Source organism: Odocoileus virginianus, chromosome 5 (genome assembly GCF_023699985.2).
Source record: "Odocoileus virginianus isolate 20LAN1187 ecotype Illinois chromosome 5, Ovbor_1.2, whole genome shotgun sequence".
Classification (NCBI taxonomy): Eukaryota; Metazoa; Chordata; class Mammalia; order Artiodactyla; family Cervidae; genus Odocoileus; species Odocoileus virginianus.
The window spans coordinates 59020473-59297436 of record NC_069678.1 but is presented as its reverse complement, the minus strand read 5'-3'; the positions used below and the strand labels follow the sequence as shown (position 1 = coordinate 59297436).

The 276964-nt window shown below is 43.1% G+C and overlaps 2 protein-coding genes, 1 long non-coding RNA gene and 1 other non-coding gene across 12 annotated transcripts; 2 read left to right on the top strand and 2 right to left on the bottom strand.

Moving 5' to 3' along the window:
* Positions 1–101345: 101345 nt before the first annotated feature.
* Positions 101346–104466, top strand: GADD45A (growth arrest and DNA damage inducible alpha). 2 transcript variants are annotated; one of them, XM_020896175.2, is made up of 4 exons: positions 101346–101631; positions 102154–102255; positions 102502–102739; positions 103788–104466. In XM_020896175.2, exons 1-4 carry the CDS (start codon positions 101588–101590, stop codon positions 103899–103901), a joined length of 498 nt encoding a protein of 165 aa, XP_020751834.1. In that variant the 5' UTR covers positions 101346–101587; the 3' UTR covers positions 103902–104466. The 2 variants fall into 2 exon arrangements, with proteins under 2 accessions (XP_020751834.1, XP_070324070.1); XM_070467969.1 differs by lacking the exon at positions 101346–101631 and adding an exon at positions 101677–101986.
* A 14914-nt stretch (positions 104467–119380) lies between these two features.
* Positions 119381–253307, bottom strand: GNG12 (G protein subunit gamma 12). Of its 8 annotated transcripts, XR_011487829.1 has the most exons (5): positions 253187–253307; positions 197955–198007; positions 125407–125519; positions 122037–123247; positions 119381–122006 (listed from the first exon to the last, which is right to left on the bottom strand). XR_011487829.1 is itself a non-coding variant. In XM_070467964.1 (4 exons), the coding sequence occupies exons 3-4, from the start codon at positions 125497–125499 to the stop codon at positions 123122–123124; spliced, it is 219 nt and encodes a 72-aa protein (XP_070324065.1). In that variant the 5' UTR covers positions 125500–125519; positions 197955–198007; positions 253159–253307; the 3' UTR covers positions 119381–123121. The 8 variants fall into 8 exon arrangements, 7 of the variants coding, with proteins under 7 accessions (XP_070324065.1, XP_070324066.1, XP_070324064.1 ...); XM_070467964.1 differs by having other exon boundaries at positions 119381–123247; positions 253159–253307; XM_070467965.1 differs by having other exon boundaries at positions 119381–123247; positions 253183–253307.
* On the bottom strand, positions 138409–138515 carry LOC139035308 (U6 spliceosomal RNA). The gene has a single exon (XR_011487979.1). It is a non-coding gene; the product is annotated as a U6 spliceosomal RNA (small nuclear RNA).
* LOC110138825 (uncharacterized) lies at positions 139671–142209 on the top strand. Its single transcript, XR_002314310.2, has 3 exons — positions 139671–139871; positions 140415–140479; positions 141789–142209. It is a non-coding gene; the product is annotated as an uncharacterized lncRNA (long non-coding RNA).
* Positions 253308–276964: the final 23657 nt, after the last annotated feature.

Below are 276964 nucleotides of genomic sequence, written 5' to 3'. Positions count from 1 at the left end.
GAAAAATTTCAAGTGGTTTTTTTCCTTCAACAATTCTGATGAAAAGATAACAAAATAGTGTGATATAAATGACATGCGTATGGTGGTAGGATGATTTTTTTAGGTTGGATATTGAGGAAGGGCCTCTCTAAAGATGCCATACTTCACCTGAAACTTGAGAAGCATCCACACATACAGAGATCTACAGGAAGAACATTCTAGGCAGAGTAGAGCTAGAGCTAAGGTCCTAAGATTGGAACAACCTTCCAAGTCCAAGTACAAAGGTCACCAAGTGGTACAGAGTGAACAAGGGGAAGAGTAGGCAGGGAACCCATCATGCAGGACTCTGTGAGCTGGGACCAGAGTGTTGATTTTACTCTAAGTCAGATGGGAAGACACTGGAAGATTTAAGGAGCAAATGCTTTACTTTTCAAAGATAATTTGGTAGGAGCATGGAAAATCAATTATAGGAGGAGGGGCAAGAGAAGAGGCAGAGAGCATAATTAGGAATGTTTTTGCAATAGTCAAGTTGAAACATGCTGCAGACTTGACTGGGCATGTTATCAATCATAGTAGAGGGAATGGATACTGGGAATATTTTGGAGAAGAAAGGGAAAAGCACCAGCTCATGGGTATGAGGGAGGGGAGGAAATTGGGACCGCTCCTGTTTTTGGTTTGAGTAACTAAGCGCGTGATACTGTCGTTTACCACAGTTGAGAAGAGTGGTGAAGTCCATGGTGGCAGGGGATGAAGGAATGAAGGGCTGTGCTTTGACCATGTTAAATTTGAAGGTCTATTTGTTATCCGTATGGAAGTGTCAAGAAGGCAGTGGGATATGAGTCTTAGAATCAGCTAAGAAGTTGGTTCTAGAAATAGAGGTTCAGAACACAGACTTAAATTGGTATTTGAACCATGGGAGATTGAATTGGGTCATCAAAGGGGAGAATGAGTAAAGAAAAGAACTCCAACATTAAAATCAAAGAGGAGAAAGCTAGCAAATGAAATGAAGAAGGAGCTCCCAGTGAAATGAGGGTAAAACCAGGAAAGTTTGCTGTCACAGAAACTACAAAAGAAAAAAAAAAATTTTTTTTTTTTTTTTTTTTCAGGAAGGAGGGCCTGGTATCAGAAATGTGCTGCAGATTCTAGTAAGAGCAAAGTGACCACTGGGTTTGGTTATCCAGAGGTCACCAGCCACTTTGCCAAGAGCCATCTCAAGAGAGGTGGAGAGCTAGAAGCTCAGAAGGAATGGGGGCAGGGGAGAATAGCATTTGAGGTAGGATAGAGCAGACAGCAGCTGTGGAGAACCACTTCTAAGTGAAGTAGAATAGAGCTTGAGACTGTAGTTGGAGGGGAATGGGAAGCTAAAAAAAAGTCTGTTGATGTTGTTGCGTTTTTGTTTTTTGAGAACCTTGATTCTTAACCCTCTGTAGGGGAAGGGGAGAGGAAAGGCAAGTGCAGTGAGCCAGTAGAAAGGAAGAAATTGATGCAGGAAAGAGAGGAGATACTTACAGAAGTACTGTCCAAGAGAAGGCAAGAGGGGATTCCCCCTGGGCATGAGGGGAGGGATGGGCTGACCTGGGATTGGAGCATGGATGTGCCCTCCATGGAAACAGGAGGAAATGTGCAGAATATGAGCACAGATTGAGTTAGGTTGGCTGCTGCTGTTAAGTCACTAGGTCATGTCCGACTCTTTGCAACCCTATGGACTGCAGCATGCCAGGCTTCCCTGTTCTTCACTGTCTCCTGAAGTTTGCTCAAACTCATGTCCATTGAGTTGGTGATGCCATCCAACCATCTCATCCTCTGTCACTCCCTTCTCCTCCTGCCATCAATCTTTCCCAGCATCAGGGTCTTTAATAATGAGTTGACTCTTCACAACAGGTGGTCAAAGTATTGGTGCTTCAGTTTCAGCATTAGTCCTTTCAAAGAATATTTAGAGTTAAGTTGGAAGTCTTATCAATGAGAAGATGAGGCAGTTTCTATGTGATTGGACTGTTTCTCTTTTCTCACTGAACTACAAGTCAAAGCTATCATCTGAGATTGAAGGAAGGAGCAATATAGGAAGTTTGAGGAAATGAAGAAATGTGAGCAATAGTTTTGGAAAGAGTTGGGAAGTGAAGATACGGAATAAGTGTTTGCCAGTCAGTGGTGAGAACCCATGTGAGATTTGTGTCCCTAAATGTGAAAGGAATCCCATTGTCATAATCTGTGGATTCGTCAAGAACCCATAGCTGCTTGGGTGCTGGAAAGTTGGTGTTTAGCAGGTAAGGCTGTTGGGGGGAGTTTGCAGGGGAGTGGTCGTTAGAGAGAACCATTAAGCTGAGGGAAGTGAGAGAGAGGTAACTGATGAGAAAGTTCCAAGGTTAATAATCATGGAAGGTCTTTGTGAGGTTGAAAACTTACAGGACTAGAGGATCAGATCAAGTCAGCTAGAACATAGAGACTGGGATATTAGAGGTTGAAATTTCAGAGATGACACAGTTAGTGTGGTTCTCAATGTCAAAGGATAGAATTGAAGAAGATGATAGCTAAGTAGGATGGAAGAAAGGGTCATTAGTATGAGTTGGCTGAAGAACAAGCCAGCCAAGGTATTGGATGGATAAGCCACAGGAATTTTGAAGTAACCAAGGATGGTAACAGTTGAATGAAATGTAATAGAAAGGGTGAGACATGACGGACCGGAGAGGGTGGTAGTCCAGAAGAGCTGGGTGTACATGGGGGCGGAATGGGGGGAAGTCTACTGAAATAAAACTCCATGGAAGAGAGGTTAAAGGAGAAGGGAATAAAATGATTTGGAAGTGGCCATGGGAAGCAAGGCACATACTCATCCTATGTTCTGGTTGTGTGACATGGGCAGGGTATGAGAGAAAGAAAAAAGTCATCTGTTTTCAGGTAGCAGCAGGGGAAGCAAAGTTTTAGGGCAAGTTCAGACACTAGACAGGACAAGAGGTGAGAGAAACATTGTAAGAAGGGATTAAGGATAAAGGAGGGGAGGCTGCTGAAAGGATGGGCAGGGTGGCAATTGGTCAGACTAATAGATGTGCAGAGGACATGGAGCTAAGGTCAGCGTGTTGGTGATTGACTTAGAAAGTATCTTGACTTTCTGTAAGTGACTGGGGTAAAAAGGAGGTAAGAAATGGTGGGAATAATGATGATCTTCTAAAAAAGAATCTGGTTTTGTAGCAGGAAATTTAGTGAAATCTATTCATTTCACTTCTCTAATTAAAACCCTGCATTAGGGGGGTAGAAGGGAGGGGATATATGTTTACTTTATGGCTGACTCTTGTTGTACAGTACAAACCAACACAACATTGTGAAGCAATTACTTTCCGATTAAAAGTTAAAAAAAAAAAAACAAACAAACAAACAAAAAAACCCCAAAACACTTCAGTAGCTCTCACTGCCCCCAGGATCAAGTTCAGGCTCCTCAGCACTAAGAACAAAGTCCTGCCTCCCCAGCCTTCCCTCTGGGTCTGCTGCAGCAATTGACTGAACCTGGCTGACTTTTTTCTTTTTCTTTTTTTTTTTTTTGCTTTTCTGAACTCTCAGGCAGCACAGTACAGAGGTTCAGCACAAAGACTATAGTTCTGGACAATCTGGGTTCAAGCCCTGGCTCCACCTCTTTCTGGCTTGAGCTTGGACAAGTTGCTTAACTGCTCTATGCCTTCATTTTCTCATCTGCAAGGTGGAGCAAATCATAGTACCTACCCCAGAGGGCTGTGTGCATGCAAAACACTTATATCTCAGTCACATGCTTGGTTGTAATAGCTGTTCCCTCTGCATGTGATTCCCTTGACCTGGAGAAGTCACAGCCTCCTTGCTGCCCCCAGCCCCACTCTTTCTTCTCCCTTCATCCACCTTCAAGGGTCACCTAAGATATCATTTCCTTTCCTTGGCTCCCTCGAGTGGTCACTGGCTCTACCCTGTAATCCTATGGCTGCCTGTTCCACTGTGATACCACTGTGCCCTTGTCTGCCTGGCACACACAGGGGGCTCATAAAGGTTTGTGGGGTGATGGAGTGAATGGATGGCTCCTCCAGAGGGAGAGATGGTAGTCCCCCAGTTGAAGGAGTGCAGGGTTTGCAGATATTCATGGTGCATGAGTGACAGGGTGTCTCAGCTCAGATCTGCCAGGGTACATCTGGGGTAAGCTCGTCCCCTGGGTACCTGCTTGTGTAAGGAGACTTCTTGGATTTCCATTGTTCTCTCTTTTTAAAATTGTATTTTGATTTAGTTTTTTTTTTTTAAGATGCTGCCCCTCCCTGCCCAACCCTAAATTTTGAAAATCACTGATCTTATTGCTCTTTAAATTCTTCCCTAGCTCAAAGGTTTATCATTAGTTCATCAGCATTAAGTTTTTGAGTACTGGGGACACTGAGGGATAGCATTTGTTCCTTTAGGATCTATGAATTCAAATATTGACAAAAAGTCTTTTATGGCATCAGTAGCACAATCAAAATGAAATGGGTTTATCCCTGACTCAGTGAACACGAATCTGAGTAAACTCTGGAAGACAGTGAAGGACAAGGAAGTCTGGCATGCTGCAGTACATGGAGTCGCAAAGGGTTGGATGTGAACCAGTGCCTGAACAACAGCAACAAAATATGGTAAATGCTTGTAAGAAACATTGAATTTTTAGCTCCCAGACAATGGTGTGTGTGTGTGTCTGTGTATTCACAGCCTGCTTGTGACACCCTGAGATGGCTTAGAGTGGTAGCCTTTGGGCTGGGAACCTGGAGCTGGGCCTACCCTGAGTTCATACAAACTGAAGCTCTCTGTTTATCAAAATGAGAATAAAGGCCCACGGCTGATTGCAGGGGCCTAACAGTGAGAATGTCAGCTGCCTTTAAAAATTTGGCTCAGACCAAGCAACTCACTCCTGACCTCTGATGCTGCAGACATGCGTGCTGCCCGCCGCCCAGGCGGCAACTTGTTGTAACAGGCGTGGAAGAGTCCAGAAGCCCTGCAACCCAAACGCAGACAGGCATCGTCTGAGCAGTGATGTTACTCAGAGGGAGAACTTGAAGATGAAGCACTTGGAATGAGGTCTAGGACTCTCTCATCATCAGGCCTTAGCCAGTCTGTTGGTTTAACAACTGTCAGCTTCTTTTCATAAGTATCAGCAGCCCCCAGTGATCACAGGTAGATGGAGTCACAGTGGGGGCATACACTTGATCCCCCTCACCTTGCTACCTGGGGGTATGCTACTAAGGAAGTGGATCTTAGATCAAATTCTGCCAGACTTGTATTTATCAGCAAGTTAGGCAGAAAAAAATTGCAGTCAATTCTTCTTAAGTCTAAGAGGTAGGAAGGGTGAATCCCACAAGCACACTTCATGTACAGTGCACTTTAAAATTTGCTGATTCGTCTACCTTGTTCTGCAAGCACGTGGAACTGTATAGTCCTAGATAAGCTACTTGGAGCCCTGCTCTTTCTGCAACAGCAAATAATTATTTTTAACATTCCTAATGTTAATTAAGAACCCCCCGGGGACTTCTCTGGTGGTCCAGTGGTTAAGAATCCACCTGACAATGCAAGGGACACAGGTTCTATCCCCTGCTCTGGGAAGATTCCACATGCCGTGGGGTAACGAAGGCCCTGCAACACAGCCACTGACGCCTGGATGCCCTAGAGTTCATGCTCTGCAACAAGAGAAGCCTGCACACTGCAACTAGAGAGTGGCCCCTGCTCCCCGAAACCAGAGAAAGTCCGTGCACAGCAATAAAGACCCAGTGCGACCAAAAATAAATAAAATTATAAAAAATAAACCCCTGGTATAGATTCCTGTTTGAAAAGTTTAAACAGTCTCCACTACAGTGTGGATTTCTAAATAGGACACTGAATATTTAGCTCCCTGGAGGGTATACTAGAATACACACATTGATTCCACTTTTTATACAAACATGTTTTTAGGCCATTGTCAGACATACAAACAATACAGTCACAAAGATGAAAGGGCCCAACAGACTCTCTAGTCTAGTTGGTTTTGTTCATTTTTCATGTATTCATATAACAGAGCTGGAGCCCCTACCTGGGTGCTGTTCTGAGCACTGGGGTTAGAGTGGTGAACAGGAAATAAAGTCTCTGACATAACTAAACTTACACTCCAGTGGGAAAGGCTAATAATATATAAATGAAATAGAAATATGTCATCTAATGTCTGGTGGTAATAACCCTTATAAAGGGAAATAAAGCAGTGTCAAGGGCTAGAACAGATAATATTTTTAATATAGTGTATTCTTGTTGTTGTTCAGTTGCTCAGTCATGTCCAACTCTTTGTGACCCCATGGACTGCAGCACACCTGGATTCCCTGTCCTTCACCATCTTCCAGAGCTTGCTCAAACTCATGTCCATTGAGTCAGTGATGCCATCCAACCATCTCTCTCGTCCTCTCTCATCCCCTTCTCTTGCCTTCAATCTTTCTCAGCATCAAGGTCTTTTCTAATGAGTCAGTTCTTTGCATCAGATGACCAAAGTACTGGAGCTTCAGCTTCAGCATCAGTTCTTTCAATGAATATTCAGGATTGATTTCCTTTAGGATTGATTGATGTGATATCCTTGCTGCCTAAGGAACTCTTAAAAGTCTTCTCCAACATCACAGTTTGAAAGCATCAATTCTTCGGTGCTCAGTCTTCTTTATGGTCCACCTCTCACATCCATACATGACTACTGGATAAACTATAACTTTGCCTAGATGGACCTTTGTCAGCAAAGTAATATCTCTGCTTTTTAATATGCTGACTAGTTTTGTTAAACCTTTTCTTCCTAGGAGCAAACATCTATTAATTTCAAGGCTGAAGTCAACCTCTGCAGTGATTCTGGAGCCCAAGAAAATAAAGTCTGTCACTATTTCCATTGTTTCCCCATCTATTGGCCATGAAGTGATGGGACCAGATGCCATGATCTTAGTTTTTTGGATGTTGAGTTTTAAGTCAGCTTTTTCACTCTCCTCTTTCACCTTCATCAAGAGATTCTTTAGTTCCTCTTCACTCTCTGCCATGAGGGTTGGGTCATCTGTATATCTGAGGTTATTGATATTTCTCCCAGCAATCTTGATTCTAGCTCGTGCTTCATCCAGCCTAGCATTTCTCATGATGAACTCTGCATGTAAGTTAAATAAACAGGGTGACAACATACAGCCTTGACGTACTCCTTTCTCAATTTGGAACCAGTCTGTTCCATGTCCAGTTCTAACTGTTGCTTCTTGACCTGCATACAGGTTTCTCAGGAGGCAGTTAAGGTGGTCTGGTATTCCCATCTCTTGAAGCATTTTCCACAGTTTGTCATGATCCACACAGTCAAAGGATTTAGTGTAGTCAATGAAGCAGAAGTAGATGTGTTTCTGGAATTGTCTTGCTTTTTCTACGATCCAACGGATGTTGGCGATTTGATCTCTGATTCCTCTGCCTGTTCTAAATCCAGCTTGAACATCTGGAAGTTCTTGGTTTACATGCTGTTGAAGTCTAGCTTAGAGAATTTTGAGCATTACTTTGCTAGCATTTGAAGTGAGTGCAATTGCACGGCAGTTTGAACATTCTTTGGCATTGCCCTTATTTGGAATTAGAATGAAAACTGACATTTTCCAGTCCTGTGGCCACTGCTGAGTTTTCCAAATTTGCTGGTATATTGAGTGCAGCACTTTCACAACATCATCTTTTAGGACTTGAAATAGCTCACCTGGAATTCCATCACCTCCACTAGCTTTGTTCATAGTGATGCTTCCTAAGGCCCACTTGACTTCGCATTCTAGGATGTCTAGCTCTAAGTGAGTGATCACACTATTGTGGTTATCTGGGTCATTAAGAGCTTTTTGTACAGTTCTGTGTATTCTTGCCACCTCTTTTTAATATCTTATACTTCTGTTGGTTCCATACCATTTCTGTCCTTTATTGTGTCCATCTTTGTATGAAATGTTCCCTTGGTATCTCTAATTTTCTTGAAGAAATCTCTAGTCTTTCCCATTTGGGAAGACTTTCTTATGTTTACAATTTGCAATTTCAAATTTCCTAGTTGTCACATTTAAAAAAGTAAAGAGAAACAGATGGAATTCATTTTAATGATATATTTTGTTTAACCTAATGCAGTATGTTAAAAATATTATCATACCAGTTGGTATGATATAATATTTTCACTTCCAGCTCATCTCAGTTTGAAGCAACCACATTTCAGGTGCTCACCAGGCACAGGTGGTTTGTGGCTATGGTATTGGACAGCAGAGAGCTGGGGAGTGAATGGACAGTGGCCTTATTTTATACAAGCTGTCCAGAGACAGCCTCTTATCTTAGGAGGTGACATTCAAACGCAGATTGGAAATGAAGTGAAAGGCAAGCCATGTGGATATCTGGAGAGGAAAAATATGAAGAACAAAGGCTGTGAGTTAGGGAATAAATTTTGCCTGACAGACAAACCATAAGAAGCCATGTGACTTAGCTGTCGTGTGCCTTTTGCCCTTTCCCTTCCCTTCTTGCTCCTTGGAATGCAGATACAGAACCTGCAGGGGTGGCAGTCATCTTTCCATCCTGAGGACAAGAATAGTCTCTGGAGTTACACTGCACAGGTCAGATCCCAGGTCTGCTATTGCTAAACTGTCTCATTGCTTCTCCAACTACCTGTGGCAAAGGAGCAGTTGTTTTCCCCCCAATACACTGTTGGTCAATGCTTTTGTAAAATATCATGAAGTGAAGAACAGTCACCTCTCTGTATTTGTGGGTTCTGCATCTGTAGATTCAACCAACTGTGAATCAAATATATTGGAAAAAATATTCCAGAAAGTTCCAGAAAAGCAAAATTTGAATTACAACATACCAACAACTAGCATTTACATTATATTTACAACTACTTACATAACATTTGCATGTATTAGATATCTAGAAATGATTTATGGGAGGATGTGTGTAGGTTATCTGCAAATATGATGTCATTTTATATAAGACACTTGAACAACTATGGATTATGGTATCCTTGGAGGTCCTAGAGCCAATTCTTCTCAAAGACAGAGAAATTCAGTAAAAATGAGATGAACTAGAAAGATAAAAATTCATTTAAAATGAGATAAAATAAAAACAAATGAATATATTAAATATAAGACCAACTTTTAAAAATAATTTTATTCAACAGACATATAATTATTGTATCAGATTGCTACAAAACACTAATACTCTATTTCTGTACTTACTTTGCAGCAAGCCACTGACAAGCAATTAGGGCCAAGGACAATCCTTTGAGGAGTCTTGAGTTATAGGATCCAAGATAAGTTGAATAATCCATCAAAGTCTCAGTCTCCTTATCTGAAAAATGGAGTTATAATAGCAGCTCCTTCACAGACTACTTTTTGTCATGTATTAAACAAAATAGCCCCTATGAAAGCTAGCCCAGCAATGTCAGAAAATGTAATCTATTACTACTTTTCATAAGTTTGTCTCTCCAGCTGGCGGAAAAGCTCCCCCCAAAGACAAGGTCAACCATGGCCTGACTTCATAAATCCAGCTCTCCGAGGTGCCTGCAGATTAGATATTCAATAAATCACTGTCAAATTCTTGAAAAGTACTTGGAAATCCTCAGGTGAAAGACATTTGGAAATAACAACCCTATAGTTTTCCTTCCTTTCGTTTATTGATTCACTCATCAATCCATTCATTTACACTGTCCCAATGTAGCATAATGAATAGCAGCTCTGGACAGACTTAAGTTCAAGTCTAGTTTCTTCCACCTACTAGTTTGGGCAAGTCACTTTACCTCTCTGAACTTCAGTTTTCATACCTAAAAAGTTAATATAATAACACCCTATTGAATTGTTGTAAAGATTAAATGAGATCATATATGCAAAACACCAGGGCTCTGTAAGTGAAATCTATTGTTCTTGCTCTGCAGAGAGACAGTGCAGAGAGTCAGTGCAGATGGCTGAGCTGGGTGCTGACCGGGGTGCAGGCCTGGCATTTCTGGCTGGGTGAGCATTGCTGAAACTTTTATTGGCAGCCCTGAAAGATGCCAGCAGCTGGTAGCAACCTGGCACCAGTGTCTGGCAGAGACATTAAAAATGAGACCTCACCCCGTCAGACCCTGTTCTTGCCCAACCCTCCCTGGAGGCTAGTTCCAAACACTCCCTGTGCCTGTGGGCTGTGGGTGGTGAGAGGTGTCTGCTTTGTAGTTGGCAGTTGCACCCAAAGTTCTCTCTGCTTAAAAAAAAAAAGACAAAAACCAAACAACCACCAACAATAAACCTCTCTGTGTGGCCTGCCACACTGGATGAAAGTCTTGCAATGCTCGGCTCTTCTTTAGAGGTAAAGGTATAGAAACCCTCTCTTAAAGTGCAGTCTGAGGTAAATTCTAAGGTATTTGGGCCTTAACCTCTTCATTCCATACAGTTGATGTACCCGACTTAATCTTCTCTACTCCTCCTGGTAGATTCATTTGTTTCTTTTTTCAAAAAAAATTGTGGTAAGATACACATAACATAAAATTTACCTTCTTGGCTGTTTTTAAGAATGCAGTCCAGCAGTGTTAAGTACTCACATTGCTGTGGATGTCTTTTCATCTTCCAAAACTGCTCTCTGTACCCGCTGAACAACAGCCCATTCTCTGCCCCCCACACCTGGCAACCACTCCTCCACTTTCTGTCTCTATGAATTTGACTACTTTAAGTACCTTATATAAATGGGATTATATGGTATTAGTTTTTTTGCGACTGGCTTATTTCATTTGGCATAGTGTCTTCAGGTTTCATCCATGTTGGAGTATGTGTTAGAATGTTTTTCCTTTTTGAGGCTGAATAATATTCCATTATGTGTATAGATCACGGTTTGTTTATCCATCCATCCTTGATGGATGCTTGGGTTGTTTTTGACCTCTTGACTCTTGTGAATAATGCTGCTATGAACCTAGGTGTACAGATACCTTTTTGAGAGCCTGCTTTCAATTCTTTTGGGTATATTTTCAGAAGTAGAAATGCTGGATCATATATGGTCAATCTACTTTTAATTTTTTAAGGAAATGCCAAACTGTTCCCCAGGGCGGCTGCACCATTCCCACTGCCAGCACACAAGAATTCCAAGTTCTCCACATCCTTGCCTATGGTTGTTCTTTTTCTTTTTCCCTTTTTTTTTTTTTTTAAATAGTAGCCACCCCAAAGAGTGTGAGGTAATATCTCATTTGGTTTTGATTTACTGGTTTGTTTTCTTAAATTGCCATTTTGCAAACAGGAAACTGAGACTTCGAAATATGAGGTAACTTGCCTAAGGTTGTTCAGCTAATGGGTAGAGACGGGCCTGCACCACACAGTGCTCTTGGGGCCGTTCTGAGCCACAGCAGCTGACACCCACAGGCCGAGCATGTGGGCCCTGCTGTACCTGAGCACCCAGCCCTCAGAAAAACCCTCGCACCACCTCTCCCTTCCTGCACATAGCTGCCTGACAACTGTCAGCATGGTGGGTAGGCGAGCATGGCTATATACTCTGAGTCGTGGCTCTGCTCCTCGCGCCCGCTCCCTAGCTGTAGAATTGCTGGCAAGTCAGGAATCCTCCCATGCTACATGTTCTACATGTGCAAAAAGTCCTTGGTAAGAGTTCTACTTTGTAAGGTTCCTGCAGGAAAACTTCAGGGAATGCTGCTTGCCCTGAGCCCAGGTGTAAAAGGCAGCATCAGGCTGCCAGGAACCCCAGTCAGGGACGCCGCCCTCTTGCAGGTCACTGCCCAGTGGGGGAGACAGCCATTAGCTAAATATTTACACAAACATGTGCTCTGCTGCAGGACTGATAAGTGAGTGCCCAGAGGAGTGAGGCCAGTGAGAACCAGTCCTTTTCACAGTCACAGGACAAGCTCTTCCCCCATATCCAAGCCAACCAGGCTCCCGTTTACATAACAGGTGACACTCTGGATAACTTACCATGTAGCTGAAGGGGAAAGGTTACAAAATTTACTCCAGCATTTTCACTTTAAAATTCTTGGCTGATTTGGGGTATTCTAAACAAATCCCCTTTAATTCTTTGAGTAGATTCAATTGTCTTTTTCTTTTAGGCAGATATACTTGTGAGCAGGTTTTAGGCTTTTTTTTTTTTTTGTTAAAAAATGTTCTCAAGTCTTTTAAGAGAAGAAGGAAGACCCTGGGGGAAGATGTGAGAGTTTATGGAGGTTATTGTCTGATATACATATCAGCTCTGTGAGGGCAGAGGTGTATCTCTGGCTCATCATAGTACACCCAGGATATACAATGCCCATTCCCCCTGGCCCAGAATATATAATTCAACAAGTTTTTGTTGAATGAGAGAGTTCAATCCAGTCACTATTTCAAGCAGCTATTATATTCCAGGCACCACTATGACTGATTAACATTCATTTTATTTTATTATTATTTTACTTTTTACTTATTTATTATTTAATTTTTGGCTGTGCTGGGTCATCGTTGCTATGTGCGGGCTTTCTCTAGTTGTGGTGCGTGGGCTTCCCATTGTGGTGGCTTCTCTTGCCGTAGAGCACAGGGTTAGTAGCTGTGTCACAAGGGCTTAGTTGCCCCGAGGCATGTGGGATCTCCCTGGAGCGGGGACTGAACCCATGTCCCCTGCATTGGCAGGCAGATTCTTAACCACTGGACCACGAGGGTAGTCCTGATTGACACTAATTTTAAAACACACTTATTCCTGTCCAGCGTGAACAAATCTAAGCTTTGCAGCTCTGAGGTAGGAAGTATTATCCCCATTTGGGCCAAGGATGAACCGGAGCCTCGAGGGTATTGAATGTGTGACCTAAATTCTCCCACCTAGTAAGTGGTGGTCAGGATTGACCTTGTATCCCTCATGGAACTCACTTGACCTCTGTGTATCATTAACCCCTGTTCAGGCACATCAGTCCATGTTGAGAAACAAGGGATGGTGGTTGTATCTTTTCCTTTTCTCAGCCAGTTGAGAGAGGTGCACACATTTTTTCCTGCACCCATGAAAAGTCGCAGAATTCTAAGGCTGAAGGAAAACATGGAAGGTTCTTCTATGAGTGCTTGCTGCAGTGTTAGGCAGAGTTTGCAGAAAGCCCTCCCAGGAGCTCTAACCAGCTTTCTGGTGAGTCCAGGGGGCAGAGCCCACCCCGGACAGGCCTGCCTGCGGTCACTGCTGGCCTCGCTAATTAGATCTCTTTTCATCTACTGAGCTCCAAGAGCTTTTACCCACATTAACTTGTTAATCTTAGCCCCATCCTTCTGATGCAGATGACAAGCATAATTAGGTCTAGTCAGGAGACAAAACAGAGTCAGGAGAAAAACATGGGTCGCTTACTCCTCCTACTCTCTGGCTCACTGTCTCTTCTGCTGACAGAAGTGTTTTTGGTTTGCCTTGAATTGGCTTCTACCCTGCTTTTCTCTATCCCAATTCTGAAAATAAAGCGTAGCTGGTTTGGATCTTAATGCACAAGTTTGGATGTGCAAAAATATCACATTGCTTTCTTTTCAGCTTTAAGTTCACCTCAGTCTAACTTCAACCCTCCAACCCTCTGGGCAGATGAGAGACACCGTCTCAGTTTGTGTTGGTGTGGGCTGCTCCCCACGTCCTCCAGAAGCAGGGTTAGTTGTAGGGCCCTTCTTAGTGGCCCGCCTGTAGTCGTGGATCCGCACTGGCAGTGGCTGAGATGTCCGTGACCTCTGCCTGGAGGTGCCAGTGCTCTGCCGAATAAGAATTTAGGCCTGGTCAGCCGTGCCAGCTGCCCAGTGGCCACTGTTGGTGGTGCTGCAAGGGGATGGGACTTGGGGTCCCCTTGGTGGCACTCAGATCTGTATCACCTCTTTCACCTTGGAGAATCTGCCCCTGCCATTTAAGGCCCTCCCAGTTCTCCTCCCCGGACAAGATGCACTGCACAATCTCCTCAGTGAATGCTTTTTTTAAGAAAAATTATTTCTTTTTAATTGAAGGATAATCGCTTTACGATATTGAGTTGGTTTCTGCCATACATCAACATGAATCAGCCACAGGTATATATATGCCCCTCCCTCTTGCACTTTTCTCCCAATCCCACCCCTCTAGGTCGTTACTGAGCCGAGGTTTGAGTTCCCATTGGCTGGCTGTTTTACATATGGTGGTGTATATGTTTTGACTCTTACAAAAGCCAGGAGGAAAAACTATGTCCTAGCAGCTTTGATTGAACAGATGACCCTTAGTCAAGAGATGCATGGGTCAGGTTGGGAAGAGAAAGGGACATGGACCTAGATTTCTCCTTCTCTTTTACAACAGAAACAGTAAAGCACAATTAACATGACTTAAATTTCCCCACAATCGAGGTCAAAACAATGTCCCCAAAGAGGAAACAAGGTGTATTAGTTCACTTGGGCTGTCAGAACGAAACACCACAGATAGGGCTGGGGGATGGGGTGGGAGGTTGGAGCTAAGCAACAGAATTAATTTTCCCACAGTTCTGGAGTCTGGAAGTCCAAGATCAGGGTGTCAGTCTGTTTAGTTTCTTGAGGCCTCTCTCCTTGACTTGCACGTGGCTGCCTCCCTATGTCCTCACAGGGTTCTTCCTTCCCGTGCCTGCACACCCCTGATTTTTGTTTTTTTTATGTGTCCAAGTTTCTACTTCTTATCAGAACATCCGTCTTACTGGATTAGGGCTCACCCTCATGGTCACAATTTAGCTTCATTACCTCTTTAAAGACCCAATCTCCAAATATAGTCATATTCTCCAAGCACTGGGGCCACAACATTTGCATTTTCAGGGGACATAATTCAGCCCTTAACACAAGGTCTAACGGTGGCTATTTTTTAAGACCACTGTGAATTCTACCTCCTTTGTGCTTTGTTAGACTGTCACCTTGTCAGGCTTTGGCATCTTCAGAACTGAATTCAAATCCCTGCTTTCATGTTTCCTAGCTCAGTGGCTTTAGGCAGCTTATTTTGTATATCTGGAAGGCAGGGTCCCCATCTCTAAAATGGAGATAATGATAGTATCAACTTTGGAAAGTGCTTTAGGGATGAAATGAGACAGTAAAATAGTCAGCATAGTGACTGGAATATAGTAAGTGCTCCGTAAGGAAAACGTTCCCCTACTCCTCCCTCCCTGATGAGTCATAATAGCTCTGCCTTTGAAGTCTCAGCATAGAAGCCACTTTCTCCAGGAAGTCCTCCCTGATGTTCCAAGCTTGGGTTGGGAGCACCTCCTTGATCTCTCTCTGATCATTGCACTTAGCACATTGAGCTGTAAAAGTCAGCTGCAGGATTTGGATTCCTCGGTGCAGGGACTCTGCATGAAGCAGATCCCCAGGCTCATCTGTCTCCCTCAGAGCTGCTGGCAGAGGCTGACATCTTGGTTTGTATCACCTACTGGGTGCTAAGAACATGTGACAGGAAAGAAGGGAGGGAAGGCTGGATGGATGTGGGGCAGTGAGGATACATAAGAGCAGTGTTCTCCAGTCCGCAGCACTGACCTTTTGGGCAGATAATTCTTGTTGTGTGGGGTCTGCCCTGTGCACTGTGAGAGGATGCGTGGCATCCCTGGTCTCTACACCCTGGATGCTAGTAGCACCACCACTCTCAGAGTTGTGATGAGCAAACGTGTCTCCAGATCCTGCCTAAAGTGTCCTTGGTAGGGAAGAGGGCAGAGGAAAACATAATCCCATTTGGAAACCACTGCTCTATTATTATTATTATTGCATGTGTGCATTCTTAGTTACTCAGTCATGTACAGCTCTTTGAGACCCTTTGGACTGTAGCCCACCTGGCTCTTCTGTCCATGGGTTTTTCCAGGCAAGAATACAGGAGTGGTTGCCATTTTTTTCTCCAGGGGATCTTCCTGACCCAGGGATCGAATCTGTGTCTCCTGTGTCTCCTGCATTGCAGTCAGATTCTTTATGCACTGAGCCATATTTATCTATTTGGCTGCACTGGGTCTTGTTTGCATCATGCAGGATCTTTTTTTTTTTTGTGGTTTGTAGGTTCAGTAGTTGTGGCACATGGTTAGTTGCCCCCTGGCATGTGGAATCTTAGTTTTCTGTCCAGGGATCGAATCCATGTCCCCTGCATTGGAAGGCAGATTCTTAACCACTGGACCACCAGAGAAGTCCCTAAGAACAACTGCTTTAGAGTGACTAAGGCTTTGATCAGTGGTCCTCAAATCACTGCACTGGAATCTCAGAAACACAAATCGCTGGGCCTCTGCTAGGGTTGGAATGTGTCTCCTCAAAGTTCTTATGTTGAAACCTAACCCTCTTGGTATTGGGAGGTGGGGCCTTTGGGAGGCGATTAGGTCCTGAGAGCAGAGCTGTCATGAATGGCATTCGTGCTTCCATAAAAGAGACCCCAGTGAACTCCCTTGGTACTTCCACCATGCGAGGATGCAATGAAATGTGTGTGACCCTCACTTGACCATGATGGCATCCGGATCTCAGACTTGCAGCCTCCAGGACTGAGAAATCAATCCCTGTTGTTTATAAGCCATGCAGGCTGTGGTATTTGGCTCTAGCAGCCTGAAAGGACTAAGATGGCCACATCCCCAGAATTTCTGACTCAACCTGTCTTGGGTGGGGTCTGAGAATTTGCATTCCTAACACGGTGCTGCTGGTCTGGGGCCACTTAGGAACCCCTGCCCTAGAGCTGGCAAAGCACTGGTCTTGAGAAACGTGTGCTGATCACCTTCTGGCCTGTGAGTAGAGCTGGCAGGGGTAAGAGAAAGCCTCAGACTTGGACCCTCCAGAACACATTTACATAAGATTCCCCTTGGGCTGCAGGCTGGGCAGGGACTGTGGGGACAGAAGGAGAGAAAGAGAGCTTCTGAAACTCAGGTCAGCTGGGCTGGGCACGGGCAGAAAGGTAGGAGGGGCTCTGACTCCATCCCCACCCCGCCCCCACCCATCTTACTCACAGAGTCCAGCATTCACCAGCATTATTTAATAGATTTAGTGAGCACCAGCCAGGTGGCAGGCACTCTTTGGGTGTGGTAATACGTGAAGGACATAATAGGAAAAAGATTTCTTGCCCTCACGGAGCTTACTTCTGATGTGGTGAGACAGTAAATAATGATAGTGAGCAAATTTGTGCGACATGCTAAAAGGTCAAATGTTCCATGGAAACATCAAATGAAAATGAGCGGGTCTGTGAGTGGGAAGTGGAAGCAGGAAGGTGGGCAGCAGTGGGTCCAATCACTGGTTTTCTGGGTAGAAAAAGTCCTGATTCATTGCAATGGCTAGTTTCAATGGTGTAAATATTCTTGCTCTCCAGATTGAATGTTATGAATGTGACATCATTAAACATGAAATTGGGAAGAAATGCAGAGTAGCACAATGTTATGCAGTATTTCTACCAAACAGAGTAGATGTAAATAACCTTGAGAAGAGATAATAGTAATGTATAAAATAATTAAGAAGTGAAGACTCCTCAGTTCAGTTCAGTTGTTCAGTTGTGTCCAACTCTTTGTGACCCCATGGATTGCAACAAGCCAGGCTTCCCTGTCTATCACCAATGCCCAGAGCTTGCTCAAACTCATGTCCATCCAGTTGGTGATGCCATCCAACCATCTCATCCTCTATTGCCCCCTTCTCTTCCTGCCTTCAATCTTTCCCAGCATCAGGGTCTTTCCAATGAGTCATTTCTTCACATCAGGTGGCCAAGGTATTGGAGTTTCAGCTTCAGCATCAGTCCTTCCAATGAATATTCAGGACTGATTTCCTTTAGGAATGACTGGTTAGATCTTCTTGCAGTCCAAGGGACTCTCAAGAGTCTTCTCTAACCCCACAGTTCAAGAGCATCTATTCTTCAGTGCTCAGCTTTCTTTACAGTCCAACTCTCACATCCATACATGACCACTGGAAAAACCATAGCTTTGACTATATGGACGTTTGTTGGCAAAGTAATGTCCCTGCTTTTTAATATGCTGTCTAGGATGGTCATAGCTTTTCTTCCAAGCAGTAAGTGTCTTTTAATTTCATGGCTGCAGTCACCATCTGCAGTGATCTTGGAGCCCTCAAAAATAGTCTCTCATTGTTTCCCTGTTTATTTGCCATGAAGTAATGGGACCGGACGCCATGATCTTAGTTTTTTGCATGTTGAGTTTTAAGCCAATGTTTCACTTTCCTCAAGAAGCTCTTTAGTTCTTCTTTGCTTTCTGCCATAAGGGTGGTGTCATCTGCATATCTGAGGTTATTGATATTTCTCCAAGCAATCTTGATTCCAGCTTGTTCTTAATCCTGGCATTTTGCATGATGTACCCTGCGTATAAGTTAAATAAACAAGGTGACAATATGCAGCCTTGACATACTCCTTTCCCGATTTGGAACCAGTCTGTTGTTCCATGTCCAGTTTTAACTGTTGCTTCTTGACCTGCATACAGATTTCTCAGGAGGCAGTTAAGGTGGTCTGGTATTCCCATCTCTTGAAGAATTTTCCATGGTTTGTTGTGATCCACACAGTCAAAGCTTTGACATAGTCAATAAAGTTGAAGTAGATGTTTTTCTGGAACTCTCTTGCTTTATCTATGATCCAACGGATTTCGGAAATTTGATCTCTGGTTTCTCTGCCTTTTTTAAATCCAACTTGAACATCTGGAAGTTCTCGGTTCATGTACTATTGAAGTCTGTCTTGGAGAATTTTGAGCATCACTTTGCTAATGTGTGAGATGAGTGCAGTTTTGTGCTAGTTTGAGCATTCTTTGTCATTGCCTTTCTTTGGGATTGAAATGGAAACTGACCTTTTCCAGTCCTGTGGCCACTGCTGAGTTTCCCAAATTTTCTGGCATGTTGAGTGCAACACTTTCACAGCATTATCTTTCAGGATTTGAAATAACTCAACTGGAATTCCATCACCTCCACTAGCTTTGTTCGTAGTGATAATTTCTAAGGTCCATTTGACTTCACATTCCAGGATGTCTGGCTTTAGGTGAGTGATCACACCATTGTGATTATCTGGGTCATGAAGATCTTTTTGGTATAGTTCTTCTGTGTATTCTTGCCACCTCTTCTTAATATCTTCTGCTTCTGTTAGGTCCATACCATTTCTGTCCTTTATTGAGCCCATCTTTGCATGAAATATTCCCTTGGTATATCTAATTTTCTTGAAGCGATCTCTAGTCTTTCCCATTCTGTTGTTTTCCTCTGTTTCTTTGCAGTGATCACTGAGGAAGGCTTTCTTTATCCCTCCTTTCTATTCTTTGGAACTCTGCATTCAGTTGGGCCTATCTTTCCTTTTCTCCTTTGCCCTTAGCTTCTCTTCTTTTCTCACCTCAAACAACCATTTTGCCTTTTTGCATTTATTTTTCTTGGGGATGGTCTTGATCCCTGTCTCCTAACAATTCACAAACCTCTGTCCATAGTTCTTCAGGCACTCTGTCTATCAAATCTAATCCCTGGAATCTATTTGTCACTTCCACTATATAATCGTAAGGGATTTGATTTAGGTCATACCTGAATGATCTAGTGGTTTTCCCCTATTTTCTTCAACTTAAGTCTGAATTTGGCAATAAGGAGTTCATGACCTGAGGCACAGTCAGCTCCTGGTCTTGTTTTTGCTGACTGTATAGAGCTTCTCCATCCTTTGGCTGCACAGAATATAATCAATCTGATTTCGGTATTGACCATCTGGTGATGTCCATGTGTAGAGTCTTCTCTTGTGTTGTTGGAAGAGGGTGTTTGCTATGACAAAAGGGTGTTTTATATATAGGATGATTCCTATATGTAAAATAGATAAACAACAAGGACCTACTTTGGAGCACAGGGAAATATATTCAAATCTTGTAATAGCTATAATGTGTGTGTACATGCTCAGTCATGTCCAACTCTTTGTGACTCAGTGGACTATAGCCCACCAGGCTCTTTTGTCCACAGGGTTTCCCAGGCAAGAATACTGGGAGTATTGGAGTGAGTTGCCACTTTCTTTTCCAGGGGATCTTCCCCACCCAGTTATCAAACCTTTGTCTCCTACCTCTTCTGCACTGTCGGCAGATTCCTTATTGCTGAGGCACCAGGGAAGCCCTTAATAACCTATAATGGAAAAGAATAAAAAAGAATGTATACACACACACAGACACAAATATGTACATATATATGTGATACTATTTGTTGGTATAAATGCACAAAACAAGTGGTGAGTTCAGGAATTTAAAATCTTGATTTCTAGTATAATTCATTTAGTTGTACATTTATATGATTTAATTATCATTAATTATCGTGTATACTACCCAGCTTGCATATTTCCTTAAAACTCAGCTCTCAAGAGTGGGGACTTGCCTGTTCCAGCATGCCACTGGTGATTTGGGAGGGCTTGGTTGAAAATAGGACCTTTGAACAGAAACCTGAAAGGGGTGAGGGAGAAGGTGTGTGGTTATCTGGGGATGAGCACTCTACTTCCTTCCTGGGAAAAGCAGCCTCTTGGGCCTGGGGTGTCCATGCAGCTCTGCAGATGCTCTTCCCATAGCGTCTGTCCTCACTGCTGTGCCTACTGACAGTCTTTGAGGCCAAGCTCACAGGTCACCTCTTGGGTAAAGTTCCTTATTTCTCCCAGGCCTTCTTAAATCCTCTCTGGAAACACAAGGGGCTCTGAAGGTGATATGAGTAAATCAGTGACCACAAGCAAACAAATGATTTCCCTCTATTTAAAGCCAGTTGTTTTACCCATTTCATGATTACTCTGCCCACATGTATCTCCCTGTGGAGCCCTTTTTCAGGTGTGTGAAATACCAGGCTCATAGCTGATGTTTTGTAAGGGCTTAGCCATTGAGTGGATAGTGCTGATCTCAATCTGGGGTGGTTTAAGGCATGAGTGGGTTTTAGTGATGGTCCTTCTGTAGGTTTACTGAAGTCCACAGGCACGGCCCCTGGAGCTGTGATAATGCTGGTAGCTTGACTGCCTCTCCCTCTCTGCCGAGGCACAGGAGAGCCCGGTCAAGCTGCCCACGGTCATAACCACAGTTATTCCCAGCAGCAGACGCTGCCTAGCAGGCCACAGGCTTGGGGCTTTATTTAGGCACGTTCCTTAATCCTCACGGCAATCCAGTAGGTGGGAGTTCTTATCCCCATCTTACCTATGAGCAAAATGCTTGGAGAGGATAAGCAAGTCACCCAGGGCCGCCTGGGTAGTAAGTGGCAAAGCTTTCACTTTGCTGCATAAGTTGAGTAAGAACTGGTTTCAGGTAGCCAGGAGGCCAGCCATGTCAAATATTAACTGTAATAATACCAGGCAGCAGGGCTAAGTGCTCATTAGCACTGCCAGCCACACTTGGGACCAAGGGCGAAGAAACCTGCGATTCCACCTGGGGCACACGGCCAGCAGCACCTCGACCATAGCGGCTTCAGCACTCACTGAGCTGGAACCTCTGGGCGGCGGCGGGGCTCTGGGCCCTCTTGTTGGGAGCAGAGGTGTTCGTGGAACCTCAGAAGAGAGGTTTCTCGTGTAGCTGGCTCAGGGTCGACCTCAAGTGCTTTGGGGGCAGTGCCATGTATTCATTTATTTATTCACTGAAACAAGCTGGGATAATATTTTTTAAATATTAACTTATTTTTTCTCCTTTCCTGGTATTTCTCCCTTGAGTCAATATACCAGTCTGGGGCCATGCCTAGGAGGGTAGGCAGAGAGGCAGAGGGAGGGAGCTTACAGTCCTCTTTCTGGCTTTGCTTTCCAAAACCCGAGTTCTTAAGTGACCAGAGAAGACTAGGGTGTCCTCGAAAAGTTCAGAAAGTGCACTAAAGAGAGAGAAGAGATTCCTCCAATCCTGCTGGCTTTGGAAAGGTAGGGGGGAAGTTAATGACTGGCTGAGGCAGGATGGTCTCGGGTGAGGAGTGTGGGGGACCCCTCAGAAAGCTCTGGGGGGCCAAGTAGCAGTGCTCTGTGTCCTTCCCAGGCAGAGCTCTGGGGGAAACGGGGAACCCATGAGGGAGTGACTGCAGAGATGAAGCCTCAGACAGACTTCTGTGTTCCGGGCTGGAATGGAGGAAACATGGCGGCCAGGCTTGGGGACGTAGGGAGGCCCACCAGACCTCAGTGGGTGGGGGTCATTAGGATGGAAATGAGGCCTGTGTGGATGCTGCCGTAGGACCAACCAGGTCTCATCAAAGGCCTGATGGGTCGCTGAAACAAAAACCAGCTCCCATGTGTCTGCTCCAAGTCCTGGCACAATGTGATTCACTGACATTTAACCACACTCCTAAGAAAAAGGAGAGGGAAGCCCTTGATTGGTTACTTCAGTTACCATCACCCCGGGGATAGAGTGGCTCAAAATTGAAGTATAGAGTCACAAACTGCAGGAAGTATTTACCGAACCCCTAAGATGTCTAGGCCCCAGGCGAGGCACTGCGGGATGAGAGTGGGGGGAAAGAAGAGAGTAAAATAGGGGCCTGTTCATGGCCCCTCGGTGTCCATTCCTGAAGTGGAAGTGATGCCAGAGCTTAACTTGCACACCCGGTCCTCCTGCACATAGTAACCACCGATGCTGATCAGACACTTAACCCTGTGCCCATCTTTGCAGGGGGATGCCCTCTGTACCATTTTAGTCAGCTTACTGCTTCCCTGGTGGCTCAGAGGGTAAAGAATCTGCCTGCAGTGCCAGAGACCTGGGTTCAATCCCTGGGTCAGGAAGATCCCCTGGAGAAAGAAATGGCTACCCACTCCAGTACTCTTGCCTGGAGAATTCCATGGACAGAGGAGCCTGGTGGACTACAGTCCAAGGTATCACAAAGAGTCGGACACAACTGAGCAACTAATAGTTTCACCTTTCACTGGGGCTTAGAGCTTTTGTTAAGACCACCCAGTCAGTGAAGTGGCTGAACTGGGATTCAAACCTAGATGGCAGTGATAGGCTATGTTGTGTGCCCCTTCCCACAAAGATGTTGATGGTCCTAACTCCCAGTATCTGTGAATGTGATCTGATTTGGAGAGAGGGTCTCTACAGAGATAATCAAGCTAAAATGAATCCTTAGGGTAGGCCTGATCCAAATGCCTCTGAACATATAAAGGGGGGAAGTGGAACACAGACATGGGCATGGACACCTGGAGAATGCCATGTGACCATGAAGACAGAGAACAGGGTGCTGCATCTACAAACCAAGGGACACCAAGGATGCCAGCCAACCGCCAGGAGCCAGGAGAGCAGCGTGGAACGGATTCTCCCAGACAGGCCTGAAAAGGAGCCAACCCTGCCAACACTTTGATTTTTGGACTCCAGCCTCCGGAAGCTTCTGATGGCTAAGCCACCCGGTGTGTGGTACTTCGTTACAGCAGCCCTAGGACGCTGATGCGGTGGTTGACTCAAGAGCTGGTGACTTAAAACACCAACTGTTACAACCATTTACCTGTACCCTGTTCTCCTGCTCTAGCTGGACCCTGGGGAACAGATTCTGTCCCTCTTTTCTTTCTGCCCTATTGACCCTTCTTCATCACCTCCCACCTCCTTTGCACTATTTTCTCCATGTTTTTGACATTTAAAAACTTTTTATTGGAGTATAGTTGATTTACAATGTTGTGTAAGTTTCTGCTATATAGCAAAATGAATCATTATGCATATACACATATCCACTCTATTTAAGATTCTTTTCCCATATAGGTCATTACAGGGTATTGAGTAGAGTTCCCTGTGCTATGCAGTAGGTCCTTATTAGTTACCTATTTTTAATAGAAGTCTCCATATTTTTAATTGAAGTCATCTCTAGTCTTTAGCATCAAAAACTTAATTGAAGTGCCCTGTGTTTGGACCTTTGTAGGTTACTGGGAATTCCAGAAACATACCTTGCGCTCTCAGACCTCTGGAGTGTATTTCTTGCCTTTCCTTGCCTGACATGCTCTCCATGCATGCCAGTGACCACCTGGAAAACCTTTATCATCCTTCCAGGGTGAGTTCTTTCAATCCGCTTCCATAAAACCACTCCTTCCAAGATACGGATAGACCTAGAAACTGTCATATAGAGTGAAGTCAGGAAAAGAAAAACAGATATCATATATTAGTGCATATATGTTGAATCTAGAAAACTGACACAGATGAATCTATTTGCAAAGCAGAAATAGAGACACAGACGTAGAAGACAAATACATGGACACCAAGAGGGGAACAGGATGTGTGGGATGAATTTGGAGGCTGGGAGAGGCACATATTGTTTTTGTGCAGTTGCCAAGTCATGTCCAACTCTTTGTGACTCCATGGACTGCACATGCCAGGCTCCTCTGTCCTTCACTGTCTCCTGGAGTTTGCTTAAACGCATGTCCATTAGGTTGGTGATGCTATCTAACCATCTCATCCTCTCCTGCCCTCTCTCCTTTTGCCTAGAAAAGGCCTAATGAGGACTTTATGTTAATATCACAGGGCACTCTACTCAATGCTCTGCGGTGACCTGAAAGGGAAGGAAGTTCAAAAAAGCTGATTCACTTTGCCTTACAGCAGAAACTAGCACAACATTGTAAAGCAATTTCATTTCAATAAAAATTTTTTAAAAATCCACCACCACCACCACCAAAAAAACCCCCAAACCCACCCCTTTGGTCAGATTGACTGTCTCCTTCCTGTAAGAACAACACCAGAGCAACATTTTCCCACTCAGGATCATTGTTGGCGTGGATATGGCTGTCATCTTTGAATGCCTGAAGGATCCCGAATGCCTCTCGAAGGTCCAGGAATAGTAGGTGTTTTAAAACTTCCCCACATTCCAAGACAAATGAATCTGTAGACTTCCACCTGGAGTTCCTCACCCCTTCTTCCTCTTCTGGTTTCTCAAGTTTGCCTGCCCATAAAAAAGAAATGTCTTCAAATTACTCTGTGCTTGGCACATATCTGTCTTATTAACAGATTTTCAACCCAGGCAAGAAAAGTTTATCCCACTTCCTTCCTCTCCCCTTCCTGTATTTTAACAAGGTTTTGTCATCTCCTTGAGCCAGCCTCAGCAGAGATGATTTGGCTAGGTGAGCATTTTATTTTGGCATCTGCAGATGGTGTTGGTTGGAGCCTTCTGTCCACATACTGTAAAAGAACACAAATAGAACGAAAACATTCAGTCTGAAGCTGTGGATCCTTTCCAGCTCCAGATTAAGGCAGAGGCCCGGCTCCTCCAGGATAGAGAACAGGCTAGCTCTCCAAGAGCAGAGGAGTGGGGAGCAAGGCTGACGGTGACCACTGCTACCCAGTTGGACACCTGCCCCTGATGGCTGCAGGGGTGTGGAGGAGCTACTGGCCCGGCCTTTTGCAGGGGCTGTGCTGAGAACTCATCTCCTTTTTGGGAAAACAAATCAACATCCTGTGAGGAAACCTCAATCTGGACAGGTTTTCCTTGAGAAGAATCCATTTTGACGTCAGCGTCTCCCTGCTGGCTTTTTGCCTCCGACCTTTGAAAGTTCAGGCCACTCCACGCTGCTGTAGCTGCTCCTCTGAGAAGACTCAGCTCTGAATTTTATAAAAGTTGCCCCTAGAACCCTGTGCTTGCCTGACTGCAGGGAACAGTGGTGACTTCAATGGTGGTGCTTGTAGTTGCTAAGCCGTGTCTGACTCTTGCGACCCCATGGACTGTAGCCAGCCAGGCTCCTCTGTCATGGGGAGTCTCCAGACAAGAATACTGAAGTGGGCTGCCATTCACCAGCATAGCCCAGTGGGCCTTCAGGCACAATTTGATATAAGAAATGTGGAGTTCCCAGAGCATGCTTTAAGCGTGGGGTGAACTCAAGTAGGGGAGGGGGTCACAGGAGACTTCTTTTTTTAAATTTTTTTAAACAATTCTGTACCAGATAGGTAATAGTACTGATAAAACAGCAAGACCCTAAAGCACATAGCCTTCATTTTATTTTATATTGGAGTACAGTTTATTTATAATATTGTTTTGGTTTCAAATGTACAGCAAAGTGATGTAGTTATACATATACATATATCTATTTTTTCAGATTCTTTTCCCATATAGGTTACTACAGAGTATTGTGTAGCGTCCTCTGTGCTACACAGTAGGTCCTTGTTGATTATCTGTTTTAGATTTAGTAGTGTGTGTATGTTAATCCCAGCATCCTAATTCCTCCTTCCTCCCAACCTTTCCCTATTAGTAAGCATAAGCTTGTTTTCCGTTTCTGTTTCATAAATAATTTCTTTCGCACCATTTTTTAAGATTCCACATATAAATATCATATATTTGTCTTTCTCTGACTTACTTTACTTAATATGATAATCCCTAGGGCCATTCACGTTGCTGAAAATGGCATTATTGCCTTCTTTTTTATGGCTGTATAAAAGATATATATGGCACATAGCTTTTATAAGGTAAAAGATGAGTTCTGTTTCAGTTGCTAGTCCATAGGGAGATTGGCTGCCACTGTCATTGTTTATCTTCTTTCTTAGGGACCCACCCAAACCTCTGTCACCCAGTCAGATGGGGAAGAAAGAAAGAAAAGTGTTTGCCCAGTTTTCCACTTACATCCCATTAACCAAATGTTGGTAACATGGCCAATCTCTAGTTGCAAGGGACATTGAAAAATGTAGTCTTCAGTGGAGCACCTATGTGCCTAGCTAAATGTAAAACGATTCCTTTACTGAAGAACAAATATTGATAAACACACACTGCTGCTGCTGCTGCTAAGTCTCATCAGCTGTGTCCAACTCTGTGCGACCCCATAGACGGCAGCCCATGAGGCTCCCCCGTCCCTGGGATTCTCCAGGCAAGAACATTGGAGTGGGTTGCCATTTCCTTCTCCAATGCGTGAAAGTAAAAAGTGAAAGTGAAGCCACGCAGTCATGTCTAACTCTTAGCAACCCCATGGACCACAGCACACCAGGCTCCTCTGTCCATGGGATTCTCCAGGCAAGAGTACTGGAGTGGGGTTGCCATTGCCTTCTCCAAACACATACTGCTGCTGCCGCTAAGTCACTTCAGTCATGTCCAACTCTGTGCGACCCCATCCCTGGGATTCTCCAGGCAAGAACACTGGAGTGGGTAAACACATACTAGCCTCTGTCGACATTTCTTGCCCTTACTCACCCAGACAGTAATTATTTATTGCATGTCAGCCATATATTTGGCACTGTTTTTATGCAGTTGCTTACAACCCACTGATGTGTATGGGCATATACTCAGCTAAAAAGTCACACACACTGCCCTGTGTTCCTTAATAAGTAGATGAAGTGCTATGAATCTTCAGAGAAGGAAAGACTCATTCTGACCAGAGAGATTCATCAATGTGTTCAACATACTAACTAAGCACTACAGTCGGCCACCTCTAAGGTTGCCCTATACCTGCTGGTATTCACATCCTTGTCCAGTCCCTTCCCCCAGAGTGTGGGCTGGACCTAGTGACACAGCTCTCACAAATAGAACACAGCAAAAGTGACGGAATGTTTTTCCTGAGTTTGGGTTACAGAGAAACAGTGACTCCCATCTTGCTCACGTGCTTTAATTCAGGCTCTTTCTCTGTCTCTCTGTCTCTGTCTCTCTTGAGCTGTTACTCTGGAGCAGTCCAGCTGCCTTGCTTGAGTGACTGTGGAGAGACTCATGTGGCAAGGGAATAATATCATCAGGCATGCCAAGAGGCACCTAAAGCCTGCTGAATAGCCATGTGACTGAACTTGGAAGTCAACTTTCTGAAGCCTGCCAACAGCCTCATGAGCGAGCTTGGAATCAGAGCCTCCTGCTGTAACCCTTGTGAGGACCACAGCCTGACTGATACCTTGACTGAGACCCTAAGCCACAATCACCCAAGTAAGCTGCACCTGAACCTGAATTCCTAACCCACAGAAACTGAGATCTTTAATATTGGTGCTTTAAGCTGCTTAGTTTTAAGGAGATTTGTTAGGCAACAGTAAAGAACTGATCCCAGTACCTACTATTTGTCAAGTAGTATGCTAGGCCATTAGAATGTGAAAAATAAGTGACGCCTAGTCACTGTATTTGGGGAGGGGGGAGACAGGTATGTGCACAAATGTGGTCCATACAGTGCAAGGTGGTAAGTAGGATGGTGGAGATGTGCTGAGTGTGAGAGGGGAGTGCACAGGAATCGCTCCTTATTCAGAGGGGTAAAGTCCTCCTGGAGAAGTCCGTGCTTGCAAGGAAAACTGGGGGAGAGGTCATCCCGTGGAGAGGGAGCGTGGGTAATGCCTGCAGGTGAAATAGAGTGCTGTCTGCATGGGAATCAAGAACTACAGTTTGTAGGCACAGCAAGAAGTGGAGAAAGATGAGGCCAGAGAAGTGATGAGAGATGAGTCTAGTCTTGTGCCAGCAATTTATTTTTGAATAATCCAATTATGAAATCCTGCTTTGAGTGAAAGGAAGTAAAAACAAAAGCATTAATAAAGGAACTAGCATGCTCTTCTCAACAGTCCAATACCTGAATTTTAAGAAGCCAAATTCAATTATCTATAGAACACAGACAAGTGTAATTTGCTTCATTGTTTTTGCTCATAAAATTGAGCAGAGAACTGTTGACATGTTTCTGTGGAATAATAATGGTTCTTACTGAGAAACCAGCTCAGGTTCCATTTGATGCTTTTGCAGGTGGGAAATTGGCCCTTTCAGCTTTAGGATTTTATGAATTTATACTTTGAAAATCTGAGGAGAGGTCTGTGTAGATGGTTTTCTTTCTTTTCTCTCCCTTTCTCTTTTGTTCTTCCCCTCCCTTCCTCTGTCATTCCTTTTTCCTTTCCTTCCTTTCTCCTTCTTACTCTCCATTTCTTTCTTTTTGTTTTTCACTATATTGAAGGTTCTAAGCATCAGCCTTGCAAGGTATGAAAAGGGAACAAAAACATACCTCTGTCCCCTGCCTGGAGGATTAGCGCTAAAAATAAAGTCTGTGGAAGATTCTTTGGATCACTATGGCTCATGAGTGAGTCTAAGGATTAAGCAGGTAACAAAATTACCTGAATCAAGGTGGCTACAAAACTGAGCTTGTGCATAGTGGATGATGCAGAATCAAGAAATAAGACTCTTTAACTTTTCAACAATTATAGTCCAATAATGGAGAAGGCAATGGCAACCCACTCCAGTTCTCTTGCTGGGAGAATCAAATGGACGGAGGAGCCTGGTAGGCTGCAGTCCATGGGGTCGCTAAGAGTCGGACACAACTGAGCAACTTCACTTTCACTTTTCACTTTCATGCCTTGGAGAAAGAAATGGCAACCCACTCCAGTGTTCTTGCCTGGAGAATCCCAGGGACGGGGGAGCCTGGTGGGCTGCTGTCTATGGAGTCGCACAGAGTCAGACACGACTGAAGCAACTTAGCAGCAGCAGCAGCAGCAGTCCAATAATAATTAATAAAAAGGTAAATAAATTAACTTTTAAAATTAAAATGTTTTATAATACCATTTCAAAATGTCTTTCTGTGTCTGGAGTCCATCACTTCCAACATGAAATAAAATGGTCAGGTGCCCTTGTATCTGGATTGCACAACTCATGCTCCGGGGAGTAGGAGTTTGGGTTTTTAGTAGACTCCTTAGAACAAAACATCACCTGCTCTGTTAGGTTTTGCTAGAGGTTGCATAATCCCCTTGCAGATCTAATCAGGCTCTCTTCTCATCGTGTCATCAACTTATTCCCTCCTCTGAGCTCCATGTAAGAGTGGCTTGTACCCCTATTACTACCTAGGGGGTATGTGGGAATGACAGTAAAAATACCCACTGAAAAGGCAAAAGCATCGGAATGGACACAGCACTGGACAGTATCCTGGAGTCTCTCTTGAATGCCAGCCACCACCCTTTTTGTAGGGGGCTCGGGGGTACCAAGGCTTCCCAGGTGGCTCACTGGTAAAGAATCTGCCTGCAGTGCTGGAGTCGCAGGAGACTTGGGTGTGATCCCTGGGTCAGGGAAGATCCCTGAGAGGAGGAAGTGGCAACCCACTCCAATACTCTTGCCTGGAGAATCCCATGGACAGAGGAGCCTGGCGGGCTAGAGTCCATGTGGTTGCAAAGAGTCAGACATGACTGAGTAACTAAGCACCCCTGCATGCCGGGGATCCCAGAGGAGGGATGAGGTGGCAAGAGGTTCTTTAGGGCCCTTGGGGTTCCTTGGAGGCTCAGATTCGAATAGGCTGAATAACTGTTTTAATGTTTGTTTTCCCCACCAGACTGTGACCAATTTGGAGGTAAAGGCTCACTCTCATCTTCTCTCTCTACTGCCTAACTTGATATTGGCCCATAGTCATCGGGAGAGCATTAGTTACTCAGTCATATCCAACTCTTTGCAATCCCATGGACTGTAGACTGCCAGGCTCCTCTCTCCATGAGATTCTCCAGGGAAGAATACTGAAGTGGGTTGCCATTTCCTTCTCCATGGGATCTTCCCAACCCAGGAATTGAACCTAGACCTCCTGCATTGTAGGCAGATTCTTTACTGTCTGAGTCACTAGAGGAGCCTGGCCCACAGTAGTTTCTTGATAAATATTTGTTGGGCAAAATTGAAATACACCTGTTTATTGAAGATCTTGGTGTCTACTGAGGCTCTGCCTTGAGTTAACTGCACTAGGCACTCTGAGAGAAGAGATCACATAAGAGAAATAGGAATTGGCTTTTCCTTTGACGAGTTTTCAGTCAGGTCACTGGACTCTGGTAGAAACTGTCTCTAACAGCCTGAAATCCCAGTGCGTGGTACGGTGCTTGGGACAAAGCAGGCATTCAGCAAACATTTGTCAATTAACTGTAACTTCTTGAATCTAGGCTAGTGGACTGGCTCCAGATTGGTCCCTCAAGTGCTTCCCCCCCCAACCCCCTCCAAATCTGCCAGCCCAGCAACTAAGTCCAGAAGACTTAGTTGACCCATCAAACTATGATGGTTAGCCAGGAACAAAAGCCACTGGGAAAATAAAGCATCAATTTCCATCTGGGTGTTTCAAAAGGAACTGAGGTATTAAAATAAGGTCACAGTTGTCCCAATCAGATCATCTTTTCAAAGAAATTGCAGGCTTGTGAGCCAGCAGCAACCACATACACCTTTGGAGTCATCAGAACCAGTGTTCTCAACTCTGAAAGCAAAATCAAGTAAACAAGGTTGTGTCGTGGACTTCCTTGACCCAGACTTTCAGGAAGGAGCTGACACAGTGCCCAGACTCGCGCTCACCCACATAGCTCCGAAGCCAAACAAACTCGTGTTTTCCCAGCTGTATGATGCACTCAGTTCATGAAGCAACTGGCCAGAAAACAAGGAAAAGAAAAAAAAAAATGTGCCTAGTTCAGGCCACGCAAGGAAAGTAGAATTGCTTCAGCTGGCTTTTTTTTTTTTTTCATGAAATATCAAGAAATATAAAGATGGAGGAAATTAGATCTATGGTTTTTGGTTACTAAAAAGGAAACAAAATATTTTTTCCTTTTATAGATCTGATCATGCTATTACTCTGCTTAAAAACTTCAATGACTTTATAACTTTCAAATTTTGATAGTCCTTACAGATCTTTTATGACTTGTTTAAAACAACATTTCTAGCCACATCAGCCCACATTTCCTCCCACTTAAAGATGTTTTTGAGCTTTGCCAGGCTTCTGTTATATTAAATACTTCATGTGCTTTCTTGCTCACATGCTTTTGTTCATGCTATTCCTTCTGCTTATAACACCTTTCCTTGCCTTATTCATTAAGGAAATTCCAACTCATATTTTAAGACTCACCCTAATAGCAGAATTAGCTGCTCTTTCATATGTCTTCCCATAGGATTTGCTTTGTGGGTACCTCTTATTGTATTTAGTCCTTGTATCACTAATTCATTCTTTCAGCAAAATTCATTATTTTTGTATTTTCTATCAGATACTCTTCTAGGTACTGAGGGTCCAGGTATAAAAGTCCCTAACTAGTGGGGGACTCAGGTGAGTAAATTAATTGTTGCAGGACAGAACTGTAAGTTCTTTGGCAAATGAAAGCACAAGAGGTTTTGGGAGATCAGAGAGGGTCACATACCTGAGTCTGATTGGTGGAAGGGAATCTGGAAGGCTTCCTAGAGGAGTTGGCACATGAAGAGCTAAAGAACAAGGAGTTTTTGTATCCATCTCCTCATGTTTCACAGAGCACTCCTTGAAGAAAGAGATCAATCACAGATCATATCAAATTAGGTCATTTATTCCATATATGTTTGAGTTCTGTGCTAGGAGACAGACAGATGGAGAGAAGGGAATCCGGGAGATATTAGAGGAAACCAAGTATGACCCCCAGGTTTCTAGTACAAGTGAACAGATAGATGGTGAATCAGTGCTGCCATTTGCAGGTGTGCAGGTTGTGGACTCACAATGAGCAAGGCAATGCAAAGGAGGAGCAACCTTATTGGAGAAGAGTCTTATTCTTCATACCAAAATAACTATGAATAACACTTAATACATGATGTTGGAGTAGACTGGAATGAGAGAATTGTTTTGTTGTTTTGATTTCTTAAAAGCATGTCTTCTGTTCTCTTGGGTGAACTGGGAAGTTTACTTTCCTGTTCTGTTCTCTTGGCTCCTTATTTTCAAATGTCAAGAGTCTCAACTGAACCAGCCAGATCTTTCCCACACCTCCCCTGCCCTTAGATCATTTTGACACCTCTACCAGAGGGAATCTTAGGACTTTTGGCTTAAATGAATCTTGAAAATTAGTTGCAAAACAATAACTTATTCAGTTACAAGTATTAGTTAATAACCAATAAATTAAACTATTATGAATAATATATCAGGTTGGCCAAAAAGTTTGTTCAGGTTTCCTGTAACATGGGGAAACTCAAACAAACCTTTTGGCTTTCCTAATATTTTTAATAACATCTCTCCTGATTATTAACCAAAAGTTGGCTTTAGTTAATTAGAATTGATTTAAGCTAAAATTTGATTTTACAATAGTTGTGCTAAACTAAAGCTTTATTTTCTTTACTTCTATATCATTTTCCCTTTTATATAGTGGAAAAAGTCTAAGCAGGACTTTGGATCACCAAAAATTCTTTACCAAAACCAAGTATTCCTTAAAAATTTTTTAGTGCATCCTTTGGAGAAGGAAATGGCAACCCACTCCAGCATTCTTGCCTCAAAAATCCCGTGGACGGAGGAGCCTAGTAGGCTACAGCCCACGGGGTTGCAAAGAGTCGGACATGACTGAGCGACTTCACTTCGCTTCACTTAATACATTCTAAGTGATTTCTTTCTTCTGAGAAGTTTGACTCTAAAACATCCCTTGGGCTACCATTTGACTTCCTGTTACATTTGGACAGAAACATAAATCTTTTAATAAATGAACTACTTTAAAGTGAATCCAGGCCTTCCAATAAAATCAGATCTTCTTTATTCTTGATTGCTATTCTTTGAGTTTTCCATCTTTCTCTAGATCTACTGGGTCCCAACATATGTATCCCATAAAAGTAGACAATACGTTCTACAAAAGACAGCTGGGACAGGGCAGTTAGCTCTCATCCCTTGGCACTGCCTATTTTTCCTACTCAACTCTAAACTGACAACTTATTTTTCTTTTTGTTATGAATTCTATCCGTCTCTTTGGTATTTTGTTCTCCAAATGTATTTTCCTTTTAAGATACTTGATTGTAGACTATATTATCTTCTTGTCCTCACAGTTTAGATGATATCTTATTAATAGATTAACAACTTTAGATTCCAAGCAGCTATCTTTTGTGGTTAAGTGGGAGACAGACATGAGTTTAGCTTTGTGTTATCTATATGTACATGTGTAATATGCAAGGTAGTGATTATAATCAGCCTTTTTAAGAAGAAATAATTGTAGAAGCACTATTTCCACAATATCATTTTTAATTACTTAGCATTTTTATCTATTCATGAAAGTGGATTCTCTAAGGCAATGATCTTCAAATTTATGTATGCAACCTGTATGCAACCCCCAAAATTTTTTAAATTTGTATACCTATCATCCATTTTTAAAGTAAACTACTAGAAAGTTTCATGATAAGTTTAAATAGTTGCAAAGGATATGATTTCTGATATAAATATTGCTATCTAAAAATAAAGCTCTTACATTACTCTCTTAAATGTTTCCCAAGGAATTCTAAATACCACAGCTGCTTGCCACTGACTATGACAATTTGAAATACACCACCATCTAGTTTAAAAGTACATGAACGGGGTTTTTTTTTGTATACATGGTCACCATTTTTCTCCTTTCCATTTTCCCACAGAATTTTATTATAAAATGATGCTTTAATGCTTAAAGACCTTTACTGGTCACTCCCCATACTTTTGTACACACACACACACATACACACACACAAATACACAAATATAAGTTGAGAGCTGCGAAGTGTTGTAAAAATTTTTCCTTTGCACTTAGTTATCATTCGCACATAATTAGACAAACAACAAGCATATATTACAAATTCATTATGAAACATAATTATTAAAGATAAAAGTAAATTTTTATTGGAGTTGCATTCATTCATAAGCTAAGTAGCTCTTTTTCTCAATTGTTTTGTTATTGTTTGTTTTCAGAGAAAAATACTGAATCATCCAAATTTGCAGTTGTTTTTTATATCCATGGGTGAGTTATTTATTGCTAGAATGAAACAGGGTGCAGCATCCATTCTATTCCTATTTATTATTTTTACAGATTTTATTATTCTCATAATTTATTGAGAAATTGTGTTTAAGTAAATAAATAGGTGAGGATAGATTTAAAATTATTGCCACTCTCATCTGCTCTATTTCAAAGATATGAGACAAGATCACATGGTCATTCATCATTAAAAATGACTTTTATGATATATCAGCTGACAATTCAATTAGGGTACCCTTCAACTCTGTTGAAAACAAAGAATTGGGAACCATGTGGTTTGCAAAAAGATGACCCAGCCTTTAGAATCCAATTAAACAGCCATATTCAGAATCATCCCTTTGCAGACAGAGCTTTCCACAACTTTAATGCAATGCATCAGGGTAATTTCTGATCGGGTGGGAGATGCACCTTTCTTTTATAAGGTGGGAAGATGAACATGATGACAAGACAGGAGGGAGAGAGGAACCATAATGAGGAGTCCTTAGACGTATTAACTTTTGGGAAAAGTACTTATGGTAGGTGAGGATCAGAAATTGAGTCTTAAAAAAAAGTTGTTTTTTTTTTACACATCCTTTGGAAAACCCTCAGATAGTACGCTGTCTTGAAATCACTGTTAAAAGGTCTCTGCCAGGCACCACTATTTGTTCACTTGACAATAGAACATTTTCTTTTCTCAGAATACCTACTAATACCTGGAAGAACCAAAGTTTCTTGAAATAATCCCTGGGAAATGATACCCTAGAGTTTTAGTTAATTAATCTTGTCTCCCCAATTAGATAATCAATTCTAAATCTGTGAACTGTAAGTTGTTATAGATGCAGAAGAACAGAGATGATGATTAATTGATGATTGATATTAATTGTGCTTGCTTCACATAGCAGAAACCCCACCAAACACTGGCAAATACCAGTAAGGAGGTATTTGTCTCACACAGATAAATTTCTGGGAAGGTAGCCATGGACTAAAATAGAAGTTCAATGATGTCATCAAGTACCCAGTGCTTTCTATCTTGCTGCCCCATTATCCTTTGTTTATGATCGCTGTCTTGTTACCTCATGACTGTAAGAGGCTGCTCTACCGTTGCCCTCATAGTTGAGTTCCAGGCAAGAAAGTGGGGGAGGGAGAGAATAGTAAGGACTTGCTGTTAGGAAGTCCTGCCTTCTTATCTGGAAAAGTCAAGGACTTCTACCTATCGTCCATTGGCATAACTGGGTTTTATGGCCATCTAATTATAGAAGAGCTGGGAGTTTGAGCATCATTCCCTTCTCTATTCTCTCTAGTAGAGGAAGGCAGATATATGAGAAAAGATTTTGAGTGAACCAACGTGCTGGATCTATCACATCCTTCTATTCTGAGCCAGATACTTTACATACAACAATGTGCTATAACACTTCAATGACATAGGTTTTATCCCCATTTTTCAGATAGGGAAACTGAGGCTGACTGAGGCTAAAGTAACATTCCCAGGTACCATAACTAATTGGTGACAAAACTATTTAATCCCATAGTCTGTGCTTTTCACCTCCAACCACTATACAGGCTGCAGCTGTTTTGCTTGGCTTGCTGAATCATTCTATCCATCTCATAGTGCGAGACCTGAATGATTCTGCTGGTGTGGAAACTCCCAAAGCCTGTACCAACTGCAGAGTGGGGTGGCATGAGAGGCTAGGTCAGAGAGACTGAGCATCCCCCCAGCCCTGCCCCAGTTCTCTTGATCTCAGTAAAAATGGATCAAAGAGGGAAGAGCAGGAGATAGGAAGCAGCCTCTCTAAGCCTGGAGGCAGGACACCAGCGAGAGTTTCTTTGCTGACTCTGACCCTGCGTTTAAGGCCATCTTGACTCTGCAGGCCTCAAGCTCTTCACTTTGCTGTTCGATGTGTATCTGTGGTATGTGACAAGTGGCCAGACTGCAGGACTGGGATCTAGTGGGAAATGGGCGTGACCGCCCGGCCACAGGTTCCAGTGCCCTGAAGGCAAATGCCTCCTCAGGCTCTCTGGGCAGGGGAGGGCACGGCTAAGACTCCAGTTAGTCCTCAGCCCCTCAGCCCCGGTGCTGGACGGTCTACCTGTCCCCTCCCTCCACCTTCGGTCTCCTAGCTACCGGTCCCCCCACTCACCCCCGCTCCAGGAATCGCTTTCATCTCAGGGTCTCTGGGCTGTCATGACCGTCACAATCAGAGCCCATGAAGCATAAAGCTCCAGAAACTCCACCCCACAGCACAGACTTTCCAAAATGTCCAGAATTGAGCTGCTTCTCACCAGGGCTACCTATCCTTTTGGTCCCAGACGCCATCATCTCCTGCTTGGAGACTATCACGGCCTTCTGGTTTCCCTGAAGCGTCGCTGCCCTACAGTCTATCCTCCACAGAGCAACCAGAGGCGTTCCATTCAAGCTTCATTCTCCTTGCTCCAGCCCTCCAGTGGCTTTCTTTCCCCTCAGAGTTTGGACAGATGGCCTCTAGGGCCCGACACAATGGCTGCTCCTCTCCCCGCTCTCCCACAACTACTTCTCAGACTAGCTTACTCCTCAGACTTCACTTCCTAGGGCTAGTCTCTCTTCCTCAAGACACTTTCCCACTCACGGCCATCGTACCGACTATTACCTCAGCTGAGACCGTGCTTCTCAGGCGGTCAAATGGCTCCTTCTCCTCCTTTAAGGCTTTGCTCAGTTGCCACCTTCTCAGTGAAACCTACTGTGACTACCTTGTTTAAAAATGCTTCCCCCGACCCCATCATTGCCTGTCCACCTTACCCTGCTCTCCTTTCTCACATTGCACATGCCACCTACTTGTATAGTGTATAACTTCTTTATTATGCTTATAGACTGTCTCCCCACAAGGAGCAGAAACAGTATTGCTCGCCAGATATTCCATTTGCTCCCCCAGATTTCTTGCCTTTGTGTCATTAGGTTATGAGAGTCCCTGAGGCAAAGTGGGGTGGGGATTTCCTGCAGTTCTGTCCAGCCCAGGGCAAGTTCTCACCTCTCTTCTCTTCCACTGCCATAGCAACCAAGGAACTTCAGACTGAGATAGTGAAGCCTTCTGGGACCCTGAGTCACTGCCCGAAGGACAGTTGCCCTAGAGAATCACAGCAGACTTTGTGTGAAAGAGAAAGAAATGAAACATTGTTTAGTTAAGCCACTGATGCCTTGCACACTCTCCTGGCTAGTATATCTTGTTAAAATATAAGGTCTGCAAGAGCAAGATTTTGGTCTGTTTTTTTCTTCTCTGATGTATTCTTGGCACCTGGCTAAACCCTGGCTGATTATGGCCCCACAGCAAATTAGTTGAATGAATGAATGTATCTTTGGACCCCAGATTAGCACTGCTGACCCAGCTTGGTTTCTAACTTCCTCTGGAGCATAGTTACTTCCCAGACTCTAAGCTTGAGAGCTCCTGACAAGTAGGAATTGGATCACCATCATCCTTGCATCATCTTCAATTACTTGCATGAGGTTCCTTAAATATTATACTAACTAAATGCTACTGCAAACTTTCCCTGTGATCCTCATTTATGAAGATTACAGTAGGAAGAGGCAATCGCCAATTCTAGCTCATGTGCTTCCCCTTTCTCAGGGCATCATCTTGTATATCAAGGAATTTTTTGTCTGGTCTCCTGCAGCTCCTCCCTCTCTGACCTAAAATCTCTTCTCACCTCTCTGTTATCCTCATCCTATTTGAGGGCAATCCCTGTGATTCTGCAGGTGGTACTGTTCCTTCTAGTTTCTTACCTCCTGTTCATACCTCAGTTCACCAATTTCTGGACTCTGATGCCACAATTCTGTTGAACTTCTTTCTGATGGTGCCCACTACCTCCTGAATGCCAGGCATGGTGGACTTTCTAAGGGCCTATGATGACTTAGAGACCTTCAAACCAATCCCCTTGCTGCCCCTTCGGCTTGCCTGGAACCACAGTTTGCCTGTTTCCTTCCATCTCTCTAACCATTCTTTCTCTTTCACAGGCTCCTCTTCGCTGCCTCCTCCTGACATGCTCCTCAGGCTGCTGTCAGCTCACTGCTCTTGGAACTCAAAACACTTTCTCCCTGATTTCAGCTACCTCCTGTACCCCGATGATTCCCCAATCTTTATCTCCAGCTCCAGCCTCTCTCCAGAGCTTTGGGTGATTCATGCAGCCACCCACTGGACAATCTAGATGTCTCATGGACTGGATGCCTCTTTGCACCATCTCATAGCCCTTTGGCCTCACCTCTGAGTTTTGAAATAGCTCTGGCAGGCATCCTGCTCTGGCTTTGATTCAGTTCACATAGTAACTTACTAAGCAAGTAGCTTCCACCTTGCTTCCTACCTTGGGGTTTCTCTGTTGCTCCTGGACAGCTAATCTTTCATCCTGGGCACCTTTGGAGGTGCCGGATGAGGCGGCCGTGAGGAGATACCCCTCGTCCAAGGTAAGGAGCAGCGGCTGCACTTTGCTAGAGCAGCCGTGAAGAGATACCCCACGTCCGAGGTAAGAGAAACCCAAGTAAGACAGTAGGTGTTGTGAGAGGGCATCAGAGGGCAGACACCCTGAAACCATAATCACAGAAACTAGCCAATCTGATCACAGGACCACAGCCTTGTCTAACTCAGTGAAGCTAAGCCATGCCATGTGGGGCCACCCAGGACGGCTGGGTCATGGTGGAGAGGTCTGACAGAATGTGGTCCACTGGAGAAGGGAATGGCAAACCACTTCAGCATTCTTGCCTTGAGAACCCTATGAACAGTATGAGAAGGCAAAATGATAGGACACTGAAAGAGGAACTCCCCAGGTCGGTAGGTACGCAATATGCTACTGGAGATCAGTGGAGAAATAACTCCAGAAAGAATGAAGGGATGGAGCCAAAGCAAAAACAACACCCAGTTGTGGATGGGGACTGGTGATAGAAGCAATGTCCGATGCTAAGAGCAATATTGTATAGGAACCTGGAATTTTATGTCCATGAATCAAGGCAAATTGGAAGTGGTCAAACAGGAGATGGCAAGAGTGAATGTCGACATTCTAGGAATCAGCAAACTAAAATGGACTGGAATGGATGAATTTAATTCAGATGACCATTATATCTACTACTGTGGGCAGGAATCCCTTAGAAGAAATGCAGTAGCCATCATGGTTAACAAGAGAGTCTGAAATGCAGTACTTGGATGCATTCTCAAAAATGACAGAATTACCTCTGTTCATTTCAAAGGCAAACCATTCAATATCACAGTAATCCAAGCCTATGCCCCAACCAGTAATGCTGAAGAAGCTGAACTTGAACAGTTCTATGAAGACCTACAGGACCTTTTAAAACTAACATCCAAAAAAGATGTCCTTTTCATTATAGGGGACTGGAATGCAAAAGTAGGAAGTCAAGAAACACCTGGAGTAACAGGCAAATTTGGCCTTGGAGTACAGAATGAAGCAGGGCAAAGGCTAATAGAGTTTTGCCAAGAGAACGTGCTGGTCATAGCAAACACCCTCTTCCAACAACACAAGAGAAGACTCTACACATGGACATCACCAGATGGTCAACACCGAAATCAGATTGATTATATTCTTTGCAGCCAAATATGGAGAAGCTCTATACAGTCAGCAAAAACAAGACCAAGAGCTGACTGTGGTTCAGATCATGAAGTCCTTATTGCCAAATTCAGACTTAAACTAAAGAAAGTAGGGAAAACCACTAGACCATTCAGGTATGACCTAAATCAAATCCCTTATGACTATACAGTGGAAGTGAGAAATAGATTTAAGGGACTAGATCTGATAGACAGAGAGCCTGAAGAACTATGGACGGAGGTTTGTGGCATTGTACAGGAGACAGGGATCAAGACCATCCCCAAGGAAAAGAAATACAAAAAGGCAAAATGGTTGTCTGAGGAGGCCTTACAAATAACTGTGAAAAGAAAAGTGAAAAGCAAAGGATAAAAGGAAAGATATTCCCATTTGAATGCAGAGTTCCAAAGAATAGCCAGGAGAGGTAACAAAGCCTTCCTCAGTGATCAATGCAAAGAAATAGAGGAAAACAACAGAATGGGAAAGGCTAGAGATCTCTTCAAGAAAATTAGAGATATCAAGGGAACATTTCATGCAAAGATGGGCACAATAAAGGACAGAAATGGTATGGACCTAACAGAAGCAGAAGATATTAAGAAGAGGCGGCAAGAATACACAGAAGAACTGTACAAAAAAGATCTTCATGACCCAGTTAATCACAATGGTGTGATCACTGACCTAGAGCCAGACATCCTGGAATGTGAAGTCAAATGGACCTTAGAAATTATCACAACAAACAAAGCTAGTGGATGTGATGGAATTCCAGTTGAGCTATTTCAAATCCTGAAAGATGATACTGTGAAAGTGCTGCACTCAATATGCCAGCAAATTTGGAAAACTCAGCAGTGGCCACAGGACTGGAAAAGGTCAGTTTTCATTCCAATCCCAAAGAATGCTCAAACTACCTCACAACTGCACTCATCTCACACGCTAGTAAAGTAATGCTCTAAATTCTCCAAGCCAGGCTTCAGCAATATGTGAACCGTGAACTTCCAGATGCTCAAGCTGCTTTTAGAAAAGGCCAAGGAACCAGAGATCAAATGGCCAATATCTGCTGGGTCATCGAAAAAGCAAGAGAGTTCCGGAAAAACATCTATATTCTGCTTTATTAACTATGCAAAAGCCTTTGACTATGTGGATCACAATAAACTGTGGAAAATTCTGAAGGAGATGGGATTACCAGACCACCTGACCTGCCTCTTGAGAAACCTGTATGCAGGTCAGGAAGCAACAGTTAGAACTGGACATGGAACAACAGACTGGTTCCAAATAGGAAAAGGAGTATGTCAAGGCTATATATTGTCACCCTGCTTATTTAACTGATATGCAGAGTACATCATGAGAAATGCTGGGCTGGAAGAAGCACAAGCTGGAATCAAGATTGCCAGGGGAAATGTCAATGACCTCAGATATGCAGATGACACCACCCTTATGGCAGAGTGAAGAGGAACTAAAAAGCCTCTTGATGAAAGTGAAAGAGGAGAGTGAAAAAGTTGGCTTAAAGCTTAACATTCAGAAAACTAAGATCATGGCATCTGGTCCCATCACCTCATGGGAAATAGATGGGGAGACAATGGAAACAGTGTCAGACTTTATGTTTTTGGGTTCCAAAATCACTGCAGATGGTGACTGCAGCCATGAAATTAAAAGACGCTTACTCCTTGGAAGGAAAGTTATGACCAACCTAGATAGCATATTAAAAAGCAGAGACATTACTTTGCCAACAAAGGTCCGTCTGGTGAAGGCTATGGTTTTTCCAGTGGTCATGTACGGATGTGAGAGTTGAATGGACTGTGAAGAAAGCTGAGCACCAAAAAATTGATGCTTTTGAACTGTGGTGTTGGAGAAGACTCTTGAGAATCCCTTGGACTGCAAGGATATCCAACCAGTCCATCCTAAAGGAGATCAGTCCTGGGTGTTCACTGGAAGGACTGATCCTGAAGCTGAAACTCCAGTACTTTGGCCACCTGATGTGAAGAGTTGACTCATTGGAGAAGACCCTGATGCTGGGAGGGATTGGGGGCAGCAGGAGAAGGGGACGACAGAGGATGAGATGGCTGGAAGGCATCACCGACTCGATGGGCATGAGTTTGAGTAAACTCCAGAAGTTGGTGATGGACAGGGAGGCCTGGCGTGCCGCGATTCATGTTGTTGCAAGGAGTCAGATACGACTGAGGAACTGAACTGAACTGAACTGATACTTATGCAAGTGCAAGCCAAACATGGAGACATGGGACAGGCGTAACACTGCATGAAGAAGCCCTGGACCAATGAGGTACAAGAACCAGCAGCTAACAGTTCTCCCTTTTATCTCTTTGGTGGACAATCCTGAGATGCAGTGTAAGTTCCTCAGGAGGGCTACAAGGATCCAGTGCTCGTGTTCCATGGAGAAACTGATATGATACATATCTTTGATTGACTTTCCATCCTGCCTGATATTATCCTCCCTATCCTCTCACTCCTGTTCCCTGCGATAAACTTCCCAGATAAACAGCCAGCACATTAATCTGTGTCCCAGCCTTGCTTTGGAGGAATCCAGGTTCACATATCCTTTGGGCATCTTTATCTCAAACTGTCTAAATCCTAACTCATAGCCCTTCCCCTGGTGGCTCAGATTGTAAAGAATCTGCCTGCAATGCAGGAGACCTGGGTTTGATCCCTGGGTCAGGAAGATCTCCTGGAGAAGGAAATGGCTACTCACTCCAATATTCTTGCCTGGAGAATCCTATGGACAGAGGAACCTGGTGAGCTACCTACAGTCCATGTAGTCAAAAAGAGTCGGACACAACTGAGCGACTCTCACTTCATTCTTTCTCCCAGCCCCACTCATCTTTCTCCACTCATTCCCCTCAGCCATCAAGGCTGCAAACTGGAGACCTAACCTGACTCTCCCTTTATGCTCTTCATCTGCCCCTTCATTGCTTCCCTACAACCATTGTTTAAAGCCCCATCATCTCACCTCAGCTGCTGCCTCCTTTTAGTCTTCCCTACATCTCCTCCAACTCTCTCAAAACCATCCCTCACGTGACCTCCAATGAAAAATACCTCGAGCATAAATCTTGCCATGGTATTTGATTATTCAAATCTCACCAGCATTTCCAAAGGTAAACTAAAATCCAAGTATCCTAACCTGGGCAGGGGCCTTCTGAGATCTGCTACTCGTCCGCCTCTCCAGCATCCTGTCTGAATTGCTTCTGCTTCCCAGCATGGCCCCCAGTTGCACACTCAACAAAGAGAAAGGAAAGAGCCATACTGAAGATGTGGCCCATTGTGTCCCCATGGGGACCATCCCAACCGCCCAGCCACTGTGCAGACAGAGCGGAACTCTTCTCTAGAACCAACAATCACACTGTCTTTCTAGGCTCAGAGCTTCACAGTATAGTGATCACAGGACACAATGTGTGTGGAGATGGGTGAGGACCAAAGAGAGCATAGAGGTGGAAGCAGAACACCGGAGTTCAGGGCTGCTCCCCTTGTTCACTGTGTGGCCCTTTGTAAGTTGCCTGGTTTCTGCATTCACAAAGAAGGAAGATACGATACGATCTAATTGCCACAGGGTGTGCAAAGTACATATGATGTTAATAGAGATGTTCATGGCTAATACTTACTGACCTTTAACCGTGTGAGGAAATGGAAGTAGAGGAAGGCACCTTTGAGCAGGTCTTGGCTCTGCTAACAATTTAGCAATGTTCTCTGAGTAAGTCATTTCCCCTGTCTTAACCTTAGACTCACCCTGGAAACAATGGGGTTGAACTAGTTCAGGACTTTTGGACTGGGCAGTTTCTAACATCCTTTACAGCTATAAAATTCTGAGTTTATTAATTGAGCATGCTGAGCTATTTCTTGTCCCAAAGTGGGCTGAGCAGCCATCTCTCTTTAGCTCTGATGTGCCTGCTGGGCACACACAGTGCATTGAAGGTGACCTCACCAGCCCTTACATCAGCCCGCTTCCCCTGGGTGTCAGGGAGAAAGGGACCAATTGTGTTCAGTGCCAGACAGTTAGAGACTCTACATATCTTGCAATTTTTTCTTTGGTCCAGTCCGGTAACAATGAGGATAATTCTGTCCAAAAATGCAATCAAGTTTTTTGGCATGAACTGTGCTCTTCAAATCCGTGGAATTTACTCTCATATCACTGCCAAGTTGGACAGATTCTTGTCAGAGCCAGATCAAGTTTGAGTCAAGTCTAAGGCCAGTTATCTCTTGGATGGTGGCCCATCTCCTCCCTTTTCACCCATCATGACCTCCACCCATCTTCCTGAGGGTCTGGGGGTGATAGTGGCATTCTGCCCCCAATCCTAATTGGAAACTCCTAATTGGAGTTTTCTTTTCTTTCTTTTTTTTTTTTGTTATTATATTCCAGTTCGAAGCAAAAATGTGGTGGAGTAAACATGTTCTGGGTATTTTCTCCTTTCACTTACTACTGGAATTTATACCCCACCCCTCATTTTGGATTAATTTCTTTTCATAGCTGTTCATATTAGCATGATTTCAGTAACCTAATATTTGCTACATAATTAAAGCAGTCAGAATAACAAATCCCAGAGTGGGTGTTATTTGAAAGACACTTATCTGAGCGTGGTGAGAGTAGTCGACGTGCCTCCACACCAAAGAAATTGTGAAGCCAGGCAGAAGGATTGTCCTTTTTTATCCCCAAAGCTAGGGGTTCCTGGAAGGGAGGCTCTGGGTACATTTTCATCAGTGAGAGAGCTGAGGACTGAGAATCTAGGAGAATGCTTGACCTTCATCTGGTCCTGACATCTTATTCCTTTAGGATCTAATTGCATGCGTGTGTGCCAAATCACTTCAGTCGTGTCTGACTCTCTGCAACGTGTGGACTGTAGCCCGCCAGCCTCCTCTGTCCATGGGATTCTCCAGGCAAGAATACTGGAGTGGGTTTCCATGTCCTCTTCCAGTTAGCATCTATTAGATGTTATCAATTACCTGACTGTTGATAGGGTAGGGGAGATCGAGAATGGAGACTTTCCCTCAGGATTCCCATGTCTGAATGAGTGCTAAGAACTTATACTTAAAAGCATGCTATTCATTGATTCCCTAAGTAATTGTTGGGTGTCTACTGTGTGCAGGCCCTGTACTAGACCCTGGAGACACAGTGAGAGGCAGACATAATCCTTGCTCCACAGGGCAGTCCCAGTCTCACATATTAGATGTACCTGGGGGATATGAACAGTGTCAAGTGAGTTCTGTGGGCTCTAGCCCACTTGGCTCCCTAATTCCCAGCATTATCACGGGTGTGATAAAATAATTATTCAAGAAATCACTTGGTAGTGCTGGTCTTTCCTTTTAGAGAAAACATCACATAATGATTTCACTACAACAGCAATCTCTAACAGGACACCTAGCCCTTAGTAAATGCTCCAGAAACATTTGTGAAGTAAAGAATAAAGGGAGGGGGGGGAGAAGGTAGGATGAAAAAGAGAGAATGAGAGGAGAGAGGAAAAAGGTGGATTAGTGTCCTGAAAGGTGGGTGAAGTGACACTGTGAAAAAACTCAGGGCATGTGGAAGGAAACTCATGTTGAGAAAGAAAGGAAGTGGTTGAAAGTGAGAGGAGGTCAAGGCAGTGAGTGCCAAGCTGCACAGGAAGGGGGAAGTTTCATTTGGGAAAATTCTGTGGCAGAATGTCTGGAAGCTGCTGAGCTGGAGGCCGGGGACTGGCCGCAGCTGTGCCCTCTGCCCTGGGCTGAGAGGCACTCTGAGTGCAGGGAGCCAGGCTTCTACCTTGGACCAGGCGTGACTGTGAACCCAGACCTGTGGTTGGAGCAGTGCCAGGTGGGGCTGAGGACTCAGGACTCTGGACTCAGGCTGACCTGATTCATTTCCAGTCTTTGCTGCCAAGAATCCAGAGTTAAGTTCCGCTAAAGGGCTGTTTGGGTGAGGGGATTGTGCCAGGGGAGCTGTGGCCAGCACCTTCTGTTGGAGACAGCCCTGATGCCCTTCATAAAGATGCATTTAGTCTTGGCCAATTGCACCATATGAACCATGATTCTGGTTTATTGTTTCTCATCCCAAGCAATAATAGCCCTGTAATTATATTTTTCTCACTGTTTTATAACATAGATGCCTTCTATTTCAACTTGAACTTTGGTCTTACTGATAAAAACCATGTTTTCCAAACAAACACTGGGATGAATGGTCTGAAAATCACAAGTGACTTATGGGGAAAAAATAGACAGTATTTATGGCATGTATAATATGTGCCAGGCCTTGTACTAAGAGCTCTCATTGCATTATTTCATTTGATCTTTGCAACAACTCTCCGAAGCAGGTACTATTGTTTTCCCTGGTCAATGGGGAAGGAAACAGATCCAGCTAGCGGAGGTCCCCTCTCTCCAGTCTCTCAAACAAGTGGTAGAAACAGGCCTCACATGCAGAGTTAACTCTGGATCAGGCCTGGACACCCCAGCCCAAGGCAGGCCAAGAAGAGGCAGGCACTCCCGAATGGCTGTGAGCTATAATTTTAGGTAAAAAGTAGATAGATTTTTACCTTGATAATAATTTTTTTTTAATTTTGGTTGTACTAGCTCTTCACTACAGCACGCAGGCTTCTCTTGTGGCTTGCTGGCTTCAGAGCCCACAGGCTCAGTAGTCATGGCGTGCAGGCTTAGCTCTCCTGTGGCATGTAGAATCTTAGTTATCTGACCAGAGATTGAACCTGCATCTCCTGCATTGGAATAAGGATTCTTAACCACTGGACCACCAGTTGTTACTGTTGTTCAGGGTGACATCCGACTCTTTGCAATCCCATGGACTGCAGCGCAGCGGGCTTCCCTGTCCTTCACTATCTCCCGGAGTTTGCTCAAGCTCCTGTCCAGCGAGTCAGTGATGCCATCCAACCATCTCACCCTCTGTCGCTCCCTTCTCCTCCTGTCCTCATTCTTTCCCTGGACCACCAGGGAAGTCCCTAAATCTATTTTTAAGGCTTTCTCTTTTATTTTTGACAAGTGACCTTCATTTTTCATTTACTGTTATACAGTTTTACTTCTTTAAGTTTAAAAGTGAATTTAAAAAAGAAAAACCGGAGAAGGAAATGGCAACCCACTCCAGTATTCTTGCCTGGAAAAGTCCATGGACAGAAGAGCCTGGTGGGCTGCAGTCCATGGGGTTACATGACTGGGCATGTGTTGCATGAGGGTGGAGGGAGATGGGTTGGTAACAATAAACTGGTAGAACTAAAAAGAAAAAAAGAAAAAAGAAAAACCTTCTGTGAGTAATGGTGGACACATGGAGAAGGAAGGAAGAGTGAAGAGAGACCTGGGGAACAGTCTGTAGAATCGACAGGCTGCCCTCAAGGCTCTGCTTTGATCTTTGTCATTGGACTCTGTAACTCTTGTTTGTTAGCCGACACTCACAGGCCAGGTCGCTCGGGCTTGTGGCATCCCATGGGACTTTCCTAATCCCTCTTGCCCCCATGGATCTGTCTAGTCTCTGAGTTCTGGCCACACCCTTTCTCGACAGGGTAAACACCAGGAATTAGGTAAAAGGTGGTTTGGCAAAAGAAAGAAAAGGAATTGTCTTCAATTCCTCTGCTCAGGACAAGGGCATGCTGAGAAGGGACACCAAAGAGGAAGATCTCCACCAACCTCAGCAGAGGACCTGGGACCATCTGGAGAGGCCATTGAGTCAGTGCATACACATGAGAAGGGTCTGGGAGAGAAAGTATTGGTGGTTTACCAGAAGGCTGCAATGTCAGAGATTTCCCACTATGTCACAGCAAAGGGGACCTGCTCCAGGCTTTGTGGACCTAGGACTCTGACCCTTTACCCTTTCCTTGGGCACAGGCCTCATCCTTACTAGGCATTCAGTAAATTTAATATGGACTCACTCCCTGCACATTTCACTTGGAAACCCTTTTGCAAGGAAGAGGACATTCCATATAGAAGGCCACAATTAAGATTGATTGGGTGCCCAGCACTATTCCTCCATGACCAAAAACTGGATTAGCAACAGTCTATGTCTCAATGATTGCTAGAAGCTTCTTTTTCAAGATCCACTTCACCATGGCCATTCCCTGGTTGAATTGAAAATCAGGTCTTGGACCTCTAAGGCTCTAATCAGTTCTTGAAAGGAAAATTATAAACCCATCTCTTGACTTGTCCCTGCCCCTATCCCACCCCCACTCTCCAAATCACTGACTAGGTCAAAACACTGCTTTCGTGTGGTCCACTCAAAAGTAATGACCCTCTCATGTTAAATATTTTTAAGCTGTGATATTTAACAACAGGCCAATAATGTCAAGTCACTTGGTTTACTAATTTGAAAGCAGTGTGCCCCTGGCATTTATTTTCAAGGTAAAGAAGGTAAGGATCTGAGCAAATATTTTTGAATGGATAATTCCTGCTGCTGTAATATTAATGCTACTACACTTAAAGATGAAGGCTTTATGGTCACACTCATTTGAGTTTGAATTTCTGTTCCACTAAGGTGCTGTGGCAATTTGGGACATTTATTTCAACTTTCTGAGTCCCTATTTCTTCATAATGCTGAGTTTCTTGTGTTTCAGGGAGCAGAAATTGCTCCATCTGCACTCTAGTAATGAGCCTCTGATGATGCCTGACAGGCAAGGCAGGTATCTCATGCAAAACTGAGAGGAAGAACCACCCTATGACTGGGCTTCAGAGATACGAACTGCATGGCAGTGCAGGAATGTATGGATCTTTTCTCTAGTGCCCATCATTCACTTGGCTAAGCTGTTGCCCAAGAGTTGGCTTCTTCTTTTTAAAAAAAATTTTTTAAATTATTTTTTGTTTGCACCATGCAGCATGTGGAACTTCCCTGACCAAGGATCAAACTATACCCCCTGCAGTGGAAGCACAGAATCTTAACCACTGGGCCACCAGGGAAGTTCAAGATTGGCTTCTTCTTGAATCTGCTTCTCTTCCCTCTGTGAACCAGTTTTTCCAGCTTGTCCTTCTTTGTACCTTTGCCTTACTTATGCCCTCAAGTTACTCAGACCCATGATGGCCTCACAGGCCTTTCAGTTTTCAACTTCAGTTTTGCAGTTAACTGAGTTGTTTTATACATCCCAACTTGAAGTCTCTCAAAGCAATAATCAGTTTGTACAAGGGTTTTTGTGTTACGATATCCTAAAAACTGATGGCTGGCTAATGGATTTGTTGCTGTTGGGTCCACGGCTCAGCCCTGATCTAATCAGAAGTGTATGTTTGTGTGTGTGTTTGAGGATAATCACATCAGGTAGATCAGAGCCACTGAAGACACCCTCATTCAAAGAAGGTGGTAGGTAGGGAGTGTCCCTTATGAAGGATGACAGGCAGGGTGGTTAGCAAATGTGGTTTTAAAAAAAAAAGCTCATAAAGTTGTTGTGATGATCAAATGAGATGAAACTTGTAGAGAACCTAGCACAAAACTAGGGTACAGACCAAATGCTCAAAAAATGGTAGCTATTATTACATGATTGTTTTTGTTATAATTATAATCTACTAATAGTACAGACTTAGTTCCAAAAGTGCAGGGTAATTTATAGACCTCTAATAGAAAATGTACCTGGGGATTATTTTTCTTAAATATATTTAGGTCAACATTGCTAAAGGGCAAGAAGGGAAGTGGGACCTCTATATGTACATCAAGAATAAAAAACTCCCTGGAGTAAACATTACAAAATATCTTTTTAAAACCACAAATATGGTCCCATTCAGTTCAGTTCAGTTGCTCATTCGTGTCCGACTCTAGTACTCCATGAATTGCAGCACACCAGGCCTCCCTATCTATCACCAACTCCCGGGGTTTACTCAAACTCATGCCCATTGAGTCGGTGATGCCATCCAGCCATCTCATCCTCTGTCGTCCCCTTCTCCTCCTGCCCCCAATTCCTCCCAGCATCAGGGTCTTTTCCAATGAGTCAACTCTTCACATCAGGTGGCCAAAGTACTGGAGTTTCAGCTTCAGGATCAGTCCTTCCAGTGAACACCCAGGACTGATCTCCTTTAGGATGGACTGGTTGGATATCCTTGCAGTCCAAGGGACTCTCAAGAGTCCTCCAACACCACAGTTCAAAAGCATCAATTTTTCGGCACTCAGCTTTCTTCACCATCCAACTCTCACATCCACACATGACCACTGGAAAGACCATAGCCTTGACTAGACGAACCTTTGTTGGCAAAGTAATGTCTCTGCTTTTTAGTATGCTATCTAGGTTGGTCATAATTTTCCTTCCAAGGAGCAAATGTCTTTTAATTTCATGGCTGCAATCACCATCTGCAGTGATCTTGGAGCCCAAAAACATAAAGTCTGACACTATTTCCACTGTTTCCCCATCTATTTGCCATGAAGTGATGGGACCAGATGCCATGATCTTAGTTTTCTGAATGTTGAGCTTTAAGCCAACTTTTCACTCTCTTCTTTCACTTTCATGAAGAGGCTGTTTAGTTCCTCTTCACTCTCTGCCACAAGGGTGGTGTCATCTGCATATCTGAGGTTATTGATATTTCCCCTGGCAATCTTGATTCCAGCTTGTGCTTCTTCCAGCCCAGCGTTTCTCATGATGTATTCTGCATATAAGTTAAATAAGCAGGGTGACAATATACAGCCTTGATGTACTCCTTTTCCTATTTGGAACCAGTCTGTTGTTCCATGTCCAGTTCTAACTGTTGTTTCCTGACCTGCATATCGGTTTCTCAAGAGGCAGGTCAGGTGGTCTGGTATTTCCATCTCTTTAAGAATTTTCCACAGTTTATTGTGATCCACACAGTTAAAGGCCTTGGCATAGTCAATAAAGCAGAAATAGATGTTTTTCTGGAACTCTCTTGCTTTTTTAATGATCCAGCAGATGTTGGCCATTTGATCTCTGGTTCCTTGGCCTTTTCTAAAAGCAGCTTGAACATCTGGAAGTTCACGGTTCACGTATTGTTGAAGCCTGGCTTGGAGAATTTAGAGCATTACTTTACTAGCGTGTGAGATGAGTGCAGTTGTGAGGTAGTTTGAGCATTCTTTGGGATTGGAATGAAAACTGACGTTTTCCAGTCCTGTGGCACACTTTCTTCGATTTAAGTCTGAATATGGACCCATAACCATATCTAAATTCTTTTACTGACTTCCCATTTTTCTTAAAGATAAATATTGGTCTGCACCCTCACCCTCACACACACACACACACACACACACACATTTCCCAGCTTCACTCAATACCAGTACCATGAACATCCTGGTGGGTACTGCAGCCAACCCTGGCCTGCTCCCCGGGCCCCACCACATACACTTGATCACATTCCACAAAGAACCTTATGACATGATCTTCTCCCTCTCCCTCCCCAGACCCTTTCCTAGTTAGTTTCCACTCCCCTTTTGGCTCTCTGCTAAGATTTCAGGACAGCTTTTCCTAGGAAAAGATCTTTTGTGATAATACATTCAGAAAGCAAGCACTTTTTTTCCCCCTTGGGCCCATTGTTTCACTAAAGGGACTCTGAGGTCTGTGCTGCTTCTCCCACTAGACCAGGGACTCACAAGGGTGGACTGTGTCTGTTTTTGTTCATCTTTCTGTCTCCCAAAACCTATGGTGCCTAGAACATGCAGATACTCAGTGAAGATCTGTTGAATAAATGAGTTCAATGTTATCCAATGCAACTAAATTGTTGCCTTTCTCAGAAGTTATAACAATACTTGAAGGTAAAAATAATGCAATATTAAGTCTTTCTTTTTTAGGTCAAAGCACCCATGCAGAGCTCACAAAAACGGACTCTGTCCAAAGGAAATAGCAACACACTTTTAAAAACTGTTATACAGCCCACATTCATTGACCAGAATGCAATAAATTTAGAAATTAAAAAACAGGGAGCAAAAAAAAAAAAAATCTATACTCTTAGACTATAAAAACACACTTCTAAAGATCTCTTGGTTTAAAGAGGAAATAAGCTGCTTGGAACTAGACCACAGTGAAAACAGCACACATCAAAACCAATGGGATATGGCCAAAGCAGTTTTCAGAGGAAAACGCTAGCCCTACATTTACTTATTAGAACATAAAAAAGATTGAAAGAAAAAAAAATGAAGCCAAAGTAAGTAGTAAGAAATGAATTAAGTAATATAGAAGAAGAAAATAATGAAATGGAGAAAATTCATCAAACTTGATCAATAAAGCCTCAGGTTTGCTTTTTTAAGGTAAAAAATTATTTGGCTAGAATAATGGATGAAGAAGAGAATATACTTAATAGGTAATATCAGCCATGAAGAGGTAGGAAATATACACATAGAGAGGGTACTTTTAAAAACATATATATATCTTTAAGGCTTCAGAAACCTTTATTGGTTTTTGTTTGTTTTGGCCATATCACACATTTGGCATGTGAGATCTTAATTCCCTGATCAGGAATCAAACCCCATCCCCTGCTTTGGAAGCTCAAAGACTGAACCACTGGACCACCAGAGAAATCCTAGAAGGTACTATTTAAAGGCAACATTATCAACAATGTATACTAATGAATATGTGATCCATATGAATTGGATGATTTTCTAGGAATACATAAGTAAACAAAATTTGTCCAAGATGTCAAAAACATTAAATCAATCACCATGGAAGAAATTGAACTGTTGAAAATGTACCTTCTTAAAACAAAAGTGGAAATTGTTTCTGAGTGGTGGAGGCCACTTGAAGCACTGTGTTCAAGCGGGAGGAGAAATTAAAACTTTATCGAAGAAAAAAAAAGTACCTTCTTCCAGCCCCAGCAAAGGGCTTCAGGATCAAAAAGGCCTTATAGGCATGTTCTTTTCCTTGGCTCTTCCATATACCCAGGAAGCATCAGTAGACATATGGGATCGGTTTAGGGAGGAAATCAGGAGGAGGGAAAGAGTGCCTACGAGACATGAAAACCATCTAAAAGGAACTGTATAAACGATCAGATTAGACTACTTAAAAAAAAATATTTATTTTTGATTGCTGCGTCTTCATTGCTACACAGGCTTTTCTCTAGTTGTGGCAAGCAGGGACTATTCTCCAGTTGCAATACACGGGCTTCTCATTGCAGTGGCTTCTCTGTTTGTTGTGGAACACGGATCTAGGGCATGTGGGCTTCAGTAATTGTAGCATATGGACTCAATAGTTGCAGCTCTCAGGCTCTAGAGCACAGGCTGAATAGTGGTGGCCCACGGGCTTAGCTTCTCTTCAACATGAGGGATCTTCCAGCATCAGGGATGGAACCTGTGTGTCCTGCGTTGGCAGGCAGACTCCTTACCACTGAACCACCAGAGAAGCCCTAGACTACTCTTTAATGCAGATCCACTTCTGAGCAAATCTTTCCTCCCACTCATCAATGGACACAATTTGGTGAGGAATAGCACATCAGCATGGAGATGACTTGTTTCTTTGAATATCTGAGTTATGAAGTGAGCATTTTGTGTTACCCTCTGCTTTTTATTTTTCTTTCATGAAAGTACATAGTGAAATCTCAAAGTTCAAAGAGAGAAAGTTATTAAGTTTTTCCAAGAAGCAAAATGATGATTTCATAAAAACAAACTTCAGAAAGCTATTGCATTTTGAAAGTGGGTTCCAAAGACATTGATGATATTTTACCCCAAGAGCCACACCTCAAGAGGGAAGTGGGGAGTAGGCATGGAGACTGGAAAGCCCTGAGTATTCCTGGGGTGGGGAGGGGAGCTGACTTGTACCAGGGAAAATAAAGTTTTGTGTTTGTTGTCCTCTTTGTGGTGATGATTAGTGTGTGTTAATCTTATTAAAGATAAGTTTCAGAATGAGTTTGAACAACTTCCACCCTGATTGGAATAAAATAGCAATAATAATAATGTTTGGAGTCAGGATTAGTGTACATATTGCATGCATTATCACACTGTGCATTATATTATTGCATATAATAAGAGCACCTATCATTAGCTCCAGTTTTACAGATGGGGAAACAAAGGCTTAAAGATGGGTTGTTTGCCAATACGGTCACCAATCCCTCCCCTCCAATAAGCACACGGCTCTCCTCCCACCAGGTGATACAGTCTTGTTTCCCCTTCCCTTGAGTCTTTTCTTAAAAATAAATATTTGTTTATTTGGCTGCGTCAGGTCCTAGTTGCATCATGTGGGATCCTTCCTTCCTGCGGAAGAACTCTCTAGTTGTGGTACTCAAGGTTAGTTGCTCCTCAACACATACGATCTTAGTTCTCTGACCAGGGATCAAACCTGGGTCCGTGTCTCCTGCATTCCAAGGTGAATGCTTAACCACTGAGTCACTAGACAAGTCCTCCCCTTTCCTTGAATCTTTCCTGGCCTGTGGCTATTTTCTTGGCTAGAATAGATTGGAAGTGATACTGGGCTGATGCTGGCCCTTGTTCTAAGACAGAAGGTAATGTGCATTTTTGTTCTCCTGAAAGTCAATTGCTATGGAAATAAGCCTAACTGTGCTGTTGAAAGAAAGAGGCCTCATAGAAAAGGAGGCCAGTTTTTACGAGAAGCTAAGAAAAAAGACAAAGGTCTGTCTAGTCAAAGCTATGGTTTTTCCTGTAGTCATGTATGGATGTGAGAATTGGACTACAAAGAAAGCTGAGCACAGAAGAACTGATGCTTTTGAACTGTGGTGTTGGAGAAGACTCTTGAGACTCCCTTGGACTGCAAGGAGATACACCTAGTCAATCCTAAAGGAAATCAGTTCTGAATATTTATTGGAAGGACTGATGCTGAAGCTGAAACTCCAATACGCTGGCCACCTGATGCCGAACTGACTCATTTGAAAAGACCCTGATGCTGGGAAAGATTGAAGGCAGGAGGAGAAAGGGCTGACAAAGGATGAGATGGCTGGATAGCATCACTGACTCGATGGACATGAGTTTAAGTAAGCTCCAGGAGTTGGTGATGGACAGGGAAACCTGGTGTGCTGCAGTCCATGGGGTCACAAAGAGTTGAGTATGACTGAGCAACTGAAATGAACTGAACTGAAGAAGAAAGAAAAGCCCAGCCAATCCCCAGCAATTCCAGCCACCTCAACTGAGATGTCAGCAATCTGAAAGAGGTCTTCTTGGTCCTTTCAACCCTATCCAAGCTCACCGATTAGTGCAGCCGTATGAGTGATCCTAGTGAACACCATGTGGAGTATAAGAAGTGAGCCAGTGGATCCACAGAATTGAAATGAATAATAAAATGGTTATTGTTTCAAACCACTAAATCTTGGAGTGTTTTGTTATACAGCAATAAAATTGTGAAACAAGAGGTTATCATCCTCTTGTCCAAGGTCATGTAAGTAGCAAGGCCAGGACTTAAGGCCAGGTCTTTTTGACTCCATTGTCTGAGATTTGAACAGCTGAATGACACTAAAATAAGGAGCAGCATGACCAAAGTTTATAAATCATTAGAGATTTGGAAATTATTAGCAGAGATCTATTCAATCACAGTTCATGAGAGCTGACAGAAGAATGAGGAAGAGAAGAAAAAAATTAAAAGTGGAAATGAGCTTCTAGAAGTTAGAAAAGACACTTTTTTAATGGTAAATTTTTTTGAAGTACAGTTGATTTACAATATTAGTTTCAGCTATACACCAGTGATTCAATATTTTTATAGATTATACTTCATTTAAAGTTATTATAAAATATTGCCTATATTCCCAGTGCTATACAATATATCCTTGTACCTTACTTATTTTATACATAGTACTTTGTACCTGTTAATCCTCTATCCCTATCTTGCCCCTCCCCCTTCCCTCTGCCCACTGGTAACCACTAGTTACCCCATGGACTGCAGCATGCCAGGCTTCTCTGTCCATAACCAACTCCCGGAGCTTACTCAAACTCATGTCCATCAAGTCAGTGATGCCATCCAACCATCTCATCCTCTGTCGACCCCTTCTCCTCCCACCTTCAATCTTTCCCAGCATCAGGGTCTTTTCAAATGAGTCAGTTCTTCGCATCAGGTGGTCAAAGTGTTGGAGTTTCTATATATCTGTGAGTCCATCAAGTATTTATTATTTATAATGCACTGCAGACAATGACTGCAGCCATGAAAATAAAAGATGTTTGCTCCTTGGAAGAAAAGCTATGATAAACCTAGACAGTATATTAAAAAGCAGAGATACCACTTTGCCAACAAAGTTCCACATAGTCAGGGCTATGATTTTTCCAGTAGTCATGTATGGATGTGAGAGTTGGACCATAAAGAAGGCTGAGCACTGAAGAATTGATGCTTTCAAATATGGTGCTGGAGAAGATTCTTGAAAGTCCCTCAGACAGCAAGGAGATCAAACCAGTCAATCCTAAAGGAAATCAACCCTGAATATTCATTGGAAGGACTGATGCTAAAGCTGAAGCTTTAATACTTGGTCACCTGATGTGAAGAGCCAACTCATCAGAAAAGATCCTGAAGCTGGGAAGATTGAAGGACAAAGGAGAAGAGGGTGGCAGATGAAAGGTTTAGATAGCGTCATTGACTCAGTGGCATGAATTTGAGCAAACTCTGGGAGATAGTGAAGGACAGGGAAGCCTGGCGTGCTGCAGTCCATGGGGTCACAAAGAGTTGGACACAACTTAGAGAAGAAACAACAACAAAGGCAGAGAGTGGTGGTGGTGATTTAGTCACTAAGTCGTTGTCTGACTCTTTGTGACCCCATGGACTGCAGCATGCCATGCGGTTTCCCAGGCAAGCATACTGGAGTGGAGTGGATTGCCATTTTCTTTTTCCAAGGCAGAGAGTAGTGAGGGGAATAAATCCAGGCAGAGGGGAGTGGAATCAGGGTGAGGGCTCATCCTGGGTCAGCACTGGATGAGGTTCCTCACATTCTTTGTATCATCCAGTTTTCCCAATAACCCAGGGAGGTAAGTGGTAGTATACCATGTGCTTGCAAGAAGTAAATTTATGGAGTTAATTGCCCATTGGATGTATCATAAGCACAATTTGTGGCAATGTTAAAAATTGATTCAAAAATTTTAGTAAAGGTAAGCATGCCAGATACAGAATGAATATTTAAGGAAACAGAAATGTTAGAGGGAGACTAGCTTTAAAAATTAATTCCATAGAAGAAAATAATGTTACTGTACCAACATTTTTTTAATATAATTTTATTTATTTATTTATTTATTTTTGCCTGTGCTGGGTCTTCCTTGCTGTGTAAGATTTCTCTAGTTGTGGTGAGTGGAGGCTCTTCTCTAGGTGTGGTGTGCGGGCTTCTCATTACAGTGGCTTCTCTTGTTGCGGAGTATGGGCTCTAGGGTGCTTGAGCTTCGGCAGTTGCTGCACATGGGTTCAGCAGTTGCAGCTTCTGAGCCCTAGAGCGCAGCCTCAATAGCTGTGGTGCATGGGCTTAGGTGCTCTGCGGCAGGTGGGATCTTCCCGGATCAGGGATCGAACCGTGTGTCCTACATTGGCAGACGGATTCTTTACCACTGAGTCACCAGGGAAACCCCCCAAATTTCTTTTAAAAGTTTGTTATTTTTTTTCCCATTACAAAAATAGTAAGCAATTATGTCTATAGTTTTTGAAACATAGACTATACAGAAAAAATTAAAATCCATGCATAATCTCACCCCCAGGGATACACTGTTAATTTCAGTATATATCCTATCAGTCTTCTTTCCCTCTGCATTTATAGCTATTCCTCTGAACTAAAAACATCTGCCACCTATATTTTAATATCCCGAGTTTTAAATCTTAGTATAAAGGGAAACATTTTCTCATATCATGAAATATTCTTTAAAACTTGATCTGTAACAACTTGCTATGATATGGATAATCTCAAATTTTATCACATCTCTCTTATTTAACATTTAGAGGGTTTGCATTTTTTCTCCTTTAAGTGGCAGTGCAATATCCACCCACACATATAAATCTTGACCATATAGCTGATTATTTCATTAGAATAGATTCCTAGAGGTACATGAAATGTTTTAATGCCACTGTCAGAGACAAAGTTATTCAGAGAGATTTTGATTTTGAACCAAGATGGCAAGTATACTATTTTATATGAAGATGCATGTTTGGATTATGCTCTTAAAAAATTATCTATGCCTCTCTTTGCCTCAGATAGTTCACGTAAATTTGTACACAATTTACTTATAATTCAGCTAACTAAGTAATTTATGTATAGTTCAATAAATCCATACAGTTCAGTAATTTATGTATAGTATACCAGTAAATCTGTATGTATTATTTTATCTCAGCAACTGACATTGCCTAGTAAATAGCAAGTATCCAAAAAGTATTTGTTGAATGTATGTCTATGGAATGAAATCTTTCATAGATAAAGATATTTCCAACATCAACACGAGGATGTAAAATTGAAAATGCAAAAGTACAGGGCTTTCACTTCGCGGTACGATTCACAGGCCCAGCTGGCTTTGTGCATGTTTCACGGGAAAAGTGCCGTTGTATGATGATTGCCATCTGGGAGAATGGACTCAGTGGAGTTCGAACAAATCATCTGGCAGAGAGTCTGACGAAACCCTGCTCCCCAGGCCACGGGAGCACTGCGCTTCTCTGGCAAGCGGCGTGGGTGGCCGCAGTTTCTTGGTCCTCCTCCAGCTGTGTGCACACAGCCTGCGTTACTCCTGTCTGTTCTATGTCACCAGAGCCCTGGGGAGAGCAAGAAATCTGCCCAGAGTGTAAAACCACCCTTTTACTGAAAGAACTTTCAGAATGAGAATGTTCACTGAGATGACTGGAGATCTCAGAAAAGAGATACAGGAACAGCAAAATGTGAAACGGAAGGGTCCTCCGAGATTTGGTGTACTAGATCACTGACTTTTCTCTATGAGAGGGCTCTGTTTCCTACAAGCTACTGCCTTTACAGAATCTCAACATGGATTTTCCTCCCTGGCCTCTGAGTTTGCAGAGCTCACTCCCAGGAGGAAAGTCTCTGTCCTTAGGTGGGCAGGAGAATGTGAGGAGCAAGCAGAGAGTGGAATAAAGGAGGTGATGGTGAGTATTGGAAAGAAAGAAGGAGTGGGATTCCAGGGAACTGGAGACTCCATTTCAAGTCATTCTGAGTGACCTTGGTCAAGTCTCTGAACTCATGCACCTAGCTAACTTTTGAATGAGCAGCACTGTCAAAATGAAATCTAAAGGAAACCACACATAGGATTTAAAATTTTCTAGCTGTGACTATAGAAAACAAACAAAAAAAAAGTGACATTAATTTAACGTATTTTACTTAGCTCATTATGTTAAAAATATTGGGTTGGCCAAAAATTTCATTCAAGTTTTTTTGTAAGATGTTATGAAAAAACTTGAATGAACTTTTTGGCCCACCCAATATTATGATTTCATTGTGCAATCAATAGAAAAAGTTATTTATAATAGCTTTTCATCCTTTTTTCCATATTAAGTCTTCAAAATCTGGTGTATGTTTTATATTAGGGCACATCCCAATTCATATGCTAAGTTCTCATCTTGTTGTTGCTCCATTGCTCAATCATGTTTGAGTCTTTGTGACCCCATGGACTGCAGCGTACCAGGCTTCCCTGTCCTTCACTATCTCCCAGAGCTTTCTCAAATTCATGTCCATTGAGTTCATGATGCTATCTAGCCATCTCAACTTCTGCCACCCTCTTCCCCTTTGGCCTTCTGTCTTTCCCAGATCAGGGTCTTTTCCAAAGAGTCGACTGTTAACATCAGGTGGCCAACGTATTGAAGCTTCAGCTTTAGCATCAGTCCTCCCAGTGAATATTCAGGGTTGATTTCCTTTAGGATTGACTGGTTTGATCTCCTTGCTGTCCAGTGGACTTCTCCGGCTTTCTCCGAAAGCATCAATTCTTCAGTGCTCAGCCTTCCTTATGGTCCAGCTCTCTCCTCTGTACATGACTACTGGAAAAACCATAGCTTTGACTACACAGACCTTTGTTGTTAAAGTGATGTCTTTGCTTTTTAACACACTGTCTAGGTTTGTTATAGGTTTTCTTCCAAGGAGCAAGTGTCTTTTTATTTCATGGCTGCAGTCACCATCTGCAGTGATTTTACAGCCCAAGAAAAGAAAATAAAGTCTCATTGGAAGTAGCCAATCTATATCTAGTTTTCATAAAATTTGCAGTTGGAAAAGTAGATTCACATACCTGAATTGTTCCAAGCATACTTAAAAGTTTTCCAGTAACTGAATCAATTTTTAAGCTTAAATTAATTAACGTCTAAATATAGTTAAACATTAATTCCTCCATCTCATTTCAAATTAGCCATATTTGAAATGCGTGGCTAGTGGCTACTGTATTGGACCACACAATTCTAGAATTCCTCTAGATTTTAGTTCAGTAGAGAACTCAGGCAAAAAAAAAAAAAAGCTAACATTATAATATGAGAAGCCCTGTTATCTAAAGCAGTTGAGTCTACAGATTGGTTGGTTGCTTTGTAAGTAGTCTAGTGAAGGAAGGAATTGTGAAAGTGATAACTAACTTTAGCTTTTCTCAAACTTAGAGCATATCAAAGTACATCTATTCATCAGATTTGTAGGGTATAACCAAAAGGTTTTCTCTGAATAAGGTTTTGCTGATTTGAATTTTGAGATATCAGCCCTCTTGTATAAGTCAGATCTATTATGCAGGAACAATAATTTCCAAGAAATGGGAAGAAATTCAGAACCTGCTGACGAAGGCCAAGGTCAAGGGCTCCCGTAGCCACTGGAGCAGAGACACGGGCAGAGACCCTTAATGCTGCTGAATTACTGTATTTATACATCATCTCCATTCCCATCTCTGCCAAAGAGAACTCTGCTTTTATTCAGAAAGTGAGTAGAGCTCCCTTGATCTCATGGAAGCTGGGCGTCTACCCCAGAACTAGAGAAAGAATCATGAGTGGCTTAAATCTTTCCCAGTGATTGGCTATAGAGGTAAGCGTATGGTTCAGTTCTGGGCAAGATTTCAGGGAAAATCTCCTGAAGAGCTTCAATGAAAGACTTCTTTCTCAGATAGAAAGACAGAACTTCAGGAGGATAACATCGTTGGCCTTTGCCACCCGCCTTTTTTTTTATTTTCCTAATTTTTGGCCACTCCATGCAGCATGTAGGATGTTCATTCCCCAACCAAGGACTGTAAACGTCCTCCCCCTGTCCTCTGCCCACCCTGCAATGGAAGTGCAGTGTCTTAGCCACTGGACTACCAGGGAAGTCCTCCTTGCCCCTCTCTTCATGCCTATAATGACATTCTGTGGGAGTCATAGCTGCTATTACGTGACCATAGGGAAATTAGCTGAAGGACATGAAAAACAATTTCACTGACAATGGCAGAGCGAAACAAACAAAACTTGGGCCACTCAGGATATATGTGGGCAGCTAAAGCAACTGTGGACTTCTTGTTTTGTGTGATAATTAAACATCTCTATTGTTGAAGCCACTGTTAATCAAGCATCCTGTTATGGGAAGCTGAATGCATTCTAAACATGTATTCTTATTCTCCAGGTCACAGAATATATGTTCCAGGTGTGTTCCATGGTAAAGATACCATACAGAATCTGAAACCCATGCCTGATCAATCATCCCAACAACCAGATAGCAGGTGTTTGTCATTATTCTCTTATTCTAGGTCTTGGAAGATGGTTAGGATGTCCTTTGTTGATTTTAATGTGAGACATCTCTTCTATAGTTTGTCATACATCATGAGATCTCAGTAAGTCATCACTAAGCATAAAGATTCATCATTTCCTTTACAATTTTACCTATTCATAAAGGTCCCTTGAGACTCACCTTCTCTAGAAAACCTTTATGATTCACTCCAGCCCCCAGGGATGCTTCCTCATGGGGACTCATAGTACTTCTTCAATTGATAACTGTATTCTCTTGCAGCACCTTTTGTGTCTTTATATTAACTTTGTATGTATCTAGCTATCTTAACAGAGAAGGCAATGGCACCCCACTCCAGTACTCTTGCCTGGAAAATCCCGTGGATGGAGGAGCCTGGTAGGCTGCAGTCCATGGGGTCGCGAAGAGTCAGACACGACTGAGCGACTTCACTTTCACTTTTCACTTTTATGCATTGGAGAAGGAAATGGCAACCCACTTCAGTATTCTTGCCTGGAGAATCCCACGGACGGAGGAGCCTGGTAGGCCACCGTCTATGGGGTCGCACAGAGTCGGACACGACTGAAGCGACTTAGCAGCAGCAGCAGCTATCTTAAGGACATGCACTATGTGTTAGGCTTCTTTGTATCTCTCATAGCATCTAGCACCAGGCAGGCACTTGGCTGATGTTCAAAAAAAACTCTGTAAAATAGGTCAGTGAAAGAATGAAAGAGCAAGTCCAGGTATTTTCACTTTTTTGATCATGGAGTGGTATAATAATTACCTTAAATAGTATAAGCCAGTTGTGAATGGATGGTCTAGTTGATTGTTATTACATTTTACACAGAACTGATTCTTACATGGATTGTTAAATTGAATTCAAATATTCGACACCATATTTATCCTATTTCTTAAGAACTTTGCCAGTTTTGTATTCATGATTAACCACTTGAGTCATACTCTAATTTTTTCCCCTATATTTCTTTTGCTCATATTGCAAAGAACTTATTCTAAATCTCTTTCCACTCCTTTCTTGAAACTCCTTCTTCTCACATTTCTGCCACCCAGGGACAAGGATCCTTCAGGTATTCCTTGTGAACTATGCTCTACTACCCCATCCACCTCCCAAACTTGACAGCCTCTAAAGGCTTGGACAGAGAGGAAAAGCGTGACTGTAACACCTGGCATTAGATCAAAATGGAACCAAAATTAGTATGGGGTGTTCTGGCTGAAGAAACAAGAATTGAAACAGCCTGAATCCCCAGGGAGTGCTGAGGGTACAAACACAGGAAGCCAAGGGCCCACACTAGTTTCTAGAGGCGAACAGAAAGGTCAAAGTTCAATAGCTCTGGAAAGAAGTGGCAGCAAGTTGGAAATGGAGCAAGGAGTGTCCTGGGCATTTCAAAGAGAGCCTGGAGGGGCCTCACTTTCCCTATCAGTCAAAGCCACATGGTGCTCACAGAAGAAGAGGGGACAATTCCTCTTCATCTTTTTCCTTTCCCAGCCCTATGTCTTTATAGGTAACTTTGTCTGGATATTCTGTTTAGTAAACAATGCTTATTCCCTCCATACCCTCTGATGGTTGGGTTGTCCCAGAGTCAGCAGGCCACTTGCCAGGCTGCCTGAGCATTTCCAGTTGAAGGACACTGTCACTTTGGACAGGGCCACGGACTTCAGCAGGACAGCAGTTTCCCGAGGCTACCTGCTGTCTAGAGAAACTCTTACATGCCTGCGCTCAACAGGAAGTAGGAAAGGAGTGGTAAAAAAAAAAAAAAAGGAAGAAAGGCTATAGAATGTGGACAGCAAAATGCTCATGCAAGAGACTGCTGAGAAAAGCAAACAGATCTGTTCCTGGTCCTAAAACAGCAGCAATGTCCAGAGGGCGGCCAGAAGCCCAGTGGAGCAAGTAAAGGATAACAGACAGCAAGCAGCAGGCGGCAACTGACAGATTTCTCAGAGCAGGCAGTGGGGAGCCTGAGCAATTATCCGGGGATGAAGCCGAGACCCGCAGAGCAGGGAAAGAGATGGAACAAGGCCAACAGAGACTTCAGGGCAAATGGGGGTATTGCAGGGAAATATGTACAAAGCTTCCTATTTAGCATAGGATACCAGACAAAGAATGTTCCAGATCAGAATGAGAAATTGGGTCCTCTCAGAGGAAGGGCGGGGGAGGAAGGGAGGAGGATGGGAATGGATTTTCCAGTACAATTGCTTAGAAAACTTCTGATTTTTTTTTTTTTTTCCTTTTTACAAAGATGAGCTCAAAATGAGATCACTGGGGACATTGTCACTGCAGCCCACAGCTGCCACAGTAAAGCAGGAAGGGCAAGGGCTTCTAGAAGTGCAAAGTCACTGCCTTGACTCACTAGGGGACTCCCTGAGGTCTTAGATATCTGTGGCTGGTGGCCCTGGATCGGGCTATGGGCTGCAGTGAGGGAGCAATGAGGCAGGCACAAGGGGAGAACTCTGGTTCTTGAATACATCCAGGAGGACCTTGCCTATGCGACAAGTTTTCACTGATTAGGAAGACAGTCAGTTTAGAGGCAGAGAGGGCTGTCCTCAAAGGAGGCTCTGGGGGGCATAGCAGTTGATCTGATGGTATAAGATAACATTACATTGTTGATGTATGTGACAGTGACCCTCCTTATTTGTACCAGGAAGCCTCTGCGAGAGCCTGGATCTGTTTAGGTATGCAGTGCTCAGCACTTCTTTGGCATGTAGCCTCCCTTGACCTTCTGCCACATCCTCTGGCCAGTTTCCAAACCTGGATGGTTTCCATGATCCATTTTCTCCACCTTGCCCTGGAGCCCTGAGCCTACCACGTGACCTGGCCTGCCACATGTACGTGTGCCTTGCAGATACCCTGCCATCCTTCTAAAGACTTCTCGTCTGTTTCTGAGCGTACTTGCCACCAGTTTTCTTCACTCCCTGCCCTCAGATGAACTTGACTTTAATCAAAAGCATTTTCTAATATTTGCACCCTCTTTCCCCCAACACACACATCACTGGGTCCTTTCTTTGTCTCTGGCCTTCGTTCATCTTCCTCCATCATCTCCCAGTTGCATTTCCTGCACAATTGCTGTGCATCCTTTCTTTCCTCAAGCTCCAACCTCACTTTCATCCCCGCTCCTGCTCTGGTCAGCGAATGACATCACCTCTACTTAAGGAATTAGGTCATTTGACATCTTCTTCTTTCCAGAATCCTGTGTGACTTTCCTCCTTGTCTTCTGTTGGTTCCTGGCCACATAGACTCCTCCACTGTAGCCAGAATCCCATCCATGCCTGTCTCCTCCTGACTCTTGCATGGTCACTCATTTCCCCAAACACCTATATTTCTCATCATTCTTTTTAACCCTCTTCTTCTCTTTTGCATGGAAGAGAGGTTTTCCACCCCGACTGTACTTCAGATCACCGAAACCACCTTAAAAGAAGTGTAGATACACCCAAAAGATTTGAAAACAGGGTCTTGAAGAGGTATTTGCACACCCACGTTCATAACAGCATTATTCACAATAGTAAAGGTCAAAGCAACCTAAGAGTCCCTCTAAGGTTGAGTGGATAAACAAAATGTGCTATATGCACAATGGAATATTACTCAGCCTTAGAAAGGCAGGAAATTCTAACAAAAACTGAATAACATGGATGGACTTTGAAGATATCATGCTGAGTGAAATAAGCCGGTTACAGAAGGGCAAATACTGTGCATGAATCCGCTTAAAAGAGGTACTTAGAAGAGTCAAGCTAGTAGAGACAGAAAGTAGAATGGTGGTTGCCTGGGGCTGGGGGAAGGGGAAATGGAGAGTTATTGGTCACTGTGTGTTGAGTTTTAGTTTCACAATATAAAAGGAGTTCTGGAGAGGGATGGCGGTGATGTCTGCAATAGCCAACAGGGCTGTACACTTAAAAATGGTTAAAATAGTAAGTTTTTATGCTATGTATATTTCATGATAATTTTTTTTAATGGATAAAAGGAAGGATGCCCTTTCTCCAGCCCAGATCCCCTATGTCAGGATCTCCAGGTGAAGAATGCTTTTCACCCATCCAACAATGACTCTGTGCCAGGCTGTGCTAGGGGCTGGGGCATGCACACACCACCCCTCCTTACAGAGCTTTGGCCAGTGGAGTAAAGTAGCGCAGGATGGGCAGAGGCAAAGCGTGTGTGGGAGGTGAGAGGGCAGCTCTCAGCCTGGGATCAGAGGGTGGAAGTGAGCTGCACAGGACTCTGAGAGGCTGAGCTGAGTGACCTCCACTTCCTTTCCCCCATCCCCCTTTCCCTCCCTCTCTGCGACTGACGTGTCTGCTCACTCTGCAGACACACTGGGCAGGTTTAAATGCCCCCACTTCTCCTCTCATTCCTGTGTAGGCACTCATGTTTTTGAGGGTTTATAATGAGTTCCTAACTAACAACCACTGGCATATTCCATGTGGCAGAGATGATGCTATGGGTTGCCCAGGCACTCAGGAACAGGTGTTTTCTCTTCCTCCACTTCCTGTTAGCTTTGGGGCCATGTGTCTGGGTTCTGGCAGAGTGTAAGAAGAAGTGATGCCAACCATTCCACTCTGAAGTCAGGCCCTCAAAAAATTCCCCCACCCCCGTGCTCCAGCCCCCTCTTCACCTTTCTTGGCATCAACAGCAACTCCTGCTTTACATGGACAAACCACAGCACCCATTTTGCTGTGAGTGAAAAACAAACCTTATGGAGTTAAACCAACTGAGAATTGGGGGGTTTTCTGCTGCAGCTGCTGGCTTTAAAGACCCTGATAGTTCTCCATTTCTATTCATTTGTTCAGACAACAATATTCTGGGCTATTGTGCCTGGCATATAGCTGTGAGTCTTCTCACTACCTTATTTTCTCTTCAGGATACAACTGGGGACCATCCTCCTGACATCTGCTCTTGGAGTCCTGGTCACAGGGCTTTCTGCTGGATTTCCTGTCATTTTCACGGTCTTCTTCATTCTCTTCCTCTCGACACTCAAAAGACAAAAGGTTTTCCCAAGCATTTTCCTGTCCTCCTTTCTTTCTTCCTTTCTTTCTTTCTTCCTTTCTTTCTTTCTTCCTTACTCTGCCTTCTACCCCCGATTTCTTTCCTTCATTCTCTAAGGGGCATGGCATGTGGGATTTTACTTCCCCAAAGTGAGAGTTGCTTAGTCGTGTCTGACTCTTTGCGACCCCATGGAAGAGACCATGGAATTCTCCAGGCCAGAATACTGGAATGGGGAGCCCACACTCTCCTCCAGGGGATTTCCCAACCCAGGGATCGAACCCAGGTCTCCCAAATTGCAGGCAGATTCTTACCAGTTGGGTCACCAGGGAAGCCCAAGAATACTGGAGTGGGTAGCCTATCCCTTCTCCAGTGGGTCTTCCCGATCCAGGAATCGAACCAGGGTCTCTTGCATTGCAGGCGGATTCTTTACCAGCTGAGCTGCCAGGGAAGCCAGGGATCAAGCCCACATCCCCCGCACTGGAATTGTGGAGCCTTAACCACCAGCCTGCCAAGGAAGTCCCTCCCAAGCGTTTTGTCCTTGGTGTCTCTCCCTGTCTAACTCTGTGTCAATCCAGGCAGAGGAAGCAGGAGCAGGTGGGGCGAGCCATGTACCATGATGCAGATCTGATGTCTGTGACTGAAGAGGGCGTGGAAGGAGAACTGGGTGGGAAGAGACCAGGCTGTCTGCTGTGCAGCTCAGAGAAAATGCTGGTGAGGCTGCTGAGCTCTGGAGCAAAGAGTGCTTGTCACAGTACTTGTGGAGCAGGGATGACCTGGCTCTAGTGCCTTTGACCAAACTCTGACACTGGTGGGGAGCAGCCCGGGGAGTTTCACTTCCACATGTGCTCCCTGGGGCAGCTGGGGGCTCATCTGTGTGCTCCTCACACCCTGTGCTCTTGGAGGGAGGCCCGAAATGCACTCTCCTGGCTGCTATATCCTCTACTCGCTCTATGCCTCACTTGCATGATTCCTCCCCCGTGGAGGCTCCCTGGTTCCAGCGTGCCCACTAGCACTTGACCCCCTCCAAGGGTTCAGTGCGGCTCTCAGGCGTTCTGTGAGAGAGTACCTGGACATGTGGCTCGGTGCAAACTTAGCCTTCTCTGTGAAGCCATTCTCCCACATGCACCGCTTCCATAAAACTTGTCCTTTGTTCAGTCACTAAGTCGTGTCCAACTCTTTGCAACACCATAGACTGCAGCACACCAGGCTTCCCTGTCCTTCACCATCTCCTGGACTGAAACTAAGACTTGTGCACCCACTGCCACCTCAGCATTTGTGAAATTGCTTAAAAAAAAAAAATTAAGTCTCTTCTCTCCAATGGTATGCGAGCATGACACATATTTGTCTTTGCATCCCTATAGCTTGCATCCCTATAACTTTATGAAACATTCAATAGGTGCTCAATTGTTTGCTGGGTGAATTATACAGAACTGATAACTGGGCTGACATCATAAAGTGTGGAAAACTGAATAAGCTGGGAGAAAGGAGTTGTGTTTTAGCCCTAGCTCCGACACTACTAGCTCCATGAACTTGAGCAAGCTACTTGACCCTCATTTTCTTGTCTACAAAAAGAAAGGGACCTTAATTAAGCACCCACTTTAAAGAAGGCATTTCACAGGTGGTACCTCACGTAATGGGAGTTACCTGGCCACTCCAAGGACAAGGTTATTTTGAGCATCAGCAAAAACCTTGGTTGTGAAAGCCCTAAGCAAACTCTCAAGCTCTGTCCAAATGTAAGCTGTATTTTTTTTACCACCTTTGGGCCCACAAATCCCAAATCTTTATTTCTCCCCTAGCCTGTGTCTGCAGTTCCAGGCTTACACATCAGATTATTTATTTTTGGCTGCACTGGGTCTTTGTTGCCGTGTGTGGGTTTTCCCTGGTTGCAGCAAGAGAGGACTACTGTTTGTGGAGGGACTCGGGCTTCTCGTTGCAGTGAAGTCTCTTGTATAGCACGGGCTCAACAGTAGTGGCATGCAGGCTTAGTTGCCCTGAGGCATGTGGAATCTTCCAGAACCAAGGATCAAACCCATGTCCCCTGCACTGGCAGGTAATTCTTAACCACTGGACCACCAGCAAAGTCCTGCAAATCAAATGAAAGACTCCCCTTGCTCATAGAAACTTACCAGCAAATATCTTGTTCTAATATTTAGTTCTCACCATGTTAGGTGCTAGCCATCTCTTCTGGCCTCACTTTACACTATTTCCTGTGAGGCAGACCTTTTATAGGCATCTAAGGGCCTAGCTCCACAAGCAAGCCAGCTCCTCTCCAGACTAAAGCTTTTGCTGGCAATTGCCCTCTGCTTTGGGAAGACTTTATCTCTCACTGCCTGTAGAAATCTTGCCATACTTAAAAGCCAGTCTCACCCATGGCTGATTCATGTCAATGTATGGCAAAAACAACTACAATATTGTAAAGTAATTAGCCTCCAATTAAAATAAATTAATTAAAGAAAAAAAATAAGTCAGTCTCAAATCCCTCTACCAAGAAGTCTTTTGTGCCTACTCCTCTCTGAGTGATCTCTCTCTATTCTTATTTCTGCTGTTCCCTACTAGTAGCACTGTTCTTTCTGCTACTACCATTGCTGTTATTAGCCTGTAGTTAAAAGACTGCCCGGGTTTGTATCCCTTGATTCTACCACATATTAGTCATATGCTCTTTGGAAAATTAATTAATCTATTTATATTTTAGTTCTCTAATCTATAAAGTAGTCATAAGAATCTTCCCACTTCACAGAGTTGCTATGAAGAAACAAATGCAATACTACAGACAGTCTACTTAGTATTGTTCTTATTTCGTGGTTTGTTTTTGAACATTTATTTTACTTTCGGTTGTGTTGGGTCTTAGTTGCAGCACACAGGATCTTGCATTGCAGCTCACAGGCTACCCTAGTCGTTGGAGTGTAGGTTTAGAAGTTGCAGCGCACAGACTGTCCTGAGGCAGGTGCGATCTTAGTTTCCCCATCAGGGGTCGAACCTGTGTCCCTTGCATTAGAAGGCAGATTCTTAACCATTGGACCACCAGGGAAGTCCCTCTCCTTAACATTGTTACAGCACAATTCCCATAATGACCCTGAGAGATAGATGCTGCTGTGGTCTTCATTTTACAGATCAGAAAACAACTGCCTGCCCTTTAAATGTGGCATTTAATTAATAAGATAATTTCATGCAGCAGGTCCCAAAATCATAGGTTTAGTTGGTTTGCATAGACTTCAAATTCAATTCCAAACTGTTGTTTAGTCACTAAGTCATGTCTGACTCTTTTGCAGCCCTCTGGACAGTAGCCTGCCAGGTTTCTCTGTCTATGGGATTTCCCAGGCAAATATACTGGAGTGGGTTTCCTCCTCCATTTCCTTCATTTCTTCCATTTCCTTCTCCAGGGGACCTTCCCAACCTAGCAATTGAACCCCTGCCTCTCCTTCATTGGCAGGCAGATTCTTTACCCCAAGCCACCAGGGAAGCCCTAATATTGTACTGTGCCATCACCTTAACAAGTATATGTTGTCAATTCAGTTCAGTCGCCTTACCAGCAAGATTGTAGGTGACATGAGGGTGGTGACTATCTGCACTTTTTGCTAAAGCTGTCTAGCAAAGCACTGCAATAAATATTCAATAAATACATTTTGATTGACTCACTTATTCCATTCTCCATTTATTGAACATGTACAATGTCAGACAGGCAGAAAGACAAAGTGCAAGTTATATACTAAGCAAGAGATAGTGTTATAGTATATCATATAATGTATACATGCACATATGAATGAACTATACTATAGTATAATACAAAGAGTGGGACTATAACTGAAGGAGAAATCACCTGATTGACTTAGTACACCTCAAAAACATCACATATAAATGCCTCAAATAAAAAACTACCTGAGAAAACATTCTGTTTAGCAGGGGCCTAGCTGGAAACACTAGATTAGGAAGCAAAATGTTCGGAAGAGGCCTTCCTCACCCTCCATGGATTGCAAAATGCTGTAAACATATCTCTAGCAATGTTTTGACTGCAAATCCAGGACAAGGAGACTGCCAGGAAGACAGCTGCCTCCTCTGCTGACTCTTACTCACTACTGAGCACTTCTCCCCACCAGACCACAGTCATGGGTGTAAATAACCCTCAGACCATGAAGGCAGAGTGTAGCTGAAGCGGGTACATGATGTAGAAGGAAGATGCATATATATCAGGCACTGTATTTCGTGATGGGATCCTTACTACACTCTCCAGATGTCCATTTCAAACACTCTCCTCCAAAATCCTACTCCTCCCCACTTCTGCTGGTGGTCTTAATTATACTTCATTGAGAAAAGAGAAATTTTCAGAAAGAAATTGCTTCAGCTTCCAATCACTAAGTTCCTAAGCCTAACTGAATCTGTACCCATCTTCTTCCCTCTTGTTACCATGGAGGAAGAGACGTTTCTATGACCAAGGTCCAGTCCTTCCACTTGGCTTCAGTAGCCATTCTCTCTTGCCCTCCCGAGGACTTTGCTCCTTCTTTGTTCCCTTGTTTCTTCATTGTTCTCTCCGTTTCTAATGAGTCATTCTCACTGGTGTAGAAGCATGCTCTAGCGTTTCCTATATTTAAAAATAAACAAACAACAAAAAAAAGCTTTGACATCACATTCTTCTGTAGCCACTGCTTTATTTTTCTAAAGTGGTCTGCATGTGTCTACACCTCATGACCCCTATTCACTCATACCTCTATTGTTTTTAATTAAAACTTAGTATACAGAGAAATTATTAAAAAATCACCAACATTCAATGTTCTTTTATGCAGCTCTCATATTCTATCTCCCTGCATCCCTTGCAAAGGCAACCGCTATCTGAATTTTGTTTTTATCATTCCCTTGGTTTTTTCTTTGTCAGGTATATTATAAAATAATTTGTGCAATGAAATTCACATAATTTAAGAGAACAATTCAATGCATTTTGCTTAATATATACCAGCATGTATCCATCACCATAATCATAATCTGGCACACTTCTTTAACCCCCCAAAGTTCTCTTTTCCCTCTGCAGTCAATCTCTACCCCCACCCTCAGCCTCTAACAACCACTGATTTCTGTAATACAGTCTTGCCCTTTCTAGATTCTTTATAAATGGAATCATACAATATGGTTGTTTTTTTGTTTGACAGCATAATGTTTTTTGAGCTTCATCCACACACACATACATACATCAATTGTTTATTCCTTATGCTGAATAGTATTTTATTGCATGGCTATACCTCAATTGTTATCCATTCACCAATTAAGGGGCATCTGAGTGGTTTCCGGGTTTTGGCTATTCTGATGAATGCTGTTTTGCACATTCAGATACAGGTCTTTGTGTGAACATATATTTTCAATTCTCTTGGGTAAATACCCAAGGAGGAAATTTCTGTATTCTATGGAAAGTATATGTTTAATTTCATAAGGAACTACCCAGCTTTTCTCAAAGCAGTTTCACCATTTTTTTAGCCCACCAGTAATATGTGAGTCCAGTTGCTCCATATCACCATTAACACTTGGTATAGTCTGTCTTTTCAACTTTAGCCATTCCAGTGAGTGTCTTGTGTGTGTGTCTTTAAAATATTCATTTATTTATTTATTTTTGCTGCATTGGGTCTTAGTTGAAGTATGCAGGATCTTTGATTGCAGGACTTGGACTCTGTGCTTTGTGCATTGGGTCTTAGCTGAAGTATGCAGGATCATTCATTGCAGGGCTTGGGCTTTGGAGCCCACAGGCTCCAGAGCTTGTGGGCTCTGTAGGTGATATAGCACGTGAGCTCTCTAGCTGAGGCACCAGACTTATGGGTTCTAGAGCACAGGCTCAGTAGTTGTGGTACATGGGCTTAGTTGCCCCGTGGCATGTGAAATCTTCCCGTAGCAGGGATGACCCCCATGTTTCCTGCATTGACAGGCAGATTCTTTTTTTTTTTTTAAATAATTTTAATTAATTGATTTATTTTCATTTTGAGGTGTTATGGCTGGTTGCGGGCTTTTCTCTCGTTGCAGTGCGCAGTTTTCTCTTATTGCAGAGCATGTGCTCTATGGCAGGCGGGCTTCAGTAGCTGCTGCGTGTGGACCCAATAGTTGTGGTTTGCAGACGCAATAGTTGTGGTGCACGATCAAACCCGTGTCGCCGGCATTGGCAGGTGGATTCTTTACCACTGAACCACCAGGGAAGCCCTGGCGGGCAGATTCTTACTGACTAGGCCATCAGGGAAGTCCTAGCCTCTGCTTTTAAATGTGCTCCTTAGCCAACACACAGCTCAGACAGCAGAGAGTGAAGGCCTTGCTGGCTTGAGGTTTCTGAGCATAACCTCTGCCCAAATCACTGGTGTACCAATAAGATATGAAGATATGGAAGAGACTTTGGGGGAGCTAAGCACTCCTCTTCCAGGGAGCAAAACAAAACAGCAAACCTGAGCAGAACCTTCAATGGCTACATAGTCTAGGGAAGTGGTCTTCACAAGTTTGAATAGACAAGTTAGTTACCTATTGAAACCATAAAAAAAAAAGAAGAAAACAAAATCCAAAATCACTACACATATTATCTACAATCTTTGCTTTTTAACAAAAAAAAATTATGAGATACACAAAGAAACATAAAAATATGACCCATACACAGGAAATGAAAATCAGTTAATAAAAACTGATTCCAGATGGACCTGGGTGCTGGATTTAGCACATAGACAAAAATTTCAAAAATGATATGTAAGTATGTCTGTGCTGTGCTATGCTTAGTCAACTCAGTTGTGTCCAAATCTTTATGATCACATAGGCTGTAGCCCACCAGGCTCCTCTGTCCATGGGGATTCTCCAGGCAAGAATATTGGAGTGGGTTGCCATGCCCTCCTCCAGGGGATCTTCCCAACCCAGGGATGGAACCCAGGTCTCCTGCATTGCAGGCAGATTCTTAATCATCTGAGCCACCTGGGAAGCCCCAAGTATGTCTGAGGAACTTAAAAAATATATGTATTCAAATAATTAAGAGGAAATATGCTAAAAATGGGTGAACAAATAGGGAAACACACCAGAGAAACAGATCCTATTAAAAAGATTCAAGTGGGAATTCTAGAGAATGCTGAAATTCTAGAGAAATGCTGAGAAGTATCATATTGAAAGGAAAAATTTATTAGATGAGCTCAACAGATTTGACCTGACCAAAGAAAATCAGTGAGCTTTTAAAATATAAACTATAAATCTGAAGACTATAAAGAAAAAAGGTTGAAAAAAATGAACAGAATCTCAGAGACTTGTCTGGATCACATGAAGCAGTGTATCCTACATTTAGTTGAATTTCCAGGAGAGAAAAGAGAAAGAGGCACAAAATATACATGAATAAACAAAGGGTGAAAACAATGTGATTGATGGTTAACTTCGCATCAAACAATTGAAGTCAGAAAACACTGATGATTCGAATGCTAAAAGAAAAATCTCTCAACCAAGAATTCTATATCTAGACTATTTTTCAGAAATGAAGACAAAATAAAGACAATTCCAAATAAACAACCTTACAGAATTTGTTGTAAGCATATTTGCACTATAAGAAATGCTAAAGGAAGTCCATCAGGCTAAAGGGAAATGACAGCAGACAGTAGCTCAAATCCATAAGAATGAATGAAAAACATGGGAATTGCTAAATATGTGCATCCATAAGGAAGATTATATGTATTTATATATTTTCTGCTTTTTTTGCTTAATTTCTTTAAAAGGCATATGACTTTAAAGAAAGCATTTTAACATTTTACTGTGGGGTTTACAACACATAAATATGTAATACATAGCAACAATAGGGCGAAAGGGAGAACAATGTTACTAGACTCATGATGTGTGTGTGTGCTGAGTTGCTTCAGTTGTGTCTGACTCTGCAACCCTGTGGACTGCAGTAGTACATAAATGTTTTCTTGAGGTAGATGATGTATACTATTGCTGTTGTTCAGTCGTTAAGTCATGTCTGACTTTTGTGACACCTTGAACTGTAGCCCACCAGGCTTCTCTGTCCATGGGATTTCCCAGGCAAGAATACTGGGGTGGGTTGTCATTTCCTTCTCCAGGGGATCTTCCCAGCCCAGGGATCGAACCCAGGTCTCCACGTTTTTTACCACTGAGCCAGTAGGGATGCCCCAATATATCTTCAGACGAACTACAAAAAAATAAGGCAAAGAATAGAGCTATCAAATGAACAAGGGTTAAAATAGAATACAAAAGTATAGGAGAGTTCCCTTTTCTCCATACCTCTCTAGCATTTATTGTTTGTAGATTATTTGATGATGGCCTTTCTGCCGATGCGAGGTGATACCTCGTTGTATTTTTTTTTTTTTTTTTTTTTTTAGTTTTTAAAAAAATGCATTGATTTTTATTTCTGGCTGTGCTGCAGCCTCACTGCTGCACGCAGGCTTCCTCTGGTTGCGCGGTGCAGGCTTCTTGTTACGGTGGCTTCCCTTGCTGCGCAGCACAGGCTCTAGGGCACATGGGCTCTGTAACTGCGGCACTCTGGTGTAGTTGCTCCACGGCATGCGGAATCTTCCTGGACCAGGGATTGAACCCACGTCCCCTGCATTGGAAGGTAGATTATCATCCGTTGTATCACCAGGGAAATCTCATCATTGTAGCTTGGATTTGCACTTCTCTGATAATTAGTCATGTTGACCATCTTTTAATGTGCCTCTGTATATCTTTGGAGAAATGTTGATTTAGGTCTTAAATGGGAAGGAAATCCAAAAAAGAGGGGATATATGTAGACCTATAGCTGATTCACTTTGCTATAGAGCAGAATAACACAACATTATAAAGCAACTATACCCCATGAATTTTTTAAAAAGGAATACAAAAAATAACTTATAAGCACAAAAAGCAGTAAAGGAGGAATAGAGGAGCAACAACAATGGCAAAAAGGTGAGATGAATAGAAAAAAATAGCAAAACAGCCTACCTCATCCAACCGTATTAATAATTACATTGAGTACGAATGGGCTCAACACTCCAAACCAAAGTCAGATATTGTCAGATAGGATTTTAAAAAGGAAGATTCAATATATGTTTCCTACTTTAAATCCAATGACACAACTGCAATCAGGACATTTTTCACTTTGGATATTATAATTTTCATCTTCAGAAGTTCCATTTGGCTTTTTTTCTTTCATATCTCAAATTCTCTTTCATTTTGGCTACATGGCATTTCTTCTACCATCTGAATATACAGAGCATATTGAGAGTAGCTGATTTTTAATGTCCTTATCTCTTAGTTCAAGCATTGATATACTTTTTGTGTATGTTTCCATTGATTTTTTTTTTTTTTTTTGGTCTAGGTCCTGATTCATTCACTATTTTCCTGCTTCTTTGCATGCCTTGTAGTGTTTTTTGTTCTTGTTTTTTTATCAGATACCTGACATTGTGAATTTATCTTGTTGGTTGCTAGGTTTTCTTGTATTCCTTTAAATACCATTATATTTTTTCTGACACAGAGTTGTTGGATCACACTTGGATCTTTTCAAACTTTTTTTTACACTTTTTTCTTTGGGGTCCACAGCAGTCTTTAGCATGGTTTTAGGCCCATTGCTGAGATGTTTAACCTTTAAGTTTCCTACCTGATGCCTCATATATTATGAGACCTTTCCATTCTGACTTGTGGTAACAAGAACTTTGCTCAGTCCTATGCTAAGACTATTCTTTTCTGAGAGATCTTTCTCTGACCTCGGGTAAGTCCATCTCATTCAAACATAGATAAGTATTCAGTCATAAACATTTGGTTGACCCTTCTACAGATTTCTGGAGCTCTCTTTCTTCCCAGCTCCCTCGTCTGCAGTACTCTGCCCAGCACATTTTCGCTGCCTTATTCTCCCCTAACTCCAGTCTCTGCTTCTGACTCAGCAAGAAACACTGGACTCTGTTTGGGTCCCCCCTTTTATGCTACCACCAGGCAGCTCTTTCCAGAGGGTAAGCTGGTGCCATTACAAATCGCTCCTTATTTGTTTTCCTTCACTCAGGCATTACAGCCCCGCTTTGCTCTTGTCCAGTTTCCCAAAGCTATTGTTTCATATAATTTTCTAGTTTCCTATTTATTTAAGGCAAAGGGTAAATTTACTCTTCATTCCAACAACTTGGCTAGAAACAAAAGTTTCAATTTCCTTGCTTTTTAAAAATACTTTTACAATATAATGTGTATATGCAATTAATTTTTTGAGTATTCTAGGATTATTTAAATACATGGTAAATAATACTGTAAGTTGGTTTTTAAGTATTTGTTTTCTCCACTTAAAGTAGGGTTTATAGTATTTTCCTTAGTTGGTTTTAGTAGTTATAATTCACTCATTTTCACCACTGTATAATATTTCATGATGGGACTGCACCAATATTTACTTCTCTTCTCTTCTCTTCTGTCAGTGTTTGGATTGTTTTAGTTTTGTGTTATCATGAACAAAGTTTAGTGCTAATAGCAGTATTCTTATGTGTTTCCTAGTAGACAAATGCAAGAATTTCTCTAGCATATATACCCAGGAGTGAAAGTACTGGATTTGAGTGTAGACAATATCCACTTTATAGGATCATGCCCTCCTTTGTATTTTTCAAACTACTAGACTGATTTCAGTTTCTCAGCTCCTCTTTACCAACTCAGAGCCTTGGCACAAATCACTTCCCGTACCCAAAATACATCTGCCACTTGCTGTTTACAAAGCATGCTCTTCCCGTGTTTTAGATGTCTGCCTATGTGTCACCTTTGCAGAGAAGCATGCTCTGAAAACCTACTCCAAGCACGTTTCCCCTCTTTTATTCTTTGTTGTAGCACCTAGTTCATTTATTGCCTCTTTCTTTCACCAGGCTGTAATATTCATGAGGGCAGAAGCCGTATCTACCTTGTTGAACATTGTTTATCTAGTGCTAGCTCAAGTGGATATTTTAAAAATTATTTTCTGGAGGAATGAGTACATTTGTTGTTCAGTCGCTCAGTTGACTCTTTGTAACCCCATGAACTGCAGGACTCCAGGCTTACCTGTCCTTCACTATCTCCCAGAGCTTGCTCAAACTCATGTCCATTGAGTCGGGATGCCATCCAACCATCTTATCCTCTGTCATCTCCTTCTCCTCCCATCTTCAATCTTTCCCAGCATCAGGGTCTTTTCTAATGAGTAGGCTCTTCATATCTGGTGAATGAATACATAAGCAGAAAATATTATAATCTATTTTTTACAAATAAGGACGTTGAGGCTCAGGAAGGGTTATGTAACATAGCAACATGAGACAGTGACTGAAGAACCAGGATTCCACCTCAGGACTTGTTTTTGAAGGCTTAGGATAACAGCGTTAAACTAACAGAATCTTCTAATTGTTGTGAAGGTGATCTCTCTTTGTTCCTGGGACCCCCTTCACTATCTTGTGCTCTAGGACTATGGGGAACTTTTGGAGCTAACTAGCCTGTTTTCATAGGCTGTTGGGCATCTCTTACTCTGCACATTGAAGACAGGTACCTTATTAATTGTTGCCATATCATAAAAGAGTTTCTGTGGAGGGTAAGGAGTGGGATAACCAGGATATATTTCACTAATTAAACTTAGACTATTCCACTGACTTAAGATCACCTTTATCTGTGCTTTAAACATAAACTGGAATATGTTATTATGGATTTCTTGTGTACAGGAACATGTCCTTTGATCTCAGTGTCCTAGATGTCTAACAGAGAAACTGCCTTACAGTAGATACTCAGAACTTATTAGGTGAGTGAGAAGGGGATATCATTTCACCTTAAGGGCAAAATAATGCCACTGAGATTTATGCATATGCTTTTCACATTATATATAGGCATACCTCAGTATCTCTGCTTGATTCCAGACCAGTGTGTGTGAGTGCTAAGTCGCTTCGTGTCTGACTCTTTGTGACCCTATGGATTGTAGCCCACTAGGCTCCTATGTCCATGGGATTCTCCAGGCAAGAATATTGGAGTGGGTTGCCATGCCCTCCTCCAGGGGATCTTCCCAACCCAGGGACTGAACCCATTTCTGCGACGTCTCCTGCATTGGCAGGCAGGTTCATTACCACTAGCTCCACCTGGGAAAACCTCAGACCACTGTAACAAAGAAAACATCATAAAAAAGTGAATAGCATACATTTTTTAGTTCCCCAGTGCATATAAAAGTTATGTTTACACTATACTGTAATCTATGTGCAGTAACATTATATCTAAAAAATGTACATGCCTAGCTTAGAAATTTATTGCTAAAAAAATGCTAATTGACATCTGAGCCTTCAGTGAGTTGTAGTAGTAACACCAAAGATAATTGATCACAGATCACCATAACAAACATAAAAATAATGAAAAAGTTTGAAATATTTTGAGAATTATCAAAGTGTGACACAGAGACACAAAGTAGTAAGCAAATACTGTTGGAAAATGGAGCCTATAGATTTGCTCAAGGCAGGGTTGTTTCACAGACCTTCAATTTGTTTTAAAAAAAAAAAGAAAGAAAGAAAAGAAACCAGTATCTGTAAAGTGCAATAAAGCGAAGCACAATAAAATGAGGTGTGCCGTGTGTGTGTGTGTGTGTGTGTGTATACACACACATATGTATGAAAGCAAAGTAATATAATAGCTTGTTCTGAAGACTTACTGTTATGGGAAATGAGCATTATAAATTATAGCAAAATTAGTTACTTGACAAAAACCCACATATTCTGTCCAGGAAGACTCTTGAAGCTGTGGAAATATTGGTAGAATTATCCCTTATGACAGAATTAACTACACCCACACACAGACACACAGACACACACAGAAAGTATACTAGGAAAAAAAATCTAACAAATACAACTCTGGTAGAGACATGAAAGCAAAACTAAAATCTAAGGATAGCAACATAAACCAGTTGTTACTGTCGAAGGGTATTTGGCATCGTGACTAAAAATAGGGGCAGGAACATCAACTCTGGGTTCAAACCCAGCTCCGCCTTTTTGCACTGTAAGAACTCAGTGATTACTGCTCTGAGCATCCAGCCTCTCCTCTGCAAAGTGAGGACAATAACATCTACCTTGTAAGGTTATCCTAAGGTTAAATGATGTAGTAGGAGGGTTTAAAACATTCCTGGATACATATTAAATGCTCAGTAAATAAGAGTGCTATCACCACTGTCCTCATAATCATCATTATATCATATTGGTAATTTGAGTAACACTCTTTAATGGGCAGCTCATGGAACTGGAGATGTCCTTTGTGACCACACAGAAAGTACTTTTCTATAGACTTGCTGTGCCTCCTTTTTCTCTACTCAAAGAGGAAACTGTTGTAAAGTACCTGGACAACTGGGTTAATCTGCTATGATAACAGTTAATGCCAAATGTATTAGAAATAAAAAGCTATATTAAGGCCCATTCCATGGGGAGAATACTACATCCTCATGATCATGGAGCACAGAGGGTCTTGCTCAACAGTTAAAACAAGAAAGACTCTGAGAAAGGTTTGAGAGTGGTAGAAATACTTGTGCTGCATGGTAAGAGGAAAAGAAGCTGGGTAAACGTGTGAATGAATCCTAGCTCTATCTCATTATTTATAAGGCTTGAAGTTAGATAGTTTTGTGAGCAGTAGTTTCTTCACTGATAAAGTGAGAGTATACCTGCCTATCAAAATTCTGTGGGCGTTAGACGGTATAATTGCTGCTGAATTACTTGGTGGAGCACCTGGCACAGTGTAGACACTGATAAAAAAAAGTGATCTCCTCTTTCTTTCCCAAGTCTCTCGAGTGTTCTAAAGTCTCAGTGGAAGGAAGCTTAAAAAGTCCTTTCTGAGAATAAGGGGCAGCTGTTGGAAGTGGGAGAGGGATGTTTAAGGCCCTGGAGATCTTCCTGTTTTATAAAATCTTGAAATAAGGAAGCAACAAATAACAGAGTAGCAAAGAAAAGGAATTGCTCTGTGCCCTCTCTTTGATTTTTTTTTTGTTTTAACTTCCGTTTCTGTCTTCCTAACGTACCTTCTTATTTAAGGTTATATTGTAGTCTAGATCCTTTTAGAGCAAAATGTCCAGGTAACATGATCATACAAGCTAAATACTGAGTTTTGGAAGCAATGACAAACGTATCATATAGGCATAAATCTTTAGTGGCTATGCATTTCTTTTAAGATTTTCTTTTATGTGGACCTTTTTTTTTTTTTTGGTCTTTATTGAATTTGTTACAATACTACTTCTTTATTATGCTTTGGTTTTTTGACCTCAGGGCATGTGAGATCTTAACTCCCCAACCAGGGATTGAACCTGCATGTCCATATTGAAAGGCAAAGTCTTAACCACTGGACCACCAGGGAAGTCCCATGGTTATGCATTTTTGTAAGGATTAATAAATTCTGTGAAGCTTCATTTTTTCTTTCAACTCACAATTACTGAGAATTCATTATGTATTAGAAACTGTCCCAGATCCCAGTAACACAGACATAACACTATCTTTTCAAGTTGTTTGCAGCCCAACTCCTTTCCTCTTACCCTCAACCCCTGAAATGTGACTGCAAAGAATATTTACACAAAAACAAAACTCTCCCATACTGATCTCTGACCATTGTCAGCCTTTATAATGATAGGAAGTCAAAGAAAGGAAATGCCAGAAAGCTACAAAGACAAAACAGACGCAAAAGAAAGTGTGACATGGTTAGTCAACGTGGTACAAATTTTCAACTTAATCTGGATATCTTCACTGATGTTTAAAGTCATTTCTATGCCATTATCTGAAAAATACTTTTTGTCTTTCCACTTAATTAAATCAGAAATGTCACTCACTTCTGTTTTCTTTTTGATCTGTAATAAGAACTCATTCAGCTTGAGTCTCTTGAGATTTGAGATGCATGCATTTTCTTATGAGTTGTGTTCTAATCTCACAAGTGGACTTTGTTAGATTTTCTTGCACTCCGATTCCCTTTGCTCTATCTTTCATGTTGTTGTTCAGTCGCTATGTCATGTTCGACTCTTGTGACCCCATGGACTGTAAACCACCAGACTCCTCTGTCCATGGGATTTCCCAGGCAAGAATACTGGAGTGGGTTGCCATTTCCTTCTCCAGGGAATCTCTGCAACCTAGGGTTTGAACCCATGTCTCCTGTTTGGCAGGTGGATTCTTCGCTGCTGGGACACCAGGGAAACCCACCCTATGTTTCATAGTTATTTTAAATTAATTTCCCTTGCTACATTGTTTGCATTATTCTATGCTACCTTAAATCCCTTTGGAATCAAGGAAAGATAAATAGAAATATATGTCTTTGGCTTTTATACTATACTTGTTGAGGATAGTCTTCCTTTGTGTATTCTTTCAGAAACACAACTCACAAGATTTTTTTAACCTGTCAACAGTTAAAAGATAATGGTTACAATGGCAAATGCTAACTTTACAGAATTTTAATTTATTTTATTAATAAGACTAGTTAATTTTATTAATAAACAATAGGTCAGGGAATTTGTTTTTTATAATAGAATTTCAGAGCCTTTTTCACCTAGGTACAAATAAATAACTATTAGAAAAAAATATAAAAACATATATAAATGGATTTATGTTTTAAAGCATTCCAATCTGTTTCTTCCAATCATTTCTGTGCTATTTGACTTGTAATGAACAGGATGGTTAAAGGTTCAAAAAGCCCCCTGGAAGTCTTTCTTTTGGGATACATCCAACTCGTAGCATGAAATATTATAGCTGCATAAATTATTAATACCACTTTAAACCTCTATTGGAAACTGCAGCATGAACCAGACTGTTTTACTATGTAAACCACACCATGGGAGCATGTTAAGCACCTTTAGATGCTGTTCTAATTCTTTCAGCACTTAGCACAGTGCCTCCGAGCATGATTGGCTCAATTATACATGTTTTATTCACTGAGTTCCAATCATTTGAGTTCATTTGATCTACTAAATCATTAATAGGGGAAGAGGGGCTCGTAGTCAGTTAGTTCAATTCAACAAGCATTTGTGGAACACCTATTATGTAATCTGATCATGTCACTCTCATACTTAAAATCTTGCAATTATTCCCTATGGTTTTCAGGATAAAGTTCAACCTCCTCATACAGCATATGAGGCCCTACCTAATCTATCAGCAATGGCAGATATGTGACATACAGGCTCTACTCCGTTCTGCTCCCATTACAAATGGAGCTATTGATTGCATCAATTTTCCCCACAGAGACTGGACATGGCTTCAGGATGCTTCTTAATACAATGTTCCAGGTGGCCACTACCAATAGATCAGAGCTGAAATCTATTTGCTAGTCTTGACAATCTACCCTTCTAGTCTCCCAAAATATCACCAAACACCTTTTGCTTCAGCCACTTTGCAAGAAATATAGTTCCCTAAACACGGAGAACTTCCACACTTGTCTGCCTTTGCCTCTGCTATTCCCTCTTCCTAGGAAAATCTTCTCCTTCTCCATGTTTGCTAGCTCATGCATTCTGAACAATTCAGATCAAGCTTCACATGAAGCTCTGTATGCCTTTCTTCTCTGCTCTCAAAGAAACCTGCACCGAGTACTTTATCAGGGGGACCATGATTGTTAACTGCTTGTCTCCCTGGCTAAAATTAAATTCTTTAAGAGGAGAGGTCATGTTTTATTTCAGTTTGTAAATATTTCAGGCAGCCAGCACAGGGATTCAAAAAATGCTCAAAAAACATTCTAGCCACTGTACTAGGTTCCAGGAACACAAAAGAGAATAAGGTATAAGGACAGGAAACATTTAGTGAGTATTTCTATATACCAGGTCCTATTCCAAGCACTTCACGTGGATCATCTTATTCAAACCTCACAGCAACAACCCTTCAAGGGAGGTGCTATGAGTATCCTCCTTTTGTGAAATGAGGAAACTAAGACACAGAGAAGCCAACTGGTCTCTCCAAGGTGATTCTCAGCCAGAGAGTCTGGTTCCAGAGTTCCTCACTGTTCTGTTCCACTGCCTGGGCCCTGCCTGGGCCCTGAACTCCTTAACGAGTTCAGAGACTAGCAGAGGAAGACAGGCAGGAAATGACTCATCACCATGGAGCATGGAAAGATTATAGTAGCTGTTCATGCAGCGTAAAGGGGTAGCACAAAGGAGGGAGGGGTTAATGTGGTTGGGGCAGATGGACAGGTGTTCCGGGAAGGTTTCACTAAAGAAGTGGTATTCAAATCAGCTTTGACAGACTAAGAGGAGCACAGGAGATGGAGATGAAGGGAAGGATATGCTAGGCAGAGAGAAGAGTATGTGCAACACACAGAGGAGGGAAGCAATGTGATGTTTGGGCACCAGGACCAGCTATATAATTTGCTGAGCCCAGAGGAAAAAGGAAATGTGCGGCCCCTTATTCACAAATTACTAAGAATTTCAAAACGGGTATAGCAGAGCATGAAATCAAACAGCCCTTGTAAGTGCAGGGCACAGGTTGCATTGTCCATGAAACCAGTCTGCTGGGCACCATAAATGCTTCAGCCTTGCTGGAACAAGAAGTACCTGGGGCAGAAGTACTTTATGAGGCAGGAAATGACACTGCTGAGGTCAGCAGAGGTCAGATCATATGCCTGGCTAAACAGCCTGAACTTTATCCCATAGTTAACAAGAGGCCAGAGAAGTCATTTCTGCAGGGAGGCAACCTGATCAGATTCGTTTACAAAAAGATACTTCTGTCCTCCTATTGGGAGTGGATGGAAGACCAGCAGGAGCATTAGCAATTATGCAGGTCAGAGAGGCTCAGGTCTTGAACTTGGCCTTTTCAGTGGAGACATCTGAGAAAGACAGGTCTGAGAGATGAGCAGGGGGCACAGCTGGCAGGAGCTAACGCTAAGGGTGCGCGAGAAGCCTGTGAGGAAAGAAGGCTGGACCAGGGGCTCAACCAAGGGTGCGGGGTTCAAGAGAACATATCCACCTTGTGCCTGGGCCTACCAGACCCATTGAAAGCAGTGCTTGGTATAATTATTTACTATCATTTACATCAGGGACACCCCCAATCCTTGTACAAACTGTAAGTGATAAAGTCCTTGTGCAGATTTCCATTTCTGCAGCTCCCACAAGCAAAGAGGCACATGAAGAGTCTATTTATTTGCTTCTTGATCTCTTTCCAAAGAACCGTGGCTTTTTGGGTCACTCAAGTTTTTCCCATGAAATAGAAAAAGAAATGATCCTAAAAACCCTTCTGATGTGATTTCTCAACTGCCAAACTGTTCCCAAAAGCTTCCTGAGTTCCCTTTGGTTTTCTGGCACTATTTGAATGTGATCTCCAATACAATATGAATAAAATAATGCCTTAGTATTTAGAAATAGAAGTTCAATGTAAATACAGCAATATCAGTTTCATTTACATGAAGACAGTGAACATCCAGATCCTGGGAAGATAATGATGGTTCACAGAACTAATGTATTCACACCACTTCTCCTTAATCTTGGATGCTATTTTCCTTTATTCGGTTTTTCAGCCCATTTGTAGACATTTTCCCAATTATGCTAACTTCCCTTTCACTTCTTTGCTAATAAAACTTAGGGAACCAGAATATCAATAGATACAAACTTAAATAGTCAAAGCATGGGCTTGCTCACAAGTCATAATCATAAAAAATAACTTTTAAAAACAGGAACATTGCAGATTATACTTGGATTTATTTTCTAGTTCCAGGACTGTCACTTAAACATGTTCTTTAATGATCTAAATGCTCCTAAACAGGATAGCAATCATGTAACAATATGCAAACCATCAGGCAGCTTGGTGTAGCTGAAAGGTCATGGGCTTTCAGGGAATAGGGGTTGGTACAGGTATGATCTTGGTCAGGATATTTAATTTCCCTGACCCTGGGTGTTGCCCTGGGTGTAAACTAGAGTTTATCTCTGCATTGAAGGTTAATAGAAGACTGAGTAAGCTCATGAAAGTATAAATCAATTGTCCCAAAGCATACTTTCAATAAAGTGAGGTTCCTGAGTAGCCTATATGTGTGTTTGGTAAGGCAGCTTAAGTGATATTTAATATCTCTTTATTCTCTACCAAATTTTATTTATTAAAATTAATTTAATTTTGGCTGTGTTGCATGACTTGTGGGATCTCAAGTTCCCTGACCAGGGATTGAACCCAGTTCACTCCTAACCTCTCATCTACCAGGGAATCCCCTCTCTACCTAATTTTAGTTGCTTGGTTCTGAGGATTCCTGAGTAGGTTTCTTCCCTTCGGGTGTAACCAAGTGGGAAGATCCTTACAGATCCCAGTTTCAGAGCTTGAATAGGTCACTTGAGGCTAGAATCCACTGTGCCAGGATGGAATCTGAGACAACCCACCAGCAGCACTTGGAAATTCAGAATCTTTATCCTCCAAACAGCTGGGAGCTCTTCTCTTCCCTTCCTAGGAACTGCTTTTTAGGCTTCACATTCAGGGCTCATTAATTTCCCCAGAGGCCTCCCCCAACCTCCCTGACCTCTCCATTCCATCAGATCCCATGCCATAAGTTCTCCTAGAGACCTGTAGTTGTTTCTTTATAGAACTTAGCACAATTATAATTGAGCAATTAATAATGCAATTAGTCGTTTCATGTGCGTTTCCTTCAATGGCACGTGGACTCCACTGGAACTCTTTCTTGTTCATCACCTGTTGGCCTCATCACCCATGGAAACTCCTGCACATTGTTGTTGTTCAGTCATTTGGTTGTGTCCAACTCTTTGCAACCCCATGGACTGCAGCACATCAGGCTTCTCTGTCCTTCACCATCTCCCTGACTTTGCTCAAACTCATGTCCTTTGAGTCGATGATGCCATCCAACAGTCCCATCCTCTGTCATCCCCTTCTCCTCCTGCCCTCAATCTTTCCCAGCATCAGGGTCTTTTCCAATGAGTTGGCACTTTGCATTGAGTGGCCAAAGTACTGGAGCTTCAGCTTCAGCATTGGTCTTTCCAATGAATATTCAGGGTTGATTTCCTTTAGGATTGACTGGGCAGTCCTTGCTGCCCAAGGGACTTTCCAGATTCTTCTCCAGTACAGAGTAGTTGCTTAATAACCAGGTGTGACTAAATGAATAAGGAGGTGCTGGGTCCTTGTTAACTGATAAACACAAATAGGATCCATAGTTATACATGATGATATGGGTTAATTTGCTTGATTTGGTGTGTACACTTTGAACAAAGGATTAGGCTTTTCACTCAAGGACATTTGTGATTGGTAACCAGTACAGTGCATTTACTGAAATGCTTTTCTCAGGGAGGGGGTGAATTTGTGCAGATCTATCCATATTTTCCCTGTTAATAATTGTAGAGTCCACTGGTATACACTTACAAGTCGGTGAGACAAAATGGCCATCTCTCAAAGATGGCATGTTTTCATGGAGTGGCCAAGTGAGGAGGAGAATAGAAATGAGAGAAACACCTTCCAAATCCATGGTGGTGGCACCTTTAAACTTGCCTACAGAATTTGAGTACACCCAAGAGTGACCTCCTGAGGATTCCAAGCAATGGAGTCAATGCATGGGTGGTGCGTGGATGATCAGTTGCTTCAGTTATGTCAGACTCTTTGTGATCCCATGGACCAGGCTCCCCTGTCCATGGGAGTTTTTCCAGCAAGAATACTGGAGTGAGTTGCCATGCCTTCCTCCAGGGGATCTTCCCTACCCAGGGATCTAACCTTTGTCTCCTGCATTGCAGGCAGATTCTTTCCGCTGAGCCACTGGGTAAACCTGCATGGGTGGGGGAGGAAAGCAATTAACAATGAGAAATTACTACACAGGAGACACTGAATCTACTGACACTGATATTTCCCCCCAAATAGAGTTAAAGAGACTGAGATTCCGAGATCTTAAGTAAATTTTCCATAGACACCGAACTAGGATCTAAAATAAAGACAACTGGTAGAGAGTGAAAAGAAAACACTAGAAAAGGACAAGGAAGAAAATAGTGGGGGAAATAGAAATAGGATGGGCCCAGCCTACACAGGCTAAGGGCAGCCTCATTTTTCTAAGAAATTTACAATGGCAACCACTAGCTCTATGACCCATTCAATCTCCCTAATATTCACCCCATGACTGTTAAGAGGCAAAAACTCAAGGTATGTGGAGTCTAGGAGGTGGGACAAAGCACCTCACCTTAAAGCCACTGTTATCAATGATCAATTAGTAGGGATGAATTATCAGATATCTGAAAAGGATATGAGGATTGGTTAAAGAAAAAGAGAAATGTGGGCAAGATCAAGAAATTACCTAAGAGACCAGGTTGTGGGCATAAAAATCCTTCCACCATCACCATTTTGCCATGCACCAGCCATGCCAAGTCACCACCTTTGCACCTCAGGTCTGCAATGGACATGTTTTAGATGCATGGTCTGAGCTCTGCCTAACAGAGATCTGACCCTCACCGTGGTCAATCCATGAAGGTGACTTCTTTTGCACATTAAAAGAATGAAATGGTTCCACCATGAACAAAGTGGCTCGTGCCAGAATGTGGAGTCATTCTTGACACCTCTACTTATTTGTTCATCACAACCAATCATTTGTTAAGGCTCAATTCTGCTTCCGAATACATCTTCACTCCATTTCTTTCATTCCCTCCGCTGCCATCCTCCCCAAGGCCCTCAGCTCCCTCCCACACTATTGTAACAGACTCCTGATTGCCTACTCTTCCGTCCACACTATTCTCTGTCCAAGATACAGAAGAATATTTTAAAACACAAGTTTGATCATGTCCCTCCCCTGTTTAAAACCCTTCAATGGCTCCCTCTTGTTCCTGTGATAAAATCCCCAATCCATCTGACAACCAGCAAGGCCCTACCTGCATCACCTTGGCTAACCCTGCAGCTCCCGCTCCCGCCTCTCCACCTCTCACTGCACTGGCCTTCTTTCAGTCTCCAGACTCACCAGGCTCTTTCCTTTTTAAGCCCTCCCTTGTGCCATTCTCTCTGCCTTTAAATAAAATGGTGTTAATATCAATCTTCCTGACCAGACATGTTGTTGTAAGCTCCATGAAGTTAGGGAATATAGCTACCATTTTAAGGGGCCATTGTCTACCATTCTATCTCTAGAGCTTAGCACAATCCATGGCACATAGTAAGAGGTCATTAAATATCTTTTGGAAGAGTAAATAAATATTTGTTGGAAGAGTAAATAAATATTTGTTGACTAACTGTCAACAAATAAGAGCATCCACTTATTCAGTCTACAAATATTTCTTGACTCAGTAGCTCTGCCAGGTAATGTGTAAAGCAGTAAGGATACACTGAACAAAATAAACATAGTCCCTGACCTTTTAGAGTTTATAGTCCAGAAGACTTTCCCCCTTTCCTATTGGAAGGAAATATGGATCTAAGATCTTGTAAAATCTTGCATGATAATTTTCCTTTTCTCAGAGTTTTCTTGAACTATATGATTTAGCTCTTAAACTCTCTCTCCTAAGCTCTTGCTCTATTATTTTTCTCATCTCCTCACTGACAAGGTAAGATACTTGAAGGCGGGGATTGTTTCAACTGTTTTTTTCTTTTTGGTCATATCTCATTTTAAACAGAAGTTTCTTGTAAGAAACAAAAATAACTATACTGTGTTTTTAAGTTAAAAAGTGGCATGCACATCTATGATGATAGAAATCAGAACAGTGGTTTTTAAGGGATGTGAATATTGACTGGAAGGGGGTTAGAAGGGAGCTTTCTGGGGTAATGGAATTCTTACATATTGTGATTGGGGTTATATCATTATTGGGGTTATATCTTGATTGGACTTTATATTTTGCTTGGGTTACATGAATGTGTACATTTGCCAAAACTCATCAAATTGTATGATCTGTGTGTGTCTTTCACTGAAGGTAAAATTTTACCTCAATTACAAGTACTTTAAAAGAAAAGCAATACATGCTTATTATATGAAATGTTATCAAATAAAAGTAAGCAAAAATAGGAAAATAAAAATGAACTGTAATCCCATCACTCAAAGAGGAACATTGATTACACTGTGATGTATGTGCTTCCAAACTGTTTCATTTTTTACACATTAGGACACAATATGGGTTCATACAGAATGCAATGCCTCCTAATTTGCTTTAGAAAAATAGTATACTGAGAACATTCATAAGAGGTTCTTTATAATTACTTCTTATGGAACTAATTTGCTAAACTAAGTAAAAATCAGGATCTTAAGTTTCTTTCCAAAACGTTTAAAGCCTATGATATCCCATCATCATCACCAACAACACTTACTGAACGTGAAATGCCATCCCTGAAGAGATTTCTTGACTAAGAATGCTCTTCAGGCTGTGTGCTAAGATTACTAAATCTAAGCTACTAGACGATCACTAACAGTAAATCTTTGAGCTGGTTCCAAATTTACAATCAGCTTTAACTATGAACAGTCTAGTGACTAAGTATATTAAACATCATCTCAGAATCCATTCTTCTGTCCTCCTCAGATTATTAAGCTGTTACAAGATCCAATTCATGGCATGTTACTCATATTTATTGTTTAATTTGTATAGATTCTAATCCAAAACAGGGACCTGTATAATTGTATGGCTAGACTATTGTGATCTACAGCCTCATAAAATTTGCCACAGCATGAGATCATACACGCAAATCTCACATTTATATCAGAAATTCAAACCACATCAAACTTAAGACATAATATCTAAAGTCAACACAGCCACAGCCCACCTCTAACACTTCCTTAAATCTATTGCTAAATCTAATTCCCTAGAAGACATCTGGGTAAATATTCTGGTGAGTCCTTTGTTAGTTTTCTGGTGGTGGGACACAGTACTCAGACAGAAAGAGAATTATTTGGAACTACCCAGAAAATTAGAAAAGTAAGGACTAGAAGCAAAGATCTGTGAGAAAGAGAAATGTCTTGAGCTTTACACTTTTGGCAAGCGATAAAAGGCAGCTTTAGTGACAGCAGCCAGATGGAGATCAAATGACAACTGTGAGTTCGTAATGGTCTCCAGCGTTCTGGCAAACACAGGGGCAGTAGGGGAAGTGGGAGGGATCAGTTTTACTGGTACTACAAGCCAATCTGGTGCACATCAGCGTTATCTGACGTCAGCTAAAACCAGTTCTGAGGCATTACATCAGGACCAGCTGCTAGATACTGAAAGCACCCTGGCCTGCCTCTCTGTGCTTCCCTGGCTCCCGCTCCTAACATTTACAGGATACTACTACCAGTTAATTTATGTTCCTGCAGCAGGGAGGACCCAGATGTTGAGGCTGCAGTTGCTGATTTGAAAGGAGTTCACAAATACAGGAAGCTCTCAGAGGATAAAAGAAACATTAAGAGTGTTCTACAGTTTGAGAAACTCATTGTTCTTTATTAACACACACACACACACACACACACACGCACACACACACACACGCAGGGTTTGAATAACATCAAGCCCTGTTCCTTAGCACACAGAAGTACATCACTCAGGCTATCAAAATTGCATAAAGATCTAAAGTGCACAATGAGGGAAAGTTTGCTTCCTCTGTAGTCAGAAGGGAACGTGTATATTGGATTCATCTGCGGCTATATTCAAATTCAGTGGAATTTTTCACAGCATTAGCTGAAGACAGGGAAGTCCAGTACTTTTACTATCAGCAAGCATGCCCCAAATGTCAGAGAAAATGAAAATACAATGTTTACTTAGATGAAGAAATTGGAAAAATGGGTGCCAAATAATTAACACTTATGGCATTCTATGTGTGGTGCACTATAAGTGCTTTACCTACATTACTTCACTTAATCATCATCATAAACTTTTGAGATAGGTACTAGTTTTACTTAGGAAAGAGACAAAATGGGTTAGGTGATTTGCCCCAGCCTGACTCAAAAGTCTGCATTCTGAATACTATGCCCTGTTGCTGCATAAACTACAGCTGTAGCTTATGAGGAGGATGGAGTTTATGAGGAGTTTAAAGGAGGATGGTCCGCTGCTAAAGAGCTGAGATCTGGGGTCTCTCAGATGTGAATTTGTATCCTGTCTCTGCCCCTTATCTATGGGTCCTTTGAGCTAGTAACCAAACTCTCCAACAGGCCACAGCTTCTTCAGCAATAACATGAAGATTACAGTATCCACCCCAAAGATGGCTGTGAGAATCAAGTGATATCATATAAAGAAAAAGTGCCATGCATATGATAAGCATTTAACAAATCAGCTGTTTTTATTAATAAATCACAAATCTAATTAGAAATCTTCTCAAACATCCCTGGGAGCCAACTTGCTGTTGCACACAGATTTTAGGAGAAATTTTAAAGGGAAGCACATGGATTGAAATCTTCTCATCTTAGATTCTTGGAAATTTCTGCTAAGAAGTGTTTTAGGTTAAGAGGAAGTTCTTTTCCTCAATAAAAACCTAGAAAAATGTAAAGAGACATTTATCCATGTCATGGATGACAAGAAGTCACTTGAGAAAAAGTTAATTGCAGAGAACTGATAAAGGACTGTGTTTAACAGCTTCTCACAGCTAGACCCAAAGACTTTAGGATTTACATTGTGGTTGGATTTAAGGCGAATATAGCTTTAGGATCACAGATGGACCTGTTTTGATAGTTTATGTAAAAGATATAGGCCCAAACTTATAACATGGGGTAGAGGGTCCAGTTGCTAGGGATAATGAGAGACACGCCAAATTAACCAAACTTGATTCAGATGGTCATTAAACAATGACCCCACCTGGTTTTCAGTCGTTTTACCATCTGTTGTAGCTGTTTCTTCTCAGACGGGAGAGTTCCCACTAGCTCCCAGGTGCAACCTGTTTATTAAGACACAGTGCCAAATCATACTCCATAGCATTTGGTATCCAGGCAATACATTAAGGTTAACAAGGCAAGCTGCAACCTAATCTCGACTAACCTATTGAAATGGTTGAGATTTTTAAAAATTGATACCACAGCAGAGGGATATGAATGTGTTTTTAATTCTTTAGGCAGATGATCTGGTGATTAAGCTCTTAAGGCCCAGAAAAAATAACTTTTTTATAGTTTGTTTTTTATTATTTGTTTATTTTTATTTTGACTGTGCTGGGTCTTTGTTGCGGAGCACAGGCTCTTACTTGGGGCATGTAGGTTTTCTCTAGTTGGGGTGTGGACTCCTCTTGCTGCAGAGCCCAGGCTATAGAGTGTAAAGGCTCAAAAGCTGTGGCCTGCAGGCCTCTGGACTTGTGGTTTACTTGCCCTGCAGCATGTGGAATCTTAGTTCTGGGACCAGGGATTGAACCTGAGTCCTCTGCACTGGAAGGCAGATTCTCAACCACTGGACCACAAGGGAGGTCCCTAGAAAAATAAAATTTTTTGTGGTAAATGAAATATTAAATGTCTTTTGGTGGTTGCTGAAAATTACAGAATGATTATTAGAATAACAAATTATTAAGCAAAAAAATCAAAGTTGGAAGGGTGTTACAGAACAAACTTTTTAGTTTCCAACCATGATCAACAAAGATGACGAGTTGAGCTGGGGTGGGGGGTGTTGATAAGAGGAGGCCCAAGCCCGCAGGCTTCTGTTTCTCAGCCTCACCCCCATCTGACCACGTCAGCCAGAACACTTCTGCTTTTATTTATCTATGTGTGGGATTATACCTACTACTTCTTTGGGGAAAAGGGAGTTCTCTTCCCCCAAAGGGGAGGGAACTTCTTTCCCATCCCCAAAGAACTCTCCAAAGGGAGTTCTCATCCTCATTATTTAATAAATGAGGAAACTGAGATATGAAGAGGGTAAATATCCTACCTAAGATCATGTATCATTCAATCCACCTTCTTAGAAGGACATCAAATTAGATTCATCATGCTGGCTATGTAGGCAAAGTAGCCCCACAGATCTTAATTTTACAGCATCACTTCAAAACATTTGTAAGATACAGATGTAAAATATAAACAATCAAGTGAATCTATAGACAGGACTTCTTATATTTGATGGTGATCCTTTCCTAAAACAGGGAGGATAGCTTGCCAAGCCAGGGTGATACTCCAGCTGAGAAAGCAAAGTCCCTGACACATTTCTGCTTAGTGGCCAGTGATACTAATGGGGCCTCCCCCTCCTCTGTCTTAAAGGGGATGAACTACAGCATATGGCAGAAACCCTTATAGGTCAACACAGAATGGTAAACACAATCCATCACTTTGCCACAAACTGATATGGTCCATGAAGCCCAGGAGTAAAGTGTTCATAATGGACAGGCAGATAACAGTCTGCTTACTGCATTCTTTGGTTACTAAAAATGAGGCTACTTTAGACCTTTACAATATAAAGTCAAACAGAAGCCAGAAAGAGTACTGTCAGACAACCTCCAGACCAGCCCTGAGAAATGGGTGTTTCAAAAGACTGTTTCCCAGACCCTCTTCAAAAGATCATAGCCTTATAGGGTTTAATCGCAAATTGTCCTTTTTAATATTTAATATCTTCCAGACCTAGAGACTGACATTTCATTGCCAAAGTAAAGGAGGACCAAAGCAAAAATGTAAGAATGCATATTATTCACAGAATAGATCTTAAAAGCAATTTCAGCATCTAAGCTCTCCTGGCAGAAATTTCCAATGACTAGAGATGAAACGCTTACAAGTGCTAAAGCCAGAGAAAGAGGTAAGAGTTCAAATAGTAGTAAAGAAGGCTTTTATTTCCCTTTGTGCCTTATTTCTTTTGCTTACAGTCTCCTAAATATTACTCGGTGTTTTCAATTGTATTTCCATTTGTTTTTCTTGTATGTTGCTTATATAATGAACACCCCATCTCTGCTCTTTTAAATCTCCCACTTCAAAGCTCGCCTTCATAAAAACCTTTCAAGGTTGTTTTCCTCATCATTATAATCTTTTATGCTACAGTGAAAGAACAAGGCTTGAAACTTGGCAATTAAGTACCTTTTAATCTACTGGGTTTTATATGTGCATATGATACAGACTGGTAGAGGTCACAAATCCTTAGTTACAGAATGGGCCAGTTTATAGCATTTGAAAAAATATATTAAAAAAATTGTTGAGGTGAGAGTGAAGGGTGTACAAAGAAGAATATAAAAATGTAGATAAGGGCATACAAACCTCTGTGATTAAAGAAGTACAATCAACAAAAATAGGATTCAGTCAAAAATGGTTTCTGATATATAAGAGACCAGAAGATGTGTAGCTTTATGTTCTAGTTAATTAATTACATCTTTAAATCTGTATAACTTATTCATTCAACAATATCTGATTCAATGACTATTTATTCTGGGTCTACCCTGTGCAAGCACTCTTCTAACTACTTAGAAATCAGTCAGTGACCAAGACAAATCCTACTCCATTGACCTTATACTTGGGGAGCAGAGTGGGCAGGAGAGGGAAGCCAGATAATGATATATCAGTATGTTAAAAACATTTTAAAAAGAGAAGAGGGTTCAGGGGATCAGTAATGCCAGGAGTGGGCAGGGTAGGCCTCACTGAGAAAGAAACTTGAAAGGAGTGAGCAATGTGATGATCAGGAGAAAATATTCATGGCTTTCAGTCAGCGCAAGGCTTCCCTCATGACAGACAGTTAAGAATCTGCCTGCAATGTGGGAGATGCGAGCTTGATCCCTGGGTCAGGAAAGATCCCCTGGAGAAGGGAATGGCTCCAGTATTCTTGTGAGAATTCCATGGACAGAGAAGCCTGGTGGGCTACAATCCATGGGGTCACATAGAGTCAGACACGATAGAGCGATTAACACTTTTAGTTAGTACATAGCCCTGAGGCAGAAGGAAGGTCAGTGTGGCTTGGAAGGAATGCATATGATGGAGAGTAGTAAAAGATGAGATTCGAGGAGGGATTCAGTACTTTTTTAATAACAGGTTTATTGAGATACAATCTACATTACCTACAATTTACCCTACATATACTACTCAGTGACTTTTTAATATATTAATACAGTTGTGCACTGCATGGCATGTGAAATCTTAGTTCCCTGACCAGGGGTAGAACCCACATCCCCTGCATTGGAAGCATGGAGTCTTAACCACTGGACCACCAGGAAAGTCACTGGAAAGACTGATGCTGACGCTCCAATACTTTGGCCACTGGATGCGAAGAGCTAACTCATTGGAAAAGACCCTGATGCTGGGAAAGATTGAAGGCAGGAGGAGAAGGGGGTGACAGAAGATGAGATGGTTGGATGGCCGGTGGACATGAGTTTGAGTGAACTCTGGGAGATAGTGAAGGACAGGGAAGACTGATGTGCTACAGTCCATGGGGCCACAAAGAGTCAGACATGACTTAGTGACTGAACAACAACAGTTGTGCAATTATCACCATCATCCATATTAGAACTTTTCATCATGGTGAACAGAGTTTTGTAGGGTCTCTTAGACCTTAGTAAGGACTTTGGTTTTTACTCTAAGTGAAAAGTGGAGCCATTAGTAAGTTTGGGTCAGAGAAGTGACTGTAATCTGACTTGATTTTATAGAAATAGTATATATAGTATTCTATAGTTTGTATAGTGCTATAGTATTCTATGCTTCAGGGTTTCTCCAGTGGCTCAGATGGTAAAGAATCCGCCTGCAATGTGGGAGACATGGGTTTGATCCCTGGATCAGGAAGATCCCCTGGAGAAGGAAATGGCTGCCCACTCCAGTATCCTTGCCTGGAGAATTCCATGGACGGAGGAGCCTGGCGGGCTATTCTATAGTATATATAGTATTATAGTATTCCATAGCATACAGAATACTTTGGCTGCTGGAGGTGAGTCGAGGAAAGACAAGAGCAGAGAGAGAAACCAGTTGCTGCAGCCATCCAAGGGGCAGATAGTAGTGGGTTGTAGTGGAAGCCTGAGAAATGGTTGAATTATTTTACTTTTTGAAGTAAGTCAATAGGGTTTGCTGATGGACTGGATGTGGATTGTGAAGAAAAGAAGTCAAGGATGACACCATGGCTTGGGGACTGAGCAATGGGAAGAACAGAGTTTCCATTAACCTATATAGGAGGACTATTACCAACTTTTGTCATTGTAAGTTTGAGATGCTTATTGTATATCGACACAGAGATGATGAGTAAGCCTGAGGTTCAGAGAGATGGCTGACCAGATTGGAAGTATATTTGGGAGTCATCAGCATATAAATATTTAAGGTCATGAGACTGGATGAGGTCACCAAGAGAGTGAGTGTAGACAGAGAAGAACTAAGCTTTTAAGAGTTAGGAAGGATAAACCTTTACAATGAAGTATATGGGTGAAAAGAATCACCTCTTCTGTTTCAGAGATAGAAAATTCAGAAATCTGGTCATATTACCAGAACATCAATGGCCAATTACCCATCCCGAACACCTATCTTATTCACTTTTGAGCAGCCCAAGTAGAGACATTCACAGAGAGAACATTCCTACCATGATAAAAACATCCTGATACACTTAATTCAGTGGGAAGGTGGGGAAATGGGGTGAGGGGGTCCCTGAAAAATGTCCTAGAGAGTCTCTTCATCTGACACCTCAGCTGGATGGCCCCTGCATGGCTGGGGAAATGTGAGCAGCTAATGGCAACACAAGGTGGTCAGCCTAAAGCTCAAAGCAACACCATGCCTCTACTGCCATGAATATTAATAGTTGAAGAAAATTTCCATAGGGTAAGAATTTATTGAACACACAAGATAGTATTAAAGATATTGTATAGGGCTTGGATTCTACATAACAGATTACAAATAACAAGTTACTTAGGGGTTTAAAACAACACTTACGTATTATCACATAGTTTCTGCAGGTCAGATGTCTGGGTGTGGTTTAGCAGGGTGATCGTTTTAGAGTCTCACAAGGCTAAAATCAGTATTGACCAGGCTACATTCTCATCTGAAGGCTTGACTAGAGAAGGGTATACTGCCAAGTTCCCTCAGCTTGTTGGTAACATCCATTTTCTTGCAGCTTAATGGAAGTTTGTTCCTTCAAAACCAGCAGTGAAGAAAGAAAGTCTGATGCTTCCAGTACTTCTTCAGAGAAGGTTGAGCCCTCTTTTAAAGGGTTCATGTGATTAGGTTAGGCCCACCTAGCATAATCTCCCTTTCTATTTATTTTTCTATTCTTCTTCAAATTCTTTTCCCGTTCATTTTCTAAGTCTGTGAGTCTGTTTTTCTTTTGTAGATAAGTTCATTTGTATCATTTTTTATATTCTGCATATAAGTGATATCATATGATCTTTGTCTTTCTCTGTCTGACTTACTTCTCTTAGTATAATAATCTCCAGGTCCATCCAAGTTGCTGCAAATGGCATTATTTTATTCTTTTTCAATGACTGAGTAATATTCCATTGTATATATGTACCACATATTCTTTATCCATTCCTCTGAATTTAGGGCTTCCCTGGTGGCTCTGGTGGTAAAGAATCTGTTTGAAATGTGGGAGACCCAGGTTCAATCCCTGGGTTGGAAAGATCCCCTGGAGAAGGAAATGGCAACCCACTCCAGTATTCTTGCCTGGAAAATACCATGGACAGAGGAGCCTGGCACGCTACAGTCCATGGGGTCACAGAGTCGGACATGACTGAGCAACTACCACATGTCTTTGCTATTGCAACAGTGCCGCAATGAACAATGGGATGCATGTATACTTTTGAACCAAGTTCTTCTCCAGATAATGCCTAGGAGTGGGGATGTTGGATGATATGCTAGCTCTATTTTTAGCTTTCTACTGTTCTCCATAGTGACTCTATCAATTTACAGTCAAACTTCCTCCTGATTAACTCTAAATACGTATTCTTGCAAAGTCCTTTCACCTTTGCCATAGAATATAACATAATCATGGGTGTAATAACTCAACACCATTGTCATATTCTGCTGGTTTGAAAGAAGGAATGGGTTCTGCCCATATGCAAAGGAAAAGGCTTACACAAAGCTTAACATTGGGGTTAGATATCATTGAGGCCATCTCAGAATTTGCCTACCAGATGGTCCAAGAAAATAAATGTTTATGTTAAATTCAAATGGAAATATTGATCTTAAGAAAGTATACATTTTTAGGTGTAACTTGTCTGGTCTTCTCTGAGAAAAAAATTGAGGGAAATTGAGAGCCTGACTTTAGAAACTAACTTTACCAGACTTATACAGAAAAATATTTCAGGAACCTTAGGATTTTTAACAACAAAATGTAATATAATACAGTTCTAGATAAGTATTAATAGTTAATAATTCTGTCATAGACTAATTGATATCCTTCAATGTGAAGAATAATATGTCTAATACTGAAATAATAAGCATCATATTTCCTTCAGATGTTAAAGGATTGATGACTTTTTGAAAGAGAAAATTTATCATTCTATACTACAGAACCAGTAGTAAGAATATATGATAATAATGAAAAAAAAAAGACTTTTAAGATGTAAAGCAAAAAAAAAAAAAAAGATGTAAAGCAGGCAGCAGTGCTAAAATTATTTGACAACTCCTGAGTATATATATATTTTTATCTAACATTCAAATATAACCATTTAGCATCATTATAAATATTACTAGAAGGTCATTCCAGTTCTGTGCAGTTGAAGTACTTGGAGTTACCTGGGATAATTTTTAAAATGATTTTATATATTGGAATTATATTTTAATACAGATTATTTTTAAAATATATGAAAAAAGTACATATACACATATGTACCTTTCTAGGGCTATTCCTCTAATTTATCATTGAATACCATCCTCCCCAGGGACTAATAAGCATTTATGAAAGGTATCATCTAAATTCATCCTAATATATAACTGCAATCAAATGCAGTTCTACTTCCAGTGGGAAACACCAAAATAATCAGTGATGAAACAGTCTAGGTAGACTCAGCAATGAGGCAAAATGGTGTAACATATCTGAGTCAGAAAGTATGACAGATGAATATTTTTGAATACTGGAAGGCTAGGCTTATCTCACAGAGAGCAACCCCATAACACTTGAACAAATCACTTTCCCTTGAAATCAAAAAAGAATGCAGTGTACTTGTTGAGTGAGAAACTGGGCCTATATTAAGAAGAAATCTTTTTATACTGCATTTTTACTGCTTATAGTTGACCTGGGTGGGGCATTATTAGGGCTGTGGTTCACTTGAATTGGAATAACAATACATGGGTTCTACTGTCCTACAGTTTCCGTTCAGATGACTAAAGTCATGGGACTTTCAGCATAGCTGGCTGATGACAGTGCATACTATTTTGTCCCAAAATCCAGTTCAAGCATGGGCATAACAATTAGATGGTAAGCACTTTAAAGGCAAAGGGCCAGGAATTGTACAGTTCTTGGTATATTGTAGGATAGCAAAGAAGTTTTTCTGAACTAAAATTAAATGTGGAATATCTTAGAATTCATGCATTGCACAGGACTGCAGTATTCTGAGATCTTATTGTTCAATTCAGATTCTACTTAACTCAGTGAACACTGGCCATGCTTCCACCAAATGCAGAAATTGTGGTAGGTGCCAAGAATACCACATTGATGAAGTCACACTCCCTGCTGTCAAGAAACGCACTCGATTCCCTAATTTGCTGTCAGTTTACAGTGATTACAGTTCTTCCAAGGAACCTCTAAGAAACACCTAGTGGGTAGAATCTTGGAGTTCCACAGAACAGAGTTCAACAGTCTCCAGATGATGACTCAGGCCAGATTGCATAATTCAGGTTTTGTTTGCAAAACTGAAAATGCTTCAGCACCTTCCTAAATTCCAATTTAAAGGAATTATTTAACAAAGACGCTACAAGTTAGAATTTAAAGTATAGATATGAAACATACATTTCTGGGTAAATGACCCACAGATGAGCACCATTCCTTTAGTCAAAACTTATCCCTTGCTGACAACGCAGTTAGAGATGAAGTGCAAAATGGCAGCTCAAATAAATGAGCCAGAAAACCTGACTTATCACTTTTCTTTTCCCATAAATTAAGATCAAGAAAGCTGAAGAATATTTTGTCTAGAATGATATGAACATACGGGTACAAAAACTCCCTTGTAGCTTAGCAGAAAATTACTTCTGTGACCTTTGTCTGTACAGTGACCTTAAAAATGCAAGCATTGTTTTGAAAGCAAGCATATGGGAGTATTTTTTTTTTTTTAATACCACTTTTGGTGACTTCAGTAGGTTTAACACATATTTTTGCATTTATTGCATAAACTCATGATACAAAGAACTTTCAACCTATTCAAACTCTACATTCAATTTTGTTTTTAAAAAATGTATAACTACTACTTTCTTTCCACCCACAGATTGCCATTATCTCAAAGGTGAAATTTTAGCCTATGACTAAAAGGACCTATAGCTGCAACTTAATGATTCAGCAACTAACATCAATAATTCACAGTGAGATCATAGGCCCCCTGTGGAAGGTAGTGACATACTTGCCTTATGAAAGGAAGCTGAGGGCATATCCAGAGCATTTTGAGTTTAGATGTGTGGCTTGTGTGGGTGTCAGACATTTGTCTCTTAGCTGGTGCCCTGTAGAAGGATTCTCCTTTGGGGAAGGCTGAGAAAGGTGAATCGGGGTTGTGAGGCTAGGATAAAATGGTTATACATGTGGTAACCAGCTTCTCTTGGACTTGGTTTTCCACAGTTACCCTGGGCAGGTGGGAAGTCTTTCTGCTTTCTGTGTAAAAGATTCCAACTTGGTTTCCCGCCACCACCAAACAAAAATGTGTTGATTTTTCTTTTTTGAGCTTCCAACCCTTGCAACTTTCCAAAAATAAATCAAACCAGCCATCAGGGCACCGAAATAATACTACTACTAATAAGCAGCTTTGCTTAGACTTACATAAACAACACTTCTGAGGTAAACTTTGCCCCAGAGGTCTGGATACACTCTTTTTATATAACCTGCGTACTAATAAATACTAGACTTGGGTGCATTAACCCTGAAAATAGATGTTAATAGCAGCCCCCCAAAACAAAAGACTTGAAACGACAATTAAAAAAAAAAGTGCCAGCCCCCTCCAGCCCAAGCTGAAGACACCCTCCTCTCCCCGCCCCCCTACAAAGATCTCCTCTCCTACTCGCCCCGCCTACCAGGAGAGAGTAGGCTCGGAACCCCGCCCGCCCCCGCCCCCTAGGCTCTTTTTCCTCCTGGCCCCTCCCTCTTCCGCTTCTCTCGGCCTGGTTCCTGGAGCTGAGGTCAAATTGTCTGAACAGGCTGATTTGCATAGTCCAATGGCTGCGCGTATGCAAATGAAGAGGATGGTGGTTGGCTGGGGGTTGGCAGGATAACTCCAGCGAGCGGGGCCTTTGTCCTTCAGTGGCTGTGAGGCAGCTGTGGTTGTTTGTGTCGCGGTCAGTGGCGAGTGGGTTGCTGAGAGCCGACGAGCGAGCAAGTGAGCGAGCGGGGCGGGAGGGGCGGACGGCGCGGCGGCGGCGGGCGCTGGAGGAGCCTGCAAGGGAGTGTGGAAAGCAGGCGCCCGCGCGCCGGCGGTGGCAGGAGCAGCCCGCACGCCGCTCTCTCTCTGTGGGCGACCTGCAGTTGCAATATGACTTTGGAGGAATTCTCGGCTGGAGAGCAGAAGACCGAAAGGTAAGTCTGCCAGAGCCTCTGCCTGAACTCTGCTTGCCTTCTGCGCGCACTCCGGTGCTGCCGGGCTATGCAAGGTTAATGGGGAGTGAGTGGTTCAAAGTTTGCATCGGGTACCTCCTATCCCGCCTCTTCCTCTGGAACACTCCGGAGGCGCGCTTGGACGGGAAGAGCGTACCCCGCACGCCGGTCGAGCCCCTCGAGGCTTTGTAAAGGGCAGAAGTGACCGTCCCTGCCCGTGCGGCTCTTGAGGCCGACAGCCTGTGGCTGCACTCAGCGCCAAGGACTAGCAGTGCACTCGGGAAAGGGTGGCGGGTGTCACTCTCGGGGCTGCTCACAAGATGCCGGGCCTCTGGGCGTAAGGGTTATGGGGGGAAGGGGACGACATCCCAGGGAGTCCTGGATTTGCAAAAGCTCGAGGGGCGCGTGCCCTCGGTAGGGAGGGTCGCGGTGCAGGGCGAGGAGGCGGCGTCTGCCTGGAGGTGCTGAGTGTGACGGGTTTCCCTTGCTTCTTCACGCGTGTAGGATGGATAAGGTGGGGGATGCCCTCGAGGAAGTGCTCAGCAAAGCCCTGAGTCAGCGCACCATCACCGTCGGGGTGTACGAGGCGGCCAAGCTGCTCAACGTGTAAGTGGAGCCCTCGCGTGACCCTCGTGGTTCTTCTGTTAGCCCCAGCCAGATAAGGTCGCTTTCACCGGTCTCCCTTCGCCCTGCAGCGCCACTTTCTGCCGCGTTCCTTCTGTTCCGTGGCTCCTTGTCCCGGGGGAGTGAGCGGACCCGGGCGCGACCCCTGGCACCTGGGCGGGGGGTGCGGGCTGCCACGCGGCGGGTCTTGCCTTTGGGCTCACCAGCCCGTTCGTTCCCTGCACGCAGCGACCCGGATAACGTGGTGCTGTGCCTGTTGGCGGCGGACGAGGACGACGACAGGGACGTGGCTCTGCAGATCCACTTTACCCTGATCCAGGCATTTTGCTGCGAGAACGATATCGACATCCTGCGTGTCAGCAACCCGGGCCGGCTGGCCGAACTCTTGCTCCTAGAGACCGATGCGGGCCCCGCGGCCAGCGAGGGCGCAGAGCAGCCCCCGGACCTGCACTGCGTGCTGGTGACGGTAAGGAAGAAGTAGACTTGCGGGCAGGTCGAGGTTAGAGTCCTGGCAGGAAGTTCGCGAGGGCCGAGAGTCGCCTGACTCCAGAACTGAAATGGGCGAGGGTCAGGAGACGGGCGCCTTTGCCCCATTAAAGTGTGTGGCTGGACTTTCAGCCGAGATGTGCTAGTTTCATCATGGGGATTTTCTCTGGGACAGAACGTGTCTAAGCACGTTGGAGGCTGCCAGAAGCGGAAGAGATCCTTGTGAGTCAGCATTGTCAGCCCTGCTACTCCCTACCTACTCTGCACTACCTCCCGTGACTAATTCCTTTAGCAGGGCAGATTAGATAAAGCCAAATAAATTCCTGGCTCACCCTCATTAAGGAGTCAGCTTCATTCTCTGCCAGTCAGAGCTAAAAATAGAAATGGTGTAGGAGACAGACCTCATTAATTCCCTAGAAATACATTAAGGGGATAGAGTGGAAATTTTTCTTTGTGATCTTGCAGTTTTTTAAATGTTCCCTTGTCTCCATAAAAACCTTTGAAAGGTAGATAAACTTGTGTTTACAGAGGTAAATGTGATTGTTCTGTCTTTTACATTTTGGGACTGTTTGATCTCCTAAAGTGGCAGCCTCATTATTTTGCTACTCCTGAAAAATACTACTCTCTCTTTTGGGAGGATAACAGGTGGCAGTTTAAGTTAACTGTTCTGCAGCTCTAAACTGCTGGTAGCCCAGCATGGAAGTATTTCTCAGGTGTCCACCAAGGTACAAGTTTGGTAGGACAAGCCTACTGTCATGCAAAAACTGAATAAATATGAAAACATATATATAGCTCAGTTAGTTGCATGTGTTCAGACTTTGCAGAGTATAGCTTCGTAGAGAATTACCCCTTAACGATTTTGCAGGAAACCAAACTACTAGAAAAATTATTTTTATGGTTTTAAGTGGTCTGTCACACAGCCAAAGTATAGAATGTTCAAGCATCTTCCCCTCAGAAGTAGTATAATTAGTAGCGAAGTCTGACTTTTTTAAAAATAATAATTTTATTTTTTCTAAATTTGTTCCCAGAATCCACATTCATCACAGTGGAAGGATCCCGCGTTAAGTCAACTTATTTGTTTCTGCCGGGAAAGTCGCTACATGGATCAGTGGGTTCCAGTGATTAATCTCCCTGAACGGTGATGGCATCTGAATGAAAATAACTGAACCAAATTGCACTGAAGTTTTGAAATACCTTTGTAGTTACTCAAGCAGTTACTCCCTACACTGATGCAAGGATTACAGAAACTGATGTCAAGGGGCTGAGTGAGTTCAACTACATGTTCTGGGAGCCCGGAGATAGATGACTTTGCAGATGGAAAGAGGTGAAAATGAAGAAGGAAGCTGTGTGGAAACAGAAATACAAGTCAAAAGGAACAGAAATTACAAAGAACCATGCAGGAAGGAAAACAAAACTGTGTATTAATTTAGGATGGTTGAGTTACATTTAAATAAACCAAATATGCTTTGTTAAAGTTTAAATGTGCAGCCATAGTTTGGGTAATTTTGGTTTCTATGCCCTCAAGTTTAGGAAAAAAAAAAAGGGTTAATCATATTTTAAAACCATATTTTATTGTATTCTGATGAGATGTTAAATTCTCAAAGTTTTATTATAAATTGTACTAAGTTATTTTATGACATGAAAGGTTATTTATGCTATAAATTTTTTGAAACAATACATACAATAAACTGGTATGGAATAATTGCATCATTTCTTAATGTGTGCTTTTGTTTCTTTTAACTTGTACTTTCTTTTAAACAAGTTTTTTTTTCAATATGGAAAAATTAAAACCCATGTGAAATCATGTATATATAGTATATGTGCATCTGTATATATAGGTGTGTGTGTCTGTATGTATATAAAATACTTTTCTACTCAAAACATTTGGGCTGAACATGGCATAATATTTTTATTTATTGGACATTTTAGTGATGCCCTGCTCTACCCTACACCAAAAGTCAGAAAAACAAAGGTGATTTAGGAGTAGGGTTGGAGTTAGGGAAAAGTGGTGTGGGAAATTGCACTTGCAAAACCTGGATAAATACAGTTAAATGATAACTAGTGCTGTAATAAGCTTATATGCAACATGTCACAGAAGCAGAGGGCAAGGGAGTCACCAAAGACGTACCTGCAAGACCAGTGAAATTTTCCCTGGGAAGAGATCATTGTATTTGGATCTTAAAACAGGAAAAGGATATTGCTAGCAGCAGCACTAGTTTCTGGGAAGGTGTGGAGGCCTGAAAGACCAAAACCTGTTCAGGGAACCATGAGTGATTCTGTGTGTGCCTCTGGAGTAGAAAGATAAGGGAGAGATAAGGCTGAAAGGTAGGTGGGGATTAGGCCCAGACTGGGAATGGCATTCCATGTCACCCTTAGCATTTGGGCTTTCTTCTGTAAACTTTGCCCAGTCTGCAGACGCCTCCACGCAGGGAGTGACGTGATCAGTGTTTCAGGAAGATAACGCTGGGCACTGAAAGACGGGTTATTGGATAAGCTGCCATAGGTAAGAAGGCCAATTGGAAAGTGACCGGAACGGTCCAAGGCTGCATTTTGCAGAAGCACATTCAGGAAACAGGAAAGTGGCCTGCTGGATTCTGGTGCCCTTTTCCCCTTTCTAGAGCTGTGTGCCTTCCAGCTGAACATGGGTGCTATGGTTCTGAGGGGTTTGGCTAAATTAGATGGGAGAGGGAAAAAAGGAGAAAAAGAAATGAAAGGCTTTAGCAGAACAGTCATCTTTTACTTGGAACAGTCACTTGATAATTAACTGCAACAATCTTCTGGACATACAGCCAAAGAAAGCAAAAACGTCTACTGAGGAGAGGCCTAATATAGCTTTGGTACACGGGATTTTTCTTTGCCTACTTCTCAAACCATACCCTCCCCCCCAACACCCGATAGCTCCCCGGCCATCTGTCTCCCACCCTTGTCATGACTATGTACAATGCAGAAAAAGTAGAAATCCAAGGAGAGAAATGACAGCTAACAGTTACGAAAAGCACCAAGTTTTTGCCTATCTTAGGAATAACATAAGCACATGAGCCCTTCACCTTGCAATTAAGTTTCTGTTTTTCCACATCTACCAGAAATGTGGAGTTTTAGTCCCTGTTTAGGCTTGTATCTTATTTAAGCTAGTGCCTGATCCAAAACATAACTGCTATTTAATAGTTGCTTTTTACATTATCAGAAGATGGAGAGCAGTGAGTTTTAAACAGATTTTTTTTTCCTTCCCATTAAGTAAAAATACTTTCAATTCTTTCTCAAAACTACTTGATTAAAGACCCTCCTGCAAAGATGAGTAAATTAAACTAGGAAGGAACAGTGGGGAGGAGCATTATGTCTGTGCCCAGTCACTCAGTCATGTCTGACTCTGATTTACTAATAATGAATGCAAACTACCTGGCACCTGATGGGTGTCAATGCAGTGTGTCTATTACTAAAACTTGGGTGATGGCAATAGAAAAACTTCTCAGGCATCAGAGAAATTTGTTGCTTATAACACGATATACGTATTTAAAGAAAAGTGTTTTGAATGTGTATTCTTATTTCATAGTGCTTAGAGATATGAAAGTGGTAATGTGCATCCTTGATGTTGTTTGCTTTCAGAAAAATCCCAACAATTCACGGGATTTTGAAGTTTTGGTTTTTAAGTTTCAATAGTTGCTATTTGTTCCTGATTGAACATAACACAAAAGTAACAAGGCGTTGAAAAATCCACGCAAACAACTGAGTTAATTGTAAACAAGTGTGCAATTACCAGGGCAGATACTGCCTCTAAATGCTGCTAGTATTTTTCAGTTGTTGCTTTAAATGCTATTAACCCTACTTGTTGCAAGTAGGTGGAAATGTTATGGGGGGCAGAAATCCCCTCCTCTTTCTAAGGTGTGTTGTTTGTGGAAAATACCTACTTTTTCCACTGGCAACTTTACCTCAGTGGCATAAATAGTATTGACTCCTCCCTCCTGCAGTTCATCAAGGCCCTCAGTAAATTAAATTTCTATAATGAAAGGACTCATGAAGGTAAGTAATCTCCCGTAATACATATTTTATTTCCCAAGTGAAGAAAGTTGTCATGGCTAGGAGAGAGCTGTTTGTATATTGTTAATTGTAAGTAGTTTCAAAGCATTTTTTGAGAGGCCTTACTATAACACTTATTAAATCATTGTTTCCTCAATTTTCAACTATATGGGTTCAATTTTATTCTTTGAGATTTGGTAGAAGACTGCAAGCAGTGAGATGTGGTTCCTTTAAATGAAGAAAACCCTCAATGGCATGATTTAACACCAGGCCAATGTCCCTCAAACTGAATTGAATCTTTTTTTTTTCCTTTTAAACAATCCTCAGATAAACATCAGGATTCCCCCAGCGGCTCAGCGTTAAGAATCTGCCTGCAATGCAGGAGATGCGGGTTTGATTCCTGGGTCAGGAAGATCCCCTGGAGAACGGGGTGGCAACTCACTCCAGTGTTCTTACCTGGAAAATCCCATAGACAGAGGAGCCTAGCAGGCTACAGTCTATAGAGTTGCAAGTTGATGACCGAAGAGACTTAGCACAGAGCACAAGTAAACATAAGAAACTGTGTAAAAAGGTTGTATTCATGAAGAGCACTAAGAAAGAATTTTGTTGTTGTTCTTTGTCATGTCTCTTTGCGACCCCATGGACTGCAGCCTGGCAGGCTTCCTTGTCCTTCACTATCTCCTAGAGTTTGTTCAAACTTACGTTCATTGAGTTGATGAAGCCTTCCAACCATCTCATCCTGTTTGAGTGCTTATTATGAGCAAGGGCTATGCTGGTTATATTGAAGTCTACAAAAAAAAAAAAAAAATCAGAAACCTACTCTGACCTCAAAGAGTTTCCAGCCTAGTGAAGTTATGAGACACAAACATCAACAGATAAAATCCAAAGCAGAAGTGCCCAGAGAACTGCTATGAGAATTCAAGGCATAGAAATTTCTGGAGGGCACATGAGGATGACTTGCAGAAAAAGGTTGTGAGTTCTTTGATCAGAAGTTAGCCTCATATTTTGCAAACCACACAAATTACTTAACTGATTGAATATTGATTATAATTCTGCTAGGTGCTGCAGAGAATAGAGGTAGCATCTAAGAGGTAGCGCTTGTCCTTAGAAAGTTTATCATCGAATAAGGAAATCAATAGCAACACATTCACTTCTTTAATGCTATTTACTGAAAGCCGATCATGCACTGGGCACTAAGTCCCAGGGCTGCAAAAGTGTAAAAACAAGGTCTTTGTCTTTAAGAATATGTGCAGTTTAGTGTAAAAGACTGACACCTGTGATGCAGGGCAATCAGTGACAATGTGCTGTGTTCAAGGCCTAAGTGTTCCTGAGGGCCAAGAAGGTTGGGAAGATCCAATGAGACCCAAAGGATGAAGAGACTGGCCAGAGGTTGGTGAAGGGACACTTGTTCCTATAGAGGAGCTGTAGCTCTGGAGGGTATATCTGAAGCACGTTTGGGGTGAGTTTCTAGGACAGCCACAACCCTCACATAGGGACTTGTTGTTTTGTTTTTGTGCTCAGTCGTGTCTGAGTCTTTGCAACTCCATGGACTGTTGCCCACCAGGCTCCTCTGTCTGTGGAATTTTCCAGGTGAGAATACTGGAGTGGGTTGCTATTTTCTTCTCCAGGGGGTCTTCCCAACCCATGTTTCCCACATTGGCAGGTGGGTTCTTTACAACTCAGCCATGAGGGAAGCCCCTGGAAACGGGTAGCCAAGAGAAATTTGGCCTACACGATGTTTAAAAAAATATATTTTTAAAGTTGTCAACATTTAAACATGAAGAAATTTCTTAGAAAAATCTTTATTTCTATTGTCTCTTGGAAGTTTGCTATTTGTGGCAACAGTGGGCCCACAGTCTGCATGGTAGCCACTGGCTGCCGCTGAGGGAGGCTCCTCCATTTTAGACAAGGATTTTCAGTTTGCTACAGACCTTGCCCTTGCCTATTGTCAACTTAAGCCTCCTGGACTCACGTAGGTTTCCCTTCCTAATCCTTTTAGGCATGTGGGGTCCACCCTTCACTCACCCTCCCCCAGTGACACATATCTCTCATTCTGGGGCTCAGATTCTTCCTGTGTAAAAATAAGGGATTTGTCCTCCAGAATTTCTCACATTTTCCAATAAACAATGAAGACCTAGGGCTGTATGTTAAAAACACAGCTCTAAGACCCTTTCCCAAGAGCTTCAGATTAAATGGGGCTGGGAAAGGGTCAGAAGTTATTTTTTTTTTAACAAGTACTCCAGGTAGTTCTTATTATCAGGGCAGATTGACAAACATTGCATGCTTTCTTGGAGTTCTTCCACCTGAAACTCAGTAGAATCACGCTTTACAACTCTTGGGGGAGGGGGAGGGGGAGCTTTCACCAGATCAGTCTCCCTGATGTCAGCCCACCAGGAGCTGAGGGGTACAGGTTTCTCTGCAAAGATTAAAGAGACTCTCAGGGAAGAGGTATAACCAGAACAATTTGCTGCCTGTGGACAGAGTTAAAATTTAGTAGTTTATCATCCTGTACCAGTTAAAAGAACCAGGGCTTCCCAGGTGGTACAGTTCTATCAAGAATCTGCCTACCAATGCAGGAGATGCAGGTTCTATCTCTAGGTCGGGAAGATCCCCTGGAGTCAGAAATGGCAACCCGCTTCAGTATTCTTCCCTGGAAAAATTCCACAGACAGAGAAGCCTGGTGGGCTATAGTCATGGAATTGCAGTCAGTTGAATTGCATATACAACTAAGCACTGAGGAAAAGAACTACAAAAGGTGGGATGGTCCACGAACAGGTTGGCTCTTAGGGCTTCCTTGAATTGAGAGAACAGACCTGTTATGCAGTAGACACAGCGCTGGGCACTTGGACAAGACAAGAAGCTGACAGCACTGTAAAGACAAGCTCTTGTACAGAGGACTGCTCAACGTCAGGCATAAGGTAAGGCGCTCAGGAAGTGAGCAGAGTTCCTATTTTTCTTCTATCCGTTAAGTACTTTCTGGCTTATAACGTGCTTTCACATTTATTAATCCATTTGGTTCCTTGCCAAAGCTCCTGAGGCTCAGAGGTCAAGAGACTCCTCTAAAGCCACATGGAGAGGAAAGGGAAAATCAAAATTCTACTCTAAACTGTCTCTTAAAGTCCAGCCAGATAGCGCAGGTTAGCCTAGGGGAGCCTGAAACTAATTGGATCTAATCTTTTACTTATCCACTAAGTGGGACAGAGCCCTAGGAAAACTGAAGGGGACAAAAACAGGAGAGAATTCTAAGAATTGTTGTCTTTTATCCTAGAACCTCCTCATGGGAGAAGTGACTTTTGTGTCCCTGGGTACTTTATGCTAATAAATCTTCTAACAAATAAGTGTCTGAGAACTTATGCAGAAAAGCAGCAAACTTTCCTATCATCACGACTTAACACCTGATTACATCACCACAGTATCAAAATAATCACTCTGATAAAAGGCCTCACCGGGAGAAGAGCTTTCTGATTTCATTTTGAGTTTCTTTGTATAACTGGACAGAGCTGGCAAATGATCAAGAATAAGAGTATAGCAGTTAAAGCAATAGGCTTTTCAAAAAATTTATTTCTGGCTATGCTGGTTCTTTGTTGCTGCGCATGGGCTTTCTCTAGTTGCGTCGAGCAAGGGCTGTTTTCTAGTTGAGATGCACGGGCTTCTCATTGCGGTGGCTTTTTGTTGCAGAGCATGGCTCTGGTGTGCATGCTGCTGCTGCTAAGTCGCTTCAGTCGTGTCCGACTCTGTGCGACCCCATAGACCGTAGCCCACCAGGCTCCCCTGTCCCTGGGATTCTCCAGGCAAGAATACTGGAGTGGGTTGCCATTTCCTTCTCCAATGCGTGAAAGTGAAGTCGCTCAGTCGTGTCTGACTCCTAGCGACCTCATGGACTGCAGCCTACCAGGCTCCTCCATCCATGGGATTTTCCAGGCAAGAGTACTGGAGTGGGGGCCATTGCCTTCTCCGCATAGGCCCTAGAGCACAGGCTCAATAACTGCGGTGCATGGGCTTAGTTGCCCTGGGTTGTGTGTGATCTTCCCAGACCAGGGATCAAACCTGTGTCTTCTGCATTGAAGGCAGATTCTTCACTACTGAGCCAGCAGGGAAGCATTTGACAGTAGGCTTTTATAGCCAGAAAGACCTGAGCTTGGATCTTGGATCCCAGCTAGGACTTGTGAAAGGTAGTGTAACTTCTCTCAACCTCAGTGATTTCTCCCAGAAAATGGGAAAATAAACAAGGCTTATATCATTGGTTTGTTTGTGGGGATTAAACAAAACAATGCATAGAGAGCACTTGGCTCATTTCCTGGAGATACTGAATATACGTGCCCTAATGATAACTACATCTCCCACCGGTGAGTAATTTCCCATGTATGTATGTATTTTTGTATCATTATTCTATGTTTGCAAATTATAGGGTGACTTCAGTGAAAAAGAAAGCACCTCCCCCCAGTAAACTACACGACAGAATATGAAAAGACATCATCCAATTAAATTATGTTAATTTCCACTAATCTAGTTTCTCCTCTCCATTTCCATTAACTTAATTTGGTCCTTTATCACTCATTAGGATTATCAAAGCAGAGCAGTTTCTGTTCAAAATCAAAGGTTGAATGCATGCTGTGTGCCAAGTTCTGTGCTGGAACTTGCTATAGAAAGATGATGGTGGTGCAGTTTCGACCTGCAGTCTATGAGGAGCTGACAGACACAGAATTTTCAAGGTGGTGTGGTGGCCTGGCAAGTCTGGGCATGCGCTGTGTGTGTGAGTTTAGGGTAGTGGTGGTGGTGAGGAAGCCTTCCAGGAAAGGGTGTTGCTTGACCTGAGTTCTGAAGCATGGTTAAAAGCGAGGCAGGGAAGAAAAATGCTGTGCACGAGGGACTCTTTTAGTCTGTGGTGTTTGCTAGAGGATTAAGTGTCAAGGAAGGAGTGGAGAAAGGTAGGCTAAAAAGGTAGATGGAGACCAGCTCAGAGAGAGCCTTGTATGTCCTTCTGAGGAGCATGACTTTGCCCTGCAGGCAATGAGGGGACTCTGAGGATTTTACTCTGAAGAGTAAAATGGGCTAACAGTGGTCTATGGTTCACTCTTCTCAGATGAATTCAATTACGCGGATCAGTGTGATGGGATCGGAAGGGAGCGTAATGTAAGGGGACAGTTGTTTGTTCTCGTCTGTCCTACTCCCCTCCTCCTCCTTCTTTCTGTGACCCTTCTTTCTGGTTAGCACCCCTCACCTCAGCCTCAAAAGGAGATTTGGAATATAGGCCTGGGTCATCTTCCTGGCCATGGTGATTGGGGTGGGGATAGATCATGTGACATCAGCTGGGCCAATCAAGTCTTCCTGAGACTTCTCTGTCAGAGGAGAATCTCTTTACAGGCTGCCAAGCTGGTCGATGAGTCTAGGATTACTGGCAGGTGCTTGCATGCCACGGAGAGTAAGTTTATTCAAGAGCAAAGGGCAGTCATATTGAGTAAAGTAAGTCAGACAGCGAAGGAGAAATTTCGTATGATAGCCCTTATATGTGGCATCTAAAAAGAGATGATATAAATGAGCCTACTTAAAAAACAGAAGGAGACTCACAGACTTGGAGAATGAACTTATGGTTGCCAGAGGGAGGGATGGGGGGAAGGGATAGTTGAGTTTGGAAAGGATGTGAACATACTGCTATATTTTAAATGGATAACCGACAAAGACCTACTGTATAGCACACGGATTTCTGCTCAGCGTTATGTGGCAGCCTGGATAGGAGGGGAGTTTGGGGGAGAATGGCTACATGTCTATGTATGGCTGGGTCCTTCCACTGCTCACCTGAAACTGTCGCAACACTTTTTGTTAATCTGCTATACCCCAATACAAAACAAAAAGTTTAAAAAAAAGCAAAGGGCAGAGACGAATCTTGTAAGCAGAGCTTCTGAATCCAGCTATACCTGAAGGGAGGCCCATGGATTTTCAGTAATGTGCGTAATTTCATTTTCAGTTAAAAATAGGATTTTAGTTTTATTTGCAACTAAGAGTGGGGACTGAGGGATTTCCTGGATGCAAAACTTTCAGGGTCAAAACTGAGATAGTCCCAAACAAACAGAAAGAGTTGGCCATCCTAATACCAGGGCAACCATGGAGGCTGGAGTCTACATGGGATGTTTTTGCGGTTCAGTCAAGGGGTGATACAGGCCTGGATCGCAGTTAGGAAAATAAGAGATGGATTTTAGAAGTATCTGGGAAATGAAATAGGTGAGACTGGGTGACCAGATGTAAGGAAAGAGGGGGAATTCTTGAATGCCTTCTAGGATTCCAGCTGAGGCAATTTAGAGATAATATGGCTTTCAGTTAGTTTCTGGAGGGAAGATGGGTTTAGTCTTGGATGCATTATGTTTCAAATACTTGTGCGACTACCTGTTATAAGCGTCCAGTAGAATAGATAAGTTGGATGCTTGGACAAAACTGGGCTGGATGTTTTGATCTCGGAATCCTCAGCATATACCAACTGTGAGATTTGATGAGCTCACCAAGAAGAATGGATAAAGTGAGCAGAGCAGCAGTCAGCCAAGGATAGAAACTTGGGACTCAAGGTAGGATTTTAGAAGGCAGACATAGAGGGGAAATGAGAGTCTTGAAGTCACAGAGGCTGGAGGGGCAGAATGGTGAGTTTACAGGAAAGAATAATTCTGTCAGAGGAGCCCCTAAAGCAGAGACTGAAAGGTTCCATGGAATTTGGAAATTGAGAGTTCACTGTCCATTTTGTTGGGTGAAATCAGTTTCACTGTGTTGGTGTGAGTAAAACCACGTTGCAGTTGATTGAGAAGAGGGGAGGCGGAGAAGAGAAGACAGGGGAGGTGGACCACTCTCTGGGGAAATTTTGATGAGAAAGGAGAAAAGAGGAGAAGGGGCTCCAGGAATAGCTGGTGCATTTGCTTCTCACCTGTGAGCCTGATAAAAGTTATTTGCTTGGGTGTGATGCAGAAATTTGGATGGGGAAAGACGGGGAGTTTTAAAAGTTCAGGCCAAATGGCCCCAGCATCTTTTCTGTGGGGGAAGGCAGGAGTATTTACTTGATGGGAAGGGGATAAATAGGGAGAGTTTGAGTAGAGTGATAAATGTTTGGAATGAAGGAATTGAACAAAGTTCAATAAAAGAATTCCTGGTGGGGGCTTAGAAATAACCACCGTCAGTTTCTCTTCACTAGTTTTTTTCTCCTTATTCAGTCTATTTATCTTTAAGGAAATAAAGCTTAACATGTCAAACCTCTGCTTAAGCAACTCTACTAACTCCCTTACCTTGCCTTTATAAGCAGTAGAAAAGTTTTGCCTTTGATGACTTGACTCAAGTTTCTTTCCCAACCTCATCAGCTTGTTCTTCCCTGTAGTCCTGCCTCAGAGATCTGTCACCCAGAAGTAACAGAAGTCTGATACCCAGACTTCTTTAGAATCTAGCTTGTACACACTGTTTTAGCAGCTGAGAATATCCTTTCCCTAGTCTTCACTAACAGACTCCTACTCGTCCTTCAAGGCCCAGCTGGTACACTGCCTCCCCCGTGAAAAATTTTTGGCTCACTCAAGCAGGGCTACTTCTTAGAATAGCATTTACCACATTGCATAGTAATACCCACCCTCCACCCTTACCCTCCCTATCTTGGGAGATCCTAGTCTTTTCTGGGTTTATTCTAGGACATACTTAACACAGTGCTAGTAGGAGCTACCATACTCCTAGTAGGAGCTCAACAAATGAATGAATTCTTCTTTGTCCTGCTTCTAAAAACCAAATTTTTAAATGCTCTGTTACACACATTTAATGTTTGAGTGGCCTATTTTTCTTTTTGTAGTTATAACTCATGAGACATTGTTGATACTTTGAAGAAATTTGCTCATTTAATTCTATTAATTGCTTATATACAAAATAACCTTTCTGCAATTCATTTTTCCTTAAAAATTCTTTCCAGTCCTGATGATGAGTCAGTGGCTGAAGTATCGGGAAGTGATCCTTTAAATATCTTTTAAATATCTATAATTATACACAGCAAACCCACATTCCCTTCAGTGACCCCATACTCTAGACTTTGGTTCTTTCCCTCCTGGTTTTCAATTCAAGAAAGAAAATGTGAAATGACTGGGGGTGAAGATGGTAAAAAAAGGTGACCCAAAATGAATTGCTTTCCTCCCCCAAATTTGTATAAAATTTAAGACTAGAAGAATTGTTAACAATTACTTAGCCTGAATCCTTCTTAAAAAAATCCCTTTTCTTTTTTTTTTTTCCTGGAAACAGGACCAGAAATCATAAAAGTCATAAGGTTACACAGCAAATTAGTGGCAATCCAACTACAGCCCACGTTATCTGCTTCCAAGACCCATTCTTTCTCTTACTTCATACTGACAACTCAAGAAAAGATGCAGTTTTTTAAAAACATGAATGCATGCTCAGTCGTGTCCAACTCTTTGCATCCCCATGGACTGTAGCCTGCCAGGCTCTTCTTTCCATGGGATTTTTCAGGTTGCCCTTTCCTCCTATAGGGGTTATTTCCCCAGGGATCCAACCTGTATCTCCTGTACTGGCAGGTGGGATCTTTACCACTGAGTCACCTGGGAAGCCCTAAAAAGCATATCAAATGTACTTTTGGATCTCTCTGAACTTCCATTACCTCATGTGTAAAATAGGGTTAATAACAATAATGACCTCATGGGCTTGTAGTGAGAATCAAATGAATTGAGATGCAAAATTTCTGAAAGCAATACCTGGCCACATTAAGTAGCTGGAGTCTACTGTTGTTTATTATTTAAAGTCCAATACATTACATTCTTTTTTCCCCCAAATTTCTTTGTTTCTTTAAGGACATCTACATATCATGGACACCTTTCCATATCAATAGAAAGCTACTGATGTTTTTAAAGGATGACATAGAAATACATTACATTCTTGATTGCTAAGGAACTAATTTACTCACTTTACCTTAATTTTATTAAAAAATTTTTTTTGTTACTGACTTGATGTACAGTATCATGTTTCAGGTATACCACATAGTGGTTCGCAATTTTCAAGGTTATATTCCATTTATAGTTATTATAAAATACTGACTGTTCCCTATGCTGTACAATATATCCTTGTAGCTTATTTGCATAATACATAGTAGCTTGTACCTCTTCATCCTCTACTCCTATACTATACCCCCCAACCTGCTCCCCTCTGGTAACCACTAGTTTGTTCTCTGCAAGTCTGTTTCATTTTTGTTATATTCACTTATTTTAGATTCCTCATATAAGTGACATCATACAGTATTTTTCTCTGACTTTCAATCCATCTGTGTTGTTACAAATGGCAAAATTTCATTTATTTTTATGCTTGAGTAGTATTCCATTGAATATACTTATATACCACATCTTCTTTATCCATTTACCTGTTAATGGACACAGGTTGCTTCCATATCTTAGCAATTATAAATAATGCTGTTATGAACATCGGTGGCATGTATCTTTTCAAATTAGTCTTTTCATTTTTTTTTAATGTACACCTGGGAGTAGAATTGCTGAATCATATGATAGTTCTATTTCTCACTTGATGAGTTTTAAATTTCCCAAAGTCATTTTTTCTCCCCTCTTCATCCCATTCAAGCCATTCTACAAATATAAAGACAGACCATGGGTTGTAGAATCCAGCTGAGCTAGGTCTGTGGAATTAGGATCTGCACTTCTTATCTGTAGGATCCTGCATAATTTGTCTTCTCTGAGCCTCAGTTCCTCATCTGTAGGACAGAGTTAAACTCTACTTTTCTTTTGAGAGTTGTTGTGAGGCTTAAATGGGAGGGTATATGCAGGGTGCCCAGCCTGTGTCAATGTTGGGTCCCTCCTTTCCCCAGTGCCTCACACAAATTTCTGTAAATATTAATAGATGTTGTATGAGCTATATTGCTACGTACTTCATCGATATCAGAGCTATCATGGTTTATCTAGAACAAAGTAATTCTAATGCACTGGTCTTGGGGAAATGTCTCAAGGTTAAAGTAGGAAGGATCTGCTGCATGTGGATGATTCTTGGAGCACGGTTCTTCAAAGGGATGCTTGCCTTCTGATACATCTTAAGGCTTCTTAACCATTTTTGCCATATCCAAGTACAAGCTGTGCTATTATACACCCACATTTTTGAAAATGTAAATTGGCTTACTTTTTCTTTGTCTGTTTTAAGAGGAAACTTTATATCACAACTTGCTCAGTGAGTGACAGCTTTAGGCCTGCTCCTGCTTCATGTCAGTTTACAGGTCCACAGGGTGTTTGTAGTGATACTTGGCTGCTGTCCTATGTGAGGACCAGACTGCAGGTCTTTTTGTGGCTGGAGCTCCCACTTCTGTCATTAAGCAGTGTGTGCATGAGGGGTGTGTGTGTGTGTGTGTGTGTGTGTGGTGTGTGTGTGTGTGTATGTATGTATGTAAAGATGGGGGCATGATTGGATCTAGAGACTAGAAATAGCAATTTACACCTAGGTATCTCTGCTGCAGATTTAATTTCCAAACTCAAGACCTTACCATTATATAGCTCAGCCATTCCAATTATTTGCTTTCATAATTGAATAGATTCTCTAGGATTCATAGGGTGTAAAAATGCTTCATATGTAAAATTCTCAATATACTTAAAACTTTATGGTGAACTTCTGCTCTTTTGTGCTAAGCGTTTCTCTCTCCATAGTTTTATTTTACAGTGCCAGTATTCTTCTACAGACTAACACATAGTCATATAGCATTTCAGGATGAACTTAGTTGGATGGCATTTTCTTCCAGTGCAGAGAAATTATTGGTTTCTTAAAAATTAGTAGCTGAGGTGCAGGTTCCTGAGACCAACTGTCTATGTTTGCCCAGGGCTGGCCTATATAGTTAAAGGGCCTTTAGCTATATATAATAGATGTGATTGACCCAGATAAAGGAACAGTAATTGGGGCAGTATCTGAAGGCAAAGGTTATTTGCTGCTCCCAGCGGTAAAGGGGTTAAGAAGCAAGCAGGGCCAGGCTCTGACAACAAGCTAAAGGCAATAGTCACGCCAGGTTGTGCAACAGTGGCTAGAGCTATGGGTGGGTATGTTCTGCACAGTCAGTCCTAAGCCCAAAGTTTGTAAATTTAGACATAGAAAAGGAGGCAGAAATACCCTAGCTCTGAGTATGAGGGCTTATGGTGAGTGTCCACATGTATATATGTAACAGACCCTTGCCAATGAGAAGCTGACCACAGGAGAGCTGGGAGATGACCTGCATCTCCACATTTAGCTCCCACGGTACTAGCAGGCTTGACTTGTTCATACCATTTAGATCATGTACCATTTCACCTGCCATATTTCCTTAGTCTCCTCACTTCATTATCCTCTCCCATATGCATGTTGTGCTCTTAGTCGCTCAGTCGTGTCTGACTCTTGCGACCCCATGGACTGTAGCCCGCCAGCTCCTCTGTCCATGGGGTTACCCAGGCAGGAATACTGGACTGAGCTCCTGTTGCCTCCTCCAGGGCATCTTCCCGACCCAGGGATTGAGCCTGCGTCTCCTGTGTCTCCTGCATTGCAGGCGAATTCTACGTGCTGAATCATCAGGGAAGGCCTACCCATATCCCATCGACCACCTCCCAATACAATCATCTTCCATTGCAAATCACAGGAACTTCTGGTAATTTGGTTTGAACCATGAAAGTGCTGGTCAGTTGCTGCCTATTTTTCATGACTGCAGTGTCTAAACGCTTCAGTCCTTTCCTAGAAAGGGTTGAGTGGCAATCTCTGCCCTGACTCTCTGAGAGTGCGCGAGTGCTGGTTTTTCGAAGCAGGAAACATCTCTGTGGCTTGCCCAGCCCATAACCTTGTTGGCTGCCTTCTCCCTTCCGGTGGCTCTCTGGATGGTGTCGTCCCTCCCTCTGTCTCTGAGGGAATCCCAGCCCTGGAGGGAGGGACTGGGCAGGAGGCAGGGTACCTTCAGCAAACACTTGGTGAGTATGAATCATCCAATCTGATGACCTTTCCATTTGTTATCTGTTTCCATGGTCATTGTCAGGTCTCAGGATGGGAAACAGCCTTCGACACATAGTGAATCATCACACCACCACTCCTTAACAACTTCCACCCTCTTCCTGTTGCTGGGTGGGTAAGGGGTATGGGAGATGCTCTGCACACTACCTTTGAGCTCACTTTTCTCCTCCTGCAATTCCCTCCCAAGACTGCAGGGTTTCTTTATCTTTCAAGACCTGGCTCAAACACTACCTCCCTTGGAAGCCTTGTCAAGACTTTGCAGAGGCAGAGGCAGGGGCAGCCCTCCTTCCTCTGGGCTCTCACGGCACTGTGTTGCCCTGAGTTCAGGCACGTTGCACATGGTACTATTAGTTTATATACGAGTCATTCCCATCTTCTTTGTTCTAGACTGTGAGCTTCTCACAGGCTAGTGTAAGCCTTATTCTTCTGAGTATAATCAGAGCTTTAGTTCCATACCTGGCTCTTAGCAGGTACTCAGAAAATGTTAACTGAATGAATGCAGGAAAAAGGGAAGAGAACTGGTCTACTGTTAGTTTACTGAGCAAAATATGGGTAGGAAGATTCAATGAGCCAGACCCAGTAAAGAGAGCAATGGTGCTTTAATGAAACTGTTTTTCAAATCTGCAAACACATTAGCTGTGAAGTAAATGCTTTTATTCTTTCCAGAGAACAGATTTCCAAACAACGATCACAATATTTAGGTTAATAAGATGCTGGACAGATAAGTAGTCAAAGAATGTCCTAAAACAACAATCCCATCAACTAATATATCAAATGCAAATTTACTGAGACATCAAGAGAATAAGTTTATAGTTACATGGCTACAAACAAGACTTTATTACTGTAATCAAGTTCATAAAACTAGAAAAAAAAAGCCATATAACAAAAAGGCCTTTCATAAGCTATTAAATGAGCACACACAATAGACAAACCGATTTTATTTTGAAGCAGCGTATAGCACCAACATGTTGGCAGGACCAGTAGAGGGGTAGGCCACTGGACGGAACAGGAGGGTATCAGCCATCAGCTACTTCAAGCCCCTTATTTTACAGATGGTGAAATGCAGGCTCAGAGAGATGGAGTGCCTTGTCCAAAGTCACACAACACAGGAACACAGGATTGGCTAGACAGCGATCCAGGACACCCAGCTCTAGGTAAGTGCTCTATTTTAACATACAGATAACTCTACTTAATTCAATGTATTTCTTTTTTCTTCTATTAACAGATCTACCATAAAAAGTCAATACAGTCATAACACACTCTGGTATTACATTTATTGAGAAAGGACTGACATGTACTGTGATTCACTTCTTAGACCTATATAGCTCTTAAAATTCAGAGTAATCACTCAGATGACACTATCTTAGTGGCAAATTGAGACAAAGACATCTGGAGGGAAAGTTTGGCACATCTTCCACTACCTAAACTAACTTATGCCTCAAAATTACTAAATCATTGGTATACTTTTTTTTTTGGATAGTTGAAAGATTAGTAAAGTTTAAAAATAGGTAGAGAGAAAGCAAATTCGGTCTTTGCTTTACGGGGTAAGTATGGCACTTTTCATTTTAATAATAAGGAAATGTAAAAACTTGATTCTTTTTAGAAAAAACCTACAGCTTGTGAACCACGTGGTATAGAAAGTGTTTCTCTCTGTTAAAAAAAAAAAAGTGTGTGTCTGTAAAATACTTTGGAGTCATGAAAATTCTTGCCATGGTCCTGAGGCGTCAATTGGACAGATTAATGATGAACTAAAGAATCAAGAATGGAAAAAGAGATCACTGTTAATAGAAGCAGAATTAAAGACAAAGTATAGTGAACATATTTAAATAGCCTCATAGATATGAAGCCAGGAAGTTGCATGTATATAAGTGATTGTGTCATTATAGTTGTAGTTTGGAAAAAATAACACACATTGGGCATTTGTCCATCATTATAAACCAGCTGCTGTCTAATAGTTAAACTGTGGCTTTACTAGTAGAATAAAGCCTGATAAATAAAAGTGACTTCTGCATATCATATATATGTATACATATATTATATTTTTCTCACATAGACGTCTCATAATAAGTAAATCAACACTTAGCTACAATTTTTTCCCCCTTGGGTCCAGCATCAAAGGACTTGATATCACTTTTCTTAAACATGCCCTACACCTGGTTAGGAAGTTAGATGATGTTCATACTTGTAGCCTTTATGATATCTGGCTAGCAAAAAAAAAAAAAAAAAAAAAAATCTCCTGGGACCTCAAGTCCATTCCTTACCACTACAAGCATATTAACAAATATATAGCAAACCATACTTGTTTTCTAATAGGGAAAAGAACATGTTTTAGTACTAAAGAATAAACTATGCTTGCTACCAAAAATGTGTATATAACAGTATAATAAAAGTAATTTCATGAAAATATTTTGTAACAAGCTACATTATAAATATTTAAAGAAACATGGTAAAAATCAGAGTGAAAATAAGATTAGTGTTCTGAAACTATCAGTAGAAAAATACTTATTAAGAAAAAAAAGAATGTCTCATTAAGTGAAGCAGTACATGTAAAGTTGTCTTCTTAATGTATATTTCAAATTTCACCTTTTGAAAGGAAAAACCTTTCTCCACCAACAGGTGCCTATAATGTACTTGGAAACTGGGCCCTTTGCAGAACCAAGTGTAGATGGTAAGAAGAGAAGGGCAGTGGCAGGATTTCCACATGATCCTGGAAGAGTGAGGGCAGTTCACAATGCTGGATAGGTGACTTGCAGAAATATGGAATAGATTTGAGCAGTCTGAAAACAGTACTGTATTTGTTCACCCACAACTAACACAATACTCAGAGCTCAGGTGTTGGATTTAAAAATGGGCTTGCACTGCAGGGCAAGACTGTACAGAAATAGGGAAAACCATTGTAAATAATTCCTTCTCAGGGTTGAATCCTTTTTGAGAATACTTTTAACTTTTCATGAGTAATTTTTAATGAATGGAAACTGAATTAAAATATTAAAGGTCTGGTGCACGGTTTGGGCCCATAATTAAGTGTTTAGAAATACCCTCTCCTCCTCTTAGTTAACAATATGCCTTCTGCCACAGGAGACAACCTTCTTTGGGGATCCCCATAGCCATTCTGAGCATGTGTGGCAGGCATATCCAGGCCCAGAGGAAAATCAAGGAACTGTGAGCCCAAGGAGTGAAACAAGCCCCTCTGATGGTGTGAGGACCAGGTAGGGATGACGCGGATGCTGCAGATACTTGAAAAGAGCTTATGTGTCCGATACCTTTACATTCTTTTTTTTTTTTTTTTTTACCTTTACATTCTTTGTGGGTTTCTTTCCCACCATGATCTACCCAGGTGGGGTTGGGGAGGTGGACATTAACTCTGAAGACATGATCTGGCTGCAGAGGAAAGATAAGAGGGAAGGCAGACAAAGCGAGCTAAATCACAAAGTTAGGCCACAAAGAGGAGCTGGTTTTCACGCATTCCTGCTCCTCTCTTGGCCGGGCTCATGGTCATGGCTGCTCTGTCTAGTTCCCATCGTTAGAGTAGGAACTTCAGGTGTCTACCCCTGACCCAGAGGCCATGAGCCCTGGGGCACACTGCCCAGGGTGCCCCCAAGGGCCACCTCCCCTTTCCTAGATAGACTCAGGATCACTGAAACCTGAAATCGCTTGGTGAAAGGATGCTCATATTATAAAAGGGCTTTTAGTTCAGTTTAAAAATTTTGATTGGCAGGTCAGCACGGTTTCAAGAGGAGAGAGATGACTTCATTACTCAACTACGATGAATACAGGCTGTAAGGTGCTCTTTTTGTACAATAACTACAAGAAAAGGATTCTACCTACACACAGCTTTGAGATAAAGATATAACTTCTGGAGTTGAACTGATAGTATGGAGGGAGAGACATTTTAATTGGGAAATAAGCTTTGAGATGTGTATATACAAACACACACATATATATACACAAAACACTTCTCACCCACATATACTGTACAGATTGGCACAACTCTATTAATAGACTATGACAAAAATTTTAGGACCAGTTATCCTTGGCATTTTAATCTAGATGACTGCTTAGGTAATTTAGGTTTTAACTGGATCACTGATATATTTGTTTTCTTTTTAAAGGCTAGACCAACTTTCCTTCAGCAGTAACTAATAGGACACTGTAGTTAACAAATGGAAAACAAGATTATTATTCTGTATTAATTGAGTAAAAGGCATTTTAGAGAAAGAAAAACTTGGAAGGTAAAGACTTCAGAGTCCATAATTCCAAGTTAAGAGCATTTTAGTTATTAGCAGTGGTTACCAAATAAGCTGAAGGTAAATCTTTTCACGGAGCTGCTCATCATTTGCTTTGTTGAGAAGAGGGGAGGATCCGCTTCACTACTTCTCTATAAGATGGTGCAGGTCTTCTTATCCTTGAAGGGGTTTTCTGAAGTTGGTATCCCCATCAGCAGGGGGTCATTCCTGGCATGTTCCTCACAGTAGGACATGAGGTCCGCTGATGCCTTTGAAACCTGGTGTGTAGACAAACCCAAGGAAACAAAATATTTACAGGATGCAACTAGAGATGATCATACTAAGTGAAATAAGTCAGAAAGAGACAAATACCATATGCTATCACTTACATGTGGAATCTAAAATACGGCACAAGTGAGTCTATCTACAAAACAGATTTATCGATAGTGAACAGACCTGTGGTTGCCAAGGGGGAGGGAGGGGGAGGAATGAACGAGGAGTTTGGGGTTGGCAGATACAAACTATTACATTTAGAATGGAGAAACAATGAGGTCCTCATGTATGCAGCACAGGGAACTGTATTCAATACCCCGTGATAAACCATGATGGCAAAGAATATATAAAAAAAAGAATACATAAGCTTATCACTAAGTCACTTTGCTATACAGCAGAGATTGGTACAACACTGTAAATCAACTGTTTAGATAAAAAAAAATTTTTTTTTAAAGGAGAATATTTACAAACTCAAAAGGTATCTGCATGCTAACCCATTGGGTGGAAAACTGTTGGAGAACAGAATAACCAGAGTCTTGAAGTATCACTCCCAGGTTACCTGTTACATAGAAAGGGCAAAGGTACTTCCAAATGCAGAAATCTGGCAGATAAGGCCTTCCTCAACCAAGTGATCAAACTGACATCAGCTGTCTCTTGGGCTGAGTACAGAAGACATGCCACCAGCCAGCTAATATTCCTGCCCAAAGCTTTAGTCCGAATTTGATCATCAGCAAACAATTTTATTTGCAGTGAGGCCCATTCTGCAAAGTGAGGGGCCTGGAATCTTCAAAACCAGACTGTGTGTTAGATATCAGCAGCTGATCCTGAGTGTAATAACTGTACTGTAGTTATGTAGAGGAACACACTCTTGTACTTAGGAGGCAAATGGTAAAGTATTAGGGGTGAAGAGTCATATGTCTGCAAATAACTTTCAAGAAATTTCAGGAAAAATTACGTCAGCTTTGTATGCGTGCAGAGACAGAAAACAAATACGGTAAAATGCTCATTGGTGAATCTTGGTAAAGAGTATATGGGGTCTATTGTTACAACTCTTCTGTAGGTTTAAAATTTCTCAAAATAAAAAGTTGGGAGAAGGGGAAAAAGAAAAGCATCTGATTCAAAGAAAGGCTGTATCTTAGCTTCTACCCAATTAAAAAAAATAAATCAATTAGAATGCAGAGGAGAACAGAGTTAAAACACTGAAATAAGGGCTCAGAGCCAAATCTCAGGAAGAACAGAGCCAAATTCTGGTAGTGTCAAGATTTACCATTAAAGATGGGGGAAATAAAAAGAGGGACAAAACCAGCATGTAAAGATGTAGCACCTTACTTTGGCATGAGTTAGAAATGGAAATATCACGCCTTCTTCAGAGGTCTGGGTAGGAGACCCGTTAGAATCATCAGACCAGTGTCCTTAGGCCAGGGGCACAGGCCAGCTGAGCCCTGACAAATACAGGACAGGCAGCCTCCTGTTTTGAAGACAGGTGACTGTCTCCAGGCCCAGAGGAATTTATCAGGTGACTGCTTCAGTATCTAGGAAACAGCATTACTCACAACATTCCCAAGGCACTCACTGCTTAGCCCTCTCTGGGGATTTTTGGGGAAATGACTTCTAAGTCAGGTGACCCATCAGATGCGTTCTGGTTTCCGCCAGGTCTCAACTAAGGCTGGCACTATTCGCTCTGGATGCAGACTGTGGTCATCAAAGTTCACACACACTGAAAAAGTGCCTTCTCCTCAAAAGGACACCGGACCGTTGACTTGTTATGCAAGGCTCCCTCGGCTGCAGTGATAACTCCAGAACACTTCATACATTCCAGAGGGCTGACGAGGTTGTTTATATAAAGTCCACCTGGAAGCCCTGTCCCCAGGAAGGACACAGTGCCAGAAGGCTCGGCCATGTGTGCCCAGGGAAGGCAAGTCCTCAGGAAATCCTGTCACGGGTTTTAGGTTTTCTGTCCAGACAGACAGGCTCACTTCAGACATATTGGCTTGCCCATGCTATGTAGAAAAGAAAGTTAAGACTCGGAAACTCTCAGCTTGCTCAGAGAAAATCATGGCACCTGGCTGAATTGTATGGCATTATCTTCTCAGAAACGTGGCCTGGCCTCAGGAGAGCAGAGGGCGATGGTGAGGAACACATCTGACCCGTTCGAGGCTCTTACCTTTATTCTTTCGATGGAGGCTTCCATTCTCAGCTGCTGCACAGTCCTTCGTGCCTGGGCAATGTTGTTGGTGCTGGCTGTCTTGCTCGACATCTTCAGTTAATGGTTTTCACCTGAAATTTAAGAGAACTTTTTTTAAAAGGTGAAGAGCAGTCATCTTTGTTTTTTAGACATTCGTAATGCTTTGTGTTACTCGAGGGGAAAAGGATGCATTTCCGGTCACCATGGCTTTTTGGAGGCAGTCACCACAAAGTCCCTCGGAAGTGGGAGTGGTGGCCTCAGTGTTTAAGGTGGTAATACTTTTGAGCACCTTCGTGAATCTTTCCTCTGCAGAAACCCAGTATGTGGTATGCTTAGTCGCTCAGTCGTGTCTGCCTCTTGGTGACTCCATGGACTGTAGCTCGCCAGGCTCCTCTGTCCATGGAATTTTCAAGGCAAGAATACTGGAGTGGGTTACCATTTCCTTCTCCAGAGGATCTTCCCGACCCAGGGATCTAACCTGTGTCTCCTGCGTTGGCAGGCGGTTCTTTACCACTGTGCCAAAAATCCAGTACTAGTAGTTTAATCTTGTGCCCTATATGCAGCGTAAAATAGCATTCTTAGGACCTTCTAAGGGGAAACACACAAAAACATCCATGGTAATTTCAAGGCCTCCAGCACACATGGGCCATGTCCCGTGTGCAGGGTAATGTAATTACTGCCATGTACCTTAATAGAAGGTTTAGATTTCATTTTGTTTTGGCTCTCTGACCCAACTATTGCACTGATGCGAGTCCTGGCAACAGAAAAATGGCAAATGAGAGGGCTTCTGGAAAACTCTACACAAAGGGTGCATTTTTAGGAGATATCAAGATTTGCAATCGTTTGGAGAATGTTAGGCAGATAAGGAAGCCCTTAATCGGGAAAAAAGTAGGAACCTTTCAGCTGAAAGACTCTCAATGATAGACCTAAAAGTCATATGGGATACAGCCTCAAGCCTGAAATATTTAATGGAACTTCATCAGTCCCCTCCCACGCTGCCCTCTCCCCCCAACTTTGATCTCTCTGGCTTCATCCTGGTGGCCAGGGCACTGGCTAACCCCACGCTTCCACTGCACGTGCGTGGGCTGACTCTCCTCTCGGGTCTGAGCCCGTGGCTTTCAGGCTGCCCTCGGTCTCTGTCTCCCCAGCCAGCTGGTGCAAAGCAGAGGAAACTTCTGGACCTTGAGCTTCGACCTGTTTAGTTGTCCCACGGCAGAGTCCAACGGGAAGGCGGGCTAGGGAAAGGCACTGCCCCGTGCCCCTGCCATATATGGCCAGGACCTCTCTCGGTGCGGTGGCACCAGAAGAGATCGCAGAGCTGGCAGGTCTGGCAGTAGTGTGGCAGTTTTATGACTCAGAGCAGGTGGACAGTAGGTGTGTCTCCCCATGCTATGCACGGGGCTCAGCAAAGTCTGGCGCCAGCAGCAAACCCAGGCTGACTCAGCCTTCTGGAGGGGCTGCAACGCACAGTGTATCTGCTATAAAGGCTCACACCACACAAGGCTGCAGAAAACAAACTACCCACAGCTCCGGCGGCACCCACAGGAGATCCACTGCACTCAGAATGCTCCGGGTGGCCGAGTTCAAGGACTTGGGTAGGGCTTGCACCCTCTGAGGTCAGAGGCAGCTTTGGGTCAAATGCCCAAATACAACTGCGCTTTTAACTGCCTGCAGAACTTTGAAATCCTAATTAGCAAGTTTCATGCCCCTGGTTTGGACCCTGCCTTCCAGTTACTAGCTGGGTGAAACTAGGCGGGTTACTTAACTTCTCTGAGCTTGTGTTTTCTCATTTTTAATATAGGGATACTGTGACTTTTGAGGATTCAATTCACTGGTGCCCATGTAGTTTTTAGCAAAGGACCAAAGCACTCCACACACACTGTATTTATCCTTAGGGGTCCCACCCAACAGAAGTAATGGGAATCCCCTGTGTACCTATCTGCCTCCCCCCTGGTCAATAGGCCTCTAGGATTTTGAATGACCAGTCTGGGTGGGCATTGGCCCTAAGCAGTTCTGTGGCACTCTGGTGTCATGGCAGAATGGAATGGCTGGAGACAGCCGTCTTGAGGATTCCCTTAGAGTAAGGGAGCCCAAGCCACACAGGAAACTGGGAGCAGCCGTCATGTGACAGGACATAGTGGCCTTGCCTTGGGCGACTGGGTTACAACACATTTCCAGACTAGCTGCCTCTTCCTCCGATTCCTCAGTCATCCTGCCACACCCAGTGGAGAGGCCAAGGGTCTGCTGGTGACTCTGCTCATACCCAGCGGCCTGGTCCAGCCCCTTCCATGCTCCCAGCAAGCACTTGTTAATAGAGCCTTTGAAATGGGTCTAAGGCAGCAGGCAGCCCCTCTGTGAACAGTCTGAGTGCTCAGATTCAAAACCACACTGGTTTTGTTCCCTGGAGCACGTTAAGCTGGGCTCCCCTGCCAGCTGGCACCAGTTCGGAGGATTGGCCCCCAGCCTCTAGAATGCAAATACGACACCCTTTCTGAGTCGTCTGTGGTTTCCAGGCTGCACCCTCAGGACTTTCTTAATGTTCCCTTCACAGGAAAATAACACCAAGCATTCTCTTCTTTGTCTCAACCTCCAGGGCATAGAGTTTCCAAGGCCTGAGCAAGTTTTCCTGTAACTGTGGAACATTTCACACACGTATCAGGACTGGGTCAGCCATGGCTCCCACCCACGTGGCCATAAGCAAATCGTCCACAGTCAGGCTTTATTTATAAAATGCTTGGGTAGGTCCTCCTAAAATTGGTGAAAAACTTTGCATCTGGTACGCAGAGGACTTAACTTCCTGACTGTATTACAGTCAGGATGAAAAAGAGCCAGCGGTTCACAGTTTGTGCTTGCCAGCTTGGGGCCCTGACAGCCCCCCCACTTCTGACCTCTGTGTTCTCACGGGCTCCTTCACAGACAGCCTTCCCTCAGAGGGCTGCCTATTCCCTTCTATTGCAGACCCCTTTAGAAAAAGTTGTTCACTGGGCCACTGGAAAAGTACATCATTTCTTTCTTTTTTTAAGTACATCATTTCTTACGATAACATGCTTCCAATGGAGAAGTCAAATCAAAATTATATTGTTTCAACCCAAGGAGCCTCTTCAAGGAACTCGGGTGGCTGAGCTGCCTCACGTGTCTGAGAGCAAGGTCATGGGCTGCTTGACGTGGGGCTGGTGGGCGGTGTTTACAGGAGCCGGAGGTCTCCTGAGGACTTCCTCCCCTCTTGCAGCTGCTCTGCATTGCCTCAACAGCTGGGCTGGGGCAGAACCAGATGGAGAGACTGGGACACAAACATCTCTGAGTGTCTCTGCACCCTCAGAGGGTTTCTTTGGTCTTCCCTCAACAGCATGGATGTCTGGCTGTTTGTTTGTGCTACTACTTGGATTGAAAAAACTTGCTTTATTCTTACTCCAAGAATAGCTTCCAAGACAAACACCACCTGATACTCGTATGGAACCTCAGAGCGTAAATGTACTTTCATCTACATTCATCCATGAAGCCTCACTCTCAGCCTGAAAGGTGTGTTACTTTTTCATCCTTGTTTTATAGATGAGGCAACTAAAATTAGAAAAACGTGCTCCCAGTTCATACAGCTTAGAGCCTTGAACCAGCTCATAAGCTTCTGTGTCCTGGAAGTCACACTTGCTACTGTATCATGAAAGGATGCAACTCCAATTAATTAGATTCACAAACACTCAGGGCATCACTGAACAGTCCATGATGTGGTTCCAATCAAGGGTGACCTTGACACCCCATGACCGGGAGTTGTGGCCTTGCTGATGGCTTCACATTTGTACAAAACTCTTTCTGGTGCAGAAGGCATCTGTTTGTCTGTCTTGTGCTCTGGGAGACAGGTCTCCCCTGTCATATCCACAAGCAAAGCAAGAATGTTCTTGCTGCAGCTACTAGGCCAGGACTGAGGTTAGCATGTGAACATCATGAGTCCCCAGGGGTCCATCCTACCCAGAAGGGCCCAGGCCTGCGCCTGCCCTGTGTAGAACCACAGGTCTGACAAAACCCTGGCTCTTGCTTCTGCAGCCTGGTTTTCAGTTTGACATGTGACTGAGAGATTTGAATAAACACAGCATTAGTAGCAAAGTACAGTTAGCTATTCAAATGCTCTGCATTTGCTCAAATGCTATTATTCATCTGAATTCTCAGCTTCCTAGAAATTCCTAGGAACAAGATGTCACATTAGGGAAATGTGGGCATTTTAATCTTTGTCTAGAGGGGCCTGAAGCAGGGAGAGAAGGGTGGGGATGGCAAGTGTGCCGTAGAGCACACTCTGGCAGGAAGGTACCAGGAAGCCCCAGAATCTGAATCACAAGTCATCAAGGCCTCGACAGTAATTGAATCACTGGAGTGAAGCCAGCATTCTAAGCAAACACACCCCTTGTGGCTGTAATAAAAGAGCAGGCTGCAAAAAAAAAAAAAAAGAGAGAGAGAAAATAGGTTTCCACTTACCCTCTTATCCCTCCTTCAACTATTAATATCAATGTCTTACCCCAGGTTTCTTCCTGCACCTCATCTGCTAAAGGGCGACAGCAATCTATCTCACAGGCTTGTTGGGATGACACGCAGGAGCACCTACCACTAATGCACCTGGTACATATAGGTGTTTAAGTGTCAAGGGGACGGAGAGATGAGGAAGGCCTGCAAGGAAGAGTGGAAGACACAATTTGGGATGGAGAAGAGATAACAAAGTGATAGTGAGAGTCCTTTCTTTTTTAAAATTTTGTTTGTTTGCAGTGCACGGCATGTGGGATCTTAGTTCTCTGACCAGGGATTAAACCCACACCCTCTGCACTGGAAGTGCAGCGGAGTCTTAACCACTGGACCGCTGGGGAAGTCCTGATATTCCTTTCCAAGAGAAGTATATATGTAGGCTCAGAATTAGCAGAGTGAAAAAGAAAGAGAACAGTTCTCTCTCAAGCTTGATAACAAGACAAAAACCATGCATCCAATGGGAAACAAAAGTAAAAACTCAGCAAAGGAAGAGTTTCAAAGTAATCAGGTGGTAACATCTACTGACAGGGCCTTTGAAGGAATGCAGAGAGCGGACAGTCAAGCCCCTAAGAACTGGTTTTCTATTCTCATAAACACTTATTATTTTCTGTCAGCCTACAGGCTGAATCAAGACTGCAGATGTGTTTGGTTGGGCCCCACACAGGGTTAACCCGTGTGTGTGTGTGTGTGTGTGTGTGTGTGTGTGTGTGTGAAAGAGAGAGAGAAACAGAAACATAGAGAAAGAAACAATGTGTGTATGTGTTTTAATTGTTAACATTTGAAAAATAAAGAGATTTCATTTCAAAAAGAAAAATCTCTAGAAAAGTCAGAAAATCTTTTAACAGTGGGCTAAATCTTAGTAGGCACCCACGTGCCGGACCCTCTGTTTTAACTCACAGCCCAGCCTTTACACTCTGCCTTGGATGCTCAGCTCTGAGTATACACTCAGCTTGAGGATTAGGCTAGGGGACTTGGGTTCACTCCTGCCCCCGATCCTTCCTACCTTTAGTGCCCTATGTGACACTTGTACCCTATCTAAACCTCAACTTTCTCATGGGAAAAATGGGGATAATAATACTTTTCTGTCTCAAAGGCATCAGATAAGCATGTGAGTCTAGTAAATATAGAGCAGCTAGTACCTGCATCCTCTGATTGCAGCCCAAGGGAAGTGCTTTGAGCACCCACAGGCTCATGTTCCCTCTCGTCCGGCTAGGCCAGGCTACTGCAGTGTCATCAGCTGAACTGTGTCCCCCCAAGTTTCACAGGTTGAAGTCTTAACTCCCCCAGAATTCAGAATGCGACCGTATCTAGAGATAGGGTCCTTAAAGAGGTAATTAAGTTAAAATGAGCTTATTAGAGTGGGGTCCTCCTAGGAAGCAGGAATTTGGCCACAGTGGGGGACAGAAGAATGACCATGGCAAGACACAGGGAGAAGGTGGGCACCTACAAGCCAAAGAGAAAGATCTTAAGAAACCAACCCTCCCCAACACTTTAACTGCAAACTTCTAGGCTACAGAATTGTAGGAAATTAAATTTCTGTTCTTTAAGCCCCTCAGCCTGTGGCACTTTGTGTTAGCAGCCCAAGCAAACGAATATACCCGGGTGCTCTTGCAGCTAGGGTCTGGATGATGCAGGCTTTGCTGATCTCATGCACTCGAGAGGGATCTGGAAGGTGGAAGTGAGAAGGCCACTTTCTTGCTGCTCGGCTTATTTCTGATGGCTAATCAGGTGGTAGGCAACCTGCTCTTGGCAGAGGTTCTTGGCACGCCAATGTGCAGTCACTTGTAGCACGGTGCTAAGAAGCCGTGTGCCTGCAGCAGCCTGCTAATTATGCTGCAGGGCCCCCGGGTGCCGGTTCTGTGGTGGTATCTAGAAGTTGTTCGGGGGGCTCCACTGAGAGCCTCTGTCTCCATTCCTTCCATTGACTACACAAGCACACAATCCCCTATATTAAAGCTCATTCTGCTAACACCCCCAAGAGTGCTTTTGGTTTGCTGGACCTAAACCCCAACTGATTCACAACTGTTAATCTATTGTTTTGTAATCTGTAAATAGCTTACAAAGACTAGCTATGATTTCTAATTTCATACTATCGTTGCTGAACACACCAAATTCTACGACTTGAAAAGGAAAGCTAAGGCAGAATTCTTCTTCTTCCCAAACAGAGCTCGCAGGCAAGAAGGCCATGGGTAGTTGAACCTGTGACCAGCTGCCTGCATGTCCTGCCCTGCTCCTGTTCAGTTTTGAGAACAAAGAGCAAAAAGGACAAGTTATTGGCCTATGGGGATGGAAAGTAAGACAAAGATGAAGAAGACCTGCATGGAACAGTGGAAGACATGCTTTGGGATAGAGAAGAGATAACAAAGTCATGATGATATTCCTTTCTATTTTTTTGGCTGCACTGTGGGGAATGTGGGGTCTTAGTTCCCTGACCAGGGATTGAACCTGCGACCTCTGCATTGGAAGTGTGGCAGAGTCTTAACCCCTGGACTGCCGGGGAAGTCCCGATATTCCTTTCTAAGAGAAGTATATGTAGGTTCAGAATAAGCAAAGAGAAAAAGAAAGAGAACAGTCTCTCTCAAGACCTCAACAGAGTCCTTCCTCTAAAAGCAGATGTTTTGATACTTGTTAACCCTTTGAGGTCCTTGTCTGGTATCTTTGATTAGTTGATTTTACCTGCCATCCAGGGCATCTGTGCTTGAATAATGATGATGTTACTGTCATCATGATAAAACTCAAAAAACTACTACTACTTGTTGAGTACTGAAATATGTGCCAGGTAAGTAAAATCCAAGAATCATTTCATTTAATCCTCTCAGAGATAAATTCTCTTACTGTTTCTGTTTTGTAGATGAAGCACAGAGAGATGAAAAAAGCCCTGCCAAAGATCACGGAGCTGGGACTCAGGGCCACCTGCCTTGCAAGGTCATCCTCTCCATTGCCACCCTATATTGCATGCCTCTGAACATTGAAAGACACAGGAAGGAATTGAGAGAAAGCAAGGCCAAGAGTCAGCCCGAAGCACTGGACAAGGAAGACAAGGCCTCCCTTTCAGGACCTGTTGCCCCTTCATTTAGGTGGTCTCCACAGCAGTGACGGTAGAAGTGGGGAGTTCAACAGCCTTGAGAGAAGATCAAAGCAAAGAAGAACTGGGTGCACTTATTTTAAGAGAAGGACTGCCCCAGATTTCAGGTAGGACTATTGCTAAAGACACAGGATGGTTCCCATCCTCCTCCTGTGTCCCAGTGAAACTGGCAGGAAGCCATGCGCCAATGAGCCAGTCCTGGGTAATAAATCAGAGGACAGAGCTGCAGATCCTGAGCAGCTGGTTCCTAACTTCACTGTGTATCCAGAACACCTGGGGGCACTTGCTAAAAAAATCCGATTCAGTATATCAGAGGCAGGACCCAAGAATCGGTGTTTATAGGCTTCCTAGAGGACTCTGATATAGGCCCTCCTGAGAAACACCAGTGATGATTATCAGAGTCCTACCTCTGGGTTCTACCCACATTTATTTTTGCCTGAGTCTTAGAACAGGTCAGCTTAAAAGAATGCCACTTCCTACCTATACTTAACTTTTCAAAGGTCTGAACAAGTCCTGGAAAATTCTAACTCCTTCTCATGACCTTAACCTACAGGATTAACCCTCCCTCAGTTTGAAATAGTTCTTAGTACCTAATATCCTTCTTTGTAACTCAAGTCTAAATTTGCTTTCCTAACAACTGCTTCCTTCTGGAAAGTGTCTCGTCCCTGGCATCCGGGATGCCAGGCTGTCCTGCTCTTGCCTGTCCAGTGCTATTCCTTTCTGCAGCTCTTGTTCCTTCTTCTGACTTTGGTTTTCTCAGGGGCTCAGTCCTAGAGGGCTGCAGAAAGAGCCTTTATAGTCAGATAAATTCAAATCCTGTCTCATGGACTACTAGCCAGAATTGCTTTACTTCTCTGGCCTTCAGTTCCCTCATCTGTAAAATGGGAAGGGATAATAATAGCACAGACCTAATAGGGTTGAACCAGGAGGAAATGAGAGACCATATGTAAATTACTCAGCACCTGCCTGACCCACACTGGTCCGCAGTGACATAGATGCTTGACCGTAAAGGACCAACACGCTTCCCATGCATATAACCCTGATCTTTTACCTTAATTCCAATGTCTAAATAAAAGCTTATTTTGATTTACACTCGAATGCTGCAGAGTTGCTTCAAACACAACACATCTAAAATCCAGTACAACACTGCCACCTGCCCCAACCTTTCTCATGTCCCTTTCTTAGCACCACCATTGTTCTGGCCACAAGACATCTTTCCAATTCCTAAAACCAACCTTTGTCTGACAGAAATGTGAGCCACATGTGAGGTTAAATTTTCTAGTAGCCACATGAAAAAAAAAAAAAGAAGAAAGTGAAATTAATGTATTTTATTTAGCTCAATATGACCAAAATTAAAATGTAAATTAACATTAAAAAACTGAGCTATTTTACTCTTTTTGGTACTAAATCTTTGAAACTCAGTGTGCATTTTGCGCTTACAGCACAGGTTCCTTTGAGCCCCACTTTAAGTGCTCACCAGTCACAGTGGTGGCCTAACTGGACAGGGCAAAGTTAGACCCATTTACAGGGCTTCCCTGCTGGCTCAGACGGTAAAGAATCTGCCTGCCTGCAATGCAGGAGACCTGGGTTTGATCAGTGCAAATTTAGATCCTGGCACTTTCCAAATTCTCTTGATTCGTACTTTGACAAATCTTGCATTTAAACTTTCCCCCATTTTCCAGTTTCTATTTTACCTCAGTTTTGGCTCCCAGCACCTCAAGTTAGGACCATTGCCTCAGTCTTGTAACCATTCATGTTCCTTATTTGCCACCAATTGAATTTATCCTCACCAGGATATCCTCAGATAAAGTACCATTTTTAGCTTATGTCCCTCTGGCTCAGGAAAGTTCCAGGGACTCCCCAGTACCCCCAGGAGTAAAGGGCTTAGCTTTGCAGCCAAGATCCTCCCCAGTATTTCTGTCCCGTAATAAAAATCCTAAGCCTAAAAGCAGCTTATTTCTGCCTAGAGTTTACTGTATGCAGACAGCAGCCTGTAAGTCATTGACTGGCAGTACATTATCCTAGTGAATCCTCACAGATGCCCTGTGAGAAACACTATGCATTTTCATCCCTGTTTTATAAATGAAGAAGCTGGGGCACAGAGAGGTTAAGTAAGTACCTAGTGCCACACAGCTAGCAAGCTGCCTGGCTGGGATCTGAGCTCAGGCGATGTGACTCCAGAGCCCCAGCTAGAACCTCTCCTGCTGCAGCCTCAGGGTCTGTCACCCCATCCCTGGCTTTGTGGGCAGTGTTTTCAAGTCCCATCTGGAAATCACCCAAGTTTTCTGCCTGCTTCTCTTGGCCAGTTTATTTTATCTTTTAAAAACACTTATTTATTTTATTTGGCTGTGCCGGGTCTTAGTTGTAACATGCAGAATCTCTGTTGGGTCATGCAGGGTCTTTCACTGCAGTGAATGGGCTTTTCCAGCTGCCGCGCACGGGCTTAGTTGTTCCACAGCGTGTGGGATCTTGGTTCCCCGACCAGGGATTGAACAAGCATTCCCCTGCATTGCAAGGTGGATTCTTAACCACTGGACCACCAGAGAAGTCTGTTGGCCAATTTAAATCCTCTCTTCTTTTAGGCTACTTCACATTTCTCTCTCTTCCAGGAAGGGCTCCCTAACTGTTTTTGCTTACAGTGACTAATCCCCCTTATAGATTCCTGCTATTAATATATGTCTGAAGCTCAGGGGCTCAGGACTCCTAAGGGATGGCCCATGAATGAGATGGGGAGATAGGAAGAGTTGTGAATGAAGTCCCTAAAGCTATACACAAAATGTGGTATGTGTGCCTATGTTTTTTTTTTCTGAAGTGAGGATTTATAGCTATCATCAATTGTCAAAAAGCATCTGCAACCCCGTTGATTTCAATGCTTAACTGTATGTTATTTAATGCTTATTGGTAAGTAACTGACTGTGTGTGCATAGAGATTATCTTCCCACTAAACTGTGGCAAGTTCAGCTCAATAATAATAATTTAGCAAATATATTTATTCATCACTTACTATGCGCCAGCTACTATATCAAGTACTCTCTACAGACAATACTTCACTTAATACTGTCTGCAACTATAAGGTTGAATGTGTTATACTTATTGAGATTGAAGCTTAGGAAGGTTAAGTACTTTCTGATCTTCGAAGCTCAGACAGCTAGAAAGCAGCAGAAACAGATTTGAACCCAGAGCTTTTCTGCTTCAAAGCCACACCCTTCACCAGGCAGGCGAGTTCTCTGTGCCATCCTCGCTCACACTGACTGACGCAGAGAACTGGGCCTCAATAAATACCTGGGTTAGACTAAGACATGTGATGTAGCAACCAACACAACACATCAGCCAGTGTGAACCTATCACCCTGGGGTGACATCGTACCCCACGTTTGTTTTCCTAGAGACGGGATACACCCTGCTGCTCCTTCCCACGTGTACCCTGCAAAATACTGCCTGTTCCAAGCCAAAGGTTACCCACCTGCTTGGTTCCCTTCACAGCTCTGAGGAGCTGGGGTGGAGTCCCTGGGACTCCGACGCACTTGACCAGGGCCAGTGTCTGGGGCTGTGAACATTCACCTCCCGCATGGGTTGGCCACTTGAGTGGTGTCCAGATTCGGAGGGCAATGCCACTTTGCACCCTCAGACTGTGCCCCACACAGATTTGCAGTCAGTGAAGGTGCGCTGAGGGAACGGCTCTCTGATGTGCAAAGTAGGGATGCAGGGCTCCCCATCACCCAACCCCCATATGACAGGCCAGGGTCCAGCCATGCAGAGGCACATGTTTACCATCAAGACTGAGGGTGATCTTTACAAACAAGTTTTACTCTCTGCCTAGCATAGCAAGACAAGATATGAGAAATGATGCACTTATATCTGCATGGCAGGCTGAAGTCAGCTGGATGTCACATTTGTTTATTTATGAATGAATACATAAATGAACAGATGACTTCCATAACTAGTTAGTACTAAAGACAAAGGCTAACGCTAACAGTGTGCTTTTTCTGTGCCAGGTACTGTGTTCAGGGCTTTATGTAAAGTTATTCTATTTATTCTTTACAACATTCCTGAAAAGGAAACTACTATTATGTCACTAGTGGCAGTATACTGTTAGTCGCTCAGTCGTGTCTGATCCTTTGTGACTTCATGAACTGGGGCCTGCCAGGCTCCTCTGTTCATGGAATTCTCCAGGCAAGAATACTAGAGTGGGTTGCCATTCCCACTCTAGTGGGAAGATCTCCAGGGAATCTTCCTGACCCAGGGCTTGAACCTGGGTCTCCCACACTGTGGGCAGATTCTTAACCATCTCAGCCACCAGGCAAGCCCTATGTCACTAACTAATTTTTAAGTTTTAAAAGAATATATGTGTATAGTCCAGATTTTAAACAGTCCAAAAGAGTAGGCAACAAAAACTAGCTGTCTTCCTACTCTAGATTTCACAAGGCAATCACTGTTACTAGTTTCTTGGGTTTTCTTCTGAAGACATTACATGCACATACAAATGTGATTACTCATATATCTGTTTCAAAATATACAAATGGGATTATGTCATATGCATTGCTCTATACCCTGTTTTTATTTTAATATACTTGGGGGTCATGGTGAAGGTGGTGTTATTAACCCATTTTTCAGATGAGGAAACTGAGGCTCTATAGGGCTGAAATCAACCCTGGTGCTCATAGCCATCACGGCACACACTGCACCTCCCTGCAGGTCCTATACAAGGAGCTCGCTGGGGCTGGAGAGAGGAAATGGGAATGATCAGAGAAGCTGATCAGAAGGCTGAATTCCTGCCTTCCAAGGGCTCACTGCTTTGGGGAGCAACGGATGCTATCTGAAGTGAGGAAGCCCCCTGAGCAGTGCTTCTCCACCTCTGAGTCAGCAAGTCTGGGCCGAGGGGTTGAGAATTTGCATTCGTGAGAAATTCCCCGAAGGGCTGATGTTGCTGGTGTGGTGTGGCGACCACTCGTGGAGAAGCACTAAGCTAGGAGCTCCTCGCTGGAGTCGCCCCTACTCTCAGGCTCCTTCCCTTCACAGATGCTGAGCACCTGGGGGTACAATGAAATGGGCTCTTTGCTATGTTCTTCTGTCATCTGGAAATCATTCATTTGCTCCCAAAGACACAGGCACTTCACCTTGAGGAAGTTATTCCTGGCAAGGGACACAGGACCAATCTAAGGAAGGAGGCAGAGCATTCCAGATGGCCATTCATCTCTTACCTGTGGCTATGTGGTTGCTGGCCTTTTCCTCTTTTTTGTTTTTCTAATTATGAAAGCATGATAACACATTTACAGGAGACTTGGAAAATACAGAACCAAGTTATATATAGTTCTGCTCTATATTACAATTATTTTTAAGTAGATGAGATTTTCAGTTGAAGTTTCAATATCAAACTCTCAAAAATTAATTAAAAATAGGGAACGCCTCACAAATTTGCATGTCATCCTTGCACGGGGGCCATGCTAATCATCTCTGTATCTTTCCAATTTTAGTATATGTGCTGCTGAAACAAGCACAGTTGATGGCCCTTTTATCCCCAAACCCAGACAACTGGTGCCTTCTTCATCCATGTGACCGATTGGGAGTCCTCCCCACCAGCCTTCCTGGGGGATCTGCCTTGCACCCTCTCTAGCTCCCCAAGCTAAGCAGGGCTGGACATTGTCTATAATAAGATCTATTACCCAGTATGTTGTCCACAACATAGCCATTCTACCTTTGTTCTTAGTGAGCTGACAAAGCAGCAGAACAGAGATGTTTAGGATTCTGGTCATAAAGGCCTAGCATCTGATTGACTTTAAACAGAGGGCACATTTTCTACTACTGCTAAGCAGAGAGGAGTTCACCTACTTGCCCAGAGTGAATTAAACAACCAAGCAACCAAACACCTAACGGGAGAATTGAAAGTGAGGCAGCAGGCAAATACTGTCCCCACTTAGGTTAGGCAATTTAGTCATTCTGCTTTGAATGGCACGGCAGCTTGAATAAATGAACGGCACAGCAGCTTGAATGCACAGGGCACAGGAGTGGGATTGAGAGAGAGAGAGAGAGAGGCTGAGAAGGGCTGAGACGAGCGTGTGCAGCTCGCTGACGTTTACAGCCACCAGCTGGGGCTGGGCATGGCTGACAAACAACGAACGTGGGTGTACACTGGTGATTAAAGGGCTTGTGATTCCAACGAGATGGACTAAGTACTGAATATGAATAAGGAATATCAGCGGGCCAAAGGCATGCCAAGTGCAAGCATTAGGAGCTTAGAGAAGACACAGCCAGTGAGGGACGGAGCAAGTAGACATGCACGCAGGACACAAGTCTTAAATGGACCAATCTCCTAAGGGATTGGACGGGTGGTGGTGAAGGAGTGGGGAGACTCTCTGAATGGTCACTGAGGGGGGCAGTGCAGTGAATGAAGGCTGAGTCTGTTACGTGAAAACGGGAGCCACCAAAGGTTACTAAGTGGAATGACAGGCATGGGGAGTGTTATCAGAAAAACAATCGAACAACCTTACGCAGGATGGAAGACAAGTGGGGAACTGTGAGGGACAAGTAGAACATTTCCGTGGAAGGTCTGGGGGCAGGCAATTTGTTATAGATCGTATGTTTGATCAGATGGAACTGGGTTCAAATCTGCACTCCATGTGTACACAGAATGAACCACTTAGCCTCACTGAACCTCGAGGTGCTCTATCTGTAAAATCGGGTAACAAGAATGCCTACCTCACAGGACCATAATGATTAAATTACAGAAAAGACCCTGGCACATGGAAACTACCCGGTGTTATCTATCAGCATCATTATTGCTCTTAGGAGTTAGAACATAAGATTTCAAACAGATGGAGGCAACTGGAATGCAAAGAAAAAGCTGGATACAAGAGGTAAGAAATGTGAGAATGAACAAAACTTCTCTCTTTGGGCTGAATGGGGATCAGCAGCCCAGAGGTGGCAGCTGAGTGCGGGACTCTGGAGGGAGGGCGTGGAGAGAAGAGCACGGCGCACCCCTGGGCCTTCCTCGTGTGGGCAGGGACCAGAAAGGCAGCTTTAAAGGAGCAGAGAAGGGGCAGGGTGACACCATCACAAAAGCCAGGGGAGGAGAGGCAGGAAGGACAAGTTAAAGCTGTGTAAATATGTTTAGTCAGTTAGTCACAAATATGTTTAGCTGAAATACATTATATCCAGAAAACACACTGGAAGAGAATATTCCACAGTGTAGCTATCACTAGGTGGTGAGGATTTTAGGGGATTTTTAGTGTTTTGATGCAGTCCTGCAGGGTGCACATTTTTATTCATTTATTTTGCTCTTAATAGCTAATACTGGTACGCTCTTACACTTGCCAAGCATTGTTCTATGAGCTTTACAGATATTAACTTACTTCATCCTTAAAACAACGCTCTGAGGCTCTTACTATTGTTTTTCCTAGTTTAGGATTAAAGGAACTGAGGGAGGCAGATGCTTAGAACACAGACAGCCAAGGTCAGAACGAAGGTAAGTGGAGGCGCCAGCATTGTGACCCGGCAGCCTGGCTCCAGAGGCTGTGCTCTGAACCACGTGTGATGCTTTTATGATTAAAAAAAAAAATCCCAGTAATAGTTATTCACACAGCCAAGAGGAGGGGCAGTTATTAGTCACTTCACAGGGGTAAAGAAAGGAGCGAGCAAGCCTAGCTCATGGAACCTGGTGACTGGGGGCCCCTGATGAGTGGTTTTGCACAGCGTGAAGGGAAGGGAGGTGGAAGGATAGGGGAGACCCATTAATTCAGAAACATGGGTGGTGAGCATGGGGCTTCCCCAGTGGCTCAGCGGTAAAGAATCTGCCTGTGATGCAGAAGATGTAGGAGATACGGGTTCATTCCCTGGGTTGGGAAGATCCCCTGGAGGAGGGCGTGGCAACCCACTCCAGTATTCTTGTCTGGAGAATCCCGTGGACAGAGGAGCCTGGTGGGCTACAGTCCACAGGGTCACAAAGAGTTGGACACGACTGAAGCGACTGAGCACACAGGCATATGGTTGAAGAGCATAGGGGAATATTTCGAAAAATGTGGCTGAAAGTCTTCTAATTGGCAGTGAAAATGGGAATCCAACTACTGATGCAGCAACAACATGGCTGAATCTCTCAGACATCACCCTGACTGAAGGGAGCCCATCACAGAAGAGCACCTACTAGTTACATTTACATGCAATTCAAGGAAAAATTAACCTGTGGTGACAAACCAGAAGGGTGGGGAGACTGGGTGAGGAGGCAGATGAAGCAAGACTGGCCAATAATGTGTTGCTCATTGTTGAAGCTTGGTGGCAGGTACACAGAATGCACCCTACTTTTGTGTATGTTTGAAAATTTCCAGGGTAAAAAGTTAAAAGTAAGATTCTATGATCCAAAACACTTCATAGCCTGTAACACAGTAATTACCAACACTGTAAGATGAGCTCTGTCATTAAAGTGTGGGAGATACGTTAATTATTATCTACCGTTTCCTCTTCCAGATCACCATCTAGCAAGGATGTCCAATGTCCACAGTGCAGAGGAAGTAATTGCCTTTTGAGGAGGCACAGATGGGATTAAGACAGCCATGATCTGGGCCCTTTGCCCGCTGTATACAGCGTTCAGGCCCCAGGTCACAGATGCCAAAGGTTAACCTGCCAGGAAGCCCCGGGCCCCTCCGTGCATTCACCAACGAAAAACAAAAGGCCCAACACTCTGGTCCGGATACCCATAACGTATACATGCTACTGACTACATAATAGGATATTTAATTTTTCTTTCTTCCTTCATCTCACCTTCTCCCCTGAAACTATAGGCAGGGAACATGCCCAACCTCCAATCAAACATGTCTGGACCTGATTACTGCTTTGGAAAAAGCAGTGTCTATCAAACTCCTGGAGTAACCAGCAAGATGAACGTTCCATGCTGGCCCTCACAGGTAAGGTACTTGTTTGTTTCGAACCTCATGGGACCTGAAAGTGTACATATTTTCAAAGGGAAAGAACTGAAGATACAAGGGGTCCCTGAGGAAGCTTCTTGTAGTTAATCTCTATGTATAAGGATTAGAACTCTTTCAAAGCAAACCTGTTGATTCTCTCCTTTTCCAAAAAATGTTACTTGAGGGAAAACATGGACTAGGAAACCAAGTCAAGTCATTTAAGGTCCAAACCTTATTAGCAACATCAATGCAATTTAAATAAATTGGCCCCCAAAAGGCACACTTTTACTGCAGCTCAATTACTTTTGTAAAATTTCAGAATATCTCCTATCATCTTAAGAGGTGATATAAAATTCCTTAAAAACACAAATTAATTCAAATCCATTAAACTTTTTCTTTCAATGATAGAGAACTTTTGAAAAAGAGGGCTGAATCAAGCAAAAGATAAATCATGACAGAATGATAGTTAAAACCATTGGAAAGATGACACATTTAAATACACAGCATGTTACTACCAAGAGCTTGCTTGTTAAGGTTTGTTCTCTTAAAGGCAAGAATTTCACAAAACAAGATCATCAAATGGAATGCAGTGGGAAAGGATGCTGCCTGTAAACCCTGAAAAAGAATTTCTATGGCTACTTTCAGTCCCAGATTTTCCAGGCCAGAACTATTTCAAATATTCTGCTCCTCTTAGCGTGCTAGTAACTTACCAGACCACAGGTCCCAAGAGCTGGCTTTACAACTCCGGTCATCATACTTCTCACAGATATTTGCATCTACTGCACCCACTAGAGGCCTTCTTTAATTCTCAATCTGACGGTTGGCCCTTGAGGCCAGCCACCCTGTATTACACAGTTCTTTACTTCTTCCATATGCTGTGCACACAAAATAAATACATACTGATTTGGTTTGTTATGAGACACATGGATGGCCTTGGCAGGAAGTGATGGCTTTGCAATTTTTTTCCTCTTCATAATTCAGAAAACAGAAGAGAGAATATATTCCTGGGGCTGGACACAGAACAGGAATTCAATAAATACTTTATCCAATAAAACTGACAAGGGATCTGTGGCTGTATTTTAGGTGAGTGATGATAAGGGCCTGAACTCAATGTATAAAAATAAAAAATCAGAATTTCTGAGACAAATGGGAATCATGTCACATTAAAAAAAAAATTCCTTCAGATAATACTTCCTAGATACGTTATCTCCGAATGGAGAGGCTAAGTCAGAGAAACTCACGGTATCAGGCCTGGTTCTGTATCAGTTAGGAACCATCACAAACATCTCAAGTATAATATTTTGCACAATTCCCTCTGTGTCCTGAGCTCAGCTCTGTTTGACTTTCCGAAGTGATCACTAGTGTGTATACTTTCCTCTTTCCTCTAGTTATGAGTGAGGGTGACACAGAGGTTGGTTTTAGGCTACCTGATACCACTGGTTTCAAAAGCAGCTCCTTATCTGGCCTCTGGCCTCGCTGGCACTTTCCCCCTTGTACTGAGGGCAAACATAAGAAAGTACAGTTCTGATGCTGCAAGCGCTGGAAAGAAGGAAATTCCTCCAGATGGCTCCATCGCGTGTGCAGGTCAGCTGCTTCCAGTGGAGCAGAGCAGGCTGCTTCCCAAGGACGGTTCACGTTATGAGTGGTGCTGGGAGTCACACACACTTTCCAGCAAACATTAATACCAATACAATGACATTAGTGCCTTTTATTTACTCATGCATTTAACTGTAAAGTTAAACTTTTCTAACACTTAATGAGTCCAGGGAATAAATTCCTGAGACCGATCACAAGAAATCAGCATTTAGTGGTCTGGAACCAAATATAAGTTTCAGAAGGTTGAAGTAGATTCTATCAAAGTTTGTCCTTGGGGTATTTTCAGAAGCTCAGGAGATTCTTTGGAACAATTTTATGCATAAGTAAAAATAAATGACAAATGTTTACTTACATGTAGAAATTGTGAGACTGGTTTTAATAGACTGAGTAAATAAACATATCCAAGTCTTACAAACAGCCATTACCTGTCAGTGTCAACATTTATAAATGAACAAAGCCAGTAATCCCATGGTTGTGGGATGTTCATGCCTTCATTTATAAATGAAAACCATCCCCAGTTAAATTCTAGGGAAATATAGCTATGTGTCACATGTAGAAGCTGCTGTATGTTTGTTATGTCATTTCTGCCTTGACCTAGTGTTGAAATCTGATATTCTATTTCTAATGTGGTAGGTCTGGGGTAATCATAATGCCACCAAGATTGAAATTTATGAAATGCTTTCTCATATACCATCTGCATCAGAGAGGGCCAACTACTTAATTTTATTTTAATTTCCATTTATGGACTTGTGTGAACCTCTTGAATTTAACATGCAAATTTGTGTGAGTAATAAGTAGTAGATTTTTGCAGATAACTGGAAAAGTATAAGAATCCTCTGCCTTGCAAAACTCCTATTTCTTAGTAGCCTAACGGCTGCTTCCCCTCTTACTATTAGTGTAACTTTCAGTTTTAATAATTCCATATACTTCTTAAATAGAGGAAAGTATTGGGTTTTCCTCTCTGAAATACAACCTGTTTAATGACATTTTCGTAGAAGCAGATTATACCTGCCCTTAAGAGGCAGCATGGAGTGAAGCACACAAACCACAAAGGGTCTAGAAGTTGGGTTTCTAACGGGTTTGCTTTCGGAATCACCTGGGCGGTTCTTTCAATGCGCCCCTGACCTCCAGAATCAGAATTTAAGGATAAGTCCTGGGAAAAGTACATTCTGAAGAAGGTCTGGGTGACCTGCAGGTACACTCGGGTGAAAGAGCCAAAGGGACTGGGACACATCGGGACTGCTCAGCACGACACCTGGGACTCCCTGATTTCTCTGCCAAGCTGGTGGCCTCGGGCATGTCACTTCCTCTCTCTAGGTCTCAGCTGCCTCATCCTTCACAAAGGACAACAATATACATGCTCTGCACCTTTTCTTTGCTTCTCTCTGAGTGGGCTCTCTGTCCTGCTCTTCAGAACAACTCAGATCATTGGTTTAAGTGCTTAATATTTTTATGTTGTCATACTGATCAAGACACTGACTCTAGTATCCTGAGAGAATTATGCACATGGGAAGGGGCTGAGGTCAGCACAGGGCTGCTTCTGAAGCCCCAGCACTTCTCTAAGTGGGGGCCAGTCCAAATAGGGGAGGGTGGGGGAGGGAGCTTCCCTCACCAAGTGGGTTCTAAAGCAAGCAAGCATAGGGGAGAGAAAATACTGTTCATGGATGTTTTAAAATAAAGACATGCTCACAAATACAGTAAGCTCTCTTTTACCCAGAATGTTCTGGGAAAGGCTAGCAGAGCGAACTGAAATTTCTGGTTGAGTTACCATGTGCAAAAGCACGCAGCTGCAAGTTTTCAGAGATAACAGCACAATAATACACTTAGGACCCTGAACACTACTGATGGTTAAGAAGGCACTTCCGTGGAATAACATGATTCCAGATAAAGCTGAAGAACTCTTGGAATGAGTCCATTTTTTGGCATGGACGCTGCTGGACTGTCCTGCCCTCCTGACTCTGACTCGGTCTCTGAGCCCTGGCCCTCCCCTGGGCACGTCTTGATGCCTCTGACTGTCCCTCTCTGTCGCCTGGGCTGACATCTTTCTGTCTCTGAGTCCTCCAAGCTCAGCTGTCCTTGATTTTGCTGCTGTACTTACTTTTCGTCTCTCTGTCCTCCCTCATTCCATGTCCTTCCAAGGGCTTGTAGAAGACTCTTCTATCTGTGTCTGGTCCCGGAGCTGTGTGCAGGACCCCACATCCACACAGCTTGCCTGCTCCTTAAACTTGTTAGAAGTTGGGTTCCCCTTCCTCTCCCCAGTAGGGGGGCCCTTCTCTGGGCTTGGCTTCACAACTTCTCTGCTAATAAAGCAACCTTTATGGTTTGTTGTTATTCGGTCACTAAACCGTGTCCAACTCTTTGTGACACCGTGGACTGCAGCACGCCAGGCTTTCCTGTCCTTCCCTATCTCCTGGAATTTGCTCAAATTCATGTCCATTGAGTTGGTGATGTTATCCAACCATCTCATCCTCTGCCACCCCCTTCTCCATTTTTCTTTTTGTTTTTTTACTGCAGTTACTGGGACTCAAAACTTCAATTCTGTTTCTGAAACTAGCCCCCTGCTTCCTGACATTCAAAGGGGTGACCTGTCCTATAGGTTCTATTTTCCTATCTGCACCTTCTTCTATGGTGTCCCTATTGTCAGCCTCTGGATCAGGATCTTTCTTGTTGACATGGGTTTGGAGATGACTAAAACAGCTTTGCTTTTTTTGGTTTCCCTGAGCTCTCCCCCAACATCTGTCAACTTGTGAGACTGCTGGCCACGGACCAGTAATTCTAGATGATGGTAAAAGCTAATGAAACAGGTAGGAGCACACCTCCTCTGCTGGAGGGCGGCTGTGAGTGAGGAGCTCAGAGCACAACTACTATCTCAGGTCTCCCTTCTCTCTGCTAGGTGGCAGCCCTAAGGGGACTCTGCAGATTCCCAGGGCTCTTAGAAACAAAACACAACTTGAAACCACTGCTCTGAGCCATCAAAGATACTACAGCCAGATAAATCTTCCTAAAAGTCTGCTCTAATCTTAGGATGCCCCTCAGAATCATCAACTGGATGGGGGAAATACAAAATATGGCACTGTTCACTTGGGAAGAATATTTACATATTGCCATCCCAGTCCAAGGTGTGTACCTAACAGAACTGTGTACACATATCTACCAAAAGAATGCATTAGAATGTTCATAGCCGCCCCCAAATGGAAACTGCCCAAACGACCCAAGCAGGAGAACAACTCACTCAGCGGAATATTCCATAGCAAATGACCACGAACAAGCTTCAGATGCATGCAAAAACATGGATGAATCTCACAAATATAATGTTGAGTGGAAGAAACCTGTGTGTGTGTACATGTGTGTACATGCTCAGTTGAATCCCACTCTTGGTGACCCTTCGGACTGTAGCCCTCCAGGCTCTTCTACCACGGGATTTTCCAGGCAAGAATACTGGAGTGGGCTGCCATTTGGAAGAAGCCAGACACAAAGAATAAAAAGAAGGACCTACCTTATGAGTTCACTAAGCACAAAAACAGGTGAAACTAGTCTATGCTGTTAGATTTCAGGCTAGTGGTCACTCCTAAAGGGGAAGGTGGCAAAGGGGACTTTTCCAAGAGCTGGTTACTGTGTGTGGTTAACTTGAGAAAAAAATCATTATGATTTGGCTCAGTAGCTCTAAGATATTATAGTTCAAAAGAAAGTAAAAAAAAAAAAAAGAAAAGAAAAATCAACTGCTCCCAATTTAACTGCTGAAGTAAATGCATTTTCATTGTGGCCCTGAAACCCTGCACAATATGGATGTAATCTACCTTTCCAGTCTTCAACTAGTTTTTTGCTTTGGGAATTCTTATTCCCCCAAAGGTCCAAATGCCAGTGGGTATTTACATTTTTCAGGGAGAAGGTCCATAGCATTAATCAAAGGGGACCCACCACGAAAAAGAGGTGGAGAAAAATCACCTAGCTTGTAGCCCTTTAAATGGTCCCTGGACTTGAACTCTGACTTCCTCGACCCCCTTTGAGATGTCATCCTTGTGTCCAGGTTCTGTCAGGTTACTTCTACCACCAAGTCTCTACTGATCCTCCAATCAAAAGCTACCCCCAACCCTCCCTCTCACAGCTGTTTATCAGGGGGTAGGCTAGCTGTTTATTGGGGAGCTGCTCTGATGCTTTGGGAAGTGTTGAGCATGTACAAATAAACAAACCCTCAAGGAGCTTTCCATCCAGCAGAGGGAAAACTAGTGCGTCCACAAATAACCTAAAGCAGAAAAGCTGCATCAGGAGAGACAGACAGGTCAGCAAAAAGGGAGTTCAGAAGACAGAGTGATTCCTTCTGGCTAGGGGAAGTCTGGGCAGGCTTCAAGGGGGAGGTGGCACGGTACTGCAGGTGTGGGAGCTGGGAGGGTGGGGCATTCCAAACCGAAGGGCAAAGGCTATGAAAGCCCTGGTGCTGTGCAGGGAAAGGCAGGTAGCAGTTAGGTTCACCAGAGCAAAGACACCATGAAGAAGAGCTGGAAGGGGTGTGGGAGAGAGTCAAACGGTAGGCTGCCAGGCCCCAGAGTTGGGATTTTGTGCTGGAGGCAACTGAGAACCACCGAAAAATTTTAGGCAGGAATGATATGATCAAATAGGTCTCTCCTGGGTCTGTCAGATGGAGAAGAGTTGTTCCCCTTTTGAGGGTCTGAAACACGTTGTTGCACCTTTTGGGCACTGAACTGCCTCTGGTTTTGTAATGGGGTTATCTGTGTGCTTATCTCTTGGTGCTCCCCACCCCCTCTGAACTTAAGCCAGTGAAAGACAGACACGGTTTCAGAGCTAGTGTACCGTCTTACGCATGGTGGCACTCAACAAATATTTACTTAACAAATGAAGGTGCAACATCGCTTTAGTTTCTGAGCGAATGAGGAAAGAGAGTGGGAAGGGGAGGCAGAAGAAGCCGACAGGGCGTAGCATGAATGAGCTGGACAAGTTCAGGTGCGCCCTTCAACCGGGCAAGCTGATCTCTCCTCCCAGGTGTCCATCACACGGAATGACTGGCATCTGGAGGGAAAACCGGTAAACCCTACAGGAAGCATCTGTGAGGAGCGGAGTTCCACTCCAAGTCATTCTTCAGCACATGCTGACAACCAGTTACAGCTGCCTACCCTCACAATAAGGGACTGCTGCATGAGGAGGGTTCGGTTAAATGCTTAGAACGTGGCGTCTGAGAGTCCAGCCTCACTTTGGGCCCTGTTCCCTGACTTCTGGTGGGATCTGGGAAGGTGGGAAAAAGAGACAGATCATTCTGTGAGCAAATTCCAAGAGATGGTGAAGGACAGGGAAGCCTGGTGTGCTGCGGTCCATGGGGTCACAGAGTTGGGCACAACTGAGTGCGTGAACAATAACAACAAATTCAACCTCTCAGGCCCGCACGTTTCTTATATACAAAGGGGATTCCTAGGACTGCAAGTACTTTGAATGCTGCAAAGGAAGGGGCTCTGCTTTCAAATCAACGCAGAAAGCGAACGCTGTGTTGGAGAGAAATCAGTTCAGGCACTGAGCACCAGCACCCCACCCCACCCCCGCTTCCCAGCTCAGCACTGCTACTACTAATATCCAAGGGCCAGTTTTTCTTTCAAATAGCCACCTTAAAAAAAAAAAAGCCACATTTTACCTTTTGAAGCTCTTTCATGTCTATTATCACACCTCCAACTGCCCTGTAATTAAATTACTCTGTAAGTCTAGCATCTGAGAAAACTAAGGCAAAAGGAAATTTGATTTGTCCAAGACCCCTCAGAATTGGGAAAGGACCCCAGTTCCTGAATTTGAGACAAGGCTCTCCCTACTCCGTCTCACACTCTGGGCAGGGCTCCAAGCTTTGGGGCAGGAGCTTTCTCAGGGAAGGAGGACTCTGCAGAGGTGACCCAGTGACAGCAACGGCCCTCCTGGCAGTCAGGGCCCGCTTGTGTTTGAGCCTGGGGAGGCCCCATGGTCATGCAGATGCTTTCTCATGGCCAAGGCCAGCACAGGGGGAGCTGAATCCCCGAGGACCCCGGCAGCCTGGGTGGCTTACCGGAGGGAAGGCGTGGGAAAGGAAAAGCAAAACTTCGCGCCACTTGTAACTGCACAGGCTCCAAAGCCACCCACTGCACGGCTGCGCCGAGCCGGCGCTGTGCTGACTGGGACTGGAACTGGCCCATTTTCTGGTCTGGCCTGAGCTCCCTTCCTTCTCACTGCAAAGCCTCCCAGCCCAGGCTGACAACACCCATTATTAACCACTACTATTTAGTCTAGCCCTATTTTTGGAGCTAGTTAGGGGTGTTTCCCTTTTATTATTTTCTTCTTCTTTTAATAACAAAAGAAATATGTTGAAAAATTCAACCTATATGCATGTGAGTAGGATAAAAAGTTAAAACTCTTTCCTTCTAATTTTACTCCAAAAGGGTAACTACTGTCCCTAGTCTGTTTCCTTCCTTCCACACCTTCTCCTGGCCCTTCCTAACATAACCATCACACACATATATGTAGATTTTCAAACAAATGGAATTATATTTATATATAGTTCTGCAAATTTCACTTTTTACTCAATAATAACTATATCATGGACAGCCAGCCTTGCTCATACAGAGGACTGTTGCATTTTGCTAATCTGAATTTCTCATTTTGAGGCATTTAAAATTTAGAGAAAAATCACCAGGGGCAACAGCAAGTCATTTTAAAAAATTAGCAGATTCCTGTAATTGCTCTACTTCTCCCCAGTGGACTTCTCTCTGATCCTTCTCGGGGAGTCGATGCACAAGCAACTTTGGAATATGCAGGGAAGGGGAAGCAGGGAGCCCCACCAAAACGCTATCTGGCTGCTGCAGGACTTCGCACGAGGTGGCTCAGGCTGGCTGGGTGCTGAGACACTAGCCAGAATCCGAGCCTGCAGAATTGTAAGTCTTCTCATCCGCCGCTGGAGCCCCTTGGAGGAGCTGCTCTGGTGAGTGGCAGGTGACAGGAGCAGCAGAAAATGCAGTGAAAGTGCAATGCTTTCCAATCATCTTCCACTTCTGGAAATCCAGGGGCCAATAGCATGCAAGGGTAGCTGCCTTGACGAAACCCAGGGAACTTGAGCTCCTTTCTCACCAGCATGCTCTCTCGGCAGATTCTGCTGGGGCCACCCACAAGCGTGTGGCTAACACCGATAGCTGTCCTCTGTCCCAGCAAGAGTGCATGCTAATCTTGACTCAAAGGGAGAGAGACCCAAGCCCAGCTGTGAGCTGCTATCAGGACCAACCAGATGGTGAAAGGCAGAATCTAGGGCAGCTAGAGAGAGTACTGAAGGCAAGAGGGAGGGTGTGCTTCCTCTGTTGTGTTTTCTAAACATCATGAAATAGCATTTTGGCTTTGGCCAGACCCCACAGGTAGCAAGTGTTTTGATTCATTCTTCTAGTTTAGAATGAGTACTTCTCTATGTGCCCAACACTCTCCTAGGTCTTCTAGATGTATTGACTAATTTAGTCCTCACTATCACCCTGTGAGACAGTGCTATTATATTTCCCCATTGTACAGATGGGAAAAGTGAAACAGAGGAAGCAGATATAGCTTTATCCACATGGTAGCAGATATGGTACATACCCCAGGTATTTTGGCTCCAAAGCCCACACACTCAACAACCTGGTTATATACTTTCATATACCAGGATGGTGCATCTCAAAATGTGTTACCACTTAACAGGTATACAAGGAGATAAGGGTCCATTTCACATCTATTTTGAAAAGCCCTAGTTCAAACAAAGTAGACTGAGCAAGAGCAAGACTTCTTCCACGCAGGACTTCTCAGGGTCTTTCCACGCGAAGACGCACTTATGATCTGCAAGAGACATGTGGTTTATAGTATTTCCCCTAATTATTTGAACACAGTTACGTTTTCCTAGGAACATCTCATGAGATCAAAGTTCTGCTGACATGCTGGCAAGGAACAGGGCTTCAGTTCTGGCGTTTGCCATGGAACTAACTTTGTGACTCTGGATATTGCTTAACCAGAGCTTAGTCCCCCTTATCTGCAAACTGGGAATAACAATAGACCCTCTACCTCATGGAGCTGTTGTGAGGGTTAAAGGTGTATCTGAAGTTTTTAAAAGGGTGCCTGCCTCTGAGCATTCAATACACAAAAGAAAATCCTAAAAAGCCATAGAGTGAAGAGAAACAAGGGAACATATTTGAATCAAAACAAAACAAAAATGAAACACCAAATGAAACCTCAGACAGAAAGTTTCTTTGGCAGAGGGTTCTCTGATCCCATCACAGACACAGCAGATCAGGACATGGCCAATTTCCTGAGCACTAAACCAAGCTGTGTCCAGGGCCATCCTTCACAGGGGCCAGAGCCAGGTGCTGGACCCCGCTGCGCTGGGGGAGATGCACGCTGAATGCTAATTTTTCCTTTTTCTTGGGCGGGGGGTGTAAATTCTCATAACTGAACTGAAAATGGCTTGGCATCAACAGGATGTCTTCCTGTTCCCGTCTCATGCAGTGACTCACGCCTCTGCCATTTCGCTTGCAGCCACTGTGGGAGAACTCTGCGGGGGAACCCTGACTCCACAAAAAGCACCCCCCGCCCTGCCTCCTGCTCATGGCTGCCAAACACGTGACAGTGGACAAACCAAAGCAAGCTCTCACCCTCCAAACCCACCCCAAGCTGCAGGAGAACTGAGGCGAGGGCACGCCCTCAGCTGCAGGACCAGGGCACCTGGACCATGGCTCTCCGTGGGCCAGCTCGGCCCTCAACACCGGCCCCGCTTCCTGTTGTGCAACAACTGTAAACGAGCCTGGCTCAGGCTGGGGCCAGCTGCGCCGGGTGGCGGGGATGTGTGATTAATGCAGCCACCAGGGCAGCCTCTCAGCGGAACCTGCTGGGGCAGGCTACAGGCTCAGACTGCGATGATGCCAGCCCCAGGGCCGGGCCCCCACTGGGCACCTTCTCCTCCACCACGGAAGCTGTCCAGGTGGTATGGCTGGGCAATTTCCTGCAAATGCAGCCTGGAGGAAGTTAGGAACCAGGAACATCAGGAGACAGCGACTGAGTTGGGGGGCACAGTTAAAACCTAGGGGATTGGGACTGCCAGCTAAACTCACAATGGTCTCTTTAGGTTACTTCTAACAGACCTCAGTTTCCTCATGTGTAAGATGTGAGGGGTTCCTCTCTTTCCCCAGGGCCTCGCCTGCGCAGACATCAAATAGTGTGCTTTCTAATGTCCTCATTAAAAGGAAAGCTCTCCCCCCCCATTTTGCAGATGTGTAAACTGAGGCCTGAAGGACTGAGTTAGCCTGGCCAACACGGTCTGTACGGGTAATTGAGTTGTGGAACCAGGATGTGAACTGAAAATTGTGGATGTTCAGATGTGTCCTGTCATGAAGGTTTACACGGGCTTCTCAGCTTCCTTAAAATGATGTTTGCAACTCAAATCAAGTTTTAATTTTTCAACATGAGAATTACTTACTTGGTAAATTATCTCCTGCAAATTAAACATTTTACTTTCAGTGACCCTTCCTGGACTACTTATTCTTTCGCACTGCCAAAAGGAATGTGCTTAGGGAATTGTAAATGGATTTTGAAATTAGCTAAAGCAAAGTCTAATTATAATTCTCATATTAAACTACCTGCAAAATAAATCACTAAAATAATTCCATGGCCAAAAATAAATGAGTTCTGTTCTAAGACAATACCTCAATTACTGGTTTGAAGAAAGTTGGTGCTGAGAGTCAGAACAGAGTTTCAGGCTCCGGTTAAGGAGACCGAGGGGTCTATCCAGTCATTAATTAGCTGTGTCACTTATGCAAGTCACCAATCCCACTCCCCTTCCCTTTCTGTATCAGTAAAACAAAGGGCTTGGATTAGATCCGAGTTTCCCACCCATTTCAAGACAAAGACTCCTTCTAAAGTACACTCACTCACTAAACTCTCTCCCTTGCAAAGACACTTGGTCATTGGGAGTTATTGTTGAGGAGAACATGTTGCTCTCTCTTATTTTACTAACTGCAACAGCTTTATATACTTGAACAAGAGTAGTGCATTGATGGTCAAGACGTTATTTATTCAGTTTACTGTCACTGTGCGGTCCCTAAACACTCTCCTACCCTTGGCAATAAACCATCTACTTCCCTTACCATGCCCTCCCTCCACAATTTTGAACTTTCCCATTAAATGGCCTCAAAGATTCCTTTCAGTGTCAAGCTTTGATTCTATCATATGCTAATTACTTAAGAAACTACGTAGTTTCTATTTTTGGTCTGGAATAATAAAGCAAACTTTCAGTAAGTACTTTTGTTTTGCATGAAACCATATTCATCATGCAACGGTTTAATGGCCACAGATTAATTTACTCATCACACACATACCGAATGCTCGTGCTGGGCACACTGAGGTCAGTGAAACAGACACAGTCTCTGTCCTCACAGAGCTTTGGTCTCTGTCAAGTCTTGCCCGTGATCCCGAGAGCTCCTTCTATTTATGGCCAGCTTCAACCTCCCCTAGACCTCTGCCTTCTAATATACACCTGCCTGCTTAACATTTGCACTTGGATATCTCTGATGCATCTCAAACTTAACATGTATAAAGTGATGTCTAGATTTAGGTCCCCCCACCTGCCCAAACCTGTCCCTTCTTTGTGTTCGCTGCCTCTGAAATGGCAGTGTCATTCACCCAAATACTCAGGCCCCCAAAAACCGGAACATCTTTGACTCCTTTCCTCTTCTCATACCCAGCAGTTACTCCCAGAGAAAGCTCTGCTGACTCCATCTACCATCCTGAGCCCAGTGGCTTCTTCTTCACCTCCTTGCTCCCAGCATAGTCCAGCCCACTCTCATTACTCTCCTAGATCCTTGAGAGAGCTTTTCCACTGTCCTGTCCTATTTCCTTTTTTGCTGCCCTACAGTTAATTTTATAATCAGCAGCTGGAGTGAAGCTTTCGAGATTTAATCTGATCACATTGTTCTTTTTGCTCAAAACCCTCTGGTGGTTTTCATCATTCCTGGAGTAATTCCAGATTTTAGTATGGTTTATGAGATCCTCGATCTGGCCCCTGGCCACTATTCCAGTATTCTCTCCCAATCCTTAAGTCTACTTGCTTTTTCATAAACATGTCAGATGGCTCCTGCCTCCGGGCCTTAACGTTTGCTGTTCTCCTGGCCTGGAATGCTCTTTTCTTAGGTGTGTCCATGGGTAACGCTTTGCTTTTTTTTTTTTGGTTTCTGCTCACATCACCTTTTCAGAAAGGCATTCCTTGCTTGCCTGAAATAGCCACCGCCCTATCCTGCCTGTCACTTTCTTTCCTTTTATCCCGCGCTTTGATTTTCTTCTGAACATGGGTCACTTCATGACATTGTAGACTATGTGTGTTTGGCCTGCTTTTGCTGCTAGAATCTGAGCTTTACGAGGACAAGTTCTGTCTTTTTCAATGCTGTCTGCCCAGCTCCTAGGACAGGGCCTGGTATGTACATACTGAGTGAATGACTGAGTGATATAATATCGATACTCTAAGTACCATTACCTGTATCTTATGTGCCAGCTTCTGTTTTCACTTTATCTCCAGCCCCTGCACTAACCCTACCAAATGTATAATATCATAACTATTCCATAGACAAGGAAATGTGCACAGAACGTGTACGGAGACTGCAGTCTCTCGGGTGCTGACTGGTGAGGCAGGGGTGGAGCCAGGATTTGGGTCTCACAAGTGAGATAAGAAGCCAAGAAATGGCAGCGTGTGTCTGGCTAACTTAGTGACTTTGTTGGGTGGGCCTGTGGCTGGTTAGTGGAGCCCTGATGTTCTGTGAGGAGGTCGTAGGAATTACTCTAGCAGCTCCTGAAGAAGTAGCAGGAACTCCTGAAACAGACTTGGTGGTGACTGGGGGGTGGGGAATTCTGAATCCCTGGCTGCTCTGTGGCTGGACCAGTATTAACCATCCTGCAAGTCCTGTCTCCCTTCAAGCTCCCACTCCCACTGGTCTTTTTCTCCCTTATTAAAAAGAAGGGGTTCCAGGTTTGCCACACTCCAGAGCCCATTCTCTGATCACACACAGTCAGCTCTCGTCAGGGCTAGAGGCAGTCTTCAGGCAGGAGGAAGTGGTCATGGGAGGTGCCTGAAAGGACTGCAACCAGCTCTCCTGCTCTGTGCTGGGGCTGGGTACCGCCCAGTGGAGCCGGCCACCAGCCTAGGACTCAGCTGGGCAGGTTCTGAGACTCCGTCTGGGGCCCGAGGGGATCCTCTCAGGAATGAAATGTGCTAGTCAAACTCAGAGAGACAGACAGACACCAGTGGGGACCCTCCTCACTGTACAGGGCAGCCCTCTGTGGGATCAGGTGTCTCAGGGCAGGTGCCAAATGACTTAGTGCTCTTGTGGGGGAGCACACAGTCTAAAGAGAGCTGAGAGATAGCTCAGTCTGGTTGCAGCAAGACCCACAGGCCTCTGTCCCTCCAGCAGGGCCACTTCTTCAGTGACCTTGGATCAGCAGGTCTCTGCCCTGCGTAACTGTGATCATGTGCTACTGTAGTGTTTACTGTGAAAAACAATCCATGTAGAAGTGACCTGTGTGGTTCAAACCCATGTTGTTCAAGGGTCAACTGTCTATGTAAATAGGCCAAGCAGTCAGAACATGGGAAGATGAATTTATTTGCTACTGGGACTATGAATACACTTGCTATTGCTTGAGCAAGAATAATAATTAAGAATATATCAAATAAGAAACAGAAAATATAAACAAACCAATTACCAGTACTGAAATTGAATCAATAATTTAAAAAACTTCCAACAAACAAAAAGTTCAGGACCAGATGGCTTCACAGATGAATTCTACCAAATATTTAGAGAAGAGTTAATACCTATCCTTCTGAAACTACTCCAAAAAATTACAGAGTAAGGGACACTGCTGAACTCATAGTATGAGGCCACTAGCACTCTGATACCAAAACCAGAAAAAGGATCACAAAACAAGATAATTACAGCCAATATCACTGATGAATATAGATGTAAAAGTCCTCAGTGAAATACTTGCAAACTGACTCCAACAGTACATTAAATGTTAACTGACTCCAACATAAATCATGATCAAGTGGGATTTATTCCAGGAATACAAGAATTTTTTAATATCTGCAAATCAATGTGCTACACCACATTAACAACTGAAGAATGAAAATCATATGATCATCTCAACAGACATAGAAAAAGCTTTTCATGAAATTCAACATCCATTTATGATAAAAACTCTGCAGAAAGGGGGCAGAGTAAAACTATCTTGACATATACGACACACACACATATACATAAAACAACATATATAACAAACCCACAGTTAACATCATATTCAATGGTGAAAAAATGAAAAGCATTTCCTATAAGATCAGGAACAAGACAAGGAATACCATTCTCACCACTTTTATTCAACATAATTTTGGAAGTCCTAGCCACAGCAATCAGAAATAAAAAAGAAAAAGAAAGAAAAGGAACCCAAATTGGAAAAGAAGTAAAACTGTCACTAAACAGAGATGACAATGCTTTACACAGAAAATCCTAAAGATGCTACCAGAAAACTAGCAGAGCTCATGAATGGATTTGGTTAAGTTGTTGGATACAAAATTAATATACATAAATCTGCTGCATTTTTAAACACTGACAACAAAATATCAGAGAGAGAAATTAAAGAAATAACCCCATTCACTATGATATCAAAAAGAACAAAATATTTAGGAATAAACCTACCTAAGGATGCAAAAAATCTGTACTCTGGAAATATAAGACTCTGATGAAAGAAATCAAAGATGACACGAACAGAAGGGAAGATATTGGGTTGGAAGAATCATAATGTTAAAATGGCCGTACTACTCAAGGAAATCTACAGATTCACTGCATCTCTATCAAATTGCCAATGCTATTTTTCAAAGAAATAGAACAAAAAATTTTAAATTTGTATGGAAACAAAAAAGACCCCAAATAGCCAAAACAATCTTGTAGAAGAAGAACAAAAGTGGAGCAAATATGCTCCCTGACTTCAGGCTACACTACAAAGCTATAGTGATCAAAACAGTACGTTACTGGCACAAAAACAGACATACAGATCAAGAAAGTCCAGAAATAAACCCACACACATTTACGGCCAACTAATCTATGCCAAAGGCAGCAAGGATATACAATGGAGAAAAGGCAGTACTATCAATAAGTGGTGCTAGGAAACCTAGACAGCTACATGTAAAAGAATGAAATTAAAACATTCTCTAACACCGTATACAAAAATAAACTCAAAATGGGTTAAAGACCTAAATCTAAGACTGGATACTATAAAACTCCTAGAGGAAAATATAGGTTGAATTTTCTTTGACATAAATCAATAGCAGTATTTTCTCAGATCTCTCTCCTAGAGTGATGGAAATCAAAAATAAAAAAGTAGGACCTTATTAAACTTAAAAGCTTTTACCCTGCATAGGAAATCATAAATAAAGCAAAAAGACAACCCACAGAATGTGAGAAAATATATGCCAACAATGCAACCAATAAGGGATTTCCAAAACATTTCCAAAATATACAAAGAGCTCACAGGTTAATATAAAGAAAACAAACAACCCAATAAAAAATGGGCAGAAGACCTTAATAGATATTTCTCCAAAGAAAACATATTGATGGCCAACAAGCACATGAAAAAATGCTCAATATCACTATTAGAGAAATGCAAACCAAAACTACAATACGGTACCACCTCACATCAATCAGAATAGTCATCATTAAAAAAAAATCTACAAATAATAAATGCTGGAGAGGGTGTGGAGGGAAAGGACCCTCCTACACTGTTGGTGGGGATGTAACTGGGACAACAGCATGGAATTTCCTTAAAAATTAAATACAGAGTTACCGTATGCTTCTGCAATTCTACTCCTGGGTATAAATCCACATAAAATCATAATTCAAAAAGATGCATGCACCCCTGTGTTCATAGTAGCAGTATTTACAACAGCCAAGACATAGAAGCAAACTAAATGTCCATCAATAGACCACTGACTTAAGATGTCACACACACACACAATGGAATATTACTAACCCATAGGAAAGAATGGAATAATGTCATCTGCAGCAACACGGATGGACTTAGAGATGATCATATTAAGTGAAGTCAGATAGAGAAAGAAAAATATCATATGATATCACTTATATGTGGAATTAAAAATATGATACAAATGAATTTATTCACAAAACAGAAGTAGACTCATAGACATAGAAAACAAATATATGGTTACCAGAAGGGGATAGTGGGTAGGGGAGGGATAAATTAGGAGTTTGGGATTAACATATACACACTATTAAATATAAAATAAACAACAAGGACCTACTACATAACACAGGGAACTGTAGCCAATATCTTGTAATAACCTATAATGGAAAGGAATCTGAAAAAGAATAGATATATAGAAAAAGTGAAAGTGAAGTTGCTCAGTCATGTCGGACTCTCTGCGACCCCATGGGCTGTAGCCCACCAGGCTCCTCCATCCATGGGATTCTCCGGGCAAGAATACTGGAGAGGCTTGCCATTTCCTTCTCCAGGGAATCTTCCCGACCCAGAGATCAAACCCAGGTCTCCTGCATTGCTGGCAGATGCTTTAACCTCTGAGCCACCAGGGAAGCCCTAGATATACAGATATGTGTATAAATGAATCACTTTGCTGTGTACCTGAAACTAATAGAACATTGTAAATCAACTATAGTTCAATTTAAAAATGATTTAAAAAGTAAAGTGATTTTCCAAGTTAAGAAGAATATAGTAAATAAATATAATTATGTGTTCTCATACTTCTTCCTCAGACACCTAGAATAGGGGTCTGCAAATTATAGTCTGTAAGCCAGGACCAGCCTGCTGACAATTTTTGCAAATAAAGTTTCATTGGACCATAGGCATGCCCACTTAATGTTTATGTATCACCATGGCTGCTTTTGTGCCACAATGGTGGAACTGAGTAGTTGTGACAGAGAATCGATGATCCACAAAACCTAAAATGGAACTATCTGGCCTTTTATAGAACAGATGAGCCAACTTCTAATCTAGAGTAAGGGCTTCCTTGGCTCAGGGGTAAAGAATCCACTTGCCGATGCCAAGAGATACAAGTTTGGTCCCTGGGTTGGGAAGATCCCCTGGAGAAGGAAATGGCAACCCACTACAGCACTCTTGCAGGGAAATCCCATGGACAGAGGAGACTGGCAGGCGATAGTCCATGGGGTCACAAAGAGTCAGACACAACTTAGCAACTAAACAATGACAACTCAATAATCTAGAGTAAAGAAAGCCCATCACTTCATTCAGAAGTCCATCACATGTATAACTGAATAGGTACTTCATGAATATGGATAAATAAATAGGGAATTGTCTGTTTTATACTTTCATCCACTAGTTCTTAAAAAGAATAAAATAAAATGAATTATCTCCCCAAATACATCTTCCCACTGTTTGTTCCTGCTTCAACTTGGATAAGTTGGCCCTGTATTAATCAAATAGTTTATCATCTAATTTGGACCTCAGTTCATTTTTATAAAATACACACTGGGGAAAGGAGACAGAGAAATACTTCTTAAGTTGAAGATTAGTGCTAAGAACTGAAAAAGCATTTCTTATACTTTTTTTTTTTTTTTTTGGTTTGCTGTTTAAAGCTTCTCTGGCCTTTTGGAAGAAGAAACAAGTCAAGAGTTCCTGGCTATTCTGACTGATTGCACACCTGGATTTCAAGGCCACTGCCTTCTTGTATAAGGTCACTGATATGTGCAGCCAACATGGACTTTCTTTCCAAGCTGTTCCTTATTGCCCTACAAAAAGGCACTGACCCTAGAAGAGAGTTCACCGTATTCTAACTGAAGTTCCTACCAGGTTACCTGTGCTGTTAACTGCCTGGCATCTGCTTCCTTTGTTTGCCAAGAGGGAAAAGATTGGAGTCTAGATTTAGGGTTTATACCCATGTTTCGGAGGAGCTGGGATTCCCCCACAGAAACTGACCACCAAAGTTATAAATCATTCTTTGACTCCAGCATTCTTAAGAGTTCGTAATAGTTAAACTAGCTTGTTTGACATGAGAATAAATTGCTGAAAAAAAAAAAATACTGTTTATCTATGGACAAATTCTGCTATCAATCAAGGAAGCAAAATCTAAGTCAGAAGTCTCATACTGGCATCTGGAGGGCTGGAGCTGGCAGCAGACCTGTTTAATTTGGCCCACAAAGGATTATTTAAAAACAAAACCAGCAACAGAGCCAACATCTAGATATTGGGAGTTTTCACATAAAATCCAGATTTCTGATTTTTTTTCAGAGACACCACATTCTCACATGGCTGCAGACCTTGTGGTACAGCTCAGCTTCACCCAAGGCTATGCTGCCCTGGGCTGGCCCTTCAGTGTCTGAGTTTGCAACCATGGGGAAAACGACCTTTAGGAAAACTGCTCTGCTCTTTCAGGCAGTGATGAGAACAATGACAGTTCAGGAATCAAAATCCCCAAAGTCCTGAGACTGAATTTCAGTTCTTTCTCCTTCTCCACTTAGGGGTGGCATGAATGAAGGGGAACTGGCCAGAGACAGATTCTCCAAGCCCTTTCTAGAGATGACTTGAATAAAGGTAGTCCAAGGTAGCTCAGCTGGTAAAGAATCGACCTGCAATGTGGAAGACCAGGGTTCAGTCCCTGGGATGGGAAGATCCCCTGGAGGCGGGCTGGTAACCCACTCCAGTATTCTTGCCTGGAGAATCCCCATGGACAGAGGAGCCTGGAGGGCTACAGTCCATGAGTTTGGAGGGAGTCGGACATGACTGAGCGACTAAGCACAGCACAGGACATCACTGAGACTCATCTACTATAATATGCATTAATAAGCCAACATCAAGAAATGTCTTATCCTCATGACCCATTTCTGTTCATTTCCCTGACTATTCTACAACTACCTTTTTAATCATTTGATAAATAATGTGTTGGGCATCTACTGGAGGCAAACCAGTATATTCTATACTCAACGAATTCAGCAATTCTTTGATGCCTAGGATTTGATAAAGTCAGCTGGGAAGAAAACACCCACACAGATCAGAGAGGAACTAACACCTCTAACTTTGTGCCAGGCACTATACTCAGAGCTTTCATTCTCATAATTACTCTAAGAGATAAGATGATTCTTATCTCAAAAGAGGAATACACTTTAGAGCCTTAAACGGTAGGTAGAGGCTAAAGAAACTGCAGAACAATGGTGCAGAACAGTGTGTATAAAGTGACACACACTACCTAAGAAGAAGTATTTATTATAAAGTTGTTACAATGAAATTACTAGCAAACTATACCATTTTGACTGTTCTCTACATTAAAGAGTGCTATTTTCCACTCTGTGACATGCAATAATTTTTGGTGGTACACAGACATCCATTCTTTAATAATAACGGCTAGTATTTACTTTAATGCTTGTTAGAAAAAAATAGAGTTAAACATCACACCAGTGGTTTTACTGATGATATCATTTGAAAAAAGAGTAAAACGTGAGTTAGTTTAAAAACAGGTTTAAAGAAAAATATTAAACATTTGATACACAGATATAATAAACACACTTGATGATGGTATGCAACAATACTGGTGTTTTATATATATTTATATTGGAAGAGTAAGATACAAGCTGTATATTTATTAATTAGAAAGAACAAAGCTCTGATTGCTTAGTGCAAAATTCACAGCTCGTAGGATTCCCTAACAATACTGTCTCTGCGTAGAGTGTTACCACTGAAGCTACTTTCTGGAATCTGAAGCAGGGAAGGAGTGGAGGAAGCTGTGAGAAAACAAAATGTTGTCTAATAATTGAATCCTGGATTTGTAGCATCAAGATTTAGTATGTATTGTACTTAGTACCTGAAGGAGAAGCAAGGTTCTTCTTGACAATGTCAGCTAGGTTGGCAAAACAATGTCAAACCATAGCTAAATAACACAAAATGCAACACACTTTTGTTAACAAACCATAAAACTGTACCTATGTACAAATGTTTCTATATAGCAGATGCAGGTATTTTTTCTTATTTGCTGCTAACAAGGCCTAAGGCAACAGAATGAGAATGAAACCTAGAGAACAGTTGGATTAGATAAAGAGGGTTCAGTTCAGCTCAGTTGCTCAGTCGTATCCGACCCTTTGTGACCCCATGGACTGCAGCACAACAGGCTTCCCTGTCCTTCACCAATTCCTAGAGTTTACTCAAACTTATGTCAGTGAGGCCATCCAACCCTCTCATCCTCTGTCGTCCCCTTCTCCTCCCGCATTCAATCTTTCCTAGCATCAGGGTCTTTTCCAGTAAGTCAGTTCTTCACATCAGGTGGCCAAAGTATTGGAGCTTCAGCTTCAGCATCAGTCCTTCAAATGAACATTCAGGACTGATCTCCTTTAGTATGACTGGTTTGATCTCCTTGCAGTCCAAGGGACTCTCAAGAGTCTTCCCCAACACCACAGTTCAAAAGCATCAATTCTTTGGGACTCAGCTTTCTTTATAGTCCAACTCTTATATTCATACATGACTACTGGAAAAACCAGATAAGGAGGGTAACAGGCCAGAATGCCTATGTATATAAGGGCACTGCAAAGTAAGGCCCTGGGGAAAGAAGACATTTAGGTCTCCTCATACCTATCTATGCCTGAATTTGCTTTTTGACCCCATCACGGAGGGAAAAAGAAAAACAAAACAAAACAAAACACACCAAAATCCTATTTAAATGTATGACATCTATTGTTTAAACCTCAGAAAACTCAAAGAGCAACGAATAAAGGCTACTGTCCTGCTTAAAAAATAATTTCATATTTGTATTTATCGAGAAGCGAAATTCGTTGTTTTAAGAAACATACTCAGGTATGTTCTAACTCTGTGATCCCACAGATTGGGGCCCACCAGGTTCCTCCACCCATGGAATTTTCCAAGCAAGAATACTGGAGTGGGTTGCCAGTCCCTTCTCCAGGGGATATTCTGGACCCAGGGATTGAACCCAGGTCTCCCGCATTGCAGGCAGACTCTTTACCCTCTGAGCCACTAGAGAGGACTGTTTTAGGAAACAAGAGCTAGTAAGTTAGGAAGCAGGTCAGTCACCCAGGTTTTTTTCAAAGGTCCTGGTCCCTAAGAGATGCGGGAACATCAGTAAGATGCTAAATAATTTTCTGGAAATACCGGCTCGTTGCTCAGTGGTGTCCGACTCCGCAACCCCAAGGACTGCAGCATGGCAGGCTTCTCAGTCCATCACCAACTCCCAGAGCTTGCTCAAACTCAAATGCTGGAAATACGTCAAGCTGGAAAAAACTGGCCCAGTGGCTGGGAATCAGCCGTGCAACGCAGGGGACAGGGGTTCAACTCTTGGTCAGGGAACTGAGATCCCACATGCTGCGGAGCAACTAAGCCCATGAGTCACAACTAGAGAAGACCATACCACAATGGAAGATGCTGCAACTAAGACCCAAAGCAACCAAACAAATAAAATATTAAAAAAAAAAAAAAAAAGAAGAACGTTTGTGGGAAGAGATGCCAACCTGTGGTCTGCTGAGAGAGCTCACGTATCTTGGTGCAGATTTATGGAAATGGATCAGCAAAGTGAAGTTCCAGCATCACAAATGTGTAACCACTACTCAATGAGCAGCTTCTCTCATTTCCTTGCTAGTGGCAGTAGTAGTAGACTCTTTGTGACCCCATGGACTGTAGCCTCCCAGGCTCCTCTGTCCATGGAATTCTCCAGGCAAGAATACTGGAGTGGGCAGCCAGTCCCTTCTCCAGGGAATCTTTCCAACCCAGGGATCAAACCTGCATTCCAGGCAGATTCTTTACCATCTGAGCAGCCAGGGAAGCCCCTCAATTTCCTTACTATGACCATACAAGATGTGCATTAGTCCCATGTTATAGATGGAAGAATGAGGGCTGAAGAGGTTCAATCATTCACAACAAATCACAACCTAGTAAGGGGTAGACCCGAGATTTGAACTGAGGCCTCTCCAGCTTCACACTCTCTGGTCCTTATAATATTTCACTTAAAGAAATGCAGATTGCATAGTTAATTGGCAGTACACCCACCCCCCTCAAATTAAAAAGATTAAAATTAAATAAATTAAAAAAAAATAAAGGAATATGGGATCCCATTTATACAACAGCAGGGAGTAGTAGCTACACTCACAGATGAGCAGCCAGGTGGTGGGGGCTTCAGCTCTGCCCCCTGTTAGCTGTGTAAGCGAGGGTAAGTCACTCATTTTCTTTGTGCCTCTTTCCTCATCTGTAAGATGAGAATAATAATGGCACCTGTCCTCTTGGGTTGTGCTGAGGAATGAATGATTTAGTATTTGTAGATTGTTTATTTACATGTTTGGGAAATAAAAAGATAAATCTCTTTTATGTGAGCACAGATGACAAACATCCAGGGGTAGTGGACTTATTATCAATGGAAGATGTATCTAAACAAGTTTTCACAGTGGCCAACAGTGCAAGCCCACCACAAATACTAACTGTGGGGCTGGTTTTTGATCTGAGTTGCTGCACCGAAGAACACATTGGGAATAAAGTCCTAGGCTTTAGTCTCAGATTGGATATGAATCAGTTATACGAGGAGGAGAAGGCATTTCACTCTTCTGGGTCTCAGTTCCTCCCATGGGGACTGGATGGCCTGGCAGGGGAGAGAGGACAGAAACAGGACCATGTGCCCTGGGTTCTGGTTCTCCTGCATAGGAATTTTATCACTTTCGACATACAGCTTCATCTTTGAATTTCAATTTCCTCTCCTCTTTTTATTAATGCCAAAGAAGCTGAAGTTGAATGGCTCTATGAAGACCTACAAGACCTTCTAGAACTAACGCTAAAAAAAGATGTTCTTTTCCTCATAGGGGACTGGAATGCAAAAGTAGGAAGTCAGAAGATACCTGGAGTAACAGGCAAGTTTGGTCTTGGAGTACAAAATGAATCAGAAAAAAGATTAACAGAGTTTTGCCAAGAGAATGCACTGGTCATAGCAAACACCCTCTTCCAACAACACAAGAGACAACCGTACACATGGACATCACCAGATGGTCAATACCTAAATCAGATTGATTATATTCTTTGTGGCCAAAGATGGAGAAGCTCTATATAGTCAGCAAAAACAAGACCGGGAGCTGACTGTGGCTCAGATCATGAACTCCTTATTGCAAAATTCAGATTGAAATTGAAGAAAGTAGGGAAAACCACTAGACCATTCAGGTATGATCTAAATCAAATCCCTTACAATTATACAGCGGAAGTGACAAATAGATTCAGGGGATTAGATCTGATAGAGTGCCTTAAGAACTATGGACAGAGGTTCCTGACATTGTACAGGAGGTGGTGATCAAAACCATCCTCAAGAAAAAGAAATGCAAAAAGGCAAAATGGTTGCCTGAGGAGGCATTACAAATAGCTGAGAAAAGAAGAGAAATGAAAGGCAAAGTAGAAAAGGAAAGATTACCCATTTGAATGCAGAGTTCCAAAGAATATCAAGGAGAGATAAGAAAGGCTTCCTCAGTGATCAATGCAAAGAAGTAGAGGAAAACAATAGAATGGGAAAGACTAGAGATCACTTCAAGAAAATTAGAGCTACCAAGGGAACATTTCATGCAAAGATGGGCACAATAAAGGACAGAAACAGTACGGACCTAACAGAAGCAGAAGATATTAAGAAGAGGTGGCATGAATACACAGAAGAACTGTACAAAAAAGATCTTCACGACCCAGATAACCATGATAGTGTGACCACTCACCTAGAGCCAGACATCCTGGAATGTGAAGTCAAGTGGGCCTTAGAAAGCATCACTACAAACAAAGCTAGTGGAGTTGATGGAATTCCAGTTGAGCTATTTCAAATCCTGAAAGATGATGTTGTGAAGGTGCTGCACTCAATATGCCAGCAAATTTGGAAAACTGAGCAGTGGCCACAGGACTGGAAAAGGTCGGTTTTCATTCCAATCCCAAAGAAAGGCAATGCCAAAGAATGTTCAAACTACTGCACAATTGCACTCATCTCACACACTAGCAAAGTAATTCTCAAAATTCTCCAAGCTAAGCTTCAACAGTATGTGAACCCAGAACTTCCAGATGTTCAAGCTGGGTTTAGAAAAGGCAGAGGAACCAGAGATCAAATAGCCAACATCTGTTGGATCATAGAAAATGCAAGAGAATTCCAGAAACACACCTACTTCTTCTTCATTGACTATGCTAACGCCTTTGACTGTGTTGATCACAAGAAACTAGAAAATTTGTAAAGAGATGGGAATACCAGACCACCTGATCTGCCTCCTGAGAAATCTGTATGCAGATCAGGAAGCAACAGTTAGAACTGGACATGGAAAAACAGACTGGTTCCAAATTGGGAAAGGAGTACACCAAGGCTGCATATTGTCACCCTGCTTATTTAACTTACATGCAGAGTACATCATGTGAAATGCCAGACTGGATGAAGCACAAGCTGGAATCAAGATTGCAGGGAGAAATATCAATAAATTCAGATATGCAGATGACACCACCCTTATGGCAGAAAGTGAAGAGGAACTAAAGAGCCTCTTGATGAAGGTGAAAGAGAAGAGTGTAAAGCTGGCTTAAAACTCAACATTCAAAACATGAAGATCATGGTATCTGGTCCCATCACTTCATGACAGACAGATGGGGAAACAATGGAAAAAGTGACAGACTTTATTTTGTTGGTCTCCAAAATCACTGTGGACAGTGACTGCAGCCACGAAAATTAAAAGACGATTGCTTCTTGAAAGGAAAAGCTATGACAAACCTAGACAGCACGTTAAAAAGCGGAGACATTTCTTTACTGACAAAGGTCCATATAGTCAAAGCTATGGTTTTTCCAGTAGTCATGTGAGAGTTGGACCATACAGAAAGCTGAGCGCTGAAAAATTGATGCTTTTGAACTGCGGAGTTGGAGAAGACTCTTGGGAGTCCCTTGGACAGCAAGGAGATCAAATCAGTCAATCCTAAAGGAAATCAGTCCTGAGTATTCATTGGAAGGACATATGGTGAAGCTGAAGCTCCAGTACTTTGGCCATGTGCTGTGAAGAACTGACTCACTGGAAAGGACCCTGATGCTGGGAAAGATTGAAGGCAGGGAGAAAAAGGGACGACAGAGGATGAGATGGTTGGATGGCATCAGACTCAATGGACATGAGTTTGAGCAAGCTCCAGGAGTTGGTGATGGACAGGAAGCCTGGTGTGCTGCAGTCTATAGGGTCACAAAAAGTTGACCACAACTGAGCGACTGAACTAAACTGAACCTGGCCCCCATATTCTACAGGAGTGCAGACAAATAAGAATTTCTGTTAATGCCTGTTGCATCTGCTAAGATATGTAATAAAATTTTCAGTTTGAATAGGAAAAAAAAGTTGCATGAGGTACAAAAACATAAAAACCAAACCAAATGAAAACAACAACAAAAAAACTGAAGTAAAGATTTTAATTAAAGCCCAAAGTACCAAGAAAAAGAAAGAAAGATATGCAGGTACAAAGCTCTCATGTATCTCCAGACTCCTCTGAATTCTTAGAGGAGGTGGTTTGGGTGGGAGACTGACTGAGTTAAGAATCTTTACCCTCTGAGCCACCAGGGAAGCCCCTAAGATACTATGAAGTGGTTAAATTAACATACTCAGCAGGTACACGGGCTTTCTAAAGCTGAATGCCAACTGGGATAATTAAAGGCTAGAGCCCTCTTCTTTTTAAAAAATTGACTCCCCTGTAAACTGCCTGCTGACAAAGGCATGATTGTACGAATACATAAGGAAACTTTTCTCCTCCATTCTTAATCTAAAGAAAAAGAAACACACAAAAAAGTCTTACCTTACCCCCAAGCTCAAGGAGCACACAAATCCACTAGAACTAAAAGGGAAGTTACAAAACACTTTTTTCTTTTTTTTTTAAATTAAGTACTGCAACATCCTTGCTTTGCAGTAACTAGTCTGTTGGAGGCTGGGAAACAGCTAGGGCTGGGGAAGGCATCAGGAGGGAGGCAGGCAGCTGTCCGGGCAAGGCAGGGAGGTGGTCAGCCCAGCTCTGCCCTGAGGGATGGAAGAATGCCCAGGAGCCTCCTCCGTGGCTGTTTGGCCGAAAATAAAATCTGCCATTTTTTTTTTAATACAGTTCTAAAAATAGGGGTTTGGCTTAAATCCTCCAGTTGGTGTTTTGATTTTTAAATTATGTGCAGATGATCATGGTTAAACCCAAGTGAGTACTGGTAAATAATTCAGGGAGGCTGCAATTTTATTTTGATTTCAAGGCTCTAAAACATTTCTTCTTTTAGAATCCAGGAAAGGTGAAAGGAGATCAAAGGAAGGTGATAAGAATGGAGAAGGCTTAAATTCCAGTTTGAAAGCAAAAGGCAGCTGAATATCCCCAAAGCGAAAAACATATTTTAAAAGTTTTATTTTTGGGGAGGGAACTAAAATTTGCTCAAAATAAGTGGAAGAAAAATTGGTGAGTTTCATCTTACTCATACCTTTCCTAATGTCATTTCTGGACTCAAACTTCCTGTACACAAAACTGCAAAAATGCCACTTTTAAAAGCATAAAGACTCTTCTGAATGTTGGGTGATACAAGGTTTGGTTTTGGAGATACCAGTTTTAAAGTTTCTTTGATTAGGTAACAATCATAACCAGAATGTATTTCAAGATTGATATGTTATTATAACATCTTTATTAATGAAGATTAATTTCACATGAAATAGGGCTTTTTTGGGGGGGGGCTATTTCTAAAAAGCTTTCACAGAATGGGACACGATGGGTGTGGTTGGGGAGTATTATAAAGAAGCAAGAATTAATGCTATGTGCTTCCAGATAAAATGACTGAAGCAAATGTTTGACTTGTGAATTTTACAGATGCAATTTGCATCTCTAATCTCTAGAGAATAGAGGTTTGGAATTTGGGGTGTGTGTGGGTAGCATCATGGGTGAACCATGAAAGTCACCGTCTCTCCCCCTCTCCCCGGAACAAACACCCACAAACCGATGGGGATGCTCTGAAGGTTAAATTGGATAGTTCAATTGTCCAGGAATGTACGCTATGCAAACAATGTCGGCTCCCTGTGCCAAGGCAGAGATACTGTGGGACTTGAGGCTGCTGGCCACGAGGACAAGGATGGTGGGGCATAGTTCTAGTCACTGGGGCCAAGTGGGAACCCAGGGAGAGTAACTGCAATGTTTCAGTCTCCTAATCTGCAAAAGACAAATAATTACAGAACTTGCTATATTAAAACCAGACTGTGAGTCGGCCTGGGGCAAGGGGTTGGTGTAGAGAGGGAGTGCAGGGATAAAGAGTCTTTCTTTTAGGGAGGATAAAAAGAAGAGAAAATCTGCAAAGTGAACTATGGTCCACTTTTCATGGAACTCTTCCGCTTTGCAAAATGTGCTTCTAAAGGGGATAAGTTCTGGGTATTTAGGAGTTGGGTTAAAGATCCATAAAGAAATCCCTGACTTTTCAGATGCTGGAGGCAGAGAAAGTAGTAGTATGTTGCCAATCAAAGATCGATCCGCCTCGAAGGTCAGAGAAGGCCGGAGGGGATACCATAGGCTTCTGGAAAGATGCAGTTTGCTTTACAAAAATCTCCTTTAGGCATTTTTTCTTTCCCCCAGAGAAACACAAGGGATGTGGAATCTTCAACTGAGGCAGCAAGAAGGGGATGGGATGCTGATGGGGGTGGGGGGGTGGGGGGAGCAAGGAGAGAGGGTAGAGGAAGGGCCCTGTCTCTCCTTGGGATGGCTGGTGTTTAATTTGCACCCTCTAAGAGTTCCTGAAATAATTAACATGTGCTGCCATTCTTGTTTTTCCAGTGGTGATTTCATCCAGTCCCTGCAGAAACTCAGAATTAAATCTCATGGTTTTGTTTTTTTGGAGAGCAACTCTCCCCCATACAGGGGAGTTCTGCATACCGTGGAGGGCACGTGAGGCCTGCAACGTTCGCAGAGCACTAATCATTAACACGCTGCTTTTGCAGGCAGGGCTCCCCTTTCTTTGCTGACTATCACATTTCCTTCCATTGGATCCTGCCCTGTCCTGGTTTACTTTCTGTTTCTCCCACTCATTTCCATGCATTCTTCCCTAACACACGCAGAGTCCAGAACAACCTCTCCCTTTCAGCTGGCCAGCTCAACACTTCCCTCACAAACCCTCCTTTTTCAAAATAAATCCATCTCTGACTTATTTTTCCAAGGCCTCTCCCTCTTCTTACTGCCCTGGGAGAAGAAGTGCTTTTCCTTCCCAAATAATGCAGCAGAAGTAGGAGAAAGATTTGTAAGAAACTGTAAATAAAAAGTTTTCTGAGAGGAAGAAATATCTGGTAATTAAATGTGGAGGCAGGCAGATCTGTGTGTGTGTCCCAGCTTTGTCATTTACTAGCAGCGAGGCTCTGTAGAGGTTACATGACCTCCCTAAGCCTCAGTTTTCTCATCTGCAAAATGGAGATAATAATGCAAAAACTCTGGTAAGGGCTATCAGGAGAACTGAATGAGGTGAATCACATGAAATGCTTCCATTTCGTGGAATATAGTAAAGAGTCAATAAATGTTTGCTGCTACATTACTATTATTATTTAAACCTTTTGGATAGGAATGTCACCACCCCCACCCTATTTGTCCCACAGCATAAACAGTAACAAGGACTCTGCCTCTAAAAGCTAAAGAACAGAACCATAAGGAAGCCTTGGGCACAATTATTTGCTGATCCAGCCTCTGGGAAGCACTTCTTGGAGACAATGTACAGAAGGGAGCAAACAGTCTATTTTTAGGTATTTCCCATCAGGACACAGTGGTTGATCTGGATGCCTTACCTGGCAAGGTCAGCCTGGGCCACAGCCCCCCTCTCCGCAGGCTGTCAGCATTCCCAGGGGGATGGAACACAGCCCCGGACTCAGGAATTTTACAGTCAATTTGCCCCCCTCCTGATGTCCCTTCTCCCTTTTGGTGACCTCCACGCTGGAGCTAAATGAAAAGCCAAAGCTCTGTCTCACAAGTAAGGCAAGCAGCCTGTCTGCTGCTGTTGAGTCACCGCCTTCTCATTTGTAGAGTCTCTGAGAAAAAGACACCCCAAACACACAAAAGTCAGGCTCCAAATCTCAGAAAGACTCAGATTCACTAGGGCATGCTGAAGAGCTGGAACTCTGGGCACAGGAGGTACATCCCTGTCCAGACTGCCAAGAGTCTACTTGCCTTCGAGAGAGAGAGACAGAGAGAGAGAGAAGAAAGGAAGACAGAAAGGAAGGGAAAAGTAAGAAGCCCGAACCTTTCCTTATAAGGCAACACCGCATGCCAGCTGTGGTTCTGAATGGCTCAGCATCCTAGCACCATGTGACATTCCCTGAAGCCATGCCTTCATGCTTCCGTGAGGCTCTGGGGGCAGAATGGGAAAGTCTTTGGTGTGCCTGTGGGGATAACAAACAAATAGGGGCAGGCTCGGCCGGTGGGGCCCCACATTTTCCTGATTAACCACAAGGCCTCACATCCCTCCTTCACGCGGCGGCCTGCAGGACCCCTGCTTTGTAGCTCGGGCGCTGGGAATGCTCTCAGGTTGCGCTGCAGGCATGCTTTCCTCTTGGGCTAGGTACAAGCTTCTTGAGGGCAGAAACCCTCCTTTATTCCCTTTGTTTCACCCTGCCATGCTTATCAGAGGGTAATCCACCCAGCAGTTACTCAATAAATGCTTGATGACGGACTCAGGCTGAGAATTCTACGCATCAGTAGGTGATCGCTTTATATCATTAACCCCCAACTTATAAATCAGCAGGGTTTCAAAAGTTGGCTTTCAAAGAAGGCACTTAGGGAGCATATTTTCCCATAGAAACAGTTTTATAACTGGGGATTAGGTTTCTAGGCCCACTCGTTTCTCAGAATATCTTACACATATTTATATACCTTCTTATTGAGCCATATAATTTGTCTCAGACTCACATCAGACTGGCAAGTACATGTGCTTGAAACTTCAGTTCTTTCAGTTTAGTGATTCATTTCAGTTACAGCATCAGGGCCTTGTGTAGATTCCCACCCACCCTCCCTGCCCTGATTGCATATATTTCATATTTTATGACACTTTATGTAGCATCAGGTAACATGTTTGACACTTTAAAAATAACATTAAGAGGGAAATAAGTATTTTTTCTCATCATAAAAAAAAAAAAAAAGAAGAAGAAGAAAAAGGCTTCCCTGATAGCTCAGTTAGTAAAGAATCTGCCTGCAATGCAGGAGACCCTGGTCTGATTCCTGGGTTGGGAAGCTCCCTTGGAGAAGGGATAGGCTACCCACTCCAATATTCTTGGGCTTCCCTTGTGGCTCAGCTGGTAAAGAATCCTCCTGCAATGCAAGAGACCTGGGTTCAATCCCTGGGTTGGGAAGATCCCCTGGAGAAGGGAATGGCTACCCACTCCAGTATTCTGGCCTGGAGAATTCCATGGACTGTATAGTCCATGGGGTGGCAAACAGTTGGACACGACTGAGTGACTTTCACTTCAAAAAGAGATGCATACACTTTTGTTTTTGCTTTTATGTTAACTACTTTATTACTTGGGCCACCTGAACTTACTCAACCACACACACACATACACACACTCCTATACATGTACTCACATTCTATCCACTTTCAAAAAAATATTTGTAGTAAGAATCACAGTCTCCAAGAATGGCCATTTATGTTTTTGTATAAATATAAAAGTGCTCTCGGGCAGCACTGTCCAGAATGGGGCCTTCCAGTAGGTCAGGGCTGCTGTATTTAGGGTCGTGAGTTCAAAAGTACATGCACTTCCCCCAAAATACACTCACCCAATGCCTGAGGTCGTACTGCTCCCTACAATATTTCACGGACACTTAAAACCAAAACAGCCATACTTTGGCCCTTGTTCTCATTCAATAGCATCCCCCAAAGATACATCTAACTGATACTCCAGCATGAAAAGCGAGACCAGTGGAAAGGGTTCTTCTATGGACACTCCAGAAGAGGCAAGCCCAAACAACAGGCAAATAGGTTGGGAGCAAACCGCACATGCCAGTAAACTCACATACTAAATGTGCCTCTCCCCACCTTTTAGCATTCATGGCTGCTTCTAACCCAAACCAGCATTTAACGCAGCCCAATAGAGACGTCAGGTTAATGACCGTGAAGCGTGACAAGTACCAGTGCATTTGTACCACATCTGTCTTTCCACAAGAGTTATTACCAAGACACAAGGAACTGTGGTCTCTCCTCCACCCCTCTGCGCCTGGCTCATCCTTGATTGAATGTGCTGACCCTTTAATGGGAAGCTCTGAATAACTGGATGTTCTCGTTAGCAGCTCTTTTTCCTTACATCAGCACTTAAGGAGAACCTAACATATGTTCCTCTCCTCTCCTGCCACCGGGAGAAATACAACTTAATCATCGTAGGAATTAATTATCCTATATTTATCTTCCCGTGGAGTCTCAGGATGTGGCTCTGCTTCCAGCTCTCATCAGTGACAAGAGGGCAGCTGTCTAAGGAGTACAGGAGACTGAGCTGAAAAAACTGGAATTCCAATAGACAACTTTGAAAGTATGATGGTGTACTTTAAAAAAAAATTCACGTACGAACAAAGCACTTTCGTCTCTGAAAAATGCCAAGTGTGTAGGGGTGGGATTAATAGGTTTTATGTTGCCAGATCCCAATGATTTGACCTATCATTCTAACCTGAGGATGGCAAATGTTGGCCTGCCTGCTACCCCTCCCCCACTGCACCCGTGGCAGACATCACTAATAGATCACAGGCTCTTTTCTTATTGGGCCCAGACATGAGTGAACATCCACTTTCAACACTTGGCTCCAATCAACTGCAAGTGACACACAGGTTGAAAACAATTTGCTAGTCCTGTTCTGAACGATTTAGTACTTTAACTTTTTTACCTTTAATGCACCTGGTAGTTGACTGAGGTATCATTATTTTAGCAACATCCTGTCTATTCTCAGCTCATCCCTGAGCTAATCTGTGCTGCAAATAATATTAGCTATCAGACACTTAATGTCTAAGTGCCAATTTATATCCGTGTATCCCTACAAAAATCCCAAAGCAGGCAAGGCTTGCATGAACCTGATCTGGATCGCAGCTTCCAGCAACTTTCCCTGGTGACTCCCTGGCTGAGCTGGTGGACTCCCCTCAGCCTCCTACAGACCACCCCAGCACTGACCTTGGACTTCAGAAGCTCATGGGGTTGTCTTGTCTTCCCTACTCAACTCCACAAAGGCAACACCCCATCTTACTCCCCTTTGATGCCCAGCCCCTGGACCACGGCTGAGTACGTGGTGGGTGTCTGATAAACATACTGTAAGAATGTTTTTGCTTGGTTTTTAAAGCTCCTATTTTCAAATATCTCCAAGCTTTAGCTCATGTTCTATACTTAAGAGGTGATCCCAGACCACTGCTACCTCTGGCGGTCATTTACATGATAATGCAAGGTGTGCTGGTGGGTGGAGGGAGCCACCACTGAGGTAGGGACCCGGGCAGCCCCCAGAGGCTTGCTTGGGTCCAGCCTTGGCCCCACCCTCCTCTGAGCAGTCCAAAGCCCCACAGTCCCTCATTCTCTGTTTCTATCTCCACTCTACACTGCATTTTTTTTTCTTTCCCTTTTTTGCCTTTCTCTGTCTCCCAAATGGGATCATATTCTCCCCAGCTCTGTAATCCCAGCACTTACTAAAGTGCTCTGGTGGGGTGAATAAAGATTCTCTGCAGGGATCTGTAACTGGTAAAAAGAGTATTGGCCTGAGCGGGGAGAGCAGGGAGCTGCTTCTGGGGCTGCATGGACCTCCTCTCCCTGGGTGAGTCTCCTTGTCCAGTGGTGTCTGTAATTCTTCACGCAAGAACACCTGCCCCAGCAGGCCAGGAAGCACACAGAAGCTGGGACGGTGCATCTAAGCCCTCTGCCAGGTTAAAAGCAGGGTACCATGGCTCCCGCATGGACAGGGCCCAGGAGTCACCAGCACACCCCATCCCTCGTGGGCCTGGCCCGGCTCTCCTCCGGTCCCTGCAGTGCAGCCTGCTTCCCAGTCACCTGTGAGAACGGACGTGCCCTGCCCCGTGCCCTTCCTGCCACGTGACTCGCCGCACATTCTCGCCTCGCCTTCTCCCCACCGGCTCCCTGCACAGATTCTTAGGAGGATCAAGTGTAGCCTCCTAGCGGGACGCTGGGCACACTGACTGGACTACCTTTATGTTCTTTCCAACCCCACTCCCAGTCCGCGCTGAGCCCCGATGCCACCTGCACTCATCGCCCACCCCCACCACTTTATCCATCACCCCCTGATGCCCACTGCTGTGATCTCCTGCTCGGGGAGCAATGTCACCATTAGCAGCTGCCCAACCAGACATTCGGGAGTCACCCTGGGCTCCCTCCACCCCCTGCACCTCGGCTTCTTCTTCCTGGTCCTGCTCACTCGACCTCCCCGGTATTTCTCAAGTGGGTATGTTTTTATCCCCTTCGCCACCATGCTACTGAGGACCACGACTATTATAGCAACACTGCAACAGCTCCCTGGCTGGTCTGCCTTCCAGAACCCACCCCAGCCTCTTCTTCACAGCCAGTGATTTCTGAAAGAAAAATCTGATCCCATCCCTCCCCTCTAGAGACTTCTGCCCCAACTTAGATGTTGCTTCCTCCTGGAAACCTTGTTCCTGGAAGCCTGCTCTCACAACACCTGCATTTCGTCCCTTAGAAGCCCAGGGAGGAGGGGGGCTTCTCCACTGAGGAATCACCTTGTTTCCCTCAGAACAACATGAGCTATTTAACAATTCCCTCTATGGTAAGCACTCAGTAGCCATCCCTCTGTTTCCTCGGTACTGGCAGAACAGGAGCATCATCTCCTCATGTGATTAGGGAAAATCTAGATTGTTTGAGGGCACATAAATGACTCCATCCTATTTGTCAGGGCTGAATTTATGAATGAGCGTGTGTCTCAGTGTTGGTCTACACGACATACCGGGGAGTTGGTTGGGGGCTTTTGAAAGATCTCTTGGTTCTTAAAGAGGGCTGCATAAGAAACTGTTATCTGCTTTGGTACTGGAATGAGGATGGGATGCCTGCAGCCTTTCTGTACCTATGAGGAGAGTTAGCTGACGCTCTGAGGTTGACATGAGAGCTAGAACTTGATGTTGTCAATGAGCACTAAATTGGTCAACTGGGAACAGCCTGCCTCTGGACTTCTTTTCTTAGGTGAGAGACTAAGTCCCCTTTTCGGTTTAGGCCAGTTTGAGTTGGGTTTCCTATTGCTTGTAGCCCAAACAGATACAGCTTAGGGCATTTTTCACTTTCTATTTTGTCTTAGAGGCACTTAGGTATAAATCTGGTTTCTTCTGTTAGACCTCTGGCCTTTTAAGGACAGGGTTTGTATTTTATGTATCCTTGTATCCCCCAAAGTGGCTTATCCCACTCCTATGCTTGAGTGAAGAGAAACCACTATCTTCTGGGCTCATACTGTGAGGTGCTAGTGCTTTAAAGTGTTCAGCATAGGAAGAAACACGAACAAAAAATTTAAGTCAACTCTAAGAGGCACAAACCACCCCACCCATCCTTATACACCTTATAGTGCCAAGAACATGCTTAGTACCAAGTAGATGCTCAAAAACGTTTGCTAAGTGAATAATTTAATTTGCCTCTGATGAGTCAAGGGCACTTAAGAGTTTTATAGTGTCCTAGGGTCATAATGATGAACAGTAATTATGAACAAACTGTGCTAAATATAGCCTGGTCCTGGGACATCACTAGTGGTAAGTTGTTGTTTATTTATAGGAGAGCCCTGATACCACCAAGATGCTAAGGCATTTAAAAGAACAAGCAGCAGAGGCAGGCATTGGAGAATAAAGCAAAAACTGAAGTTCAAGCAGCAGATGTGAAGGTGCCGAGTGTGTACTGAATGCTCTTGCTGCTTGTGCCAGCTCTGGGGCCACAAACATTAATCAAACAGGCCCACCATCCTAAGGGGCTTTGCATCTGCAGGGCAGGGGGAGAAAAACAGACAACTTCCAGACCATGTGGTCAGGGTTAGGAGAGGTAATGGAGAGGGTACGACAGGGATGCCCAGACCAGACGTGCTGAGTCAGGAAGGTCCCCCAGAGGAACATTCATGCCACACCTGAATGTAGCAGAGGAGCTAGTTAATCCAAGGGGCACGGAGAGAGAAGGAAAAAGGAGTAGCATGAGCAGGTTTGTAGTTTATAATAAGCCCATTCTGGCTACATTCTTTGGTACGAAAGGCAAGGCTGGACTCAAGAAGACCAGTTGGGAGGGTACTGCAATAATTCACTGTGGAATAACAGGGGCGTCTCAGACTAGAAACAGCCTGACAACAAATGACAGTTCAGGATGGGGAATGGGTTTGAGCTGTAGGCAACTTGGTATAGCCATGTGGCTTAAAATTTCTATTTGGTTGTAAAACACTGCATTAGAATAAGATATGAAAACCTGATACTTTAAGAGAAGAAGTGTAGCCCTGTTGGACCTGGTGTGTATATGTGTATGTACTGATGTAAACGTGTGCACACATGCATGTGTGTGTGATGTCATGCCTCCTCATTCACACTGATCCCACAGTTACGTGTGCACAAGGATGGTTCTGATGCCAACAAGGTGACCCAGCTCAAGCCTCTTTGACCCTCAGTTTTTTCAAAAGTCCCACGAAGGGTCTGGACCTCAGAATCTCTAAAATTCAAGACTTGCCTTGAATTTCCAACTTCTGGCCGCAAAAGGGTTTGGTAAATTAAGAGTCATGGATAATGAGCATAGGGGTAATCTGATGATGACTTTGAGGGAGTTGATCCTGTAGCTCAGAGCCTCGCAGGCAGCACCCCTGGGTTAAGGTTCAGGGGTGCCCCAGCCCCAGGTGGCCGAGCAGGGCCTGACCATCCAGGGCCTGGAGCTGTGGGCATCTCTCTCCCTACCCTGATATGATGTTCCTACGTGAGAACACGCAGGAAGTGCTGCTCCAGACAGGAGAGGGGAAAACACCCACAGGAGCCCAGCATCGCCTTTGGCCTCTCACTTCCACCTCCCCTGCCTCACACATGTCCAGTGTTTAGCTCTTTAAAGACACAGCAGACATCCACCCACTTCCAACTGCAACTTGGAAAGGTGAGCGAAGGACCGACATGGCCGGAAGGTGACAAGTTGTGGAGACAATGGAGCAATGCAAATGGGAGCCTTTCTACCTGTGCTCTCAAACTTCCACCTCTGCCTGCCTGGGGACCTTGCTCTGGGGACCATCACCCCCCCCTCGACAGTTCCAAACTCTCCCTGTCTCCTCTGACATGCACAATTTTTGTCACAGTGGAGAAAAAAAAAATCTGTTTTGAGGGAGAAATATTCAGAGAGAGAAGCATTGCTTTCCTTGAAAAGATTGAACCTGAGGCCTACAGCTCACCCCCACCCCCACCCTCAGAGATGCTGAGAAGTTCTGAGAAGATACCAGATGGCACAGTTCACTTACAGAGAAGCAGCAGCAGACGGACGCTTCCATAAACAAGTCTCCGTGCGCAGAGTCACAGGTCTGAGGAGGAGATTTTAGTCTAACTTCTTTCGGGTTTCCTATTTCAGTGACACACGCATAAAAAAACAAGCAGCCAAACCCCTGGGACTGAATTATTATACCCAGAGAATGATTTAAGAGGCCCGGGTCCTGTCCCTTCTCAGACCTCACTGGCACCATGACAATCAAAAACACTGCCTGGTCTCAGCGGCCAGCTCGCTAACAGAGGCAGCAGGTCCCCTCTGCTGCTCACATCCCCCGGCGCCAGCCAGGGGTCAGGTCAGGGAAGCAGGCCTGCTTGGGTGCCCTACGCGCACACGGCCGTGTGTGCAGGGCTGGCTTGACACCCTGCAACCCTCTGGCCTTTTGAGGCTAATGAGATGTGGCTGGACACCACTCTAGCAGAACAAACAAGGCCAAGAAATGCTTGCCAGAAAAGTGTGAAGCAGATAAAGTGCTCTGAGATGCACTGTGGAAGTGCTTCCTGGAGACATGTCACGATGACAGAGTTTTCCTCACTGTTCCAGTGGAAGAATACCCTATTACTGACAAAAAGTCAGGAGCAAAATCCAGCACATGGAGCTGCATATATATCCCATAATGGAGGCCGATGTGGTTTTTGGGTCGGAGCATGACGACGGTATAGTTCTTCCTTAAGGAGTCTTCTCTGTGTTGGCTAATTATAGTCTGAGTGGAAGAGTTCAACCCAACAAACACTTATCAAGCTGTTACTGCATACAATGTATTGTGGGAGCAGCACAGAGCAATGGTAAACAAACCAACAACTCTGGAATCCCGTGGGTTGGGGTTTGTATTCTGACTTCCACTCACTCCCTGTGTGACCTTGGCAAGGTTACATAACCTCTCTCTGCCTGTTTCCTTCTCTGTAAAATGAAGGTAATAATAGCATCTGACTTAGAGGACTATAAGGACGGTACTTAAAGCACTCAGAGTAACTTCTGATCTCCAGTAAGTAGGCAGTATCTGTTTGCTATTATTATTATACTCTTTGCACCTCAATTTCCTCATCAATAAAATGGGCATGATAACCCAAGCAACCTCATAGGGTTGCTGTAAGGATTAAATAGAATAATGAATGTATGGTGTTTAGCACAATACTTTGCACATAGTAAGTTACATAACAAATGCTAGTCACTGTTATTCCTAGGAGATTCTCCCCAAACTATTTTAAAAATAAGACACTCAGATCTGAATAAAAGTCCAGGAAACAAAGAAATCCTTTCTTTGAACAACTTGAGCAAAGGGTGTTTTGTCACTATCCCCCACCATGCCCTTCCCCTCTGAGCTCCACTTATGCACAAAACACTGTGTTTTGTGTTGAGTAAGTCCCATAGGGACTCTCTCAGGAGTTCTGATGCCCCTCCAAATATTTCCGGCTTCCCTTTAACCTGATACTGACATGCCATCCACTTTTCCATTTAAGGGGCTATTTTAAATTCTGGCTTGTGAAACAGGGAGCAAGGCACAGACTTCTGCAAAGGCTTCTCAGGCCCATCTACTTGGCTTGGCAGGGAACAGAAAAGTGGTGTTTCATGGTATCAAAAACTAGACTCCTCGCTGCCAACCTCGCAGAGCTCCTCCTCTACCCCGGAGAAGCGCTGAGCATGCTATATGCATGACATCACTGAAACAAGGGCCCCGGGGGGAGTTTCAGGATGTCTAGTTGGTAGGAGCAGAGCTAACCCACACTTGGCTCCTAAGTCCACGCACGCAAACACTGGGATCCCCGCCTCCTTCTCAAGGCAAGCCTCCCACCTCATCCAAGAGCATAAGGGTATCAGATCACTCCTACTGTTCTCTCGGTAGGGCCATCAATCCCGTTTCCCACCCCCACCCCTTGTCTGCTATTTGGCCAACCCCGCCACCTAGTGGCCATCCAAGAACACAACCACAGGTCTTTGTGAAAGGCCGGCAGATGACACCCCTTCTCACCACAGGAGGGACCTGATGATCAAATCCAAGGTGCGCAGAGAAATGAAGCCCAGAAAAATGAAGCAGCTTGCCTCAAGTTAAAGGGAAAGGGGTCTGCACCCTAGAAACAGGGCATGGTTCTGATTCAGACTCTGCCTAAATCCTGCCTTCAGCAAGATGCTTCCTTCAGTCGTTCAACAAACACAGGTTGGGCACCTACTGTGTACAGAGAGTGGGGACAGGACAATGCGCAAAGAGGACAAGCCTATCTTCATAGACCAATGGGACAGGAAGATAATAAAACCGAGAATCAACGTGACAACACTAGTTAACAGAAATTAGGGGCTTACTCTGCGATTATTAGTCTTGCTTTAAAAATGAATGAAAGGACATGAAAGCTGTGATTAATACGCCTTCTGCAAGGTTCATTATACTTCTCTAAGCTTCTGAAAATGAGGCTGCTGGACTAGATGCTAAAAAAATTTCTAGGGCCTCTTTCCAGCTCTGTTTCTCTTTACTTCTAGGACTTTTTGGAGTTTAGACTAGAAAGCAGGTCACTTGACCAAGAATCCAGTGCTTTCTCTTCATGTACTGTGCTAACCAATGCTTATTAATAATAACTGGTAGGAATCAAACACTATATATATTATATCCTGAATTAATATCAACTCATGCAGTCCTTAACAAACTATGGAAATATGAAAGTAATACAAGTAAAAATATCATGCCCTAAAATGGTTAAAAGTTTCCAAGACAAATGGAGAAGCTTCCAGCCGAACCCAAGTGTAGGATTCTTAACCACTATTTTGCCTCTGATTGATCTAGTTACGTGGTGGCTTAACAAATACTTACGTACTGGGTGGCCCCAGGCTCTAAGAACTGGAAAGGACAATGTGCCCAAGCAAATGAATGGCTCAAAGAATAGTTACTGTCCAGGGAACATATTTCTCAAGAAAAACATTTCTCAACCACAACACTGCTCTGGGGGTAACTCTGGGACTACAGACACTGTAAGGCCACATGAGCAGACCTGACCCCTTGCAGAAGGGTCTGATACCAAACAAATAAAGTAGGTTCCAGGAATTCCATTGAGTAGATCAGAGATCAGCAAACTCTTCAACATGGTTCAGCCATCTCCTTTATTCTATCCTCCCTGGGTATCTATGCAGCATCTGCTTTCTTGGTGGGAGCCATCAGGCAAACTCCAACAGTGATTCTGCAAATGGAGGCCTCAGGTTCACCAAGAGCCTGGCTCCAGAGCCACACAAACCTCCCCCTGCTTCCTGCAGTGGGGCCACTTCCTCCAACACCTGGGAAAGCAGACCCTGTGGGACCTGGAGCTTCCTGGGTTTTGTAAAACTCTCACCTGTCCAGCCAGGGTCTCCAGAGTGACATGCTAGTGGGCCAGAGTGCAGACTATGCTAGACACATAAGAATGCTTAGCCCACAATGCTCTGCTATCCTTTTCCAAATGGCAAGATTTCACTTAAAATTCTAGGTCTAAGATTCATCCCTGCCCTGTACAACCACCATCCCTGCCCCAAGCCAGGTCCGCCCATTTTAAGAGCTGCTATGCTCCTATAGTACCTAGCAAGGGATCGTAATCACTGATTGGCCTTTCTGAGGGGCCTGGGTAGCTTTTCCATCCTACACACTTGGTATCTAGCACCCTGTCTGGACTGCCGAGGTGCTGACTTCCAAAGAACTGGAAAGAAGAGCCAGGAATTTCAGGGTTAGACAAAGCTTAAGAGGTCATCTTATTTCAGCTACTGCTCAATACAGGATTTCCTTTGAAATATCATTGCTCATGTTTGAGCTCAACAGTTAAGATGTGTCCAACTCTCTGTGACCACACAGACTGTAGCCCACCAGGCTCCTCTGTCCATGGGGTTTTCTAGGCAAGAATGCTGCTGTGGGTTACCATTTCCTCCTTTAGGGGATCTTCCTGACCCAGGGATCAAACTCGCATCTCCTGTGTCTCCTGCATTGGCAGGCAGATTCTTTACCACTGAGTCACCAGAGAAGCTGAAATATCAGAAATGAAAAACAAAAGTTTAAAAAAGTCTGTGTATGTATATGTGTATATCCATACATATATGGTGCCCTTCTAAGAATGAGGTGCGTGGCGGTAAGTCCAAATATGTGTATATCCAAAAACAAGAAATCTTGTTTTCTCCTTATTTTTCAAGAAGTGCACGCTGTTTATAGAAAAATGTGGGAACTACATTAACATGGATATACGATAACAAAAGCTAACACGTTGCTATATTTCCTTTTACTCTTTTCTCTATGAGTCTTTAAGGTAGCTGAAATCATACTCTATTATGTAATTTCGTTTTATTTCTTTTCAGCAATGTCATTTCCCTAAGTGATTATAAATTCTTCACAAGCATCCTGCTTTAAAACTTTTATTTTGACATAATTTCAGACCTAAAGAAAAGTTGCAGGACCAGTACGAAGAATTCTCTGATCCCCTTCACCCTGATTTGGATTCCTCAAACGTCAACATTTATAATTTACTTTAATCCCTGCACACTCCCTCTGAGGCAGGGAAGCGGAGAGAGAATGTTTTTTGTCCTGAAATACTTCCCTGTGTATTTTCTACAAATAAGGAGTTCTTTTAAATAACCTCACTACAGTTAATACACTGCTGTTATCCAATCTACAACCTCATTCAGATTTCAGCAATTGTCCCAATAAAGTCCTTTACGGCAAAAGAAAACCCAAAATTCTACACAGTCACTCAACTGTTAGATCTCTGCGTGCAGGCTAAATTGCTTCAGTTGTGTCCGATCCTTTGTGACCCCATGGACTGTAGCTCTCCAGGCTCCTCTGTCCATGAAATTCTCCAGGAAAGAATACTGGAGTGGGTTGCCATTCCCTTCTCTAGCGGATCTACATGACCTTGTGTCTCTTATATCTCCTGCACTGGCAGGACAGTTCTTTAGCACTAGCGCCACCTGTGAGGCCTTTGGTTTCCTATAATCTGGGACAATTCCTAAGTCTTTCTTTGTATTTCACAGTATTGATATATATTTTTTTTTTAATTTTTATTAGTTGGAGGCTAATTACTTTACATCATTACAGTAGTTTTTGTTATACATTGATATGAATTAGCCATGAGTAAAGGGCCAGTTACTTTATAGAATGCTTCTCAGTTTGGGTTAGTTCAGCTCTTTTCTTCCCGATCAGATGGATTTAGGCTTTGCACTTTTAGCCCACACAAGTAAATACACATAATTTTTAATGATTTCAGAAAGATTTCATTTTACATAGGCATTTCCTGATTGCAGAATCTTGGGAAGTTGTATAATTTTGCTACAGTTCCAAAATGCAGCTCTTTCTCTTTCTTCCTATCAACTATCTATTGACCTTTCTCCATTCATTTGTATATTTAAGGATATATTAACAACTTTTTCCAAGACACTCCTGTCAATCTGCAATCCCACAGCTGATAACTGGCATATTATAAGATATATTTTAATTTAGGGAGACAAAAACTAACATTGCACTGTTTCAATAGACTTCATCTTAAATTATGGTTACAAAGAGTGCTGTTCCTCTCGTGACTGACCCAGAATAAATGTGTCTGTTCGTTCATCTGTTCCCTGTTTAGTTTGTGTGTTCCTTCATTCACTCAACAAGTCTTCAGAGTGTCTGCTCTGTGCCAATATTCTTCTACATGCTGACATCAAGCTCTTGTGGGGAAAAAATAAGTATGGTAACACATTATACAAGGGCGATGAAATACCCCAGTATCAGGTGATGGAAGGGGGTGCTCGTGGTGGAGCAGGCAAGAGCCTGGAGACAGACACAGACCGGCGTGCCTGCAGTCAGGACACACAAAAGGGGAGCCTCTCCACTTTCACCCCATGGCACTATCACTTTGATCCTCCAAATGTCTGCAAAACCTGCTCTTTACTCAAAACATGAACCCCAGATGGACCAAGTTCAAATACACATTTCTAGAGTCTGACTTTCTCCTTCCTGGTCAGCAGAGCCTGAACTTGAGAGGGCTGCCATTTGTGAGTAATAATGACAGCTTGAAAATGCCCTGAAATTAGAGGGAACTTACAAACCACTCTGATGTTGCTCGGCCTTGCAATTATCTGAATATCAAGGAATCATTAATGAATCAGGCTGTCTCAATGTTAGATTAATGGCCAGTTTCAACAGTGGAAACAGGACAGATGGCCAGGAATAAAAAAAAGGTAGGGGTATGTGTGTGTGTGTGATGGCCAGGAATAAAGGAAGGTAGGTAGGTGAGGGTGTGTGTGTGTGTGTGATGTCTAGGAATAAAGAAAGGCAGGGGGGTGTGTGTGCGTGTTGGCCAGGAATAAAGGTAGGCAGATGTGTGTGCGTGTGTGCGTGTGTGATGGCCGGGAATAAAGAAAGCTTGGGTGTGTGTGTGATCTCCCCTCAAATAACTGGGGTGGTGGTTGAAACCATGGGCAAGGAAAGAAAAGCAACCAGCTTGTGCTATGCGTGAGGCTCGGTCAGGAGGAAGTCCAGCTCCCAGGCCCATTCCCTCCTCTGGGCTTTGTCACAGTGAGTCAAACAGCAAGAAACTAGAGGAATCTCACAGCAATTAATTCTGCGGCAAGTACATGTGTATGTGAATGTGTGCTCTATCGTGTCCAACTCTTTGCGACCCCCACGGACTGTAGCCGACCAGGCTCCCCTGTCCATGGAATTTTCTAGGCAAGAATACTGGAGTGGGTTGCCATTTCCTGTGCCAGGGGATCTTCCTGAACCAGGGATCCAATCCACATTTCCTGCATCTCTTGCATTGGCAGGCAGATTCTTGATCACTGTGCCACCCGGGAAAATATAATCCCCACCTCAACCACTAAGCAATTCCTATTTGGTGCTTAGGACAATTGATTTCCATATAGCTGGGGAAAAAGCAAACAGATGATACCACCAAAAAAATTTTTTTTTCTTACATAAAACTTACATGAGGTTAAAAAATTAGACAATATATATACACATATGATCAATAATCATTAGAAAACTCTATCAAATATTGAGAAAATTATAATAACCTACAAGGTTATTCTTTTCCTTTCACATCTTCCTTTTGAGGAAAAACAGCCCCAAGAAGGCAATTAATTTGATGCATGAGTAATAAACAATCTCTTACAATGCCCGGCCTTCAAATCTTAAGTGCATCTAAGGGTTTCTGAGAGCAGAGAAAGGAAAAAAAAGACAACTATTAAAAACATTATTAATATAAACACTATGGCTGTATCCTCCACTTGGGGCATGGAGATCCAGGACAATGGAGATGATAAACATTTGCCAGGGACACAAACTACACTTGGTGGACAAAGGACAGCTGATGAGATTTCAATTATGAAAGCTCTTGTTACTGAAGTTACAATAGAAGCTAAATAATCAGGTCAGTTCTGGCAATTAAAAGCAGCTGAGTAACTTACAGAGGACTGAGAAAGGTGACAAGATAAAATCATATTTCAACATAAAACGACATATATGGGAAGGTTTTTATATTTCAGCCATTATCCTTCTAAATCTGTTCTGCGTTTTACCTCTAAGACTATATAAAGAGGTGTAGGAAATAGTGAAATAACTATCACCGGTTAGCGCAACTGTGACTTTCTGGCAACTGTAAGAATTAAGTATAAATGAACTGAAGCAAATAATTTAACTAGCAGGACTAAAGCAAAAGATATCAATGTGGGCAGCAGTGAGCAGGTTTGCAAGTCAAGATCACTAATAGATATCCAGTTAGTGGTTGAAATTCATATTTTCTGGTTGGTGTTAGGTCTCTGTCACAATCTCAAGAAGTAAAAGAAGCCCACAGACTGGTAAGGATTTGCCATAACCAGCACCAGTGGCAGAGTTTTGGCAAAAAAGTCCACTGCAGTTTTTAATAGGTCCTTGTCCCTTAAACCTAGTGGCATTTTAACCATTTTACTTTCTAAAGATTTTTTTAAAAATCTAACCGAAGCTTAGAATAACTGTTTCAAGACAAAAAACTCATTCCCCAAACCTTAGAGACCCAGCTCCTTTCAGTGTCCTAACTCATCACAGGCTGACAATTTCCAGATATCAGCCGTAACAATGTGCATGATAGCTCATTTTATACAGTTATCTACTTATCCACCAGGGGGCGAAGTTGGCCACTATTTGACTGAAAAGAGAAAATTATTTTCAAATTTGGATACCCTTTTGCACAGTGGTAGAAAGATATTCACATACAAAAAGGGCCTTTCCCCTCCTCTCTCTCCTTCCCAGTACATTTAGCCCTGACTGATTAGCAAAGCACTCCAGCCCTTGTGCAGACTAAGGAATGGGACATACATGATCACTGCTGAGAGCGAGCTGACTGTGGTCAGCACAGTCCTGTAGGTTGGCTGGCCCATTCTCCCAAAGCTTGATGTGAGAGTTATGATTTTGCCAAGGTTGAAACAGTTTCAAGAATATTCTCTCTTTTTCTTTTTGAAGGAGAATCTTCCACCAGGCCTAATCCAGCCAGCTGATGCTTCATGCAGGGCTGGCTCCCTCTTGCCTGGCTCCTTTCAGGGCCTTCCCAGCAATCATAAAGCCACAGGAGGGCCTGCCTTCCTGCAGGGATGGTGGGACCTTTCCACCCGAGGGAGGGTGTCTGGTGGCCAGGAAGCAGCTCAGACGGCAATCAGTGGCTGGGGCTTCCTCCCCCTCACTCACGGGGTTAGGAGCTCCTCCTGGGAACTCAGGTCTGGCTGGGTCTAGCCACAGCAGAGGACACATGGGGGCAAAGCCGGCTCCTGCTTTCTTGCCAAGTTGCTTCAGCTGTGTCTGACTCCTTGTGATCCTGTGGACAGTAGCCCAGAGGCTCCTCTGTCCATGGGATTCTCCAGGCAAGAATAGTGAAGGGGGTTGCCATTTCCTTCTCCAGGGGATCTTCCTGACCCAGGGATCGAACCCACACCTCTAGCGTCCCCTGCATTGACATGCAGGTTCTTTACCACTAGGGCCACCTGGGATGCCTGTTCCTGAGGGAGAAGCAAACTGGAATCTCAGCATCTTGGTGAAGGTGAAACTGGGCGCAGGGAAAGACCCAGAGTGTGTGCTCGTTCTCCCAGGTCTGGGGACAGGTCCACTTTTTTGTGAATCCTGAGTTTTATACAATTTGGGAACCTCTTGAAGAAAAGAATGTGAAATTAGGAACAGCACATGTGCAATAGGACGTCAGAAGGAGTCTTTGCAGTGAGAGATCCTTAGGATTAAGCTTCATGATGCCAGCAGCTCCATCATGGGCCCAGCAAGTTGAGGATATGCGGGCAGGGGGTTCCCAAGAACCTTGTCCACAGAATGGCAACGGGAGATTTCTCTAAGGCCACATGGCTCAGCCCCTGCCTCAGGGAGTGGGTCATGGAGCGGGGCAAGGAAGAGGGCAAGAGGTTCGGTTCTACTCTCCGCTTAATCCTGCCTGAGATGCTCCATAAACACTTGTTGACCCACCAACCCAAGTGGCCCCGCTGCTTGGTCCCCTACCCGTTCCTCCCCTCTCTCTCGAGCTTCCTGGCCACATTTCAAGTTTCCATATCAGGGAAGATCATTGTACTGAACTGTCTGATCAGTGAAGATCAGACAGGAAGATCACTGATTGCCGAACCGTCTGCAAGGGCGAGTTACTCAGACCCAACCTATGAGCAGGTGTCCTGTTCACTGGGATGATTCTTTCATCAAAGGTATCCAAGCACGAGTGACACAAACTTCAAAATCAGCCCAATAAATACTGATGTCATCATTATTTCCTGCAAACTTGCTATTTGGTGCCACAAGTGCACTGGTCAGTAAAAAGCAAGGAGACAGGAGCCCTGCCGGCTCAGGACTGCCCACTGCTCCAGGAGGGCCCTAGGGACTGGCTGCTCCGTGGAGCGCAGGCATTGCCCTGCATCAGGAGCAAAGTTCCCCGGCAGGAATCCTCATTCCATCCTGTGACAGGGGCAAAGCCCCCCATCAGGGATCTCCACTCCGTCCTGTGTCAGGAGCAAAGCTCCTAGTCAGGGATCCCCGCTCCACTGAGGCCAGCTCTCCATCTTCCTGACCAAACCCTGACCCCTAGTTTGGGTCTTCTTGTTATAGCTCAGGCCTTGTATTCTCCTCCATGTCCCCTTCCAAGTCCTCTTTGGGTGCCATGAAGGTGCCTACTATGCATCTTTATTGAAAGAGCACAAAATAAACTGATCTGAATTTACAGCATCTAGTTAAATATAGCTATGTTTGCATAGTTCCACAGGACTTGTAAAAATAATATGTAAACTTCTCCTAATCTAGTGACAAAATCACTTACCCAAGACTTAACAAGGAAAGGAGGTGAAGCCTAAAAAACTGGAAAGCTGTTTGGTTTAGTTACGTAGCCTGCTTTCATACATGCTACACTTTGGTATTTACAAGCAAGCCAGTGACTAAATGTTCCTGTTCTTTTTTGAACAAAACAGTGAGAAAGATTTCTTATATATAAAAGTGTCTTCGTGAAGCCATTCACCACAAGGAATAAAGGGTTCTGCAAATTCTTATCCGTACAATGGAGGTAATGAAGGGATGGGGAAATGATGGCCATTATTTTTTGGGTGCTTACTATATGCCAGGGCTGTGCTGGGCATTTCCTACAGATTATTTCACTTAATCCTCTCAATACTCCTGTGGAGGGTTATCCTCCATTTATTAATGTCAAATCTAAGACTTAAAAGAGTGACTTGCCCAAGTACTGCTGGAGAACTGATACTTTTTTCAAGGCTTTAAAATTTTTTTAGAAATCATCACAATAGTCAAATGCAAACAATGGTAATATTGCATTTATTGAATATATACCATGTGGCAAGCCGTTGTGCTGAACTCATTACATGCATTGGTTTCTCTAATACAGCTCTCTTGTAAGGCAACTATCATTATCCCCATTTAACAGATAAGGAAAAACAGGCTCAAAGATGCTAAATCACTGTGCTCAAAGCAGGTCAAGTGGCTGAGGAATGGTCTGAAATCTAGTCTATCGGCTTATACTATGTTACTTCCTACTGTAAAATACGTAAATAGAAAGCTTGCTTTAGGTGACAGCCTGTTAGCTATTTTACATATCTAGATTTTTCAGTGGCCCTATATATATACATATATGTATATATATGTGTGTGTGTGTGTGTGTGTGTGTGTGTGTGTATTCTTTCAGGCCAAGAGAAGAAGATTAGGTGAGCAGTGCTAGGCTAGATCAGCTATGCCCTCTGGGTCTCTGTCTCCAATGTTATCTGGGGCAGGAGAGGGGACCCAAGGGCAGTGGGGGGGGAAGGGAGCGGAGCTACAGCTCACCAGCTTTGTAGACAGCCATGAAAAGTAACACGAGGACGGAAACCAGGTTCACATCTGGATATGTAAGATTGAGACTGGCCAGGAAAACCAGTCCATCATGGAACAACCCAAAATGCATTTAATATTTTCTTAGGCTGACATCCTCAAAGTGACTTCCTTCCCTTTAGCTGATCAAAGCGTCTTGCTAGCACCTGTCACTTGCTCATCTGAGATGCTGCCCTCACCTCGGGGTGGGAATCTAAACATAAAGTGACCTGCCCGCTGTGGGATCCACCATCACAGTGGCCCAAGTTGCTCACGATGCACAAGGGCACCTGGAAGAGAGACCCTTCCACACGCTGGGGCTGGACAAGGCAGACCAGCAGCTGAGTCCAAAGGATACTTAAACATAAGAGAAAAACTGCAAAAGAAAGTGGGGAGGGGTGTTCGGGAGGGCAGTAGGACACGTTCTGCAAGGCTTGTATGTGGAGAGTTCATAAACTGTGGATGGACCCCGATCAAGATGCCCCCGTGGAGCCCAACAGATCAGCTCTCAGATCAAGAGAAAAGATATTAGGGTCATGAGCATGAGAAATGATGCTTGAACAGAGTTTCCCAATACTCGCTTTCTGTTGGGGTTAAGTCAAGTGCACCTTGGTGTGACAGTACGGGGAAAAGACCCAGAGATGAGGTCAGCGGCTTCCCACTGGGCTTAGAGAATGGAGTGTGGGTGCAAGCCTGGCTGCCCCTCGAATCCCTGAGCCCAGGCAGATTTTCTCAGATGAGCCTCACGCACACAGTTCTGATCCCATTAAAGGGAATGTTATGGGGACCCAGGCTCAGCTTCAAGGGAACAGCATCTTTCCAACAACTTCAAGCATCTGAAAGTCAGAATGGGATGCTTGGGAGGGAGGGAAGAGGGAGGTTCCCATGACTGGACAGCTTTCAAGCACAGGCTGAAGGAAGAAGAGTTCCCTGAACTGGGCCAACAGTTAATATAATAAGATGCTCAAGTGGAAGTTTCCATTGAGGCAACACAATTCAACAGATGGGAAATTCCAAAGCCAGGAGCCAGACCGTTACATGGAAATTTCTAAGAAGTTGACCTAGCTGGCTCAAAGGTCCACAAGGAGGATATAAACAGGTTCAGGACAGTGGAAAGTGATGGAGGATTTTGTGGGGCCGATTCCTGCTAATGCTCTGATTCCCACCCTCCCTGAGGGTGGTAGGAGTACACTTTTCTCTTGGAGACAAGAGTTTCAAAGGCAACATGTGGCGGGCCTGATACGTGTCTAAGGAGTTTGGGGACTGGTACGTGACACCCACCCGAGGAACCACAACGGGGGGGGGGGGGTGCTGAAGAGACATAAGGTGACAGAGGAAAAGAAAGCGCCTGCTCGCGCCCTCCCCTGATGGGAGGTTAAAGGGCATCAGGAATGTCAGCCTTGGCCTCCTTGAAACAGATTCCACCCACCAGGGCTTCACACTGAGGATGAGTGAACCCCAAAGTGAGAGTCTGAATGGGAACCAGAAGGTGCTGGAGGATGGTAGCAGACAGCAGGAGAGGCACTGCCTGAATCCTGGGAGATCCAGATGGAGAGTGCTGGCAGGGGAGTCCTTCGGGGAGTCCCCTGGGCTGCCTCAGAAGCAGCCAGAAGAGCGAGAGAGTCCATCCACCCACCAGCCAGGCTCAGAGAACCCAGCACCAGGCCTGACAACAGTGGTCAGAAAAGAACTTCCCTTTCTCTCTGCTTCACCGGGGCAGGCCTGACTGATGGGCAAGATTGAGGAAGTCTCCTCTTGGAGTGAAAAGTGACCATACATAGACTAAAGTGAGCATTTTCAATTCCCATAAAGGATGGGTACTTACGTGTGTGTGCATGAGTGCCTGTGTGTCAGTTAAAGAAACCATAGGACTTTCAATGGAAGGATTGATGCTGAAGCTGAAGCCCCAATACTTTGGCCACCTGATGCAAAGAGCTGACTCATTGGAAAAGACCCTGATGTTGGGAAAGATTGAGGGCAAAAGGAGAAGGGGGCGATAGAGGATGAGATGGTTGGATGGCATCACCAACTCAATAGACATGAGTTTGAGCAAGTTCCAGGAACTGGTGATGGACAGGGAAGCCTGGTGTGCTGCAGTCCATAGGGTTGCAAAGAGTTGGACATGAATTAAGGACTGAATGTAGGACTCTTTGTTATCTAAGAGTAACCAGAAACATCACAAGCCTGATCAAGTTCTCATCAGGAAACAGAAACACATCCCAGTGAATCAACTTTAAAGGCACAGTGAGAGACAAGAATAAAGCTATGTCTTAATTACATTTCACAAGCTGTGTTGCGCTGCATCTTAGTCACAGCTAACCTCTGCATCGCTACCTGTGTGTCAGGCACTGGGGACGAGGACTTTAAAGATGTGACCTCATCCAGGCCCCCAACAGCGCCATGGGGCAGGCATTATCACCCCCTTTAACAGGAAAGGAAACTGTGGCTCAGAGAGGTGAGGCAACTTTCCCAGAGTCACACAGGTAGGTGAGCAGAGTAGTAGCTTGGACTCAATCTCAAGTCTCACATGGAACCCTGGACTCTGCATTCCCAGATGAGTGGTTCTCAGCAGCCAGTGGTGACTGAGACGCAACAGGGTGAAGGACCTTCCCATCCTCTACTCTCAGGAGTCCCTGAGCTAGAAAAATAGAGCTGAGTTTGAAAACCACTGAAATGCCTGATCTCAGCAGTCTCCTCCAATCTCAGGATTCTAGGATTCTATCATCTGTGGGTGCGGCATGGAGAGACGCAGACCCCCCACAAGAAGACATGGGGAAGAGGGAAAAATCCAGAGACAGCTGGAGGAGCTGGTTCTAGAAGGTGGTACCATTACACACCCGAGGTTCACAGAATTGCAGTCACATGCATAAATGCACAGTTCAGAAAATGCATGTAAAGCACTTAGCATGGGGTGAGCACCAGAGTAAGTATTAGGTAAGTGGCAACTACGACTGTGATAAGTTTACATACATTCCTAAAAACCTCAACGTGCAATTTGATGCAACATACTCAGCCACTGACATCACCGTGTCTGCTCCATAAGGAGCTGTGTTTATCATGGATGCTAAACTCTACCAGTTTAGCCAAGAAAAGAAACGAACACATAGGATTAAGCTAGCCAAATCTAAAATAATTCAAGCAAGTCTGAAGTACTGGCTCTTAAGCAGTAGGGAGCTGGGGAGTCCCATAAAAAAAAAAAATGAAGGAAGCATGATCCTTTTCTCCAGTTTAAAAAAAAAAAGTACCACACACCACTTTGCAAATAATTATAGAAGCCCATTCATTGATTCATTCAATGGATTACAGATCCACTGAAGCCCATTGTCTTCAGGTTAATCATCTAGATCTGGAGGATGCAACATGAGGTCCTCAGGTCAAAAGCTGCCTACTTGACCCCACAGTGGGGTCATCCACCCTCCTTCCCTCCATATGCTCACTGTTGCTAGTCTCCATCATGATACCAAACTTGGAATAGGTAGTCAATGTAACTGAAGCCAAATCTAACTTTTAACCTTTCAAGCTTAATGGATCCCACATTAAGAATTTCTAAATCAGTACACTCTGGTACCTAAAAATTTTATTTTCTTGGCATGCTCTTTTGTTCTTCTTCTGGAAACAACAACAAAAAAATCCTCATTCCTCCTTTTTTCCTAAGGACCCTACTTCATGTGATTCTGGTGGGATTCATCCTTTCTTGGGGAACACATGAACAAGCTCTGGCCAAACAGATGCTGCTTACTGTCTACTGCCTACTCCTGAGATTAAGGCAAGGAATCCAAATAGGGCTAGAACTCTTCGGTAATACTAATAGAACAAAGGCAAAAGAGTCACTCTCTATTTGCTGAGATCTACAGCTGTGAAGATGATGGAAATGTAATGCTAGTGTCTACCTCTGCAAGGTACTGAGGGGGATCTTGCCTGAGAATGACACTCACTGAGTTAAGCAGAGCCAAGAGATGAAGAGAGTGAAGGATGACAGCCTGATAATTTTTTTTGAACCCATGCCTGAAGTCCATGCCAGCATGGACATTTTAGTTGTCAAGTCACAACACCAGTTTACACTGAATTTCTGTTCCTTGCAACCAAAATAACTCTAAGAAAACTGATCTAAAGTAAAACAAAGCCCCAAAGGAAATTCCCATCTGTGGGCAGTCCTCATGGAATTCTGGGCTCCTCTCTGACAAAATTTTTTCATCTTATACACAGTACTCTCACATCACCCTCTGTTCCTGCTGGTTCATCTTACCAGTGCTGCCAACCAATAAGACCCATTACTCTTGCAAAAATTTATTAAAGTTACAGTTGGGAAGAGGAAAATTAGAAGTAGACAATATATAGCTCAGTTTACAGTTTGCTGCCATCCAACACATCCTTGGAGTCTACCAATTGTATTCCAATAAGCTTCTTAAACTGCCCTGGTTCCCCCAAAGGTACAGAACACCCTGATATCTAAGATGACATAGAGCCACAGGGCTCAAAACGGAAGGAGAGAGACACATGGAGCAAGGACAGTGGGCTGCACAGGTCACAGTGGACAGGGTTCATATAAATTCTGTGTATCAAAAAGCCATTCTGCAGACTGAGTCAGGGCATAGCATGGTTTGGAGTTGGGAGAAATAACATTCACTGAGTACTTCCCAGGAAGTTGTTTATTATTCTTTCAGAACTGGGCTGGTAAGGAGATTGCAATGCATGTGCCAAGTCTGGTCCACAGCCAACTGTCCAGGCTCAGCATCAAGAAGCGTGACAGTCTCAGACGTGATCACAGGGGAAGGGGTGGGGATGAATGTATGCACTTGTTTTCCAGTGGAAAATACTACCTTTTATACTTGGATGAAGCAAGGCCAGCAGAGAAATGTACATCCAGACTGAAAGCAAACTTCTTGGGCTGCACTTGGGTGTCAACACTGCAGTTCTACACCGAGGGCGGTCCTTATTAGTCATTCCTAGAGGGAGGTTGTTTGCTACCTTCTGTGGCACCCACTTCATAAACACTGGGGGAAATTACTCCAAGTTTCAAAAGAATCACAATTAACCTTGCTTCTTCTGAGTAACTAGCATGTGTTTATCCTCAAGCCACTAAGAACTCTTAACTGAGTAAGCCTTCCTAGCACTGACTTAACAGAAGCTCAGAGGCAAAGACCCTGGGACCTGCTAGTGCATGTATAGACTTCTCACTTAAGAACTGGGTGCCTGACCTTATCTTTGACTTCACCTTACTTTTCCTTCCCCACAAGTTTCCTCCCTTCCTTCTTTTTCTGGATCTTATTGTATGTGTATTTAGACATCGCCTCAAAAATCTTTGAAAGAAGACAGGCACGTATGCTAGATCAACAGCAATCAAAATGATGTGTAACAAGTCGGATGGTGAGTGGAGGACAATTTTTACAAATGCTGCTTGTTCTGACGGCTGGTATGGGGAAGTTCCAAGGGAGCAGGGTGAGGAGGTGGTGGCCTTGGACCCGGAATAGCCCTGGGCCAAACTGTCAGGTCAGCAAATGTCTCAGACAACCCCCCACTCTCCCGCCCTCCTGCAAACCTCTCCCCATCCCCACTTCATCCTTCCTTGGGCAACTGGGTACCCTCTTACCCATTCCTACACATCCCACACCTACTCTTTCATTAATACTGCTGGTTGCTCTCCCTTCCCCAACTTCTCCCACCAATCAAAGCAGCTGACACTTCTATAGCACCTTGTACTTGACAATGATAAGTTGTCAATGGCAGACAGCAGCTTTAACACCTATTTCTCTCGGGAATGAAGAGGAAGAAATCAAAGGACTAAATCACCAATAGTGGAACAGGTTGCAATTATGATACAGATGCAACTGAGTGAGATGAACTTCTTGTAAATTTCAAATAATTCTATGTGAAGCAGTTAGCAAAGTGCCTAGCACACAGTCTGCATTCAATAAACAGTAGATGCTAATTATGACTATTGCTATTGTAATTATTAATCTTTCTACCACTGGATATTCATTGTCTATTCCTCAATCACTACCATGATTACCTCCAGGAGGGAACTGCCCCTTTCAAAAACACTAGCGGGTCACAGTTTCATAGTCGGTTAATGTACTTTAACTACATTTTATGATTGATAAAGCACTTGCACATACATCATTCTTTTTTTATCTTCTGGACAATCCTCAAGTGAAATATTATTTCAACTGGTTGCTGTTGGAGAAATGGCAGACAGGCTAGTTTGGCTAGAAAAAAGAGGAATAGTGGGAGAGGACAGGGCCAGATAATGGAAGCAGGGAAACTAGAGAGAAGTCTAGACTGGTGTGCTGGATGACATGGAGGCAGTGACAGCTTCTGAACAAAAGAGTAACATCCTGAAAGTTGAACTGGAGGATGACTAGTGTGGTGGTTCTATATCGTGATGCAAGGATGGGAGTGGAGACCTGGTATCAGCAAGACCACCCAGGATCCTGCTGAACTGACCCAGATGGCAAATCACAAAGCCAGCTATGAGATGGGAGCACGTCCTGAGCTCTCTCACCCTCCAGGTGATTTTCATTCCATCACAGATGTTTCCATAAATACTGTAGGGTGGACTACAGAAATGGCCACAAATCTTCCCCTCTCTGTCCTCCCTGCAATGTGATTCTGCAGCTCTTCTCACCAAGAGGCAGAATCTAGTCCTGTACCTTTTGAATCTATGATCGCCCCAGAGCTTGTTTTAGCCAACAGAATGTGTAGAGGCAATGTGGTGGCAGTTCTGAGTCTCGGCCTCGAAACTTCTGTTGTCTCTCCTGGTACTCTGCCCAAACGCCAGGCGCACAAGCTCAGGGGAGCCTGCAGAACACTGAGACACGTGTCTCAGTCACTGTCATCACTCCAGCCAATAGCCAGGTGACCCCCAGCCTAGCTGACCTGGACCTGCAGTTAACCAAAGACACATGAATGGTCCCAGCTGAAATCAAAAGAATCACACACCTAGGCCCACCTCAAATTGCCAACAGAATTATGGTACAAAAAATAAAAGAGTGCTATTTTGAGTCAGAAAATTTTGGCTTATATTTCTGGCAGTTAATTTTGGGGGAGGTTTGTTACACAGCAAAAACTAACTGAAATACACCGCAAATAACAATAATACCACATATCAGGGAGAGTTGCCACATGAAGCCTCAGAAGTTTTTTTTGCTTAAATACATTACTTCCCTAGGTCTAAAGGAAGTTTTCTATCACTAGAGAACTGTTATCTTGTGACAATCACACTTAGGTTTAAGGAGAGATATGAGGAAAATATACAGCAATAAGAGAGCTATTAAGTTACAGCTATGAGCCAATTTTCATTATAACACACTGCAAGGGACTGTCTGAATTCCTTGGCTGAAGTAATACTTTGTTGTTTTGGATACTGTTTGAAACAAGCAGACCATCAACAGGGGTCTGGAAATAGTTTCATTACAAAAAAGTTTTTATTTTAATAGTGTTTGGCATGTAATCATAGATCTTTTCCCTGACCATGTTCCTAGCAAAAGAACATGGATTGATCTGGTGTTTTTTTTTTTTTTTTTTTTTTTTTAGGGCCCAGAAACATTGTAAATCATTTCAGAGGGCCAAAACAAAACAAAACAAAAACAAAGCCATGAATAAACAGACATCTAATCATAGTACCAGTAAGGGTGCATTTAACTTAGAAGTGTGAATATCATTTCAAAAATAATGTCAGATGGTCACTTTGTTTTAAAAATGAAAGAGTACTTACCAGTAAGACTCTGTGTGGCCCACTGTCACCAGGTTTTAGGTGATGGAATGAATCTGAAATAGAATGAAACAAGCATCCCGTAAGAAAATCACATTTGGAAAGGGTGTGCCTTCGATCCCAGCGACTGCCATCCTGGTGAGTATTTATTCTTTTAAAGATTAACAAAGCTTTTTCTGGCTCCTGATGGAATAGGGAGAGTTTTTCGCCTACATATTTCAACTTCCTCAACAGAGCACATTCCCTCATCTCCTTCAGGGAGTTTGGAAAGTCTAAAGCCAGTATAACTATAAATGGTAGTGTTTTCATCCAAACCCCTCCAACTCGGCAGAAGCCTTCCGGGTTTGTTGCTCTTGCCTTGGCCCCTCCACTCCCTCCTGCAAGGACCATGTCCTGACTTCCTTTATGGAACCAGTGAAAAAACAGATGGTCCAGCATGACCTGAAGGGTAATGGGAAGAGTACACAAGGCTTTCCAACAAAGGTCACCTGTTCTCAGATAATCACAACCTTTTCTTTCACTGACAATGGTGAGTCAAAAGCCCTGCTGTTCAACAGTAATAAAACACAAGCCACACTGATAACTCTACATTTTCTAGTGTGTGTGCTATGTCGAGTCATTGTGACTCCATGGACTGTAACTCACCAGGCTCCTCTGTTCATGGAATTCTCTAGGCAAGAATACTGGAGTGGGTTGCCATTTCCTCCTACAGGGGATCTTCCCAACCTACGGACCAAACCCTCATCTCTTAAATCTCCTGTATAGTTCTTTACCACTAGAGTCACCTAGGAAGCCCAAATTCTTTCTAGTAGCCACATTAAAAAAGCAAAAATAAGGACAATTTTAATATTTATTTAAATGAATTTATTCAGAATATTATCATTTCAACATGCAACTAATATAAAAAATGATTGAGATGTTTTGCATTTTTTGTGTGTGTCATCCTAAATCTTTAAGAACCAGCGCATTTCAACTCAGGCTGGCAGCAGTCCAAGCAGTCAGCAGTCACAGCAGCTAGCGGCTTCCATAGCAGACAGCACAGGTCTAGGCAATCTGTGCTTGGCCTTCAGGTAGGTACTGGCAAGGCTCCAAAGTGACTGAAATGCATGGAGAGATTCTGTTCACCTATTCTTCTGCTCTTAGGAATCCATCATTAATTATCCCATTTCAGGATGTCATTTAGCATAAATAATAATATAATAATAGCAGATACGGGGTTGCCCAAAACATCCATCGGGGTTTTCCATGCAATGCTATGGAAAAAGCTGAATGAGTTTATTGGCCAACCCAATACAGCACTCACTGTGTGTCCCTGGCAAGCTCCCTTGTGAGTTTAATGAACCCTCACAATAACTTCATGTTGTTGTTCAGCTGCAAAGCCATGTCTGACTCTTTCCAACCCCATGAACTGCAGCAGGCCAGGCTTCCCTGTCCTTCACTACCTCCTGGAATTGGCTCAAACTTGTCCACTGAGTCAGTGATGCTATCCAATCATTTCATCCTCTGTCACCCCCTTCTTCTCTTGCCTTCCATCTTTCCAAGCATCATGGTCTTTTGTAATGAGGAAATTGAGGCACAGAGAGGTTAATAAGATACCAAAAGAGCTGAGATTCTAATCTATTTAGCTGGCCTCCAGAGCCCATGCCTATAGCCACTATACTCTCAGATTAAATTTGAAAGGCTCAAAATAAGATATTAATAATTACTTTCAGTTTTAATTATAACCATCAAGTGACCCAAGGCTGTTCCCATGATACATGGTCATATAATAGCAGTGATGGCAGACAGAGGAGTTATGGGATGTGCTAGCAAATTAAAATAATTTGGGGTGGGAATGCAAAAACCACAGGCAAGCCTGCGGTCGAAAAGACTGCCTTTGCATCCAGGGGGTCTGTTTGGATGATCAAGATGGGGGTGCAGGAGGAGGGCAATGTGGGGTATCTGGAAAATTGTATCTTTGTGATTTTTCTGAGGCAAGAGTCAGTCTATCACTTTCATGTGATTCTCAAATGAGTCTGTACAACAGACATCTCTGTGCCTGTCCCAGCAGGGGGAGGAGGTAGAAAGGAACTAGGCAAATGCACTATTCACTTGATTAATATGTGCCCTTCTCCAGTGGAGCTCATTTGTGAGGTCCACTGGAAAAGGGAAAGGCAAACCACTTCAGTATTCTTGCCTTGAGAACTTCATGAAAAGTATGAAAAGGCAAAAAGATAGGACACTGAAAGATGAACTACCCAGATTGGTAGGTGCCCAATATGCTATCAGAGATCAGTGGAGAAATAACTCAGAAAGAATGAAGAGATGGAGCCAAAACAAAAACAATACCCAGTTGTGGATGTGACTGGTGATGGAAGTAAGGTCTGATGCTGTAAAGAACAATATTGCATAGGAGCCTGGAATGTTAGGTCCATGAATTAAGGCAAATTAGAAGTGGTCAAACAGGAGATGGCAAGAGTGACTGTCGACATTTCAGGAATCAGCGAGCTAAAATGGACTGGAATAGGTGAATTTAACTCAACCATTATAGCTATTTACTGTTGGCAAGAATCCCTTAGAAGAAATGGAGTAGCTATCATAGTCAACATAAGGGTCCAAAATGCAGTATTTGGATGCAATCTCAAAAACGAATGATCTCTGTTCCTTTCCAAGGCAAACCATTCAATATCACAGTAATCCAAGTCTATGCCCCAACCAGTAATGCTGAAGAAGCTGCAGCTGAATGGTTCTATGAAGACCTACAAGACCTTCTAGAACGAATACCCAAAAAAGATATCCCTTTCATTTTAGGGGACTGGAATGCAAAAGTAGGAAGTCAAGAAACACCTAGTGTAACAGGCAAATTTGGCCTTGGAGTGCAGAATGAAGCAGGGCAAAGGCTAATAGAGTTTTGCCAAGAGAACACATTGGTCAAAGCAAACACCCTCTTCCAAAAACATAAAAGAAGACTCTACATCACCAAATGGTTGACATCACCAGATGGTCAACACTGAAATCAGATTGATTATATTCTTTGCAGTCAAAGATGGAAAAAGTTCTATACAGTTGGCAAAAACAAGACAGGGAGCTGACTGTGGCTCAGATCATGAACTCCTTATTGCCAAATTCAGACTTAAAATGAAGAAAGTAGGGAAAACCACTAGGGCATTCATGTATGACCTAAATCAAATCCCTTATGATTATCCAGTGGAAGTGACACATAGATTTAAGGGACGAGATCTGATAGACAGAGTGCCTGATGAACTATGGATGGAGGTTCATGACACTATACAGGAGACAGGGATCAAGACCATCCCTAAGAAAAAGAAATGCAAAAAAGCAAAACGGCTGTCTAAGGAGGCCTTACAAATAGCTGTGAAAAGAAGAGAATCGAAAGGCAAAGGAGAAAAGGAAAGATATACCCATTTGAATGCAAGTTCCAAAGAATAGCAAGGCGGGATAAGAAAGCCTTCCTCAGTGATCAGGGCAAAGGAATAGAAGAAAGAAATAGAATGGGAAAGACTAGAGATCTCTTCAAGAAAATTAGAGATACCAAGGAACATTTCATGCAAAGATGGGCACAATAAAGGACAGAAATGGTATGGACCTAACAGAAGCAGAAGATATTAAGAAGAGGTGGCAAGAATACACACAAGAACTGTACAAAAAAGATCTTCACGACCCAGATAATCACGATGGTGTGATCACTCACACTCACCTAGAGCCAGACACCCTGGAATGTGAAGTCAAGTGGGCCTTAGGAAGCATCACTACAAACAAAGCTAGTGGAGGTGATGGAATTCCAGTTGAGCTATTTCAAATCCTCAAAGATGATGCTGTGAAAGTGCTGCACTCAATATGCCAGCAAATTTTGAAAACAGCAGTGGCCACAGGACTGGAAAAGGTCAGTTTTCATTCCAATCCCTAAGAAAGGCAATGCCAAAGAATGTTCAAACTTCTGCACAATTGCACTCATCTCCCATGCTACTAAAGTAATGCTCCAAATTCTCTAAGCCAGGCTTCAACAATACGTGAACCATGAACTTCCAGATGTTCAAGCTGGTTTAAGAAAAGGCGGAGGAATTAGAGATAAAATTGCCAACATCCGCTGGATCACTGAAAAAGAGAATTCCAGAAAAACACCTATTTCTGCTTTATTGACTATGCCAAAGCCTTTGACTATGTGGATCATAAGAAACTGTGGAAAATTTTGAAAGAGATGGGAATACCAGACCACCTGACCTGTCTCTTGAGAAACCTATATGCAGGTCAGGAAGCAACAGTTAGAAATGGACATGGACCAACAGACTGGTTCCAAATAGGAAAAGGAGTATGCCAAGGCTATATATTGTCACCCTGCTTATTTAACTTATATGCAGAGTACATCATGAGAAACACTGGGCTGGATGAAGCACAAACTGGGATCAAGATTGCCGGGAAAAATATCAATAACCTCAGATACGCAGATGACACTACCCTTCTGGCAGAAAGTGAAGAAGAACTGAAAAGCCTCTTGATGAAAGTGAAAGAGGAGAGTGAAAAAGTTGGCTTAAAGCTCAACGTTCAGAAAACTAAGATCATGGCATCCGGTCCCATCACTTCATGGCAAATAGATGGGGAAACAGTAGAAACAGTGACAGACTTTATTTTGGGGGCTCCAAAATCACTGCAGATGGTGACTGCAACCATGAAATTAAAAGACACTTGCTCCTTGGAAGAAAAACTATGACCAACCTAGACAGCATATTAAAAAGCAGAGACATTACTTTGCCAACAAAAGTCTGTCTAGTCAAGGCTATGCTTTTTCCAGTGGTCATGTATGGATGTGAGAGCTGGACTTTAAAGAAAGCTGAGTGCTGAAGAACTGATGCTTTTGAACTGTGGTGTTGGAGAAGACTCTTGAGAGTCCCTTGGACTGCAAGGAGATCTAACCAGTCCATCCTAAAGGAGATCAGTCCTGAATATTCATTGGAAGGACTGATGTTGAAGCTGAAACTCCAATACTTTGGCCACCTGATGCAAAGAACTGACTCATTGGAAAAGACCCTGATGCTGGGAGGGATTGGGGGCTGGAGGAGAAGGGGACGACAGAGGATGAGATGGTTGGATGGCACCATGGACTCAATGGAGATGAGTTTGGGTAAACTCTGAGAGTCGGTGATGGACAGGGAGGCCTGGTGTGCTGCAGTCCATGGGGTGGCAAAGAGTCGGAAACGACTGAACGACTGGACAGAACTGAACCTGTACCCCTCCCCTCCCTCCACATAAATCATAACTAGTGAGCAAAATCAGATTTGCACACATGGGGTCTTAGCCACTGTACTACCAGCGAAGTCCCTCTGGTGGCCATCTTGTCCTTTACCCACACAAACCTATTTATAGGTCCCTAAATACTACCCCCCCTCTCACTTTCTTACTTCTTTGCATCTTTGCCAAAGACTGCGTTCTTTTTGTCAAGAATGTCCTTTCCCTGTGGTATCTGCCTGCCTTTAAGTCTCAGTTAAAAAAATCAAAACTTCCGGGGAGCCAGTGTGAACTCCCTCGGCTAGCGTAGGGACAACTGCTCTGCAGTAGAAGTGGTAAGGCATTGTTCACTCAACTCAACCAGTAATTCTGTACCATTACTACAGATAGTAACAGAAGCTGATCTTTGTGGAGCCACATGCCAGGCACTATTTCAAGCTCTTTGTGCTCCTTTAATCATGAAATGGGTTATTTTATTACTCCACTTAGCAGGTAAGCACACTGAGGCAGAGGTCAAGTCAGTAGCCTAAGGTCACACACTTTACAAATGGCAGAGACAGACTGTGAACACAGGCAGCTTGGTTCCAGAGCCTATATTCTTTTTTTTTTGAAGTATATGTGATTTATAGTGTTGTGTTAGTTTCAGGTGTGTAGCAAAATGATTCAGGTGTATACTCAAAATGATTCTTTATATATTTTATAAATGTATAAAGATTATAAATATATATATATATATACACATTTTAAAACTTTTCCATTATAGGTTATTACAAGATGCCGAATAGAGTTCTCTGTGCTATACAGTAGGTTCTTGTTTATCTATTTTATATATCGTGGTATACATCTGTTAATTCCAATCTCAATTTTCCCCTCCCCACCATTCCCCCTATTGTAACCACATGTTTGTTTTCTGATTCAGAGCCTGCACTCTTAACGCTGCACCGTGCTTGCCTCTCACTATGTTCCCCTGCCTTCTATTCTCATTGCTCCTGCCCGTCTCTCTGTTAATCCGAGAGGCTCCTGTGTCTCAGTTTTCCATTTACTGGCCTCTTTGCTACCTTGCTTGCAGAATCTCCGGAGGATGAGAATGTGTCCAACTCATCCTCGTCTTTCTAGGACCTTGCAAGGTGTTTGGTATACAGCAGATGCTCCATAAAGGCGCACACATGAAACACTGGCACAGCACTGGAAGGACGGGGCTAAGGGCTACAAACTTGGGCATAAGAAAAGCACGCAGGGAGAAAAGTCTCCAAATACACACTCGAATAAAGCAAGCTCTAACTTCATCTTTTAAATTTAGCCTGCGCTGAGAGCATAGTCATTTCCTAGGCCTGTTTAATACCAGAGGGAACAGAAGCAACTCAGATCTTGGCTGACTTGACTATACTCCCAGGTTCATCAGTTTCATTTTACTTTTGCACATGGATTTAAGTAATAATACGCCCTCTAAAAATCGTTGGCTGGCCATCATAAAGAAATGCCAGAAAAGACATTTTCCTTTAAAAAAGGCAATATTCAAGCAAAAAAGGATACCAAACCCTATTTATTAAAGGTTTCCTTGGTTTCAAATAATTGGCTATAAGTATATTCCAAATATTTTTTTTTTAAACAGCCTCATGTTGAAAAATCTCCTTTTGCTGTTCAGACATGGCTGTGCCATTTTCTACTCTAGAATTTCATAATGTATTTCTTTCCATAAATATCTAAACTTTCATTGGATGGATATAAAATCACTGAAGAAGGACACTCTCCTCTTTCTATAACAATAGGAAAGACAAAAACTTCCAGATCTGGGACATACATAGACTTCTAGAGAACAAAAGAACTTCTGGCTCACATCAGAGATTGCATCAGGACTTTGGCCCAGCCTATCCACTCAGAGATAAATATTAATACAATTAGCCATAATACCCACCTTTCCTACTTGCATCCAGAATGTGAAAGAAACCATCAACTTCCCATGAATATGGATGTCAGCATCCTCTCAGATATTAACAACCAAATTATAAATCTTCATTTTTGATTCTTGCTATCTCATCTCCTTCCACGATAAATAGTAATTTAATTATTCTTGAGAGGTTTACAGAGTGCAAATTAAGGGCCAGGCACAGTTGTTGGTGCTAGAGATAGAGCTGTGAATGAGTTAATAGGGTTCCTGACATACAGGTCCTTATATTGCAGTCAGTCGGTCAGTTCAGTCACTCAGTTGTGTCTGACTTTTTGCGACCCCATAGACTGCAGCACGCCAGGCCTCCCTGCCTATCACCAATTCCTGGAATTTACACAAACTCATGTCCATTGAGTCAGTGATGCCATCTAACCAACTCATCCTCTGCCGCCCCCTTCTCCTCCCGCCCTCAATCTTTCCCAGCATCAGGGTCTTTTCAAATGAGTCAGCTCTTTGCATCAGGTGGCCAAAGTATTGGAGTTTCAGCTTCAACATCAGTCCTTCCAATGAACATTCAGGACTGATTTCCTATATTGCAATAGGAGACAGAAAATAAGTGTACAAACAAGAAAGTAAGGGAAGTTCCAATGGTGATAAATTCTACAAATTCTTTCATACAAGCATGGAGTGATGCAACCCAATGAAATGCTTAACAATGTCTCTTTGGAAGCTGTATGGAGGAGTCTAGAAAAGGCAACAGTGAATGAATAGATCAGTGGCAACCAATTCTGAGGTCACTAAACTGTGCAGAAGAGATATGATGGTACCTTGGTCTAGGGTGGTAGCAGCAAAGATGAGAGAAACATATGGATTCAGTACAGGTTCTTGAGGTAACATAGGTAGGGCCTGCTGATAAAGTGGGTGTAGGAGATGAGGGAGAGGAAGGGGCTGAATGATACATAGGTTTTCAGTTTAACCAACTAGGTAGATGATGGCTTTGTTGGGGGAGAAACCGGTTGAGGGAGGAAGGAAAATCAAGAATTCTGATTTGACCTTGTTCACTTGAAGACATCTAAGTGAAGATGGCAAGAAAGTATTGAAAAGTCTAGTACTGTGTTGTCCAATACTAAAGCTATTAGTACATGTGAGGATTTAAATTTAAATAAACAGTTAAAAATTCATTTCCCCAGTTGCATGAGCCACAGTCAAGTGATCAGGCAGACAGAAGCAGATACCGTCCTGAATAGCACAGGTGTAGAATGTTTCAATCACCATAAAAAGTTCTACTGGGCAGGACTTGTCTAGAATGAACATGATAACTTGCTAGACTCCTTTCATTATTATAAAGCTTATTGCAATTACAAAATATAAAATTATAATTCTCAGAGACCTTTAGCTTTGAATGGCAATTGGATTCTGATCTGTCTGAAAGTATTTGTTTCTAATTCTCAAGAAAAATATCACAATAGAGGCACAGTGAGAGAATGAACACTAGATTTATAAACCTGGCTTCCAGTTGTCTTCACTGCCAATGATTTCCAGCAAAATCACTAAACGTCTATGTGCCTCAATTTCCCCTACAAAACAGGGCATGATCTAGAATGGACTATGTTGAGAAGTATGTTGGAGAATGTTTCTACCTCTGCAGACAGTCCCATTGTTCTCTGGTCATATCTATTATGTTTTCACTTGCAAATACTGACATGATGTTATCTCAGATGGCAAAACAGATATAAAAGGGCCTTTGAAGCACAGAAAAGACCCTACTGTAGCATAAAAGGTACATGTTCCATAAAGGCAAGACAGAGCCAAAAGAAATATACCCCATGCCTTGAGTCTGCCACAGAAAGTTGTATGTTTTGGGATGTTGGCAGGGTTACTGACTTGATAAAGTGATGCCATGTGTGTTAGGGCATCATGAACCAAGTGTTGATCCCCAAAGGTAAAAGACAGTAGCCAATCACCAAAATGGTGACATTTTCCCTTCTTGTTTAAGGTTTCTGTCCCAGGGAGGGGCACACCTGGCGTGGGCTACCTGGCCTACTTTAGCCAAATGGTGCCCCCCATTTTCCCCACCTCAGGATTACCTCCCGGCCGGAAGAACTGGTCTGGGCTGTTCACTGGGAGAAACTTCTGTATCTCGTCATTGCTCTCAATCTGCGTAGAGTTTCTAGTGACTTAAAAAAATTTTCTGAGGACCTGGTGGTATATATCCTCAACTAATTGGTGGATAGGTTTGGAGAAAGTGTTCTCATAATGCCAGTAAGAAATTAAAAAAAAAATATATATATATATGTTGCCAAACTTTAGGAGAATATATTAAAACAATTAATTATGAAATGTTACACTGGACATAATTTTTTTTCTATTTTTCTACTGACAGGGCAATGACAATTTTTTGTTAGTTTGTTTCTCCCAATGGCAGTTTTTTTTAAAGGATAGACTTCTTTGGAACTACCCAGATTTCTACCATCCTAGAGCTACAGTTCATTTTTGCCTGTTACCCTTGATAGACATATGTACTAAATGACTATGGCCACAGTTTGTAGACTATTGGCAGCAAGGCTTTCACGTTTGACAGATCTAGGTTTGAGTGCGGGCTCTTCAGCTATTGTGAGTCCTGAGACAAAACACCCCTAAGCCTCAATTGTCTAATATTAAAGTAGGACTAATATGCCTTTTGCATATTGTTACTCTGAGGGGAGGAAAAAAGGGAGGACATGGAGAGCCATCAGGAAGAAAAATCCATGTATGACGGCTGTTATTTTCTTTTTCCATTTAACTTTCAATTTCAAATCTTTTTTGTGTGTTTCTATCTATATTCAAAATGACTGTTGTAGGGACCTAAATCTCTCCCCTAATGCTGGATATTTAAATTATTGCCAGTTTTTATTACTATAAATAAGATTACATTGGAAACCTTCATGCTTCTGCTTTTTTCATCCCTTTAACTTGTTTCCCTAGCTTCCCTAAATTCCTAACAGTACAATTCATAGGTTTTGCTTTTAAAGGGGCTTTTAATTAATATACGATAATATCATCAACTGAGAATTTCTGAGACTGACATTTTATAGACATTTTATCATAAAGTGGTATTCCTAATGCTGCCTTAGTCTGTGTTTCTAAGATGATTGGGCTTCCCTGGTAGCTCAGCTGGTAAAGAATCCACCTGCAATGCAGGAGACCCTGGTTCGATTCCTCGGTTGGGAAGATCTGCTGCTACAGAAGAGACAGGCTACCCACTCCAGTATTCTTGGGCTTCCCTGGCGGCTCAGACGGTAAAAAATCCGTCTGCAAAGTGGGAGACCTGGGTTTGATCCCTGGGTTGGGAAGATCCCCTGGAGAAGGGAATGGTTGCCCACTCTAGTATTCTGGTCTGGAGAATTCCCTGGACTGTATAGTCCATGGGGTCGCAAAGAGTCAGACAGGACTGAGTGACTTTCACATACATACATAAGATATTTAGGGAGGATGGACATTTTTTTACTGTTTATTAAGGATTTGTAACCTTGAGAAACAGTAAGTCTATATACTCTTTGCTTATTCATGTAGTAGGATCTTGATTTTTTCTTTTGAATTTGAGTTTTTTATAGTGCATGATAATCAAAAATTAGTATATGTATTTGCTACAAATATATTTCTGATATTTTGCAATGTAAAGATAACCATTTTTATTTATATAGCATTTTAATAACTAATAAGCAATAGCCATATTTTGTATAAACCTCCTGAGCTATGACATTGCTTTGTGGCAAAATGTTTGACTTTTGACTGTTTTTCAATGTCTGTTGACACTCTGATTTTCCCAGCAACCCTGTGAGTGAGCTGGGGAGGATGATAATTCCCACTCTAGAGCAGAGAAAGTGAGACCCAGGCAGGCCAGGTAACTTACAGAGGGTCCCCAAATCCTGAGGCTGGCCAAGACTGGCCTCAGTCCTTTGCGCTGTGAACCCAAGGGCTCCTCATGAAAGGAAGCTCACCATGTAAAATGAAGAGATGTGTTTTTTGCAAAATGGATTATTATCCCAAACACCAATTCCACACTGTCTTTGATTTAAAATTCTTTATACAAAAAAAATAAATAAAATAAAATAAAATAAAATTCTTTATAAAGAGGATGAGAAAGGTGGATGGCATCATTGACTAAATGGACATGAGCTTGAGCAAACTCAGGGACATAGTGGAGGACAGAGAAGCCTGGCATGCTTCACAGTTCATGGGGCTGCAAAAAGTCAGGCACGACTTAGCAACTGGACAATGAACAACAACTACACAGCATCAGAGCACTATGCCTGCTGCACTGGAGGCACTCAAGAAATCTTAGTATGATTTTAGCAAATCCTCTCAAACAATGGCTCACATTACGGGCCATCCTTACAGAGTTTTTATGTAGTTATGATAAATTAAATAACTTAGACCTAAAGTTAGTGTGGCTTTGTTTTTTAACTGAGCTCGAGTACTTCTTTCCCCAAGTATTCCTTCCCTCTTTGGCTGCATGAAACCACTCTCCTTGAATTTCGACAACTGCTACCACTTTCTACCTGTCATTATAGGTGCTTCAGAACATGTTTGAGCTCTTCTGTGGGAGAATCCATCTGCCAATGCAGGAGATGTGGGTTTGATATTTGGGTCAGGAGGATTCCCTGGAGAATGAAATGGCAACCTGCTCCAGTATTCTTGTCTGGGAAATCCCATGGACAGAGGAGCCTGGTGGGTTATAGTCCATGGGGTTGCAAAAGAGTCAGACAAGACTTAGTGACTTATCAACAACCAAAGGCTCCATATAATGTGTGTGTCTGTCTCCCAAAGAGCCTAGCACCCTGCTCAGCACACAGATGGCACTCAACTCAGTGTTTTATGGGGAGATGGGGGAAGAATGTTATGAGCTAAGAGACAATGGAAAAAGCAATTACAGTTTAGTTAAAGATCAGGGCATTGAAATATAGCTTGCATGAACTGTGCGCTTTCTGCTACACCACTCTTTATTTTGGCAAGCACACTATCATGGAACAGTTCTAATGCAGTCTTAAGCCAGAAGTCTACATTAGCTAAACAATACTGAACTACATTAAACAGAACATCCAAAAGTGTTTCCAGCCTTGGACGAATCTGTATAATTCTGTAGATATATCTGTTTTGTTTTTACTTGAGAATTCTGATATAACTCATTCCTCAAAAATTCACTGTGAACACACACACACAAATACACATAAAAGTCCTGGTTCAGCATTTGGAAAAAAAAAACTCAAGATAAAAATATGGAACATCTGCTTCCTAATATCAGGAAAATTCACAGGAAACGATTAATGTCCACAAGGGAGAAAGAAAAATAATCTGGATCACATTATGAAATGAAACATCCAAAATTCACAGTTTAATATAATATAGCCTGCAAGTCATCAGATCTTCAGAACTGGGGGGGAAGATTTCACATTTTATTAAAACTTGCAAGAGGAGAAATATTTTTATGACATGTACATACAAACAAACATAAAATGGAATGTCCTCACCCTACATAGTATTCTTGGGTCCTGTGTCTCCCCTACTGATATTTACATCATGTTTGGCAGCTGGGTTGTTTACCTCACATGTATTTTTGTAATGTGCTCAGTGTCTCATAGGGCAAACGAAGACCTAACTAAATTAGATGGTGGTCCATGGATGAAGAGGATGTAACTATTTTGAGAAAGACCTGGCGTGGCTTATGTCTCCCAAGGAGGACTAAAAGGAGAGTCAGGGTCACTGCAAGGCCAAAGCCACTGTGTATAGAAGTGGTCTGCTGCCTGGCAGCTCTTCCACGGCCCTGCTCCTTATAAGCCTCACTATACCTACGATGAGCCTGGCAATACGGAAGGCTCTGTGGGTGAAACAAAGAACAAAATACATGCCTTCTCCACACGGAGTCCACCATGAGTCACAGAGATGACTGATCAGACACTGACAACTCCAGAGGCATGTACTATACCATGTTAGGTCCAAGGAGCTCCACGAACACAGAAGAAGGGTGCCTATGCCAGCCGGGGATGGTCACGGAAGGCATCCAGGGAGAAGTGGGATCAAAGTGAAAATGTAAAGGATGACCAGGGTTAGCCAGAAGATGAAAGGAGGGAGGCACGAGCAAGGCAGATGGAACAGTCTGTACAAACGCTGGAGGGGAAGCAAGTACCTTCATTTGCTCTGGCTGCAATTTTGGGAGTAAGGATTTCAGTGAACACTGGGGTATATGCATCTTTTAGAACTTGATTAAATATACACACTGCTATATATAAAATAGATAACCAACAAGGACCTACTGTATAGCACAAGGAAGTATACTCAATAGCATGTAATAACCTATGTGAAAAAAAGAATGTCTATATTTGTGTATATATATGTGTGTAACTGAATCACTTTGCTGTACATCTGAACTAACATTGTAAATCAACTATATTTCAATAATTTTTTAAAAAATCTGAAGAAAATATTCGAGCATTTCTCCAACCAACTGTATATGCCAAGTGATATGGCAAATTGAAATAATTAAAGACTTCATATTTTTTTTTTTAAAGCAAAGAGTTTCAAATCAGTGAGAGGCCTTATTACATAAGAAGCAGTAGCAGGTAAAACCCAAAGGGGATAACCACAGTGAGAAACATAAGGCCAACAGAAAGAACTCAGGCTCTTTAGCACCCTCACACCAGAAAGAGCTGGCACTGATTCATCCAAAGGGAACAGTCAAGGACCCCTTAGGTGACAGGCCTTTGGAGGAGGGCAAGGAGACAGACTGCCCCATCAGAGATGATGCTGGTGTCCAATTCCAAGGAAAAACACACAGCCAGCTTCCCAACCTCATGATAGGAATAGTGAGCAGGCCTTATCACTACCCCCATGGTGAGAAGACAGAATCATCTCATTCTACAGAAAAGTTGCTGGTTTTAGACGACAGTATTCATTGATATTCCTTTCTGTTAACTGATTCCACATCTGACTAGAGAAACCAACTCATCTTGGCATGGCTGGAACATTCCAGCACTAACACTAAAAAGTCTCATGTCCCAGGAAACCCTCCTCAGTGCCATATAAACTATGATGGTGGTCACCTACTCAGAGTTTGCGAGGTACATGAAGTGGACAATAGGGTTTATGCCCCAGGCTTTTATATTAGAACTGGTGCAAAGTTAACTGTGATCTAACCTCCTGTAAGCTAATCTAGACTCTTTGAGCTACAGGACCCTCCTGGACATCTCAGGGGCTTGTCTGGGGACCCTGTATCATTTGCAATAATTCACTCTGAATTACATTTGCAAAGCACAATGATTAGCTTAGGGCCTAGTGATCACTGGCTGTTGTGCTAAAGGGAATCACTAACTAAATGCTTACCAAACACAGTAATCAGCCAAAAGATGGGTCTGAATTTAATTTCTGTGTTTCCTGTTGTTGACTGAGAATTAACCAAATACCTTTCAAATTTAATACTGCAAATCATCCTTAAATAAATGAAACTATTTACTTACACAGAGTCATAAACATATTTTCATTACTTTGTTGACTAGAGACCTAACCCATTGTAATGGCTTATCTTCTTACCGGTCAACAGAGAGTTAAGAAAGCAGAGAAGACAAAATCAACACAGTCTCCAATAACTATAAGTCCAATAGGATATTACTTTATGGCAATATCTGAAAGGCAGAGAGCAGCTAATAAATCTTTATAGAATGATTGGGGGTGAAAAAGTGGGCCATGGAGAACTACAGAAAAAAAGTACCCGCATTTGTGGATTAGATGATGGCCATACTTGAGTTTTTGCTTCAGTGCTGTTGACTCAGACAGCCACAGCCCACAGCTCTTGTCTGATAAAAGGAAACACAAGCTCTTCAAGAGCACTGCTTTCCTGGCAACAGGGTGATGAGTAAAACAGCCCCCGGGGTGTGTAGTCAGCAGAAGATGCAGAAAGACTTCAAACTGGTAAGAGCCAAGGGCCCACCATTCAATCCTGCTTCAAAGGCATCCCCCCACCCCCACCCCCCACAAAGCTCAGCTAATGTTAGTAAGGCTCAATGCTCCTTGTGAAGATTCCTGAAACAGGAATGGATGGAGAGATGACCTTAGACTCTTTTTTTTTTTTTTTCGGCAACAGACAATGATCTCCAACATATTTCTGATTAGTTTTCAAGGAAAAAAAAGACACTATTTTCAAAATCCAATCGTGCTTGAACATAGCTATTCAAGGAAGAAAACCATTCAGTAGGGTTAAATTTTATTAGCCTCACAAAACTTTTTAAAAAGAGTGAAACGTAGCAGCATTTATCACTGGTAACGTGTATTAGAACTATGCTTCCCTCTAAAAAGTCCAAGGTATTCTGGGTAACTGAGGTTCTGCAGATATAATGAAAATAATCATTATTTTCTCTCTCCATGAACCCTCGCTCTCTAGTCATAGCACTCCTCTCCATGACACACTTCCCATCAGACACTGAGACAGAGAGATTCATCGCAGAAATATTCGGGTTATGTCCGCTGCACAGAGTCAGGCAGCACCACGAGGGCAGGATGCAGCAAAGGGCACAGCCCTAAGCCCGGGTCAGAAAAACAGGAGGAGGTTTTGTTTTCACTCTGCCAGACTTTGCTGTGGGTGAGTGTACGTCTGCAGCCTTGGACTCAGAGGATACGGAAATGACAAGTGGTCCTCAAGTTAGCCTGTGAGCGGCTCTCTCCAGGTTGCCTATGTTCACAGTCACATGAGTGCCATGCTATGAAATAGCCCACCCTGGTTTGGGCACTTGGACTATCCTGGATGGTTCAGTCTTTCACTGCAGCCACCAAAGACATGCCTGGGCATTGAGAATCTTCTAGGAATTGTTCATCTTAATCCCATATTATCAAGAGACCAACAGCTTAAACAAACAAGCAAGCAAATCCAACTATGTTCAATATAATCCACTCAAAGCCACCATTCAACAAGACAGCACCTAAGAAAATTGGTACAAACTTCCTGCTTTTACACCTACCACTTGTACTTGCTTTCTGGGTAAAGCCACCTTCGCTGCCTCTATTCTTAGTTTGTACCCCACTCCAGACATTCTCACGGACATTCTCATGCACGTTACACACATTCTGGACACATACTGCTGACACTCCTCAGGGAAGTATACCGGCGTATACCCACTGCACCCCCACCCCCACCCAGAACCAAGGAAAAAAGATCTGCCACTCACTATACCACTGGGACGATTCTGAAGGCAGTCCAGGGCGTTCAGCAACATTCTGACTGTGGGTTAGCCATTTCCACACCCAACCTTCACCTTGAACCCTCATGTATCTCATTTCTTAATGTGTCTGCATGGACAACTTGATTATAAGGTCCTCTGACTACACAGACCATACTTTAAATTTCCATGTATTTGTTTTCCTTCCCACAAGAATGAGTTCTTTATTTAACACATCCTAGGCTTCCAATAAAATTTTAAAAATCTAGATGTACATATTTCTATCTATCTAAACCTAAGAAGTTCACAGTGGTCTAGGAGAAGCTCAACAGAACAGCCAATTCAGAGATCAGCTATTTCCTATTTATCTTCTATTGGCAAAGCTAGTTTTTATTTCTATGAATATGTCTTCTTTGATTCTGGGAACATCTGCGGATACTGATGATGTAAGACAGTCTTTTTTAACCTTTTAAAACTTACACATTTTTGATAACCATAAAAACTTTCTCCTTCCCTTTCCCAAACAGATTCTGATGTGTCCTTCCTAAGCTGTCTTAGGAAACTATGATATCTACCACTTGGCTGGATTCTCCCCTCTTCCCTAAATCTTTAAAATCTACAAGTCCATTCCCAGGCTCTTCTCTGACTTAACATCTCCTCAGTGAAGCCTATTAGGCATCTCAAACTTACAACAAAGGCCACAGCCTAATTAATAACCTCCCCATATGGCTCATCCCTGGGGCTGCCAGTGCTGAAAGTGGGACGCCACCATTCACACTTCCTGCGCAAGGCGAAATCCTCAGTCATCCTAGGCTCCATTCTTACCTACTCGACGTCCAGTCAACTGTCAGCACATCCTGGCAGCCCCACCTCCAAAACATCTCCCAAATCCAGTCACATCTCCGCATCCCTCCCCTCCCTTCTTCCTTGTCCAAACAGGCAGCATTTCTCACCTGGTAACATCTCTTGCTCCCTCCCAGCAGGGGGCACTGGCGTCCTCAGATGACCCAAAGAATTAGAATCAAAGAATTAGAATTCTTTGCTAATTCCCTCCAATGGCTTCCCAGCATGCTTCACACACCCACTGCTGCCAACCCTTTGTCTATCAGGCTCTGTAGGAACCGGACCGGGTCACTCTGTCCGGTCACAATGACCCCCCCCCCCCCCCCCCTTTTCTCAGAGACACCACACAAGCTCTGCTTCGAGCCTCGACAGCGATCCTTCACGCTGGTGGCCTTCTTCTTGCAGACACCGCAGGCCTGCACACTTGGTGGCCTCCCTGCTGGTCTCTGACAAGTGTCATCTCTCTCTTCCCTTACCCGGATTTGCTTTTCTTCATAGTACTTAGCACTCTATTTTCTGTCCTATTGAGTTATGAGCCCTGTCCTCCACTGGAATGTAAACTCCACAAGAAAAGGACGTTGTTTGCTCCCTGCTGGACCCTCAGTGCCTGAGGCGACGCCTGACACAGACTAGGCATTCCATAAAATAACCTTTTTTTGTTACTGAATGAATGCATATTGTCAACTAACCAGAAATGTTTTGTTGAACTTGATTTTCAGATGTTTGTGTTATGAAAGTAAATATTCCCCCTTTCCCCAAGTGAATCATAAGACATGATTTTTAAATAACCCCACCCCCCACACACATTTTAGATTCTGGTATGTCTGCCGTTCCTACAAACACCCTACCAGGGGTTGGGCTAGGGTGCCCCATCCCCTTGGGGGTCAGTGGTGTGGTCATCCAGTTCAATGCATACAAACTCATAGCTATACTCTGAGTTTTTACTAAGCATCTGAACATGTTTTACAGTCTTCTGCCTCTTACTAAAGCCTTAAAGCTTTATTATCTTCAAAAAATGCTCAGAGAATTCAACTAATAAAGAGAACTGTCTGCCTTATTTATGATAGTGGCAGTGCTTCTTTCAGCTAATTCTGAATACAGCTGGCTCGGATTTCAATGCCAAGTGGCTGGCTACACTACTTTTGCTGTATGCTTCCAGGGAGTTTGGGCCCCAGTGGTGACAGAAAATACTGGGAAATATTAAGGAAACTCTTTGGAAGAGACAGAAGGAAGGAGGAGACACATATCCCTCTTGCCAGGCATCCCCTATACATCTGGGTTTTCTGGTTGCTTCTTCAATATGGGTGCTTTTCAGAAGAGCAGTGTTTCCTTCATGAATGAGCTCCATTTATGATGAGGTACCAAGTGGTCAGTGTGAGCTCCGAGGGGACAGCCATTCCCAGCCCTCTGGCATTTTCCCAGTGTGGCAGTGAATGCAACCCCGTAGAGACTAGTATCTCTCTCTGAATTCCACCCTTCTCTCCTTGGCCTCTTGGCAAACCTCCCCTTCAGAGAGTCTAGTCAACTGGCATTTGTCTACTGTGTCTTTTCTTCCTTTTCTTAAAGTATCATCTTTCGGGAGCTTTTACACGTGAGATTTTGAAATCCTTATATAAAAACAGGATATTATTCATCTCCAGTCACTTGAGAAGTAGCACAGTTCAGGAATATGGTCAAATTCTAAGAGCAAAGATAACATAAACATAAAACACTGATTGGTATCAGTTCTGCCCTTTTACCTCTTCAGTGAATGAAATGCAGTAAATCAAATACTGCAAGTCTTGGTGAACTTCTACTGACATGTGCATTTTTTTAAAGCTTAAAAGTTTTGATGTCTGTGACATGAAATCCTATTTATTTAGGAATGTAAGTTGTTGGATTTCTTCTCCAAAAGGGGAAAATGGCAGACACTGATTATTAAGAATTTTGTCATCCAAGTCCAAAGCTCCACAAAAATACTTTGATATACTCATATATGTGTGTGTGGGTATGTGTTTATATGTGTGTGTGTGTTTAAACCACAATCTGGATTCCTAGAATGTGTGTATGCGTACGTAATTCTGGGCTTAATCCTGCTGTAGTCTTTGCATCCTTCTCAGGCTAGGCAAGTGGTGTCCTTTCTTCCTCTGCTCTCTTAGCATTGAACCTGAGCAGAGCCAGCATAAACTGCACACTAGTGAACAACTCTTAAATTCCTGTACTTTCTGCAAAGTTTCACTGCCAACACTCCTTTCAGAGTATCTACCCCCTCTGCCTCCGCCCATACTGTTTTATATTTTCTTCTCTTCATTTAGCTTGGTTGGGAAGTATTTTGTTAACAGTTTTTTTGGCCAGTTTCAGCACAGGGCTTCTGGCAAGTCAGGGTTGCAGCATTTCAGAGGCTTTGCACTAACTCCAGAAAATATTTTCCTACTTTAACTCTTCCTCCTCTTTGCTTCTGCCGCTCAAAAAAGAAGAGGAGGAAAAAGACCTTCACACACACACAATAAAGAGACATATAGTCACAAAAACATTTCTACCCAGCTTAAAACCAGCAGACTCTTAACACCCTAATTAGTGTTTTGCAAACTCTGAATCTCTTAATACATATTACAAAGTTTTATAAGATAATCATACCCATGAAAGTTGAACTTTTGCTTTTTTTTTTTAAACCAGTTCACTCCTGTGAAAATAGGACTCCACATAGCCCTCAACATTTCCCTGCTAAAAGAACCCTAGTCTATTTGTGTGCGGATGCTGTGAGCTCAGGAAAGGTGGAAGCACTGGCCTAAGGGTGTCCGTTGCTGTCAGCTCAGTAAGTCCTGAGGGGACATAGTACGAGGATGCTGTGCCTCCTTGTGAGGAGGACAATTCTGTCTCCTCACAAAAGACTAGCAAAGTAATGCTCAAAATTCTCCAAGCCAGGCTTCAATGGTACATGAACCGAGAACTTCCAGATGTTCAACCTGGATTTAGAAAAGGCAAAGAAACCAGAGATCAAATTGCCATATGTTGGGTCATAGAAAAAGCAAAAGAATTCCAGAAAAACATCTACCTCTGCTTCATCGACTAGGCTAATGCCTTTCACTGCGTGGATTACAACAAACTTTGTGGATCACAACAAACTGTGGAAAATTCTTAAAGATATGGGAATACCAGCCACTTTAATTGCCTCCTGAGAAACCTGTATGCAGGTCAAGAAACAACAGTTAGAACCAACCATGGTTCCAAACTGGGAAAGAAGTACGTCAAGGCTGTATATTGTCATCTAGCTTATTCAACTTATATGCAGAGTACATGCATCCTCTTGAACGTGAAAGAGGAGAGTGAAAAAGTTGGCTTAAAACTCAACACTCAGAAAACTTAAGATCATGGCACCCAGTCCCATTACTTCATGGCAAATAAACGGGGAAACAATGGAAACAATGACAGATTTTTTTGGGGTGGGGCCTCCAAAATCACTGCAGATGGTGACTGCAGCCATGAAATTAAAAGACACTTGCTCCTTGGAAGAAAAGTTATGACCAACCTAGATAGCATATTAAAAAGCAGAGACATTACTTTGCCAACAAAGATCTGTCTAGTCAAAGCTACAGTTTTTCCAGTGGTCATGTATGGATGTGAGAGTTGGACTATAAAGAAAGCTGAGCACCGACAAATTGATACTTTTGAACTGTGGTGTTGGAGAAGACTCTTAAGAGTCCCTTGGACTGCAAGGAGATCCAACCAGTCCATCCTAAAGGAGATCAGTCCTGAATATTCATTGGAAGGACTGATGCTGAAGCTGAAACTCCAATACTTTGGCCACCTGATGCGAAGAACTGACTCATTGGAAAAGACCCTGATGCTGGGAAAGATTGAAGGCGGGAAGAGAAGGGGACAACAGAGGATGAGATGGTTGGATGGCATCACCGACTCGATGGTCATGAGTTTGAGTAAGCTTCGGGAGTTGGTGATGGACAGGGAAGCCTGGCGTGCTGCAGTTCCATGGGGTCACAAAGAGTTGGATATGACTGAACAACTGAATAACAACAAAAGACAGGAGCCATGCCTCCTTGGTCCTCAACTTGAAACTGGTAGTAAAGCACAGAACTGTGATCACCCTGAGAAAGCAAGTCTAAATTTCAAAAATGGTAGATCCAAGGAATGAAAAGGGCACATATCAGTGGCAAATGAAAGAAATGACCATCTCCTCTGGCTTCTGAATATGTAGGGGAAAAAGCTCCTACTTGTTAGGGCCATATTAGTCATATTTTCTTTTCTGTTATTTATAACCTTGATATGAATGAGATGACAAAAGAGAGGTTTATGGCTTATTAATTTGATCCCCACTAACTTCAAAGTGAGAAGACTAGTTTGGCAAATTTCAAGCTAATAGGGCAAATACGACTTGTTATAGATGACTTATAATCTTTTACCACAGAGGTTCTCAGTCTTTCTCCATCCATAGTAATTGCTTCATCCATTCATCCAACCATCCATCCATCAATCATCGATCTATTTAACCACCCATCCATCCATCTAACGAGCCACCCAACTAGCCATCCAACCATCCACCCTTTCTTTTTTTCTGCCAACAACCAACTGCTGAGCCTCTATTCAGCGCTGGGCACTGAACTAGGCACTGGGAATATAAACAATGCCAAAAGATAGAAAATACTATACCTGTTTTAGAGGTAAGGACATTTGAAGTTCAGCAAGTTTAAATGTTTTCCCCAAAACCACAAGCCAACATGTGGCAGAGTTAAGAGTCAAAACTGGGGCTGTCTGAACTCACAGGCCTTGCACTATTTGCTTTACCATGCAGCTTTGAACCTGGCCATTACTCTGTTAGCCCAATTTAGAAATAACAAAACATTGTATTGTTTTTAATATTCTACAATTTTGATTGCCTCTTACCCCACCCTCTGCAGTTAATCTAAAGTAGTAGTTACACTGTATACTGCATTTAGACCAACCCAAACCAAATATCCACTTTTCACCTGGAAGTCTGACACTGTGCTTACAGGATGGCAATGTCACCATGACAACGTCTGCTTCCACAACACTCATCTCGCATCTGCTGGCCCTGTATGCACCATTAGCTAGAGACCTTTTCTACCTTGCTCACCAGTGCCTGGTACTCCCTTGCACACGCTAGGTCCTCTCTACATATCTCCTAATTATATAAAGAAAAATAAGCCAAATAATAAGATGCTGTCTCAGGAACTCCTGAGTGCCAGTTCTCAAGACTCTTAATTTAATGAGCTGATATCACTTCTAAGACCTTGCCAGACAGCGCCATTCCAGAAGGTGCACAATAAGTCACTGACTAAGCAATCTCCACACTATATTTACAGCAAATATGTTCCTCATTATGAAACAGTGGCAACAACCCAAATGTCTAGCATTTGGATACAAAGGTGAATGGATGACTACTTATCAGTACAGGAGATCATTTTATTGATAACCCAAGGAGAAAGTGGTGGAGTGAAAGGAAACGGGAAAAGGGCAACATCCACCAGGGTTAGATTCCAAAGCAGATCAACACAGAAGATGTACACACTGACACAACTATGCAAAAATAAACATGCTGGGAAAACTGGCACTAGAATGTGAGGACTCATAAGAATAGTTCTGAAGTGTCCAATTTAAATTCAGAATAAAACCACTCACAATTGACTCTTCTATTTTATCTTCATAGTTCTTCCTATGATCAATATTACAGAATTCTTACAAATGCATGTTTACAATTTAACATGTGACCAACTTTGAAAAACATGCCTGCTGGATGCCTATCATGAAAATGAATGCCTTGTGATAAAAGACACCCATTTATTTGCCAGCTTAAACATATACATTGTTGGCAGTGCCTGAAGACCACATAATGAATGTTCTCTCTGTGTGTGAAAAGCATAATACATGACTCTTTCCAAACTGTCCATTCAGATAACCCAGTCTTTGCCAGGGACAGCCCTTCCTTGCTGAGACTACTGCAGTCAGGAGGCTTTCTGCTTGAGACCTGGATTTCTATACCCTTCCTCTGGCTAACTCTGGTTTGTTCAAGAATTTCTGAACTTGGGTGCACTTCCTTCAAAAACAATAACAACAACGGGTAACACTAACTGAACATTTTACTACCTACGAGGCCCACTTGGAAGTACTTTTCTTTGAGCCCCATTTCAATCTTGGTTTCTACTATAACCATAGGCACAGAGGAAATGACATATAGTAGATACTTAATAAATACCTGTTTACCAATTGAATTACACTTTAGTTCACTTAACACTTACGTCCACACTAAGAAGGGGATATTTTAATTATCAACATTTCATAGACGGGGTGCAGAGAAGTAAAGACAATTGCTTAGCAGCTAACAATTTGCTAAGGTTAATAAAATGGAATAGCTTCTTACCACAGCTCACCCCAACTCAATACCCAGCTCATTCTAACTTGGAATATCACTTTTATGTGTTAAAAATTAATTAACTGGCAAAACACAAAAAGTCATGCTCACTATAACAATTTCTAAGATTCTTTTTCTGCTCGTCTCCAGCTTGACCTCCCAATGAAAACATGGGTCCTTGAAACGCAGGGACCCCCTTCTCTTTCAACGTTACTGAAAGGATGAAATGCTCTTCGATGCCACCACATACAAGACAAGCATGTAGAGGAAGGCGATCCTGTTGCTTGTTGAGCATCTAAATTCACAAGCACAGTTGAGCCAGGTAGTACAAAACCATAAATTAAATTCACTGTGAAAAACAACAACAACTCAAGTATGAATAACACAAAAATAAAATGTTTACACTTCACATCTGAAATCTTGAGAAACCCAACCAGGAGTACATGGCTTTGGGGAAAGGGCCCCTTGCTGTGGTTGTGCTGATTTTTGGAAGTGAAAGTGAAACTCGCTCAGTTGTGTCCAGCTCTTTCAGACCCCATGGACTATACAGTCCATGGAATTATCCAGGTCAGAATACTGGAGTGGGTAGCCTTTCCCTTCTCTAGGGGATCTTCCCAACCCAGGGATCGAACCCAGGTCTCCCACATTGCAGGCAGATTCTTTACCAGCTGAGCCGTAAGGGAAGCCCTTTTGGAAAATCCCCAGTTGATTTTATGCAAATGATTCCCCTTTGAACTTATCGCACTTTTCCCAAAGAAGTTCTTCCCCAGTTCTTACCCTTCCCTCAGCAAGGAAGGGCTTTTCCTGGCAAAGACTGGGTTATCTGAATGGACAGCATAGGGTGGGAGATGGAAGAGAGAAGGATCAGCACAGGTTCTAGCTACCTCTGGGATGTTCCTGACACAGCCGCACAGCAGTTAACAAAACCAAGTCGCTTGAACTAAGCCCTTTCTCGGGTGAATGAATGGGACTGGCTCTTCAGGTTCTACCGTAACCAGGGCTAAGGGGGCCAGCACATCCATGGACACTACAGGGTCACCATGATGGCCCTGAAACCAGCATCCCTGCCTCAAATGCTCTCTCCTCAGATCCTTCCCAGTCACCAGGCCCCTCTAATTTTCACCCACTTCCATTTTCAGTCCTCTCTATTCAAGAACCTGCAGAAGGCTCCTTTCACCTTTTGCCACAGTTGGCCTCCTCTGGTGCTTTCCAACGCCCTCTGCAAGAGTTCATTTGCGCTAACCGGCTTGACCAACCAAACGGCGGCCTCTCCTGCCACCACCTTCCTCCTCACACAAGCCTCTCGGCCAAGCCGGTGCTCCAGCCTGCAACACCCTCTGTCCACCAAAGTCCTGTCAGGCCCTGCTGACATCATCTCCTGTAAGGCATGTCGCCTACCCGACCACCCCGACTGACTTCCAATCACCTTTGTGGATGTCAGGCTCCTCTGTGGAAAGAACAGACTCCCTCCGCTGACCTCACATATGAGAGGTTTATTGTAAACAAACACAAGACAATGAGGGCCACGGTGGCAGGCCTCCCTTGAGACCAAAAAAAAAAAAAAAAAAAAACAGCTCAAGAATCAAGAGGAGGCAGGGCAGCTTTGGGGACTGAATTCTCTGGTCTCCCGTTCACAGCGGGAACACGGGACCCTTCCCCCCACACCGCCCACACACACTGATGACTCAGCCTTTCTTCTCTGCTTGGACTGCTCCGGCCATGCATCCGAGGTCTCCCCTGCTGCTTCTGCTGACTCAGAGCTGCTGATGCGGCCTCTGTGCTTGTCTTCTCAGCCACACATCAGACTGCCAGCTCTCCCGGTCCGATGGGTCTTTCATTCACAAATCCTTATAAAATAGAATCCAACTGGGCACATGGTGCCTTTAAGAGAGTTTTAGAAAAACACGTGCTTTATTGACTATGCCAAAGCTTTTGACTGTGTGGATCACAATAAACTGTGGAAAATTCTGAAAGAGATGGAAATACCAGACCACCTGACCTGCCTCTTAAGAAATCTGTATGCGGGTCAGGAAGCAACAGTTAGAACTGGACATGGAATAGACTGGTCCCAAATTGGGAAAGGAGTACATCAAGGCTGTATATTTTCACCCTGCTTATTTAACTTATATGCAGAGTACATCCTGAGAAATGCTGGGCTGGAGGAAGCACAAGCTGGAATCAAGATTGCCAGGAGAAATATCAATAACCTCAGATATGCAGTTGACACACACACTTATGGCAGAAAGTGAAGAGGAACTAAAAAGCCTCTTGATGAAAGTGAAAGAGGAGAGTGAAGAAGTTGGCTTAAAGCTCAACTTGCAGAAAACTAAGATCATGGCATTCGGTTCCATCACTTCATGGCAGATAGATGGGGAAACAGTGGCAGACTTTATGTTTTTGGGCTCCAAAATCACTGCAGATGGTGACTGCAGCCATGAAATTAAAAAGACACTTGCTCCTTGGAAGGAAAGTTATGACCAACCTAGACAGCATATTAAAAAGCAGAGATATTACTTTGCCAACAAAGGTCTGACTGGTCAAAGCTATGGTTTTTCCAGTGGTCATGTATGTATGTGAGAGTTGGACTATAAAGAAACTGAGCCCCAAAGAATTGGTGCTTTTGAACTGTGGTGTTGAAGAAGACTCTTGAGAGCCCCTTGGACTGCAAGGAGATCCAACCAGTCCATCCTAAAGGAAATCAGTCCTGGGTGTTCATTGGAGGTACTGATGCTGAAGCTGAAACTCTAACACTTTGGTCACCTTATGCGAAGAACTGACTCATTTGAAAAGACCCTGATGCTAGGAAAGATTGAAGGCTAGAGGAGAAGGGGATGACAGAGGATGAGATGGCCGGATGGCATCACCAACTCAATAGAGATGAGTCTGGGTAAACTCCAGGAGTTGGCCATGGACAGGGAGGCCTGGCGGCTGCAGTCCATGGAGTCACAAAGAGTCGGACATGACTGAGCAACCAAACTGAACTGAACTAAAGTTTTCCCAGCAGACCAGGCTGTCTGTCAGACTATGGCTTCCATAGGGCCAGAGGTTCCTCTTGACCAAATCATCTGGGGCTAAGGGAGAAGGGCCATGGGAAAAAGTCATATTAGTTAGGAACATGACCACTCCATCTTTAACTAATAGTCCAGGCTGCTTCCCTTAGCAGAAATTGGACTTTTTAGAAGGGACTGACACATTTATTAGTCTCTTGGGTAAACTGCTCTTCTTCACATCTCTAATATATTAATATGCGTTCCAGGCTTGGTACGGATGCCAAGCACCGTACACTAGTCTATAATCCTTTCATGACTATTTGAACTGATTTTGTACTTAGATCATGCCAGAAAACCCAGAATCACAGTGATATTCATGGATAAACTTCACTGTAGGAGGGACTTAAGTTTTCACTGCTGTATGCCAGTGATTCAGTTCCGTTCAGTTGCTCAGTCGTGTCTGACTCTTTGTGAACCCATAATGACTAGAACTGTTCTAATTCAGCAGTTCTCAGAAGTGTCTGGTCTCAGGATCCCTTTATAGTTTTCAAAACTGGGGTCACAAAGGGCTTTTACTTTTTTTACTCTATTGATATACATATCTATATCCATATATATATATATATATATATATACATATCTATATCCATATATATATATATATATATATATATATATACATACATACACATAGAGACACACACTATTGGAAACTAAAGCAGAAATTCAGAAAATATTTATAATGGACTAAAAACATAGCAACAATAAGTCCATTAGATCTTAATAAAAACAGCACATTGTGAGAAACTGTTTTTCAAAACAAAAGAAGATAAAGTGAGAAGTGTAAAGCTGTTTTACCTTTTCTTAAATCTCTTCAATGTCATCTCTGCAAATCTCTCTAATAGAGCACAGCTGGATTCTTTCTTTTGCCTTTAAGTCCAATCTGTTGTGATACGTTGTACTGGCTTAGTATATGAAGTTTGGCCTCACACAGATAGAGAAGGATGTTTCTGACACCACCACAACTCAACAAATGATTTCTCAAAGGTTAGCTGAAACCCTTCCAAAGATCTTTTCATATACTGCTATGTTAGAACTGCTTAATCTATCTCTCATTTGAATTGACTACTGTGCAGGGCTTGTAACATCACAAATTGGTCTTCAGTTCATTGAGTTATGCAGGTTTTCCATATCTGGACATATTTCATCACTTAGCACCAAGAAAGAACACTTGTTAACATCACCACCAATCTCATTAGGAAAGTCATTAAGTATACTTTCTTAAGGTATGTTTGAGATGTCGTCAAGCTCATGGCAGCAGATACAAATTTTCCAAAAAGAAGTCTTAGCCTCCACTGTTTTTGCAGCATTACTCCAAAAGTCAATACACTAAAAAAGAATTATGTAAGAATATTATAAAGAGCCTTGAGAACTCCCTGAAATGTTCTTGAGCCCCTCAGGGTCGTCTATATACCACATGTTGGAAAACAACTGTTCTAAAAAGTGTTTCATAAGTATTTTTTAATTCTTCAATGAATGAATAAAACTTCATATTAAGCAAGGAGGTTCTAGAAAGGTTTACAGGATAAGATACTTTTCCAGTTGGGCCAGCAAGATAACATAGAATGTTTAAAAGTTGAGAGGAGTATAAGGAAACACATGGAGCTAGAAAAGTGCAGGGAACCTTACCAGAATCGGAGCAGAAGAAAACGTAACTTCAGATGATCAGCACCTCACATGGAGCAAAGTATATTCATGCCCATCACCTCTGTCAACTCTAAGCAACAGTCCAGTGAGATAAAAATCAGCATAATCCTCACAGAGATGAGAAAACCGAGTCCAGTCTGGAAGCTCTTTGAAGGCAAATATCATGCATGTTTTCTCCACATTCAAAACCCTCACACAGAGGCCAGCATATCAAAGGCACACGAATATATAAATATATAAATATTAAATAGATAAATAAATGAGGCTCAGAGAAAGCTGCTCAGGATCACACATCTAGAAAGTGGTGGTTCCAGGTCTGGACTGAGCCCAGGTTTTCTGAAATCAAATCCCAGATTGTTCCCACCATACTCTGATGTCTTCAAAGGGATTAAAAAAAAAACTGTGGGGGACTTGGCGTTTAGTACTTATAAACTGAGGGATTTTTTTAAATAAAGGAGTTACATGATTAGAGATCCCTGGTAGCTCAGATGGTAAACAATCTGCCTGCAATGTGGTACACCTGGGTTCTATCCATGGGTCAGGAAGATCCCCTGGAGAAGGAAATGACAACCCCCTCCAGTATTCTTGCCTGGAGAATCCCATGGACAGAGGAGCCTGGTGGCCTGCAGTCCACGGGGCTGCAAAGAGTCAGACATGACTGAGCAACTGACACTTTCACTTTCTTTCACTTTACATGACCACGTGTGTGCCATCGAGGATCAAATCCAGCAGGATCTGGGAAGGCTTGGAGTGGAGAGGGACAGGGAGAAGAGAGACCCATTTGGATTTTTCCAGTGGTTTACGTGAAAAGCATGACCTGGGGGGGGGGGGGGGGGGGTATCAGACACCACAGATTCCCCCTAACTCTGACACTTAACTGTGTGAATTTGGACAAGTTACTCTTCCCATTTGATCCCTCCTTTTCTTATCTGCAGGAGGGGATAATAATGTGCAACTTCACAGTGCTATTGTGAGAGTTAAATGAAAAATGATGTGCACAAAGCAACAGCACAGTTCTTGGCTCCTTACTAGCTACAAAAAAGAGAAGAGTGAGAGGGAGGAAGGGCAGGGGCAGGAAAAGAAGAAGGAAGGGGGAAAAGGGGCAGGGGAGGAGAGGAAGGGGGAAGAAAAACAGGGAGGAGAGGGAAATATTTGTTGAATGCCCAAGTGAATGTGGGCAGTGCCAGAGGGAGACAGAACCTATTACACTCTCTGTGGATTCTTAGGGCAACAATAAGAGAGAATAAGGAAGATCATCCCAGGGTTTCAAGCCTGGGTGACCACTGAATGAGCTGGTATGCAGGTGCCCACAGGGCATGCAAATGGAGGTGCCAAGGAGGCTAGTTCTATGGATGCTAAAGGTCAGACTTCCAACAAAGATCTGGACAGTCAGGGAAGAGAACCAAGTAAAGGATCAATTAATATCTTCGGGACATGCAGCATCAAAAGTGAAGGCAAATTGGAGAAAAAGGAGGAAACCAGATCAGAGACCCAAAAATAAAGCACCTGCTTTAAACCATTTACTGGCTCCCAACTCTCGAATGCAAGGCATATTTAGACTCTCCTTATCTCCAGCCAGCCACTCCTGCTCCACCAAGCCTGACATTTGATGCATCCACAGCACCAAATTCTGTTCTCTCTGCCTGCAAGTCTTTCACTGCTCTTCCCCAGAAGTATAGTTTCTTAAAACGTGGTACTTGTGATTTTAAAAGTCATATTTTAAGATTACGGCAAAACAAAACAATTAGGAATAGCAGTCTTCAAAGTGGTCCATTTGAAGCTCTGGTTGCTTGCCTCTCCCTGCACATGCCCACCACACACTCACCTTTCCTGGCTCGTTTTTTAGTTTCACTAGACCCTGTTCCTTCTGCCCATCACTCTTCTCCTCCTGTAATAAAATGAGGTGTGACTTTTCCCGAGTTGTGACCCTGTCCTGAAGTCTCAGATGTTCAGTCCAGTTGTGTGGCCCAGGAAAACAGATAGAGGTGTCATTACAGCATCAGCAGGCAAAGGGTGGGATGCCACTGGCCAGAGGTACGAGGATAGATCGAGGATGGCAGGTCCAGAGGAAGCTGGTGGGTTTCACAAGTAAGAGACTCTTAGGGATCTAAGAATGTACTCTCATTGGATGGGGTATTGCCCACTCCCCCTTCCCAAGGTGGGTGCAAACTGGCTCTTGGGCCAGGGTAGGAAGGGTAAACAATTCTTAACATGACAAAGTTTGTGGCCCTCTATAGCTCACACTTGTGTAATAAGATTTTCACTCCTTAATGTTTAACTAAACCAATTAACTTATTTTTTAATCTTTCTCCTTTTTTGTTGTTCAGTCACTCAGTCGTCTCTGACTCTTTGTGACCAATGGGACTACAGCACACCAGGCTTCCCTGTCCTTCACCATCTCCTGGAGTTTGCTCAAACTCATGTCCATTGACCTGATGACACCAATGAACCATCTCATCCCTTCTCCTCCTGCCCTCCATCTTTCCCAGCATCAGTGTCTTTTCTCCTTATGGGTGATAATGAAAAAATGCTGGGAAGCACTGATCTAGAAAGTGGTTCAATGAAAGGGGCGTACTTTGGAGAAGCGTACTCTGTAAGGACTGAAGGCAGGAGGAGACGGTGGAGGAAACTGCAATGACAGTGACTTTCCCCTCCTTCCCTATGTGGGGAAGCCTCTTGACCCATAACCACCCTGAGTAGTTACTTACACACCGCAGGCCCTGCAGGAAGTGCTGTACCTGTATTGTTTTACTTTTATCTTCACAAAGCCTTCGGAAGTTGTTCCCTTTGTACAGACGCTTAGAGAATGTAGGCAGCTTATCCAAGAACCTGTGGTACATGATGCAAGTTTAGTCCTTGGCCCAGATTGGATATACTGTAACTATGAACAGAGTTGGTAGGCCCAGACACATCTATAGAGAGAGGGGAAGAACTGTCTGCTACACAGTGAGTGTACAAAAAAAAAAAAAATGTTATTTGAATGAGACAGCAGAGACGTGAAGGCAACTAGGAGAGGAGACAGCTTATGGGAAGGAATCCAAGCAACAGTACATGACAGAGACCAGGAGGAAGGGCTGGCCTTGCCAGCAGCAGAACAGTGAGGGAGGAAAGAAGTGGAGAGAGCCAGTTCAGGGCCGGGGGGCAGGGCTCGGGGACAGCAGGAGTGGGCAAATCCTGTCCCCACTGGGGCCGGCAGTTGCAGGCAGGCTTTGAAGAGTCCCTGGTGGAATCCATGCACACGATCACATTACTCTGTGCAGCAGTCTTCTCAAATGAGTTCTCAGTTCATACTATGTCTTCCTCCTCTTTCCCCAAGGCCCAGATTTAGAAAAGGCAACCGGACACCATGCTTTAGTGAAATAACTCCCAATCTTTTCTAGTATGAAAAAGAACTTCTTGCCACCAGAAACAAGAAACAAAACAATGGCCCAGGCCCTCAGTAATAATAGTAGCTGTTGTTCTGGTGTCCACTTGTGTGAGAAAATGCTCGCTTCACATTAGCTGTGTTCAGCTGAGACACTTAAGATGACTTCACAGGGCCTATATCACAGGAGTGCATTTGTGCAACAAACATCCAATATGTGAGACAGTCTGCGGGCCATGCAGACTGGATTTGCAAACCCCATCCTCACCTTGGGCCACAGGTTGGGAAGAAGCAGTCTACACGAAAGGCAAGTGATATCCTAGATGGGGGTGGGGTCTGGCATAACCCTGACCTCACTGCAAATCCCAGCCATTTAATGATAAATGAGTTATTGATACACAGTTTGTAATGCCTCAGTTTTTGCCTTTGTAAAATGGGGATATTAATAAAAGGTTTTTAGGTTCATTTAGGACTGAATTTATCACTTTTTTTAATCACGCAGTACCCAACACAGAAGAGGTAGTAACTCTGATTACTTCAGTTCTGTACAGTCCACCAGTGGCTCAGTTTTTTAAAGTGTGGGTCCATGGACCAGCAGCATCACTGGGGGAACTGGTTAGAAAGGCAGTTTTCAATGCAGACACACTGACCCCTCAGGGATGGGCCCAGCAATAACAAGCCCTCATTAGCCCTTCAGGGGGGCTTTAACAAGCCCTCCCAGTGACTCTGGGGCTAGAACCTGAGAACCACGGCGCTATGGCTGTGGTTTTCAGCTTTTTAAAAAATAAACAGAGGAATCCTTTATACAAGAAGTTCTTCAAAAGGTTGATTTGTGAAATATGAAAGTTTGAAACAGCTCTGAAGATGCTGGGTAGGGAGAACTCAGACAAGTACCCTCATTCCACTCAGCCAACCAGATGGACCTCAGGAGCAGTAAACAGGGTCTCTGACTTAAGTTACATACAGATGCTACAATTTTGGGTGGTACCACTCAGAAAAATACCCTGATGCTGGGAAAGATTGAGGGCAGGAGAAAAAGCTGACAAGAGGATGAGATGGCTGGATGGCATGACTGACTCAATGGACATGAGTTTGAGCAAACCCTGGGAGATAGTGAAAGACAGGGAAGCCTGGCGTGCTACAGTCCATGGGGTTGCGAAGAGCTGGACGTGAGTGAGCGACTGAACAACTGAAAGAACTAAAGACTCAACACACCACTAAATTGTTCAAGCATAATTACAAGGCACACCCAGCTGCAATAAAATATTGCTTTCCGGGCTTGCCACAGCATCTGCAGCTAAGCCACTTCACCCTGGGTCACCCCCCGCTCCAAGGTCACCCTCCAACACCTTGCTGCTGACCCTACCTGGCTTCTCATATGCTTGGGGGCAAACTCCCCACAACTGCCAACTTAGCCGTCTGTCTTTGGCCCCAGCTTGATGTTATACTGCCTGCTACTCAGAACAAGTTTTACTTCACTCATGCCAGGCTAGAAGACCCACTTCTTCAGCGGAAGGAAGGTACACTACGCCTTGACCAAGACTTGGCGGCACACTTCTGAAGAGAGTCGAGGCCCACCAGTGCCTGCCAGGGGTGAATCACTGCCTGGGGACAAGGTTTGAGAACCGTTAAAGGAGAGGCTATCCCCAAGGATCCCTGAGAGGGCCTTCTCTGTTTACTGAAGGCGACATGGTCCCGTGTATTCCACAGGGGGCTTACCGTAGGCTGTCGTGAGAAAAAGATCAAAAGGAAGAGACAGCAGGAGGACAGCCACGCTGGTTTCTCAGATGAAAGGCTGACTGTGCAGAGACAGATTAGGGAATGCTTCATTAAGCAAGGTTATTAGGAAAACTAGCACCCACTGATCAAATCAGTCATCTGTCATCAGGACCGTATCTCCCAGCTCCTATTTCATGGGGGTTGTGTGGTGTTTGTATCACTACAAACACTGGTGATGAGGATCACTTTGACACGCTAAGTTCATCAACTGTGGTATCTCAGAGAAAAGAAAACCCACCTAAGACTTCCATCCAAACCAAAAATATTTCCAGACACCAAAGACCATTAAAAAATGTTTGCAAACGGATTTCGTCTCCTTGGTTTCCTACTCTGAGCCTCTCCCAGTATTACGGAGAGGCAGCAGCCGCAGAGGTATTAACTTCAGGTGACGGATGAGGAGAAGAAGGCAGAGGGAGGCGACGCGCCCTTCTGAAGGTCACACTGTTGATCAGTGGAGAGCCGTGACTGCACACAACGAGATACAATCCAACCCCCGATTTCACAGAGGAGTTACTTTTCATCCAGAAAGGGGGGGTGATTGGCCCAGGCTGATTCTCCAGGGTGGTCACAAAACCAGGCATATCTGAGCCACTGGAAAGGCGAGCCTCTCACCTAGTGAGAATAAGGCAGGAGGTGAGGACAGACCTTTTTCTCCTCCTCAGTGACTCCAAAGCTGGGTTGTCCATAAAGGTCATCAGTAGCCACATGTGGCTAAAAAACCTAAAATACTAAGATCATGGCATCCAGCCCCATCACTTCAGAGCAAACAGAAGTGGAAAAAGTAGAAGCAGTGACAGATTTTCCTTTCTTTGGCTCCAAAATCACTGTGGATGGTGACTGCAGCCATGAAATTACAAGACACTTGCTCCTTGGAAAGAAAGATATGACAAACCTAGTCAGAGTATTAAAAAGCAAAGGCATCACTTTGCTGACAAAGGTCTGTATAGTCAAAGCTGTGGTTTTTCCAATAGTCATATACGGATGTGATAGTTGCACCATAAATAAGGCTGAGCCGTGAAGAACTGATGCTTTCAAATTGTGGTGCTGGAAAAGACTCTTGAGAGTCCCTTGGACACAAGGAGATCCAACCAGTCAATCCTAAAGGAAATCAGTCCTGAATATTCATTGGAAGGACTGATGCTGAAGCTGAAGCTCCAATACTTTGGCCACCTGATGTGAAGAGCTAACTCACTGGAGAAGATCCTGATGCTGGGAAAGATTGAGGGCAAAAGGAGAAGGGGGTTCAGAGGATGAGATGGTTGGATGGCATCACTGACTCAATGGACACGAGTCTGAGAAAACTCCAGGAGACTGTGAAGGACAGGGAAGCTTGGCAAGCTGCAGTCCATGGGGTGGCAAAGATCTGGACATGACTTAGCAACTGAACAACAACAACAACAAAAATTAAATGAAGCAAGGAAAAAAAAATCCAATCACTTAGTTTCAACAGTTGTATTTCAAGTGCTCAGGGGCCACATGAGGCTGGTGACTACCATCCTAGACAGACTGAACATTTCCATTTTGCAGGAAGGCGACTGCACAGATGCGCTTGAAAGTACACTGATGACAAGTGTGTATCTGGGTGGAACAGGTATCTGGAACCCGGAACCAGGAGTCCCGGGGGAGCCACCAGTGAGTTCTGTGAACTCAGGCCAATCTCTGGGCCTCTGTTTCCTCATCTGTAAAAAGCAGAAGTTGGGCTCCATGATCACAATGGCCCACTTCCGCTGTAACCTCTCTTAATTCTGTACCTATAAATGCCCGACGGCAGGCTCCTGACTCTGTCCAGTCTTCTTCCCTAGGACCTCCTGGCTGGCCCTTTATCTCTTAGATCAAGAGAACAATGCACTTGAACTTAATTATTTCCTGTAGAAACACAGTCATTGAATGAGAATTAAATAGCATCCTTCTAATTACTTCAAGGGTTAACAGAAGAAATGGTCACAAGAAAGTATCTCCAAACATTTCCCAGGAGTAACTGCTGAAGATACTCAGCAATCTACCCCCAGGGTACCTCACATGGACCTATGACAAGTCTGCTCATGTTTAGAGTCAGCAAAAAAGCATATTTCTCCAGAAAACAATTCTTTTCACCACAGAATGAAAACCACACTGTTCACTCTGATTTGGGGGGAGTTGGTGGGGAGGGTGCTGGCTTCTCAGGGGAACAGATGATTCCACTCAGTCAGTGCCCAAGCCCAGGACCTGTCTGTCCAGCACCTGGATCAACGGCATCTTGTGCACAGAGCTCCTGATGGTGTCCCCATGACCGTATGGTTTCAGCAGAAGCCACATCTAACACTTTTTGAAAGTACACCTGGAATTACAACATGCCTAAAAAACAGCTTAACGATCTTCCCACTATATATATTGTAGTATAAATTGGGAGTACTGTGAGAATAAAACACATGGATTTCAAGTTATCGAGCTGAACAGAATTACCTCTTCTGGCAGAACTCGCAAAAGGCTGGCTCTATGGCACCCTAACATCCCCCTCCCAAAGTGTCTCCATCAGCCCCTCCAATTAGATCAATTAAACTCCCAACTAATTAAAGAACAATGGCAAAACATTTACTGGGCATCTAGATTACTCAGTGTCAGTTCTATGCACTTTATACATATTAATTTACACTTCACAATAATCCTAGAAAGAAGACACAGTATAATCTTCATCTTCCAGGAGAGGAAACTGAGGCACTGAAAGGTGAGGTAACTTGTTCAAGGTCACCCAGTAGCAAGTGGCAGAGTTGGGATTAATCTCTCTGCTAGTTAGGCTCCTCCTCTCTGCCATTGCTGAAGTCCTTTTTTCAATATGGACAGTAAACTCTGTCTCAATTCATCAAGTATAAATTTTAAAACATCTCTAGAAACTATTACAAAAGCATGCAAGCCAAGCCAAAAAAAAGAAAAATTGTTCTTGCTTAGCATACACAACTTCCAGATCTGTCCCCTTGCACCCCTCGCAGTCTGCCAGCTCTGAGCCTTTCCTGTTTAGAAATTCTGGAGAATGCCAACACTGTAATTCTGTCACTTTTCCAACATTTACTCTAAACTTCCTCAGCATTGTTTTCTGGTGAAACAACCAAAACTTGTGCATTCAATGCTACCATCAACCAAAAGCATATTAACAATCAGTAAGGCTGTTCCTACCTATTACAATGCCGTGTTTAACAAGTGCAAGTCACAAATAATAAAAAGACAATTGAGCTGGGAACTGATAATTCCAGTCTTCACAGCTGTTATGAGTCAGTTTAAAAACAAATTCACATGAATGATTGCTGGGCTCTTTATAAAGAGGGTACCTGCCAGGAAGCAGTTCCACTTTCTCTTCTCTGAACTTTCTGTCCTCCCATCCATGCTGACTCCGTTCAGCCTGGATTTACAATGCCTTCATGTGTTTTTATGTTTTATATGCTTCTCAAAGCAATCTTCTGTAGACGATAAAAGTAAAGTCTCTTAAAGTTACTAGAAAATTAACTCTTATGGAGTTAAGTGCATTTTTTTGTTTTTTTTTTTTTTAGTACTAGAGAGCAGAATAGTGGAGTCTGACGGACACACAGATTTGAACTATGGCTCTGCTCCTCATGATCTGTGCAGTTGGACAAGTTACTGAACTTCTCTGAGTTGCGGTTTCCTCTTCCATAAAATGAACTAATTATACTTCCTTTATAAGGCTGTAATACTTGGTCAGGAGCAGGCACACAAAAACGTTACTTCCCTCTCCTCATCATCCAAGTTATAAAAAGGGAAGTTAGTTTCAAAACCTAGTGGCACTCCAGAGATCTCATTTTAATTTGGTGTGTGGCCATAAGAGTTACGAGGGACTGCCACTTTCAGATGTTTCTGGAAGGCATCACCATTCAGAAAACTTCCAGCTCTCGAAGGGGAAGGGGGATATCTATGTGGAATAGACATTCAATCCAAAAACAACCTCTCTCTAAAAATAAAATTATACTTGTATCCAGCAAAACAAATCCACAAATCATTTCCATGAAAGTGAATTTCACATTTCACAATTTTGCCTTTACTAAAATCCCTGGCAAAAATAAAAGATGCTACTGGACATAAAACAAAATGAACACTGATTATTAAATCCATTTCTAGTCAAAAGTCAAGGGCCTATATATGTTCCTCCCAAACACTAATTTGTTCCTAGGCTCCACATGACGAATCTGGCCATGAGGAACACATGTTGAACATGACTCAGAAGACACAGGAGTGGAATGGATTTATTTAGCTTTCTTGAGAAAACTGTCCACGGTGGGTGTGATCTGTCAGACAGTAGCCTTGACTGAGAGCCCTCCTGCACCCAGAGATGCTGTGTCTGTCCACTGGGGGTGGAACGGTGGCACTGGTGACGTTCTCCTTCTAGAACACTCCTGTTTGTCTTTACCTAATAGGATAAACCAATAATTTGTTCAGAAGTGGGAAGAGCTGGATTAGACAGCTCAATGGTACAGCTCAGCATGTCTCGAAGAAGGGGCTCTGTGGTTGATGCGGAGAGAGGATTTGTGCTCAAAGGCTGCTCCAAACTCCACAATTAGATAAGGAAATGAGCCAGGACCTGTAAGAATCATTGGCAGCCAAGTCACGACTTCTCCCGTCAATCTGCACTGCAGAGACCTGGCACTAATGTGGGCATCAAGAAGGCCATCCTCCGGCACCGCCCCGCTACGCTTGACTCTGCCCTGAGGCCACCTGGGAGCTTTACAGGAATGGTCACCTTTTAGCCCCATGCCTGAGGGGCTGACTTAACAGGTCTGCAAGCAGCCAGGGCTCCCTGATTGTCAAAATCACTCCCCAGCTGATCCTAATATGCAGAGAAGTTTGCAAACCACACCCTTGGTTTCTTCTGTTTTCCAGGCTACCTGAGACACAGATCCTACTCCCTTTGAGAATTCTTTTCCTTTTTTTTTTCTAATGAAAGATTAAAAAAAAAGAATGTCTGAAGTCATAAATTTTGAACTTTTCTCAAGGAAGTCTGAGGTCAGAATTCACCACTCCACCCTGACCTCATAATAAAGATTACAACCCAATAAAACTGATGAGAGCACGGAATATACTCCTCAGCAGAGGGCCAAGGATGCCCCTTTCATAGAGGGGGTGAAGGGAGATGCATCAGAATGTTCCTGGAGGGGAAATGATGTCTAAGAAAGCTTCACTGCTTTTGGATAGCCTTACGAGAGTTTTCCCAACTCTCCCGCCTCTTGACGTTACTGGGCTCCTCCTTGACTCAGCCCTGTAGCCTTGCTACAAATCACTCACTCTTAGTAAAGGTCCTCCTGCCTCCCTCAGTTCTGCTCGGTCCCCCACCTCCAACCCAGGTTTCCACGTGGACGCTCACTGCCAAGGGTGTGACCCATAAATACTACTGAGGCAGCTGTAGCAAGATGGGTGGAGAGAGGTGGGGAGACAGGGTGTGTCTAGAGGTCTCTCCAGGCCTGGTTCATGCCTACTCAGCTATTCTTATACAGGCTGGTCGGATGACAAGAGCTTCTGAGACTGGCCAGCACCCAGCCAGACCCCCGGCTCACAGGGTGGATTTGACAAGGTGGCACAAAACAGGGAAACAGGAGATGTGAGGTGTTCTAATCTCATCTCTGCTCTTCTCGCGCTCCATGACCCTGGACAAGTAACAGAAACTTTCTAGAAGGAGCCTCAGGTTTCCCATCTGCAAAGCAGTAGCTAATGTTTGACCAGTCCATTCAGGCTGCTGTAACAGGAATGCCATTCACTGGGTAGCTTAAACAACAAACATTTACTTCTTACAGTTCTGAAGGCTGGAAGTCCAAGGTCAAAGTTCCAGTAGATTCAGTGTCTGGTAAGAGCTTGCTTCCGGGTTCACAGACGCCATCCTTTCACTGTGTCCCCTCACAGTGGAAGGAATGGGGCAACTCTCCTGGGCCTCTTCATAATAAGTGCACGAATCCTCTTCATAAGGGCTCCACCCTCATGATCTAATCATCACTCAAAGGCCCCCACCTCCTAATATAATCATACTGTGGGGGGGGGGGGGGCATGGTTAGGATATCAACCTATGAGTTTAGGGAGGACATCAACATTCAGTCCTTAATAACCGGACTCCACAAAGCTTTTTGACAAGAAGTACTCAAGTTTAAATTTTAATACAATATAAATTCTCTAAATATGCTTTGAGTCGTCTATGACTTGAACACTGTCTGTCACTGGCAGTAGAAAGAGTAAAAACTGTTACTATACATTCTGGAGAGGAGGCAAAGAAATGGCAGGTAAAACCACACACCCCATCAGTATGCTGGTTGAAGAGTGCCACTGGAAATCCAGACAAGGGAAAATTTAAATATGTGTTCAAAGCAGGGGATCAATGGGAGAAAAAAAAAAAAAAGACGGTAACAGCCAGACTGATAACATCTAACAATTACGGAGCTGTAGATGTCAGGCTCGGTTCTAGGCATATTACATATACAATAATTTCAGGTGACTCTCAGTCTTATGGGTGGATTGGTACTGCTATTCCCATTTTACAGATGAGGAATCTGAAGTTCAGAGAGTACTATGGCTTGAATATATCTCCTCAGAATTCAAGTTAAAATCCTAAACCCAGCGTGAAGGTATCTGGGGGTGGAATCTTGAAAGCTGATTAGGTCATGAGGGTGGAGCCTTCACAAATGGGGTCGGTGCTCTTATAAGAGATCCCATAAGTGATATTATAATCTCTAGTTCCATCCATGTTGCTTCAAATGGTGATATTTTATTCTTTAATATTCCCCTTCGTGTATATGTGTGCATACCATATCTTCTTAAGCCAATCGTCATGATATTTTAAGTCCACAGTACTTCGATAAAAAATAAAAGAAAATAGATCCTACATACTAAGAAGACTGCTGTCTATTAACCCAGAAGTGGGCTCTCAGACACGGAAACTGCAGGTTATTTATCTTGGATTTCCCAGACTCTAGAACTGTGAGACATAAATTTCCATCATTTATAAGCCACATAGCCTATGGTATTTTGCTTGAGCAGCCTGAACTGACTGAGTCAGTCACTCAAAGTCACATCACTAGTGAGTGGCAGAGCTGGGCTTTGAGCCTGGTTTTGGATCTTCAGTTTTTGATTGACACTGCCTCCACTGTACCTGTGAAACCATTTCCGAGCTCCCAACCCCTTGTCTGGCCAAGGTAAAGTCAGATACGACATGCCCACAGCTCACTTTTCTTGCTAACCCACCCACCCTCTGTGTATATGTGCTCAGTCGCATCTGACTCTCTGCAACCCTGGTGGACTGTAGCCCACCAGGCTCCTCTGTCCATGGGATTTTCTAGGCAAGAATATTGGAGTGGGTTGCCATTTCCTTCTCCAGGGGATTTTCCCAATCCAGGGATCGAACTCGTGTCTCCCGCATCTTCTGTATTCACAGGTGGATTCTTACCACTGAGCCACCTGGAAAGCCCAGCCACCCACCCTATTATCATTGTTTTTGTGTCTGTTCACACGTTCCCCCACCACTTGACAGTCCTTCAGGGCAGGAGCAGAATGTTATCAAGAGCCTCATAAACAGTTGATATTTAATCAATTTTTTTTAGCAGGTGAAAGAACAAAATTATGCTAGGTTTCAAAACGCAGGCAAGAATTCACTGGGAAGTTGGAGGGAAACTTCCTCAGAGTAGAGGCAGTATCTTACTCACTCTTCTATCTCAAAACCTAGCACTTAGGTGCTGAGTAAATGTGTAATAAACTCTGGGCAGAGGAAGTGCTGTGAAGAAATCCAGAGAGATTTAAGGCTACACAGTGAATACGGATAACCTGGCCAGGATGAACCAACTAGACAGGGTGTGTGGGAACATAGAAGCACTTCTCAAACTATCCTTGGTGAAACATCAGCTTTTTGGTTTTATTTCCAATTCATCATAGACCAATACTTTTTATAAGATGCAATAAAAAGAACTGCTAGAAAAATGAAATATAAAATGCAAGTCCAATTTTTCATTAGATTTAAGAGATGTAAGATGACTGCCAAGTTGCTATGAAAAGGTCTAAATGTATGCTCTCTGTGTGGGTACTCACCGAGTGTCTGATCATTAGCCAAGAGTCTATCACAGAGCAAGCTTTGCGTGAAACTGAGAGGGTGAGAGGATGAGATGCAGATCAGCAGGGAAGGTGAGCTCCAGTCCTGCTATCAAGAACTATGGGCAGAGGGCTTTCTGTGTGCCAGGCAGTTCTAATTGCTCCACACATATTAACTGATTTAAATTCTACAGCCTATCTGTAAGGCTGGTGCTTTTATTACACCCATTTTAGAGATAGGGAAACTGAGGCACAGGGCAACTAAAAAACTCTTTCAAGATTCCAGAGCTTGTAAGAGCACAGGCAGCCTTGAACTTGGAACTCTTAACTATTAGCCTGTAATGCTTTTGGGGAGCCGCCAGACAGGAAGTGGCATACTCACATCCATGATTTAGAAAAACCCTCCTGATGGCAGTGTGGAGAGGAAAGGTAAATCAGGAAGCCATGGTGACAATCCAGACGGGGGGCAGCGGGGTAGCAGAGATCAGCCCAGATGTGTGGGCTAGTTAGGAGTGGATGTGCAGGCTTTGATGGGGGCCAGGGGTGTCCGAGCTGGACGGAGGAGGGGAGGGAAGGGTTTTGGATGACTCAAGGGGCCAGAGCTTCCTGGGTGGATGAAGATGTCCAATGGCAGAGAAGGCAGGAAGAAAAATAGGCTTTAAGGGCAAGGTGATAAGGTTGGTTTTCAAGGGTGCCTAACTGAATTTGAAGAGCCTAAGACAGTCTGCAGCTGTACTGGGAAAATGCCAGAGGCTGAAATCTTAAGAGTAGTTTACTGCATTCAGGGCAATACTATTTTACTCCAGTTCTGCTAAACCTCTCTGTTTCTCTTCTCCCCTCCTCTCTGCCCCAGCTACACTTCAAATAGTTTAAAAGGTAGAAATTCCCCAATGCTATCTTTCCTCCCTTTGAAAGTCACACACAGTATATAAAAGTGTTCTGGTCACTAATTCCAATTTGTGGCAGAGGCTTCCACACAGCCAAGCAATCGCTGACGCCAGCTGAGTATCCTACAGTTCAACTCAGTTCTGACATTATCTCCCTGGAGATAGCATCGGATTCCACAGATTCAGAGCAGAGTCACAGAACTTTTTACCCACTAGATCACAAAGTTTATTATAAAAGGATATGACTCAGGAATAGCCAGATGGAAGAGATGCAGAGGGAAAGGTGTGGGGGAAGGGCATGGACCTTCCATACGCCCTTAGCAAGGACCACTTTACCCCATATCTCCATGTGTTCACCAACCTGAAGCCTTCCGAACCCTGCCTTTTTGAGTTTTTATGGAGGCCTCATTACATAGGCATGATTGATTGAATCACTGGTCTTGGGTGACTGATTTCAGCCTTCAGTCCCTCTTTCCTCCCTGGAGGTCTGAGAGGTGGGGTCGAAAGTTCCACCCTTCTAATCACATGGTTTATTCTCTAGACAAACAGTCCCCAACCTTAGGTGTGGTCCCAAAGTCACCTCAATAACAGAGCAAAAGACACTTATATTACTGTCATCATTTAGGAAATTTCAAAGGTTTTAGGAGTTCTGTGATAGGAAGTATACAAAGATTGTATATATATTTCTCCTTATAAATCACAATATTGTTCATAGCTGTATCTTCACAGAGTAGGCAGAAATGCCTTGTGAATGAAAAAAGATCACTTTTGTGTTTACTGAAAACTGAAAAAAGGACAGAAAGACAAGATCTTTACCTTTGATGAATTAAACAGTTAACAGCAAAGAAACACCTGAATGCAAGAGAGATACATCATAAGGCGATGTCTCTTCTCCCGTGTTCCTTCTTCTTCCAGGCCACCCCCTCCAGCTCACACACCTGGTGGGCATCAGAACAGGTAATATGGTGCCATGAAGAGCACAGACTGCAAAGTCAGGCAGCCGTGGATTCAATGTAAGAAGCCACTTACTGCTGAGCTCTAAAGTGGTACTCAAACCCCTGAACCCGTTTTCCCACCTATAAACGGAGCGAGCATTGCCTACCTCAGAGGGCTACTCAAGGCCTGTGAAAGGTCCCAGCACATGTCAGCACACAGGAGTCACTCAAGGAGTAACTATCACCATCACTGTCATCAAGTTAACCATTGGCACCCTACACTCTCTCAATTAGGGTTTGTCAAATGTATTTAACTCTTAGACTAACTTCAATTGAAATGAAAGATGATGGGCATTATTTGAGCACTATAATCATAATATTAATTATAATAATAATAGTTAATACCTGAGCACTTACCATCGACCCCCTGAATGCTTTATATAGGTTAAGTAGATCTTTTAAGCCAAAGACAGTATTTAGTCAATTCTAAGAAACATATTCTGTTCACATTTTAATATCTCTGATACTAGGGTGACTGTGGTAGTCAGAATGGCCCCTCAAATATGTCCTTGCCCTAATCCCTGAAACCTATGAATATATTTCACAGCAAAAAGAACTTTGCAGATACAATTAGGGGACAGGAGCCTCGGTTGTTCAGGTGGGCCGAACGGAATCAAATGAGCCCTAAAAGCAGGGAACATCTTCTGATAGAGGCAGAGACAGCAGAGGAGACCGCAGAGAGATCCCAGGCATGAGAAGGATTCATCGTGCTACTGCTGCCTCTGAGACATAGGGTCCAATGCAAGCAGAGGAGTCTCTAAGAGCTGAGGGTGGCTTCCCCCTCTGACAGCCAGCAAGAAGGTAGGAACCTCAGTCCTACAACTGCAAGGAGCTGACTTCTACCAACCTGAACGACTCTGCAAATGGATTCTTCTCAGAGCCTCCCTATAAGATTTCTGACTTCTAAAATCCAGAGCACAACAATGAGCCAAACCCATGACGACTTTGGAAGTGTGAGATAATATATATGTGCTGCTTTAAGCAGCTAAATTTATGGTAATCTGCAATGGCAGCCAGAGAAAACAAATACATTCTTAGGGCTGAAGTGGGTTATAGCTGATAGTATAGCTATAGTATAATGGCATAATGGATGACATCTTAGATTTGTTGAAATATGGTATCATAACAGGCTCTTCAAGGTCAGGTGTCATGACCAGGTGAATCAGATTGAAGGCATGAGCTGTAAGCCATCACACACACTGTCAGAGTGCACAAAGGCTGGAGCATCATGCCAAAAGGCCAAGGGAGGGCTAACATGACCTCCATCCCAGGCCTGTGTCCAACATGGGATCCCTAACACGGCTGACCGCAAAGACCCAACCAGGTCCAGAAGGCACCCACCCTCAGCAGCATTCATTCATCCATTAGTGGAGCATCCCAAGGTGCCAGGTACCCTTCCAGATCCTCAGCTAGATCAGCCACCTGTCTTGCGAGAGCTGACACTGCAGTGAGGTCAACACTACAAAGGCAGGAGGGCTGGAAGGAAAACAAAGCATCCAGAGTGCTGAAAACCCACCTTCACAAGGTTACAATCCACACATTTAGGAGCTCAGAAGAGAGCACTGGGCTTGGAAAACCAGACCCTCCTTTCTAGAACTGTCATGGGCCTCTGTTAAATGTGGGAATCCTGAGAAGGAAAGACTGTTGTGGTGGTGGGATTTTCTTGTTCTGTTTCGCTTTGCTTTTTGTTGATAGAGATGGAAGCTAGCTTTACACCAGACTGCCTCATATGAATTTCTAAAAGCAAAAAACCAAAAAACAAAAAACCCCACAAACCACACACAGTCACCTTTTCACTCAACCAAAGATTTTCTCTCTTTCGATGGATTTCATTTTTAAAAAGATGAAAATTAATTTCACATTAAAAGAGCATCCCAAGAGCTAACTGAAAGAACATTTCAAAAAGAAAGATGATTCAGTGTAACTCTAACCTCATGCCCTTCATCGAACCCTGAACTCTGGCTGGTCTCTTTACCTTGTACTTTTACTTGCCTCTTTTCTTTCACCCTGGAAATAAGAGTAGACGGCTCTCTGATGGTGAAATCAAAGGGTGAATAGGAGGCCTAGTCATCAGGTACACAAAAAATGTGGCATGTATAAGCTTTCAGGAGATGCATGTGGAAGGAAAAATCTAGATTTCTAACAAGATTTTGCAGAAAATGCCACTGAAATTTATATATTCTCAATCTCTGTTTTTGTTTCAGTGAGAAATTCTAGACTAGAAGGTCATCTTCATAATGGTTTTGGAGAAGTCCCAGTTTAATACTACCATTAGCTGAAAACTATTTATAAATCAGACATTAGCAACTGGCATAAAACCCTACTTTCCACTTCTCTCGATTTTGCACTGACAATTTGGCAGCCCACTTTCCCCTTAGGCCCAAAAGAGCTATCACATTCCTGAGTCTGTATTTAAGAGATTCTGACAGTGATATAGGCAAGAGGCTTGCTTCAGGAGGAAAGGTCAACATATGCCCACAGGGGGACTGGCAGGCCTGGACTGCCCATGGGAGAACATGTACAAATGACTCCAATCCTCTCACCCGTTCACAATTGGAAAAATGTAACTGACCCTAATTACCATTTCTCACCACTGAGACTAGCAAAGATAAAAAGAGCTGACACCCTCCGTGCTGGTGGGGCTGTGGGGAAGCAGGCCGTCTAACGCATGGCCGGGACAGGGCGAAATGAGGCAAGCCTTCCCAAGGGGATGGTAGGCCCCATGATTCAGCAGTCCTGTTCCCAGGAATCAATCCTCTAGGTTACCTGCACAAAGGCAAAATGACACCTTTATCTGCTGCAGCACTGTGTGTATTAGTGACAGACTGGGAACAATTCAAAGGTCTAGTCGTAGGCGACTGGTCGAATTAACTGTGGTCCATCCTCACAATGGAAAACAATTGAGCTGACAGAGATCTCCAGGGCAGACTAATTTTAAAAAGCAAGACACAGAACAGTATATATAAATACACCACCTTTCATGAAAGAAGGGAAAAACATTTACATATATATGAGAATATATATGCTCATTTATATATACGAGCAAATGAGGATATGTGTGTGTGTGTGTGTGTGTGTGTATTTGTGTACATATTTGCTTATATTTACAAGTTGCAACCAGTAGGAAGTGTGGTAAAGGCTTGGATAAGAGCAAGATTTCTCAGTGTTTACCTTTTTATATGACTGTGAGCTTCGGGGGGTACCCTATAAAAACACTGCTGAAGTCCATGGGATGGCAAAGGATAGGACTCGGTTAGAACTGAGCACACATGTGTGCTCACTGTATATACATGGCCAACTCTTTGAAAATGGAGACGTTGTCTAAGGCATTTTCTCACAGGAGCGTGAAGACTACCACGAGCCCAGCATGGAAGACACTAAGTTGAAGGGCCATCTGAGGTCTGGGAAATGCGGGCTGAGGCAGGTGAACTCACGTCGGCATTAGTAAATCAGAGGAACCTGGGTCCAGGGTTCAGCAGATGTGCAAGGACAGCTTGGTCTCTGCCCTGGGTTATGTCACTGCGGGGTGTGGCTGCCCCTTAGCCCCATGACATTTATGACGACAGCAGGAAGTCAAGAGACCTGGAGGCGAAAGAGAGGTAAAGGCAGAAATGTGAGGATTCCCTCCCAGGCAGCATGCCAGGTGCATTTATTTGCTTTCTGGATTTGGACAGTAATGGCTGAAGCATGCTGCTCATCAAATATTTATGTTGAAAAAGAGGGCAAAACATGTGCCGGAATATTCTGCCTAATTCAACAGAGAGATATTCCTGAAAAGTTGAGATTCCTGGAGTTTTATAAAAATCAAGTCATACTGTAAATGCAACAGGTTAAGTCTGCTCTCTCAAGAGATTCTGTGGGGAATCCTTCTTTAGGAACTGTTACTTTCTGCGATTCCTTATTTTGAGAATTGGAGCTTGCCTGAAGAAAGCTGAATTTAACCAGATGAAATGTGAAAGGCATTCATGTTTCTGCAACTGTGGGCATTTTCACAAGGTGCGGCCACTCCATAAAAACAGAAGGCTAAGGTCCTAAGTGCAAGCCAGCACCTCTATCCTTCGAACCACTGTCTTAGCAGTCTGACCCACTACATGTGGCTGACCCTACCTGCTATGCAGATTACCTCTCAGGAGAGGAGCCAAGAGGAAGGCAACTCTGACAGTCTGCTTCTAAAGGGTCAACTTAAAAGAGAAAGCACGCAAGCAGCACCAGCTGGCACTGCGAGGGACACAGACAAACCCCTTTTCTCAGTTATTGGTGGCTTTAGCAACAATCCTCTCCACTCCTCACTCGAAACTAGAAAAGTCTTTCTACGCAAGCAGCAGCCACTCAGAGGTAAATTCCCAAGACTCCTGCAGTCACTGTCCTTTGCATCCTGTCCCCAAGAGGAGGGCCCACAGCTGGTCAATAATACCACAGATCCCTCTGTCTGTTCTTAGGACACCCCACTGCAGGTATTGGGCAATGCTGAGCAAGCCTGTTTGTTGGTGTTCAACTCACGGTAAACAATGTCAGTGTTGTTTCAAGTGCTGGTCTCAAGTGCTGGGTTTACCTGCCCCTTAGGAAATGATGAACTGAAGCAGCAGCCTGTCCGAGGGAACAAGCACCACTGAATGTGCAATTCCCGGTAGATACCATCAATTTTACCTTTGATTAAAAAGAACATTCGCTCATCTACTTCACTGTGTGCAGAGAATGTGGTTTTTCATTCATTCCAGTGGCATTTAATAAGTACCTACTATGTGCCAGACTCTGCCTGCTCATGGCATTTAGAGGGTTACTGTGGCTGAAGGAGCGGGGAGGGGTCGGCCTGCTGCTCATCAGATTGTGTCTTTGTGTGAATTAGGAAAAAGCCAGTCCTCCAAGTGGACCCAGTCTTGCAGGCTCGACGGAGTCATAAAGAAGCATCCCCTCCTCCTGGCAGAGGCAATTCCAGCCCACGACACATGGCTTTTGGAGTAGATCTGAGCCCCAACTTCACTTCCTTGACCAGCTACTCCTGTGCAGTGAACAATCTATTGTTCAAAGCCGCCTTGTCAAGAAATCGCAATTCAACTCTTCTGCTCCGTGGCGAGACATTCAACCTTGCCCTGACAACTTGTCTGAGCAGCTGACTGTGACCTTACACACCCATAAGAAGCCTCACGGTCTAATGTACAGGCAACAGTCTAATAGTGCAAAAGTCTGGGTGGCTTAGGTACAGGACAGGCACCAAGTCTGTGGCTCTCAACACTTTGCCAATTTGCCTGAGGTTCTGGTTGAATAAACCTGGCATGATGGTTTCATATCAATAAAATTCTCATGATGTCTCAATAAGGTCCAAGAAGTTTTGGGATTTTGATCCCTCTTTCCATCCTTAAATTTCTTTTGTTCATGATGAGAGCTAAACTGCAGTAATTTCTCTTGGAAGAGCAGACAAAATTTGCAGTCACCGAAAGCTTGGGATCTTAAGTCAAAGGCGGGGGGGCTAAAGTGTTAATGTCCAGTGTTCAGAGCCTTTTCGGCTGGTGTGTGCTCAGTCACTCAGTCGAATCTGACTCTTTGAGACACTATGGACTGTAGCTCGCCAGGCTCCTTTTTCCATGGGATTCTCCAGGCGAGAATACTGGAGTGGGTAGCAATTTCCTCCTCCAGGGGATATTCCCGACCCATGGATTGAACCTGTATCTCCTGCATTGCAGGCAGTCTTTACCGCTGAGCCACAAGGAAAGGCGGCAGCATCTGCAGCTAAATGAGAGCCTGGTTATTCTACATGGGTAAAGTTAAGATTCCACCCCCATGGGCTCACATGGATTTGCATGCAGCCATTGGGAATGAAAGCAATTCTCTGTACATGGTACGTGAGTGCGGCAACGATCTCTGACTCACAGACCTCTCCAGGGAGCACTTGTGATGACACCAACCCCAGTTAAATCAGAGCTTTCGCTCCTCTCCTCTGTCAACCAAGGGGATGCTATGTCAGTTACATGACACCGATTAAAAGTGGAATGGCAGTCTATTCTGTAAGAAAACAAAGGGAATATAAGACCTGCTGGCCCCAAAGTCACCTGCATACAATAAATGCACGTGAAAAATGACAAAAGAGACTTAGCAACTGATTCGCTAAATCAGACCTAAAAGAAATTCTTCTTTGAGCTACTAATTCTCCAGCAGAGTTGAAAATATCAAAAATCTTAACAGTCTACAACACCCTGGTTTTTATTATACAGTAATCCTCTGAAATGCAGACCCATTAAAAGAAGACAAAAACCCTCCTTGTCAGAGGATGGCAACCAGACACTCCCAGTTAAGCAGTTTTACGATACCCAATAAAGCCTGACACAATAAACCAGACATTTAAGTGACACTAGAAATGATTTTCAAGAGACTTGGGATTAAATGGAATAATCCATCTAGAAGCAACCTTCAGTCAAATCACCTCCACCCTCTGCCCTGTGCCCAAGCCACCTGGCTCACTGCGCTTTCCTATATTCCCTAGAGAGAAGTGGGGAGACAGGACCTGCTAGCGTGAGCTTGTTCTAGAGTAGGACTCATGATCAGTGCCCCCACTTCGTCTCAAGGTCCTCTCTGGGAGTCCAGGGATGGGAAAGGACAACTATACAGATCCCTTCAGGTCTGCTGCATCTCTGAGGCAATTATGGAAGCTTCAACTTCTACAGCTGCAGAGGCGGTGAGCCCATTGGCAAGGTGCTGGTAATACTCCTCAGGTGGGTCATCTCACCTCTAACAGGAGCCCTCTCCCCCTGTTTCTCTTGGTTTGGTTTATAGCATCTAAACAACACTCCTCCATAAAGCCCTCTTCTCCCCACCCCACTTTTAGCTGGATGCACCTCCACTGAAGTGGCTACGGAGCGCTTAGCGCGTGGGATGTGCAGTCAGAACAAGTCCAGGTCACAGTCTCATCTTGCCGCCCGGGGAGCCTCAGCTTCCTCACCTGTGCTGCTGTGAGGACGACACAAGATCATAAACATAAAGGAATGAGGGTGGGATGTTCTGAGAGAAGAGCATTGAAACAAGTATACTATCAAGGGTGAAACAGATCACCAGCCCAGGTTGGATGCATGAGACAAGTGCTGGAGGCTGGTGCACTGGGAAGACCCAGAGGGATCGGAGGGGGAAGGGGGTGGGAGGGGGGATCAGGATGGGGAACACATGTAAATCCACGGCTGATTCACATCAATGTATGGCAAAAACCACTACAATACTGTAAAGTAATTAGCCTCCAACTAACAAAAATAAATGAAAAAGAAAAAAAACCAGGAATTAGACTTGGGCTTAGGATGTAAAACAGCTCCGTCAAAGGAGTCGCACGACTGTGCTATCTATTTTTTTTACCTATTGACCTTTCCCATTAAACTAAGTGCTGTATGTTTTCCTTTTGACCATCTCAGAGGCCTCTGACATGCGGCAGGTGCCATATGCACACAGCTCCTCCAGCCAGGGCTGGGACGTAACAGATCTGGGAAGTGACAGTTTCCATAAAGTCAGGGCTGGCTGTTCAGTGAGTCTGCACACAAACCCGAAGTTCAAACATCTTTTAAGAAGATAAACCTACTACGAACTTCCAAAATGGTCTCTCTTACTGCTAAATAATTCTCAAATGTAAGTCCAGAACCTTCAATTGCTTATGCAACCTGGTGTTTTTTTCCTAAACAAAACCCAAATCCTGCTATTTACAGCTAATCAGGTTTTACTGATTGTTACACAAATAGACTATTATTTATTTTCTATACATGCTCACTGGAGAAAATATGGGGAGAAGCACCCCAATTCCACCATCCATTTGTCTGTACTTTGTTTTCTATGCATAGTTAAACCTTTTAAACAGTTGCAATTGTAATAATGCACTATAACTGGCATACTGCCCTTCCGCTATTAACTTATCCTAAGGTGGACTTTATGGATCATGGATTTTTCTTCAAGTATCTAATAAGAAAGGAAAATGGGATTGCAATCCAAGAGAATTAATTTGTTGAGCAAATCAACACTGCAATCCACTTCATGTTTAAAAGACACAATGACAATTGCCTGATGGTATTCTCTTACTTCTTGAACACTGCTTGATAGTGTTTTATCAATTACCGAGCCTTTTTAGATTCGGGGGAAACATTAAAATTTCATATGGTTGTTGTCCTGTTACAAAAACAATGCATGCTCATAACATGTAGAAAATTTTAGTAAGCAATAATTTAATGCTAATATTTATTGAGCATAGACTATGTTATGCACTGTGCTTGAGAGAGATAAACTCATTTATCCCTCCCAATGTCTCATTGAAGCACAGAGGTATTAAGGAACTTGCCCACATGCTACATGCCTAGAAGCATGAGCCTGGAATCCATCGCTGTGCTATAATGTTCTAAGAGTGAAAGGAATCAATAATTTATTCAATGAAGTCCTCCGCTGCTTCAGAGTATAATGTCATAGGCAAGAAATGATTCATAATAATGCTGTATCCCTTATAGTTATTTAAAAATATTATAAGCATGATCTCTGAGTCCCTATGGAACAATTAGTAAAATGAAAAGTCATCAGTGGCACAAGCTGCGATTCCAATTGGCCCAATTCTAAGCACCTGACGAGCGTTAAGAAAACAACAGGCGCTTAAAAGGGTTTGTTTTAAAGATGGAAACATTTTTCTAAAATTCTGCAAATGAGTCAGTGATGTGATGAGTAGATTCCCTGAATTAACTGGACACCCAGTCTCACAAAAAATGTACCATCAGTCACAGTGCTTTTATAAAACATTTACGAACTGGGTCTGCATGCAAACCCAAATTTCAAACATCTCTTAAGAAGATAAATCCATAAATTTCTGAAAGGGTTTCTCTTTTACGGTTAAATAATGCTGCTAATTATTCCTAAGTGCTTTTTATGGCTTATCTGTTAGCACTGGACATCAGTACATGAAAAAGAACTGGATACCCTGGGTCACATTTTTTCATACTTTAATGAAAAATTATACTAGGTAAAAGATACACATTTCTGTTTATAGCCTACCCAGGGTTAATAAGCATAGCTTTTTAAATATAAAGTTCTCTTTAAATTTAAAATATGATTAATGGAATGCTTCTGATTGCCTGGCTCTAAAAATATTATACGATTATAACTTCACACTAAAAGCACATTAAAACTGTTAACTCTAGTAATCGTAATTATTCATACTGCTGTTGAAAATATATGACACATACATGTATACAAATATTTCAGATATTTAGACAGATAGTTGGCTATATAGATAGCTAGATCTACATATCTAGAAAACCAGGCAACTTCTTTGGAATTTAACTGCTCTAGTATTTCCAGAAGCTCTATCTATCTATCTTAGATATCTATCTATAAAATCAGAGCCTTCTTTAGTTTATGTCTCTATCTATGTTTCCAGAAGGTTCAAACTGCCGTCTTTCACTTTATCTGATGACTGGCTGCTAGAGTCAGTTGATAAAACATCTAATAATCTTGAATATTATCTATGTATAAGGTGCAGTGTTCTCCAAAGATTGTTTCACATACTTTCATAAAAACACTTGAGACTGAGACCACACTCATTCTCATTTTACAAATCAGACTGAAAATGGTTAAGTAACTGATATTCCCATCCACATCTGTCCAGCACCAAAACCATACCTCAAACCACCGTTAAGCCGCCTCTCTTCCAAATCAGACTCCAGAAAAATTTGACTTCCACCATTTGCCTCCCTAAATTAAGCTTAAGCTGATATATAAAACTTAAAAAAACATCCAACACGAATCCAACAAAATAAACGACATAATTCCTAACCTGATTTTTTTTCCGTGAGAGGTTTTTAACATAAAAAAACAAAACTAATCTGATATTTGCTAGCCACTTCTTCAAGTGTGTTGATTATGCAGCTTTCTGCTGTCACAACTGGACAAATTACCCATGTCCTTCAACAAGTGACAACACAAGCCCAGTGCTGCAAATCTGTTAGAGAGCTAAGCTTTCAAACGAGACTGGAGCCTGCTACACCGAAAATTTTTATAGCATTCATCTTTTTGGTTTCTTGTGAAACACATACCAACATCTTAATGTATTTCTAGACAAATCTAAATTCTGTCTGGATTCAACATCTTCCTGAATTACCTGGGTTATAAACAATAAAAACATGACTTTTTTTTTTTCCTCATAAGGCCTAAAGGAGCAGTCCTTAGACTGTTTGGCATTTTTTGGACTTAAACCAGGATTTTATCGTGCTAATTAACTGTTAAAGAGGGCAAAGAAACTGAACAGTCGATCCCAAAAGTCATCTTATCACTGAAGTCTCTGTAAAACGTTTGATTACTTTAAAAATTATGTATGTGTGAATCATTAGTTTGTTTATTGAAAAAAGGGCTTGCTGACACATACACTTTGGGTTGTTTTTTTTTTTTTTTAAGAATCAAAACAGTTCCTTACTTCAGTGTGACTGTTTTGGCAACAGTTAAACTCAACCCCGTCATTCTAGCGCTGCCTGCCTTCCTGGTTCTCCTAGGTGAGGGCCGCCATCCTGCGATAATTTACACGCAGGGCTAAGACGCACCAGCAGTGGTGCAGTGTGGCGACGAGCAGTTTAGAAACAAAGCCAAACTCCGCTTTCAACGCAGAGAACACACGTACACAGTTCCCGTCCCTGACAACGTCCAAAAGATTCCTTATAGGCAACCCACTCAGACGAAGCTACAGCAGCCCCAGGAAATATAAACAGAGTCCGCAAAGACCGGGGGGAGGGGGGCCGCCGGGGGGACAGGAAACAACTGATGGGAAGGAAACTAATCCTGTGAAGTTTGCCCGACTCCACACGGTCTAATGCATTCCGGTTTGTTTCCACTCAGAGCAGCCATTAAACGTGCCCTGACACGTGGGCGCAGGGGACCTCCCTTCTCGCCGGTTTTCGGCCGTTTCCTTCACTGGGCGCTTGTTTGTATACAACCTCGTCCGGACAGGGGGTGATCACAAGATGACAGGCCTCGGCAGTTCCTTCACTCGGATTTCTAGTTGTCCAAAGTTTCACGCCACGGCGGGGATTTAACGAGAATCACGAGGTCCTTTCCGAAAGTTATGAATGGTTTAAGGTTACAGAAGGCGAGGGACGAGCGAGTGCCGGGCGATTTCAGCCGCGGCGTTTTAAAATTAGCTTTAATTGATACGCCCTAGTTAAAATTAAAAAGGGGGGTGGGGAGTCACTCTGATACACGCAGTGAGTGTCAGGGGCAATACTTTTTAAAAAAATCACTCAAGATTCACGTCCGAGTCTTGACTTCCTCATATCACCTGCAAATAGTCTCCTGGCCACTCACTGCTCGGGGGTCCCTCGCGGGATGTGTGATCGGAGTCCTCTCGGTGACCCGCTACTTCCCCGCCAGACCCCCAGCGCGTAGCGGGTTCCAAGACTGTGCACTCGCCGCCTAGTCCCCAGAAAGAGCGGAAGAAAGTAGGAGAGAGGGGCGTGGCGCCCCGGTCTCCCCCAGCTGCCTGCCCTCCTCCCGAACCTGGCACCACCGCAGCGGGAGCTAGCGGGGAACCCCGGAGCCTTCCAGCCCCAACCTGGCGCGGGGCGCACGGCTGCGGGCCGGCCGCGGAGCCAGCGAGCGGGGAGACCTCTCCTCCCGCTTCAGCCCTCGTCCCCGGGACCGCGTCCCCAGACCTAGCCCCGCAGGACCCCCGGCTTCCCGGGCCATCTGGCCGCCGCCCGTCGAGGGCGAGCGCGCCGTCCGTCTCCCGGTCTCGGCGTCCCTTGCCCTCCACCCCCATCGCGGTCTCCGGCGCCCAGTGCCCCGACCAGTCCCCGCCCTCCGGGACACTATTCCCTCCTTCCTTCCTTTCTCCGTTCCCTCCCTCCATCTCGCTTCCCAGCACCAGGAACTGGGAGGCGGCTCCCGAACTGGTCGGCCGGCGCCCCGCGCTGCGCCCCTGTCCCCTCGGGGACCGGACTTGCCACCTGCGCCCGCCGCTCGCTGCTCACTCGCCTGCCGGTGCGCTGCCCCTGCCGCCACCGCCGCTGCCGGGGACTCGGTCTCTAAGGGCTCCTGGAGACGACTCCGACCTCTCCTCCTCCTCCTGCTCCTCCGGGCGGGGGCCGGCTCCGCCTCGCTCGGGGTAGGCGGGGCGGACAGCCCGACGGGCGGGGCGGCGGCGGCGGCCCAGGACTCCTTCCTCCCGGCCCGCCCGCCTCCCTCCTGCCCAGATGCCCTGGCTGTTCCCTGGTCTGGCTGCTGAACCCGGGTCGAGCCTGGGCCGGCAGAGGAGAAAAGTCAGCAGCACTGAAGCCCAGCAGACATCTGGCAGCCTTGGCCACCCCTCAGGGTCCCTTCCTCGAATTCCCGGAAGCTTTGGAAGTTCAAGGACTCTCGGGTCCCCCACTTAGCGACCCTCCACAGGGCTGGTATGACTCCTCAGCAGTTTCCTTCCCTTGTGAACCCTAGGCACCCCTTCTGCCAACCGTCCCTTAGGCCACGAATATGCCAACCCCCTACATAAAAGTTAGGCTCTACTCCAGGAATTTCTAAAGAAAACAGTCACAGTAAAATGTAAAGGGCCCTGGGGCCACCGAGAGATTTTGCTTCCCAGAAAATGGAGCTATAACTGCGGGTTGTTGAGTTTGAAGTACATCCCCCATCATAAGATTCCCCTCCATCTCTCGCCATGAGATTTGTGTTTCCGAATGCCCAGTACCTGGCAGAATTCTGCTTATTGATTGAATTTATTAGATTTGGTTAAGTCTTTTCGGGAGGGACTCAGGGTGAGGTAGTTTGAAAAGCCACTTCTATTTCCATGAACTTCAGACTATTCCTATACACGGCCATTCAACCAACGTTCATTGAGCACCTGTATGTGCCCAGCATTGCAACAAAGGTAACTGGAGAGAGACAAAGATGATTCATTCAGCCACGGGACTCACCCTCAAAAAGTCCACAAAGAGTGAAAACGACGGATGTGCAGAAATATTACCACCCAGCAGACTTCTTGCATGCTCCTAGGAATCAGCTTTCTTGTTTGACAGGGCGTAGAAAAAGGAGGAGAGGAGGCCAAAGGAGGACACTTAGAACCAGTGTGGGTCGAGTCTGTACTTGAAGTGGAGTCTTAAAGCATTGGTGAAAGATGCCCGTGTGTTGAGCTTCACCCGCTGAAGAGGAATAAGGCCTAGGGAAGTAAGGAGCCAAGCACGGGAGGGAGGACACTGCCTTTCATTTTTCCGTCCTGACCTCTACTCAAGTACCATTCTTAGTGAAATCTTCCACTGGGCTGCAGAAAGGGGGCTATGGATATAGGAAGTCAGTGAGTGGTTGGATGCCTTGTCCCAGGACTGTGGTTCTTGCAACCTGTGGATGGCAGTGGTTGTTGGGATGCAAGCCACAGCCTGCCAGGGGAGCTCAGTATTCCTTGCTTTGTACAGTGGTAGGAATTGTTTGACTGATTCACAGATGCTGACAGTTCCAAGGATATGCTGAACAGAACAGCCTAATGCCACCTGGGACTAAGACCATCATACACTGTATCTTCCGGCCACAGACCACAGAATCAACTCCTAAAGCCCTACCAATAACTTCCATTTCTGGAGCACTTTAGAATTTAGTCAATGCTTTCATGTATGTAATCTCATCTGGAAACTGAGGTGCCAAGAAGGTTTTGAATTATTGAAGATTTTCTAATGTAGTGTTATTCAAAGTGTGGTCCATAGAACAGTGACCGTCTGGGAACTATTACCCATCTGTGATGGGATAAGCATAGACACTGAAGGTGAACATGTAAAAACTTATATAGCAATTTAAGTAATTTTCCTGCCTCTTGAACTTAATAACCAAAAATATGGCCTTGTATTCTGTATGTCTCTTTTCTTTTTCTCATTATCCATTTTGTATTTATCATGTTGAATAAAAGCATCAGCCACAACAGATTGAAACTAAAATCCCATAGTTTGAGATGCACTGATCTAGGCAGGAGCAAGGCAAGAATATTAAGAGCTAACGCTTTCACAACAGATGTTGCTTTAAGTGCTTTCCATATATTAACGCTATTAATCCTTCTAACCACCCTAGCAGGTAGGCTCAGGGAGGTGAAGAAATGAGATCCCAAAGTGGCAAGATCAGAATTCCACTCGAAGAGTCTGACTCCCGACTTCATGCTTTTACCTACGGCCCTTTAGCCACTGTTCTTTTTGCTCTGCTGTGTCTAAACTTCAGTCGTTCACATTTCATCTACATATTGCTGTACCTCATGTATGATTTTTTAAATTTATATTTTTGATTGACTTACTTTTGTGATTGCTTGTGGTTAGTAATTTTACCAGTAAAATCATGACTCTGGTAAACTAGCATCAGTCTCTCACTTCGGATCACAAGGTATATGCTTAACTCCAGCAGTTGCTGTCAATGCTCCACCATATCCCCCCTGACCCTTCTCCAATTTCGTGCATGCTGGCTCCAGGTGTGGGTTCATTCCCATCACCCAAGCCTGGCACCTGCATCTCATTGTCAAAACACCATCCTCAGCTGCAAGATTTACTTGGCCAGCATACAGAACAGCTGAAAGTACCTGGGAATTAATGTTCCCCTACCCCTGCCTCAGCCTTTAAACAGTGCTAAGGACTATGGCTGTATAAATACTCTAGTTCCTTTGCCCTCAGTTGGGATAACTTCAGGGTGGATCTCCAGGGTCTACCAGGCTCCCTACAAGACTTGAGCCAAATTCTCTCACCACTTCTATGGGACTGATAGCACATTCTTGCTTGTCCTTCTTACGCTTCTGGGACCTGCTTCACACTCCCTCACCTAGGAACATTCTAATCAGGACAAATTATATAATTTGCAGGGCCTGGCACAGGGTTTTTAAATATTCATGAATTATTAAGAATTTGAAGGTAGCAACAGACTATCATCCAAGTACAGGGCCCCATATGACTGCACTGGTGTGCCACTTTACAGGTTGCATGACAGCGATGCTGGCCTGAACACTAATAAGTAATTTTCACATGAGTTCTCATCTCAGGGTCTGTTTCTGGGGAATCCCAAGCTAAGATAACAACTAGTACAATAAAAGCCAGCACATTCAAAGACTATCAGAATCATCTTGTCTAATACACTGGTGGTCAGCATTCCATAGCTTGCAAGACCATCTTGTAGGAGGACGGGTCATGCAAGGTTGTATGTAAAGAGCTTTAACCACGGGAAGCGGTCTAGCAGATGAGAATGGTCTAGGTTAACAAGTGATGGGGCAAAAGATGTGTATTTTCTTTTCAATTCTGACCCTGAGTGGTACACACACAGTGTGAATTTGAGTAGTATCTTAGACTGAGTTATCTGAAACATACCTTGCATTAAAAAGGCTTATTGATGAGTGGCTAAAAAGATATACCTGTAAGGAAGTGAGGCTGGCAGGATGGGGGAGAGGAAGATGCTGACTCTCAACATGGTTATGGCTAGACCTGTAGTCCAAAGGCAACTGGAGGTGGGTGGCTCTTCAGAAATGGACCAAATCGAGTACAAGGTATTAGACCTTTATATCTCCATATCCCGCATTCCTGGGCAGAGGTGTAGTATTGGGCAAAGCAGTTCCCTGAGGGCAATGCTCACTGATAGATACAGCTGTGACTGGTCAGAAACCAATATTACCAACAACTCAGGAACGGGTGTGCCCTGAACAGAGGGTCTGGGAGAAGTTGCACAGCATACAGGACAGGTGGGATACCTCTAAGATCACACTTGAGGTTATACCCAGTCATGACTGGCATACTCAGCCCAGCCCAGGAATGCCTGACCCCTTGGTCTTCCTTGGAGCACCCAAACAATGCTTGGTTGCATTTTGCCTTCTTATTTGCTTTATACTAGGAACCTATTTAATTTCCCATTTTTCCTTTCTCCAGACATTTTAAAACTCTTTTTTTCTTTCCCTTTCTATTTTCTGGTCCAACTATTTTCTACCCTCCAATAGCACTTGAGACAAATCAATCAATCAGTTGCCTATGAGAGAATGGCAGTGTAGTGAAGTAAAATCTTACGCATAAAGAAACAAGGCCCTTGAGATTAAGTCCTAATGAATTTGGGGCAAGCACATCACCTTATGGGGTTGTTGCTTGTCTTTAAAAAGAGATTTACAATGGTCTCTGAGATTCCAGTTCTTTAAAATTTTTAAAAATGTTTTAACGATAACCCTATATGCAAAACAGAAAAAGAGACACAGATGTACAGAACAGAATTTTGGTCTCTGTGGGAGAAGGTGAGGGTGGGATGTTTCGAGAGAACAGCATCAAAACATGTATATAATCTAGGGTGAAACAGATCACCAGCCCAGGCTGGATGCATGAGACAAGTGCTTGGGCCTGGTGCACTGGGAAGACGAGAGCGAGGTGTGAGGGGGATCGGGATGGGGAATACTTGTAAATCCATGGCTGATTCATGTCAATGTATGACAAAAACCACTACAATATTGTAAAGTAATTAGCCTCCAACTAATAAAAATAAATGAAAAAAATAAGAAAAAAAAAGATGACTTTCTCTGCTGTATTATCCCTCATGAAGCATGCAAGACAAATAGTTTTATAACTCAGGACAGCTGATTTTTTAACTTAATTGCAATTTGTGATGTAAACTTCCACTCAGTATTCAATGACAATACTTTAACCACAGGCTCAGTCAGAAGATGGGGGAAGAGAGGTGAAAGAATGAGGCAGATTAGTCAGTCTGTGGGTGATTGGATCTCCACAGACTTCAGAACAATTTATCTGGGATATCAGAGTTGCTTCCTAAGGATTTTATTTATCTCAATGCACACGGCCACACTTTGTCTGAACCTGCCCTAAAAGTTATGGAGAACTGCCTCCTTTTGAATAGGTTACCTGGGTTGGTGTTTCACAAACTGGTTTTTCTGCTCAGTCAGAGGCTGCCATCGTCTCATGTAGAAGTTACATCAGGGAGAAGCACCCACAGTCCTGGAAATCCCCAAGTAACTTGTTGAAACATGTATGGGTACAGGCAGGAGCTATGACATAATCTATGACTCTAGATCAGTAGTCAATTCAAGGCCGTGCCATTCTCAAATGGATGGAAGCCTCCAGAGGCCTGGGTGGGAGTGGCCCAAAATTGAGTCATTAACTCAAGTTCGTTGATTACTTACTCAAAATGAGGTTTCTGACTTATTACAGAGCTAGGTTCTCTAGCTCTGGAGAACGAAGTCCCAGACACTGTTGTATAGAGGTCAAGTATGTGGGCTCAAGAATTAGCAAAATTTCCCATCATTGGAAGGATTCAACCACTAGTCAGCTAGGAAGCAGAGATACAGAGGTTATCAAGGGAAGCAACCCAAATGTCCACTAGAGGAGATATGATACCTCCATCTAAAGCACTATGTGAAAAGAGGAAGATCTAAATATATTCACATGGAAAGATGTCCCAAATTTATTTTTGAGCATAGAAAGCAAGTAATAGAAGACCATGCATAGAATTTCCCACTCATATATAAAAAAGCATATATACACCAGCACAAATGTCTGTATGAGTAAATCTGTGATGATGTTTGGCAAAATGTTAGTAGTGATTTTCTCAAGGTGGTATGGTCTTGAGTAACATACACTTTTTTTTTTTTAATAGTGCATGGTTTTTTCTTTTTACCATGACAGTATATCTTTTCTTTGAATGACATGGGGTTTCTCTCTCTCTCTCTCTCTCTCTCTCTCTCTCTCTCTCTCTCACACACACACACACACACACTTACCTTTTCATGTTATAAATAGAATAAAAAAGGCACTTTGTCAATCAGTGGTTGGAAAACTATGGCCAAGAGGGCTAGACCATCAACTGTTTCTGTAAATAAAGTTTTGCTGGAATGCCACTACACCCATTCTTTTATCTATTGTTTTTGACTGCTTCTACTTACAGAGCAGAATGGTTATGACAGAAATCTTATGGATCTCAAGGCCTAAAATAGGTATCTGCCTCTCCAGAGGCAGAAAACTTGTGGTAATCCCTGGTGTAGACAATTAGAAAATTTTCTCAATATGGCAAATTAGATTTCACTAATTCTTCAGATTTTAACGTATCTGAATTTTCTTAAAAAATACAAAACCTAAACATGGTTTGTACATTTTAAAGTACCTCCCAGTTCTGAGTAGTGATTACAATAACACAGCAAAGAGGCAAAATGTGTCTTTCGTCTTCCTTTCACTCCTTCTTTTCCTCCTGTTCTTTCCTGTCCTCCTCCTGTTCCTACTCATTCTTCCAAGGAGATAAGGTAAGTTTTATCCTCTCCATTTTGCCCTGAGATGATTTTCTACTTGAGTGAGAACTAGATGGAGAGCGGAGTCCTCTCTCCTTCTGGCTGAGTCTCTCCAAGATAAAATGACTGGGGAAGTTCTGGACAAAATAAAGTATCCTGTGGAAGGAAGGGTGAGCTCCCAAAGGATCCACCCAGACTTGGGTGAAAGTAAGCCAGGGGAGTTACAGAGGATCAGAGAGTAGCACACTCCAGAGGGGAAGCCTGGGAACTGGATGGAACAAGTCCCATCTCTCACTCTTCTCATTCCTCTATCACACGATCCTCCACTTTTCCTGAAAGCTTCCCTTCCTGCATAATCCATTTGGCCTCAAGGTACACAGAGGAGGTTTGGGATGTTTCTCCTTCACCATCAGTGGTACCCAGCATGAACACCTTCAGTTAGAGATCACACAAGCAAGGATAGCTAGTGCCAGTCTGGCCAAGCCAGGCCCTTGCTCACTGCCAGAATTTGGCCAGAGGAGCTGGATGTTGGCCCTGATGTGGAATGTACGCAGATGCTAACTAATTAAATGGTTCAACAGAAACATTCTCTTCGTCAGCCACTCACCCCAGACCTTCCCTGAAGAAAATATAAGGCCCCTGCAGTGTCAGAAAGAGAAGCAGCCTGATAGATGATTAGATTATCAATCCATCTATAGCCCATGCTACTGGGTTTTGACTCAGACACAGTCAACCCTGTGGATCTGTGAGCTAAGTTGTGATGAGAATGGAAAGTATTTTCTCTGGCACTCTGATAACAGACCTGCTAATTTCATTTAGCTTTATAGTCTGGGGAGAATGGAACATACTTTGCCTGCAGCCCCTGTGACTCCAATTTACACTGCATGGTTCTCAAAGTATCTAAAATGTTTTCTTTTTTTTCAGCGTATTGAGTAATCTCAAAAAAAATGTGATTAAAATGCTATTTTTCTTAGTATTCCAGTATTACTCTAGAAATACTGAGATAATAGAATAATACCAACCATAATGCCATGATTTAAGTACAAAATCCTGGCATCATTATTGGTATTATTCCATTATCTCAGTGTTTCTAAAAATAAAAATATGGACTATTCCTGTCCTGAGACTACACTGTGAATTATAGGCCACATTCAAATTTTGAATGCGATAAAGGTGCATTAATTTCAAGAGTGTTCTGACCATTTCTCCTGTTTAAATACTCTCTAGATGTCTTATCATTGTTTTCTTTCCTATATCCTAGATTACTATGAAGGTTGCACATTTTTCTTGTATTTATTAGTCATGTCTGGTCCTACTACCAGTTTGGGCATGGATCTACTTTCAGAGGTTTCTGATGAATTGTGCTGGGTATATTTGTATTGCTATAAATAGCCTTGATCTTTGTTCTGGAATATAGTTAAGTTACTGGAACCAAATTTATCCTTATAGGTCTTGCTTTTAAGATTAATTTGGCAGGATTAAAGTGGTTATTGCTCTAGGGCTAATTTCTCCCCCTATTGAAGACAAATTGTTTGTTTACCTAATGATCCATAAATCTTGAGGTTTTCCAATCTGGCTGGTGGAAAGAGGCAACATTTCTAATCCTGAATCAACATCAGGCACTGTTACCCTTGATCCTTACAGCTGGTTCTTCCCTGGCCTTGATTAGTTGCTTTACCTGAATGAGTTCATCATCACTCATCATCAGTTCAGTTCAGTTGATCAGTTGTGTCTGACTCTTTGTGACCCCATGGACCAAAGCATGCCAGGCTTCCCCGTCCATCACCAACTCTCAGAGCCCTTGCTCAAACTCTTGTCCATTGAGACGGTGATGCCATCCAACCATCTCATCCTCTCTTGTCCCCTTCTCCTCTTGCCTTCAATCTTTGCCAGCATCAGGGGCTTTTCCAATGAGTCAGTTCACCATTATACTCAGAGGGGACCTTCTGTTAGTCTCTGGGTTCTCTTTGTTCAGCTCTCTTCAATCTCATGCTCATTCCCATGAATCCTAGTTGCCTTGATCTCCCTGAGCTCCTTACCTATCTCCTTGACTCAAGGAGCCCATCAGCTCCTCTTGAATTCCCACCTCTCTGCTTTGCGTGGAAATACCTTCAAAGTAGTCAGCTCCTTTCATTTGTATTCCATCTTTCAGAGATCACCATCCTTTTGTCACCTGATGTACAGTGTTTTGCAAACTGTTGTTTCCTATATTTTGTCTGTTTTTAGGTTATTTCAGATGGGGGGTAAAACCAGTTTTAGACTATAAGTAGCAGTCTCCCCATCACTCTAAACCACACATTATTCTTCTTTTCTACTTATCATTATATAATATTTGGTACATTTATTTTTTTATTGTCTGTCTCCTTTATTAGACCATAAGATATATGAGGGAACTTATTATATCTATTAGGTTTACTGTTGCATCCTCAGCTATTATATAATAACATTATTTATTATTATACTATATAATATATAATAATATAATAGTGCTCATTAAATACTGAATGAATGAATGTGAATAAATGAATGAAAGCTAGACGAGAGCCAGACCATGTGAGACTTTGAATGCCCAGCAAGGAAACAGAACAAGTTTTGCTGAGAGCAGAGGCTCTTATTCCAAGCCTCGAAAGACATATATAAAATCCTATTCATTGGCAATTTGAGGGCCTTGTGGGGTGCTTTGCTGGTGACTTCACTTAAATTCCTCTCTTCGTAAACCTGCCCAAGCTCTTGGTAGATTAGCTCACATTTTTGGAATCTGTTTGTGATTGAGGAACCTGGCAGTCATAATGAATCTTGCCTTTGACCCTGCCTCCTAATCTTAATGGCTCTAAGCCCTTTACAAATATTAATTGTGTCTCACAATGGAGTTGCCGCTCTGACCTCTTTTCTTACGCTGGTATCACTGGGACCAGTGTTCGGCAGTTCTGTCCCATAATAGCAAGCTTATTCCTCCTTCCTAAAAGAGAAAGGTTAGGGTAATATCTTTACCAACATTCTTAGTCAGTTAGTGCCCTAATGATAAGCTTGACAGGTGAATAATTTTCTTAAACTTCAAGTGATAATTGCAAAAGCATCTCCACTGGTCTTTCTGACTTGCCTTTAAGACAGTGCATGCAGGATAAAAGTATTTGAAATTATAGCTACACTTATTTTGTGTTTTTCCCTTTTGTTAGTTATATTGTTAGTTATGTCCCTTTTGTTTGTTATATCATATCAGGGATATAATATATAAATAAAAATATGTATATTGGGCTGCATATTCAAGTATGTGCTGATGACGTGCACAACAAAAAATATTTAGGGATCATAGATCTAGTCTCTCCCAACCCACCCTAAATGAGGCCAGATTACTCTTCCTAGAAGGCACCTTTAATTGTTTTCCTTTCTTCTGCCACTATAAACAGTAAACAACAATGAGTAACACAAATCCTCACACCTTCTATGGCTTCGAGATGAGAAAACATTTCTTAGAGCAAGTGACAATTAAAAAGAAGGGAGCTTTTCTATGCAGAGACACATTCAGTCCACAACTGTTAATAAGCCCTCACATCTGCACAACACATTATAATTTAAAATGTGCTGAACTTTGCCTACAGGCCCTCTGATTTCAGAAGAACATGGGTCTGCTCCCAGCCAAGATTTGTATATATTTAGTTCTACTCTAGACATGAGTTTGTGTAAACTCCGGGAGTTGATGATGGACAGGGAGGCCTGGTGTGCTGCGGTTCATGGGGTTTCAAAGAGTTGGACACGATTGAGTGACTGAACTGAAGTGAACTGATGAAGCCCATTAGGTCCAGTTAGAGACCAAATTATGGACCCAGAACATGACTATTTCCCAAGGCTCCATCAGTGCATGTTAAGAGACACAATTACTGAAGAGATGATGGAAATAAGGAAATTTAGACATATGAAGTTATGTACTATGAGTATACAGAAATAGCAATTGAGTAAAAACCAAACCCAGTACACTGAGTGTGTGTGCAAGTGTGTACATGCAAGTGTGTGTGACTGCTTAGGAAGGGGGACAAGGATTATCAACACACCAGACATGCGAATGAAGAAGATATTGTGGAAGAGGAACTTCTGGCCCTGGATAGATACCACCTGACACCAACTGGATTAGAAATGGAGTGTCCAGTTGAGCCTTTCCTGAATTCCTAACATACTAGCTCATGAACAAAGTAAAAACAATTCAGTTGTCAAGTTTTGTCACAGGAGAGCTGAGAGTTGTAGACATCATGTGCATACCTGGATCAGACTCTGCCTGAAGCAGAACTACCCCTGGATTTTGCAGTGAGCCAGTACATTCCTTTTAGTTTGTTTATGCTAGTGCATGTTGGGTTTCTATCACTTCCAACCAGAATTGTGAATAATATGGTGACACTCTTAACTCAGGTGCAGAAGCTTCAGCTAATCGTAATTCTAAGTTCTTGACTTACCCTCATTATCAATCTGTTCAAGGGCCTTCTCTTATTTGATTTATTGAATTTCTATTCATACCCTTGTTACCCTATTCCTATTCCCATTCCCTTCTAATCACAGACAAACATTTTAATTTTTCTGTTGTGTATCTTTTTATTTGTATGTGTCCTTACAAAATACATATTGTTTTTTTGTACATATATTTTACTGTGGTATATTAATGGTATTGCATACTCTTTTATATGAATAATAGTTATGAGTTTTTCCAATTCAGTGTTGTGATGGGTCATACTTTTCTCTAAAAGGGCATCTCCTATTATAAATTTTCCAGGAAATATATATTCTGATTATGTCTATTGTTACTGACAATTGTTTGTCATCTTGGCATTTTAAGAAAAACCTCTTTTATTCTCTGAATGTCTTCTTTCTCAACCCTGCTCCATTCCATACACAGTTTATTTTTTAATAATAAGTGTTTTGGTTACAAGGATGTAATATTTTCTCCTCTCTTTGAGAGTATTAATGATTTTTTTTTTTAGTTTTTCTCTGTTATTTTCACTGTCTAAATTGTTTTTATCTTTAAAAAAAAGTTTTGTTTCCTTTTTATAGTCTGTGTCTTTCATGTTGGCAACCTTCCTTAGGTGTTAACTGATCCCTGGCTGATTCTGATTCTCTCTGTTTGTGCAGAGCTTATTGTGTGGGGCGAATGGGTGATGTAGTGTACATCTGGTTCTTCTGTCTGCCTACAGATCTCTATTGGTTTCTGTAGATCTCTTTCCTTGGGCTAGTCAGATACATCAGTAAGAATCCAACTCAGCACTTGCAGGCGGGGAAGGTTTAAGTCTGACTATCATCATTCAAAGAGCCTGAAGTCTTCAGGCTCTACTACAAAGCCACAGTCATCAAGACAGTATGGTACTGGCACAAAGACAGAAATATAGATCAATGGAACAGAATAGAAAGCCCAAAGATAAATCCACAAACCTATGGACACCTTATCTTCGACAAAGGAGGCAAGGATATACAATGGACAAAAGACAACCTCTTTAACAAGTGGTGCTGGGAAAACTGGTCAACCACTTGTAAAAGAATGAAACTAGAACACTTTCTAACAGCATACACAAAAATAAACTCAAAATGGATTAGAGATCTAAATGTAAGACCAGAAACTATAAAACTCCTAGAGGAGAACATAGGCAAAACCCTCTCCAGCATAAATCACAGCAGGATCTTCTATGACCCACCTCCCAGAATATTGGAAATAAAAGCAAAAATAAACAATGGGACCTAGTGAAACTTAAAAGCTTTTCCACAACAAAGGAACCTATAAGCAAGCTGAAAAGACAGCCCTCAGGTTGGGAGAAAATAATAGCAAACGAAGCAACAGACAAAGGACTAATCTCAAAAATATACAAGCAACTCCTGCAGCTCAATTCCAGAAAAATAAATGACCCAATCAAAAAATGGGCCAAAGAACTAAACAGACATTTCTCCAAAGAAGACATACAAATGGCTAACAAACACATGAAAAGATGCTCAACATCACTCATTATCAGAGAAATGCAAATCAAAACCACAATGAGGTACCATTACACGCCAGTCAGGATGGCTGCTATCCAAAAGTCTACAAGCAATAAATGCTGGAGAGGGTGTGGAGAAAAGGGAACCCTCTTACACTGTTGGTGGGAATGCAAACTAGTACAGCCACTTTGGAGAACAGTGTGGAGATTTCTTAAAAAACTGGAAATAGAACTGCCATATGACCCAGCACTACCACTTCTGGGCATACACACCGAGGAAACCAGATCTGAAAGAGACACGTGCACCCCAATGTTCATCACAGCACTGTTTATAATAGCCAGGACACGGAAGCTACCTAGATGCCCATCAGCAGATGAATGGATAAGGAAGCTGTGGTACATATACACCATGGAATATTACTCAGCCATTAAAAAGAATTCATTTGAATCAGTTCTAATGAGATGGATGAAACTGGAGCCTATTATACAGAGTGAAGTAAGCCAGAAAGATAAAGAACATTACAGCATACTAACACATATATATGGAATTTAGAAAGATGGTAATGATAACCCTATATGCAAAACAGAAAAAGAGACACAGATGTACAGAACAGACTTTTGGACTCTGAGGGAGAAGGCGAGGGTGGGATGTTTCGAGAGAACAGCATCGAAACATGTATATTATCTAGGGTGAAACAGATCACCAGCCCAGGTTGGATGCATGAGACAAGTGCTCAGGGCTGGTGCACTGGGAAGACTCAGAGGGATTGGGTAGAAAGGGAGGTGGGAGGGGGGATCGGGATGGGGAATATATGTAACTCCATGGCTGATTCATGTCAATGTATGACAAAACCCACTACAATATTGTAAAGTAATTAGCCTCCAACTAATAAAAATAAATGAAGAAAAAAAAAAAGAGCCTGAAGTCTCATCATGTTTTTTTGTCTTGCTGCAATTTTTAAATATAGATTTTCAGCTGACCTTGTTTTCTGAGTACCCTGTCCTCAACTATGACTGGGAAGCCCATAGAATCTCTGGTCTTCTTTAAAAACATCTCCTGTCTTTTGCCAGAGTTGGGGGTGGGGTGGGAAGGTGGGTGCCAAAGGAAGTGGTGGGTGGTGGAATCTGGAAGTCTAAGTGTTCCTTATGAAGACTTTCAACCAATCCTCTTATTTTCAGCCCCATTTTATATCTCCGTCTTCAAAAGTGCTCACTGCCTCTGATTCTGAGCCTTTCTGGGTTTTGGTGGAATGCACCAGCTTTCTGTTTTCATCCCCCCACCCTTCACAGGCATTCAGATTTCAGCTTTCTTCATTTTGCTAAATCAATTGCCTTGTCACTTGTTCATCTATTAAAACTTCCTATTTCTTGTCTGCTTTAGTTTTCTCTCCCATTTTCCTTTTTCCTTATACCTTTTTGTTTTTCATTGAATATTATTTTAGTGTAGATTTGGGGAAGGAGTAAAGAGAATTCTGTGTTCAATCAACTTTGTTCAGTCACAAACCATCACCTCTATGGGCACAAAGTTGCTTGTTTGACAGGTAAAAATGGTGCCACCCTGGATGGTGGCAGGATCAGGTCCTGATTTTCTGAGAGTCACACGCCTGTGAAAGTGTATTGTTTTAATTGACAATAAGATCACACGCTGTTTTGGGGCCTCTATTATCATGGCTCATTTTCTTTCTCTATTTCTCTTAGGCCTTAGAACATGTCTCATTTAACCTTCTTGACCTTCAAATCATATTTTCATTTTCTTGCATTTTTATCACTGATCATCACCTTTTCCTTGCTTTGATACCCATGGTGAGAAAGTACTGCAAACTAAATTCCTAGTTATCACACATATGTATTGTTATACACTAAAATAGTGCTTTTTCTTTAAAAAAGTTGGAAGAAAATAATAGGAAGACAAGTAGCTAATATTTATCAAGCTCTTGCTTGCTGTGTGCAAGACACTGTCCTACGAGTTTTACATGCATTATCTTATGAAATCCTGCTCTTCCCCATGAGATAGGTATCACTGTCACCTCTGCTTTGGATGAGGTATCAGACTCTATTTTACAAATACAAGTCAGACCTCATTTTACAAATACAAGACTAAGATTAAAAACTTGCCTAAAGTCTTAACAGAAAATGAGTGAAGTTTTAAAATATCCATGAAATGAATCTGGTTTCTTTATTATCAGAGTCACAGAGACTCCTTATTAGGAGTTTACAGTGGAGTTTTGGTGCCCCAAATCTCCAAGGCTCCCAGCAGAGGGAACCACATATCAATAGCCAATCAGAAAGCAGAAAACCGGATTTATCTGATAGAAGAGCAGGGATGTCTGGTTAGCTGTGCTGGAGGGTTGGGTCTAGAAACCAACAAGGGCTTCCCTGCTCCCTCAAGTGGAGACTGGCTGAGTCTAGAAGGGTGAGACCTGTGCAGCAGGTTCTAATCCATTCACCTAACCTGCTGTGCAGGAAAGAAAGACAGGCTGCCTTACCCTCCTCACACTGCAGGTCAAAAAGCTGGGTTGAGACCACAAGTATTGCTCGGCCTACCTCCAACGGGGACACCCGTGCCCAGGGTGTGACTGCCACTGTGCAAGAGCACACGGAATAGAGGAGGATGCTGGGAATAGATCAGGCAGTCATTAAGAAGTGACTCAGTGTGAATTAGACCCCAGCCTTTCGGATTAGCACCTGCTAGTTTTCTCCTTCGGAGAAGGCAATGGACCCCACTCCAGTCCTCTTGCCTGGAAAATCCCATGGACAGAGGAGCCTGGTGGGCTGCAGTCCCTGGGGTCGCTGAGAGTCAGACACGACTGAGTGACTTCACTTTTACTTTTAACTTTCACGCATTGGAGAAGGAAATGGCAACCCACTCCAGTGTTCTTGCCTGGAGAATCCCAGGGACGGGGGAGCCCGGTGGGCTGCCGTCTATGGGGTCGCACAGAGTCGGACACGACTGAAGTTACTTAGCAGCAGCAGCAGTTTCCTCCTTACTGAGTCAATGGACATGAGTTTGGGCAAACTCCAGGAGACAGTGAAGTTCAGGAATGTCTGGCAGTTCAGGGAAGTGCCGCAGTTCACGGGGTCACAAACAGTCAGATATGACTTAGTGACTGAACGAGTTTCCTCCTTGAGGCAACTGTGAAGTTGCTTGGAAGTGGAGGTGGAAATGTTCTTTCTCCCCGAAGCTAGGAAAGAGCAATCTCCTTGCTGTGGGTCGAGGTGAAAATGTGGGGAGAAGACAACAGTAGGCTCTCTTCTCAATATTTCTGTTTAGTGGAGATAAAAATGGCACTATTTTAAACATCATTTGTAGTGATTCTAGCGTATTCTTCATATCAGTGCTAGTTGCAATCCACTCGATGAGTTTCTTGACCCACTAATGGGTTGGGACCCTCAAATTGAAAAAATTGTTCTAGGAGGTTTGTTGACAGTTTTAGAGGAAACAGTGGCTCTTATTTGCAGAGAACTTCAGTGGACCCTTTTGTTGTGCATGAAACAGGAGTTAGAGACCAGAATGGACAGGAGTGGTTGACAAAGACATGCAGCTTTGTACACCTGTGAAGGATAATTCAATTAAAAAGATATGAATAGATATGGGTAGAGAGATTATTAATACTTCAAAATGCTTAACATCTTTTCATGTTCCTATTTGCCATTTGTCTTAGTCCAGGCACCTATACCAGAATAACATGGACTGGGTGGCTAAATGAACAGACATTTATTTCTTACAATTCTGGAAGCTGAAAGTCTGAGATTAGGGTGGCAGCATGGTTGGGTTCCTGGCAAAGTCCCTCTTCCTGGTTTACAGAGGGTCATCTTCTCTTTGTGTCCTTACATGACAGAGAAAGAACTAGCTCTCTTCCTAAAAGGGCACTAATCCTATCATGCGGGCAACATCCTCATGACCTAATTATCTTAGAAAGGCCTAGCTCCTAATTCTATCCCATTGGATGGATGCTAAGATTTAACATATAAACTTTGGGAGGATAAAAATATTCTGTCCTTAGAACTGTCTGTATATCTTCTTTGGTAAAGTGGCAACAACATTTTTAATAAGTCATGTGCTAAAGGCAAGTGGGATTTTTTTTTTTTACTAACAATAGTAGTAATATTGGTAAAAATAAGCTTTCTTTTAAAAAAAATCTCCTATGCATAAAACTATGTGCTCGGTACCAGAGATACAAAGTTTAACCAAACATATATGGCTCTTTCCCTCATGGAACTTATACTCAGGAGGTAGGTGAGGAATTGGAAAAGTGTTTTAAAAAAACAAATACACAAATGTATAATTACAAAAATTATGTCCCCTAAAAAAAAAAACCAAGATGTCCTAAAAAAGAATACAGGAGACTTAATTTACAGTGAGAGTCAAGTATTTCCAATTCATACCTGTAAAATAAATGGTGTTATTCAAGTGCTTTAGGGCTAAGAGCATCTAAGTCCATGAGAACAACATGGTGGTAAGGTCCTGAGGAAGGAAATTGCTGAGAATGTTGTATAAATCCAAAAGCAGGCAAGGGTAGCTGGAATGCAGAGCAACAACTGAAGAGTAATGTGAGAGGAGTTTAGCAATATAGGCAGGACCCAGATAAGAAGAAAGAAAATCCGTTAGGAAGTTACTACATATAGTTCAAGTGAGAGACAGTGGTATCAATTGGCATTGTCTCCAAGGCAGTGGAGAGAGAAGTAGATAGTTTGACGTATACCTTGGATATAGGATGGATGAAACATGGTGAGGGACTGTATGATGTGGGGCAGAGAGACCAGGTGAGGAGGAAGAAGGTATCAAAAATAACTCCCAGGTTGATGGAGAAAGATGGTGAAAACAAGAGGAAGGCTTGATTTGCATGGAGATTGGGAGGCAGTGGATAGTGGTCATGTTCCTTTTAGATGCATGTGAATTCTGAAGATTGGCATGTGTTTACAAAAAAAAAGTCTATTTAATAGCACAACACCAACAGGAAACCTACAACTGAATCTGAAAGAGTTGAGGCTAAAAGAACAACTCAAGTTCAAAATACATCATCACCCTTCCCCTTGCTTTTGAAATTTTTTCATGGAGATTTTTTAAAAAGTGTGGGCAGGTGTCCACCAGATGGCAATATTTCTTTATAAAAGCCCAGATTTAGAAACCATACCTTCACCGCCGCTACATCAAGGTAGATTCTTGAGGGGCACAGAGTCAGAGTCTAGTCCAAATTGTTGAAAGTAGAGCCCCATCTGCTGCTACTACTTCTAGTAATGTGCACGGGCAGGGCAATTTATGAGTACACCTGCGCTAAGTGGGACCAGGTGTTTCACATCATGAAAAGTCCCTTAATCCTCAGTGCTAGCACACGAGTGACACTGGAAACCTCACATCACCTCTCCCAGCCTCTTTCCCACTGTAGAGTGGTGAACACATTAGTACCAACCTCACTAGGTTACGGTGAGTATGAGATTAGATGATGCACGCCTACAAGGTCCCTAGCATGGTCCTGGTACAAAGTACAAAGTAAGCACTTCATAATTGGTAGCTCTAATTACCATATTATCCCCATAGCGACCCTTAATTCCCCACCCCAGGCTCGACCCTTGGCCAGCCTTGGACTGCCTCCAGGCATGAACCTCACAAGGGAAGCAGATGAGTCCCAGCCAGATGGTGGACTCCCTTCCATGTCTTCTCGGGTGGTTCAGGGTTAAAGAATCTGCCTGCCAATGCAGGAGATGTGGGTTTGATCCCTGGGTGTGGAAGACCCCCTGGATAAGGAAGTGGCCACCCACTCCAGTATTCTTGCCTGGGAAATCACATGGGCAAAGGAGCCTGGTGGACTACAGTCCATGCGGTCGCAAAGAGTTGGACATGACTTACTGACTAAACAACAACCTGGCAGGTGCTTCTCTTTGTTTTTTTTTTTTTTTTCCATTTATTTTTATTAGTTGGAGGCTAATTTCTTTACATCATTGCAGTGGTTTTTGTCATACATTGAAATGAATTAGCCATGGATTTACATGTATTCCCCATCCCGGTCCCCCCTCCCACCTCCCTCTCCACCCGATCCCTCTGGGTCTTCCCAGTGCACCAGGCCCTGAGCACTTGTCTCATGCATCCCACCTGGGCTGGTGATCTGTTTCACCCTAGATAATATACATGTTTCGATGCTGTTCTCTTGAAACATCCCACCCTCGCCTTCTCCCAGAGTCCACAAGTCTGTTCTATACATCTGAGTCTCTTTTTCTGTTTTGCATATAGGGTTATCGTTACCATCTTTCTAAATTCCATATATATGTGTTAGTATACTGTAATGGTCTTTATCTTTCTGGCTTACTTCGCTCTGTATAATGGGCTCCAGTTTCATCCATCTCATTAGAACTAGGTGCTTCTCTTTGATAATCCTTCCTCCCCACTGCATTTACAGGACGATAGAGTCCTCCTGTAATTGACTTGTCTGATTGGACAGGCAAGCCATAAAGATGGAGAGGGAGGAAGCGCCTGAATGGAACACAAATGCCAGAAAATCAGCCCCTCCTAGCACACCGCGTTGAATTCAATTACTCCCTGTTTAGTTGCTTTTTCTAATCTACTGAAACATGTACAATTGCTATCAGCGGACTTATAATTATATATTCCCAGCCTGCCAGGTGGGAAAGGTCCAAGAACTCGTTTTGTTTGGAGGCTGATGCAATATGAATGCAGCTCCGATTTGTCTTGGGAAGAAGTCAGCTCAATGCTAGTGTCTGTGGTTCAGCTATAGGGAATATTTCTTTGGCAGGGGTCAGCCAGCACTCCCCTCCCACTGTATTTATCTTCCTCTTAATCTACTAGTTCAGACCACCAGATGCTTCATTTTCTCTTATAAAAGCCTAAAATATTTGTATGCTTTAAAAATATGTTTTCAGAAAGCTACTAATTATTATTATCATTGTCCCATAACATTGTTTTATAGGTGTTGGTTAGCTTCTTTTTATTTCATATAGGGTTTTGAGAAGCAGGTAATGAGAGTGTAGTGAAAAGAGGATAGGATATATAACTTCGTGGAGGAAAGGAAAAGATATTCTTGGTCTCTAAAGAATCTGTCTGCCAAGCAAGAGATGCAGTTTCAATCCCTGGAGAAGGAAATGGCAACCCATTCCATTATTCTTGTCTGGGAAATCCCATGAACAGAGGAACCTGGTGGACTACAGTCTCTGGGGTCGCAGCAGGGTTGGACATGACTTAGTGACTAAACAACTTGTACTGCAAAACAAATTTTTATGTTTTCAGTCCACACAGAGTGATAAATTAGCAGACTGTCAAATGTGACCACATGGAACAAAGGTTCTCAAACTTTCTTACATTTATACAGCCTAGCTTGGTTTACAAGGCACAGTATTTCATTGGCCTCTTAGGTTAATCTTATATTGTAGGTGTGGGTTATTTCTCACATTTATTCAATTGATATTCAGAAAGATTAGGCAACTTGATTCATTCAAAGACTATTTACTGAAAGCATGCTGTGTGCCAGGCAATGTTGTAAGAAGTGACCGGAAGCCCCCTCCCTCACACAGTTTACATTCTAATGTTAACACATTCTAATGTGTCAACACACATGTAGATAAAATATATAATATGCCAGATAGCAATGAGTGGCATGGAGGAAATCAGATGGGGAATTCGGCAGGAGGTTGTGCGTGGGTGTGTTTGGGGGTGGTGTGTTATAGTTTTAACTTTGCTAGTTTTGTTAAAGACCTAAAAGGGAGAGGGAGGAAGCCATATGAAAGCCTAGAGGAAACAGCATTCTGGGAGGAAGCAAGAGCAATTGCAAAATGTGGAGGAAGAAATCCTGCTAGAGCAGAGTGGATAAATAAGAGAGAGCCAGGGGATAAGGTTTGGAGAGAGTTGAAGGAAGATTGTTTAAGGGCTTATGGACCATCCCAAGACTTTGAAGAGGGGTCCATAATCTGATCTAGGTTTTTAAAGGATTACAATGCATTGTGCTACAATTAGAATGTAGGAGGGTGTGAGGAGAAACAAACTGGCTGGCCAATTAGGAGGCTATTCCAATAGTTCAGGAGAGATGAGTTTAGCTTGGTCCAGGGTGCTGTGATGGGGTTGCCAGAAGTGGTCAAATTTATTGGCTTTGCCAATGGATTAGTTGTGGGGTGTAAGAGATAGACAGGAGCCCAAGGCAACAGAAGGTTTGTGGGAGGATAGAGTTTCCACTGCCTGAAATGAAGAAGACTATGGGGCAGGCTTGGCAGAAAGAAGATGAGGAATTAGCTTTAGACATGATCAATTTGAACCTGTGATTAGACAACTCAATGGAGATACTGAAACATCAGTTGGATATATTAGTCTGCAGTCCATGTAGAGGTTCTGACTGGAGAAATAAATGTATCAGTCTTCAGTGTACAGATATTATTGAAAACCTTGAGATTAGATAGATGCCCCATGGGAGTGAGTGTAGATGGAGTAGAGGTCTGAGGTCTGAATGCTGGGACCCGCCAGCATTGGAGGGTTGGGGAGACGAAGGATCTAGCATAGGAGAAGCAATGGCTAGTGAGGAAGGAGGAAAACCACGAGGACAGGATCTTCCCAAGGCCATGTGAAGAAAATGTTTCAGAGGGAACAGTCAATTGCATCAAAAAGCTGTTGACAGCTCATGTGAAATGAGGATGGAGAAAAGGGTCATTGGATTTAACTAAACAGGTCTCCCCAGTTATCCTCTCATAGCAATCTCTTTTCTTCACTGAAAAAAAATATGGTAATGCCTGTCTCCTTCACTGGGTGGCGCGTGTGTGCTCAGGCACTTCAGTCATGCCTGACTCTTTGTGACACTATAGACTGTAGCCCGCTAGGCTCCTCTGTCCAAGGGATTCTCCAGGGAGGAATACTGGAGTGGGTTGCCATTCCCTCCTCTGGGGGGAATCTTCCTGACCTAGAGGTCGAACCCATATCTCCTATGTCTTCTGCATTGCAGGTGGATTCTTCACCAACTGAGCCACCTGGGGAAAATATGTTAAGGACTCACTGTGAAATTTGTCTTCCTTTTGCTTTTTGTTTTGCTACAAAACATTCCTCTTTCCTTGCCTTCCCAAAAGTGTCCCAAATCACTTTGGGGAATTCTCTGTCTCCTGTTGTATGTAGCTTTGATAGGATGGAAAATTCAGGTGCTTGTCTTCTACTCTGGAAGCCAAAAGGGGCAGATGCTGGTCAGGGCCCCTACACCAGGGGGCAGGCTCCGTCCATCAGAGGCTCCTGAATTTATCCAACGCAAGAGAAAGTGTTAAGCACCAGACTCTCTATCCTAACCAGACCCCTCCTGGTGGGAGACCGTTGCTATGGTTCCTGTTTCCTGGGCCTCATGTTCCTCTGGGTCTTGCTTCTCCAGCCGCTCTTTAGTTTTCTGAGCTCCCAATACCTTTCCTTAAGTAAATCTCGATTTGTTTAACCAGAGCCAGTTCCTGTTCCTTTTAATAAAAAATTGTAACATTTAAGCATGGATAAATGTTTGTTGAATAAATGAAAAAAGCCTGGTTTTCATAAATGGAAAGTCTGAATTTCAAAGAAGTTTAGCCTCTAGTCTAAGTCCTCATAGCTTCCATTATTTCATCATTTCTTTGATGTATCCTTTTTACATTCTCAGGTTTCTACAATCAGGATGCATTTTATACTTGATGGTGTCTTATAATTAATGGGCAGTATTTTTCTGTTTTTACTGGTATATAAAATAATGCTGTGTATTACATCAATTTTGATTCAATGAAATACATTACTAAATATTGGAATCAGGATTCAAACATATCTCAAAAGAATATATACATTTGTTTCCCAAGAAGTTTACTATCTAGTTGGAAGAAAAAAAAAAGTGGAAAAAGAAAAGTCTCTTTAAATCTGGAAAGAAGAGCTAACAAAGGCTTCAGGGCTATATAAACTCTGAGGGGTTGGACAGAGGAGACTCTGGGTGGGCATTTAAATTGATCCTAAAGAATAAGGAAGATTTTGGGAGTTTGGGATTAGCAGAGTTTGGGATGATATTACATATAGAATGGATAAAGAGCAAGGTCCTACCATATAGCACAGGGGACTATATTCAATATCCTGTGATAAACTACAATGGAATATACATATGACTGAATCACCTTGCTATACACCAGAAACTAACACAACATTGTAGACCAACTATACTGCAGTAAGAAACAAATTAAAAAAGAAAGATCTTGGTTGATGGAAAGGCGGGAGGAGAGGAGAGATGAGAGGCTACACTCTGGATGTTGGCGAAGAAACAGGACCTTTAAATGCACGTCCGAGACAAGAGGCTGAGGCTGGTGAAGGTCATTGCTTAGTGTTTCCCTCACACTCTCTTCTTCTTTTCTAGAGTTAGTGATTTCTCCACCTCTCCCTATTTCCTATCATGATTCTTTTCTGCTGCAACCTTTTTCTGGCAAGCTTCTCCTTCCCGCTTTCTGTCCTTCCCTCCCAGTTAGTTCCACTCGTATCTGGTAGACAGTATCCCCCCGGGGCACCATGAACAGATGAACAGGGGAGAAGATATCCTAGGTGGAGGGGCAACAGTGCGTGAGGGCAAAGATACACACACACACACACACACACACACACACACACACACATGCATATACGACATGTCGGATGGTAGAAGAGCAATGAAGGGTTAGAGAACCCTTAGAAGGGTTAGAGAACTGAGGATGCTGCAGTGGGAGTTGGTAATTCAGAGAGAATGGCCAGGGAAGCCCTCTTTGATAAGGTGAAGCCCTCTTTGATAAGGTGGCCTGAGAGGAGGAAGGTGGCAGGTGCCCCAGGATGAGGGCAAAGCATAGACAAACACAGTGGTGTGGGGGCGGGGGTCACTGTTAAACACACAGGTCTACAGATGAGCAGGAGAGGGGCAATGTGACAGCAGATGCCTGTGGGGAGGTGACATCACTCAGATTCTATAGGCTTTGCCAGTGTCATAAAGGCTTGGGGGTTTGTTTCACGTGGATGTAAAGCCTTTGGAAAGATCTGAGCAGAGGAAAGAGAATGGGAGATAGATGGTGTGTGATCGATCACAGAGGAGTTGGAATGCCACCCTAAAAAGTTTGAATGTGATTCTCTGATGTCCCTGTGATGTTCATTTTTGAATCATTTAAAGAGCATGAAATCTACTCTAATGGATAAATATGATTTTTATTTTGTGGAACCCAGAGAGGCCCCCCCACCTAGAAGAGATGCAGTGATGTGATAGTTTGTTTTGACAGAAACAGGCTACAGAAGGTTACACTCCCTCCACTCTGCCTTTGGTTGTCAAGGAGACACCTCTGGAAACCTCTTCTCTTGTATCTAAATGTCACTGTGTAGCACTTAGATTTTTCATGTTCTCCTTTTATTATGTTATTGTAAAGTTCACCATGTAATTTTGTGCAGAAGTTAACAATTTCATCACCAATGTGTCTATTCATGGCAAATTCCCTATTCTGCTCCTTAGTCCTTCTCCATCTTTCTGAAGCTAGTTTCCCAGAGGGGGTTGCACCTGAGAAATAATCCTGTCTCCAGGAGGTCAGACAGGCTAAAAGAGGCCAGTTCATTCTGAGACGCAGACGGCAACATGGTGAATCGATGGATTCAGCTACAGA

Coding starts and splice junctions, on each gene's coding strand:
- GNG12 (XM_070467964.1), bottom strand. CDS start 125,499: ATGTCGAGCAAGACAGCCAGCACCAACAACATTGCCCAGGCACGAAGG. Junction 123,248..125,406: donor CCTCCATCGAAAGAATAAAG/GTAAGAGCCTCG, acceptor TCTACACACCAG/GTTTCAAAGGCATCAGCGGA.
- GADD45A (XM_020896175.2), top strand. CDS start 101,588: ATGACTTTGGAGGAATTCTCGGCTGGAGAGCAGAAGACCGAAAG. Junction 101,632..102,153: donor GGAGAGCAGAAGACCGAAAG/GTAAGTCTGCCA, acceptor TCACGCGTGTAG/GATGGATAAGGTGGGGGATG. Junction 102,256..102,501: donor GCGGCCAAGCTGCTCAACGT/GTAAGTGGAGCC, acceptor CCCTGCACGCAG/CGACCCGGATAACGTGGTGC.